Source organism: Ceratotherium simum, chromosome 3 (genome assembly GCF_057802395.1).
Source record: "Ceratotherium simum simum isolate JZ-2026a chromosome 3, ASM5780239v1, whole genome shotgun sequence".
Lineage (NCBI taxonomy): Eukaryota > Metazoa > Chordata > Mammalia > Perissodactyla > Rhinocerotidae > Ceratotherium > Ceratotherium simum.
The window spans coordinates 52,155,425-52,443,782 of NC_141902.1; the positions used below are offsets into that span (position 1 = coordinate 52,155,425).

Genomic DNA, 288,358 nt, shown 5'->3' on the forward strand with positions numbered 1-288,358 from the left:
TGTGGAAAGTGTGGATGGTCTAAAAGTGAGATCGGACTCCTAAGGAACAGCCACCCCTCTGCCCTGGCTCAGAGCCAGGCCTTGTTGGAGAGGCCACGGCTGTGGTGCCAGGCTGGTGGAACTTGCTGGAAGTCTGACCTCTGGGGTTCTGGGGAAAGCTGTTCAAGAGGAGGTGTCTTGCCAGGGTTGCTCTACTCTGAAACATTTCAGGGGAGAGGGGGATAGTGCCCAGAGAAGGTGCCGGCTGCCATACTCTGTAGGAGGCAGGTCCTGAAGGAGCCGTGTGCAGTGTGAGGGCTGTAGCTGCTGGTACAGTCCTGTGGAAACTCAGTGTCCTTAGTGCTGACAGCTTCCCGCCTCCAGTGAGCACCCTTCTCCCAGGCAGCCCTCTCAGAATGGGAGCTGCGGTGGGGAGTGCAGCCCCCAGGGGCAGTCTTTGCTGGAGCCTTGGAAAAACACTGCAGCCCCCTGACCTTCAGGTTGTCAATTGTGGGGGAGGGACGAGGCGTTGAGCAGCTTCTTAAGAGGCCCCATGGCACACAGCACCAGTCTCAATAACACACCCTAATCGTAGCTCCCTCCTTCCCGTCTCACTCTTCCTGTCCCTCACTCCTGCTTCCAGGGGCCCCTCCTAAACACACCACCTGCCCCAAGTCCTGTCTCAGGCTCCACTTCCCAGGCCACCCAAACTAAGACAGCCTCTTCCAAAGGCTCCAACCAAAAGTCCTCATCTTTCTTCCCAAGCACAGCTTCTCCACTTCACCAAATAAACTATTTTTCTATTTTCCGCTTTGTTCACTTCCTCCTGTTTCCTGTCTTGTATGATCACACCTTCCACGAATGAATGCCCTTCCGCGCTCTCTCTGCTCCCCACATTCACTGCATCCTCACAGCAGAGCCACAGGAAGCATCCCATGATGCAGCTTCCCTCCTAGGGCTGAATAATATTCCATCGTATATAGACACCACATTTTCTTTATCCATTCATCTGTCGATGCACCCTCGGGTTGTTTCCCCATCTTGGCTATTGTAAATAATGCTGCAGTGAATGTGGGGTGCAGATATCTTTTTGAGACAGTGATTTTGCTTCTTTTGGATAAATACCCGGAAGTGGAATTTCTGGATCATATGGTAGTTCTATTTTTAATATTCTGAGGAAACGTCACCCTGTTTTCCATAGTGGCTGCACCAATTTACAATCCCACCAACAGTGCACAAGGGTTCCCTTTTCTCCACATCCTCGCCAGCATTTGTTATCTCTTGTCTTTTTGATAATAGCCATTCTAACAGGTGTGAGATGGTATCTCATTGTGGTTTTGATTTGCATTTCCCTGATAATTGACGATGTTGAACACCTTTTCATGTACTTGTTGGCTGTCTGTATGTCTTCTTTGGAAAAATATCTATTCAGACCCTCTGCCCATTTTTTATTTTTATTTATTTATTTTTTTTGTGAGGAAGATCAGCCCTGAGCTAACATTCATGCCCATCTTCCTCTACTTTGTATGGGATGCCGCCACAGCATGGCTTGACAAGCCGTGTGTTGGGGCGCGCCCAGGGCTCTGCGAACTCTGGGCTGCCGAAGTGGAGCACAGGCGCTTAACCGCTGCGCCACTCGCCAGCCCCTCTGCCTATTTTTTAATCGCACTGTCTTTTTGCTCTTGAGTTGTATGAGTTCTTTATATACTTTGGATATTAGCACCTTATCAGATATATGATTTGCAAATATTTTCTCCCACTCACTATTACTTTTTAGTCTTTTTATATTGTTAAATGATGGCATTTTCGAATGTCCATTTTATTCCATATGTCAGCAAACATTTACTTATTAAGTACAGCTTGTGTGACATTTTCATGCCTGTTTTCTCAGGTAATCATCACAACCTGGTGGGGTGGGTATCCTGCTCCTCATTTCACAGAGGAGGAAATGAAACCTTTTTGCTGCAGCTCTCACAGCTGGTAAGGGGCATCCTGCAGTTTCCCCCAGAATGGGCCTAAACTAGATACCAGAAATCTGGCTTCTAATCCCAGCCCTACTACCATCAGCTGTGTGACCTTGAGCACCCCACTCCCCTGCCTCCCTAGCAGAACAGACATTTATTATTGTTAGATTTTAAGTGGAGACTATAATCTTTTAACTTTCCCCGTCTCCAGACATAGTAGGTGCTCCATAAATATTTGTAGATTTGATTGTGGTACAAGAAAGTTACACCTTAAGGTTCTGAGTAGTTGGGGAGAGAAAGTCTGCCCGGAAGGGTAAGGAGAAAACTGGGCTCAGGGCTGTGGGGAAGGGACAGGAAGGGCTGAGGGGTGTGCAATAGGGAGGGCTTCCTGGGCACAGGGAATTTGGAGAGGCAGTGGCTGGAGGTGAAAAATACCCGCTGATGTCGGAGGGGAGGTGGGAGGACATTCCGATCCGGGGAAGGGTGAGGACAAAGCGCTGCTGGAGGAGTGTGAGGCCCGACGTGGGGTGGGGAAGAGGTGCTGGCGGGGGCAGAGGGAGGGCGGGGTAGGGGTGCCCGGGGAAACGTGTCCCGAGCGGCGTGGGGCAGCGCAAGGGGACCGGGGAGTGAAGGGAGGCCGGCGGGGCCACAGGAGGGGTGGGGCGGGCCCGCCCGGAGGGGGCGCCGGGGCGCCGGACTCCCCCAGCCGGGGCGGCTGGTCCCGCGGCTGCTCAGGCGGGTCTGGCCCCCGCGCGGCCCCGGCCCCCGCGCGGCCCCCTGCCCCTCCTCCCCGGAGGGCGGGCGGCGGGGCGGGGCCTGGCTCGCCCGGCCTCCTGGCGGCGCCGCGGCCCCTGCAGTCGGGCCGGGCTCTGCTGGCGGCGGCGGGAGCGGGACCGCGGAGGCGGCGGCGGCGGTAAGTGAGCCGAGAGCGGGAGCGGGCCCGGTGTGCGCGGGGAGCCGGGCCCGGGGGCCGGGGTGCCGGCGGGCGGCGGGACCCGGAGGGGCTGGGGCTCCGCCAGGTGCGCCGCGCCCAGCCCGCGCGTCCGCCCTCCGAGCTCGGCGCCGCGCAGCGCCGCCGCCAGGCGCGCCGGTCCTCGCTCGAAGGTGCGCTCCTGGCTCCCGCCCTCCGCGCCCTGCCGGGAAGACGTGCCGAGCAGATGGTGGGGAGCCCTGGGCGACCCGCGCCGGGCTGGGGGAGGGCCTCCAGGACTTCCCTTTAGGGAAGAGGGATTAGCCGCCTTCGCACCCCTACCTCGACCCTCGGGCTCGAGTGACAGCTAGGAGTGAGCCAGGTTCCTCCGGGACCCAAACGGAGCGCCTCAGTCCCTGTCCCACCCTGTTTTATCTAATTTCTCAGCGTGCTCGTCCAGACCATCCCTTGCAAAGAAAGGGCTGGTGGCCGCCCCTCTCTCCCTGGCCTTCCCGGTCCAGCCAGGTCGTCCCTGAAAACCCCCGTCTCACTCGAGCACATATCCTGGCTTTCCAAGGGACTTTTCCCGGTTGCATCACTGTTTGGCCTCCAGACAGGTGCTTGGCTGTCATGTCGGAGTTAGTTACACAGGATTTTTAAAAACTTTGTGTATGTGCAATGTGTGTACCCCCGCACCCCAAGGAAGCAGCGCCTTTCCAACGCTGCTCTGCTGCTCACAACACGCTGTTCAAAACACGTTGGGACTTCTGGGGCATTGGTTCTCAAACTTGGCTGCACATTTAGAGAGTTTTAAGAAATACTGATGCCTAGGTGCCACCTCTAGAGATCTTGATTGAGTCGGTCTGAGGTGCAGCCTGGACAATGGAATTTAAAAAGCCAGGTGATTCTAACGTGCAGCCACATTTGAGAACCTCTGCTTTGGAACTTGCTCCCACAGCCAGTTTTTGAACTGCTGGAGATCAGCCCTAATGTAGAACTCATCTCAGGCACTCCTGACTCCGCCTTCTCTAACCCACTTCTCCTCCTGAAGACCCTGTTGGTTGCTGCTTTCCAACCTTTGACTGCAGATGGTGCCTTTTTCTCAAGTTCCCTTTGCTTCTCCTTTTCTGTTTACAGTAAATATTGCCTGGGCACTTTCTGCCAAGGAGGTGGGAGTGTAGGAATTAAAGCCATGAAGTCCTTGCAAGGGTCAAGGTTATAATACTGGGTTGTCCTCTTCAGGGAAAACCAAGTGATAGTTTGTCCTATTTGGAAAGGATTTCAGATTAAAAGGAGGAAAAGTACCTTAGGAATCCATCAGCTTTTGGAGACCCTCTGTCACAGGTAATGATTTTGCATGAATTTGGGAAACTTTCCTCCAAGAAAGGAAGCCAACAAGATCCTCAAGGTTTTGTGGTTGATACTGTGTTAGTGTGTGTGCATTTGTGGGTTAAGCTTATTCCTGATGTGTGAGTAAGCCCGGCAGATGTAACGCAGTGTATATTTCCTGTTGATAGAATGCTGTGTGAGTTAGGGAACTAGTGCCTTATGGTAGGTAGCATGGCCCATCTGAGGTGAGACCTCAGCTACTTGTCAAATGATCTTAAAACTGATGGGGAAATAGGATTAAGGAAAAATTGAACGTATGCATATATTGATTGAATTTGATCATATATATTTCATTAAGAAAGTGTATTTTCAGTGTCCATGTTATTACTGTGACAGTCTCCTGGGATCTTGGTTAATTTACTGTTATACCTAAGTATCATGTTTGTAATAGATTCCCACCTGGATGTGGCTACCTGGCAACAAACCAGTGGATTTTATTTTTTCTTAGGTGCTAGCCTCTATAATGCATTTTTATTAGTAGTGGGGTGACATACTTTCAAGAAAATGCCCTCCAGAGGTGGGGGAACATTTGTGTTCGTTTCTAGCTCCTAACATGAGTCAAAAGAACGTTCATTTTGAAAAATAATAAGTTATAGAGTTTTGCCCCAGTTGGTTTTTCTCTTTCCCACCTTCCACTGCCATGCCCTGCCTCTATCACTGTTTTCAATTGCTGGAAGTGGGGCCGCTGTGGGAGCCGTCATGATTGTCTTGGCTTGAGAATGGGGGTTATGTGGAGTGCATGGTCTCATAGGGTGGCCCCTGACCCAAATCCTCAACCTTTGGGGAACAAGACCATATGGAAAGTGTTTTCCTACTATTGATTTTTTGTGGGTATTTTTTGGACCAGGCCAACAAAATGAAGCTCTTATTGAATGGTTTGTTAACTTGCTAATCTTGTCTCCATTTTGGCAGAAAATGTTTATTTGAGGATGCTATCGAAGTCTTGGTGTCTGAAAAGTTGCACTTTAACAGCAATAGTTACACTGTGAATATAATAGTGCATTTTGGAAAGAAAGAGATAAAGAAAGAGAGAAAGAGGAAGAGAAAGAAAGAGAGAAAGGGAAGAAGAGAGGAACGAAGGAAGGAAGGAAGAAAAAGTATATGTAAATATGGACCTAAACAGACTTATGGAGACATTTCTCACTTTTGGAGAGCAGCTCTAATATTCTAAAGTGGTTAGAAGTAAGTGAAGAATAAGAAGAAGAAAGACTCAGTGAAGGGCTTTTTCATTTAGAGAAAGGGTAGACAGCATTCAGAAGAGTGATCTTTGATTTAAGAATAGACTGCCCCATTGGCTTCCTTTTTTTCTTTCTTCAAGTGGGGACAGTTAATTTGCTTGTACAGATGGGGTGAGGAGTGGTTAAAGAAATTTAATGGCCTCCTTAACTCCCCTTCCCCCTGAAACCCATTAATTTAAGAGATGCCCTTGACCTCTTTAAAATACACAACTGATTTTGTGCTTTTCCTTTCTTTTCCTCCTCTGATCCTGGCACTAAAGGGCAGTGAAATGGCTGAGAGGTTGGCATCAGAGGAGACAAACAAAGTTCAAGGGGAATTGAAATTGGGTAATTTCCCCTGAATGACCAGGCGCTTACTTTATTCTGTCACATGATATTGCTGTTATCAAGAAACAAGTTATGACACGAAAACCCTGAAAGTGGAAAAGAAAAAAAGGGATTTGATGGGAATAGCACCAGGGTTGACTGGCTTTCAGTAGGGGAAGCTTATTGGAGTTTTCAGTTGAATGCCCCATTCCAGCCCCCCTTTGCCTTCCTTCTTCATGCACTGTCCTCCGGCCCCAAAAGCAGTGTCCCTGGAGAGAGAGTGCTTCATCTTAAATTCACACCCAGTTTTTGTTTGTTTGTTTTTGCTGTTTCATTTCTTTATTAATTCTTCTCAAGCCCCCACTACTGGCAGAGCTCTGTCTTTCTCCCTGAGTTCTTGGTAAACAGGTACAGCCCCTGAGTTATGGAGCTTGAAGTCTGGTGGAGATGGAAACCGTGTGTTTTTTTTTTTTAAAGATTTTATTTATTTATTTTTTCTCCCCAAAGCCCCAGTAGATAGTTGTATGTCATAGCTGCACATCCTTCTAGTTGCTGTATGTGGGACGCGGCCTCAGCATGGCCGGAGAAGCGGTGTGTCGGTGCGCGCCCGGGCTCGAACCCGGGCCGCCAGCAGCAGAGCACGCGCACTTAACCACTAAGCCACGGGGCCGGCCCTGGAAACCGTGTGTTACAGCTCATATGATCACGGTGAGCTCAAGGAGTGGGGGGACCCAGGAGCCCCCTGAGTAGCCTCACCTGGATAGACACCTCCTCAATTCATAGGTACAAGAAAAACTTTACTTGGGTTTCAATTAGAATTTATTTTATTAGGTCCTTACATCAAGTTTTAATTATTTATTTATTTTTGTGAGGAAGATCAGCCCTGTGCTAACATCTGCCAATCCTCCTCTCTCTCTCTCTCTTTTTTTTTTTTTTTTTGCTGAGGAAGACTGGCCCTGGGCTAACCTCCGTGCCCAACTTCCTCCACTTTATGTGGGACACCGCCACAGCACGGCTTGCCAAGCGGTGCGTTGGTGTGCGCCCGGGATGCGAACCGGCGAAGCCCGGGCCGCTGCAGCGGAGCGTGCACACCTAACTGCTTGCGCCACTGGGGGCCGGCCCCCTTACATCAAGTTTTAAATGACTGATTTCAGATACTTTTCTGATGGAGGAGAGGGAAGGGTTTGTGCATAGATCAGGCAGAGGGGAGGTGGGCAGTGAAGAAAGAGGAGGCCAGATTCTGGCAGGTGCATTTTGCTTACGGAGTCTGGAACCAGGTAGTACAGGATATTACCTGGGGCTGGGAAGCTGGTGGAGAATGTGGCTGGATCCATTTTTGGCATGTTGGTAACTGGCATAATAAGCTTAATGAGTAGTGGCTACCTCTGCCCCAGAGCTGGGAGGAGGGCAGAGGGCCACGTCACAGCAGCAGCTGTTGTACTTATAGAGCAAGCGGTTGCGTCTTGTCTATGACTCTAGCCAGCTCGTGGATATTTGTTCTTTTTTTTTTTTTTAAAGATTTTATTTATTTTATTTTTTGCCCCCAAAGCCCCAGTAGATAGTTGTATGCCATAGCTGCACACCCTTCTAGTTGCTGTATGTGGGACTCGGCCTCAGGATGGACAGAGAAGTGGTGCCTCGATGCGCACCCGGGATCCGAACCCGGGCCGCCAGCATTGCAGCGCGCGCACTTAACCACCAAGCCACAGGGCCGGCCCTGGATATTTGTTCTTGATCAAGCTGTTGTCACTTTAGCCCAGGTTTCCTTGGACAGACTGAAAACTGGACTTCACACTGTTTTTCCCTTGGGAAGCTGGTTTCCAAATAGCTGGCCTATCGGGCTAATAACCGCAGGGTTGTGAGAGGAGTTACCATTTGTTTATTGACCACCTTCCAAGTGCCAGGTGTCATGCTCAGCACTTGTCATCCACTGCCCTGAACCTGTCCGTTCCTGAGAGGCAGGTGGCGGTGGCCTCACTTTACAGATGAGGAAACTGAGGCCCAAAGAGGTGCTGGATCGCTGCGCTCAGAAGCAGCGGCAGAGTTGAGGTTTGAGAGTGCTTGGGTCTGTCTGAATACAAAGCTAAGTTCTTTCTACTGCTCCCTGCTCCTCTTAAGCAGAACTGATTGAGAAATTGTGTTTTCAGTGCATTGTTTTTCTAACATCACAGTCTCCTTAGCTCTGGGCTGATTGTTTTCCTCTACTAGACGATGTGTAGCATTAGACTGAAGATCACTGCTGGCTTGTCATCCCAAGGGAAATTTTATGAAATCCTACTTTTCTCTTTTTTTTTGATGGAGAGGGTAGGTTTGGCTGTTCAGAAAGGCTCTGAATGGATCCCAAATCCTAGGTTGGAGAGACATTATCTCCACATTTCTGCAAGCTCTGCAAACCTCTGAATTTCTGTAGATAATTGGTTGGTAGGTAAAGACGTTAAAAACAAAATTCAATGTTGAGCATTCTGGAGCAGAACGAAGCTGTGCACATTCAGCTCCTGTTTATGTGGTACTTGTGACAGAAACAAAACTTTGCTGCATTGTAATTACCTCAAGCTCTTAAAATTACAGGTAGTGAGGGCATAGAGGTGGAGTGGAGCTATAATTAGTAAAGATGAGTTTAAAACAGGGTTACTGAATGCATGCTCATTACTACAGTGGGCTCCAGCTCCATATTTCCACCTGGGAAGGATCGGCTGCGGGGAATACTTCCAGGGGACTCGGTGGAGGGTCGTCATGGAGTTAGAGTGTTTGGGATTAGAGCACAGGGCATTTGTCCTGAACGTGGAATATTCCTGCCAGCCTGGCTGGCAGCCTCTTTGTTTATAGGGCGGAGTTTACTCCCTGCTGCCCAATCACAGGGAGATCTGCTTGCCCTAGGTGGAGTACCCTTGGTTCAGGCTGTTACTTTGTAGTTTTTTAAGGTCCATACTGCCCCTTTATTATTAATAATATTTCACTGTTGCTTATCTCTTTGCTAGAGGATTGAGGCAAGATGACCAATATTTTCTAGTTTTGGTTTCAATAATTCTCTTGGTTCTTACCTGACTTCCCCTGGCTTTCTATCCTTGTATTTTATTGCATTTGGAACAGACTGTTTTCTCTTGCAAATTTATAGTCCATTCAGGGGAGGGGACCTACTGGGACCATGACTCCTCCCAGGGATCCTGTGACATCGGTTTGGTTCCTCCCATTTTCCAGGTGAGGAGCCTGGTGAGGTCTGGAGTGGTACTGAGTGGGAGTCTGGGGATTCACCTCAGAGTTTCAGACTCCAGCCAGCCACCCTCTTTTGATTTGATTACAAAGGAAAAAAAAAATGGGCCAGTTTTGAATGTCGTGCAGAGCTTCTAGTATATCCTATGATATATATCCATATCTAGTATATCTATATCCTTGAGCTTCATTGTAGCTGTGTTGGTAGCTTTTTTTTTTTTAAAAGATTTGATTCTCCACCATTTTTGCCTATGAGAATTTTATCCTCCTTATTAAAAACAGTTACTTGCTCAGAATTACACAGCAGCTGCTGAAGAGTTGATTAGCCCCTCTCCGTGCCCTAATCAAATATCAAAAACCTGGAAAGTTTACCGAGAGTGGAGATTACAGTAAAAGCTTTAGGAGTTGGAGAGGAACTGATAGAGAAAGAATGGAGGCACAGATAAGAGAGAGAGTAGTCTGCAAAGGGGACTGCAGGGTGGGGTTTACCAAACCTAAGATTTCTTTTACTTGTGAGTTTTGGGTTTGGGACTTGAGTACCTTTGTTCCAGAGGTAGCCACACCAGCTCAGCTCTAACTGTCTGCACTGCCCTGGGCCACCATAAGCTGTTTCTTTGTAGGGGGTGAGGGTAGGGTGGGAGTTGGTGAGGGATGGGAGTGTAAAATGGGAGATAGAGAGAGAGAAAGTAGGAGAGTAGGGAGTGACTAGAGCCACTGGTTACTTGGTTCTTCTGGTTATCTGGTCTGCTCAGGGCATGACCACCTCTCACTACCGGTCAGGGTACCTGCAGTGAGTCCACTTTCTGGGTGTAAGGCAGCTGTGTGGGGTACCAAAGAGAGAGAGGTCTCCAGACTTCCCAGCAGACCTGCCCAAGATTAGTAATTCTCATTATAATAGCAAATGATCCTAGAGCCCTTCCCTCACCTCCAGCCCTGTCTGAGAGCTTTTGTCATAGCAACTCTACAGGACAGGTACTATCATGAACCCATCTTACAGGTGAGGGAAACAAGGCCATGAAAAATTGGGTAGCTTGTCAAAGTTGGGCAGCTCCCAAGTGGTGGGATCCAGGGTTCACACTTGTCTGGTCCTGAGCTGTGCTATTACTGCCTTAGAGCTCTGGTTGCTGCCCTGGCTCTTCATTCTTCCTCAGTTTACCCCCTCATTCATTTCTTCGTCAGATTATTGACTGCTTGTGTATGCCTTCATCTCAGCAGTTAGGACACCGTCAGCACCCTTTGTTTACGTGTCTAACCTCCCACAAACCTGTAAACAGACCTAAAAAGAGGAGGGATCTCTCCACTGACCTGTATCCCCGCATCTAGCAGCAAGTAGGTGCTCAGTAAAGGTTTGTGAAAGGATGGAAGTTAGCCAGCCTTTGGAAACTTGACATCCTTGTGTTTCATCTGTCTCTCTCTAGCTGCCACAGTGATTTCTAAACAGAAAAACAGACGAGCACCAAGAAGGGTGGGAGTGTGAGGAGAACGTTTCACACAAATAATCAGAGTGAATTCTTGATAAAAGCATGTTTTAAAAAAATGTATTTCAAGTTCTCATGGCCAGTGATTTTTTGTTTGTGTCTGTGCTTAAAGCATTTATTATTCAAATAATGCAGATTATTCTGTGAGTAAAGGAGGCCCTTCAGACTTCCAGGCATTGTTGGGGCTGTTCTTGCCAACAGAGCCTGCCGAGCGTGTTTTCTTTGGAGGTGAGGACCAAACACTGGGAGGGTTCAGTCCCCCCGTCCATTTTCCTAGGGCAAGGCACGGTTGAACACTGAAGTATAGGAGCTGGTAGCAAGTAGTTCTGTCTCTTGTATTCTCATTCCTTCTTCCCACCGTGGGGTAGGAGCCTTGAGTCTCACCGACTTGGCCTGGAAGCCACATTTGCCCGTCACTGGGAGTGTGGTGTTCTGGGCAGGGTCCTCTTCCACTTTGGGTTTGTTTCCTCATCTGTAACATGGGGGTGTAGCGCTTACCTGGCCGAGTTATTCAGGCCACATCCCTTTGACGTAGTCTAGTGGTTCTCAAACGGGGCCCCACTGGGGGACATTTGGCAATATCTGGAAATATTCTTGGTTGTCACGACTGGGGGTGCTGGTGGCTGCCGGCTTCTAGTGGGTAGAGGCCAGAGATGCTGCTGAATACCCTACATTGCACAGGACAGCCCCACAACAAAGAATTATCGGGCCCCAATTGTCAGAAGTCCCTGGCAAGGTGGAGCCTCTACCAGTGGTGGTTGTTGTCATCAAAGCGAGCTGTGGCCAGGGATACAGAGCCCTCCTTTCTTAAGTAGGGCGGGAGGAATGGAATTTAGCCTTTTATTGATGCTTCTGGGTTGCCCCACAGGTGCCCCTGAAGAGTGAGAGGAGCTAGTTTCCTCCCCCATGAAGTGCTCCTTAACTTCATTTGTAATTGCTTGAATCTATTTACATATAAATAATACATATAAATTTACATATAAATAACTTATATGCTAAAAAAGAATCCCTTAACATCTCAGGGGAGTTAAACCCAGCTCTTAAGGAAGACAGCCTCTTAAGAAGACAGCCCAGTGGGGTCCTGGAGAGGAAGCCAGGCTCCTGCACCCGCTGTGTGGCTGAGATCAGCTCCAGAACTGATGAGGCTGGCTTTTCTCCTCGTAAAAGGACAGGTAATTGCGTCACCGTCCTATCTTATCATGTTGTCCCCAGGACTAAATAAAATAAATCTGCGCGTGTGAAAATAGCTCTATGAACATGAAGGTGTAGTATGATTCCTGAGGTGGGCTTTTGAACGTGTTTTTCAGGGAACCTCGTTCATAAGTGATCACTCAGTAAATGCAACTAAAGAAGGATTAGGGCTCCATAGCCAAAGAATATCTGTGTTTTGGGCAAAGTGGTAAATCAGCTAGGCCCAGGAAACATTCCTGCAGCGGAGTGTGTGATTGGGTGGCAGTATGGCCGTGGTTGAGAGCATGGGCGGGGGGTGTAAGCTACCTGGTCCCCCACCTTTGGGTTCATCCTTTGGCTTTTCCCTTATTGGTTGTGTGACTCCAGGCAACCTCCTTGACTTCCTTGTGCCTTGGTTTCCTCACCTGTAAAATGAGGCTAATGATACCACCACTCACCTGAGGACAGGTGTGGGGGGAAGTGACTTGTCCTTGAGAAGTGCATGGTGCACATGGGAAGCTTAGTTCAATAAATGAGTGTTATTAGTAAAATAATATTATTTATTACTTTGGCGTATAGCATGGATATTTTTACTCAGGTGAGGGAGGGATTGCTCCTGGATTAGGAGCTGAAAAAGGATTTTTCTGGAGTTCCTGGTATCATTTTTTATTTTATTATGGTAAAATACACCCAACATAAAATTGACCATTTTAACCAATTTAAAGTGACATTCATTAACCAGTTCAATGACATTAAGTACATTCACGGCATTGTGCAATCACCACCACTGTCTAATTCCAGAACTTTTTCATCACCCTAAAGAGAAACCCTGTACCCATTAACAGTCACTTCACATTCCGCCCTCCCTCCAGTCCCTGGCAACTACCAGTCTACTTTCTGTCTCTGTGGAATTGCCCATTCTGGATATTTTATATAAATGGAATCATACAATATGTGACCTTTTGTGTCTGGCTTCTTTCCTGTAGCGTAAGGGATTCCAGGTTCATCTGTGCATCGTACCTCATTCCTTCTTACCTGGTGTCTTTGTAGAGCAGCCCAAGCCTCAGTTCCATCAGGCCTCTTCTCCCATATCGTGTCCTGTTTTCAAGCTTTGAAATGTCTTTCTTCATTTATTTTGGTTCTTTTTGGCCAACCTTACTTTTTCCACTTTTCCCATCTAGTGATTCTAATGACCCTTGAAATGAATATTGGAACCAAGCTCTCACACCAGGTTCGTGGTGCTGCCGGGAGCACATCTTATTAGGTATTTTATTTCTGCTGAAGAATTAGCAGCAGGAGCACACAGGGGCCTCGAGTTGTGCTTCATTTCCCCAGGACAGCGTGGCGGGTTTTAAAAACATGTGTCTGGAAAACACCCACCAGGACCCTGTTATTCCTCGGTTTAAAAGCTTTCCACAATGAGAAGTGGCCCTCAATTAAGTCGTTTAATAAAAACCTCCCTGTGTTTTAAAGCATTCTGGGGAAGTGTTTACATTTAATGCCACTGCAGGCTTCTAAATGAGGAGCTGTGGAGTGAGCGATCCTTAACCTGTGACTTTAATAATATCTTTGCTTTAGCTTTCCAGGTGGAGGCCTGGGCCAGATTTGTAGTTGTCATTGACCCAGACAATCTTGACTCTGTCCTCCCCCACCCCCTTCAGTCACCGCTGGTAGGAGATTTGGGGAGGCCTAAAGTGGCATAGAGATGTAAAACTAGCTCTCTGGAGAGAGACTAAACTGATAGGAGGTGATGTGTTCCTTTCTATCCTTCCGCCCCCCATTCTGACCTTGGTAGCAGGGCGGGGGGCTTCAGTGAGAAGAGATTAAAGCATTTGGGAGAGCAGCTCAGGGCTTCTGAGATTCTGGGTCCTTTGGGCGAGGCCTGAGCTTTCAGCCAGGATTTGGAGCTTTCCTGTGCCGAGGAGGCCCTGGGCCCTGGTAGCCAAGGAGGCTCTGCTTTTTGCTCCGATTCTGGAGAGGTGAGTAGGCCCTGCCATGAGGAAGCAGGATGTTGGCTGTTTTAGGGGGCTTACGGAGGCCCTTTCTTGGGATACTTGAGGCTTTATCACAGGGGTGAGTCCTGAAACGAAGGACGCTCTAGGACGCCTTCCCTTTGTGCTGATTTCCTGGGGTCCTCGCTGCGCTGGCCGAGGACAGGAGGGTGGAAAGTCCAGAGTCACTGGCGCAGGTTGGGATGTGCAGAGAGGCTGCAGGGCCTGGCGGTCACCAGCCTGACTCTGGCGCTGGACCGTCCGGTCTGTCTGGTCCAAATCCTGGCTCCAGGGTTAGGTGTTCCATGAGTTCATATGTCTAAAGTGCTTAGAACAATGTCTGGGCAGGGAGGTGTATATGTGTGTGTGCTTATTATTATTTGACACTTCGCTTTTGTGAATTCCCTGTTAGAATCGTAGAAATGCTCCTTGTTTTCAGACCTAATTCACCTCCATACCCCCAGGGTTGTGCAATCCGTGGGAGAGGGTGATATTGCTGGAGCCTTAAAAAAAACATGACATGCAGATGGAGAAATCATGCTTGATGAGTCTATTAAAGTTCTCTGAGGGAGAAAATGCATGTGGGAAGAGGGACACACCAGTGGATATATTTTATTTAGACTTCCAAAAGACCTTTGAAAAGACTTCATGCCAAAGGTTATTAAGTGTATGAGGCTCCCACAACTCTGTGTGGAGGGGAATGTGAGAAGGAAATGGCTGGAACCCGTCTTCTGTATTGTCCTCAATAAAAGGAGAAACGGGTGGTGAAATCTTGACATTTGCAGAGGAAATGAAATTCTTTTAAAAGTAAAATGCTAAAATGTTGGAGTTAAACTATAGGGTTTTTAAAATTTTAATTTGGATACTACATGGATATATCAACTGTACTTTTAAATAATTCATTTGTTGTCGGTGGCTGCACCTGGGCAGCCGGGAGTCGGGACTAGGGATTGTGTGTGCTGCTTCCTAGCACAGATACAGATCATAGACCTGTGGGATCATAGGTGCTCAGTAAGTGTATGTTAAGTGAATAAATGAAGATTAATAGAACAAAGAAGTTCATTAAAAAAATAATTCGAGTTCTTTCTGTCTTTTAAACAAATAATTGACTTTTAAATAAACAGTATATTTGTAGAAGGAGGTAGATTTCACCATCAATAAATATAAGAATCAGATCCCTTAAATGCACAGATGCTGAGGTTCCTCCCTTCTGTGATTTAACCCAGGACAATAAATGAATGAATGAAATGAATAGAAGCTTTGTCAACACAGACCCCTCTCCCCTAGTGGGATTTAGGAAGCTTGGAGCTTTACCAGACTAAAAAGACATGGCATTAGTTTCTTTTGTCTTTTTCATTTTGCTTAGCTTCCTGTGGGTCTAGCATGGTGCCTCTGGATGTGTTTGAATGATGAATGAATTAAGCTCTCCTTAAAATAAGCACAAATATTTTTTTTTTTAAAGATTTATTTATTTATTTATTTTTTCCCCCCAAAGCCCCAGTAGATAGTTGCACGTCATAGCTGCACATCCTTCTAGTTGCTGCATGTGGGACGCGGCCTCAGCATGGCTGGAGAAGTGGCGCGTCAGTGCGTGCCCAGGATCCGAACCCGGGCCGCCAGCAGCGGAGCGCGCGCACTTAACTGCCAAGCCATGGGGCCGGCCCAAGCACAAATATTTTATTTTTGCATGTCTGTTACGTGCCAGGCAAATATCATTATATTTGTTCTTATGACAGTTGTATTAGGTTTTGCTACATAATGTTGCTGAGCACAAACAATCCCTGATTTCAGTGCCTTACAGCCACAAACATTCACTTTCCTACTTGCTCATCTGTCAGTGGGATATGGTGTGGTTGACCTAGGCTGGCCTTGGCTGGGCCAGGCTACACTCCAGCTTCTATTTGGCTTCAGGTCTGTTCCACATGTGCTTATTCTGGGACCTAGGCCGAAGGGGCAGCAGATACCCAGGGCATGCTAATCTTGTGGCAGATCACGGTAACATGAGAGGGCAAGTGGAAATGCACGATGCTTCTTAAGCCTTTGGCTCATAACCACCCACTGTCACTTCTGCTGACGTTCCGTTGACCAACACAAATCACATGGCGAAGCCCAGCATCAGTGGTGGGGGGAGCATGCTCTGGCCATCCTAGGCACTGCAAAGTCACACGGCTGAGAAGGTGGACATATAGCTCCATTGTAGGAGAGTGAAGCCTTGGGAACAGTGATTCAGTCCACCACAATGTAGAGAAAGAATGAGAAGGAAGGGGGAAGTATGGGTCAAGCCAGCCTTTTGGGGGCTTCCTAAACCTAGGCCAGCTGGGTGCAGAATCATATGTGTTTTGGCCAGGTACCAGCCTAGGCCTTGGTAACACTATAAATTAGCCTGGCATGCACTGACTCTCGGCTGGCAGCACACTGCTTCATCTTCATTCACTGCAGTGATGCTCCTGGGAGTTCCACTTCTCTGTGGGAGGAGCAGAAGTGATGGGCTGGGTTTTCTTCTGGTCAGTAGTCATGACCTGACGGGCTGCCCACTGTGGTGGCAGGAGAGTGACAGGTAGTGAAAGCAAAGAGGACGAAGAGTGCCGAAGTATCCAAGGAAGTCGGCTTGCCCTTCACATGGTCCCCTCTCAGCAGAGGTCTGTGGGAATCAGCCTAGATCCCACCTTGAATTGCCAGTGACAGTTGATCATCAGGACCTGCATGCCTCCTGTCCCCATCTGTGTAAGGACCCTGGGCCTCAGTTTTCAGAGCCGTCCTTTTATATCTGAAGAAACAGGCTGCAGGAAGTTAGGTGACTTCTCTTCAGTCACCCAGCTCATAGGTAGCAGATCCCAACTAGGTCATCTAGTTCCAGGCTAGGGGTTGTCCTTCCACACCACCCTGCCTCAGCCCAGGCAGAGTGGGACTGGCTTTGAGGCATTAGCGTATATCCCAGCCCTGTGATGACAGTGCCGACGTTCCCGAAGGAGCCAGGTGAACCTGGTGCCTCAGTGCCATGCCTTGGGAGGAGCAGAATGAAATGTCGGCCAAGGGCAAGCAGTCTTTGTGTTAACTTTTTGCATTGTATCCTTTTTTAAGTAAAAAGCTGCCAGACTCTCTGAGGAAGAAAAGGTTCTGGCCATTAAGTGAAAATGCACTGAGAATAGATGGGGACTAAAACCCTGTGAAGCCAAGGTGTGAGGAACAGACACTCTTATATGTGCTGTGGGTGGGATTATAAATCCAACGGGCTTCTTTTTGGAGAGCTGCTTGACAGTGGGGGTACTTTCATCTCCAAGTAAACAAAACCCAGGTAAAAGTGGTTAAAAGGTAAAGACATTTATTATCTCATGTAGACAAAAAGTCCAAAGTTAGGGCAATTTTGGGGTTAATTAATGGAAGACCCAGATGCTTTCCTGTTTGCCAGCCTCAGTGTTTGACATTTGTCTACAAGCTTGTCTCCTCATGGTCCCAAGGTGGCTGCCACTGCTCCAGCCTGTATCCTCACACACAGTGATGTCCAGAGGCAGGAAAAGAGGAAAACGGAGAAACTTTTGCTAGGACCCCTCTGCAGAACTTCCATGCCCCTTTGGCAAAAATGGGTCAGATGCCCAAACTAAACCAATAAGTTGCATGGGAAGATGGGGTTCCCATAGCTTGCTGAGACCTGTGTTGGACTTAGATAGGGGCCCAGCCTTCCCTGAAGGACATGGGCACTGGGAAGAAAGGGGACAAAACTGGAACTTTGCGGCCGGGGGAAGGGGCAGTTGCTGTGGGTAGGTAGCCACTGGTGTCGGCCACAGCATTGTCCTTCAAAATTAAGACTGTGCAGCCTCTAACTCCGCCCTTCCACAGTTAGGAATTGATGCTATGAATATCCCTGCACAAGTGAGCTGGCAAACACACAGAGACATCCATTGCAGCATTATAATAGCAAAACACTGGAAATAACCTAAGTATCTTTCAACAGGGGACTGGTTGAATTAATTAAGGTGTAAGCACATTATGGAATTGGGCAAATCTGTAAGTACTGATTAAAAAAAGTTTTAAAAATATGCTATTTTTTTTTTTTTTTAAAGCAAGGTGCAAATCAGTATGTATTCGGACACCTCATTTTGGTTTAGAAAAAGACTTGATTCTTGATTGTGAATATAAATTTCTGGAAGTCCCAAGAAATGTGGTTACTTCTGGGCTGTGGGATTGATGGTATGGTTGGGAGGGAAAGTTTCCTTTTTCACTTCATGCCCTTCTTGACTGCTTGAATTTTATAAAAATCACTGTATGTATTACCTTTATAATAAAAAAAAAATAAGTATTTTCTTAGCATGTAGGGGCTTAAGGAGAGGAAAGCAGGGCCCTAACGTGGGCATTATCAGAAACTTGGTTGTGAGGGGAGAGGAGTGCCATTTGGCTGTGTGTGATCCGCATGAAGGGAGATTTTGGAGGGAAAAAGTCCAGGAGTGAAATAAGGTCATTTTTGATCTCCCTTGGTGCCCGGCACAGTGTCTTACACATGGTAGAGACAAATACACATTTGAAGAATGAATGAATGTTTTGATCAAGACCTAAAGCGACTTTATAAAGTGCCAAAACCCCACCAAATAGCCCAGGTCAGCAAGAAAGTAGATTCTGCTGGAAATACATTTTGCAAATGAAATATGGCTGCTATTTCCTACTTTTTCCTTGAGCTCCCAGAATCTAATTCATTGTTACGAATCTGAGCGTGCAACTTTCTATTCATCATCCATCTCATCCTGAAGCCTGCTGTGCCACGTTCTGGATAATGAAGCTGGATAAGGTTTTTACAACCAAAGGTAGGGCAAAGACAGGACCCACCATCGTGGGTTAGCTGTGTTTATAGATGTGGCTTCAATGGAGAGCTATCCAGATGTCCTCAAGTCTATTAAGTATAGAACGAATAGTTATTTTTTTAAGCAAAATAAGTTTCTTTGATACCCTGGACTAATAAATCAGAAAATTGCTATCTTAATTATGTCATGCTGATAATAGGAAGAAGCCACAGATAGTAGTAATGAGATAGGGATTTTTGAGCTGATTGGACAGTATTAGTAGAAAAGTGTGAATGTGCTTATTGGTGAAATGAAACAATTATACGTAGGTAGTATTTTCGAGCAAAATTCTCTTCCACTTGGAAAAGCAAAGGCATGTGGGTATTGAAAAGCCTTTTTATTGGGGGAGGGGAAAGGAGGGTGCTACTACTGTGTTGTGCTGGTGTTCCTTATAATGTCCTGGCTTGAGGGTTCTCTTTCTGAGTCTTTTTAGCCCTCTGTATGCCACCGGATACCCACTTTATTCAGACAATGATGATATCGTTGAGCTGTGGTAAGATCATTTCCTTTGGAACAAAATGAAAAGCTTTCTGTGCTCACAATTGGAGGAAAATGTAAAATTTTAGCAGGCCTCCTCTGCTACAGGTTGAAAAGAGTCTGTGTTTGAACACCATCCACTTTGTGGCTCAAATGTGCCATGGAAAGGTTCCAGTGTGTTTTTGAAATACGAAAAGCAAATATACCTTTTCAGGGTGTGTTTTTTAAATGGATCCTTAGAAATATTTGGAAAAAAAGTAACATTTCACATCTTTGTTGGGATCATTTTGGGGTCAAAAGAACCAGAGATCATTGGTACGTTATGATGTAGAGTGATTTAAATTGCTTAGAGAGAGAAAAGGAGCGAGGGAGGGAGAGTTTTGTGTGCACATGTGTGTGCCTACAAACCAAATATTCATGCTCACTTGCCATAATCTTACTAAATACATTCTCCTCTGATTTTTAGACAGTCCATCCTATAGCTGCAAATTCTGTGAGTAAATTTTATAATTTTAGATGAATTCTGCATCTACATCAGAAAATATAAAAATTAATGATAGTAACACTTCTGTAGCACTTATAGTGCTTGGTACTGTTTTAAGCACTCAACATCTATTAACTCATTTAGTCCCTATAATAACCCTATTATTATCCCATTTTACAGTTGAGGAAACTGAGGCACAGCAAGATTAAGTAACTTGTCCAAGGTGATAGGGCTAGTAAGTCATGGGGCTAGGTTCAAATCCACACAGTCTGTCTTCCCTGACTTGAAAGTAAATTAAAAATTAATTGAAGCAAAAGGTCATTCCTAAATCTACCAGTTAATCTTGTAATTTGGAGACTATTCTATCCGTGTTTCATTTAACTATATAATCTGAGTCCCTTGCTTTGTGACCAGCATTTTAAGTTACTTTACGTAGCAAGCGTATACTTTAAAAATTATTTTAGTTGTAAATATGAAATACATTAAAGGGCAGTAAATTTATCTGGTCAACATGAAAAACTTTTAACAGAGTTACTTGTCTCTTCTCTTTCTTTAGGGAAGAAAGATGAGCTCTTTCAGTTCCCAGATGACTCCTCAACTTAAAATGAATTATTCTGCTGGAATAAAATATTCTTTCCCCTCCTGCAGAAAGCAGCTACTGCTTCAGAAGCTCAAGTCGTTTTTCTCTTCAGTTGTCGGTGATTAATCCTGATGTGTGGCTCCTGCCAGTTTCCTTCCATTAAAACCTCAGCAGGAATATAACTAGTGATTCACCTTTTTTCTTGACATAAATGCTGTGGTTGGTGTTTTACACAGATGACTTCTGAGCGTCCAGGTCACAGCCTGCGCTTCTGGACTTGAGTAGTAAGTAAGAACAGGAACTGAGAGAGATGGTATTGCAAAGTGATTAAGAGCTTAGAACTTAGAGCAGTGCCTGGCACCTAGTAAGACCTCAGGAGGTGTTTGCCCTTGCTGTTACTGTTAGGCATTGGGCTCTTGCCTTGTGCTGGGCACTATGTTAAACACTCTAATGCATTGCCCAATTTAATTCTTGTCACATTTCCATCAAATAAGTGATGTTTTTGTTTTTATCCCCACTTAGAGATGTAGAAAATGAAGCTTAGAGAGGTTAAGAAATTTGCCCAAGGCCATACAGCCAGTAAGTGGTTAGAGCTATGGTGCAAACCCAGTTATGTTTTTTTTTTTGAAGTAGAAAAGTGCAGGGGCCAGCCCAGTGGCGTAGCAGTTAAGTTCGCACACTCCACTTTGGTGGCCCAGAGTTTGCAGGTTCAGATCCTGGGCACGTTCGAATCCTGGGCACGGACCTACTCACTGCTTATCAAGCCGTGTTGAGGCGGCATCCCACATAGAGCAACTAGAAGGATGCAAAACTATGACATACAACTATCTGCTGGGGCTTTGGGGAAAAAAAAAAGAGGAAGATTGGCAACAGATGTTAGCTCAGGGCCATTCTTCCTAAAAAAAACACAAACATTGAAAGTAGAAAAATGCAGAAATCGTAAGTGTATAATATCTTCCAGAAGTTTTCTCATGCTTCTTCCCAGTTATTATTCCTTTTATTTATTTATTTATTTATTTTGTGAGAAAGATCAGCCCTGAGCTAACATCCGTTGCCAGTCCTCCTCTTTTTTTGCTGAGGAAGATTGGCCCTGGGTTAACATCCATGCCCACCTTCCTCTACTTTATATGGGATGCAGCCACAGCATGACTTGACAAGCGGTGTGTCACTGTGCGCCTGGGATCTGAACTTGCAAACCCCGGGCCGCCGAGGCGGAGCACACCCACTTAACTGCTTGTGCCACTAGCTGGCCCCCCCAGTTATTATTCCTTAACAAAGATAACCACCGTCCTGTTTCTATCACCATAGGTAAATTTTGACTGTTCTTGAACTTCATAAAATGGAATTATATTCATTGTATGTATGTACTCTTGTGTCTGGCTTTTTTCATTCAACATTATGTCTGAAATTCATCCCTGGATTTGTGTGTAGCAGTAATTTGTTCTTTCTCGTTGCTAAATATTGCTCATTCTATGACTGTACCTCGATCATTGATTTATGTACTCTACTGTTGATGGGTTTTGGGTTGTTTGTAGTTCTTGGCTGTTATTAATGGTGTTACATTCTTGTATATGTATGCAAGTTCTTTGGGTATCTGTCTAGGAGTGGAATTGCTGGGTCTTCACATATGTGGAGCTGTGGTCAATACCGTGGAACAGTTTTCCAAAGTGGTTGTACCAGTTTGCAGGCGTGCCTAGCAGTGTGTGAGTTTCAGTGGCCCCAGTGTCAGCAGTTGCTGTTGTGTGCCGTCTTCATCTTGCTCATTCTGGTGAGAGTGTAGAGGAACTGTGTTGTATCAAACTCTGTTTTGAATCAACAGATGCTTATTGTAATGCATTTGGAAAATACAGAAAAGTCTAAGAGGAAGATTAAAAACTGTTTTCAGTTCTACCATCAAGATATACAGCTGTTAATATTTGAATGTATTTCTTTTTTTTTTTTTTTTTGTCAGGAAGATTGGCCCTGAGCTAACATCTGCCAATCCTCCTCTTTTTGCTGAGGAAGACTGGCCCTGGGCTAACATCCATGCCTATCTTCCTCCACTTTATATGGGACGCCGCTGCAGCATGGCTTGACAAGCAGTGTGTCAGTGCGTGCCCGGGATCCAAACTGGTGAACCCCGGGCCGCCGCAGCGGAGTGTGCGCACTTAACCACTTGCACCACCAGGCCGGCCCTATTTCCTTTTTTTTCCACCACACATATGTATGTATTTGTATGTTCTGTACAAAATTGGAGTTGTTTCATGCATGCAAGATAATATTAAAAGGGGTATTTTGGGTGCCCGTATAATGAAATGGGAAAGCAATGAACGGAAGGCCCAGGAATAGAGTTGTGATATTATAAGTGTGCATCATATTGCCATTTTCCTATGATATTTGGAGGAAGGATGAAAGGGGAAAAGAAGCCAGCATTTATCGTGCACCTGCTATGCCCCAGGGACTGTGGTTCTGGGAAGGGCTGTATGCTTCCAGACAAGATTTGAGTGCTGTGAGAAAGTGTAACCTGCATGGCAGCCGTGTAATGTACAGCGTGTTTGAAAAATAAGTCTTATTTCATACCTAGTAACTGTGCATGTTGGAAAACTGGGCTCGCGTCATAGTGTAAATTGAATTTAATTTAACTGGCAGGTTGTTTGCCCAGTTGCGAAGGTACACACACCTGTATTGTTTTAACCCACTTGAACGTTAACACACAGGGAACGACACTTTGAATGGAGAATAGTTCATTATTTGGTGTATAGGCTTTATATTTTTAACAATTGTCCTGTGTCCTTCAAATGCTTTACATCTGTTTGTTGTCGTTCAACACTGAATCTAATCTCAAAGTCCTATTTATGGTCTATATTTGAATAATTTGTGTTGGCTGAAATTTTTAGTTGGTTAGTATTTTGGAAAGTGGGACCTTGTTCTTTGAAGCCATGCTGAATCTCCTGAAAACCCAGGACAAATTTTTGTTGGCAATAAAAATCTTCTGGGGGGGAAAATAGAAAAAAAATACACAATGCTCCAATCCTGAATTTACTCTATATCTTCATGACAATCAGAGATCTCTTGGTTTTCTGTTAAGAGCAGAAGATATGGAATCTTTCTATTGAGGATTGCTGACCTGGGGTCAAGTTCTCTCATGTGAGTATAAGTTAATTTTGGGTGTGTGTGAGAATTACTTTTAAGAATAATGAATATTTAATGTAATGGCTTTTAAAAATAAAAACAAGAATCCTTAAAACTTTATTGAGTAAATACAACCTAAATAAAAATAACAGCTTAATTATAGAGCATGTTGAGCAATTAGATATTTCATATTAGTTCATTTTCCTGATTTCTGAAGTTTATTTCTTCAAGCAATAAGACTAAACATTTTGTTTTTTAATTGAAATTTTAATAGGGACACATTTCCCTGAATTACAGAAACCTAGACACTAAATAAAATTGACCCTTTTCATTCTTATTAGTCTTATTTATCATGTGGAGATATCTTTAGAGGCTCTAGGTGCATAAGTCTCCTTGATCCTATGCAAAAATAGCTGTGGAGATTGCTGTGCTTCTAATTCTCATGACTGCTTTTTGCAGTTTTTCTGTTGTCATCTGTAACTGATCCCTTGTTTGATTCTACAGCAGCTCACACATCTATGTTATTGCTTCTACTTGGCTTTGGGCTGGGGATTGTAATTCCCAACTGTGTACGGGTGTATGTAAGAAGCAAAGGAAGAAGGAAGTTGAATTGTGTTACGTGTTGGGTGCTGGCTTTGTGACAGCCTGTTGCCTAAAAGGGAATCTGGACTTCACAGCACCACTGTTTGCGTGCTCAAAGGCCATTTCAGCTGCCATTGATTTTTTTTTCTTACTATAGTAGTAACTTGTTTGTAATCAAAATTGAGGCACTACAGAAACTGTGGTTTGAATTGAAAGTACCCTATTTTATCACCTCCAGTCATAATTACTCTTTAAGAACTTGGCAAACATTCTTTTCAGATTTTTATGTAACTTTATGCATAAAATTACAGAAATGGGGCAACTCTATAACTCTATCCGTTATTCTGATAGTTATTTTTGTTATTTTTTTTAACAATGTATCTTGATACTTTCTTTGACTGTGTAAATAAATCTTGTTTTTTAAAATAGCTTCTTGGTATTCTACGTATTCTTGGTATTCTAATTATATCATAATTTAGCAACCTCCTATTAATGGACATTGAGTTATTATAAATATCTTGTATACAAGTATTTTTACACTTAGAAGTATTGTTTGTATAATTCTTTTGTTTAGCGTTAATTACTAGAAGTAGAATTTTTGGATTAGATGGTGTGTACATTTATTTTTTATTTTTATTTTTATTTTTTTGTGAGGAGAACTAGCCCTGAGCTAACATCTGATGCCAATCCTCCCCTTTTTTCTTGAGGAAGATTGGCCCTGAGCTAACGTCCGTCACCATCTTCCTCTACTTTATATGGGATGCTGCCACAGTGTGGCTTAACAAGTGGTGCGTCGGTGTGCTGTGCGCCCGGGATCCAGACCGGTGAACCCCGGGGCCGCCGCAGCGGAGCTCACGCACGTAACCGCTTGCGCCACCGGGCCGGCCCCCTGATGGTGTGTACATTTAAAATTTCAGCTTGTCTGCCTTAAATGTACCAATTTGCACTTTTGTTTCCTCCACCCTCATTAAAGTCCATTTTTACATATTTCCTGGTGTTTTCAAAGCACAAATTGAGAGTCAGAATTGTCAGATATGAGGTATTTTTGAGTTTCATTTTTCAGTCAAAAGAGAGACCTTTATTTCTTGGATGTAAGAGGCAAGAAAGAGGAGAAATGGATTCGTCTCTGTCAAGAAGAGAGGCAGACAGGGCCAGAAGGAGGAGGAGGAAGAAAAAGAAAGGGAAGACCCCAGGGGAATCACTAGTCTTCCACCAGAAGCAAATCCCTCCACTGTGCCCTCTGGTCTCTGCGTGAGGCAAGTTCTAGCCTGGCCCCAGGGTCTTCCTTAAATCTTCCCCTGCCTTCTCACGCCTTCAGGTTATCCACTTATACTGAAATGGATAACCTCTGGGGAACTGGAGCCCTCCTTGTTGCATGAGGGCATCAATCATGGGTCTTAATCTTTAGCAATAGAAACTAACCCTTGTAGATCTAGGCAGAGGGAATATATCATGAGGCTATTGTATGGCTCGCGGAATTGCTAGGAAGGTGGGAACCAGGCTGTGGAAATGTGCAGGGACCAAGGGAAGCTGGAAAGGTAGGACCACAGCCTGGTCCCACCATAGGCATGCTCTGATTAGGATGTGCCACCAGGGGCCACGCTGCACTTGGGACACAGGCCCACACCCTAGCTGCTGGCGGCAGAGATGAGAATTGGGTCTTTTCATTCCTACCTGTTGCCGGTGGACACTGCCTCACTTCAAGACTCCTGTGTAGGTGTGGAATTTCCCAACATGGGATTGTGTTCAGATACTGACTGAAATATGGATCACCTCCGGCCTCTGTCCTTCATCCCTGGGTAGACACTCCCCAGGGTCTTTGAGGTCTCAGAGAAGGGGGATATCCATGTGGCTGTATAGATACAGATTCATGCATGCATATTATATGTACGTACTCGTTTTTAAAGCACTCCATGAGTTCCCCTCTTTAGGTGGCTGTGCAGCACCAAGAAGCACACTTCTTTGAAGGCGTTGGGTCGAACTGCAGGAGTAGGGGCTCCTGCAGATGGTTGGTTAGACCATGTTTGCTGGCGGCCAGGTAAGTATAGTTTAGTTGAAGATTTAGTCTCGCCTGGAAACTGACTCTTCAGCCGGAGGGTGGCTAGATGGTCTGAATCTTTGTGTTTGGAAACCTGGAAGCCCAAATTCAAATTCCTCATAGAAATGATTTCAGGGAAAAGAGAACTGGATTATGCTCGAAGGGACCTAGATTCTAGTCCTAGTTCTGCCTACAGCAGTTGGGACCCTGGACAAGTCACATGACTGTTTTAAATTGCCTCCTCATGTCTGAAATGAGGATTTGGATGATGTCACTGTTTTTAAACCAGACCACCCATCGGAAGAGTTACCTGGGTGAATCGTATGTGTGTGTGTGTGTGTGTGTGTGCGCGCGCGCGCGCGGAATTTTAGGCCTCAACCCTAAACTATCAGAATTTCCAAAAGTGGATTTCAGGGATTTGTATTTTTAAAAGCTGCTAGGTGATTCCTGAAGCCACAGTTTTAGGACGCCTAAGAAATTTCCTTACCAGCATTGGTATTTCGTGAAATATATTCAATTCAAAGGTGGATGGTTCTGGAAAATTGGTTTTATTACTTGTTCAAAACACTTTCAATTTAATGAAGTTTTTAGTTGTCCCTGAAGAATAATGTCATTTGAGCCTTCATCCCTCAATACCTTTTTTTTCCCGTACTACCAGTTCTTCTGACCTTAGTAGAGCTCCAAATTGGCTCTTCCTCAAATTTTCCTTTTATGCGTTCTGTGGCAAAGACTGCTAATTTTATATCCAATATCTATTCTCCCCTTCTTCCTCAGTACCCAAAAGCCAGATTTTTTTTAGGTGTAGTGGTGTGCCAAGCTAAAAGACTGTTTTTCCCAGCCTCCCTTTCACCTGGATATGGGCCAGTGACTTTAACTTTAATAAGTGAAAGGTGAAGGTGTGAAATGTGGGGCTTATGGAAAGGTTCCAGGGACTGACTTGTATGGACCATGCACCTCTTTTGCTTTTTCTCTGTCCTGCTACCTAGTGCTTGGAACATGGACACAATGGCTGAAATCCAGTAGCCATCTTGGATCCTGAGGCAACCGTGAAGATGGAAGCCATGTTCTAAGTAAATGGAGCATAAGGAGGGGAGGAGCCTGGATCCCTAATGACTATGGAGTCATGATACCAGCTCTGGACTGCTTACCTCCACACTTCTTTCTTATTGTTTAAGCCAAAGTTATTTTCTGTCACTTGCAGCTGAACCTAACCTAGCTGATACCTTTGCTGTGTGGAGGCTTCACAGTGTGTCCTCCACATCTGGAAGGTGACTTACACATAGTAGGTGCTTGCTAAGTGTTGGACAAGTTAAATCTCCAGTGGCATTGAGGTGGGAGTTTAAAGGCGCCAGCCGCTTCAACCTCTGACCTTCCTGCCTTATATTAAATTATTCATAGGGATCTTTTGTTTTTCCTATCCCAACTGCCAGGAAGATTTTTTCCCAGTCCTCTGTGCAGGGCTTAAGGGCTACAGGCTCACATACTTTGACAAGGCAGTGGGCAGTTGGCCTGTGAGATTCCAACTGCATGCACGCATTGTTTCAAATGAAAATCTCAGGACTGGGTACTTTTCTGAATCTACTCAAGAAATTAGAGGTGGTGGTTCGAATGATGTCAGAAAAGGCCACCATGGAATCTTCTGCTATCATTTGAAGGCTGTACTTTCCACAGTGCCTGCCAGCAACTTGATGTCAGGGGAGTCTTTTGAAAGTGACTGTTAGGGAGCCTTGATTGCCAGCTTTTGACAAGGAGCTCTGCTCCTCAGTGGCAACCTCAGAGGTGGTCTTGGCCAGACCAGCCTGCTCCTGACTCATGCTGAGCTTTGTCGGCCAGGCTGACACGCCCTTCTCTGGGGCCCAGCACAACATGCTGGTTTCCTGGAAGCATTTAGGCCAAGACTCTGCTGCTAAGAAAATGATATTGTTTTTGCAAGTATAGCCTAATGGGAGTGTGCTTAAAACTCTGTCTCCCTCAACAGTAAATCTACTCTCACAGAAATACGGGGTTAAAAGAAACCCCAAAGTAAAAAGCAAAACCTTGGAGATGAATTAACTCTTCACTGATGCCAAGGACTTTATTTCAAAACAGGTTTCATTGACCACAGGGATTCGGACAGCCCGCCCCATTGTGTGCCCCCCGAGAGCAGGGGGCAGAGGCAGACCCACACCCCTCTGTGGAAAAAAGTGAATTCCATGGCAAACCCTGGTGGCTCAAGAGTGTTTGCTTCTCCTGGAAATAATTATAGAAATACGCAATTCTTGAAAGGCAACATCTGGCTGGATGGAGGCAAGCTGGCAAATAGTCAATCTAAATAGATGGAGGTGATGTTGTGCAGAAGGAAAGAAGTAGCCTGAGAAGATGGCCATGTGTTTTAGTGAGCACGTCTAGAGAGATGCCCCTCCCTGTCTGGGGCTGACTTTTTCCCCTGGAGCTGCAGGTTGCCCTGCCTTTCTAGGAGACAGATGCTCAGCCCAGAACCCAGGTACCTGCCCCCTCCCCGTCCGAGGTTTCCATGGAGGAAGGGGGCCTCCCACAGCACCGTTGGCGCCTAGAGCCCAGATGTGTTAGCTGCCCAGGGAGCGCCCTGGGCCAGTGCTCTGCGGTCAGCCTTGCCTTCTCATCTGCTTCCAGTGCAATTTGAAGTGTTGATTTAGACTGTTAGAAATGTCTCTTCCCCTTCAGTGCTTTCTCAGGGTGGCCCATGTGCTTGTTCTTACTTACCAGGCCCAGAACCTGGGAGCTCTGCAGCATTTCAGGTGAGTGGCTGATCTCTGTTCTGCCTTCTCCTCCCTGAGTTTGGAGGGGCCCAGCTTTGGACCTCTTGCAATTCCAGGGAAAATCCCTTTTTTTCCTCTTCAATTTTGCATCTACCAGCTGATGACAAAAGCAGAACAGCATCTTCGTTGGTTTATGCATGTTGAGGGGTTTTCTTTTTTAATAGCGTGTGAGGTATTTTCTAGTAAAGAATGCAGTTCTAATAAATCCAACAAACCTGTCGTGGGTTTTCTGAAACCAAGTTTCTATGAAAAGCTGTGGTAATGACATTTTGAAGGAACTTATTGAAAAATATGGGCCCTTTAGCAAGTTTTTGCAGAGGGTGCATTTTCACATAAAAATGCTTTCAGTAGCAGTTTTGTTCAGTTCTTGTGCAGCCTCTGGCAGTGGTTTTGCAGAGCACTGAGGCAACGTTTTTAAAGGCCTGAGTTTGACTTCTGTTTGTTCTCATCAGCTTTCGAGCACCCGGGAAGGCTTAGACAGAGAAGACCAAATTTCGTCCAAGTGAAGTGGTTATAGAATAAATCCCTGGAGGAATTCAGGAGGGGCATCCTGCTTTTGAATAGTCATTAGTGTAACGCGGATAGTGTGTCCTATTGATCACATCTGGAGGGGCCTCAAGAAACAAGTCCTTGGAGCCCGAAGACTCCTGGAGTTCCACCTCTGCTATTTGCTAGCTATGCAGTCTTGGACAGGAACTCATTTGACCTCGCTGAGCCTCAGTTTCCTTGCCTGTAACATTATACTGCCCACCTTACTGACTTTTATGTGAATCAATAAGGTCACGTTGTGTTGATGCTTTCTAAACTGTAAAGTGCTATACAAATATTAGTTACCAAAATGATGGCTCTTTTTTTCCACTTCATCCATCCCATTGCCTCCACTGTCAGTGGTGACATCAACATCATTGCTCCCACCATCTCTGGGGTGGGCCATTTTCTCTCTCACACTCATGTGGTGCATCTTGTCCCTCCTGTGTCACTGCCTTTGATGGGGCTGCCACTTGGTGCTGTCCCTGATTTGGGAGCTGTGACCTTTGCTTTTCCTGCCCTCAGGTATATTTTCTCTTTCCAGATCTTTTGACTCTGGTTCCCTATTTTCTGCAGCATTCTTTGCTTTGTCATTTGCCGTCTTTAGCTCTCTCCTATCTTTCAAGGGACCCCTGAGAAAGTGGTCCATTAATCTGACTTTGCCTGTGTTCCCTCCGCGTTCCCCTCCCGCAGTTCAGACTTGGCCCCTTTCCCTGGGGTTCTGAAAAGACAGGAAAGCTCTTAGAAGATGTTGACCATTTTTAACCCTGTGGGGCTGTAACTTACATTTAATACAAATGCTTTTTGTTCATTCATTCATTTTTTTTCTTACTACATCCAATGTACTTTAATATATTCTATTTTTGTCTATATAATTTCATATTTTTTTTTTTGTGGTGAGGAAGATCGGCCCTGAGCCAACATCCACTGCCAATCTTCCTCTGTTTTTTTTAATTGATGTCATAATAGTTTCTAACATTGTGACATTTTAGTTGTACATTATTGTTTGTCAGTCACCATATAAATGCGTCCCTTCTCCCCTTGTGTCCACCTGCCAATCCCCTTCCCCCTGGTAACCACCAAACTGTTCTCTCTGTCCATGTGTTAATTTATCTTCCACATGTGAATGAACTCGTGGTGTTTGTCTTTCTCTGTCTGGCTTATCTCGCTTAACATAATACCCTCCAGGTCCATCCATGTTGTTGCAAATGGGATGATTTTGTCTTTTTTATGGCTGAGTAGTATTCCATTGTGTGTATATATATATATACGTATATATATATATACTACATCTTCTTTATCCAATCATCAGTTGAGGGATACTTGGGTTGCTTCCACTTCTTGGCTATAGTGAATAATGCTGCAATGAACACAGGGGTGCATAAGCTTCTTTGGATTGTTGATTTCAGATTCTTTGGATAAATACCCAGTAGTGGGATAGTTGGATCATAAGGTATTTCTATTCTTAATTTTTTGAGGAATCTCCATCCTGTTTTCCATAGAGGCTGCACCAGTTTGCATTACCACCAGCAGTGTCATTCATTCATTTAATACAGATACTTACCAAGTGTCTGCCGTGTGCCAGGCCTTTCTTTAGTCCTGAGGATATAGTGGTATCCTTAGCAAAGGATAGCAAAGCAAAGGTCCCCTCATGGCAGCTGGTGTTGTGCTGGGGGAGATCTAGTGAGGGAGATGCCAATAAACACACAAAGGCATATCAGTGGGCGATAAGAGCCAGAAGAACAATATGGCAAGATAAGGTGGGTTGTGAGGATGGTGGGGGATGGTGGATAGTCCTACTTTATGGGGATGGAGTTTTTTATGAGATGGTCAACAAAAAGTTGAGACCTGAAAGAAAGTCTGGAGCTTGGCTCCCTGGGGGAAGGGCATTGGGAAAAGGGGACAGGGACATTAGTAGGCATAGGCATAAAAGCGGAAGTGTGCTTGGTGTGTTCTGGGAACAGCAAGGAGGCCAGTGTAGCTGGAGGGGAGGTGAGTGAGGGGAGACTGTTCTAAAAGAAGGTGGTTGGGATGGGCGCAGAGCATGCTGGATTTTGCAGATCATCTGAAAGTTGTACTATGATGAGTGTCTTATTTCTGGTCAGTTCACAGGCCACTTGGAAGGTTGGCCTATCTGTCCCTATGACTGAGTTTTCTTGTTATCTGATGAGGGTAGAACTGGTAACTGTTGGGTCATCTGATTATTGGTGGCAGTCTAGTTATTGCCTCTGCTTTTGGGAGGTGGCTTCCCATACGGCTTTCTGTATACGTGAGGAGTGTCAACAAGTCTCACTCTGTTACAGAGTGAGAACTAAGTTTTAGCACCTGCTATAAGTTACCTGGTGTCTGGGTCTGTTTTTTTCTTTGTTTTTGGCAAATATGATGAGAAAAAAGACTCCACATCTGCATTGTTTTCTGAATTGCTTCTAATCTTACCATGCAAAAAATGTTTAAAGAAATAATTATGAAAAATAAGCCTCATATGGATTAGATTTCTTATTGGAAAGCTTGTTAGAATAACATGTAGCCTTTTTGCTACTGAAAACAAAAGGCCCTCTTTTGGTGATATTTACATTTTTAAGTTCAAAAAAGGAGTTCTGACAGTTTGTTCCATGTCTGAAAGTATTAAAAAATTGTTATTCTGTTTAGTATCTTCAAAGATGTGGAGCTGAGAGGGTGGGGTGGAAGTTAAGGGAGTTAAGTGACCTGACTAAATACCCGTGTCCTGCTGAAGTCGCACAGCAAGTGGGATGCTCGGGAAGAAAACAGTCTGTCCCAAGAAGTTGGTTCCTAAAGCAGCTGAGGTCAGAACACACCCTGTTATGTGTTTATGTTGGTAAAGGGAAAGCAGAGTTAGGTTTCCCTGGCGCCCCAAACATCAGGGGTGATGGACACTTACATCAAAGCTGAAATTATTTCCTCTGATGGAGACCTTTGTCCTGCGTGCCTCGCTCAGAGGTGAATCTCTTTTCTCAAATGCGCACTGCCCAGATGTTCCCTTTGGACTCACAGAGCCAATTATTCGGAAATGTGACTTTTAAGCCCCAAAGCAGAGTTTCGGCAGTTGTCCCAGAGCTACACTTATGGAGACCATGCACTTTTCCACCAGTCAGCATAGGACCTTCCTCGGCTCCCTCATTATGAGGGGGTATGCTCTTAAAATTGCCTTCTGACTGCCAACCCCCTGTCACGTGTGCATTTACTGAGGGTTATTAGGAACTAAACATTGTAGAGATTAAGGGGCGGGCCCTCCGGGAGCCCTGTCTGTAATGGGGAAGAGGTAGAGAAGTAAGTGGACAATCACAGTGAGCACCTAGGCTGAGGTGAGCTCTGTGTGCGTGTGTGCGTGTGTGTGTGTGTGTGTGTGTGTTTGAACAAAAGACAAGAAATCTGGTCAGGGGAGTCAGGGAAGGTGAGGCCTGAGAGGAGTGGGGGTTGGCCAGGCAAGCTCATGGAAGCCACAAAGCATGGCGCCTTAGGAGACCCTCGAGCCTGTGTGGGGGAGTCCCATGTGGCCCGCGATTGTCAGGGGCCTGATCTTGTATGCCATGGGAAGGAGCTTGTATTTTTCTCCTGAATGCAAAGGAGGAGTGAGTGGACAAATTTGAAAAGACGACGAGGTTATGTGGAGAATGGTTGGAGGAAAACAAGACTGGAGGCTGTGGGACAATCTAGGAGGCCATTGCTGACCTCCAGGTGAGACCCACAGACGGCCCGACTTAGGATGCTGTCCTGGGAATGGAGAAGAACCTCTGAGATATTCTAGGAGGCAGAGTCAACAAGAAGCGATCACTGACTGGTGTGGTGCAGAAGGGGGAAGAAGAATCTAGGATGCTTCCAGGTCACTGAGGGGATGGGGTTGACATGGAGGCCATGTCCCGTGGTAAGTCAGGAGTTTTGAGAAAGGATCGAATGGTCCCGGGACTGTTAGCGCTGTTAGGCAATTGGAAGATACTACAAGCATAGGTGTGGTTCTAGGTTGAGTCTAGCCAGGCAGCTGTTTTTCTTATGAGAAATGTAGAGAAACAAGCCAATAAAATCCTGTTTGGTTTGAAAACCCAAACTACTAGAAGGGAATTAGGAACAGAAAGTTCCCTACAGAGCATCTTTGCTGTATGCTGCCTTGTGTTAGGGCCTTGCCCTTTCTGAGCTTGACAGGTGGCAACGACTCCTTCTGTTTTGGAAGATGAAAGGCACAAGCCATCAGCCTGGAAAGTATTTTACCAAGATGGTTCCAGGTTCGGACCAGTGAGAGCTCACCACTTTAGGTAAGTGGAATCATGTCCTAATTGGGAGGATTCCCTGTTGGCAGTGTGAGGACTGCATGCGTAGGAGGTAGCATGGTCCAATGGAATGAGCAAGCAAGGACTTCGAGTGGGACAGACCAGATGCCCTCAGAATCCCAGCTCTGTCATCTGTCAGCTTATCACCTCATCCAAATTATTGAAACACCTTGTCCTTCAGTTTTCCTGTTTTACAAGGCTGTTAGGAAGATTAAATGTGAACCTAGGCAGAGTGCCCCAAACAGTGCCCAACCCAGACAGGCACTCAGTAAATTGTAGATCCTTTCCCTTAGTTGATGTGGGAGATGTTTATATCACCATTGGACGGGAACCCTGGCTTTCTGCTTATGACCTAAATGACGCTTGGTCCCTTGGGTGGATGCCATCTTCTTTCGCCTCTTCTGCTCCCTGCAGCTCGTTCAGTCATAGATGGAGGAGGACTTGGGGAGCCTTCCCATCACTTCCTCTCTCTTTCTAGGCAGACATTTTGACCACATCTGCATGGTCCCAGCATTGTGTGTGTGTGTGTGTGTGTGTGTGTGTGTGTGTGTGTTGGGGTGGGGGGAGTGAATATGAGGAGGCTCAGTAATAACAATTGAAAGAGAGAGAGGAAAAAATAAATCCATCTAAATATATCTGTTGCTGTATTATCTGTTAAAAACCTATAAAAAGTCTTATGCTAGAGAAACTGTTAACAGAACCTAGCAAAACTGCTTTTACAAAATATTAAACCTCTGCCCCCTAATTTTATCGTGGTTTATGAGGGTACTCTTCAAATCTTGCATTAAACATGATGCATGTGTGTGGCTTTAGTGGCTTTTTTCTTTTACTAAAAAGATAAAATGCAATCCTTTTCTTTCTAAGAGAGTGAAGTGATTCATGCTTGTGTCATCTCAGATTCAGAGGAGAAAATCAGCTTTACTTGGAAATGACAAGATAATACACCTGTGGTTTTGTATTTTAAAACAAGAGTCTGAAAATAAGCTGTTAGCAGCTGAGAGAATACAATTAGTACTATACCACAAAGACCAAGTTAAAAAAAAGTCCAACTTTTGAAGTTTACTAAAATTTGTCAAATGTCTACCATATTGGACAGTGCTATTTTTTTTTTTTTTTTTTTTTTTTTTTTTTTTTTTAAGATTTTATTTATTTTTATTTTTTCCCCCCAAAGCCCCAGTGGATAGTTGTGTGTCGTAGCTGCACATCCTTCTAGTTGCTGCATGTGGGACTCGGCCTCAGGATGAACGGAGAAGTGGTGCCTCGATGCGCACCCGGGATCCGAACCCGGGCCGCCAGCATCGCAGCGCGCACACTTAACCACCAAGCCACAGGGCCGGCCCTGGACAGTGCTATTGGCAATGTTTTTCTCAATTAAAATATTACAGAAGAGTGTCATATGCAGGGAGTCCATCTGTAGATACAAGAGATTTTTCTGACAGGAGCTGGTTTCTGAATTGTTAGAATTGGAGCTCATCTCCTACCAGAATCAAGAGGCGTCTTGAGCTGTCTAGCATCTGTCTTTACCTGTCTAGCCCCCTGCCGGCTCAGCATTCACTCACGTGTTCTTTTATTAAGCCAGCTGTGCTCTCCCTCGGAAGCCAACACCACATCTGCTTGTCCTTGGCCTCAGGAAGCTTATAGCTTAGCTGTTCTGACATTTCTGCCGTGTACTGTTCAGCTCTCACTAGTTTTCTTCCTTTTCCTCTTTGATGTGGATAATTTCATCGGCCTTGGGCTCAGCTTCTGTATGGAGTTTCTTAATATCTTGCAGTACCTCCCTGAGAGCCTTCATTGCTTTTCCACCTCTTTCCTAGTACTGCAAGTTTAGATATTTTAAACCATGAGTATCAAGTGCTTGGGAAAATTCCATCAAGGCTCCTATTTTCTGTGTTCTCTGTTCATTGCTCAACTAGCATTCAAAGCCCCACTAGTGTTCATGGCCTTTTAATGTGACACCCTAGCTGTTCTTTGGGACAGGCTTGGGTTGACTTCCTTCCTCTGCCAAGAGGGCAACCAGCTAATGACAATTTTGAGTTTGTATTGGGATAAGCCTGATGTCAGGATGTGCCTGGAGTAGTCCGTTTCTCATTCCTCTCTGGTCCAGGCTGGAGTCCCTCAGGCGGTGGATGTCAGTGTGTGGGTGGGCCGGAACACCTTCACCCGGGCTGCAGGCTGCAGGCAGGAGTGGCCTCACTCAGTCAAGAGACTTTTATCCTCAAGTCGGTGTTCTGTACGGATAAAAACACAGGGTAAGATGGGGAGGAAACTTTGTTCTTTGGTGGTTCTGTTATCCTCTTCCCTCTTAAAGACTCTTCCTGACTGTACTCACCTCTGAGCTTGTATCTTTGCTGTGATTATCTTGGTGTTTTCTCTGTGTATGTAAATGGATGATTGTTTCTGAGTAAATATGAGATGAAATCATTGACTCTCAGGTTTGGAAGAACCTGCCCTTATTGAGGGGCTGACACTGGAGTCCCTTCTCAAACCAGCCGCACCCTGTTGCATTCCTCCACCCATGGGGAACTCATTGTCTCCTGACACAGCCCGCTTTATCTTTAGGTATCTCTAACTGTTAGAAAAATTCTCCCACTTAGAGTGAATTGGAATTTGTGTCCCTGGCACATCTACTCATTGTCCCTTGCTTTAACCTTTGGAGCCACACAGAGCGGGTGTAATCCCCCTTTCACATGATAGCCCTTCTGGTATTTGTATTTGATGACAGACTGTCATCTTTTTAGCCCTGTCCCCCTCCTTCTGTCCTCGATGTCTTCTCTTAGCTTCTTGGTCCTGAAATCATCCTGGTCACTCTTTTTGTAAACTAGGCTCTTGCTGATCAGCCCCAAGTAGAGGGGCTCCCTACGTCACCAGGGAGGGCCATCTGACAGCACAGATCGGCAGCGTTCATCTGGCTAATGTGACTCCTGGGCTGGTGGCCCCTTTGTCGTCGGGACTCCCTGCATGTTCCCCCGAGGCTGTGTGCTTGGGTGAAAAGACACACTTCTGAAATAGTTGGGGGCGTTGTTCTTGATTTCAGAGTCTACAGTATGGTTAACTGCCCTGTCCTGCTGAATCTGGGTGTATAATTTCCAGAGATCACTGTGGTCTTTGACAATCATCTCAAAGTGAACTTGTCATCAACTGTGATCTTCCAAGCCTTTTTTCATTTAAAAACAACAACAACAACAACAACAATAACAAGGTTTGCTTCTGTGCCTCACCATCCTGCGGTCGAATAGTTGGTTTCTTCAGGGCCTTCAATTCTCCCTATTAAACTTCATTTGCTTAGGCTTGAGCCATCGGTCCAGTCTGCTGATCTATTTGGCTCCTTAATTCTCTCACAAAGCGCTGTTTCCTGGGTTCCTGTGGTTCTAGGGGTTCAGGGCACAGACTTGAGGGTGAGAGAGATAAGGGCGTAAATCCCACACCCACCACCTACTGGTTGTGTGGTTTTGGGCAAGGGCATAGTGAAGAATCTTCTGGGGCAACTGACAGAGCAGATGAGTGTTGTCTCAAGGAAGCCAAGGGCAGAAGGCAGTAGCCTCAGGAAATCATAACTGGGGAAGCTGAAAAAGGTCGCATCTCATCCCTGCTTCTCTCTGAACATTAAAATTTTTTTTTTCTTTTTTGGATCTGACTTTCTCTGTATACTTATGTGGTAGGCAGAATAATGGCCCCCCCAAAGATGTCCACCTTCAGGGCCCGGCCCTGTGGTGCAAGTGGTTAAGTGTGCACGCTCCGCTGCGGCGGCCTGGGATTCACCCGTTCGGATCCCGGGTGTGCACTGACACACTGCTTGGCAAGCCATGCTGTGGCGGTGTCCCATATAAAGTGGAAGAAGATGGGCACAGATGTTAGCCCAGGGCCAGTCTTCCTCAGCTAAAAAAAAAAAAAAAAGAGGAGGATTGGCAGATGTTAGCACAGGGCTGATCTTCCCCCTTCCCCCCCAAAAAAGATGTCCACCTTCTAATTCTGGAACCTGTGAATATGTCACCTTACATAGCAAAAGGGGTGTGATTAGATTAAGGACCTTGAGATGAGGAATTCTCCTTGATTATCCAGGTGGGCCCAGTGTCATCACAGGTCCTTATAAAAGAAAGAGGGAGGCAGGAGAGTGGGAGTCAGAGAAGGGGTCATGATGATGGAAGCAAAGTCAGAGAGAGGATGCTATACCACCAGCTTCAAAGGTGGAGGAAGGGGCCTAGAGCTAAGAAATGCAGGCAGTCTCTAGAAGCTGGAAAAGGCAAGGGAATGGATTTTCCCCTCAAGCCTCCAGAAGGAGTGCAGCCCCGTTGACACTTAGATTTTAGCCTACGGAGACTTCTGACCTCCATTATAATAAAAATAAGTTGTGTGTTATTTTGAGCCACTACGTTGCAAATCCCTCCTTGCCTTAAAGTCTTCCCCATGCCACCCACCCTCTTGCAGTAATGAGCTCCTCAGCCACCTCCTGTGCCCCACTTTGGGGGCTGTGTGGTTTGTTCCTGTCTTCCCACTTCCTTCATCACCACTGTCTGCCTCAGGGCCCAGCTGGGTCCTCCATGGGGTGGGTTCTTGGTAAATGTCCGTGGAACAAAAGACCCCAAGAGGAACCTAATGGTGCCTTTCAGAAATCCAGCTGTGTGGTTCCTGTTCTTTGGCCCCCTAGCTCAGCAGCTCCGCCAGAAAAGGAAAAAGGCCAATCTCTCACGATTTCCTCCCAGTGACCCCTGAGCGGGCTTAGAGATGGCCACTTCCTTCCTAAGTCTTCTTTCCATGCTCGGACTCTCTGCTCTAGAGCCTCTGTGTGGGGAATCCACCTGCCTCTGAAGACTAAACTATTGCCATGTTTATTATACTCTTCAAATATCAGAGGTTGGATTTAAAAAACCCCAGAAATATGGTTTTGATGCCTTCTATTTCTTTAATGTACTGCAGTTGAAAAAGTGCTTCCACATTCATGATCTCATTTAATCCCCATGGTGACCCCTTGAAGTGGCCAATCGCTTTTCAGTTTGTTAAGCTTTTTTCTTGTGAGGAAGGGACTGACAATGTCTAAGCTCTTTATTTACATGTTAGGCTGGAAACCCACCATTCCTTTTTATGGGTCAGAGTTCAGGGTGTGACATGCCCAGTCTCTCTGCTCATGTGGGCAGAAGACGTTTCTGTTCCCAGGGCTGTTGGAACCACAGCTCACCACCTCTTCAAAGTTGTTGAGAACATTCTAGTTTTTCCCTTAGAAACCTGGATAGCCCTTAGCAGTCTGCTCTCCCTTCTCACTAAGCCAGCATCCTCTCGTGACCTCCTCTCTCCCTACTCTTAACATGGCCTCCTTGCCGTCTGGGCCTGCAGCTATGGGCCGGCCATCTTCCTTCTGGTTTGAATAGGATATACTCTGGGAAGTCACCGAGATCAGCACCTGCTCTTGGAGGCACCTGCTCCCAGGGTGTCCTGGGACCTGGTCTCATGTCTACTGCCGGGGCACGCACACAGATGCTCAGTCACGGCAGGCTGGGTGCTGTCCTGGCAGCCACGTCCTCAGCCTTCTTTGGCCTCATAATCCTCTGCAGGAGGTCCCCAACCTACAAACTCGATGAGTTCTGAAAATTTATTTTGCAATTAGTTCATTGTTTGGAGCTGGAAGGCATCTTCCTGGGGTTTCAGTGTCATAAATGGTGGTTAGGTCCCAGGCCCCCGACCAGCATCTGTTGCACCCGTTATGTAGTTGAATCCGGAATCATGAAGAGAACGGGCCTTGGAGTCAGGCCTAGATGACTTCTGGCTCTGCCACAGCTATCTGGGTGACCTCGGGCAAGGGACTTAACTCCACTGAGCCTCAGTTGCCTCATCAGCAAAGTGATAAGTGATATCTACCTGGCAGAGTTGTTGAATAATGTATAAAAAGTGCTTAGCATAGTACTTGGCACTTAGTAAATGCTCAATGAATGGCTGGTATTATTCATTACTGTACTATTAATTACATATCTAGTTTGTTTAGTAGCACCAGTTATCTAATCACTATTTATACTACCATTTCTATGGGTAAGCTGGTTCCAAGGTCAAACTCTGTACTAGTCACTCATTGAAATGTTCCTTTTTCCTTCTGTCGGTCTCAGATTGCTGGGGGAAGAGTCTCCTTCCTTCCTTCATTCATTTAATTCATAAACAATTGCATTATGTCAGGCATGTTTTGGGGCACTGGGGGCAAAATGGTGAGCAAAAAACAATATAGCCCCTGTACTCATGGATCTTACAGCCTGATGGGGGAGACAGACATTAATTAAAATAAAAAACCATAGAAATGTGAAAATACAGCTGCTGTGAGGAGCAGTGCTGGGGGTGGGTGTAGGGAGGTATTGCCCAGGTATTTGCTGGGCTTCTGGGTTGGATCTACGTCGTTGGGTGGCAGACACTGTCTTCAGCTGGATGGCTTGGGGCTTTGGCAGCATTGGGTCCAGATCAAAGCAGGGGTGGTGGTAGCCTGGGCTCCAGCAGGGGACAGTCCAGGTGTCTGAGACATCGGGGACACAAGCGTTTGTGAGAGAGGAGCAGTTGGGAAGGACGTGGCTGTGGAGGGAAAGGAGACTTCCTGCTTTTGGGTGAGGGAGCTGAGTTCTCAGGTGGTGCTTATTAAGGAATGTTTTAAGTGGGGCTTTATCTTGGCCATTCTTTCTGTTCAAGCCAAATAACACCCCAGTCCATGCTTCCTGTCCCTGTGGATCCCCATGGCCAAGCAAATTTAATTAATATCTTTCTCCCTGTAATTGCCTCCATCTCGTCTCGTTTTTCACTGCTCCTTTCTTGCTCTCAATCCCTCTTTTTTTCTCCTGTTTGGTTTCTTCGGTTCTGCTCTGTGACTAAATCAGCTCTTCTGTTTTTTATCCAATTAACATTTCTCTCTTGGAGAAGCACATTTTTTGACTCTGAGATGGAGGAGGAAGGGGGCAGAGTTCTGTCTTATATAAGCAACATTGGTATACGGGTTTTAATGGTCATTCAAACTCTGCTCCAATGTTGTCTTCTCTGGGGAAGGTATATCTTCTGTGTTTGCCCAGCTCGCTTTTTGTTCCTTCTCTCTTCCACAAGATGCAGTTTGCAAGTTTTTTAGTCACGTAGGTCTACTCTTTGTGGGAAACTGTGCACAGCTCATAAGTTAGCGCCGCATAATGATATTCATACCCCACTTTGTGCAGTACTCCGAGCTCAGGAACTTGCTGGCTGTCTCTTGAGGTACTGTAATGTGATGCTCTGTGTTCACTGGGTCCTGGCAGAAGTCTAATCCAGGAGCAGTGTTTTGAGACCTAACCAGGATGGTTTGCCCAGTGAACTGTTGAAGGACATGAGTATCTCCGTTCTGGCCACCCAACAGACCAGAGGGGTAGGACAAGTCAGCAATTGCAAGTATTGGCTCTGGGGTGACCACACTGACCACAGTAGTGGGTTTGACTGCTTGGTGGCTTTTTAAAATTAAAAAAAATTTTTTTTTTCCTTTTTTTTTTGTGGGGAAGATCAGCCCTGAGCTAACATCCATTGCCAATCCTCCTCTTTTTGCTGAGGAAGATTGGCTCTGGGCTAACATCTGTGCCTACCTTCCTCTACTTTATATGGGACGCCGCCATAGCATGGCTTGACAAGCGGTGCGTTGGTCCACACCCGGGATCCGAACCCGCGAACCCCGGGACGCCGAAGCGGAGCGTGTGCACTTAACCTCTTGCACCACTGGGCCGGCCCCATTGGTGGCTTTTTTTTTAAAGAATGCTTTTTATTCTAGATGAGTTTTACATTTATGAGAAAATTGTGAAGATAGTACAGAGAGTTTCCATATACCCCCCACCCAGTTTTCTCTATTAACAACATTACATCTGATTTGTCAAAATTAAGTAACAAATATTGGTAAATTATTATTAGCTAGATTCCATACTGTATTCAGATTTGCTTAGTTTTTATCTAAAGTCCTTTTTCTGTTCCAGGATCCCATCCAGGATACCATATTACAGTCATGTTTCCTTAGGCTCCTCTTGGCTGTGATAGTTTCTGAGACTTTCCTTGTTTTTGATGACTTGGACAGTTTTGAGGGGTATGGTCAGGTATTTTATAGGTGTCCCTCTATTGGAATTTGTCTTATGCTTTTCTCATGGTTACAGTAGGGTTAGGGGGTTTTGAGAGGAAGACCACAGAGGTAAAGAGCCATTTTCATCACAATATACACTATTAATATGAGTTATCGCTACTGATGTTGATCTTGGTAAAGTATAGACTAGGCTGAGGTAGTGTTTGTCAGGTTTCTCCACTGTAAAGTTCTTCTTTTTTCTCCTTTCCATACTGTCCTCTCTGGACAGAAGTCACTATGTGCAGCCTACACTTAGGGAGTGAGGGGTTATGTTCCCCTTCTTTTAGGGCAGAGTATCTAAATCAATTATTTGGAATTCTTCTGAATGGGAGATTTGTCTGTTCTTCCCCATTTATGTATTTATTCAATCATTTCCTTATATCCATAAGCACACATGGATATTTATTTTTATCCTTGGGGTTCTAATCCAATACTACTTTATTTTGTTGTTCAAAGTGTTCCAGCTTTGGCCATTGGGAGTGCCATGTCTCTTGGACATAGCTCCATCATTGTGGGCATTGTTTTTTTTTTTTAAAGCTCTTCCTTACTTTCTGACACTACAAGATGCTCCAGGCTCATCTTGTATATTTTGTGCTCTAGTCCTAGAATCAGCCATTTCTTCAAGGAGCGCTGGTTCTTTTTATTGGAGAATTTATTGGTATTAGAAATCAAGGTCTGGGTGCTAGATGTGCTCATTGGTACTGGGGTGTTGTTGCTTCTAGGCCCGCTCAGCTGACAGAGCAAGGAATTACATGTGTATAATGCATATAAATGTATTTATAAATATGTAACCATGTGTATCTATATTAAGCTAAACATGTTTATACTGATGTTTCCAACTCGAATCCGTTATCACATGGATCGTTCTAGCCTTTTCCCCTTGCATATTTATAACCTCCCACTCCAGCAGTGAGAAACAAGGCTCCCATCTATTTACTTAATTGTGCGATTCCAGTATACATGTATAGTGGTTTCAGAATTGTTATTCCATCCCTCAATGGGAAACAACTTGATGAATGACAGTAAGATACTTATGTCTATTTCCTTTCCTTTTGGTCTTACAGACCTCACTCATTTCTAGAGTTACTTAGATCATTATCTTTTTCTCTCACCCACTTCAGTGAGGTTGTTGCATATATTTGTAATACAGTTAGATTCTTTTGGTCTGATGGCTCTTTAAAAGAGAGAAATAGGAAGATAAAGACTCAGTTATTGGGGAACTGAATTAGAGAAAGCTTGTGAATAATTCATTTTCTTATGTCTTCCAAATGTTCGGTGCTGCTGGATGACAGGATTCTTGTAATCTTTTCTCCCTCTGCTTGCGTTTGTTCCTACCCATTTGCTGTGGACTGAATGTTTGCATCCCCCCAAAATGCAAATGTTGGAATCCTAACCCTCAATGTGATGGTGTTTGGAGATGGGGCCTCTGGGAGGTAATCAGATTAGGTCATGAGGGTGGGGCCCTCATGATGAGATTAGTGGCTTTAGAAGAAGAGGAAGAGAGAGATCTCTCTTCACACATGTGCACTGAGGAAAGGCCATGTGAAGACACAGCGATAAGCCAGCTGTCTGCAAGGCAGGAAGAGAGGTCTCACCAGGAACTGAACTGGCTGGCACTTTGATCTCTGACTTCCCAGACTCCAGACTGTGAGAAATAAACTTCTGTTGTTTAACCCACCTAGTCCATGGTATTTTGTTGTGGCAGCCTGAGCTAACACAGCATATTATATATAGAAACAGGATAGGCACCCCTGGGCTGCTGAGGAGCCCTTTCTAAAACCAAAGTTCCCAATTCCCTTGCTGCCTTTAAACAACAGAGGGACCCCTCTTTCCTCCAACGCATCTGGGGTAGGAGATGGGTCCAGGTAACATTCTTAGTGGTGCATTTACATGTGAGAGCTTCAGGCTGAGGCCTACTCTATTGGAGTTGTCTGAGGATATCTGATGGGATGCTTTGGCAAAATGAGCATTAGGATTGAGGGAATGCTTCTCAGTGGAAAGATTATAATTACCTACTTGGAGGAAAACATAATCCCTTTCCCCGAACATACCGAGCCTACATGAGAGCAGGAGGGCCTGGTTTTAAAAGCAGGAAGCATGCTGGGAAGGGTCGTAGTGTGCGCTCGTGGATGGCGCAGAGCTGGATTCGAGTCCTGGCTCTTCAGTGCGGTCAGCCTTACAGCATCGTGTGCTCCTGGGTGCAGTGGGGCCACTATTGGGGTCCTGCGCGAGGTCGTGAGCATGGAAGCACGTTGTAAACCGTAGTATCGCAATGTGGATGCGCGTGATTGTTAGAAGGTCCAGATTAAAAGCCTCAGGTTCCTTGAGGCAGATTTTTCTCTTGGATGGTGATTGTGGGTTTTTAATGTTCTTTTATTGTTAAATGTTTTCAGCTTCCTTAGACAGGTCATTGTGTCTTCTCTCTACAACTCTGCTCACTTCATAGATGTAGAGAAGTCATAGAAGCTGTCACTGGCGTAGGAAACAAAAAGAAGCCCGAAGCTTGGGAGAAACGTGTGGCCCCCGATTTTTTTTTAAAACACCTCTTAGCTTCCAGGGAGGGACTTCCTTTCATTGTCTCCTTTTTATGTTTCTTCCTTTTCCTCTTCAGTTTTTTCTCTTTGTAGTGATTTTTCTATGTCCAGGATTTAAAATTTTTTTTTTTACTTTTATTGCCTGTTTCGTTGTACAACTTGGCACCTGTTTTGATAGGAACCTCTGCTTCCTGCTGCCCTCAGGACAGTCAAAGAGGAGGTGGTAAATTTGTCTAGGGCTTCACACCATGATTTCCACTGCTGTGACTCAGAGAAGGCTCCCATTGGAGAGATCTACCCAGGAAAACAAATTAAACTTTGGTTTTTAATACAAAACTTTTCTAAATTTAGCCCATGTGAGAAAACTAAGACATTTAAGTACTTTCTCTCTTTTTGCAATGTTTTTCTATGTGATCATCAGTTAACCACCCAAATTCAAGTGTGTGTGTTAATGTTCAACATTAGGCTAATGTCCAGAGGTTAGTTTTGGACATTACAGTTCAGAGTAGGTTAATCAAAATACAAGCATTTAGAAGAGCACTGGTATGTAGTATGAGTATTTAAGAGTTAATTACATTATCATTATTATTGCATACTACAGAATTGCTCCTGTGTTGCATGTTGTGGGACACTAAGACAGAGGAGTGACCTGACGTCAGCATTGGGTGTAGGTGGAGGAAAGTAAACTGGAATTGCTGTTGCTGTGTTACTGACGAGGGAGAAGTGATGATGGGGATGGGAATGGATCCCAGAGCAGAGGTTTGGGTCTAAAGACTTGGAACTAGGAAGCTTGAAAGTGGCTTATCTAACAGAAGTCAGGGATGTGTTAGATGGTCTCTGAAGACCTTCCTACCTTTAGAATGTGGTTCTCTGTAGGTCTCCCTCTACCTGGAGTGGGACAGGGGTGGGCATTAATAGGTCAAGGGGTTCTGTAGAGGAAAGGTAAAAGGAGTGACTTTTTTTCCGGGTTGGATTCTTTTATCAATGTCTTTTCTGGCGTTCTCAGAGTGAAAAGATATTTCCATATGCTTCTGCACTTGGTCTTTTTTGTTTGTTTGTTTTTGTTTTTTGTGAGGAAGATCAGCCCTGAGCTAACATCCATGCCAATCCTCCTCTTTTTTTTGCTGAGGAAGACTGGCCCTGAGCTAACATCCATGCTGATCTTCCTCCACTCTATGTGGGACACCCGGCACAGCATGGCCTGACAAGCAGTGTGTTGGTGCTCACCCGGGATCCGAACCTGGGCCGCCAGCAGCAGAGCACATGCACTTAACCGCCAAGCCACGGGGTCGGCCACGCACTTGGTCTTAATTAAACACAGGCCGTACCTCTTCAGCTGCTCTCAGCATACCCTTAGAGATTCAAATGCACCTCAGGACAATAAGCAAATGCCAGAGGAAGGGAAAAGAGTAATATTCCATATAATTAGGTAAGCTCTGGCTCAGAATTCTTTGAGCATGAATACCAGGTCATTAATACCAGGTTATGCATTTTATTTGCACCCCCAGGCTGCAAACACTTTCCTGGGGAGAGGAAGCAAATACAGAGATTTTGTACTGAGGGGGAAGGGAGAGTTGGGGTGGGCAAGGGAGACATTAAGTTTTCCATGACGACCTTTTACTTTTATGTTTTTATTTCTGTGATAGTTAACATTCCTTGAAAGTTGTCTTTACTCCGTTCTTTTGTTAGCCCACTCTGGTTGGGCTTTCATGACTTCCCCTCCAGTGATGAAGTCCTTGTCAAGGTCACCTTTGATCTCCATCCTGCCTAATACAAGGATGCTTCCCTGTTCTTCATCTGCTTGTTAGCAGTGTTCGGCTTTTCTGACCACTTCTTCCTTTTTGAAACACTGGCTTCTCTTGGCTTCTAGGCCATCATACTCTCCTGGTTTCCTCTGACCCACTGGCTATTCCTTCTCAGTTGTCTTTGCCTCCTCCTCCTCTTCTTGACTTCTCAGTGTTGACGTGCTAGAGCCTAGACCCTCCTGTGGATCTTGTTAAATGCAGATAATGATTCAGTGGGTCTGGGGTAGGGCCTACAATCTGCATTTCTAACAAGCTCCCAGGTGATGTTCTTACTGCTAGTCTGTGGAGCGAGCTGTGCAGCGAGGAGTTGGAGCTGTCCTCAGCTTCTCTATCTGCACTACTTCCTAGCTGAGCTCATCCAGCCCCTGGCTTTAAATAACATCCTGACTCTTACTGGTGACTTCCCACCCACTTGGGATAAGACCCAGAGTCCTTACTGAGGCCCACAGACCCCGTGATTTGGCTCCTGCCCACTGCTCTGCCCTCACCTGTCCTTCCCTCCCCATCTCCCACTGTGTTCTGGCCAAGTTGGCTCTCTAGATGATTCTCACTTGCCTAGCACATTCCTTCCTCAGGAGCTCTAAACTTGCTGTTCTCTCTACCTGGCACTCGCGTGGCTTGAAAGATCTCATCATCTCTTTCAGATCAAATGTTCCCCTCTCAGAGAGGCCTTCCTTGACCACTGTATCTCAGATGGTGCTTTACCACCACCACCTTGCTCTCTCCTTACACTGCTTCGTTTCTTCATAGCAGTCGTCACTATATGACTTTCTTGTTTATCATCTGTCTCTCCCCACTAGATTGTAAGTTCTATGGGGCAAGACTGTCTCTCCATGTAAGTGCTGCAAAAGAGTGCCTAGCACAGTAAAAAGCTCTCAGTAAGAACTTGTTAGTGATTAAATAAAACATTAGTATTGGCATATTCTGAATGAGCTGGATGACCACTGGATACTACCGCTCAATTCCAATGGCCGTGTTTGTAATGGTTTGGGTTTCAGGTTATAGTACAGTATTTTAATTATCACAAACTATTGAAAAAGAACTGAGATGGACTGGACGAATAACTGAGGCCTTCATACCACGTGAAGACCCAATATTTTTATGGCAGACTGCACAAATGAAGGTTTCATAGTTGTTTGCATAAAAAAGCTCACAGAAAACTGCACAAGGTAATGTATGTGCGATGAGATCCTGAGGGCCTGCACTGCCGTGGGCGGTGTCTTCCTGTCCACACCAGGTATGGTGCTTTAGTTTCAGCAAATGAACATTATTCTCATTAAATTCATGTTGTGAATTTGAATTGTATTGGTTTTGTGTTTGTATTTAATGTGCAGATTTGTTTGGTTTTTATGGTAACATAAGATGTATGATAGTTTGATGTTTGTACATTAAGTGAATACTGAGGGCCTTTGAAATTTTTTCTCTAAAGGCATCTGTACATTATACAAGCTTGTAAAAGATTAAAATAGAAATTAATCAGTGTTGAAGATGTGGCTGAGGACAGGGATACCTAGGAATAGGTCTTCTCAAAGTGCTTGTGAAAAGCTTTTTTTTTTAACAAAATAAGGATAGTAGAGGCTGTGAGTGGGCTATTAAATTTTAGCATGGTTTCAAGATAATTTAACAATATCCGTATTCATATGAATACAAAACAATATACTGACAAACCCTAAAAGGCTAAAATATGTAATACTTTTGTTTACATAATTGAAACTTAAATTTCTGATTGCTAATTCAATTTCTGATTATTGAAAAACATCATGAATTGTGAAATTTCCTTATTGGGCACATCTGTATAAAATAAAGATAATTTAAATATAAAATAAAGGTAATAGAATTGATGGCCTTTACCCATCAGTGCCATGGCCTGGGTTAGGAAGCTATGCAGGCAGAAGCTCCCAATTCTAACTTCTGTTCCAGGCCCTTCTGCCGTCCCCTGGCTCCTAGACACTGGAGAGGAAGGGATTCTGCACTTAGGAAATGGGGCCCAAGAGGGAGACAAGTTCTTGCTCTGAAAGGAGATGTGAATGGTTCTTCCACACACATTTCATTTGTATGTGTGTGTTTGTTTATATCCTGTTCATTTCTGTCTTAGCCTCTTCCAGCTGCACTCACAAAATACCACAGACTGGCTGGCTTATAAACAACAGAAATTTATTTCTCACAGTTCTGGAGGCTGGAAGTCCAAGATCAAGGTGCCAGCATGGGGCAGTCTTTTGAGGACCTCTTCCAGGTTCATAGCTGGTGCCTTCTCTCTGTGTCCTCACATGGTGGAAGGGACGAGAAGCTCTGTGGGGTCTGTTTATAAGAACGCTAAACCCGTTCACAGTGGCTGCACCCCCATGACCTAACCAACTTCCAGAGCCTCCACCTCCTAATACCATCATCTTTGGGGGTGAGGATTTCAACATATGAATTTTGAGGGGACACAAACATTCTTTCCCTATCAACTTCCAAATATAATCTGAGGCTTTCTTACTAATGAGCCCAGCTATGTGGAGCTGTGAAACCAGGGAGACTGGGGCAGAATATGAAGTTGGGGATGGGCTGGGAGGGCTTTAGGAAAGGAGAAAGGGAGCTGAGAACCTCAGAAATGCTCAGAAGATCTGAAAGAATGGTCAGTTCTTCAGTTACTTGAGTAACTGGCAAGAACAAGATATAACATGTTTGGTGTGACTTTGGGGTCTGGGACAGTCCCCCTTCCCCTGCTGCCCACTCAAGAGTTCATCAGACTTCTGGTGTCATCAAACTTTGGCGGTAATACTATCTTGAACAACAGACAACCTGAATTTATACATGTGGGAATCTGCTAGGTTTCTATTTTAAAAGGTTTATTTTAATTTTATTTTTTGATATTTTGAGTGACTACACAGTGTTATCTTCTGTTTGTTTTAACGGTCACACTATATGATATTCAGTAGGTTTCTGTGGACAAATCCAGGTGCCTGCCATTTATAGCATAGTCTTTCTGGATCCCCTGCAAACAACTGACGGATCCATTGATGAGACTTGGTTGGTTTGTGAGTTGATGCCCGCAGGGAGATGGGAAGGCTGCTTGCCGCCAGCTCTCCCTGGGTGGCTGTGGATTTGGCCATCATATGGCCAAGTTTCCTCATGATGCTGACTCCTTCAGTCTTTCTCTGATGAGGACAAAGACAGACAGATTTCCCTGGTTTGATCTTGTTTTGAGTGACCAAGAAGAGAGACTTTGCAGGAGGCATAACATATATTCCAAGGGAGAATATTTAGCTTTGGAATTCACTTTGCAGAAATCCTCTTTGAGGAGTTTTGGAACTCGGGCTTGCTACAGCTGGCTGGCGTTGTTGAAATTCCACAGTGTCCCTTTACTCCTCTTATGAGATGCTTGATAACCCCAGGACCTATTTTCTACTTTTGAAACACACATATCTTGTGAGCGTGGTGCCTGGAGGCAGGAAGAAAAGCCACAATGATGCTGATGATCAGATTCTAGTGTTTTAAACCATGATGCATATTCCAGTTAGAGGTAGTGGTGTGCCTGAAAGATGGGCATAGGGGATTAGTTATGGAAAATCTTGACATAAAAAAAACTTGTTCAGATATTATAAGGGGATTCAGAGAGCTCTGTGCATTGTACGTGGTTAATTAGTTCATTCATTCATGTATTCACTCAGCACCTGCTATATGCAGGACGCTGTTCTGGGTGCCGGGGAAAATGGCAAGGAGGAGACCTCCCCGAGGAGTGACACTTCTGCTGAGATCTGACAGACAAGAGGCTGCCTTGCTGGCACACCAGTGTAGAGGGACATCTCTATGGTCCACAGCTGGCCAATGACCATGTCAGCGTAACTGTACCAGATACTGTGGGAGGCACAAAAATGAAAATGTGGTCCTTGTTCAAGAAAGAGCTCAGGTCTTAGAGACAGAAGGTCTAGGTCTACATCGTGGTGCTGCCCCCGAGTTGGTGTGAGATCTTGGGGACATTACCACCCCTCAGAGTTTACACATCTCTAAAGGGGGGAAAATAGAATCCCTTACTTGGGGGCCTGCGAGGATCTGACCAGACAAGATGATATAAGGAAAGCACCCCACTTGCCTGGCACTGTGGGGGGATGACGTACATGTCTGACTCAGAATCAGTTGAAAAACCTTAAAATGTAGTTGTTGGGACAAAACTGACGTACAAAAGAGCCACTGCTGGAGCACTGGTGCTGAACTGTGTAGAGCTGACCATGTGCTGGAATGCCAGAGACGCCAGAAATTTCTGGAGTAGGTGAGACTGGAAGAAAGAACAGGATTTTTGTAGCTGAAGGGAAACAGTGTTTTACTGGAGAAAAAAATGTTGCAAGTAGAGGTTGTAAAAACCGTGTGAGGATAGAAGCTTCTCTTGCCTGGTGCCTTCCTCTTGGTGCCCTGATGGCCTTAATGTCAATAATGTGAACGTGAGCATAGGTATGCACTGAGTCTGAAGAGCTTTGCAGGGCTCAGTGTTGACTATAATGTAAAGAGTGATGAGACTGAGAAATCTGAGAGGACTCCACTGGGTTTTGGGAGGTAATTTATTTCTTGGACATTTTCGCTTCAACAGGGGTAGGGTTAGGTGAGTATTGTATGTCAGGGATGGCAAGCAGATTTGATTTTGTGTCTACACCAGTCGATTGGCAGTGACTACAGGGGTACAGTGTTGAGGAGGATTCTGAAGCTAGATTTGGGCTTAGAGAGAAAATGCACTAACCTTGTATTGATATGTTTGGGCTTTGGCTCCATATAGGAAACTACAGCACAAATGTCGTGGATCTCTTATTTCTGGTTAAGATCTTTTCTGTGTACCTGGCAACATAAAAACATTCATTTATTCAGGCAACAATTATTTATTAAATTTCCACAATGGACATAGCACTGTACTTTAGATTCTCAGCCCTCCAGTTGCTTAATTAGTTAATAAATTATTTCAGGATGTTGGTGGTTAACACTTTTGGTTAACCAGTGGGGTTTTTAGCTTCTGCCTCATAAGTATTTAAAAACATTTTATGGTCCAAGTCAGCTTTCTTATGGCCATAAATGCCAAATTGAAATTTTTTTCATTTCTTATTTCCTGTTATTTCATTTAGCATACAACAGATGATTTGATTTTCCCAATTACCTTATGAAGTCATCATTAATAATCTGACTTCAGAGATAGGAAGACATGCAGAGGAGTTCAAGAACTTGTCCAGAGCCCGGATTTGACCTGAGTCAAATGTTAGACATATTCCTCACCCTTCACCTGGGTGTTGGGCTCCATTACTCGTCTTCAGAATTGCAGACTTCTGTAGCTTAGCTCTGCATTGGTGGGAGAACTTTTTGAAATCACTTCAGGGTCAAGAGATGAGAAAGGACGAACAACATATCTTATCATTTTTGGGTCATGAATTCTGTATTTTTTCAGAGACCACGTGGGATATAAAATATCAGTCACTGAATTTTAAAATTAAAGTTGGCAATATAAGAACACCATAAATTAAATGGTAACGCATGTGCTAATCAGGTAAGGAAACAGGAGTGGGATCAGAGCCAACAGAAGTGGGACAGAGACTGATGTGGCGGGAGACCCTCCCTGGGGAAGGGAGTGGGTGGACTTCCAGAGGTGGGGTGGAGGGTCCCAGGAAGTCCAGGGTGGCCCCTGCACTCCAATCTGAGGGTGGTCAGATTACTTAGTCCCGGTGAACTCTGATCTTCATGATCCTCTGAGGTCTCCAGCCCTAGTAGAAAGGACCTTCCTATAGGCTTTTCTTTTCCCTTTTGCCTCCCTCCTTTTTGTATAAGGTGGTGAGTTTAGGGGGAAGCTGCAGCACTCTGTATTAAAATTTAATTTTTTCCCCCAACATAGAAAAGTTTTGGTCATCACACTCATTTAAAGAGATTCAAACCATACTGAAGTGTGTAAAGTAGACAGCAACTCTGCTGTCATTTTCAAACCTCAAAGTTTTTTTTTGAAATTGTTTTCCCAGGGAGTTTGGAAGGCTTGACCCTGTGAGACATTTCCTTTGAAATCTTAAAAGTTTGGTCAGTTTCCTGTGTTTGCGCTGCAGAACAGATAGATAGATAGGGAGAAAGAGAGAGAGAAAGGAAGCAAGCAAATAAAGCTCAGGTTAGGGAAGGCTGCCTATTTCTGTCATGTTTGGGAATACATTGAAAAACCAGTATGCATTTTGCTAATCTTGGTTTTTCCTCCCTCTGATTTTTCACTTTTATCTAGTTGAGTTTTTAATGTGGATATTCCCACACAAAATTCACGTCTTCCCACCAGTCTTACAAGCAAGTCCTTTAGGAGTAATGTTGTGTTCACTCTTCAGAAGTTTTAGCTGGTGTGTATCATCAGGCTGGCAGTGGCTTCCCTCTGAACCAGGCAACCACTGAATCCCATTCAGGGAAAATGACTTTTTGGTTTGTGGCTCCCTTCTTATTTCCTGGAATTAAGCTCAAGACGACACTGAGGCTCGTTAGCTCCCCATCCCTGCTTTAGATGCTCTTTTAAATGACTTGTATGATAAAACAGAATTATTCATTCCAAGCCAACATATGTGGAGTCCCTCCCCTGTGCCAGGTGCCACGCTGGGTGCTTGGCCCAGCCTGTCCTGGCCGATGGGGACTGTTGTCCTGAAAAGGGAGGGCAAACTATGCTGGAAAGGTTTCTCATTGCCTGGCTGCATATCCACAGTAGCCATGAGGGCCTTTGGAATGGCTGGTGAAGATGCTTCCAGGTCTTGGAGGTGCCACAGGGATTAGATTGGAGAGGCGGGGATGTGTGGCCCAGCATTGTGACTAATCTCTGTGCTCAGCTGATAACATGTGATGGCCCAGAGAGAGGAAATGTTTCTATCTGGCATATGTTCATAGTTCTCCCAAGTGCTAAGCTCTTTGTTCTTACTCACAAACACACTCATTGATCTCGCTAACTAAAGCAATTATCATCATTTAGCGATCTTTTCCAAAAGCATTATTTCCACTCCAAAGCACCACTTTTATTTGCCAAGTGCCACAATGTTACATCCTGGCAATTGGTCAGCATTTGCTGCCAAATTATGTAAGCCCTTGGTTGGGCTTAGTCCCCGACTGAGCAAGTGTGGCTGTGGAGCGCATTAGGATTGTGACGTGGCCTGGTGTCTGAAAATGGAGAACAGCTGTCCTTAAATTCATTCATTAATTCGGTGTTTACACTGTGATTGAGAAGGAAATCCATATTTGCTTAAGACACCAGTGCCCAGCTGAGAAATGTCATTCCGTGAAAATATTGGATTGAGGTTTGTTGTCAAGGAAATGTAAATTGTGGACATTTCATGAAATTCAAACATGTGGATTAATGTGCTAACAGGGAGCTAAGATTGTAATAAACCAAGTGGCCTTATTCAAAGATTGAAATGTAATTAGTCTTGACTGTAGTAGCAGCAACTAATGAAAAGGACTATAAAACCCTAGAAAACAATTTTATTAATAAATATTAGAAGATATATTTTCATAGAAAAGGCAGAGTCAGCATAAGAAGAGATTATTGGTGAGTAAAGTGAACTCATTTAGTAAATAACATTTAAAAAAAGCATCACAGTGGATAAATTTGTACAGAAGCTCCTTCTGTTAAAAAAATATTTGTTCTAAGTCTAATGAATACAAAACTTCTAGAGATCCAGAATAAAACACGCCACTGCTCGGAAACAAGGGATCAAGACACACCTGGTCATTTGGGTCTTGGCCTTTGCTTCATCACTCTAAGGCACAGTTGCTGGTCTTGTGCTAGTATTGAGGAAGATAAGCTAGATATCTCCTGTTCAAAATGCCACTCAAAAGATAGTAAAGGAATGAAAATTAAACCCACAAAGACAAACAATGGCGGTGGCGGCTTGGCGGAGGAGAGCTCTGAAGCAGATGGAGGAGTGATACTGAATTAGTGGAATGATAGATGCTTCAGCCTGAAGTGCCGGCAATATAGGAATGAGGTGATTTGCCTGCAGAACTGCTGAGAGGCTCAGAGATGGAAGGCATCGGTTACTGCAGAAGGCAGGGTGAGGGGCCAACATCTAGGGAATTGTTTAAGAGCCTTGAGAGCTGGAGCAATTAGACTTCCAGGGTCTCCTCTGCACCCTGATATCTGACCCCCTCCCCACCCAGCAGCAGACTGGAGGTCTGTTCTCTGGAGAAATTGAACTGGAATAATGTTGGAAGGGGGTGTGGGTAACTGAGAATGGGGGGATTGAATGAGTTCTGGGACCTCCATGCTCTCCCCGGTCCTGTCCCACAATGCCAGCAACCAGGCCCGTGTAGCCCCAGCAGTGGATTGCAGGATTCTTTTCTTGAGAAATCGAATAGCTCCAGAAAAAAATGCCCCCAGATGCTGAAATGTGTGGCTCCTCAGTGGAAAGCTTGGCACCTTTTTTCCCCATATTAGCTGACGTTCATCAGCTAATAACTCCTCTCCACATAAACAGGCTTCAGTCTGCTTTTAGTATTTCACTCTTAAATCCTTAAATAGGATCAAGCAGCCAAGGATTCGGTTTATATTAGGAAAGCCCTCAATGTGAAAGACAGGGACCAAAACCAACAGGAAGCAGAAACTTTGCAGAAGATGGAGATGTTGCAGATGGTAGAGAAAACAAATGTTTTTGAAAAAAAGTTACGGTTAATATCCTGAGAAAGAGAGACAAGCTATTTCGTGTCTAAAATAAGAATAACATTTATGAAAGAGAAACAATTAGAGAAAAACAGATATTGGAAATTACAAATTAAATGCTTGAATTTTTAAAAAATAGTTGATGCCGTATCTCTCTAAAAGTAGAACAAAAAAGACAGAGTTGAAAAGTAGATGAGAAAAGAAATTCGAAAAATTGAAATTCGATCTAAAAGATTCAACATTACTAATAGATGCGAAAACCAAGAACAAAATAAAATGGTTCTCTGAACATTATCACACAGGAATAATACAAGAACATTTCATAGAACTAAAGACATGAATTTCCAAATTGAAGGAATATATTAAGCCCCCATGTTTTATAAAAGTGCCCAATTTTATAAACCCTCACTCAGGCACGTCATTGTGAAATTTCAGAACACCAGCGACAAAGAAAAGGTCCTGAGACTTTCAGAGAAAAATAAACAGGGCATACATAGAGGAAAGGATATCATAATAGCATCAGAATTCTTAACAGCCTCCCTGGAAGCTAGAAGATAATGGAGTGATACTTTAAAAAATCTGGGATAAAATTATTTCTAACCTAGATTCTAAATCCAGCTAGACTACCAATCAAAAGTAAGCATAGAATAAAGACATTTTTCAAAATACAAGAACTCAAAAAAGTTTCCCCCTTGGACCTTTTCTTCAAAAGCTACTAGAAGTGTGCTCCTTCAGACCAATTGGGTAAACTAAGAAAGAGGAAGACATGAAACTTGGGAAACAAAATAGCACAAAAGGAAGAGAGCAGCTAAACCCTAATATAGGGTGGGAGGATGGAAGACTACAGAAGGGAGGTCACCAGGGAAAGATCACCAAATTATCTGATATTTTGATCATCTGGAAGTTAATATTGGTAAGCATCTAATAGATGTGATGTAGCTGGTAAAAGGATTTAGGATAGGTATATAGAAAACAAGACAAGTAAAAATAGTTATCAATTATTAACTCTAGAAAAGTAAAAGTTTTATAAGAAAGGAAAGATGACCATAGTCTACAATTTGGCTCTTTAGTGAATAATATTTATATAATCATAGTACTATAAGCAGTTGGCTCTTGATTTTATTATTGGGAAGCTAGCAGAATGAGAAATTCATATGTGTGGTGTGTCATCTACCATATGTAAAACTGATAAGTTAAGAAATTGCAGCTAGGCATATTACTTAGCAAGATGGAGGTAAGTACTAGGAGAAATAACTAGTATTTGTACTTGGTTTCCTCTGGGGAATGTGATTGGGATTGGGGAAGGGAAGCTGGAGAGTACAGGTTTTCATTCTATCTTGTTTTACTTAGACTAAAAATTAAATTATTTAAATATGTTAGTATAACTCAGATGAAACCGAAGGTAGACATAATGAAATCATTGGAATCGGTGAGATGATGAATATTGCAAATACATGTGCTTCTCCAAATTGTTCCTATCTGTAAAATGGGAGGTGATGAGGTCTAACATGTTTCACATTTAAAAGAATAATCACTAAGCAAAACTGACAGCACCATGCTAGTAGTAGGAGGCGAATGTATCCAGGAAGACCCAAGGCAAATCAGAAAGACAAAATAAGGAAGGATGTGCTATAGCTGAACTAAATAATTGGTCGGGTTGTATGTACGTATTTTAAATACCATGCCTTAAATAGAGACTACACCCAGCACCCATTAAACATTGACAAAAATTATCCATGTTATTTGCCCACAAAAGAGACCTCAATGCATTTAAAAAGAAAGAAGTAATAGAGACTTCATTTTTTGACTACAATACAAGTAGAAATTAACAACATACAGAAATACAGACCCTCCAAGCCAAAACAACACAACAAACATACTGGATATGAAAAAATGTTCTCAAAAACAACTCTTGGGTCAAAGACAAAATCAAAACCACAAGTTGAAGCTATCTAGAAAATAATAATAGAAACATTACTGTGGTGGAAACTATTGGCTGCCTTCCCAATATCCATTCTCTTCTCTCTTTTTACTAACAGAACATTGGTTTTGTTGAGAGTGTCAATGACTAGCTAAAAAACCCTACTTCCCAACCCCCTTTGCAGGTGGGGGTGGCCATATGATTAAAGTCTCACCAATAAGATGTACAGGATTATTGGTGAGTGGGGCTTCCAGGAAATCTCCTTTAAAAAGAAGATTGACCATCAGTTGGCCTAATAAGCCTTGGGCATATGTGATGCTGGATCAACCATCTTATAATCATAAGGTATCTAATACATGCTAAAGGTAGATGAGTAGAAAGATAAAAGGGGTGTTCCTCAAAAATATCCTGGGATTTATTCCAGCACTGGACTCTCTACCTCTGGGGGAAAAAAATCCTAACTGTTAAGTTGCTATTTTGGGTCCCTTTGTTAGTAGGAACCAACACAATTCCTGACACAGTCACAGCTCACAATTCATGGGAAAGAATTAAAGAATGAAAATCAACATGTGAAGCATGCAAGTCAAGGAATTTGAGACAGAACAACAAAATAAAATAAAGGAAAGCAGAAGGAAATAAGAAAGATCAAACTAAAACTCAATAAGTTAGAAAATTAAAAAAAGAAGATTGATAAATCTAAGAGCTAGTTCTGTAGGGGAACAACAGTTTAAAAAAATGGACTTATATTTTTACCTGCATAATCAAGAAACAGGTGAAGAAAGCATGAATAAACAAAATTAGATAATGAGAAATATAGAACAGATGAAATGATTTATACCTTGCAAAACTCTGTGCAAATAAATTAGAAAAGGTGGCTTGAATAGATGATTTTCTTGGAAAATATGCTACTAGATTGATTCCAGAATAGAAGGAAAACTCAAAAAGGCTCCTAACAGTGAAAGAAATGAGACAGTTTATCTGTGACCAGTTGTTACTGCTCTTTCTGCATCTCCTTTGCTGTTGGAGTCTTGCAGAGTGATAGAAGTGAATTTCTGGTGAGATAACCTCCGAGTGTAGGGCGGGGTGGGCGTCCCACCTGGTGACTTACGTGCCATCTCTGACAAGGGCGGCCACACACCAGAAAGGTGGAGGCTATGATTCTTGACCTTAGGATCCATCACAAAATAAAGAGCCCTGAGGCTTCAGCTTTTTATAACATTTTTCAGATCAATATGTTACTTGAACTGTTTTGGTAAGAAAAAACGATAATTATTTTTAATCATCTACTCTTACTGTCGGTCTCACCAACAACTGATTCCTTAAAATGTTTTAAACAGTATATCCAAAATAAATAGTGATGAAGATTTCAAATCAGGATTGTGTGTAAAAAAGGTTGAAAGGGTTGTTTTGACAGGAAAATTAACGGTATAGGAAAAAAGAAAAATGGTGACAATCAGAATGCCTTAGCTCTTAATTATTTTCATGGAAAAGTAACTTGTTCTGAAATGCTGGTAACTGGAACATTCTGTTGGTTAAAAATAAATAGCATGAAGTGTGAGGTAACCAATTAAGGAAAAAACAAAGCAACCAGAACAGCCCGTCAGCTATAAATAGAATAATGAAATTATGCCAAAGGCTTCAGGTCGTCCACCCTGAGGCCAGGGTTCAAGCCCAGTGTTGACAAACACCATGGTCAAGTGGGCTCAGGGGCATTCAGAAAGGCCTGTTGGATGAGCATTTGGCTCTGAAGTGTCCTTGCTGTTTAAAGTGTTTTGTTTTCTTTGAACTTTGAAGTTTCCCCTCATAATCTTCATTTAAACAGATGTAATTCTAACTTAATGTCCCCGTTTTACCCCCTCTTTCCCTGGCAGTGGGAACAGTGGACCATGGAGCTGTATTTCGGTGAATATCAACATGTGCAGCAGGAATACGGCGTCCATCTGAGACTCGCAAGTGAGGAAACCAAAAAATCAAGGAATTCTCAGCACTCTAAGGCAGGCTCCTATGGTGTCAGTATTCGGGTACAGGGAATTGATGGCCACCCCTACATAGTCCTGAATAACACAGAGCGGTGTCTGGCAGGCACATCTTCTGAAAACGGGCCGTCATTTCCATCTCCAATGATAAATAACCTGCCTCTGCATTCCAGCAATGGGTCTGTGCTTGAGGAGAACAGTGCAGAAGAACTGCAGCTCCCAGAAAACCCATATGCCCAACCCAGCCCAATAAGAAACCCCAAACAACCCTCTCTCTTTGAGGGCAAGAATGGAGTTCTGGAACGTAAAGAGGGACCAATGAAGCCATCCCACATGCTGAACTTCCAGAGACACCCAGAGCTTTTGCAGCCCTACGACCCTGAAAAGAATGAGTTGAACTTACAAAATCACCAACCTTCCGAGAGTAATTGGCTAAAAACCTCAACAGAAGAAGGTACCAACAATAAGAAGGCTTGGACTTGCTTTCCCAAACCTAGTAGTCCCCAGCCTACCAGCCCTCCTTTGGAAGACCTGGCCAAGTCCAACGTGACGGCCATTCGTTTATGCAGCTCTGTGGTCATAGATGACCCCAAGAAGCAGACCTCCGTGTGTGTGAATGTTCAGAGCTGCACCAAGGAGGGGCTGGTCTCAGAGGAGGCCCTTTCCCCTAGCGGGAGGCCCCCAACCGCCCACAGCCCACACACCCACCCCGAACCCAAGAAAACCAGGCCGGACGTGCTTCCCTTCCGGCGACAGGATTCGGCGGGACCGGTCCTGGATGGAGCTCGGTCTCGGAGGTCCTCCTCGTCGTCCACGACTCCCACATCGGCCAACTCTTTGTACAGATTTTTACTTGACGATCAAGAATGTGCCATTCATGCAGACAATGTGAATCGTCATGAAAATAGAAGGTATATCCCCTTCTTGCCGGGAACGGGGCGGGATATCGATACGGGATCAATTCCTGGTGTGGATCAGTTAATTGAAAAATTTGACCAAAAACCTGGGCTGCAGAGAAGAGGAAGGTCTGGGAAGCGAAACAGAATCAATCCAGAGGACAGGAAGAGGTCCAGAAGTGTGGACAGTGCCTTTCCCTTTGGTCTGCAGGGGAACTCGGAGTACCTAACCGAATTTAGCAGGAACTTGGGCAAGTCCAGCGAGCATCTCCTCCGGCCGTCACAGGTCTGCCCGCAGAGGCCGCCGGCTCCCGAGCACCGCGGGAAACAGGGCGCGGGCCGCGCCTTCGCCAGGCTGCAGGGAGCCCACCCCCGGCCTCCGCCGCAGAACAAAGATGGGCGAGTTCCAGAAAACAAAGGTGGCCAGGAAAGGTCAACCGTGAGCGCATCCTCCCTCCCGGCACAGAATAAAAAGGAGGAGGAAATTAAAACAACCACTGCTACGCTGATGTTGCAGAGTCGGGCGCCAGCAACGTCGCCTGACTCGGGTGCCAAGAAGATTTCTGTGAAGACATTTACTTCCACTTCAAATACTCAGGTAATACTCGTGTGAGTTTTTTCTTTGTCTTTTTGGCCCTTCTAAATGATCTAAATCCGGCAGCCTCATGCTGCAGGAGGCTGTAGGAATACATATCTTCCATCTTGAATCAGTAATTACACACCCAGGTTTTTTTAGGGTTTTTCTCTACAGATTGTGTCCTACTGCCAATTGTATGGTTTTCTAAATGAATTCAAGTCCACCTAGATTCCCATTGTGGTCTTGTCTGTAAAGTAACTTGTCAAACACTATAGAGAGGCTCGATTTTTTTGTTTGTGTGTGTGTGTGAAATCTGAAGGTATGTGGAATTTGTCTCCACACAGAGGTTCAGTGTCTAGATTTGTGTAGATATATCAACTTTCCTCATGAAATTGAGTGACTGAGTTAATTTCTGGCCTGAGAAATCAGGTTAATTCTAATTTAGGTTAGTCCTAAAGTGATGGAATTTATTTAAGTGGTACATTTAGTGTTTGGGTAGTAACAAAAAAGAATAGTAATAAAAATGATAATAAGAGTTGTTACGTGCCAGGCACTAAAGAGGATCACACCAACCCTATAAAGGTAGGCACCATTAACCTCATTTGACAGGTGAGTAAATTGAAGTGAGGAAAAGTTGAGTAACTTGCCCAAGGTTACAGAGCTGATAAGTGGTGGAGCCAGCGCTAATGAGGATCCTCACCTGAGGAATTGTTTTTAGAAAGTAGGAATGTGTTTGGAAGCTTCTGCTTCAGGGTTTTGTCTTCTTGGAAATGTCATCCTGTGACCTAATAACAGACATTCTGTTCCAGGCCACTCCAGATCTGTTAAAAGGCCAGCAAGAGCTCACTCAACAAACCAATGAGGAGACGGCCAAGCAGATACTTTACAATTACCTCAAAGAAGGGTTAGTGATTTTCCTTAAAGGAGCAAAATACTATCATTTATGGTGGGGATCTTAATTTCCTTTTCTGACCTTGTGTTTTGCCCTCCGTTCCTGCCCTGTGTGAGCCATTTGAGGGTTAAGGCTCTGGCTGGGGTTTTCCTAACAGCATTTAGTCTTGGGTGGTGGCGAGTGAGGAGCAGGGGAGGGGAGTGTAGGGAAGGACATCATACTTTAAAAATTAAAAATGAGTGTTTTTTAAGTGACCCTTTACTGTTTCAAAAACATGTTCAAAGATAGGAAGAATGTCCACTATTCAGTTTAATTAAGTCTGCCATCACCTGGAGTTCTTCCACACACACAATAGTAATCAATCGTCCCTTATTAGAAGTTGCAAATAAAAGCACCTCCTCCCCTTCCCAGAGTTGACATTGGCCAGGAGCCCCTGCTCCCATTATTTTTAAAGCACATATGAGTCATTTAAAAGCAGTGCTTTCCACATACTTATCTTGGAGGTTGAGTTTGAGTACTGTAATCTGGTTTTCAGTCCTTAGATACTAACTGCGCTGGAATTCGAGGTCAGGAATTTGAAGTTTCTGTTTCGGTTCTCTCATCAGATATGATTAAAAAGAAGAAAAAAAGCTTTACAGCCTAACATGACTGCAAGTCACTTGGCAGATACTCATTGGTATCAAAACACTTCATATTTTTGTATTATGCCTTATAATTATTTGTCAGTAATATAGAGCTGACAAAATAGTCAGATTCAAAATATAAAATAGGAGCTCTTTTGAACAAAAAAAAAAAAAAAGGAACTGAAGAGATTCTTCTAGCTAAGAACTAGTTACTAGTATCTCCCTGTGAAGAGTTTTACCATGTTAAGATTAAGGTAGAAGAACTTTTGATTTTTAAAATTCTTTCTCTAAATTCTTTTATTTTTTTGGCCCATGATTTACTGAGACACTAGTGAGACAGACTTTAGCAGGAGGTGCCTGTTTAAGGAAACTTATTTAAAATTTTTTTTCCTAATTGCCAGGTACATTTGATAGAAGGTGTGGTAGAAGTTAGTAAAACTTTATCTGGTCATTACCTGTGAAAGTCTAGACAGAGGGATGCTGTGTTGACAATCTTAGCTTAGGGATTTATTTTTTTAAACAAAGGCTTAGCGTGAGATTTAAAAGTAAACTGTGTGTGTGTGAGACACATGTACAGGAGGAATTCCTTGTTGGAATGAATAGAAGTTATTTGAATCAAACAACCAATTACTAAATTTTCACTGGATGTTTTCTCCAAGCTTATTTAGAATGTGGTTATGTCTGTTTCGCATGTTTGGAAATAGGAACACTTGCCTTGAATTGAGTGGTAACATATAAGTTTATTTGAAGAAAAATACACCATCCATCCCTTCTCTTCTCAGACTGGTTTTGTTTGCAGCCTTAATTAATTCATGCCTCTTGCAATTTATCTTCTTAAAGGGCTTGTTGTTTGTGTATCATGGCACACAAATAATGTATTCTGAGACGGATGGTGGTGCCCCTCATTGTTTTTTTCTGTTGCCTCTTTTCCAGAAGCACCGATAATGATGACGCTACTAAAAGGAAAGTCAACCTGGTCTTTGAGAAAATCCAGACTTTAAAGTCTCGAGCAGCAGGGAGCACGCCAGGAAATAATCAAGTAAATTGAAGTTTTGGGGTTTGTAGAGGGCATTTAACATGGAATGTGGCAAACAAATTGCTGTTTCTTCGGTATGTACATTTGGTTATTACAGCAAGTGGGAAGTTTCCTGAGTAGTGAGCAGGACCTAAGATGGAAGATCAAATTTTAAATATTATTAATTTGCACACTGTCTTTTATTCAGAAAGGTTTTAAGATATTTTATTTAAAAAATACATAAAATATAACAGGATGAAACAAATAAGTAGTGAAATTTAGAAAGGGGAAGTAAGACTGGGAAGAATGAGATGAAGTGATGGGTGAAGAACCCCAGCATCATTGTAGGCAAATTTGGAGGGTGAGTGTGAAGAGGCTTGGACCAAGCTCTGGAACTGCGGGAATAAGAAATAAGAGAATAAGAGCAAGAGAATAAGGAATTTAGACTGGTGAAGCTGACCAAGATTAGTGGAAGGGAAAGGAAGGAATGGAGTGTACCAAATTCTTTTTAAAAAACTGCCTCTTTAATTTATTTTACTGAATTCGGGTTGGGACTTGGAGATTTTTTTGTTAAAGAAGGAGTCATCTCATGTTTGATGAACATTTACTGTATGCCAGACACATCTTGTGCCCTAAAAGGAAACAGCATTTAAGAGGGTTCTTGCTTCTGCATCTTCCCTTTCTCCCTCTGGGGGAATTCTGCCTGGACAGGAAAGAGAAGATACCCAGAGGCAGACAACAGGAAGTTTGTCTATAGCTTCTTTTTACCTTTGGAAACATATGTACAGAGGATATTTTTAGACATCAACTACCCGCTTTGGCCTGCTGTTCAGTATTCCTCTAGCACTCAGCTAACCCCTGACTGCTGCTCTGGCATCTAATAGAACAATTTGTATATATATTATATAATTTATATATATATAATTTTTAAAATTATATAATTTATATGTATATACAATTTATATATTTATATTAGTATATATATTTTTAATTGTCCACTGGGGAATCTTTACATTTTACACCTTGCTTGTAGGAAAGCTTCAGGAGCTCAACATAGTTCTTAAAATTAGTTTAGGATTTTTTGCTAAAATTCTTAAATCCAGATTATCACTGTGACTCTTGCTTTTCTCTAAGGGTGCATATTCTTAGGGACAGCATATCCTTTGGTCTTTTATTTATTTATTTTATTATTATTATTATTATTATTATTTTTTTTAAACTCAAAAATGTCTGTCTTTAATATAATTTTTCATTAACATACTGCTCTCAAAACATGTACCCTGGAAACTAGTCTCACGAGATATTTCTTGAAAAAAATGTTCAATGATTACTTAAATTTAAGGAATATCCTTTGGTCTTGATGTTAACATTGTCATTGTGGGTCACAGAGTAGGTGTGTCCAGCCCAAACTGGGGAAGTCAGGGTAGTCCTTCTGGGGTCAGTGACACTAATGGTGTCTCAAAAGATCATAGAATTCTCTGGGAGAAGAAGGGAAGGCAGGGCATTCTAGGGAGAGGGAAGGGCACAAACAAATATAAAATAAAAAGAGGCGTGTGTTTGCCATATTTAGGGGCAGGAGGTAATTTAGTGGAGCTGGAGCAGAGCCAGCACGTGGGGAGGAAACGCCCGATAGGAAGGACCTCAGAAATCACAGTAAGAAGCTTGCATTTCAGGCTGAAGGTGATGGGCTACCACTGATGGACTTTAAACAGGAATGAATAGTGCTATATTTGTAAAATTCATTCCTTTTGTGGCTTTTGGAGAGAGGTAAGACTAGAGGAAGGGAGACCAGTTAAGAAACTGCTGCTGAATCCAGCCAGAGATGATGAGAAGATGAATTTAGGCTCTTAGACTTCTGGCTCTGATCACAGTGCCGTGACTGCTTAATTGCCCATATTTTTCTACTCCCTTTCCCTCCCTCTTATTTTCTGAATCTGATTGTTTGCTGGCAAAGGCTTTGGAGATTTTATCTTTTTGGTGTCAGTTAAGTGATTTCCTGCGAGAGAGTGTAAGAACCCTCTCCATTATGGACTAAGACCATATTGGAAAACAGCACAGCAGGCAGAGTTTTTGTTTGGGAAAGGACAATCTACAATTTCCCTCATTGGGTTGGATTTAGATTTCTAAAAAGGATTGTTCTCATTTTGCCTTAGAAAATTGAAAGTCCTTTGTTTTGGTTGACTGTTGGGTCCTGGTCCCCTTCACAGGAGTAATTATCTCATTCCGAGTTCATCACGTACAACTCACGTCTGGATTCAGGTGCATGGGAGCCAAGTCACTGCCTTTTCTAGCTTTGATTCCTGCTTTTATCTCTTCCCCTCCCTATTTGTAGTTTTCTAACCACTTTGCTGTAGGGTTTTAGCCAAATTCTTTTGAGAGTGTCATCCTGTTATACTTATGGAAGAAAAAAATGAGATCCATTAATATTCATAGTCATACAAAAATGGTATTTTCTAATAAACTCTTTATTTTCTTTCTTTTTTTTTTTTTTGTGAGGAAGATCAGCCCTGAGCTAACATCCAATGCCAATTCTCTTTTTGCTGAGGAAGACTGGCCCTGGGCTAACATCCGTGCCCATCTTCCTCCACTTTATATGGGATGCCACCACAGCATGGCCTGACAAGCGGTGCGTCGGTGCACGCCTGGGATCCGAACCCGGGCCGCCAGCAGCAGAGCGCGCACACTTAACCGCTACGCCATGGGGCCGGCCCCATCTAATAGACTCTTTAATAAGCTCTCTCTTCATCATGTCTCCCTTTATTATGGAAATGTGGCATCTAAAAGAAGAAAGTCAATTTAGCTAACATATATGTATTTGCTACTTATATGCAGACATATGCAGAGAGTGAGGGATACACATCTCATTGGTGGTTATGGTCATTGGGTCATTACATGACCCAATGTAATGCAATTTCTGTAATAAATGTATGTACAAAGGGCCTTGGGAACATAGAGATGTGGGCTTTGGGTATAACTTCATGCAACAGATGAATCTTCAACAAATATTGATTTTTATTTTTTTATGATGTTTTATTGGGATATAACTTACATACAGTAAATTGCACAAGTCTTAACTGTATAGTTCGTTGAATTTTTCACATAGTTATGCTTCATGCAGACGCACCCAGATCAACATACAGAACACTCCCATCACCCTAGAAGGTTTCCTTGTGCCCTTCCCAATCAATTACACCTCCTCCCTCTGGAGGCAGTCATATTCTGACTTCTATCACATAAATTAGTTTTACCTTTCTTGAATTTTATACAAATAAAAGTTTACAGTATGTACTCTTGTATGTCTAGCTTTGTTTCAATATTATATCAGTGAGATTCATTAATGTCGCATGTATCAGTAGTTCCTTTTTATTGATGTGTAGTTTTCCATTGTATCACTATTCCGTAGTATACACTCTTGATGGACATTTCCAGTTTTTGGCTGGAATTATGAATAAAGCTGCTATGAATATTGTTGTACATGTTTTGATGATAAATACATTCACTCATTTCTCTTGGGTATATATCCAGGTGTAAAATTGCTGGGACATAAAGTAGGCGTATGTTTAGCTTTTAAATACTGCCAAGTGATTTTACAGAGTGGTTGAAACAATTTACGTTCCCACCAGTAATGTATGCCAGTTCCCGTCGCTACGTCCTCTCTAACACCTAGACTCTCTGTTCTGTTCCATTGGTCTACTTGTGCTGTCTTCTTGTGCTGATACCAGTTTTAATTACTGTAACTGTGTAGTAAGCCTTGAAATCTGGTAATGTATGTCCTCCAACTTTATTCTTCTTCAAGATTGTCATGCTTATTTTAGGTCTTTTTGCCTTTCCATGTAATCTTTAGAATCAGTGGTCAATTTCTACCAAGAAAAAAGTTTTCGTTATATTGGACTAGTGTTGAGATATCTGATGAAATAATTCCTCTGATAATTTATCTGGGATAAATGCTGTAAAATAAAGTTCACTGGAGTCCCGAGGGCGCCAGCATGACTGACTCTGCCTGTGAAGTCAGGGAAGGCTCTCTCTAGGGGTTGACATTTGAATTGGGTCTTCAGATGTTCAGTATTACTGCTCTGATTACATTTTAGGGCGGAAGAGAATGAAAATAAGGCATTTTAACATTTAAATTAGGATGTCTGTATAATTAATTGCAGGCTTCTAATTCTTCATCTGAAGTCAAAGATCTATTGGAACAGAAAAATAAGTTGACCACAGAAGTGGCTGAACTTCAGAGACAGCTTCAACTAGAAGTCAAGGTATCTGATTTTTCCATTATATTATTTTTTTTCATTTTTGTCTTGATTGATAAAGAATATTTTAAGCACCTTGGGTTGCCCAAGTGAAGTGAAAGCCAATTTTTTTCCCACAAGAAACATTCTTCTCATCACTGAGTAAATTCCTGTACATTTGGCTCCTGCTGGCCAAATAATTTTTTTTTTTTAAGTAACCAAAGCGTATAGAGATTGTTTGCTTTGACAGAGTAAAAGAAACCCTGTTGGATTCAGGCAGGCCAATAGGAAGCTTAAATGTATATAAAACATCTGAACTAAGTAATAGAATTAGCAGAATGAGGTTTAGCTGTGTTTGTGTTTCTCTTTTACAAGTATTACAATTCATTAAATATTTAGTACTCTTTCTAGTTACAAACTGTTATGCTTTAATTATGTAGTTTGATTTAGTTATTTAATAACATAAGTGCAAAGACATGGAGTCCATCAGAGTTTAGAAAAAGGCTTCTATGGGATTACATTGATGTATGTGGAGGTGCTTTAAAATCACACTTCTTCATGTTAGAATCAACAGAACATCAAAGAAGAGAGAGAGAGAATGAAAGCAAACTTAGAAGAGCTCCAGAGCCAGCGTGACACTAAAGTGGAAGAGAACTCCGTGCTGCAGCAGCGCCTGGAAGAAAGTGAAGGGGAGCTCCGGAAAAACCTGGAGGAGTAAGTTCTGGGCCAAGGGTCTTGCATCCGAGGTGGCCAGAACCTTTTTGTCCATTTATTACTACCCAGCCTTCCAAATATTTATAGGGGCTGCTGACCCTTCCTTTCCACCCTCTTAACCTTGTTAAATTGTGAAACTGGTGACATGTGTAGACTGCTAGGCAGAAAGGTTGATAATTTAAAAATTCTTTGTAGACCTTCAAGCATGTCTCATAAAGTTTCAACCCTTAGAGTGGATCTCATAGCAGATAAGTGAGAAGCTGGGAGCACTGAGTGGTGGTATCTAAAGACAGATTTCAAAGAGCCTGGGCCCAGCCTCCAGAAGGCACATGTCATGTGACCTCTGCAACCTCCCGGCTTGTGAATTTTGTCCTGGTTTGGTGCTGGTCTCTGTGACCAGTGCTTATACTTTTTTTAAGTCTGCAGAGAAGGGAAGTCAAGCCCAAGATGGCCCTGTCATTGTGTCGTATTAAAATCTGTGACCAAAGGATCTGAAACCAAGGTTTGAAAATGTACAGTGCTTTGAAGCCCTCTGGACATGATGGCAGCCTTAAGTGAAAGGTTAAGCAGGAGTGAAATCTAGAGGGGAATTCAGGAAAAACGACATTACATAATAAAAGCATTTGATTTCTTTTGCAATTTTGATGGTGTGGTGTTTGCTTTTAGAAGATTCTTAGAGGTTAATTTCAGAAAAGAAGTTGGTAGGACAAAAATCAGAAAATTTAGAGTATAGTAAAGACTTTACAAAATAAAAAGGTAGAATAGCTGTGAGTTTGGTTTAGAGCAGAAACTGGCAAACTTCTTCTGTCGGATAGTAAATACGTTAGGGTTTATGGGCCAATATGTTCTTTGTTGGAACCACTGAATTCTGCCATTATATTTTGCAAAAGACCATAAGCAATATGTAAATGAATGAGTATGGCTGTGTTCCAATAAAACTTGGTTTACAAAAACAGACAGTGGGCCAGATTGGCCCATGGGCCATAATTTGCTGACTCTCCTGGTCTACAGTACTGGGGGGGCGAGGGGTGGGGAGTAGAGTGGCATTAGTGAAAATATTTATCAAAAATGTTCTGTTGTTTTTGTTAATTCTTTATCTTCTATATCCAAATTCTGGTACCCTACGGTCTCCTTTTGGGGAGAAAATGTCACTGTATAACCATTGCGCTGGTTTGAGTTCTCACTTGTCTTCTTGTTGGGCAAATTAGACTATAGACATGAGTTCTTACCTGGTGGCTTTTCTGGTTTGTGATTCCTTATTCAGTGCAGAACAGAGAATGAGAGGCTTGTTGGGGCTTTAGATGACTCTGCTTGACCATCTGAAGGTCTGAAATCGGACTGGATGAAAATAAGCAGAGCCCAGGAGAGTCTGTCTGACGGGCTTCCTTCCCTGCCAGGCTGTTCCAGGTGAAGATGGAGCGGGAACAGCACCAGACTGAGATCAGGGATCTCCAGGACCAGCTCTCAGAAATGCATGATGAATTGGACAGTGCTAAACGATCTGAGGACAGGGAGAAGGGAGTTCTGATTGAGGTAAGGGGGCTGTGGGGTCAGGTGAAAAGAGAAGCCTCATCTGCTTGGAGAGGCTGAGATGGTGCTGGAGTGTGTGTGAGGGGACTGGGTCCTCGGAGCCATATTCTTTTGTATGCATTTCCTCCCCCTGTGGTGCCTATGGCTAGATTCTGTAAGAGCATCATATATAATAGTTTTTAAATATTGTCTTAGGAAAATTTTAAACCATACAGAAAAATAGAAAGAATAACACATTAACTCCCATACAGCCCCAAACCAAATGCAACGTTGTCAACACTTTACCATATTTAGTCCATTTATTCATCTGTTCATCCTCCTATTTTTTTTCATCCATCTATTCCTCTTTGATGAACCATTTCAAAGCAAATTACAGATAACACCATGCCTCATTCCTAAATTCTTCAGCACGCATCTTTGAAAAATTAGGGAATTTTCTTATAACCACAATGCCGTTATTATACTAAAAAATTAACAATTCCTATAATATCTATAGTATAACATAATTCCAATACCTAGTCCTTATTTCAAATTTGCCAGTTGTGCCCCAAGTATATTTTATAGTTGTTCCCCCCGCCCCCCCCAAGGCAGGATCCAATCAAGAATCCCACATTGCTTTCATTGTTATCTCTGAGTCCATTTATCTTAGTGTGGATAGCACTCCGCATCCCTATCCCCTACTCGCTTGTTCTTTTCCTCCCATTCCTTCTCTTCTGAAGAGACCAGACCAGTGCCCCACATTCTGGATTATGGTGTCCATTAACTTGGTTCACTATCCCCTGTATTCCTAGTAAATTTGAATTTGTATCTAAACACTAATAGATTCAGGTTAAACTTTGGGCAAAAATACTTTGTTAAGTAATGCTATTTACGGAAAACCATTTTAAAGACATTAAAGCCCATACAGCACTTATCACAAGTTAAGTCTTTATTTGTTTAAAGCCACCATAAGGCCATATGTTCCAGGAGGCAGGGTTGGTGATGGTTGGCTTAGCGTTTTATCTGCAGCAGCTATCCCACGGCCTGGGACATATAGCAGTCAGGAAATACTTGGTGGATGGTTGGATGGATGCACTATGAATGAATGAATGTATTTACTATGTACACAGGCTGCCCATCTGGCTTCTGCCCCTATCAGTATATTCACTATTGAATATTTAGTTCTTATCAATGTGAGTTAGTGGATAAGGTTGATGCTTTCCTCTGCTTAGCACTTCTTAATTATTATGGGATTTTCCAAAGGCAATTATTATCTCTTCCCTGAATTAGATTACTATCCTGTTGAGGGAGTAGATACACATACATGAAATGATTAGAGAGCAAGAATACGTTTCGAATGGCTACATTTTTTGTTGGGAATTAGTATAATGGAGGGTCAGGAAAAGACAGAACTTTCATCTCTGCACTCGTTTTAAGATATTTTGATGTTGGCTATAACATTATTATTACCTGTATTTTTGACATAGTTTTGAAATTTAGTTCCTTATAAGCTTTGATTTTTAGGAACAGCCCAGCAAATAAATGATACAATTTAGAACAAAACAAACAAACAAAAAAACCATCAAAAAATAAAGGTACCTTGTTAGTATTTAACTTTCATTTTTTACTGCTTTTCCCCTAAAGGCTTGGGTCTTTTCTTTGTCCCTTTCTTGGGGTTAAAAGCTGTTGGCTCACAAGTCCCTGTAAGTCTCAGCTGTCAACTATTTTCTCACCCCTGTCGTTGTTTGGTTTTGAGGTAATTCCCCAGGAGGGATTTTAGTTCTTGCTCTTAGAACTTAGCCTCTCTCTTCCCCAGGACTTGGCAGGAGGGGAGAGCAGAGCGCTTGGGACTATACAGCATAGGAGTTCTCATGAATTCGTTTTTCCATGGGAGGAGAGGACTCATTTCTCTTCTCCCATAGGACCATCTCTCTGTCTCTGTTTAGCCCTTTTCTCCTGGGAAGCCCTCAGGCCTGTTCTTTACTACCTGGTATTTCTCTTTTTATCCAACAATTCCTTCAAACTACCGCATTCGTGGTAATATGCTGCTTCCCGTGGCTCTGCCTTCTTCTCAGGGCTCAGAGTTGCAAAGACCAGGTACATTAGAAAGGGGCTTTGAAAGTATGTGTAATTATCACTGAAATATTATTAAAATAACATAAAATGAAATTTCAAAATGGGAGGGGGTGGTGGAAATACACATATTTTCCTAACACGGTAACAGTGATTTTTATCTTTGCATTTTCTGTTTGCCTCCCTATCCATTGATAGTTCTCATCTACCCGTCTATAATTTAGGGACAATTATAGTGTCCCTAGAGCTTCGATACCTGTTTTAGAAGTTAATTTGTCAGAGACATTTTTCCTTATTATACTCTATAGTCTTCATCTTTCTTTTTTTTTTTTAAAGCTTCAGTGCATAGTTGTGTATCCTAGTTGTTACTTTAGTTCTCTCTGTGAGCCACCACCGCAGTATGACAACTGACAGACTGGTGGTGTGGTTCCACCACCAGGAAACTAACCTGGGCCAAGGCGGTGAGAGTACCGAATCTTAACCACTAGATCACCAGGGCGGCTCCATCTTTCATTTTTTTAGGAGATAAACCACAATATATTTAATCATCCTCCTATATTTGTTCTTTCTCTTTTTTTTTCAATTATGAAAAAGTGTGGTGAGTGTTTTTTACATGTGTCCTTTTACTTCTTTAAAAAGATTTCCTAAGGATAAGTTCCCAGAAAGGATATCACTGAACAGTTTATGGTTTTCAATAAAAATGTAGCTTCACAAACAAATTTAAATAGAAGGTAAGACTTTGCCATATTCTGTGATTTCCCGTGTGGCGTTTCATTAAGTCTAAAAGGGAAAGATGTTATCTTAGCTACTGGGACGTCTCTTAAGTTGCTGAAATTTTCCAATAACTGAAACCTATAATTTTACTTGCTCTTTCCCCTGATATCTTCTGTCCTTTTAGGTTCTCTAGTTTAGCACATTTGACCTTGCTCTATTTTTGTTATCTATCTCTTTCTTCTACTAGCCAGCTAATTCAAGAACATATCATCTTTGCTTCTTCCCCCATTTCGTGCCTAACATGGTGCCAAGCAACAGAGCAAATGAATAAATAAATTTCAGTATTTAAATTACTTTTAAAATGTCACCATTTTAAAAAAAGAGAATAATTCTGAAATGAACTGTAGCTTCTTTGCCTCTTTAAAACAGTGTACCCAGCATATATGAACTGAACATTAATTAATTAGTGTATTGACTTATTCATAGCGATAACTCGGATGACGATATGAGCCTCAGTTTTGGTGATGTGTTTTCAGGCAGAGGCTGATAATGAGAGACACATCTTTTCTTAAAAATGTTCCTGATGTTGCTGGCTTTCTGGTTATTTGCCTCTTTCCTGTAACAGGAACTATATCATCTACTGCTGCTTTTCTGCACGATGAGTTAGGGCACAGTTAGCTTTTCTGTGCCAAAGTGGGTTTCTCTCCCTCTGGAAAATCGTCCTCACTGTTTTTATCATGTTCTTTGACTTGTCAGCAACATTTAAAACATGATCTATGGTTTCTATATCACTAATAAAATAGATTCCATCTCCTTGTCACATTCAATTTATTCTTCATATCTTAATAAAAAGTGGCCTGGGGGAATCTGATAACAGTTGTGGCCAAGTTTTCATGGTGTTTGGCTTAGAATAGACTCTTAATGAACATTAAACATTTCTGCTTTTGAATGTTTGGAAAAGATTGAAGGCCGTTTATTTTGTGAGGCCTGCACAATGCACAAGATTTTTCATGAAATCTCTTTTAATACTTCACATTTTGTTAAATAACATTGGGCCCCTATATAGAATCAGTAAAGTAACATTAAGAGAGAATAAAATAGTTTAAAAAACAAAGGAAGAAAGAAAGAAATAGTAGAAAATACCCTGTTTGCTTAGGGTAAGCCATATAATTGACCAACAATAGTATGACTTTGTTATTCTTAGTTAAACAATTGATGGTTCTGCATTTTTTTTAAAATTCAAGTTACAAAATGATTATAGAACAAGTTTTCAGCCACTTCTTTGTCCATAAATGCATTTCCCTGCATTCTGGGAGAAACGGGTAAACATGAGACATGGCTCTAAGTGCCGTGACAGTGGCGTTTTCCAATTACCAACCATCATCTTTGATGGGAGCCTGCAGGGCTGACAGATGGGCCTCAGTCCAGCAGAATCTGGTGGTGGTTTATCCCAGGCATTTGCCAAGATGCAAGTATTTAAATATCAGTAAAATAGTCTTGTTATGAAATTGTATTGATCTGAGGACGGACTGTGCTCAGAACTGAGGTCTCTAAAATAGTCATAAACTTCACTGGTAGTGATACTACTGAACATTATACAAAATTTAATAAAAAACTAAAAAAAGCATCGTATTTCTCACCAGCTGTGTTATACTCGCTAGGCTATCTTTCTAGAAAAAAAATTACGTAATTCTCTGTCAGCTACAATTTTGCTATAAAACCTTTTATTTACCGTTTCAATGAGTGTGGGCCAGAGATAGCGGCCCTATAGAACTTCTAGGAAGCATTTATGCAGAAGAGGGTCTAGTATTTTTCTCATTTAGATGTGGAATACCTGTGAATAGGTGGTGTGTGAAATGAAGCTTTCTGTGGGCAAAGTTACTGCTCTGGACATCCTGGTGTGTCTCTCAGTGCACCTGCTGTCAGGATAGCTACTTGCTACTGTGAATAACAACCATGTCCCAGAGCATATTTCCTTTTTCTTTCAACTGTCCTTCTTTCTTGTCTTTTCAGATTCTGATCATGTTTCTTTGCTATAGTTTAAAGAGGTGGACCTCCTTATAGGACTTCCAGCCAGACACAGTGCTCTGTTCTATTTGCATCTAAGAGACTGAGCACAGTGTCATTGCTTGCTTCTCAGCCCCTCTTGAGTGTGTAGCTTTGTTGTCAGGCCTGCAGAAGCTGTATGATGAAGAGAAGGGGCATGGTATCCAATGTGGGTCTCAATCTTGGCTCTACCCCTTAGAAGCTGTGCGATCTTAGGCATGTTAGCCTCTCAGAGCTCCAGTTTTTTTTTTTTTTCATTTATGAATGAGAATAATAATAGTCATCTCCTTGGATTTTTATTTTTATGTTTTTCCCCAAAGCCCCAGTAGATAGTTGTTTATCATAGTTGCACATCCTTCTAGTTGCTGTATGTGGGGCATGGCCTCAGCATGGCCGGAGAAGCGGTGCGTCGGTGCGCCCCCGGGATCCAAACCCGGGCCACCAGTAGTGGAGCGCGTGCGCTTAACCGCTAAGCCACGGGGCCGGCCCACATCCTTGGATTTTTAGAAATGCTTACCACAGTTCTTATTACGTAGTAAATGCCAAACACAGTCAACTTTTATAGCCCCCACCCCAATACATACACATTAGGTTTCTTTCTTCTGGCTACTTGCATGTATGCGACTAGCCTGGATGTGTATGGGTTTGAAAGCACTGATTCTGAATGACCAAGATTTTTTCTTGTTTTCTTTAATTGAAGTCTACAGAGAGGCATTCAGTTCTAACGGATATTTCCTTGTATTTGGAAGTTTATGTGTTTTCTCTCTCTTTGGCTTGATATAATTAGCAGTAAAGCCACTGAGGTGATGAAGTGAAGTTTTTGAAATCTCCTGTGCCTTTTGGTCTCTACTCTGGAAAACTTCAAGTGCTGCTAGGTGATATGGTGAAGTATAATCTGATTGGATTTGTGCAACACAGTCCACTTAAGCAATAGCCCCAGCCACAGATAACAACATGTCGGTGTAGAATGGACCATAAAACCTAGGTTCTTGACATGCGTTGCGGCAGTACATGAAAAGCAGCACAAAACACAGATATATCCTGGAAGAGATAAGTGTGGGAAGAGGAACTGTCTTATCGTCAAAACAATTGAGAAATGTGTGAGAGTAAGAGCAGGATACGGGTTAGAATCACAGGGGCTGTTGTGAAGAGGCTGGCAGGGCCTCCAGGAAGACGTACAGGGGTAGCCAGTAGCAACAGTGTTGGGGGGGTTCTCTGACACTCCTTAAGGAGGGGCTGGCCAGTGGCAGCAGCAGGCTGCCCTGTCCTCTTCGATAAATATCAGGACGGGATGTGTTTTCTTACGATTTGGTTATGTGTTCTGTGTTTGGTGCTTTAGAAGAGCCAGAGTTGCCCTAGTTCCCTGGATGAATCTCTTGACCTTTCATCTGAGCTTATCAATGCCTACTAGCTAGATTCTTGGAGGACTAAGTCTTGTTCTATGCAATGCAGCTCTACCCTGAGATTGCAGAGGTTCTCCTGGTTTAATGGCTGTGCATATCCTCGAGAAAAGGAAAGAGATTCTGTTCTCAGGTATATGTACTTAAGTCTATACGAACAGTTTCATCCCCTCACCAATGACATACTTCTTGAAGGGAGAGTAGCTTGTCATCTCTGAGGCCTCGGGTCCCCAGGTGGCAACTATTCCTCCGGTTCTCCAGGAGCTCCAAGAGAACAGGATGTATATTTACTCGGAAGTCACCCGTGAAAGAATAGACTAGTTCAGAATTCTGAGCTCTTCAGACTCCTGCTATACTCTGCGTTAATTTATTTATATCCAGAACAGACATGCTGCCAATATCATTGATCCATGCATCAAAAATATAATAAATCTGATCTATATCCTTCTTTTCAGGAGCTGACAGTCTAGCAGGGGAGATAATACAAGAATGTAAATATGTGGACTGCAATGTAAAAAAAGTATTAAGTGCTGCGAGAAGTACAGCTAAAGTGAGATGGGTATTCAAGAAGGGAATTTAAGGAAGACCTGTTGGAGGAGGTTATTTAGTATCAGAGTCTTGAGAGATTTTCTGAAAGCAGAGAGAGGTGGGCCTGAGAGGGAAGAAGGGTGCTCCAGACAGAGGATGCTGTGTGGATGATAGCAGAGGCCGCAGGTAGGGACTGGTTGCGGGGAGCAGTTGAGTGGCTGTTGTGAACCACCTGGGCAGGAGGTGATGCGCACCTAAACCAGGGAGGTGTGAGGGAAAGGATCTAAGATGATACGGAACTAACGGTTTGGTTGTGAGGGACAAAGACAAGAGAGGTCAAGTTTGCTGCCAAGTTCCTTAGCTCGTGAGCTCTGAGCGGGTGATGCCATTCACAAGAATAATGAACAGAGGAAGAGGAAAGGAAAGAACGTGATGAATTCACTGAAGAACATGAACCTACTGAATCTGAGGTGCCTGTGGGGCGTCAGACGGACGTGTCTAGCAGGTCATTGGAAGTGCAGGTCTGAACTCATATAAGGGTTGGAGGTAAAGGTTTGGGAGTTATTTACGCAGAGTGAATAGTTGGGAAAAAAAGTAGATGAGCTTGCCAAAAAAGAATGAAGAATGCAAAGTTGCATTCTTGGGGATCATCTTAGCTTTTGGGAAGAGCGAGAAAAGCCAGAAAAGATTGTTACAGAAAAAGTGGCCTGAGGGAAGAAAGCAGGAGAGTGTACTGTCTTTGAACTGCAAGGCAAAGGAGAATTTTAAGGAGACAGGTGGGGAGGATCAAAGAGGGGTCAAGAAAGTGAGGACTGAGAAGAGGCCATCGGGTATGGTGATTAGGAGGTCACTGTGACCTTGGAGGGGGCAGTCTTAGTAGAGTAGGAACAAAAGCCATCTAGCAAGAGATTAAGGAGTGGATAGGTGGCCAAGAAGTAGAGAAAATGAATAAAAATTATATTTCAAAAAGTTTGGTGGTAAAGCTTGTTTTTTTTTTTGGCCGTTGACTCAGGATTCTTGTGCCCTGAGAGAAAGAACATAGATTCAAGGAAACGGAAATGAACAAAATGACAGAAAAAATAAAGATAGCTGATAGAGTAAAGACTTGGAGCAGGCTGGCAAGGGACAGCTCATTGTCTGTGACATGGCTTTGGGTGGAGAAAAGGTCTGGAGTGCAGAGAAGAGCTTGAGAGGAGAGGAAGCTGAGGCAGTCGTGCCCAAGTCCTGGCTGAGTGGGAGGTGTCTGCCGGAGAGGGCGAGTCTCGAGCTAGAGGAGAGCTGAGCAGGTCTAGGACAAAGATGGCGAAGTAAAAAGAATGCTGAGTTTTGGCAGGGCATACTTGGGTTTAGGTAATGCGATTTGTAGTGGAACTTGTTGCCCCAGTTTTATGACTTTCCTCATGAACTCTTGGCGGTTAAGAAGGAGAAAATGTGAATATTGTGCCCTGCTCAGATGGACAAGTGTGATAGAAAGAGAATGGGGCAGAGTCATCCCAAGTACTAAGATCATGGATTAAGGGTTTAACCACACGCAGAGTTCTAGGGGGGTGTCAAGGAAGCAAGGCCTGTGGGAAGGAAGCAAGCAGCAGGTGGGCCTGTCCCCCGTGAAACAACAGCACGTCAAGGCCAATAGCAAGGGAAACAGACCATTACACAGAAATGAAATGAGAGAGAAAAGCCAGACATGTCCCCTCAAGGCAATGAAAATTAAATCAGTTTCTCTTTTCTCTCTCAAATTAAATCAAATCTCAAAAAAGCTAAAGACAGACATATCAAGAGGAATGGTGGCCTCTGAGAAGTGAAAGGGGAGAGGAAGAGATCGTCTAAACTGGAAGACATGTGAGGGGGTAGAGAGTGGAGGACAGGTGAGAGCATGGCGCTCGTCTGAGTGGCCAAATTGGAGAGGAGATGCAGGGCCACTTGACAAAGATGTTCGATCTTCACCTCCCCGTCCACGTTTCCTCTGTTTAGGAACTCTTAGAGGCAAAACGAGATCTTCAAGATCTGCTCATTGCCAAAGAGGAGCAGGAAGACCTCTTGAGAAAGAGGGAGCGTGAACTCACTGCCCTGAAGGGAGCCCTGAAAGAAGAGGTTTCCAGCCACGACCAGGAGATGGACAAACTGAAGGAGCAGTATGACGCCGAGCTGCAGGCCCTGAGGGAGAGTGTGGAAGAAGCAACCAAGGTGAGTCAACCGAATCAGCGCGTCAGACCGTAGAGGGTATCGGGACGGGGCAAGAGAATCTGGCTTGGGAACAGATGGCAGGGCAAGACCGCCTCTCCCACACCATTGCCAGTTGTTTCTCTTCTTTTTCCTTTCAGAGTGCAACTCAGTTTCGTCAGTTTGTTCGCAGAGAATAAGCTCAACAGTTCTGCTGTTGACCATTTTAAGTCTGTGAGATTTAGAGGCCCATGAAGTTCTGTAGCCCCTTACAGAGTGGAGCATTGTACCCCTCTAGGCGTTTCTAAGGGTCTGAGGACTAGGGCGTTGTGTGGCTTTGCTAATGGGGTGGGATTGCAGACAGGACCCAAATTTCTGGAATCCTTCACCCCTGCCCTAGCCTGTTCCTTCTGACTTGTGAAGCCTTTTGTTAGACAGTTCAAGTTCTTTTCTCAGCAAAGTTACAAGAGAGTTAATTGGCTGAATTGCCCAAACTCTTGCAAGATAATTTTTCTCTTAATTGAATTCTTGGCCCCGACAAAGACGTTCTAAATTATGTTGAAGTCTTTTGGTGCGGGCCTCATGTTGGCTGTTGAAGAAGAGAAAAGCAGTGTTTTGAAGGGGAAAATGCTTTGAAATATCATGCCATCTTTAGGGAAAGAGGGGAATTACAAAGTATAAATTTTTTAGAGTCTCTGCAATATATAGGTTAAAGATGATGAAGAAAGAACTCTCAGTATCGTTCGTTTATTCTGTGATGAATACAGTGACAGCTCAGAGCTAGTAGGCCGTCTCTCCCGTAAGCGCCATCATGATTCACTGATTTTCAATTATGGCATGGTAATTGCAAATGACAAGAAGTGAAAGATGGGTTTGTTTGTTATAACAATAAAAAGTCTGGGAAATAGACTGTTTGGGGTGATTATAACTGAGACGGTTAAAAAAAAAAGCCTCTTGTTGATTGGCCTATCTTAGCTGTTTTTGAGATTCAGTTTAGTTTAAGGGAGAAAAGCGAAACATTTAATTTTCAGTGCGTTGAGGAGACATGTCTGTTTTTTCCTTCTCATTTCCTTCTGTGTCCTTGCTAGTGGCCTTTTGTGCTGTTGCGTGATCGTGTACATGCCCATAGACTACTGAGTGAAAGGATTCTCCTCTGGACCCATCATGTCTTTATCACCTTCAGACCTCGCGTCAAAGCTCGAGTTAACATGGTATATTCATTGAAAGGTAGTTGAACATGGTGTTTAGGCATGTTTATAGTGATTTGACTATAAGGAAAATTAAACTAGTACCACATGTGAGATGCAAGGTATTTATTGGAAGCGTCTAGATTCTTCACTGTCACAGATAGTATAAGTGGGGAAGGGAAACATGGTAGACAAAAGAGGATATCTTTGTTGTATGGAATCGAGATAATCTGTAGAGATTTAGGCTATTGCACTTTGACCCTTTCAAAAGTCAACACTGTATGTTAGTTCACGGTACTTTCATTAGGCCAATTCAAGAAGGACAACTGTATTGACCCACATCAGTCTGTGAAAGAAATAACAGGTGAGTTAGCCAAGACATATATCATTGTCAGAGAATGTAGGGTTTCTGAGCACCAGGAAGCTAACACAAAGGGGTTCACCTTAGCATCCAATGGGGTGCATGCCAGTGAGGCTGTTTGCCCCAGGTTATATTCTATACTGCTTCCAGCATCTTTACCTAAAAGAACAAATCTGATCGTGTCAGCCTTTGCTTAAGTAACTCGCTTGGCTCCCCATTGCCCCAGACTTAAGTTTAACATTGTTAGCATGGTAGGCAATAGAAGTCCCTTTTCTGCCTGACCCTGTCTCCAGAAAACTCCATATTCTTTTAGTCATCTCACCTCTTTGCACAAGTAGAGTGACTTCCTTCCACCTTCCTGCCTGACTAGCTTCTTTCGTCCTTTAACACCCTCCCCAAATGTCCTCTCCTCTGTGAAGGTGCCCAGACGGATACCTCCACTCCCCTTGGTGGAATTACTTGCATCTTCCTTAAGGTTTCTGTTGCACCCTGATTATCCTCTACTGTAGTTTGTATCGTACCATGTTGTAATTTATTGTCATGTCTTCCGACTCTAGTAGACTCTGAGCTTCTTAAGCACAGGGGCCATTTTTATCCCTTTTCTTTTCCTGGAGTGGGAGTGGCAAACTCAAGTACATTAGGGGCCAGATAGGGACATAAATGAGTGAAGCTCTGGCTGTGCTGTTGAGGTGATGGTAGGGCATAGTGGGGACTGTGGCAAGCTGGAAAGTGTGTCCTTTGCTGTAGGGTCTGTTGTTTCTCTGCTGCAGCTGAAAGTTGCCAGTGAAGGAATGCTGGTCCCGTGTTGCTAGAGCTCTCAATTTTTAAGGAGAAGCCAGATATCTGGATGTTGCTGTGAGATCTCTTGACTTTTAAGCATTGCTTGAAATTAAAAAAAAGGAAGCACATAGACCAAACACAACCCATCAGCAGTTGACAGTGTGTGATCTTTGTACCCTGAGCTTGGCTTAGCATACAGTCACGCCTGCAGTGTCTGACGTGTAGAAGTAAGCAGAGGCCAGATTTCCCTCCTAACTGGGTTGTCAGTCTGTGCTGTGTGGTTCGTACTGGATTTTCTCTGATGATGATGTAAGGGGTCACTTAGGAAACTCTGCTATTACTCTGTGAATTTCTGTGCCTTACTTTTGAGTTCCCCTGCAGTTTCTTAAAGAGGATCATGATTGTATTTTTAGCTTTTGCCTCTGAAGGTGGTTGCTCAACAAATGTGATAGAATCATATTTCCTGGAAAAAATTCTGTCAGTTTAGTGGATGGACGCTGCCTTTTTGTTAAATTATTTACAGATTGGTATTATATAATAGAATTTTAAGATTATTAAGTACTTGGAGGAGACTGAATTAAATATAATTTTTTAATTTGGTAAAGAGTGTGTCTTAAATTTGTACACTAGCCTTTAGCCTGTTCCTGCCCCAGGGAAGGACCCACCCACCACTGTGACTAAAAGCTGATATTTCTTGAAGGAACTGTGTTGCATTAAAAAGCTTATTTCCTTGGTAAGTCTTAGGAGCCAGGGCAACCTCCTGTCATCAGTTTTTCTAACTTTTGCTGCTTTCCCAGGGCCAAAAACCCCTGAAGTGCTATTTTCTCATTGTCAAGTAACAAATATTTTATCCTGGCCTGAGCTTGAACACTAAAAGTTTAAAATTTCTAGAACATTTGGTGAAAACTGTCAAATTATATTAAGAGCATTTTACAGGAATTCCAAACAGTTACTCTGTAAAAGTGGTTTTTGTAGACCCAAACATCCTTACCTTTTTAAGAACAGATTGCTCAACAGAGGAGAATTCATGAACATCTTGGTTATGTGGGGTTTCCTCATGCTGCAGGGCGAATTGTACCTCTCCCACAGAGCATGACTGGTTTGGGTCATTAGGTGAGCTCCTTCAGTTCCCTTCCCATAGAGCAATGGATCTTCACGGTGTGTTAGAAAGGGGATTCGATCTATCAAACGTTCTTTGAAAGGATGGTAAAATACTTTGACATCTTATCTCATAACATTCTTTTTTCTGTATGTCCTTTTATACTCTTTCCAGTTTTGAAAAGGATGTGTCTTCTTTCTCCCTGGGTTCGTGACAGTGGCTGGAATCTATGTGAAGAAATAGACAGTCAATGGGGATGTGAATGACTGCCGTCTGGGAGTAAAAGGAAGACCGTCCACAGCTGTTAGCTTCTCTTTCTCATCCCTACCCCTTCCTATCTCCAACTCTTGTGCAAAAGAGAAGTGCGGACAGTATACTGTTTTCAGATTTCTTAAAGAGTAGGCTCAGCTCAAATTCCAGGTCCTGCAGGCACGTTCCTAGTTCCCTCTTGAAGCTTACAGTTTCCAGGGACCTGGTGTTATTAGAAATTTTGTTTTTGGTTTTCTCTTCCCTCTCATGCTAAGGACTGTCGTCATTTTCCACTCAGCATCCTCCATGGCCTTGGTATTTACGAGGTATTCAATGAACGTTTGTGGATCAGAGGGATGAATAGACAAAAGGGGAGATGCCCTTTGAGTCCTGGCAATCCCAAGACCAGGCATTAGACTGTTTTGGGGTCTCATTTATAAATTAAATTTTTTTCTTATGAAAATGAACAAATCTTGTCTGTTGGGAGCAATAGCATAGTATTAATGTTAATCTTGGAAAGACTAATTTTGCATCTAAAAGCTGCAGGTATTTTGAGGATGATAAAAGAGCCACTTTTATTTTTGTGTTGGGTGATATGATTCTGGACCATTAGACACTTTCAGAATGCCTGACATTAACAGTTAGGCAACAAATATCTCTTAAATGAATGCATGAGGGAGAAGAGGAGGGAAATGAAGGTGTGTGAGATATTCTTGCTGTCCTTCACTTCTCCATTTGTATTATTTTTAAATACAGCATTTACAAATTTACTTACTGAACAGTTGCCAAGTGCAATTGCCAAGTGCAAGATATTGTGCTCAGTTCTGTGAGGGTTATGAAGATAAATCAGATAGAATCTATCTTCCAGAAGATTGAAGGGGAGATCAGTAGCACTCAATCTGATTATAGTTTGTTGTTGTTAGTGCCGTTGAGTTGATTCCGAGTCCTAGCGACCATGTGTACAGCAGAGTGGAACCCTGCCTGGTCTTTTTGCACCATCCTCTCACCTTCCAGCTCTATATCAGACAAGGCTCTGCTGCTATTCATAGGGTTTTCATGGCCATTTTTTTGCGGAAGTGGGTGGCCAGGTCCTTCTTCCTAGTTTGTCTTAGTCTGGAAGCTCCGCTGAAACCTTTCCACCATGAGTGAGCCTGCTGGTGTTTGAAATATCGAGGGCATAGCTTTCAGCATCATGGCAACATGCAGCCACCACAGTGTGACAACTGATAGACGGGTGGTGTGGTTCCCTGACTGGGAAATGAACCTGGGCCACGGTAGTGAGAGCGTGGAATCTTTTTTTTTTTTTAATAATTTTATTTATTTATTTTTCCCCCAAAGCCCCAGTAGATAGTTGTATGTCATAGCTGCACATCCTTCTAGTTGCTGTATGTGGGACGCGGCCTCAGCGTGGCCGGAGAAGCAGCGCGTCGGTGCGCGCCCGGGATCTGAACCCGGGCCGCCAGCAGCGGAGTGCACGCACTTAACCGCTAAGCCACAGGGCCGGCCCAGAGAGCGTGGAATCTTAACCACTAGACCATCAGGGCTGGCTGATTACAGAGTAGGAGTGAGTAAATGCCTCAAGTGAAGTGGAGATAAAATGCTAGAGGAGATGGCTTGTGCTTGGGAGGGGGGCTAGTGGCAATCAGGAAAGGCTTCATGGAGGGGGCAGTATTTAGGTTGGGCTGTGAAAGGTGAGTGGTATTTGGACATGTGAGCATGGAGGCTGAGGACATTTTGGGTATAAGCAACACCTTGTGGGTGGAAGAGTGAGATGTGTGTCTGGGCTGGGCCTTGTGGAGCAGTAGAAGTTAAGGTGGCTACAGATTAAAAGAGACTTTTAAGAGGCAAGGACCCAGATCCGATGCATGGACCCTGTTTGGATCCAACTATAAAACCAACTTTAAAAAAAAAAAGAAATTGAAATCATGGGGATATTTAAACACTGTCTCTCTATTTAACAATGTTAAGAAATAATGTGAACAAATTTTTTAGTAGTGATAATAGTGTTATTGTTTTAAAGGGTCTTTATCTTTTAAAGAAACATGCTGAAGGATTTATGGGTGAGATGATAGGGTATCTAGAATTTGCTTTAAAATAATCCACTTGGAGGAGAAAGTGAGTAGGGGTGTGGATGAAACAAGATTAGCCATATGTTGATAAGTGTTAAAGCTGGGTGATGGATAAGTAAAAGTTTAAACTATACTATTCTTTCTACTTTTGCTAATGTTTGAATTTTTTTTTTTTTTTTGTGAGGGGGATCAGCTCTGAGCTAACATCCAATGCCAATCCTCCTCTTTTTGACGAGGAAGATTGGCCCTGGGCTAACATGTGTGCCCATCTTCTTCTACTTTATATGGGACGCTGCCACAGCATGGCTTGACAAGCGGTGCGTTGGTGCGCACCCGGGATCCAAACCTGCGAACTCCAGGCCGCCAAAGCGGAGGGTGCACACTTAACTGCTGCGCCACTGGGCTGGCCCCTGTTGGAAATTTTTTATAATAAAAAGTTGTGTTTTTCACACCCACAACACAAGATAGAATAAGGTATAAAAAGAACGACTTAGAAGGGGAAGAGGAAAGAGATTGAATTGACTTAGTATAAGGAAATAAGAGGCCATCAGATAATGGACTATCTCATACACAAGATTTTTTTATACAAACCTCAAGGTAACCACTAAACAAATAATCAAAACAAAATCACATATGATAAACAAAGAGAAAACTAGAAGAGTCATAATAAGATAGAACAACCAAACTGAATTGGCAGTCCGAAACAAATGGGACAAGAAACAAAGGAAATGCAAAAGAACCGGAAAATAAATGACAAAACAGCAACATTAAGCCCTCATATATCAATAATTACCCTAAATGTAAATGGATTGAACTCTCCAATCAAAAGATACAGAGTGGCAGGATGGATTAAAAAGCAAGACCCAACAATATGCTGCCTCCAGGAAACACATCTCAGCTCTAAAGACAAGCACAGTCTCAGAGTAAAAGGATGGAAGACCATACTCCAAGCTAATGGCAGACAAAAGAAAGCAGGTGTTGCCATACTCATATCAGACAAAGTAGACTTCAAGATAAAACAGGTCAAGAGAGACAAAGAAGGGAAATATATAATGATAAAAGGGACACTCCACCAAGAAGACATATCAATTATAAATATATATGCCCCAACATAGGAGCACCAAAGTTCATAAAGCAACTATTAACAAACCTAAGAGGAGACATTAACAACAACACAATAATAGTAGGGGATCTTAATACCCCACTTACATCAATGGATAGATCATCCAGACAAAAAGTCAATAAAGAAACAGTGGACTTAAATGAAAAAGTGGACAAGATGGACCTAGTAGACATATACAGAGCACTCCATCCAAAAACAGCTGACTACGCATTCTTCTCAAGCATGCCTGGAACATTGTCAAGGATAGACCATATGTTGGGAAACAAAGCAAGCCTCAATAAATTTAAGAAGATTGAAATCATAACAAGCATCTTTTCAGACCCTAATGCTATGAAACTGGAAATCAACCATGAAAAAAAAACTGGGAAAGTGACAAAAATGTGGAGATTAAACAACATGCTACTGAACAACCAATGGATCATTGATGAAATTAAAGGAGAAATCAAAAAATATCTGGAAACAAATGAAAATGAAAATATGCCATACCAAATCACATGGGATGCAGCAACAGCAGTCCTGAGAGGGAAACTCATAGCGATACAAGCCACCTTAACAAACAAGAAAAAGCCCAAATAAGCAACCTTAAATTACACCTAACAGAACTAGGAAAAGAAGAACAAACAAAGCCCAAAGTCAGCAGAAGGAGAGAAATAATAAAAATCAGAGCAGAAATAAATGAAATTGAGACCAAAAAAACAGTAGAAAGGATTAATGAAACAAAGAGTTGGTTCTTTGAGAAGATAAACAAAATTGACAAACCCTTAGCCAGACTTACTAAGAATAAAAGAGAAAAGGCTCAAGTAAATAAAATTAGAAATGAAAGAGAAGAAATTACAACGGATACTACGGAAATACAAAGGATTATAAGATAATACTATGAGAAAATATATGCCAACAAATTGGACAATCTAGAAGAAATGGATAAATTCTTAGACTCATACAACCTCCCAAAACTGAATCAAGAAGAAATGGAGAATCTGAATAGACCAATCACAAGTAAAGAGATTGAAATAGTAATCAAAAACCTCCCAAAAAATAAAAGTCCAGGACCAGATGGATTCTCTGGTGAATTTTACCAAACATTCAAAGAAGATTTAATACCCATCCCTCTCAAACTATTCCCAAAAATAGAGGAAGATGGAACACTTCCTAACTCATTCTATGAGGCCAGCATCACCCTGATAGCAAAGCGAGACAAAGACAATACAAAGAAGGAAAATTACAGGCCAATATCGCTGATGAACATAAATGCAAAAATCCTCAACAAAATATTGGCAAACCAAATACAGCAATACATTAAAAAGATCATACACCACGATCAAGTGGGATGTATACCAGGGACGCAGGGATGGTTCAACATCTGCAAATCAATCAACGTGATACACCACATCAACAAAACAAAGAGTAAAAATCACCTGGTCATCTCAATAGATGCAGAGAAGGCATTTGACAAGATCCAACATCCATTTATGATAAAAACTCTCAACAAAATGGGTATAGAAGGAAAGTACCTCAACATAATAAAGGCTATTTATGACAGACCCACAGCCAACATTATACTCAATGGGGAAAGACTGAAAGCCATTCCTCTGTGAACAGGAACGAGGCAGGGCTGCCCACTCTCACCACTCTTATTCAACATAGTACTGGAGGTTTTGGCCAGAGCAGTTAGGCAAGAAAAAGGAATAAAAGGAATCCAAATAGGCAACGAAGAAGTGAAACTCACTATTTGCAGATGACATGATTTTATATATAGAAAACCCTAAAGAATCCATTGGAGAACTATTAGAAATAATCAACAACTACAGCAAAGTCGCAGGGTACAAAATCAATCTACAAAAATCAGATGGGTTTCTGTATGCTAATAACAAACTAACACAGAGCTCAAAAAGATAATACCATTTATAATTGCATCAAAAGGAATAAAATATCTAGGAATAAATCTTACCAAGGAGGCGAAAGACCTATACAGTGAAAACCACAAGACGTTATTGAAAGAAATCGATGATGACATAAAGAAATGGAAAGAGGTGATATTGCCTCTTTCCACCTCTTGCCACCAAGACAGCGATATTGGCCTGTAATTTTCCTTCCAATCCCATGCACGTGGATTGGAAGAATAAACATAGTTAAAATGTCTATATTACCTAAAGCAATCTACAGATTCAGTGCAATCCTAGTCAGAATCCCAATGACATTCTTCACGGAAATAGAAAAAAGAATACTAAAATTCATATGGGGTAACAAAAGACCCCGAATAGCTAAGGCAATCCTAAGAAAAAAGAACAAACCTGGAGGCATCACAATCCCTGACTTCAAAACATTCTACAAAGCAATAGTAATCAAAACAGCATGGTACTGGTACAAAAACAGACACACAGATCAATGGAACAGAATTGAAAGCCCAGAAATAAAACCACACATATACGGACAGCTAATTTTCGACAGAGGAGCTAAGAACATACAATGGAGAAAGGAAAGTCTCTTCAATAAATGGTGTTGGGAAAACTGGACAGCCACATGCTAAAGAATGAAAGTGGACCATCTGCTATCGCCATTCACAAAAATTAACTCAAAATGGATCAAAGACCTGAAGGTGAGACCTGAAACTATAAAGCTCATAGAAGAAAATATAGGCAACACACTATTTGACATTGGTCATAAAGGAATCTTTTCGGATGACATGCCTACCCAGACTAGAGAAACCAAAGAAAAAATAAACAAGTGGGACTTTATCAGATTAAAGAGCTTCTACAAGACAAATGAAACCAGAATCAAGATGAACAGACAACCCACCAGCTGGGGGAAAATATTTGCAAAGCATATATCTGACAAGGGGTTAATCTCCATAATATATAAAGAACACACACAACTGAACAACAAAAAAAACAACCTGATCAAAAAATGGGCAGAGGAAATGAACAGACGCTTCTCCAAAGAAGATATACAGATGGCCAATAGGCACACGAAAAGATGTTCAACATCACTAATCATCAGGGAAATGCAAATCAAAACAACACTAAGATATCACCTCACGCCCGTTAGAATGGCTATAATCACCAAGAAACAGAGAAACAGAACCCTCATACATAGCTGGTGGGAATGCAAACTGGTACAGCCTCTATGGAAAATGGTATGGAGATTCCTCAAAGAATTAAAAATAGAAATACCCTATGATCCGGCTATCCCACTACTAGGAATCTATCCAACAAACCTGAAATCAACAATCCAAAGGGGCTTATACACCCCTATGTTCATTGCAGCATTATTCACTATAGCCAAGAAGTGGAAGCAACCTAAGTGTCCCTCGACTGACGATTGGATCAAGAAGATGTGGTATATATATATATATATATACAATGGAATACTACTCAGCCATAAAAAAAAGACAAAATTGTCCCATTTGCAACAACATGGATGGGCCTGGAGGGTATTATGTTAAGTGAAATAAGCCAGAAAGAGAAAGACAAACACTATATGATCTCACTCATATGTGGAATATAAACCAGCACATGGACAGAGAAAACTGTATTGTGGTTACCAGGGGCAATGAGGGTAGGAGGTGGGCACAAGGGGTGAAGGGAGACATATATATGGTGATGGACAAACAAAAATGTACAACCCAAAATTTCACAATGTTATAAACTATTAAAACATCAATAAAAAAAAAGTTGCGTTTTTTTTTTTAAGAACAACAGAAAAAGATTTAAAATAGAAAAGGTGAGGTGGAGTGAGATTGTGAAGACTATTTGAATACCATAATGCCAGGACAGAAGAGTGGTTTTTTAATCGGTAAGAGATCACCTGATTTTTTATTAGGGACCTGATGGGGATATGACTTTGTCCTGGTGTGACCTGGAGGGAGGAGAGGTTAGAAGTTGGAAGAATGGTTCGAAGTAAGGAGTGAAGAGGAATGAGCTGCAGGTAGGGACTGAGGAGAGGCAGGGCTGACAGGAGAAACCCCACAGCGGGTATGATGATGATGAGGTGAGGGGGTGAGAAGAGATAAAGCCAAGCCCAAGGTGTTGCTTCTGGGTGCCTGGAAGGAGGCCTTGCTGGGAATGGGAAAGTTCCAGTGGGGCCTCTGGGGGCAGGCGGTTAGTGAGAGACACGGCGGCCCTGTCATTGGGTGGAGTGGTGAGCGAGTCCATGAGGGTAGGGGGACACTGCTGGGGGCTGTGCCAGGACAGAGGGAAGGGAAAGGGGGCTTAGGATAGAAGAGGAGGACACAGATGCAGAGCTGGGAAGAGAAGCAGCCAGGTCCAGTAACAGGAAAGCCAGGGGAAGAGTGTTGTGTTTGGCTTACTTAATGATATATCTGAGAAACTTCTAAAAGCAGCCTGTTTTTGCATTATGTATTTATATACTGAATTTCTGTACTTTTATATTGTTCTGCTCCTCCTAGTGTAGTTTCTCTCTAACGTTACCTATGTTTTATATTCTATAACCATTACAGAAATTTTATTCAAATTCAGTAATGTTGAAACTTTTTTTCCTTCAAAACTGTCCTCAAGTTATGGTTGTGTGTTTGTGTTTCACCTCAAAATTTGGAAATGTCACTCAATCTTATAAAAATGAATATGTACTTCGGTGCTCCTTTCTCATATCCCTTCTAGATTTTTCCTTCTTTCTTTCCTACCAATCTGTGAACGGTTTCTTTCAAAGCGTGAGGTCAACCGAGGGTCAGATGGTAAAACCAGTGCTAATCTCAGAATCAGTGGAATTGCCTCCCTTGAGACAGGGCTAATTCAGTGTAAAATCTCATTTCTCTCTTCTCTGAGGGAGCCAGGTTAGTGAGGGAAACTGTAAAAAAATGCTTGTTTCCTCAGTTTCTCAGCTTCAAATAATCAACTGACTCCTAATGACAACTGTTGAGAGCAGGCTGGAGAAGCAGTGGGGTTTGCAATCAGGTGCCCAGGTAAAGGAAGATACATATTTCTGCAGACTCAGGTGTGCCTAGAGTGGCATAGAACTTTCCATCGTAAAGTAAAATGGGAAAGAGTCAAGGTTATAAAGGTCTCCTTCCTTTCATTTTTTTTCTCTCTACTTTTTCCCCCCTAGAAATGACTCGTTTAATAATTACACCTTCTAATAATTGCATCACTCTTCTCATTCTGTGTTGCTTAAAAAGTAGCTAAGTAAGAGGTGTGGTTTGTTCCTTTTGAACCCTCCATCAAAGCCCTAGTCACACCCCCTCCCTGCTGTGACTCTGATCCCAGGTGTCCCATGGGTCCTGATGAGCTTCTCAGGGGGCCTTGGTGACCAATAAACAGGAAATCCCTGCACTTCATTCCTGATGTCTTAACCGAGCTGCCTAAGTCACTTGCTGTGGGTTGTAGAGGACAGAGTAAGAGTCCAAGATGTGCCGAGTCATTTTCATCAGATGTTCGAGTGTGTGTTACCAGGGCTGGTCACTGGGGGTACAAAGGCAGGCAAACCGTTGTCTCCAGCTTCGAGGACCTTTTACAGTCTCTTGGGGAGAAAGACGTGTAAGTAAGATGACGCTAAGTTACAGGTGCTATGGTTGAGGCACATGTAGGGTAGGAGATCGGGAAAGGCTTACTGCTTTAGATGGCAAAATTCAGGAGAGAAATGGCACACCCGTTATGTGACTTGACACCCTAAGTATCTTTTTTGTCCCAAATACTTAAGAATTAGAAATGAACAAGATACTTCCTTTTCCCAGGACCCCTCCAGGAGTTTCTGGACGTTAGCACACCTTTAGCCTGCTGCCTTTGACCCAACTCCTTTTAGTAAACTCAGAGGTAACAATTAGAATCACTGGAAAGGTTAAATAGTCTAAGTGCAAGACAAAGAAAGAATGTTGACCTGGGGGACGAGTAAAAATAGATTTCACGTATTAAAAAATCAGTTAGATTCCAGTTACGGTTAAGATTTCTGGAAGGTAGGACCTCATCAAATAAAATATTTACGTGGAGGGCTTCTACCTTTCCTGGTTGGGGTGACAGCTCTAAAGGGGCTCTCCTTTTGGGTCTGCTGTCCTGACTTTAGGTGAGTTGGCTTTTCCGTGGAGAGTGTGTTGGCCTTAGCATCGCAGTGCAGGAGGAGGAGCTGATGAATGGTTGCATTAGGAAGACTCTTCACGCAGGGACAGGTGGGACATTTGACAGTTATCACCCATGGTACCTTGAGGCCTCAGGGGTGTGGTTAGGGAGGAGGGCGTTTTCCCACACCTCCAGTGGGAGGGGTGGAGGCAGGGTGCCCAGGACACCCAGAGCACAGACGACCCAGAAAATCACAGTGAATTCACATGCAGTGCCAAGAGAAAGTGTTGAAACTTAATTGGGTGGAGAAAGGGGGTTAAAAACCTTGTCCTGGCCTCTGGAGGAGCAACCAGGCAGCCTGGTCTAAAAGGCGTGCTGTCTGTGCCTCGCCTGACTCAGGCTTCAAGCTGCAGGGAGGAGGGAGGAGAGCCCTTCCTGTTTCCATCTGTGATGAGGAGTGACCGGGGAGGAGGCTTAAATAGCTCAGGAGATCTGACGTTAATTAGTCAGCATCAACTCCTAACCATTAGGAATGGATTGTTGATATAGTTTTTGGAATCTCCATTCAATAACTAGTTCATTCAAGGTCATTAATTAATTAAGCAAATATCTATGGAGCATTTCATTTATGCCAGGCGCTGTGCTGGGTTGTGGAATAAAATGGACAAAAGAGGTGAGATAGACATTATTCAGTTAAATGCATGTATTAGTGTGTAATTCCATTGTGATAAGCGCTTTGAAATGGAGGGAAGGAGAGGAAGCTGCCTTGAGGAAAATGAGGATGGAGATCTGAAGGACGCATAGGAATTAAATAGATTTAAAAAAAACCTCACAACGTCTTCCAGGCAGAGGAAACAGCCTGTGCAAAGGGCTGTGGCAGGAGAGAGCGTGATCTATTCAAGGTGTTGCATGAAGCCCAGTGAGGCTGGGCTGTGAAGGGCAGTGGAAAGTCTGATGTGAGATGAAGTAGAGAGGAAAGCAGGGACCAGCTCATGCAGGCCTGTGTGGCGCCTCTTAAAGATTTCATTCTTTTTCCTAAGAGCAGTGGAAATCATGAAAGACTTTTAAACAGAGTGTGTGTGTGACATGAGCAGATTCCGTCTGTGGAAAGGAGTCTGCTCTGGTCTTTACAAGTGAGATGGAATGCCGTGGGATGGTTTATTCATGCTGCCACTGAAGAAGGAGGCATGGGCTCTCTGAGTTCTCTTCAGCGATGCAGTTCCATTTTTAATGGGATTATTACCTGTCCCTCTGTCTGCTAAAGGGCAGAAAGGGAAGTGAGTAGGGTTATCAAGGGCCCCCTTTTGTTTGTGAGGTTTTGCTCTTTGCTAAGTGCTGGTTGCCTGAATTTGTAAACTGTGTCTATGAGCAAATGGATGAGGGTGCATAGGGATCATGGATGAGGGAAAAGTTTGGTATGTTGGTGGTGAGGTTTGTAGGAAGAAAGTGTTCACTTGTTTCTTGCCTAATAAGGCTGTTATAATGTCTCAGTGCTGGAAATACCTTTAAACATTTGTAGAAGTAGAGAGAGTAACCTAGTGGGGTGCTTGCCTATCTCCCCAAATGGAATGAATGTTCTGAGATCTCGGAACCATCCACAGACACCACCCACACTCCGAGAGTGTGAGCAAGGCGGGAGCGATGGCTGCTGACTGAGGGCCAGTAACCAGATGCATTTCCAGGTATGGATATGGTCAGCCCACAGAACTGGGCAGTGGAATGAGAGGGGCTATTTTAAATAATCAAGGACAGTGCAGCCACTATAATATTGCAAATAGTTGAATCTTTAACATCTGAAAGGAAAATTGCTTTAATTTTATCAGAAATCCTACTCAATCTGTATTATATTTTCTCTGATCCTCTATACTCTCTCTGATCCTCTAAACTCTGTGTGATGAATATTTTTCTAAAATCTTGCCAGGATCGTTAAGTAGATTTCTACTTGGTAGAAAAATTTGGCATTGTTATTTGATCACTTTAAGCAGAAAATGGAACATGTCATAAGCTCTAAATCCATTAGATAAGAAGCAGTGTGGAAACAGAAATATCTACAATGTCAAAGCAAATCAGGATACATAAGGCAGTATGGTGGCCAGCCTCTGAGATGACCCCCAGGGATCCTACACTGCCTGGCACTCTTGCTGCTTTGTGGTCTCCTCCTATGTTGAATACTGCTGATCTGTGTGACCAGTAGGAGATGATGGAATGTGACTTCCAAGGCTGGGTCATAAAAGACATTGTGGCTTCCTCCTTGCTCCCTCTTGAATCATTTGCTCTGGGGAAGCCAGCTGTCATGTTGTGAGGGCCCTCAAGCAGTGTGTGGAAAGTCCTATGTGGTGAGGTCCTGAGGCTTCCTGTCAACAGCCTTGTGAGTGCACCATCTTGGAAGTGGATCCTCCAGCCCACTCATGCCTTCAGATGACTGCAGCCTTGGCCAACATCTTGACTGCAATCTCATCAGATTCTGAGCCAGAACTACCCAACTAAGTCACTTCTAGATTCCTTACCTTCAGAAACTCTGTGAGATAAGAAATGGTTACTGTTATTTCAGGCTGCTGAGTTTGGGGGCAATTTGTTATGCAGCAGTAGATAACTAATACAGCATTTGACAAAGCCGTCTCTTTTATGCTCCATTTCCTGATAGCCACCGACTCCAGCAGAACCACAGCATCCTTCCATACCCTTGGTCTAGTCCTTGTTTTGCTGGACTATGCCTGTAATTGATATGTCATTCTCCCCATCTTGAAGGAGGGACCATCTTATCCTTTGTATCCTCATCCTTCACCACCCCCTGTGCCTCGGTCTCTGCCAGTTAAACCCTGCCTGTCCTTCAGGGCTGAGTTCAGGTGCCCTCTTCTTTGTGTGGTCCAGCTGCTGCTCTCCTTTCTTTTTGAGATCCCAGAGCCTTCTGCCCCTCCCATAGCATTTATTATGTTTTGCTTTGCTTATAGTTGTTTTTTCACTCAGCACATGGAGTATCGTGTGAAACCTGGGGTGCAGACGTAGACAGGATGGTCTCTGCTCTTTGTTCTCCCACTGCCCAGTCCCAAGACAGACAAGAAAGTTGGCATTGCCGATTCGGCATGCTGAGTGATGGCATCCAGGTTTGGAGAGGCTTTTATACAGCATGTAAAGCAGAAATACAAAAAGGGATGACTTTGCTCCGTGTAGGCAGGCCAGGCCAGGTTCCTAAGAGGGAATGAGGCTAAGATTGAGTCTTGGGAGCAGTGGGAGTTAGCGAGGTTGACTTAGGGGTGGGAAAGAGCATTCCAGACAGAGGGAGCTTCATAAGCCGGAGCACGGGACATCTGGATAGTTCTCTTCTGAGATTTTAGGGATGGCCATTTCCTTATTCATTTTTGTACCCTCCATAGTCTTACCATGGGCAGTTAATAGATTTGTTTGTGTGTTCATTTACTTATTCATTCAACAGATATTTTTGAGTGCTTGCTATATGTGAGGTGCTGAACTAATATAAGTGGATTTAGGAGTGTTGTTGGATTGCAGTAGACACCACGAGAGCAGTAGGTGGCCTCTGCAGTGAGCAGATGTGGTTTAGTGGGTTTTGAGCTACAGATTAAGTCATGTGTTCATGGTGACCACACGTTAGGATTCTGGAAATATGTGTAAGAACAATCAGAGGCAGATGTAATGGAAAACTCCCCCTGCCCAGGGAACACTGGGAACAGAACTCGTTTGAGCCAGCGTTATTAGGTTGGTTTCATGCAAGTGAAAATACAGGGTAAGGTGTTTGTGCCACAGGGTGATCACAGCAGTTCTTACAGTAATGAATAAAGTATGTTGTTTTGTCAACGGTGAGTAGGAGTTGAGGGGAGAGAGGGCAGAGGAGAGGTTTGTTCCTTTTCTGGGAAATTCCAAAGTCGTGGATAGGCCTGATCCTTGGGGACTTACAGACGAAGGGGAGAATATGGCCAAGTGCACATATTTCTCCTTTTAACGCTTCCCCTCTTTTTCTTTCTTTTTGTTTTATTTGTTACATTTCTGCACATGTAGTGCAGTGGTCTCAAGTGTGTGGTCCAGAGAGAAGAAATGCTGTGTCTGGATTTAGGGAAACTCTGAGTCCACTTATAGTTAGAAACAAGGGCTGGATGTGCTTCAGAGACTTTTGGGAACAAGACTTGGGATAAAGTCAAGCAAATAAATGACAGAGCCCAGAAGAGGTGGCATTAGAGATGGATCTGAAAGTATTCAGGCAGATGTGGTATGGGAAGATGTGAAAACTTTGTCTTTTCCATCCCTGAGTTGTCCAAGAGCCTGAAGATCTCCATTCTGCACCAGAGAAAGTGTTGGCTAGATGACAGTGCAGGGAAGACTCAGATGCCTGCAAATTTAGTTGGAAAACACTGAGTTCTTCATAGCTTTGGAGCAAGAGCCAAGGCTTTAATAAGCTCTGGAAAATAGGCAGTGGGATTGTCCTGTGGAGTCCATATGGGAAATTCTTTTGAGCCAGTTGGGTTTATAAGTATGACCCTGAACTTGAGTCCAAGACGAGCCACACTCAAAGGAGCAGTATGCTGTTTGAAACCCCCATGCTCTCTGATCTGCAGAGTCCTGTCTGCCTGGTCAGACATTTTTCTTCCATGTCTCTAAGCCAGTGACCTGTGTGAGAAGAAGATTCCCATGTTCCTTCGATACTTGGTTTCTGAGACCCCAGGATGCCAGGCACTTACCCTGCCTACTGGGCTTCCTTCTACCAATGCTGTTGTGAACAGTTTCCCTAGCAGCCCCAACTCACTGTCGTTTCCCACATCTGTTCTTAGTGATGCTTCGAGGCAGAAGCAGATGCCTGTGCTGTGTACCATGTTTCCTACTGCTGAACTGGGGAGAAAATATGGCTGGCAGGCGGTGAACTCTGTGGCTGATTTGGGCCCAGTGGAGAACCAGGGTTAATAATTTACTATACCTCTGTGCAGCCACTGATGTTGACCTTGACAGAATTCTGGTAGAAATTAGAGCCTGGCCTGGCGTTTAACTAACAAGATAATATGACACAGAAATAACTTGTTGTTGAGAGGTTAATCCTGCCTCCGAGTTTACAGTTGACATTCATGTACCTCCGGAGCTGTTTGCATCCAACAGAGGAGAACTGTTTGCTCACCGTATTCGTAGTGTTCATGAGACAAAGATGTCACACAAGGTCAGGGGACCTGGCTTTATGTGGAGCTGCTCATCGTGGGAGGAGAACAAAAGCCACATTGATGGAGGAGCCCTGTAGCAGAGGCAGTAGAATAACATTTGGGCTTGGAGGGTATGGCTGGTGAAGAGGCTCCCCCTGCCTCCCCCCAAGACACACCTTTTATTTTAAGTTCATGGCCCTTTTTCCTGAGCAATTCTGAAGCTTTTACCTCTGGTGCTAGGAGAAGGTTAAACTGATTAAACTTCCTGGTATAGAGACAACAGCGCTGCTGCTTCTAGAAGTCACTTTAATTGGAGGGGCCCTCTCCCTGAAGAATTTACTCTCTCCTGTCCCTGAAATGAAACCAGCCTCAGGGCAGTGAAGAAAGCTAGATTAAAAGTTCTAGTTAACTGTCAGATCAGCCTAGACTGCTAACAAATACACGGTGATCCAAAGGTAGACTCTGACTTGTTAGGGAGTTTTCTAAATGAGTATGTGTTAGGTGCACTGTAGGGTTTCGCGTATTGCTCCCTGAAGTAGGAATGTAATTATTTCCTTGTCAAGAGCTGCAAAGTGCTGTGGAAGTCTCACTGTCCTTCTCCTTCCCCTAGCACTCTAGGAAGGTGCAGTGACTTGGTTAGAGATGGTTCTAGCATATAGTTTTTGAGTTTCTGGTCAGTGCTTTTTCCAGTATGGTGGCCAGCACTTTTATCCAGCCAACAAATCTGTGCTTTGTGAGTACACATGTACTTTGAGGAAGGCAGCTGGCCCAAGATGGGAGTGTGTGGAGGGTGGACCTGAAACACAGGGCAAGCCAGAAAAAAGGAGAGGTGGAGGAAGGACGGGAGCTTGAAGGGAGAGGGGTTGCTCTTATTTGTTAAGGATTTTTGTGTCTATTCATGAGGGATATTGGTCTATAATTTATTTATTTTTTATACTATCTTTATCTGGTTTTGGTATCAGGGTAATATTTACCTCATTAAATGAATTGAGAAGTGTTTCTTCCTCTTCTGTTTTCTAGAAGAGATTGTGTAGGATTAATGTTTGTTGTTGTTTGAACACTTGGTAGAATTCTCCATTGAAACCATCTAGGCCTGGAGATTGCATTTTGAGTTTTTTTAAATTATGAATTAGATTTCCTTAATAGTTATGGGACTAATCATATTACCTATTTCATATTGGGTAAGTTGTGGTAGTTTGTGCTTTTTGAAAAATTGGTCCATTTCATCTGAGTTGTCAGATTTATGTGTGTAGAGTTGTTTGTGGTATTCCCTTATTATTCTTTTGATGCTTGCAGGGTCTGTAGTGATGTCCCCTGTTTCATTCCTGATATTGGTAATTTGTATGTTGTCTTCTTTTTTTGTCGATTTTGTCAGACTTATGTCAATCTTATTGATCTTTTAAAATAATCAGCTTTTTGTTTCATTGATTTTTTTTCTATTGTTCTTATGTTTTCAATTTCATTGATTTCTGCTCTCTTTATTATTTCATTCCTTCTGCTTACTTTGGGTTTATAATGCTTTTCCTTTTCCAGGTTCTTGAGGTGGTGGCTTAGATTATTGAATTCAGATTTTTCCTTTTTTCTAATGCAAATAGTTAGTGCTATAAATTTCCCTCTCAGCACTGATATAGCTGTGTTCCACAAATTTTGATATGTTGTATTTTAATTTTCATTCAGGTCAATATATTCTTTTTTACTTTCCTTGAGGCTTCTTTTTTGACTCATGGATTATTTAGAAGTGTGTTGTTTAATTTCTAAGTGTTTGGAGATTTTCCTGTTATCTTTCTTTTATCGATTTCTAGTTTGATTCCATTGTGGTCAGAGGACACACTCTGAATGATTTCAATTCTTCGTTTTAAATTTGTTGAGGTTTGTTTTATGGCTGAGGATTTGGTTTATCTTGGTATATATTCCATAGGCTCTTGAAAAGGAAGTATATTTTACTAAAAAAGGTTTTTAAAATAGTAAATACAGATCAGTCTCAGGGATAAAAATAAATTATTTTTTTTCTTGGGCAGTAGGAAGATTGTTACTAATCATTTAACCACACCTAGTCTTAGTTATATCATTTACAAAATGCGAATGGATCCTTTTTAGTGGTTTATAAATCCAACTGTATTTGCAGGTTAAAAGTGGTTGAGGTTATATGACGTGTCATATCATTTGCCATTGAGAATTTTTTCCTATTCAAATGATAATTTTGTGGAACTTTTCTGTTTTGTACTTGCTTTAGTAAAAAGAAATGATTGAAACAGATTGCTTTAAAATAATTTGGACAATACCTAAAAGTATAAGATAGGAACAAAATTTTGGATCATACTTTTGACAACACATATTTTTCCTCTCTCACCATATGTTTGGAGCATCTTTTTAGGTGAGTGGGACTAGACTGTTCCCATATTCCTTAATGGCAGCAGCACAGCCCATGGATAATGATTTAATAGGGGTTTAGCCACCTGCTGTCTCTTCTGGTGCCCCAGCTTCACTAGGCTCTCCTAATAGTCTAGCATTCTCTTTCTAGAGAAATCAAAGAGCCTGCCAAGGGAAGTCGGCAAACCAGGCCAGAGTCAGGAGGGCCAAGAATTCAAGAGTTCGTGAGCAGCTGAGTCAGGGGACTGGAATCAGAAGTGAGGGTGACTCAGGACCAGGGCCCAGGCTACTTAGGCCAAGATGGTGACCTTGTTGAACCAGCTGCTGTCCTGATACTCCAGGGCGGGGTTAGACTCAACTGTGCTGAAGCCTGAAACTTCATCTCCCACAGGGCTTGGCTAGCAGATGTGGCTAAGGAATTCGGCCCAGGTCAGGCTTCCCCATCTCTCCCATATTAAGTTACCTGTCAGAAAAATGTAAACCAAACTTTAGGGTCCTATGACTCTGTTTCTCTCTGTGGAAATGTAAATGATATCATTGCAAAGGGTCGAAGAGAAGGTAGTGGAGGGAAAGCAAGAAGGAGGTGAATAACAGAGAGGAAGAGAGAAACACAGGGTTGGAAAGCAAGACAGACACTGGGCTCTTCTGGAAGAAGTAAACGATACTTATCATGAAGTCTGGTTGATTCTGCCTCTCAGGAAAGTCTGCCTACTCTTCCTCTGCCTCACTTCTACCATCTAAGCCCTTAAACTGGAGGCCTTGCTCACAGCCATAGTTTGATTGAATGGCTGAGAACAGGTTGTCTAGAGTGACCTTCAGATATTTACACCAAGTGACTGGATGAATATTGGAGGCACTGAGAAATCCAGAGGAGGTCCAGGTCTTGGTGGAATGGTGAGTGGGACGAGGACTTCCATTTTATTCATATTGAGTCTCTGTTGAGTTTGAGGGGCCTTTGTGACATCCAAAGAGAGGTCTCTGGCACAAGAGAGGCTAGGCTGGACCTACCAATTTTGGTTGGCCCCAGTGGGCACTTGCAATAGTTCAATGATCCTAAGGAAGAGGCTGTTTGAATTCTGCCCTAGTTTTATATTCCCACTGGGAGGACGTGTTCCAGAACTTCTTACTGATGTCACAGAAATTGTAGGCCTGGCCCTACCAGCCATGTTTGAGGTACTGTGGAAATAATCCACCTCTTTTGCGCTATTTTTCCCAGCCCAGTTCAACTGTTTTCTGATGTAAGCCAAGCTTTTAGGAGAGGAAAGCTTTTTAATGGACAAACAGACTTAAAAGCCTTTCTACCAGCACAGTCACACTAAACTTGAATTGCACAGCCAGTAGAAAAGACTAAGATCAAATGCTCTATGGTATGTGTGTTGAAGAGGGGTTGAATTTGCACATTCATGTTTATTATGAAGATCAGGACTGCTTCTCCTTGGGGGATGAGTTTTTCCAAGATGGTAAGTGGGGTCCAAAGAACAGCTTTTCCTTTCTTCCTGAGTTTATTTAACCTTCCGAGCTTCTTTTGCCCTGAGCCAGCATTACTTATTTTCAGGTATTCAGAGCCAAAAAAAGTTATTAAAGAGGAAAGTTGGTTTATTTTTGTTTTTCTGGGCAAAAATGATACTCAGTGGGAACATTTGGCATACTGGGTTAGAATACATTTTTTTTTTTCCACAAGTGTTTTTAGGATTTCTAAGGGATGGGGTTGGTGTTCTCTGATATTGGTAATAATATAAGTGTCGTTGGCTGTTACCAAATAAATCTATATACTCTGATTTTCTTTTTGTTCACATTATTTTATATTTTTAAAAAGGCCCGAGGTTCAGGCAGATATCTGTATGAGACTGGGTGATTAGAACTGTATTTAGTTGCTAGCTTTGTAGGTAGTGCTGTTATTGAGAATCTTGTCTTTACTGGCTTCTTGACTTCTCATAATGTGCAGGTCTACAATTAGAGGTCATGTCTTCTGTCCAGATGAAATACAGTTGGGTACAAGTTCAGGTGCTGCCAGGTATGCTAGGTTGGGGGGCGGGGGGAAGCTTTAAGATAGCTTTTCTCAAAAAGAGTCTTCAGTATTCTACAGTCTCTGGATATAGTTTCAGAGTACATGAAGTAACAAGTTTTTGTGTGAACAGATGTTTTCGTTTATTTAGGGTGTATACCTAAAAGTAGAATCTCTGGGTTGTATGGTAACTCTATGTTTAATTGTTTGAAGAACTGCCAAACTGATTTTCAAAGTGTCTGCACCATTTTATATTCCCACCAGCAGTGTTTGAGGGTTCCAATTTCTTCATATCCTCCCCAACACTTGTTATTATCTATCTTTTGATTATAGCCATCCTAGTGGGTGTGAGATAGTATTTCATCGTGGTTTTGATTTGCATTTCCCTGATTGCTAATGATTTTAAACATCTTTTCATATGCTTATTGGTTGTTTGTATTCTTTGGAGAACTGTCTATTCAGATCCTTTGCCCATTTTTTAATTGGGTTGTCTTTTTATTATTGAGTTGTAATAGTTCTTCATATATTCTAGATACTGTCTCTTCTCACATATATTATTTGCAAAGTTTTTCTCCCATTCTGTGGATTGTCTTTTCATTTTTTTGATGTTGTCCTTTGAAGCAAACATTTTTAATTTTCATGATGTCCAGTTTATGTATTTTTTTCTTTCATTACTTGTGTCATATCTAAGAAACCGTTGTCTAAACCAAGGTTATGATGATTTACTCTTCTTCTAAGAATTTTATTGTTTCTGTAAGTTTTAGCTCTTCCGTTGAAGTCTATGATCAATTTTGAGTTAATTTTTGAGCATGGTGTGAGGTGGAGGTGCAACGTCATTCTTTGGCATTTAGCTGTTGGTTGTCCCAGCACCCTTTGTTGAAGAGACTCGTGCCCCATTGAATGGTCTTAGCACTGTTCTGTCCCTGTTAAGGTGTGCTTTCCAGGCCCCTTACCGTCCAAGTTGTTCCTCAAACTTCAGGTTTGGTGGTAAGGCCTGGATGTTAGGGAATTAGAGCATTTACCCAAAAGAGACTATTTAAATTTTTTTTTTTTTTTTTTTTTTTAATTTATTTATTTTTCCCCTAAAGCCCCAAGCGATAGTTGTAAGTCATAGTTGCACATTCTTCTAGTTGTTGTATGTGGGACGCGGCCTCAGCACGGCCGGAGAAGCAGTGCGTCTGTGCGCGCCCGGGATCCGAACCCGGGCAGCCTGCATCGCAGCGCACGCACTTAACCGCTAAGCCACGGGGCCGGCCCCCAAAAGAGACTATTTAAATTAGAAAGGACTGAGACACTGCTAACTGCTAAGTTCAATTTAGGGTTACTGCCATCCCAGGTGGGTAAGAGATTGTGAGGAAAGTTAGACTGGTGTAGAAAATAAAAAGAATGCCGTCTTCCCTGAATGTCTGAAGGTGACCCTTGCTTTGCATGCAACCTTACTGAGGTCACGTGGTCCCTTGGGGAGGTTTAGTGATGGACACAGTTTCTCTGTCATAGACTGGGCTTTCACACACGGGTGACAATGGATTCTTGAAATAGTGAAAAAAAAAGAAATGAGCTTAAGCAGTGGAAAGCAGGGGTTCCTCATAATGGTTCGTGACTCTATTATTAAAAAGCTGTGTGACCTCAGGCACACTGCTTCAACATCACTCTCAGTTTTTTCCTGTGTCAAAGGAAGGTGCTGGATTAACAACCTCTGGAGTCCTCTCTGATATTAAAGTTCTGTGATGCTGGTGTATTTGAAGATGCTGTCAACATGGGCAGGCTTTTCTGTTTAGAAACCATGTTATAAAAACGTACCTGGTAGTACCAGAAGGTAAGGAAGCACTCAAAAGAAACACACACATTGATGCAGATATGGCAAAGGGGCACAGCAGCCAACCACAAGAGCTCCCAGTGGACAACGCTGGAACAATTTGAGCAACAAAATAAAGTAGTATTGGGGCCGGCCCCGTGGCTTAGCGGTTAAGTGCGTGCGCTCCGCTGCTGGTGGCCCGGGTTCAGATCCCGGGCGCGCACCGACGCACCGCTTCTCCGGCCATGCTGAGGCCGCGTCCCATATACAGCAACTAGAAGGATGTGCAGCTATGACATACAACTATCTACTGGGGCTTTGGGGGGAAAATAAATAAATAAAATCTTAAAAAAAAAAAAAAATAAAGTAGTATTGGATTATAACCCAAAATAGAAAACAAATATCCATGGATCCATACTGATATAAACAAATGATTGAATAAATAAATAAATGGGGAAGAATAGACAACTCTCCCTTACAGAAGAATTTATGTAGGTACTTGGATTTCAAGGAGGTAGAGCTTAACTCCCTTCTCCTTAAGTGTGGGCTGCGCTTAGTGACTTCTTTCCACAGAGTCCAGTTTGGAAAGAGGGAAAAAAAGAGTAACTTTTTTTTGTCAGTGGAAGAACCTGCTAAACTGCCTGAGCCAAGGGATCAAGGTCAACATCAACAAGGATTAATCACATTGCTAGCACATATCCTTGATATGATGTGATGAGAATGGCACTCTGCCTCTGTGGTCATCTTCCCCAAAACCTATAACCTCAGTCTAATTATGAGAAAAACATCAGACAAATTCCAGTTGAGGGACGTTCTATAAAATACTTGACCAGGTATCTTCAAACTGTCAAGGTTATCAAAACCAGGGAAAGTCTGAGGAACTGTTCCAACCAACAGGAGCCTCAGGGGACATGATGACTAAATATAATGTGGTATCCTAGATGGGATCCTGAAATAGAAAAAGGACATTGGATAAAAACAAAGGAAAGATAAGGACTTTCCTTATCTTAACAAAAGGACTTTTGTTAATAGTAATGTATCAGTATTGGTTCATTAATTAAGAAAAATGTACCGTACTAATGTCAGATGCAGTAATAGAGGAAACTGAGTGTGGAGTATATGGGAACTTTGTATTAGCTTAGCGATTTTTCTATAGTATAAAACTATTCTAAAAAATAAATTTTATTAAAAAACCCACCTGGTGAAATCTTCTAACACCCGATTCGGTACCTCTTCTGTGAAGTCATCTCTGAACAACCTTCTTCCAATGGCCCACTTTCTCCCCTGCACACCGCATGTACCTCTGTTACATCACTTGCACACTACACTGCAGTTAATTTGCTCTGCCTGCCCTGGTAGACTGTGAGCTCCTCGTTCTTCTTTGTGCACAGCCTCTGGCACACAGGAGGTACTCACGTGTTTGTTAACTGATATAATGAAGGAATGAGCACATGAAGAAGTATTGCCATCATGAATGACCTTTTGCTGTTATGGTCCCTGTACTCAAAGATGCCCACATTGTAGTAGCTAAGAGGCAGAACAGTAAAGGGATAATGATGCCATGATGCAGTAAGAGAAGGAAATGCCTGCTCTCTCTACTTTAGAGAACAGCATAAGGTCATGATGAGAGTCTCTCAGTAAACGTGCTCTAAAAATGTCTTTATTCCAAGTCGGATTCACATATCGTTGGTGGGACGAACTCCCGCACTCCCCAGCCCACCAGCTTCACTCCCAGGTATTTCTAGTTAGAGACTTTATTTCTTCCTTTAAGGCTTTTACTCTTTGAAATCCTCAGTTATGATGACCATCTGGAGGAGCCCACTTTGTTTATCAACTGCAGACTTAGATTTCTCAGACTGATGAAGGCAGAATCTGGGAGACCTGGCAGTAAGACTGGCACCTCTCAATAGAGAGGTTAGAGGATCTGACCCTCTCGGTGGCCCCAGAAAATGAGGCTCAAAAGATGAGATGGCCTAACTTGACTTACTTCCTCAGAGGCGTCACACACATATCAGGGTTACTCTCCAATCCCACATAATAGCACAGTGCAAAGATTGAGGGCTGCCAGGCTCTCATTTGGAGGGGAAATTTCTATGAGCAATAGGTTTGCAACTTTGTTTATACCCTGTCATTTTTCATAGGATGAATCTGAAGCTGCTCACAAGAGCGCATGTAATAAAATAAAAAATATACATATTTAAAAAAGATGATGGGAAATATAAATTCAATTGGAGTTAATACTGGGGGTAGTGGGGACAAAATAGATGTAGTCCAAAGATCCTGAAGGTGAATTAGAAATGTGGCCCTGAGATTCCTGGCGGTTGAAGTGCAAAAAGAAACATGATCAGCTTTGTGATTTTTGCTGTCCATGTGAAAAAAATAAAAAGCATTTCCTTAGGGGAAGTAAAGCTTCTCTTGATGTATAGTTTTGAAAATTATACCCAAGTTTCTTTCTAGCCTGGGGGTTTGGGGACCCCATGAGCAGAGAGAGAGGTAGATGCTAAGATCCGCACATGCCTGCTGTCATTTGCGCTTGCCTCAGGCCCACATATCACTGAGAGAGAAATAAGTCACGGCCCTGGAGTCTTGAACAGCCCCTTGAGTATGGGCGTTTTATTTCCAAATTTTGCTTCCTTGCTGAGAATTATGGGAGCACATCTGTCCTTCTGCATTGGTGGGAAAAAGGGACTAGTCAAGCAGCCATCTATGAGTGTATGAGGATTTATGATGCTAAGGTCTGGTTTGACACCAGGAGTAAACAAGACCAGAACTAATGCTTTTGATAACGAGTTCATGATTTCAAATTTGCAGTGAAGTAAATGGCAATAAAGTTCAATCACCTTGATTCTCTTGTCCTTTTGAAAATATTAAAAGTTGAAGTAAGAGCAGCCGAAGAAAGAGGTGATCCCCAGAAGTCAGCAAAAACTCATTCAGAATCATCAAATGTGCTCTCTTTCTTTTGATGGGGTGACTAGGGTTATGGACAGATCTGGAAGGAGTTTTCTAGTGATGCATGACAAGACTCTTGACTCTGTCCTGTTAACTTCTTTTCCATGACATAAAGACCCAGAAAGCATACTTTTCAAGTCTGTAGGTGACCCACAGCAGGCAGAGAGAGCCCAAATACTAGGTGATAAACCCAAGATTCGAAATGATCTCGACAGGCAGAAACAATGGTTAAAAATCAACTTGATTAAATGGAAAAGAGATAAATGGCATCTCTTGTTTCTTTTTCTCTCACTTTTAGGGATTAAGTGTAGCGTGGAGGATCCAAGGCTTGGTAGGACTTTTGGATGACCATAAATGCCACTGTGTCAGCCCCGACGGGAACTCAGATACACTTATGTGCATAAGTCAACATGTTATCAAACTTTAGAATCCTCTGAAGTACCATTTAGTGGATTCAGTGAGATTGCAAATTCTTAAATTCTATTCTTTCCTTCTGCTGTGGGTACAGTAGACACATGGTAACTTTCCCCACTCAGGGGTATTCAGCAAATAGCAAATATTTATTGAGCCACAGTTGTACATATGACACTGGTCCAGGCACTGTAACTAAGAGGATAAATGAGACATGGTCTCCATCCCCAAGAAACCCAGGCTTCTCTTCTAAATGTGTGTGGGTAAGGGACAAAGTCATATGCTGCCGTTGTACCCCACAGTACTCAGAAGAATAAGACAAATAATAGTCACTCAGAGGGAGATATGAGAACACTAATGGGGCATATCAACCTGAAAATCACTTAAAAATGAACCCTTGGCCGGCCCTGTGGCTCACGCTCCGCTACTGGCGGCCCTGGTTCGGATCCCGAGCGCGCACCGACGCACTGCTTCTCCGGCCATGCTGAGGCCGCGTCCCACATACAGCAACTAGAAGGATGTGCAACTATGACATACGACTATGTACTGGGGCTTTGCGGGGGAAAAAAGGGAGGAGGATTGGCAATAGATGTTAGCTCAGAGCCTGTCTTCCTCAGCAAAAAGAGGAGGATTAGCATGGATGTTAGTTAGCTCAGGGCTGACCTTCCTCACACACACACACACAAAATACAAAAAAACCCTTGCAAGGCAAGGAAATGGAGGCTCCAAAGACTATCATTTTTCTGTGCCTGTACTCTTAGCATTTAAAAATTTTACATTTATGGGCTCATCTATTGACTTATTGTCTTAAAGGTGAAGCCGTCATATGAGTATTTGTAACTTGATAGTGTGAGTGAGAAGGTGTGGCTGAGAAGGATCTGTGCTCCAAACTGGAGGCCAAAAAGCTTTATTTATGTTGGAAATACAAAGGATTCTCTTTGGTCTCTCCTCATCTCTAGGTCCCTGCTGTGGTTCTGTTGAAATCCAGAGTGTGAAAGAGCCCACCTCTGCCACCGCCCTCTCTCTCAGTCCTTTTTTCGCCTCTGCACCTGGATTCAGCATTTAACACCCTCCACTGAGCGGCTTGTAATAAACTACTCATATATGATTAGGCCATTAAAAATAGAAGTGGAAAACTAAAAAGCATTAGGAAGGATGGATTTTATTTTGGGAAAGGACCCAGTCCCATGAACTTTCTTTTCTTTCTGTTTTGGGCTATATGATCCTGATTCTTCATTTTAGACTAATTGCAAACTGGGGCATATTACATTTTCCATCCATGACAACTGGATTATGTCTTTCTCTGTTCATACTTGAACCCTAGCCACTTGTGATGGTGCACAGTGTTCAGCTAGTATCCCATCCAACAGATTTTGGCCGAGGGTGTTCCCTGGAAACTTGAGTGTCTAGGCATGAGCTCAGACACTGGCACATTTGCCATCCCTCTAAATACCTCCATGTGCTTCTTGTATAATGCTGACTGTAAAGCCAGAAGGTAGCTCCTTTTCTCTGGATGCAGTAGCTTTCTCTTTGCTCTTTTCTTGGGGATTCATCACCCATTCCTTGTATGACAGGAGCCATGAAGATGGTTGTTATCACCTTGAAACTCCTCGCAGGCAGGGTTTTATTTTATTTTTCTTTACACCTTTCTAGAGGCTTCATGGATTAAAAGATCAGTTCATGTAATTTGGTGATACCCTGTGGGTCGTTAAACCGTGGACCTCTCCTGTAATTTCTACAGGAAGTTTTTCCTGCAAAATCACCAAAATAGTTCGCATGTATAACCCAGAATTCAGCTGTCAGAAACTCGTTTGCATTATATCATCCATATTCATCTTGTGTTCTCAGTCGGTTCATTAACCACCAGGCCTTCCTTGTATTTGTCTCATTACCAGCTTCCTTGTGGGTTGTAAGACGCAGTGACTGAGAAACCTCTGCCAGTTCTCCAGCCTCAAGGCTGCTTTGACCTGTCTTGATAGAAGGCCTCCCTTCCATGTTAAAAATTCCTCATACCTATTACCTACTGGTTTCTTTAAAATTAAACTTATTGTAAAACCTGAATTTCTGGTTTTATACGTGTGATGATTCTTAAAAACCAGCGTACTTTGCCTTTTTGATCTAGGAACACCACTAAGGAGAGAGAAAGGATGATGGTAAATATCAGCCTTAGGGACTGTCAGTCTGTCTAGCAAAATACAACGGTGTAGCCACCCTAGTCTTTTTGGGTTCTGTATATTAAAGCATTGATGACCAATTTGGGGGAAGTGCTATAAACACTAAGAGAGTTAAACTAATCCACGTTGTCTTGGGAAGCGTTTAACATGATTTGGATGATGACCAGCATTATTTTCCCTGGTATAGATTGACTTTAATAAAGAATTAGTGCCCTAGTTCTGTTATAGCTTAACTAATACCATGTGAAGGGTGAGGGAATTAGGAAGGCATCCATTTTTATATAAAAGCATAATTTTGGAAGCCTATAAAGTGACTAATTGACAAGAAAAATGAAAACATATTTCTAGAAGGCCAAGAATGTCTTAGCAATCCAGATAAATGTTGCTTGTAAAAGCAAAACTGATAACCAGGAATGACTGGGATGGAGCCTCATGAACTCTGGGGAGTGGAGATAAGATAAATGAGTGAGAGACAAAAGGAGGGACGTGTGTGTTTTCAGGGAAATATTCACAGAGTTGCTCTAAAGTGCAATTGGATGTGCTCACAAAGGCAAAAAATACGTTAAAAAAATAAAAACAAAACCCAGACTGCCTTATTTCCTTCTTTGTAGAGTCTTAAAACCAAAATGTGACTGTTTCCAAGAAAATTATTCTAATTATCAACAGAACCATCTACTGAACAGATTGAGGGTCATGCTCGACTTGATATTTGGGTTGAGTGCAGCCTTCGACTCCCTAACAAGTCTCTCTTGCCAAGCAATTATCCAGGCCCTCCAGAAGGAGATGGTGCCTGTGCTCTGGAGTCACAGACCGGTATGAACCGTGGCTGTATGATTTGGGGCATATCACTTAATTGGTCTGAGCCTCAGTTTCCCCATCAGTAAAATGGGGATAGTAACAGAGCCACAGAGCTGTGGTGAGGGTGCGTCGCGATTGTTGGCAGCATGGTCTCTGGTACACTGAAGATGTACCAGATGGATGCTCTGAGGCTGGGAGGGAAGAGTGAGGGGCCCAGGCGTGACGACTGCTCCGTGGGGGAGTTGGACACACTTTCTTTGCGAGCAGCACGTCAGCAATCAGATCAGAGCAGCAGATACCCCTCCAGCCCCACATCCTACTGGGTTGGGTGACCTGAGGGTGGCTCTGGAAATAGAAAGTCAGGGAGTGACATTCCCCACTGCTGCAGGTCCCTGTGGGTGCCTGGCGCATCTGGTGACTTCAAACAAAGGGCACCGGTGACCGTATCAGTCCAACAGGAAAGAAAGTCTTGGGCAAGAGGGCCTCTTTGTTTGTTCCTGTGTGTGTGCACCTCGGCTGCCCTGGCAGGCGGAACTAGCTGTTTGTTTTGTGGAACAAAGAACAGGCCTGGTTAGGGTTGGAGGTGGAGGGGCGGGAGTGGTTCTTGACAGGATTCCTCTTGGTTGAAACAAACTCTAGGAGAAGTGTCTGGCATGTGTCTCCCTGTTGCAGATGGGGAATAGAATAAGGACACGCACGTGCTAAACTTTGATCCAGTGAAGTCAGAGCCCGCAGGAAAGGGTCGTGAGTGACCTGACTCTTAATCTGGGCTTCTTATTCGGCATCAATAGGAATATTACTGGGGACGGCGGCTAACCACAGAGTGTGATTAGAGGGAGGCCTCCTGTTTCCAGAAATGGGGCAGTTCCATAGGAACAGGGGGTTAGGGTGGAGTAGGCATAGGGGCAGGCCCTGCAGAATCTGCAAATAATGGCTTTAATCTCAAGGCTATGGCAAGCTGAGTGAGCATGCTGTGCAGCAAAGATGTGGGCTGGTACACTTGCACACAGGGGATGACGGCCCTTAGGATCCCCGTCAGGAAGGCAACAGAGCTGATTATCTATCTATCTATCTATCTATCTATCTATCTATCTATCTACCTACCTACCTACCTACCTACCTACCTACCTGCCTACCTATCTATCTGTCTGTAGAAGGTGTTCACTTCTCATGTTGGCAGACGCTTCTGTGCCCCCAGTGCACTAGGCTTCATGCTAGAGAGGAGAGCTTAAAAGACATTCTTCCTTCCCTTGAGGATCACAGATGGGGATGGTCTACATGTAAAGCAGAATCAACTAGAAAGCAACCAGCTCTTGCAAGCTTCCATACCTTGGCATGTGTTATTTTTTCTGTCTGCACTGCCTTTCTCTTCCCTTCTCTTCTTGGCACCAAGCACTTTGTAGCTTTATCTGTCTCACCCAGGTAGAGTTAAGGTTCCCTTACCTCCTTTCCCATAGCATTTGGTTCATATCTCCATTCTGCAATATATTGTATTGTACTTTATTTTTTCACATCAGTTGCTCATATTTCAGGTTGATTGGTTCACCGTTTTTTGTGTGGGTGTGTATTTTTGAATATTTACTTTGGGCCAGACACTGTTAAAGCTAGTGACCAAAAATGGACATATATCCTTGCCCTCAGAGAGCTTATAGTCTAGTGGGGAGAAAATAAGGAAAAAAAATCATATAAGTAAATAAAAATTGCAACTGTGACAAGGCTCATGGAAGAGAGGGGCTAGGATTTGACCTAGTCTGGGAGGTCAGGGACCATTTCCTTGAGGAGGTGGTGATTGAGCTGAGCAGGAGCTAATGATATGGAGAGGCAGAGTCTTCCAGGCAGGTGTGCAAAGGCCCTGGGGTAGGAGGGATCATGGTACACGAGGAAACTTTAAAAAAAAAAAAGGCCGGAGTGAGGAGGCGGAGTGTGATATGTGATGGGGCTGGGAAGGTAGGTGGACCTGGTAAGCCTTGTGGACTGAATTAAGAAGGTTTGTTGTTTGTTTTTGCCTTTATCCTTAGGAGTACAGGAAAGCCATTGAATCATTTAAGCAGGGGGTGACATGATCTGATTTGGGATTCAAAATACTCTCTCCTGCTCTAGTGTGTGGGGAGTGGATTGGAGAGGGCAGAAGAGGGGGTGTGTGGGTAGACCAGCGAGGAGGCTCTTGTTGTCCAGGAAGGAAATGATGGCAGCTTGGACTGGCATGGTGGCGGTGGAGATGGAGAACGGAGGGTAGATCTGAGATAAATTTGAGAACTACTGGGATAAAGTTAAATGGCTTTTCTTACTACAGGATTTCTCAGAGCCTTTAATAAGTGGGCTAAATGTGGGTTATGATTCTCCAAGAAAGGTCTCAACTGCAAGAATTTCTCAGAATTATGTGACCGCAGAACTCTTTTTTTCCAAAGAATCTTCCATCATACTTTGTTTTATAGAATACTTTTCGGGAAATGCTGCATTACATAATTCTTTTTTGGAGGGTACTTTCCACAGAGGGTTCTGGATACTATACAAAGGCCTGTAATTGGGAATGAACCTGACACACAGTACAGAGAGGAATCTGTTTGACACAGAGTTTGAAGACTTGGCAAAATCAGCTTGAATAGGTAGACTGAAGTCAATTTAGAAAGGTTTTGGAGGTCAGGCTAGGAGATGTTTGGATCCAGTTTGTTATATGTTGGGAGTCGTTCTGGACTCTGAGCTGAGATGTGTCACAGTGGAAGTGTTATCTTGGCAAGGTCATTCTGGAAGACATTGTAAATGAGTTGAATGGTGAGATGTGTATTAGAATTGGGTATTCTAGTTTTCTGGACGTGAGTAGATGAGAACCTGGGCTCGGGTGGGGGAGTAGGAATGGGAAAATGCATCTTTCAGGTTGAGAAGGAAATGTAAGATGGTTTTCTTCACACCCTTTCCCTTTGGCGGGCGGCCGCTATCTGCAGCAGAACTCTGGAAGAGAGTCTCCTCTGTGTTTTTCTGAGGCCAGAGAAGCACAAGGACTCCCTTGGAGCCCTGGGTCCCCAAGCAGTGCTGGAAGAGATGGTGTGTGTTCAGAATAGCGTTGTCATTGTCAGGGAGCAGGAGAGCTGTTACTTAGGTTAATAGTTAATGCTTAATGGGGGAGTTAAATTTAAGTCCATCAAGTTGCCACCACGGCTGAAATTCCACCGTGTGACTTCCTCTCCAGGCCCTGGTTTGCTCATCTGGAAAATGAGCGACTAGAACAGATGTCAGGCTCCTCCTAAGCTAAAAATTCCAGCCATCTCAGGGATCTGAAGATGCATTAATTAGGGCAGTCATCTATCAGGTTAGGCAAGACCCTGTGCCTTGCAGAGAACTATAATTTTGTGAAAAATTTGGATTGAGAATGGGGCCTTTGTAAAAAATGTGAGGAGTGTCCAATTCACACATTCCTCTGAAATTCAGACATCTTTTCTAAGGCAGAGATGCAGCAAAGTGAGGCAGGCTTCAGTCAGGATAGACCTCTTAGTGATGCAAAGCGAAACACCACCCTAATGAAGGAATCTGCTAACTGGGGACTCAATTTAGGAAAGGAAGGTGTGAAAAATTTATTTTTATGTGGGCCGTTTGGAAGTTGAAAGAATTTTCTCATGGAGACATTGTCATAAATTGGTGTAAGGTTCTCAGGCCAGATAACGAAAGTTTATCTAGCTCATGGCACAGTGGAAATAATGTGTGTTATATATATAAAATAAATGTGCAGTGGGGCAGTGACTGTTGTTGAATATGTTCAAATATACCTAGATACTTAAAAACATATGGAGCCAGTTAATTCACTGAGCTTGAATTGTGAGTGCACTGTGTACCAGGCACTGGGCTGGGGTGGGGTCCAGAGTGCGATGCAGACCCTGCCTACGAAGAGCTCGCTGTCTAGTTTTCAGTCTGTCGGGCTCTCAAGTCAGGCTGCTGGGATTGTATCCTGGCTCTACTGCTTACTAGCCTTGAGACCTTAAGCAAGTTACTTAACCTCTTAGTGTCTCCATTTCCTCACTTATAGGCAAAGGATTCAGTGGTATCTCCCTTGGGAGCATGGGGGGTAACTTAAGAATTAAGTGAGATGCCTGTGGAATGGGCACAATGTCCAGCATAGAGCGAGCACTCAGTAGGTGTTATGCCTGCCTGGCCCAGAGCCTTGTCCTGTGGGACGCAACCAGCAGCTCACCTGGGGCCAGTAGGGAATTGGGCCCCTGATCCAGTTCCTTAGGCATAGCTTTTGAATGGGGTGGGGTGGAGGGTGTTGGCCATAAAGGGGGAGAAGTGTGGGAGGGAAAGGAGGCTAAAGGAAAAAGACATTGTCCTTTTTTTTTTTTTCCCCCTCAGAAGAGTTTTTTTCCCCCCAGCAAAGAGAATGGGGTTGGGGCGACAAGATGAGCTCCCGGGCCGGGCCGGAGCTATCTGAGAAATGCACGAGAGCCAGAGGGGATGTTGGAGGTACCCTGGTGGGGAGGGAAGTGGAAAGGGGCTGGCAGCTGAAGAAGGGATGGGAGCAGGAGTAGGACCCCCAGCAGTGATGCCCTGACTGTCACCGTTAGTCTCTGCAGTATTGCTCACTGGGGGGTCCTGGGAAGGGTGTAATGGATATCTGTGTGTCTCCAGGTGGCTCAACCTTTCTTTGGTTTGGGGGCTTGATTTCAAACACCAGGTTTTGTCTTTGGCCTCTATGCAGACCCATATCTGTAAGGGATCTGACTATTTTATTTTCTGGGAGACTTTGTCTCGGGAGTCTGGGGGAGTTGGTAACCAGGATGATGACAGGCCAGACTCTTCAGGGAGTATTGTTTTTATTTTGGGCCCCACACTTTGAAAGAGTACTTGATACCATGCTCCAGTGGGTGAGAAAGGACCTTTGAAAGTTTAGCCTAAAGAAGAAAAGACAGGCCCCGTGGCTTAGCAGTTAAGTGCGCGCGCTCTGCTGCTGGTGGCCCGGGTTCGGATCCCGGGTGTGCACCGACGCACCGCTTGTGTGGCCATGCTGAGGCGGCGTCCCACATACAGCAACTAGAAGGATGTGCAACTGTGACATACAACTATCTACTGGGGCTTTGGGGAGAAAAAGGGAAAAAAAGGAGGAGGATTGGCAATAGATGTTAGCTCAGGGCTGGTCTTCCTCAGCGAAAAGAGGAGGATTGGCATGGATGTTAGCTCAGGGCTGATTTTCCTCACAAAAAAAAAAAAAGAGAGAAGACAGGATAGGATGGTGTGAGGGAGGTCTGAGGGCCTCAAGTGTTTGAAAGGCTGTCATTTGGAGGAAGGACTGTACCCTTCTTGCTTGGTCCCAGTGATGTTGTAGGAATGCAGGTATCAGCTCAGCATGAAGGAGATATTTCCATGGCTGAGTGCTGTCGGAAAATGGAAAGGCCTGTTTTGAGAGATAGTGTGTTTCCAGCCCCTGGAAACAGAGGTTGGATGGCTGCTTATCTGCCAAAGGTATGGCGGGGGTGGAGAGAGATGGGGAAATACTGGAAATTCAGCTTGGGACTCAAACCGGAGAAATTTGGTGTCCTAAATAACGCTGACATTCTACCACTTTGTGAGTGAGTAAGATATGAATGAACATATGAAATGTTCATTGAATGAAAGAACATCCAGGTCTGTTTTAACTTATCTGGAGAAATGGAAACTTCCGTAGGCCAGAGGGAGGAGATAAACCTTTATCGGCCATGTGGGTGCCATATTCTTAGTCACAGAGACGGACATGATCTTAGAGGCCATTAGACTGTTGTGCTCATGACCTTTTCTTGAGGCCATGATTACTTATATTTCAGTTGTGAACATGTTTAACTCTCTTGTGGTAACTCTCTTCAAATTCTTGAAGCGTAGCACTGTCCTCACTTAACTTGGACGTTTATTGAGTGTAGACTATCAGCAGTGAATGCTTAAATCCTTAGTTGGATTCCCTTGTCCCCTCACATTTGATGGCTCTGGAATGAGGCTCAGAGAGGTTGTGACTTGCCTCAGGTCAAACAGCTAGTGACGGGCTGCCCTGGGCCTAGGATGCTCCGTTCTGCCTCCAGTGTTCCTTCCACGTAGGCGACGCTCAGAGGTCTGGGAGCAGTTGGGATGTTTCAATACCAGTGATAGCATTTCATTAAGCTGCCACTAAGGACACACACTTCAGGACACTCTTAGTGTTTGGCCAGGGGTCTGGTGACAAATGGCAGATTTTCCTAGATGTGAGGTTGATTGCTCCTCAGAGCCTTGCTGGAATGCTGTAACTGTCAAAGCTGGGGCAGGAAGGGACCCCCAGGCTCTCTGAGTCATCAATAGTAGGTCAGTAGGAGCCCTGGCGAGGGACCTCCCCCCACTTCTGCAGAGCTGGCCCTGGGGATGGGCCAGATCTCTGCGAATAACATTCAAGGGGGCTTCTTAAACTCGTGGGTCACCTCGGCTGGTGTGGGTTTCTTGGGAGTCAGGTTGGTGTGCGGGGCTCCAAAGTCATAGTCTCTGGACAGAGGTAGTGCTTGTGGTCCAGTAAATGGCAGCCAGTGACTTGACTGAGGGTCTGGAGGAGTAGGCTTCTGTCAGATGGGGCCTGAAAGGCAATCTGGAGCTCGGGGCAGAAGGCTCAGGGAGACTGGGCCCTCTATGTGCACGGGGGTGTGGCTTCACTGGCTTTTGGCGCTCCAGGGCTCAGTCACGGCAGGCCAGATAAAGCGCTTAGAGTATGGGGGAGAGTGGGTGTTCTCGCTTTCTGAACAGCTGCCATCTGAACCCTGCATCATGCTAGCTATTCCCACAGACACTCACACTGAGCCCTTGCAGCCCCCCTGAGAGCAGGCACAGCATTACCTCCTCATTTTGCAGAACAGGAAGCGGAGGCTCCAGTTCCACAGCTGGTAAGTGACCAAAGCAGTGTGAAGAGAGTGGTGAGGGTCACTACAGTCACTGCTCTTTCTTGAGTGCACTCTGCGTGTCTGGCCACACGCTGCATACTTTACATTCATTACCTTTAATCCTCACCATGCCCCTGTGTGGTGGGTGATATAATTGCCATTTCAGAGTCCAGGAAATTGCAGCTCAGTGAAGAGTAATCGACTGGCTCAGAGTCCTGTGGCTCGTAAGTGGCAGAGTCAAGATTTGAACCCATGTCTCCCTGCCTCTGGAAGCCCAGGCTCTTTCCTTGTTACAGCTCCACTGGCTCTTTGGGATGAAGCTTGTGATATACTCAAGGTTTTGTCCTCAGTGGACTAAGGGTGGTGGGCTGAACCTGTAAGTAGAAGGTCTTGCCGAAATGTGATAGGCTAGGTTATACTGCAGTAACAAGAGCTTGGTAGCTTAAGTAGGAGGAGCTTATTTCTTGCTCACATTATGTTTCTCATGTGGGTCATGGTGGTGTGCCGGTGGAGGTTGCTTTGCTCATCAGAGTTACCGGGGGCCCAGGAGTCCATGATCGCTGCAGCAGTGGGAGGGGCATGTGGTGACTCACTAATTGGCTCTTAGAGCTTGTACCTGGATACAGTGCTACTTGCACTCACATTTCATTGGCCAAAGCTAGTCATGTGGCCACACCTGACTTCAAGGGGGCAGGCCAGCGCCATCATACATGTGCCTGGAGGGGAGAAGGACTGAAATATTTGGTGAGCAGTGCTAATGACTGCCATGGTGATTTATGGGGGCTTCTGTGGTAGGTGCCCGAAATGGTCTTTTTAAGAAAACTGATGGGGGGCCGACCCCGTGGTGTAGTGGTTAAGTTCAGCGTGCTCCGTTTTAGTGGCCTGGGTTCAAAGGTTCGGATCCTGGGCGTGGACCTACACCACTTGTCAGCCATGCTGTGGCAACAACCCACATACAAGATAGAGGAAGATTGGCACGGATGTTAGCTCAGGGCAAATCTTCCTCAAGCAAAAAAACAAAAAAAAAAAGGAGGAAAATTGGCAACAAATGTTAGCTCAGGGCAGATCTTCCTCAGCAAAAAACAACAAAAAAAAGAAAACTGATGGGACCTGGCCCTTGAGCAGTCCTGGGGTGGGTCTTGAACTAGACTGGGTTACTCCATCCCTCCCCCTCTGTCTCTCCCAGCTCTTCTGAGAGGAAGGGTGACATTTTGTTCTCCCTTCATTCAGAAATGGAGGGACTGAGCGAGAGTAGTGCCAGCGGCCACAGCTAGGAAACAACTGGTCTGAGGGGATGGAGGCCAAAAAGTCACCACGCCACCTTCAAGGCCTCTGTTGAGAAGGAAATCTGTGATTTACGTTCTCTAACTTCTGGGTGGTACATACTAATTCCTTCCTGGACGCTGTTTGCTATTTATATAGTGACTAGTGTTTTGACATTTGGCACTATTATCTTTCATTTTTCTTGATCCGTGCAGTGAATGGATCCATAATGCCATCCCTGTTTTTAAGAAAATCAGACTGTGGTTTAGAGAAATTGCTCCTTGGACAAAACCTCAGAGTGGGCAGGTGACCATACGTGGATTAGAACATTCCTATTTCTGGCCCTGCTTCCTTTGCCCGTTAGAGCTGGCTGCTGACCCCAGCAGGCTGGCCTGCAAGGAGGGGGCTGGTGACCAGGCGTGGGCTTTGCAGAAGCCCAGTCTGCCCAACTCTGTCCCAGGGAACAGCCAACATCTTTGAAGGAGGAAATAAATAAAGGTTACCCTTGTTGTATGTCTTAATCCTGGGGATTGTGGGAAGCAGCCTCAAAGCTCCGTGAGAGTATTGGCCCAACCTCTTGCATCGCAACTGTGATGTCTGTCTTGCTTTTCTTTCTCCAGCCCCTGTTAGCATTCTTCCTGCAGCCATGGAGGTAGGGGACAAAGGGAAAAACTGACAATTTTCTGCATGAAAATTTGGTCTAGTTTGGGGGTGCAAAGAGGCACTAGTGGAAATGGTCATTGGATTGAGAGTTCTTGGTCTAAGCATTTTTATTTAAATTTTTTAAATGGCATGATTTCTACAACTTAGGGTTGATCCTCTCAGCATTTATGGAAATATGGTAGCAGCAAAATGGGGAAGTTGAAGGATCAGCTTTCACAAATAACAAGATTTCTGGGAAGGGAACAGTATAGAACTGTGGTCTTGATTAGGACCTGTTGGCTTCCAGATCGAGCCTTTGGTTTATCTTGGAAGGATCCCCATAACTCCCCAGTAGGCAGTGCTCTGGAGACCCTGCTTGTTTATCTACTGTCTTCAGAAATCCCGTGCAACCTGTTGGACATGTGTGTGCCGACAGCAGGCTGATTTTAACCATTTATAAAACTCTGATCTGTCAGTGAGGAAGTGAATCTAACTGAGTGTCTAACCCCTGCTTTTTTCCTGCCCCCACCCCCCAATATTTTCCTGGTGACGCAGAGCCCCGGACACATAGCGTTGTCTGGGTGGAGTCTCTTCTGCCAGCCAGCAGCTTCTTGAAGGGCTGACTGCACCCTGGGGGGGATGTTGGGTTCTATAAACAGAACTTTTACATGCTGGTCACAAGATTAGCTAAGACTTGGCTCTCATGGTGAGGGAAATGGTGTCTTGTGAATATGATGTGGGGTCTTTTTATCTCCTGGAAACCAGGGACATTTTTGTAAGAATTTTTTAAGGAGTGGTCTTAAAAAAATAAAAGCAAAAGCATAATTAGAAGTCTGTAACCCAGAGAGGCCCTTGTAACAACTGCATATTCCTTTTTTTTTCCCCCTTTAAATCAGAGTGAGTGTGTGGACATAGCTAAAGCCCTCTGGTTGGAAGGAAGCCCCCTTCCTTTTCCCTCCTCTGGCCGGCTGTGGGGAATTTTCCCTGAAGCTGCTGCTCTACCGGGAAGAACCTAGAAGCAAGTAGCAGAGATCACAGGCAGGGAGTCGGAGAGCTGGCTTCAAGTCCTGGTTGTGTGACTTTTGGCTTCCTTACCTTAATACGTAGCTATCATCAGTGGAGTTCTTACTGTGTGCCTGAAACATTGCTACGCACTCAGCGTGTCTCCCTTCCTTATCAGAACAAGAGGAAAACTGAGGCCTAGAGAGCAACAAGCGAGGCTGGTTCAGGTTGGCTGACTCCAAGGCCTGAACTCTTTTTTTCCCTTTTGTCTTTATTGAGATAATAGTCATATAACATAAAATTCACCATTTTAAAGTGTACAATTCAGTGGTTTGTATATATTCATAATGTTGGGCAACCATCACCACTGTCCAAGTCCAAAACATTTCCATCACCCCCAAATGAAGCCCCTTACATCCGAATTCCTCCTTTCCCCCATCTGGCAACCACTAGTATACTTCCTCCATGGATTTGCCTATTCTGGACATTTCGTATCAACGGAATCATACCATATGTCAAGGCCTGAGCATGTTGCCTCTTGGAAAAATCACTTGACCTATTTAGGTGCAGAGTATATTTATCATAGGTATTTTTACAACAAACCTATGGAGATACCCATAGGTTTGTTGTATGGCTTAAATGACAGCCTATGTTAAATGCATTCTATAGGCAAGGGTGAGGCATTTTAGTAGCATAGCTTTTGTCTTGGACCTGTGTCTGAATTACAGGCCACTCAGAGAAAATCTTGCTGGTTTCTGAACTATTTAAAGGAAAGTACGTTGATTTATTTCACAAGGACATTGTGAAGAAAACCAATGATATTTTAACCTGTGTTATCACTGAGTTACTATAGGAAAAACTGGGTAATTGAATGTGATTAAAAGGGAGTATCCTTTAGGTGGATTTGTAGGCAGGCAAATTACCACTAAGGCAGTGAAAAAATAGGATGTAAACAAAATCTTCGTGAAACATGATGCGTTTAAACTCAGTGCGTTATGGCAAATTAATGACACTGGATTCTGCTCAGTGGTGGGAAGTTGGCTGTCTTTAGATTTGGTCCTCAGCTCTAGAGGCTGGCAAGGACTCTGGTAAAAATGATCTGAATTGAGCCGACAGCATTTGAAAATGAAATTTAAGCATGATGTTATGGGAGTAAAACCTCCAGAATTCTTAGTTTATTTAATTCCACGATTCCTTAATACTGCCCAATTTCTTCGAGTTCACTCTAGAATCCCAGACTTTTAGAGCTGGGACATTGAAATTAGGTAGACTGGCCATTGCCTGTTAGAGAGGAGGAAACTGAAGGCAGATGGAAGTCAAATGACTTGCCCTCAAGTCGTCATACAGTAAATTATTAGCAGAGTCTGGTCCAGAATCCACATCTTCTAACAAAAGGAAATTGAATATTGACCTCCACTCTTCCTGGCTTTGGAATCACATTTCCTTGAAACTGTCGAGGTTTTGGTAATGAGTACCCTCTACTTCTCTGCCATTTTCTTTGCCACATTTATTCCCATCTCATTCATGCACTGCTCCCTTGCCACAAACAAACAAACGAAAAGAACTTATCAGTGAGAATTGAGTATAACCAGTTCAGTTCTGAACTGCGAATATGTTGGGAAGGAATGGTATTGGCATTTGAGAAATATAGTGAGAGAATTTTTGTAAACTCTGATGTAGCTCTTAGAATAGGGGTTTAAAAACGATGTTTTTCAATGGCTCAACTCCCCTACTTGTCCAAATGGTAAGTAGGCAGAGTCAAAAAGGAGGAAGGAAAAGCCCATCACTTTCCATTCATACAGGGATTTCAACTTTTTAAACTTTTTTGTCTCTTATCTTTCTTTTTGGATTTTCTGACCCATTCAGGCTGAGTATTACCTATTACACTTTCTTTAAGGATGTGAGGGGTCAGGGTTTGCATAGGTCACAGGGTGAGCTGGCTGTCAAGCCTGCAGTAGCAGCCAAGCTGCCTGACACCCAATCCCAGGCACTGGCGTCATACTAAGAAGCATAACGACCTTGAACGGGTGGGGCCTGAGCTGGAACCTCTGCAGGAAGGCCCTGAGGTTTGAGCAGCCTCTCATCGGCCTAGACCTCAGTACTCAAAGTGGGGCGCACAGACCAGCATCGTTGGCACCACCTGGGAGCTTGTTAGAGCTACAGAGTCCAGCCCTGCTCCAGACTCCCTGAGTCAGAATGAGCATTTAATGAGACCCCCAAGTGCTCATTTTATGCTCATTAAAATGTGAGAACCCTTGGCTTAGAGGCCTTATGCCAGTGACATTCACAGATAACTAGGGAAGATGGAGTGAGTGGCTTATGACTAAAATATATAGTGCTTCTATTCCTAAATAATTGACTGGTGCTCAGGTGCGGGGGAAGCGGAACACACAATACAGGAGACTTGGTTCTCTATATATTCAGAGTGAGCAAGGGACTCATTATTTGTGACCCAGGTCCTGGAAATGAAAGTGGACGTTCCCAGCTGTGATGGCAGAAAGGCGGTAACTTCCCAGCAGGTGACCTGACCTAGGGGACACTCGGGGTACCTATCAGCTGAGATCCACACTCTGGAGTGTGGGGGTGGCCAGTGGGATGGAACCGACAAACTAACATTCCATTCCCTGGACTCCCAGTCCCCACGCCTCAGCTGTTTTCACTCATTCAGCAAAAAAGGGAGACAGGAAAGAAACAAAAGCAGAGGCTGTGTTAATTAGTAAAGCCTGACATGTCTGTGTGTTGGGTCTGCACTAGGACAAGCCAGGAGGGCCTCAGCCTATGTGGTTACTTGTCCGAGCAAGGTGTCAGGTCTGTGCTCCTGCAAGAAAAGCATGTCGGCACCTTTGGATCGGGAAAAATACTCAGACTTGGCCTTCTGTGGTGCTGTTGGGGAGTTTTTGGCTTGTTATGGATAAAAGTTTCCCCTGACCCCAGGGCACAGTGTGAACGTTTCTAAGTGTGGACGTTAACTCATGAAAATGTGCCAGCTTATATGCACGTCATTATTTGCAACAAATGGTGGTACCTGGAAAAGACTAGGATTTTGTTTTTCATTATGTGAAACAATTGTATATCCCCCCACCCCCATCTTTTAAATCAGTAATTGGAGCATATGGTTAAAAGTCAACTATTTTAGAAGTAGTGGAAATTTAGCAATTCAGCACCTTGAAACACGTTGTTTGTCTGTTTTGGAAGAATTTTCTTAGTTGCCATCAGTTTACCAGACCGTCCTCGAATGGGGAATGGGGCTAAATTTTTAATGAATTAGCCAACCAAGAAATCTGACTTGCCCTTCAAATAAGAAAGGGTCATCTCGTTTGTGTGGTGCAATTGTCCTGGAAAGACTGTTACAAGATCTTGATTCTCTCTTTTGAGAAATCCGAGCTTCATAGTAGCTGATAAAAATGTGCAGATTGCAGTCTGAAGCCAAGTTTGAGGATTTAGAACCACAGTAGGTGAGCTGTGCAAAGTCCTTCCCTTTTGGGAAACACATGGGTTTTGTTGACCTGGTAATAATAACAATGGCTACCACAAGAGCCGTCACCTCAGTTAACAAGATACTTCCAAAAGTGTGTGAGGTAGGTAACTTCATTCCCCTTTTACAAATGAGGGAACTAAGTCTCTGTGAGGCCACGCTGAGTGAAGGGCCCCAGAAAGAGGCACAGCCTGGATTTGGGTCTGCTCTGCTCAACTGTAGAGCCCCCTGCTCCTTCTTCTACACTGTTAGATATGCATTTTTAGGATTAAAAATGACTGTTCCATTCTTGAGATGATTTATGTCTGTGTTAGTCGGGCTGAGATACCTGTATGTGAGCTGGGTGAGTGGGGAGGGAGAGCGCTTGGCAAAGCTCCAGGGTAGAAGTGGCACATCTTCCCGGGACACCAAGGACACAATATCTTAATATAAAAGAGACAAGGAGTAGAATGAAAAATGTTATGGTGTCAAATGCAAAATTTACAAGCATTTTTGATGGAAAAACCCAAGCCTCGGAAACAGTTCTCTTTGGTCCCTTGGATGTCTCTCATCACCCCACGTTGGACTTCTCTGCCTTGGGGTTGCTTGGGTGGAAAATTTGGAGAAGCACTTGTGTAAGTGCAAGCCATGGGCCATCTGGGCCTTTTCCACTCTCCCAGCTATATGTGGTGAAAAGGAATTTCTTAACTATGTAAACCAGTGTGGGAGAGTTGGCGCTATGCTCTGTTTGTACAGCTGTTCCCGGGCTCCGGCTCCGCTATCTTTCATGCCCCAGAAGTATCCACAAATGGGCTGGGGAAGGGTTTCTAGAGGCTGGAGGAAGTGAGAACGAGGCTGGGGAGCTGAGTTGTCCTCCAAGTGCCTGTGGCCATTGGTAGTCAATCTTTTCAAAGAAAATTACATTTATTTAAAAAATTTTAATATCTGTCAAATTTCCATAGTTCAGAATTCAAAAGGGTTTGCAATGGAATACTTTCCTCTGCTACTTTCCATAGCCCAGTTCCCTTCCTCACAGCCAGTCCGTGTTACCAGTTTCTTGTGTAGCCAAGTAAATACATATTTATCCCCCTTTTCTTCTTTTTATACAAACAGAAGCATGCCGTGTGTCCCATTCTATTCCTTGCCTTTTCCTCAGTTTCTTGTTCCTTTTCTTTTCCAGCTGCACAGTCTATCATTGAACTGATATAATTTATTTAACAAGTGCCTGATTAATTGACATTTAGTTGTTTTCAGTCTTTTGTTATTACAGTGCTGCAGTGAATAATCTAGTTGATATGTCATTTTGCACACCTGTAGGATAAGTGCTAGAAAAGAAGTTGCTTTGTCAGAGGGACTATATGTTGTAATTTTGATGATACTACCAAATTGCCCTCTAGGAGCTCATTCCAGTTTATAGCCCACCAGCAGTGGATGAGAGAACCTGTTTCCTTACACCACGCACACTCTGTGTTATCCAGCCTTTGACCTTGGCTGTCTGATAGGTGAAGAATTGATCTCAGTGCAATTTTAGGGGATGGTCCAATCTTGAAAAAGGGACATAGCACATCTACTACTTTTGCCTTTGTGGTAATGACCCAGCGTGGTGTAGCCAACCTTTTGGAGTGGCCGAGGAGTTGGAGTTGATTTTTATTAACTATTTATGGCTGCTTGTATGAATGAATAATAGTTAAAATATTAAAAAGCAAATCCACATAATCTTTTTTTTCTTTTTGGTGAGGAAGATCAGCCCTATGCTAACATCTGCCAATCCTCCTCTTTTTTTGCTGAGGAAGACTGGCCCTGGGCTAACATCCGTGCCCATCTTCCTCCACTTTATATGGGACGCTGCCACAGCATGGCTTGCCAAGTGGTGCGTCGGTGCGCGCCCGGGATCCGAACTGGCGAACCCCGGGCCGCCGCAGCGGAGTGCGTGCACTTAACGGCTTGTGCCACTGGGCCAGCCCCAACACATAATCTTTTTAAAAATAGATATTACATAGGCTAAATGAATCATTAAAAACTGTGTACTGTTGGGTTTTATTTATGATGGAACGTCCTCTCCAATCTTGTTTTGATGTACAGGACTTAAGATCAAAGAACCACAGAAATTTAGTACCAGCAACTTAAGTGAGGTTAGCAGTATTTGTCCCCAGTGACCTCCTGTCTGAGTAGATCTTTACCAGCTCTGGCCTTGGTGGAGTTCTGCTGCCTTTGCCACATTCATGAGACACAAACATAAGCGTTTGGAAAAGATGATGCATAGATCAAAGTGCAGAGATGGAAGGACTTTTGGAGGTCCTCTCGACCAATTTTCTTTTCTTTGCTGGGAAGTCATGGAAAAGAGCTTGCATGTAGGCCCTGCCTTGAACAGGGGGATATGATTTTTGTTTTTTTGCATTGCAAGACTGCTGCAGGTGGATTAGGTATGGTTTCAGGAAAAGGAAATTTGTCCTGTGGGCTTTATATAAAATAGTGGACTGGGTATGTGTGTGTGGGTGGGGACAGGGGAGGGGTTCTGGAAGGGTTTGCCAACAGAGGCTTAAGTTAAATTTATTTGTAAACATAATGTGGTCTCCACACTATGAAGACATAGAGAAAAACATATTATCTCTCTACAAATAGTCAAGACAGGAGTGAGTATCTCAACCCATATAAGCTCCTCTAGAGTCACACTCAGCCCGTGAAACTGGAAGCTGGGGTTGGGGCAGACCCCTGGCGGCCATAAGCTGAGGGATGGACTTGCCCTATCAGTCCATCCTCCTCCCGGCACATAATCCCTCAGGACTCAGAATGTGCCCCCACAACTTTCAAACAGACAAAATACCAAGTCCTAAACGTCAGAACACAGCCAAGGTCCTTTATCCAGCATGTTAGGGCGCCAGTGAGGCCCAGTCCAGGTTCAACCAGATCTGGTTTTCAGTATCCTTGTTCTTCCTGAGATTTCTGGGTGAATGAAAGAGCACTGACTGCACATGTGAGTGTTCTTTGCTTTACTCTAAGATTAGGCAGATGTCTCTAGTCTCCTCACTCAGCAGACCTCAGACTGATGGGGGACATGCATCATCTCTCCCCTCCGTCCCAACTCCGCTCCCCTTGTCTTTCAATTAGCTGTACTGAAATGTAATTCACATAACAAACAATTCAACTATTTAAAGTGCACAATCGATTGGTTTTTAGTATGTTCAAAGAATCGTGCAACCATCATTACAGTCAATTTTAGAACATTTTCATCACCCCAAAAAGAAACCCATACCCTTTAGCTGTCATCTCCCAATCCTCCCATTCCCCTCAGCTCTAGGCAACCACTAATCTACATTCTGTCTCTATCGATTTGCTTATTCTGGACATTTCTTATAAATGTCGATGTGTGGCCTTTTGTGACTGGCTTCTTTCACTTAGCATAATGTTTTCAAGGTTCATCCACGTTGTAGCATGTGTCAGTACTTCATTCCTTTTTAGGGTCAAATAATATTCCATTGTTTGGCTATACCACATTTTATTTACTCATTCATCTGTTGACGGACATTTGGGTTGTTTCCCCTTTTTGGCTACTATGAATAATGCTGCTATGAACATTTGTGTAAAAGTTTTTGTGTGAACATATGTTTTTTATTTCTCTTAGATATATACTTAGGAGTGGAATTGCTGTGTCATATGACAATCTGTTTAACATTTTGAGGAACTGCCAAACTGTTTTCCAAAAGTGGCTGCGCCATTTTACATTCCCACCAGCAATGTACGAGGGTTCAATTTCTCTTCATCCTGCCCAGCACTTGCTATTATCTGTCTTTTTAGTTATAGCTCTCCTAGTGAGTGTGAAGTGGCACCTCATTGTGGTTTTGATTTGTATTTTTCTCATAACTAATGATGTTGAGCATCTTTTCATGTGCTTACTGGACTTTTTATATCTATTTTGGAAAAATATCTCCTCAGATCCTTTGCCCATTTTTTAATTGGGCGATCGGTATTATTGAGTGGAAGAATTCTTTATATATTCTGGATATGAGTCCTTTATCAGATATATGATTTGTAAATATTTTCTCTCATTCTGTGGGTTGTCTTTTCACTTTCTTGATGATATCGTTTTCAGCACAAACGTTTTAAATTTTGACGAAGTCTAATTTATCTATTTTTTCTTTTGCGACTTGTGCTTGTGGTGTTGTATCTAAGAAGCCTTTGCCTAACTCAAGGTCACAAGTATTTACTCCTATGTTTTCTTTTAAGAGTGTTATACTTTTAGATCTTACATTTAGGTGTATGATCCATTTTGAGTTAATTTTTGTGTGTGGCGTGAGGAAGGGGTCTGACTTCATTCTTTTTCCTGTGGATATCCAGTTGTCTCAGCACCATTTGTTGAAGACTCTTCTTTCCCTATTGAGTTTTCTTGGCACCTTTGTTGAAAATCAGTTGGCTGTAAATCTTGGGTTTATTTTTGGACTCCCAGTTCTATTCCATTGAGCTCTGTGTGTATCCTTCTGCAGTCCCGCCCTGTCTTGATAACCATAGCTTTGTAATCTCTTGTCTTTTAATGGGAGAGTTAGGGTAGGAATGGACAATCTAGACTTTTCTTCTTCTTTTCCCTACTCTGACCAGTTATTGGAGTCTTTATATCCTTTCACAAGCTTTCAACCACGCCTTATTCCTCCTCTCTTCATCTTGCTGGTTTCAGTAGGAGATGGCATCTAGGTAGTCCCGAGAAGTTCCAGCTGCTGGGCCCTGTAGTTTTCGTCTAGCACTGCCAGCTAACCTCATTCTGACTCAGTAGCCTTGCTCTGATGGACTTTCCTAGATGTATAGAATTAAATATTTGGGCTGTGAAAAGATGCTCTGGTTTCTGAAACTCTCTAATTGGTCAAGTTCAGGATAATACAGCTTACTGTACTGTTAAAAGATTTAAAGATCTTTCTGGAAGGTTATGCAGGCAAGGAAGCGATTCTGGCAGATAGCTCTCCCAAGTGAGCCGTGACATAGCCTTCGAAACCAAATCTGCTCTCCCTGGGCCTGCCTTTCCTTGCAGACATCTGCAGCGCTGTGTCGTGAGCATTAGATTTGCTGATTTTGGCATCTTCGTCGTAGTGGAGAAATGGAAAGCAGGTGAGAGGTCTGCCAGGAGAGGTGGAATTCTGGACAAGGCCACTTATCACTTCAAGTTGTTAAGCCAAAGAGTAAAAAGCCCATGTGACATCTGGAATTAACCAAAACCATCGTGTAATTGGTGCCATTCCTTCTGTCATGAATTATGTGCAGGACGAGCTCATTTTCAGATGATCGCGCCTAGAGCTTGCACTAGGAACTGTATCATAATTTAAGCAACTTTTAATTTACGTCTTGTGTTGGACATTAAAAAAATCTATAAACAGAAACTGTCGTTCATCAAGAGCTTATATTAAGGGGCCCTGCACGTGGTGAGAGTTCAGGGAAGTTTGCTCACCGGAACACGGTGGTTACAAAAACAGGTTCTGGATTCGGTCTGCCTGATTGCAGTTCCTCCTAAGTGAACTTGGATGGGTTCCTCAACCTACCCAAGTCTCAGTTTCTTTGTCTTTAAAATGGTAATAAGAATAGTACTCACCTCCTAGAGTTGTTAAAAGGTTGAAATCCTATGTCAGGGACTTAACACAGGCAAGAGGTGACTAACTTTTTCTCTGAAGAGCCAGATAGTAAGTATTTTAGGCTTTGCAACACCATAAGCCTTGAGGTCTTGGCCACGGCTCCTTACTCAGCTGTTGTAGCATGACAGTGGCCGTACACGGTGTGCACACGAGTGGGCATGTGGTGCTCCAGTAATGCTTTATTTTTAATAACAGGAAGTGGGCTGGACTTGGCCTGTGGGCTGTAGCATGCCGACCCCTGGCTTAGCAGGGTGCCTGGCACGTAGTGGGTTTTTAATACATGTCAGCCATCCTCGAAGCTTGGGGATTGCCCCTTGACACTCGTTCCCGTGTTCACCTGCTGCATGTTGTTAACAGAATGTCGAGGTCCTGGCCAGTCGGAGCAGCACTTCAGAGCAAACCCAGCTGGAGGCTGAAACGCGCATGAAGGCTCTGCAGGAGGAGAACGAGAAGCTGCGGAGGAGCATCGGCGAGCTGGAGTGCGGCGTTGCTCTGCTCCAGAGGCAGATTACTGACGTGAGAGGCGACGAAGCCAAAGCAAAGGAAACGCTCAAGAAGTGCGAGGTAAGGCTCACGGGGCCCCAGCACAGGTTTGGCAGCTGCTGATTCTTCTTCTTTCCTGTGTGAGTGGTTTCAGAAGCAGGAAGGGATTTATTATCATAAACTAGTAGAAAAGGTCAAGGCAATAGTGAATGATCCTCTCTGCAAACCATTTCTTTTGTTCCTCTGCACATGGTGTGAATGGGAGATGAGCTTCTAGAGAGGCCTTGGAGCAGGGCTCCTGAAGTCAGGGTGGGAGACACATGTATAGACATGGGAATCCCCCTCACCCGGACATCACACACACTCCACCTCTTGACACTTAGTGGAGCCCTCCAAACGCCTGAAGAGCCCATCTGAACACCACCAGCAGGCCGGTTTTCACTCATGGCTATTTATTCTTTTTTAACACATGGTGATGGTTTCTGAAGTCACACAAATTTAACAAACCAATTATCTGGTTTGCCAGATCTCTAAAAGTGGGAGGCTGTTAGCGAGAGACACATCCTGATGACAGTGAGAAATGGCAGTGAAAGAGAGGACAAATGAAATGTGGAGAGAGATGTATTCCAACAGAAGTTCCCCAAACGATCCATCAGAACCACCTGGACGCCTTTTCCATAACTCTCTGTGCCCGCGTCCATACAATACCTGCTGTTTCTAAAGCTCCACGGCTGAGGCTGGATATTTGTATTTTCAAAAAATCATCCCAGATGATTCGGATGTTCTCTCCTGGCTAAGTGTGGAACTGCAGACAGACACACATCCGAGAATGCGGTTGCTTTGTACCATCTTGGGCCCATGAAAGGCACGTTGTGACCACAGATGCTGCCGGATGTGTCTGTGGCTTTCTTCTGTGTGCCTTCATGCCACCGAGTCGGCTGCATAGGCACAACATGCATCTGAGTGCATGCTGACCCTGTGTTTCATTGTAGGTGGAACTGCGGCAATTAGAGGAAGCCCTTGTGCATGCAAGAAAGGAAGAAAAAGAAGCCATGTCAGCCAGAAGGACCCTGGAAAGTGAGCTAGAAGACGCTCAGGTAAACACTGAGAGCTGTTGTCTTTATCCCTCACAAAAGAAGTCCAGAGAGGCAAAATTGGAGGAACATGTATGGATTGTCATTGGTCCTCTCCTTCCAGGTAGCTCCTTTCATAGTAATAACCACCTTAGACTTCAAACTATCCATCTAGACCAGTGGTTCTTAACTGGGGGACATTGGGCAATGTCTGGCGACATTTTTGTTTGTCACAACTGGGGAGATGCTACTGGCATCCAGTGGGTAGAGGCCAGAGATGCTGCTAAACATCCTACAAAGCACAGGATAGCTCCCACAGCAATGAATTGTCTGGCTCCAAAAGTCATAGTGCTGAGGTTGAAAAGTCCTGATCTAGACATTAAAGAGCTTGACAGCTTTCCAAAGATAAAATATGAATTCTGCGAGAAGGCTGGCAGGATTGGTCCCCAAGGCGGTGTGGAGTCGGCTGTCTGGCAGAAGCCCATTTCCTCTCTCCTCTGGGCAAGTGTGCTCCATGGATGCAGTCCTTCAAGACGGCTATTAGAGGAGCAGGAGGAAGATGTTTCCGTGAAACTAGATAGCGATCTCTATTCAAAATCAGTAGATTCTTAGAAAATTAGATTTTCCTGTTTGAAGGTTAAAAAGATTTGTTTGAATTACACTCTAAAAAACAACACAAACCTGCCCTGAAGTTCTAAATTCACTTTTGCACAGTGACCTGAGCGGGATCCAGGTATGTCCTTCCTTCTACCTGTTCTTGGGTTTTAAAGAACCAGCACCAAGCCTCTCTCGGGCGAGTTTCTGAGGAGGTAAAAGCCAGTGTTTTTGAGCATTTGTCCAAGAGGAAGGTTGTTCAAGTTTTCCATTAGGACTCCCTTGCCGGTGAGGGGAGGTGGGGGGGTGGCACGTGAGAAGTGTTAAGAGCTGAGCGGCAGTCAGGGGTCAGATTTGTAAATGCCTAATGCAGCTTCCCCTTCAGTGTACAGCTTCATCTCCTCGGGGAGGAGAGGGGAGGAAGCTGTGTGTCCTAAGATTCACTCAGGTCAGCTGTGACTCGGGGGCTCTCACCCCCAGTCAGTGGTCTTCCTTCTTCCCCGCTTTGCACAGGGACCTTGTTTTTGCATACAGGAAAGCCCTGGTTTTTTCCCAAGTTCAGTGTCTGACTGTCCTCACCTTGGATTTCTTTCTTCCTTTAAATCTAGATCTTTGTTACAAACTCTTGTTCGGTTGATTTTATGTGGATGGAGTTTCACTCTGCTGCTGTTTCAGCCTTGGGGTGGTTACAACCCAGCCACCATAGTGAAGGGTTTAAATCTGTGAGCTAGTTGAGGGCAGAAAGGGAGGAAAAACATTGTACTGGATAGAGACAAAAATCTGCACCTTTGTGTGACGTCCACGCTGACACAGCTATTACAGTCTCTCAGTCTTGTCCTTTAGTCAAACCAGAAAGTTTTACACATAAAGAAGTAGTTCACCAGCTGTGAATCTGCAGCTCAATACTTAATTCAGTGGAGAGAACAGATGATGGCCTCAAGGCCTAAAGATTTTACTGTAATCCCCACCCACCCCCACCTCCGCCTTGCCTTGGAAATTATCCCTGGCGTGTTACTTTTGTTCAGGCCTGTTTTCCCAGTGGTGTTGAGATGGTGAGAACGCTTCGTGCAGCGTGCAGCCATGTTAACCACTGGCAACACAATACAACAAGAACTTAAAAAGGGCCCAACAATCGCACTGTCTTTATCTGAATTATCTGGTCTCAAAAGTAGTGCCGTGAAAAGTGCACCATCACTCTAAAATACTTTGTTTTCTCTAAAATTGGGAACCAGGTTATTCAGCTCCTTTAGTCCGATACCTCTTTCTGCATGCCTCTCTTCCCCGAGCTGGCAGCCGGGAGGGAGCTTAACCCTTCGAGGAAGAGGAAAGAGTAACTGGTATTTTTTTCACACAAGCATTTTGCATTTCAAAATCTTTGTGCCTTTAGCCATCTGTTGCATCTTCATGTACAATAAATATATTTCTTTACATAGCAGCTGAGGACCATGTGAACTTATGTCTGACGACTTATGATTCGGTCAGAAAGTGGCAGAGGGTTGTAAAGATGCGATTCTCGGTTTGCTCAACCCCTGCCTCTTGGTTTATGATTATGCTGCTGTGTAGATCTACTTGAACTGCATTCAAGGCTAGACATCTGTGATTCCCTTGAGAAATGGCCTCTGCAGATGGGGAAGTGAAGAAACCTTTCCTGGAGAAGCCACAGTTCTTTTCTTTAGGGAGGGATAATGGTATATATATTCTGTACACCTTCACCTCCCCCCACCCCACCCCCGCCATTGGACTTCTGTGTATTGAGACAACAGAAGAAAAAAGCCCCAATGCTTCCACAGTTGCAGTCTGTGGTTATTGTATGGCAAGGGCTCTGAGAAGACCAGCTTCCTTCTCATCAACCCTCTCATTCCTTTAAGCCCATAGGCTCACTTGCCATTTGGTTATTGTTAATATGGACTAATTGGGCCTTTCTCAGTCATATAGTAAAAGCTCTACATCCATTGACAGGTAATGGTCCCCAAACTCAAGGGAACTTACTGTACATCCACCAACTCTGTGTTTTGGAATCTCTGACCTGATAAATTTTCCCCCAATTTTTGTCCCATTATTAATCAGTGGGCTTGTATTGCTGGTCTTGGAAATACAGTCACTGTAGCTACAGAGCATTTCACCCCTACTCCTAAATGTGAAGTTGCCAAGTTTGCTTCTTTTCATGTGAATTTGGGCCATGTTTTCTCAGCAATGACTTATTGGAATGTATTTCTTGAATAACTGAAGAGGCAGAGCATTCTTCTAAACAGTGTTTCTAAACTTTGGAGTATATTAGAATTATCTGGGTAACTTTCAAATGCAAATTTGTGGGTCCCACTCTAAAAAAATTGTGATTCTATCAGAAACGGCTAGAAATCTGTGTTTTAAATAGGAGTACTCCATCCTTGCTTGGTGATTCTGATATAAGAAGTCTTTAGACCTCTTTTGGGGATAGGTAATTCATTTTCAACCACTGAGTTTTCATCATCTGCCTAATAGTGAGTCTGGGCTATGAGACATACCCAGATAGAAAATCTATCCTTTGCCTTTACGGATCTGACTACCCTGCAAGAGAGGCAAGCATTCAAGAAATATTTTAAAAATAATTTAGCAAAACTATTCTTCTAGGCAAATGTGTGTGTGTTGAGGGGGAAGGAGGTGTTCACCAGGCCCAGATTGAGTGAGTCTGTGGTGTCTCCAGGGGCACAGAAGAGGAGGCCGGGCGGAGACCCCTGCCGGAGCCAAGGGTGAAGCAGAAATGCACACACCATATGGAAGTTGAATGGAGCCAAGCTGGCCTGGGACTGCGATCCAGAAGGAGGAAAAAGAGAGGCTGGGGAGACCTGTAGGGGCAGGAGTTGAGTTAGATGCTGAAGGATCCGTTGGTGGCCCTCTGTATCTATATTGCTGTTTTTTGAGGAATTTACGTTTTTGAGATACATGTGCCTGAGAGTTTTCTCCCACACGGTGGAACCATACCTTGCTGACATTACGCTGTGTGCTCCTCTTGGCCCCCAGCACCACTAAATCAACCACAAACACAAATCCCAGGGGATGACCCTGTCTCTGGTGTGTGCCCAGCTGGGCTGTGGTGGGACGCACGCCTGCTAATTGCCCTCATGCTGAATTTCTGATTGCCTTCCTTTCGCCACCTTCTTGTCCCCATTGCTTTTGCTGACCTTGGTTCTCTGCAGCGGTTAACTTCAGCAGCCCGGCTGTGTTGGCTGGTTCCAAATGGAGGGGCCTGGAAGGCCTCCATGGTGGCTTTTGGCCCCAGGTCACGTTGTTGGCCGAGCAGAGCAGTTCCATGCAAACAAGGAGTGCCCGAAGTCATTTGTGAGTGTTTTCAGGATGCCCGGGTTACCGCATGTGACAGCAGCTTGTAAAGTATTAAGCACTGTACAAATATATACCCTTGGTCTCATGTGGCCTCTGCAGGGACGTGAGACCGGTAGGCTCTAAGCAGTACCTGTACTAACCCGTGTTCAGCCCTTAGCACCTAGTAAGTAACATTTTCTAGATGATCCAGCCTGTGTCTGGATTATGCTCCCCTATTCCGAGCTGTGCCCCTTCCTGATAGCCTCATGCCAGTGGCCCTAACACTTAACCATTTAACGAATCCACCATAACCTTGCTAAGATATTTTAAGACTTTGTTTTAGAATTGCATATTGTTTACATAAAGGATGTCTGTCTATGTGATGTTGTGAGATGAGAGCTTCAGGGGAACCCAGGGAAAGTATTGCATCCAAGTTGGTTACATTTTATAGTAAGTACTAGTGTTTGGTGCTGATTCACTAAACAACCTCTCATATGCACTTTTTCTGACTAATGTCTCTTCCATTTAACACCTTCTACTCATCAAATTCATCAGCCTGTGGATTGCCAGATTCTGTTTTTTCTATGTATGAGTGAAGCCCATGGATTCTGTTGATTACAACTCCCTCTGCCCAAGTGGACTTTGGGCCTGTGGGACAATGTTCTCTTTCCTTACAGATTCATTTTTAGCTATTCTAACTGTAAGACTCATCTGCATTGCAGAGCAAATTCTAGAATATTAGGTGCAATGCTGTATATCACAGGATGTAAATCGCCACATAGGTTTAGGTTGGTCTAATGTATATTTTAACCTCAGTTTTCAAGCATGAACACTCAGGTTTTTGGACACTATCCCGAATTGCCACCTCCAGCAGCTTTGGCCATTTTCTGTATTTCTGTAGTATCCTTTATCTGCCCCTTCATTCTTGTGTATGTGTTTGGTTAAGTCAGTTTTGCACTTTTGTCCCTGAAATTCAGAACCAACAATGTCCTTGTGTCCCTGTGATGGCTTTATTTTGCTCTTTTTCCTTATTACTGATATAACAGGTCTGATTGCTTTGTGGTGTGGCTGCGAAATTCCCTCCACCACCTGTTCCTGTGGCTGACCTGGTAGGTAGATGACAGCACTGTCCTTTCCCTGCCATCTGCAGAGAAATCTGAGTCGGGCCACCCAGGAGCAGAAGCAGTTGTCTGAGAAGCTAAAAGATGAGACTGAGCAGAAGGAACAGTTAAGGAGACTGAAGAATGAAATGGAGAATGAGCGATGGCACCTTGACAAGACCATTGAGAAACTCCAGAAGGAGGTGAGGATGCAGGAGGAGGGAGAAGGAGGAGTCGGAGGGAGAGGGTGTAGGATAGAACCCTTAGGGTTGGGACCCAGCTCCCTCTGAGGACCTGATGCGAGCTAAGGGAACCTGCAGTTATGTCCAAGCACAAATGTGTCAGGGATTTGCAGATCCCCTGAACCAGCTCCTTGGACTTATTGAAAATCCCAGACACAGAGAAACTGGTCTAGAGAAAGTAAATGCCAGTACCCTCTGGATTCTGGGCCCAGCTACTCTCAACATTACCCAGAGAAGTCTGGCATGTAAGTGCAGACTTAATAAATGTTACCTGAATTAGAATCTCTGCGTTTGTGCATAATCTATGCATTTGCACCTATCTTCCTTGTCCAGGAGTGAGAAAGGCAGTTTCAAAGCCTAGTAGTTACTGCTCATCTACTCATCTCTGCCCTAAAATACCCAGAAGGGGGAAGGCACTAAACTGATGGGCTCCCTGCATTCTAGGAGCTGACACGAGTGCCTGCCATTTTCTGACACCTGCTATGTGCCAGTCACTTTACTAGCTACTTTATATCTACCTAGAATTCTATCTATATCTATGTATTGTTTTCAGGGTAGATATTATGATTTCAGTATTTCCACCAAGGATACCATCGAGGCCCAGAGAGGTTAAGTACATGCCCCGTTCATATAGCTGGTACACGGCAGAGCAATTATGTGACCTCAGACTACGTATCTAGCACCAAAGGATGTGCTTGTTCACTCCTCCGTGCCACTTCCAAGTTAGAGATGACTAACCCCAGACAGCCCAGGACCAGGTGCTTTGCTGAGTCTTTGGAGAGGCTGTAGAAGAAAGAAGAGGAGACACGTTCTGTGTTATATGGGACCCAAAGCTAGCTCCCTGGCCCCAGATGGAGCATCACAGGGTGGGCTCACCCCCATGTCACTTCTTCCAGATGGCTGACATTGTCGAGGTGTCCCGCACGTCAACACTGGAGCTCCAGAACCAGCTGGATGAGTACAAGGAGAAAAATCGCAGGGAGCTTGCAGAAATGCAAAGGCAGTTGAAGGAGAAAACTCTAGAGGCAGAAAAGTCACGTCTGACTGCCATGAAAATGCAGGATGAGGTAATGCCTGGCCAGATCAGTTCCTGGTTTACCCCTTATTCAAAGCATCCCTCCAGACTGCTCTGAAACTCTTCTCTGAGGGACTTCTTAAGAAGATTCTTAAGACAGTGTTTGTGCTTGAATCTTCAGTCTTAACCCTGAGGATGGTTATCTGGGGCAAATGGCATTCTAAGACACAAAGGACCCAGGGACTCTGAGATGAAACTGACACAAGTTTAACTTGACGATTTTCTTGATTAATCCAAAATTCTCTGCCTAAAAAGTTTAGCTGCCTTTTATGGAGCACCAATGATGTGCCCAGCTGTGTTCAAATGATTTATATGTATTAATGTTTAAATTTAATCCTAGAACAGAGACTAAAAAAACAGTTGTTTTTTGCCATTCATTTTGAAAATATAGACTTTTATTGGAGTGGGAGTGTCAGACAAGAGTTTCAGAACAACAATAATGGAGACAAAAAAAAAATCCTCAGGAATTTATGAGTACTGAAATTATTAAAACATACTCTTGGTTTTATATTTAAGAATAATAGAACAAAGTAACCAAATGTTAACTCCCTTCAGTTTTGACTTCTAAAGAACTGAGAAAAATAAAGGGAATGGTTTTGATTATTTTAATGGAAAGCTGAAGGCTGTAAAATGCAAGTACAGTGTATACTGATTTCTGGTTATGCCTCTTGCCAGCTGGATGACCTTGAACAAGTTACCCTGATTTTCTGAGCATCTGTTTCTACCTCTTTAAAAATATATAAAATAATAATGATTTAATAATTAAATGAGATAACATGTGAGACTATATAGCAGAGGGTCTGTATATCCTGGACACTAACATTAGATTTTTTTAATTCTATGGCTTACTTTTTTTCATAAGCAGTGCCAAGAACACTAAGATTCCACAGAAAAACAAGCTTCTCTTTAAAAAACAAACTTTTATATCTTTGATGATCAAAGAAAAGTCGCCCATGAGTCAGTGCTGAAACTGTGTAAAAGAACAATGGATATTTATTACAGACTTCTAGAGCACTTCTGAAAGGACCCTGATAACAGATCCCCTCTGGTTCAGGGTCATATGATACAGGACTCCAAGTCAGAACTGAAATTAGTCTATTGATATCACAGTTCTCTGTGGCAATAAATAAATTTAAAAAAAGCATTTTGATTTCTGCAGCAAGTGGGTGGGGGGATTCAGATATTTGCCAGAATACCAACAAACACGTGGTCTGCTGTTTTGATTTCAGGAATCACAGTGTCACAGTGACCCCTGCAAAGTGCTTTCCGTTACTTTTTGCATAATGGTTATTCTGCTAGAATCTTCGGATGGGAAAGGAGCCTTGAGATCCTTTAGTTAGATAAAGAAACTGAGATCCAGAGAGGTTAGTTAAGGGCAGATGGAGACCAGTGTTGTTTACAAAAGGGCAGTAATTCGAAAAAGGATTTCTTACGATGAAAAAGATGGCCCTTCCTAGATTTTCTTGGTAGCCTAGCTCTGTGAGACACTGTGTCCATCCGAAGGGCAGAAATGGACATCTCATCATTCTAAAAGGAACCCTACAGTCAGGTACCACCCTGAATCAAGCTGCTGCAGTCATGGAGTTGTTTAAAACAAGAGTGAATTCACAAGCCACGGTCGCTCGGGATCCTTAAAAAGTCAACCTCAACTCTGCTCACTGCCCCCCACCCTGTTTGGTTGAGACGAGTTAAATTCTCGGTAAAAAAGCTGCAGGGGTCCATCCTAAGTGCTGTAGTCCTTGCCTGGTTTGCTTTGAGAGAAATGGACGTTTTACCTATTTTGCCTTTTTTGTGGAGCTGGAAAAGTTCTGATGAGGAGAATCTTTAGAGAATGAAGACAGAGTTCACTGTTGTTCAGTTGATTTTCTAAATCCCACTTAGCAAAGGGCATTTTTAACTATTAGTATAAAGGTAGCACTAGTAGGTTCACAAGTTATTTGCTTACTTGTGATCCCAGACACTAATACTAGTTACTCTTGTGCTTATCTTACCCAATACTCTTAGTATGACAGAGCCCTCGCTAGATGTTTGAGGGACATACTGGGTGTTAGAAGGTAGGGATGTGCTGGGCAGTGGGATGAAGGATGCTCTGGGCCCGCGGAAGGAAACCAAGAAGGAATGCGGGCTGTATGTTTACTCGTCCGTCTTTCTCACTTTCAAGCCCATGTTCTTTTTGGTTATCATCTCATTCGATTCTCATAACAGCTCTATAAAGTAGGTTTTATAATTATCCCGGTATTGCAAATTAGGAGACTGAGGCATAGAGAGATTTTTTTTTAATTAAGACTTTCTTTTGGAGAGATTTTTAATGCTGTGGAGTATATATAGTACACTCTTGGTATCCAAAGAGTGTCCCATCATCCATTTCCCTGGATGATTGTCACTTTGTGCTTTCAATCTCAGTGTCATTTCACAGTTGTGCTTTCACTGTTACCGCCAAAGCCAGACGGGGGTCTTTATCTGGAGATGTCTTCGTCAAGGCTCTGCTGTCCTCATAGAAATGTCAGGTATTGCTGTCAGCCTCCAAGAGAGGAACACATTTTTTGAAGTTTTCCCCCGGTCTTCCTAAACTAGCCTAACCTATTATTGGGCCCCAAAGAAAGACTATCTTTAGGGCTTCCCCAACTTTTCTGTGAAAATCAGCCTCAGAGGATGGTATTGTTTCATGGAGTTTGCTGCTCACTACCATGTAGTCCCTGAAGGAAATAGACCCCTGGTGTTTTCTATTCCTAAGACTGTGCTCTCATCCAGTGCCCTCTACTGTCTCCAGGAGGGAAGGAAGTTGGACTTCACTGAATTGGTCCACACAGGTGTTGCAGGAATACCTACTGTGTGCTGAGGTGGCTGGTCCCCTCGCGGAGACTGCAGAGAAGTGGAAAACAGACAATCCCTTGTGAATCAAGCTCTTTGTTGCACTCTCTTCAAAGCTATTAGTTCAGTGCCACCTTGTGGATGAAAAAATACCCTGTAAATCATGACAGCTGACACAGAATTTTCTTCTAGAGAGCAGTGGTTTTCACCAAATGTGTATGTTTATATTATTAGATTTTGTGCTTGCAGGTTGCTTTGGGGGTCATTAATTTAGTTTTTATTTTTCCCTAACTTTAAAAACCTCTGTTGAGGCGATGCTGATACAGGTGGGCAGTCAATTACACTCTGGGATGCACTTATCTAGTACAGTGGCTTTCAAGTGTTTTTTTTTTCTGAGGAAGGTCAGCCCTGAGCTAACATCCTATGCCAATCTTCCTCTTTTTTTTTTTTTTTTTTGCTGAGGAAGATTGGCCCTGGGCTAATATCCATGCCCATCTTCCTCCACTTTATAAAGGATGCTGCCACAGTATGGGTTGACAAGCGGTGCGTCAGCATGTGGCCAGGATCCAAACCTGCGAACCCCGGGCTGCTGAAGTGGAGCACGTGCACTTAATGGCTGTGCCACCGGGCCAGCCCCTGGTTTTCAAGTGTTTTTGACCCATGACCTGTAGTGAGAAATGCATCTTGCATTGCAACCCAGTAATACATACATCCCTACAAATACGTGAATATCTAGTACAAAAGTTCCATAAAACGGTGTTTGCTTGTACTCTACTCTGATATTTTTTCTGTTATATTTAATTTTAAAATGCTGGCCAACATCTACTAAATTGAATTTATAACCCGATAGGCTGCTACCTGTAGCTGGAAAATTCCCTCTTTTTAGAGAAGAGGAAAATGAGGCCCAAAGGGAGGTGGCAGTTGTTCAAAGTCTTCTATCTCCAGTGTGGTGGTCAGTGGTCACCTCGGGGTCAGCCTGCGCACCATCTGTCAAGTCTCTGTGCTCTTCATGAACCCCGGCTGACCACCTCAGCTCCTCCTCCTTCTAGATGCGCCTGATGGAGGAGGAGTTAAAGGACTACCAGAGGGCTCAGGATGAAGCGCTCACGAAAAGGCAGCTTCTGGAGCAGACGCTGAAGGACCTGGAGTACGAGCTGGAGGCCAAGAGTCACCTCAAAGATGACCGAAGCCGGCTCCTCAAGCAGATGGAGGTCTGTGGGCCGCACGGGCGAGGGCCGGGGCCTGTGGAGAGCGAGCGTGGGACACCAGGGAAGCAGCCTCTGCTCACACCTCAGCCTTTGGGAAGTCCTGGGGTTTTACTCTCTCAAACAGCCAGACATTAGTAAAGTCATTTCTTGATTTGAGGAAGAAGCTGGTAGTTCGTAGACTCATAGGATGTCAGAGCTGGAAGGAATGATGGAAATAATTAGGCTGATGTCCTCATCGTCTTAAAGAGGAAGGAAGACAGAGTCGCAAAGAGGTTAGGTGCTTTTACATAAGGGCACATAGATAGTTCATTTTCTCTTTGATGCTTTGGACGGTGCTTCCAACTACCAAGGAGACAAGACTGCTGCGAATCTAGAGAGGGGCTGAGCTCTGCCTTGGACCCAAACTGCCCACCTCCTAGGAACCCCTGGCGCCCATTTGCCACTCCACGTGCTCTATTCTTATTTCCTGATTCTGGCACATATTCTGTTACAGGTGATCCAGCTTTGCCAAAGCTAGCCGCAAACTGTGGCTCAATTCGTTTTTGGATATACAGTCTATACATGGTCCAATGCAGTCTCTCAGAAAGTGCTCAGTGGAGTCACCAGCCAAGGGTGATCTGGCCACAAGATGAAAACGCAACACATGAGAAAAATGTGAATCAAGTTTTAGAATCTAAATATGAGTGGCAGTGAGAATGACAGGAAGACCCTTAACAGCAGCCCACCTGAATTTATAAAAAAGAATAATCCTCAAGAACAAAACCAACCACAAACCAGAACTGCCCCCAACCCCACACACACACCTCAGTGGAATTTTAGAGGGAGAGAGACACCTAAAAATAAGCCTCAGACCTATGGAAGAAGTTAAAATTGTCAAGGTTTTGATAAAAGACAGACAGTGCTCAAGGCCAGGGAGAGAGAGCTTGAATTTAAAATCAATGGAATTCCTCATTCAACTTTGCAAATAAATAGAAATAACTTGTAAAACCTCCAGGGGACTTAGTAGCAATTTATATCTAGGGACTGATGTTTTAACTATTAAGGAGTTTATTAGATGGGCTCTTTTTAGAGGCCAAAATAACCTAGTTATGGTTTTATTATTCTTTTGTAGGATTGCTGTATATGTTGCTGATGTCCTGGTTCTCATCTCGTTAGGGGACATCATTTTAAGGCAAGCTAAGGTCAACCCAGTTAACTAGAAACTAATTATTCTAGGGCCCAAACTGTCTGCTTAAACACAGGCTGAAGTGTCTTCAGGTAGTGACCAAGAACCTCTAGTGCAGTGACCCCTGGCCTGGCCCCTTGAACGTTCCTGCTTGGTTCTGTGCAATACTGATTTTAGGCAGGAAGAAAGCCCTGTGAAGGGGTACTTTCACCTAAAGATTGGGTTGTCAGGTGATCTCCTTCTAGAATATTCTGACTAAAAAGAACATTTCCTTTCACTAACTCATGGTCTAGAGGCAGTGGCATAGCTAAGCTTCATTTGCCCCTGTGCAATATTTTAGGTATTTCTCCATTAATTACAGAATGAATAGCTCTCAAGGCCCCACCACTGTGAAGCACACTGGAGTGGGGTTTCCTCCCCTAAGAGGCGGCAGGCAGGGCCGTCTTGCTGTGACTAATATCTTGCTTGTTCCCTCACTAGCATTTAACAAATTATTTCTTAGGACTCAAGAGCTCTCTCAAAAATGGGCATTTTCTATAAACTCAGAAACTCAGGTCACTGTTTTATATAAATGCAGCATTTGTGGGTCCTTGGTGATTTCTAACTAGAGCAAACCTGGCCTTGAGGAATCAGGAACCATAAACACATAGGAAGTTCAGTGTAGGACCCAACTCTCTGTTCTGAGTTGGTCTTTGCGACTCTCGGCTCCTGGGAGAGAGCCTTCTGGGTTCCCTGTAGATTTCCATCACTAAGAGGGGAGGCATTCACAGACATTTAGTCATTCCCTTGAGTTCTGTGAGTTTTATTTTTGGCACTTACAGAGGTGTCCAGAGCTTGTCAGCCAACTTTGACAATTGCAGAGACAATAATTATGTATACATGCTGCAGACTCGTGTTTAAAAACTCACAATGCTGATTGCTTTTTAGTGTGTGTGGCTCTGAGTTAACTCAGACATATGACACATTGGCTGGTGACATGAGAAACACATGCACACACCCCACAACGCCCAGTTCTAACTGGAGTGGTTAGTGTTAGAAGCCTCTTTTTTTTTTTTTTACACAAAGCTACTTCAAAAGGCTTTTCTTAACACGCAATGATGTTAAATTAGGAGCCAGCAAGGAAGATAGAAATTGCTATTCTTCTGTGATGATTGGTGTAGCAAAATGGGCCAGCACTGTCTTTATGTTATTCCAACACAGATTTGGGACTGCACACTGCTAACTGTATGAGGTTCCCTAGAGGAAAGTGGCAGGTGCAAAAGGCTGCAGTAGACTTGACTCCTGCAAGGCTCTTTGAAACTCTGAGAGGAGGAAGGTAAAACATTGTCTCAAGCTTGGAGTACTTAGCTTGTCTCAAGCTTGGAGTAAATATACCTTGGACGGTATCTCAGCTCCTGCCTTGTCTTTTAACAGATGACTTGGATACCTGTTAGGTTTAGGTGGATCTTTGTAAAGTTATTGATTCATAGGGGAAAAAAGACTTGAAGGAAACATGCTAAAGTATCCTTAGTGCTTAAGTTAGGGTTTGGAGTAATATTTTTCTCCTTTTATGTATTTTCTGAATGGACAATTATATTTACATTGTAAAAGAAAAAAACTGCAGTTTTAAAAATATCTCCTTTGGGCAGTATGAGAAATAGACACATCCTTTCCCCAAACCCTAATGATACTCAGCTCTGATTTGCCCCTGGGGTCTTCCTTCCACAGGGCAGACCATGCTCCTCACCGGTCAGTGGAAGTTAAGTAGGCTGTGTGTGTGACTTCTTTCTTAGGACAAGGTGTCTCAACTGGAGATGGAACTGGAAGAAGAAAGAAACAACTCGGATTTGCTGTCGGAGAGGATCACTCGGAGCAGGGAACAGGTACTGTGCTGTAGTTGGATGTGAGAGGATCACTAGGAGCAGGAACAGGTACTGTGCTGTAGTTGGATGTAAGAGGATCACTAGGAGCAGGGAACAGGTACTGTGCTGTAGTTGGATGTGAGAGGATCACTAGGAGCAGGAACAGGTACTGTGCTGTAGTTTGATGTGAGAGGATCACTAGGAGCAGGGGACAGGTACTGTGCTGTAGTTGGATGTGAGAGGATCACTCGGAGCAGGGAACAGGTACTGTGCTGTAGTTTGATGTGAGAGGATCACTAGGAGCAGGGGACAGGTACTGTGCTGTAGTTTGATGTGAGAGGATCACTAGGAGCAGGGGACAGGTACTGTGCTGTAGTTGGATGTGAGAGGATCACTAGGAGGAGGGGACAGGTACTGTGCTGTAGTTGGATGTGAGAGGATCACTAGGAGCAGGAACAGGTACTGTGCTGTAGTTGGATGTGAGAGGATCACTAGGAGCAGGGGAACAGGTACTGTGCTGTAGTTGGATGTGAGAGGATCACTGGGTGCAGGAACAGGTACTGTGCTGTAGTTGGATGTGAGAGGATCACTAGGAGGAGGGGACAGGTACTGTGCTGTAGTTGGATGTGAGAGGATCACTAGGAGGAGGGGACAGGTACTGTGCTGTAGTTGGGTGTGAGAGGATCTCTAGGAGCAGGGGACAGGTACTGTGCTGTAGTTGGATGTGAGAGGATCACTAGGTGCAGGAACAGGTTGGATGTGAGAGGATCACGAGGTGCAGGGGACAGGTACTGTGCTGTGGTTGCATGATGGGTGGATATTTCTGCAGGAAAAAGGAAATGTGAGAGGCTGAAGCTGAGGGTTCAGCCTGAGGAGGGAGAGAGAGTTCATGATGTATGGAAATGATGGGAGAATGAATAGTCTTCATCATAGGAAGCCACTGGGAGGGAGGTGTAATGTATAACATAAAGCATAAAGTGCAAGTTTCCAGAGTGGTTATGGGTAACAAACTTTTAGCTATAATAGGCAAAGTGCTTTGAGAGCTGAGTCTCTAAGAATCACTAGGTCAACAAGCAGTGGTGTGACATTTGGTAGCTAGCAGTATGTTGGTGCCATGGAAAGTAAATGACATGACACAGTCTTTCCTTTAAGAACTTTAAAAGATGGGCTGGCCCCGTGACTTAGCGGTTAAGTGCGTGCGCTCCGCTGCTGGCGGCCCGGGTTCGGATCCCGGGCGCGCACCGACACACCGCTTCTCCGGCCATGCTGAGGCTGCGTCCCACATACACCAACTAGAAGGATGTGCAACTATGACATACAACTATCTACTGGGGCTTTGGGGGAAAAATAAATAAATAAAATTTAAAAAATAGCTAATTAGCAATACATCCCCCTCTGAGCATTCACAGTACAGTAACAGTACTTCTAAGTGAACGCTTTCTGCAGTTTTCGAATGTACGGAGTTTCCCTTGAGTTTGATCCTTACAGCAACACTGGGAGGCAGCCAGGGACAGCTCGCATTGTCCTCACACTGTAGATAATGAAACTAATTTCCCAGATGACACTCACTGTAATCCCAAAGTTTTTGGAATTTGTTTCCATTTTTTAATTAAAAAAAAAGTTCAGAGTGGCTACGTCCTATCCTGGCGATAGTGGGTCATATCACTAGAGAGTGGTGGTACCATTAACTGGTTGCCGTGTCCCTGTTGCGTGTTCAAACCACATGAGAGATAAAATATGCAAACATTATGAGACAAGGATTCAGAACCCTCTGTGGTGGTTTTGAAGAGAATTTATGTTCACTAACCTCAGCCTTTCATTTTCATGATACCTGTGGATACTTGTAAAAACCTCTGAGGGGGTGTACCTTCAGTGTATGCTTACTCAGTTGTATGCCCAGCTCCTGAGAATGGTACCGGGGAGACTGTACGTAGACATTTAGCTCTTTACCTCTTGATTTGCTCTGGGCACTTCCCTAATTAAACAATGAGAACAAAAACCTGAAAGCCTTGGATGATGTCCTGAGTACAGTTTAGGAAATCTGGTTAAAGGATTAAAATAAAAAATTTGAAATACAAATTAATTTGGGAAAAATCTTCCCTATCCAAAGAAGCACTTTCCTCTGATCACTCTTCTACTTATTCATATGCACCACCTTCCCCACCTCAGGGCGGCCAAGGACTGGAGGTTCCCATGCTTAGGGACAATGCCATGCTGAGCTGGTCGCCCCTGCTCGAAGCTGAAGGTGAATCACTGGCTTCTTTTCCATCTGCCCTTGTTTCCCTGTTGACAGAGTCTTTGCAACAAGTGAGATAGTCGTGCTACTTTGCTTCCGAGAGTGAAGGAAATTCCAACTGGAGGCTCCATCCGCCTCCCCCCCTAAGCTCAGATTCTGTCTGCATGTTCCAGTGCTGTGCTAGTAGCGTTCCTCTGGGAGGGGTGGCAGCCCGTCCAGCCTGAGGTGCAGAAGTGTAGAGAAAGACCTTCATGAAAACCTGCAGTCCAGAAGGAGAACCCAACCTTGACATTTGAGCCCTAATAGGTGCTTTATAAAGTCTGCATTTTCTACGTTCTCTTACTGGCATAAAAGCTGTTTGTTATGAGTTCCTGCCAGCGTGGCTAAGTAGCCACATCACCACAGGGCATTTCAGGATCTGCTGAGCATTCGTGATGAGGGAAGAAGTGGCCATAAATTTGTTTTGCTAGTGCTTCTTGTGACTTATGCAAAGAGGATTGGTGGGAAAGATGTCCTGTCAACAACCAGGCAGTTAAAACAGACTTCCAGACCCACGTTTTACCCCAAAACAAAACACAGACAAACTGAACCAGAAGGTGGTTGCCTCTCTTGCTTCAGCTGATGGTTCAACACTGAGAAAAGTGGTCATTTAGATCTGTTTGCTCTTGGCGCCTTCTTTCTCCTCTCGACTGACCACTCGGATTGTGGGGAATAGAGCTGCTCTCCACGGTGTGGTCAAGGTTGAAAATATTGTCGCTGAGCCAAGGACTTGAAGTCAGCCTGGGGAGGAGGTGAAGGGAGCTAACTTGGTCTATGGGAAGGAGCCCTGGGCTGCAAGTCCTGGTCTTGACACCTGCACCAAGCCCGCGTAGCTCCGGGAAATCCAGCCTCTCTCAGTGCAGTCTCCACAATCCATACAAATGAGGCCGTTTGTCTAGGAGATTTCTGAAGACTTTTCCAAATTCTAACATTGAGATGCTGTGAGAAGGTTTTATTAAACCATGAGTGTCTGAGTCAGTCTCTCCCTGAATCTGAGTTGTTTGCCTAAAAACATGAGACTTCCACAATGTCTAAGCCTCTTTCCCCTGTTGGTTCTGTTTACTTTCTTCTCACTGCACTCTCTGAGGCAGGGAGGGTAAAGCCTGTGTCTGTTATAAGTGGAGAAATTGATCCCCATGTTCAAACTCATGTTGGAATTGCTAAAACAAGCACACAACAGAACAGAACCCCTGAGATAAAGGGGTGTCTCCTGATTGCGTGCTCAGGCCTCTCCCCTGCCTGTGCCGTCTCCAGATTTGTGTGGAAGGGGAGAGAAGTAGGTGGACCAAACACCTGCCTCACAAGAGAGCATTTATTCTCATTCAAAGCCGAGGTCAATCTGAGACTTATTTCTTGCCCCTTAAAGTAAAGGATCCAAGAAAGGGCCCTGGGTGCAGACAGTTGGGCCGTGATTCTGAAGCCGTTTCAATCCACATAGGTTAACATCTAGGGCCATGTGCCTGCTGCCTTCCTGCCAGAATCGGAGAAATGGGAAACTTCCAAACCTCTGCCCCCTCAAATGCTGACCTATGACACCTCCTTCACAGGGGACGTCTCGTAAAGAACAGGACATGGTGCTTGGCTGTTATCTCCAACGTGATTTACAGCATCGGCCTGGGATGCTCAGCAAACTGCTGCTAGGTGCTGAAAAGGGGGGGAATTTTATTTTTGGAATCTTGCTGTCTTTAAATTAAAAAGTAAAAGGTTACAGCTCTCTGTTTAAACTCTGCATTTTCACAAGCTCCTCTTCTGAATCTTTGCTTCCTCCAAACATCTCCCATTCTTTTCCCTTGTCTTAGTGATAGGGCTTAGGTGCAAAAGCTAGAAAAAACTGTTTTCCAGCAAATGGCCAACCCCTTTCACAGGATCTTAGATCTGGCAAGGACCTCCAAGTTCATCTCCCCAGAATTCTCGTGCAGTGGATGAGATCTGAGGCCCAGAGCACATGACTGGTTAGTTGCAGAGTTGGCCTTAGGTCTCCTGACTCCCAAGACAGTGCTCTCTCTACTGGTGCTTGCAAAGTATGATGGATACCTACTGTGTGCCTAGTATTGCGGTAAGGCTAGGAAATTATCAAAAGCGGCCCCTGCCCTTGAGGTGCTGTGGTTTGAAGAGAAGGGGCATGCCTAAAAAATGGATAACTAACAAGAAAAAGCAGCAGACACTAAATACTAAGTGAAGGATTCAGGCAGCTCATGAGGGAAAGACTGTCATAGCAAGGGTGACTGTGGGAGTTCTTAGAGGAAGGTGGACCTGGAGCCACCTTTGAAGAAAGGGTAGGATTTAGGCCAACTGAGAGGAGTGGGAAAGGAGTTCTAGATAGAATGAATGGTGTGAACAGAATTGGGAGGTAGGATAGATACAGCATTTTGAAGAGCAATGAATGGACGACTCGGGCTTGATCAGGTCTCTGGTTTCTGTATGGGAATAACAGGAGAAAAGTTTGGAGAGGCAGGTTGAGGGTTTTGAATGGACCCTATCCTGAAGGCAATGGGGAGCCGTCGAAGGTTGTTGAGCAGAGTAGTGAAGCATACACAGTGTTCTAGAAGATGAATGTGGTTGGGGGCGGGGGTAAGGACAGGGGAAGGGGAGACCGGGAGGAGGCTCTGCTGGGCTGTTCCCAGGGTCAGAGGACGGGAAAGGCAGCTGTGAGATCAAACACTCTGTCCTTTCCATGATGGTGTCCCCCGCCCCTTCTTGTGCATACATTTGACACTCAGTAAATGCTGGCCACGTTATTTGTAAGTTCTTTGCCTTGCCTTTCTCTTCCGTACATGCTCAGGATATTATTTTTCAGGCTGATGGATTCAGGGAATCCTAATTGAGAGAAAATTTTTCAAACTTTTTGGATGCTGGGATTTTGTTTTCAACCTAGCTAATATGAAGGAGAAGGGATGGATGTGGATTTGATAAAATGGTGTCTTCTTTTATAAAACAGAGGTGAAGGAGTATTTATTTTCTCGTCCCAGTATAGTTCACTTTATACAGGAAGGTTTCTGATCGACTTAAAGTGCTAGGAAAATTCAATTAAATAGTTGGTATTTTACTAGCTTTTGATCTGGTTAAATCCAGAGAAATCCTTTTTCTCCTCCTTCCTCCAGTCCGTGTTTCCATTTCCGATGATGCCGTCCTTGCTGAGGATTCCCTAGGTGCTGGGTACTGTGTCCCCACCTTGCAACTTGCTCTCACTGTTTTCAGGGCTTGCAGGCTGAGTGACCGCCTAGGGTCACGCAGCTTGTCAGAGGAACCACCGTCCAACTCCAAAGCCTGCTGCCTCCCCCCGATCCCGTCATTCCAGCCTCAGACTGCAAGGGTGATAAAGACCCCTCAAATGCATTTGGGCCTCTATTCCCAAGTTAAAAATAATGCCCTGGTGTCTCTTAATCTGAGTGAGGATTTCTATTCACCTGATTCTCTCCTGACTCGCCTCATGAGTCCAGGAATCGCAGAGTGAAAGAGAAGCCCAGCTTGGTGTATTCTGAATGTGTCCGACAGACACATTCAAAGATGTTCTAGCTCCTTGGGCACTGCTGTGTCCTGGCTGGTGGCTGAGTGCAAACAGTTAACAGTAGAGCTGGGGCTAAATGGAGAGGCGTTCTCTTGACCATGGAGGCCAAGATGACCCACCGAGTGGGAAGACAGTTCATCCAGCCCAGACAACTGGCAGGCAGGAGGAAAAATACCAACTCTAGAGCTTTGGGTGGCTTCCTGGTTTTTCCAGGGGCTGAGCGAGGCTGCCCTGTTGCCTTGGCAACTGCAGGATAAATCCCAGCGGATAAGTTTCAGGCTTATGCAGTCACTTTTGGGAACTGCTCCCCAGCGGCCGGCTCACACCTGCTCATCAGTCTGCACCAGGGGGATGTAGCCCCCAGGATGTGGGACTTGGAAATAAGGGTTCTTTGCAGTCAGTGAGTGAAAGATCAAAATGGGATTTCTTTCTTTCTTTTTTTAATTAAAATGATCCTAGTCTCAGAACTGCCTCCTATTGTATTGGCTGCTAAAAACCCAGTGTGTACAGTTGGTTAATAATAATTTTCCTTTCTTGTGATTTGAGTACCATTTTTAATACCAGCCAGGAGTGTAGGCTCACCAACCCTTTACAGCCCAATGGTAAACATAGGTGATAGGGTTAAATATGGGTATTAGCAATCATAAATATCTCTGGCTTTTCATTAACCCAGGAGGCAGCTGCTTCTAATCCTGAGAGCTGGCTCAGGTCACGGGTGCCTCTGACATAGAACCACTGGAATCTGATACTGTTATTTCTGATCAGAAATGCTCAGGGTTTAGCTTTCTTTCAATCCAGCTGTGGTAAACTGTTGCCTTCAGCTCCTGTTCTGTTTTCAATTCAACTGGAAGGTTTTTGTTCGGTCTATTGAATATAGTTGAAGGGTAAACATCACATAAAGCACTAAGCTTATATAAGGAAGTGTTTTTCCAGCCTCAGATTTACTTCCCTGGTCCAGAGGAGGAAGGTGGCGAACACAGAGGCCTTTTTTTTTTTTTTTTTTGCCACTGTGGGCCAGGGTAAGAGGGATCTGATGTGGAATATTCCCAAGTTACTGGGCTGGTCCTGGGGATCACTGTGTTGAGGAGAACAGCTAAAGCACTTCTGGTTTACAGTGATACCCGTCCTTGAGACAGTGTCCATAACTCCATGTGGTGTTCCTTGTATACGGCTCCCTGGGATGGATTTGTTTTAGAATTCAGTGTTAGGTTGTCCTTTTTGAAGATCCAAAGAAGCCTGTCATGCTTGCCAAAAACCTTGGTTTCTAAAAGACTCAAGAAAAATTGACTGCCCGGTCACCATAACTGTGAAGTTTTATGGTTACACATTTAATCCTTCCTGTTTTTCACTCTGATTTATTTTACACTTCCATTTTGATAGCCATCTTGTGAGGGGATGTGGTGGGGTATAAATAACGACTGTGTTGTTTTCCTTTTGGACAGTCACCATTTGCCTGGGCTTTCCAGGGAGGTCTTGAACCTGCGAGACCTCCCTGGATGCTGCCTCTCTGAGTGTTCCTCTGCACCGGGAGGCCTATTTCCTGGCTGGATCCAGATTTTCCAGTCAGTGGCACTGAGGGAGCAAGACTTTGGCCAGTGGCTGCTTCTTTAAGTCGCAGGGTTTATCCTGACCTCCCAGCCTGGGCCCAGTGCTGTGTGACTGACCCCTTGGCGATCCTGGAATCCCTCCCCAGCACTTCTCTGCCTCATTCCGTGGTAGACGCTTCTTCCTTTTGGGCTCCGAAGCCCCCACCAGAACTCTCCCTCCTTGTTGAGAGACCTGGGTCCTACGGGTTTGCTGAGAGGGAGAAAAGGAGGGTATGATTTTCAGTCAGAAAGCCTGGGTTAGAATCCCAAAGCTGCTCCCAAGGTTCCTGAACCTCCCACCTGGAAAATGGGAGTGTTAACATCTGCCTTAGAGAGGGCTGGGAGGATTAACGTGCCATCGCCAGGGCTCTTGATTCTTGATCTTTCGCTCTCCAGTCCTCAGGCCCGGAGCCCAGCGGCAGAAGTCACTGCTTGACCTCCTAAAAGCAGATGCTCTACAGCTACAGCGAGACCCTTGCTCTGCTCTGCCAGCCTTTTATTGCCTTTTGGTGTTTTTCGGCCTCACACCCCACAGCAACTAGAGTGCCTTCTTTCTCTATAAGCCTCCAGTTCTTTCTTATCCCTTCACTTTGGGGAAGATAATCTCTCTCCCCTCCCTGCCTCCCTCCCTTCCACGCCTCTGAGCTACAGGAGCCTGCATCCCGCCCCCGCCACCCCCGAGTCCTGAGGGATGCCCTCTCTCCTTGGCCCAGAGAAAGAGCTTCTCTCCCACTCTCATGCTGGCCCCAGTGCAGGGCCTTGATCTATCCCTCCCTCACTGGACAGTCAGTCTTCCTGTCACACTGCCTTCTTGTCACAGTCCATCATCTGTAACTTTTCCCTCCTCCCTGATTCTCACCCTGGCCTGCTAATGGGTGCGGGGCATCCATCTTACAAACCCCTTCGTGACCTCCCTAGCCGTCCAGTTATAGTGTCATCTCCTCAGGGCTGGAGTTCTAGAGGAGAGGCATCGCCCCACCTCTTCACGCCCTTCCCTTCACGCCTTCCCAGTCTTGGCAGTCTGGTTGCCCTTTCTGCCAAGCCTTCCAGAGAGAACTTCTTTGTCGAGCCCAGGTGCTTTTCCCTCAGTCCTCACCCTTCTTGGCTTTTGGGACAGGTCAGTGTCCTGGTTTTCTCCCTGCCTCCCCTAACGGGAGGTCCAGGGGGGAGGGCTCCCCAGGGCATGGCTCCAGATGGTTCTGGATCCTCCTCATTCTTCATACATTTCTTCTTGGTGAGCTCATCTGTCCTGTGGCTTGAGCTGGCATCACCCAGCTCCCTGTCTGCCTCTCTGCCTGATCTCCTAACCTGTCCCCTCGCCTCCCCACATGGCCCGCTCAGTCCTTTCACTTCTCCAGCATTCCCTTCCTCTTTCTTACCTCCTGCTCTTCTTATTGGTGGTCCCCCAGCTTGGAAAGCTGCATTTCCTCTCCTGCCCCTTCCTCTCTGCCTGACCCTCACCTCTCAGTTATGTCTCAGCCTGGTGTCCCTTTCTCTGGCCCTCCAAGTCTTTGTTGTGCCATGCGCCCTGCCCTGGCCCACTGTCCTTCCCCATCGTAGTAACAGTGACCGCATATACAAGACTTATTTGTTTGTCCCCCTTGAGGCTACAATGCTGGTCTTTTTGTCACAGTATCCAGCCTAGGGCCCGTAATATAGTTTGAATGAATGAACAAACCCACCCCATCATTCCAAGACCACCCTTCCCCCAGCACGCAAGCATGTGTGTTCACAAACACACACTCTCACTTTGACAGAGTGGGTCTTTTCCACGGACCCTCCTAAATGTCTGGAGAGATGGGGTGCCTACTCTAGCCTGAGGATGGAGGCAGGGGCCTCTCGGGCTTCCTCAGAAGGAGAGCCACACAGCACTCCGAAGGGTGGAGGAGCCACCAAAATGTGCTTTCACTGTATCGTAGGCCAGCTCAAAGGGCCCTTAGAGGCTGTCTTGTTCAAGTTCCTTGTTTTAGAAATGAGGAGTCTGCATCCCAGAGGTGAAATGATCAAGGTCACACACAAGTGCCCTCAGAGCCAGGAAGGGACACGGGGCCACTGCTGGTTGTGTAATTGCTTCCCATCACAGTGAAAGTTTAACCCCATCCTGGGTGGGGTCCCGGCCCCTGCCCCGGGGGGTGTGAACAGAACAGTTTTCCCCGGGAGGCCTGTCTCGGTCCCGTGGTCCAGCTGTGCTGACGTGCTCCATGCGTAGTGGTGTTGGCTGGTTCAGGCCACGCTCGGAGTGGGGCTGTGAGCCCGCATTCATTACCTGTGGACTTTGTGCTCATTTAACAGTTACAGGAGTCATTCTGATGCCCTCTCTGCAGCATGTGATTCTCGAGGGCTTTGGGGCCAGGCAGAGTGGGAGCAGGGCTGCGGGTGGAGCTGTGTGTGCTCGGCCTGCTGACCCTTTGCGTGGCTGGCATTTTTTCCCTGCTGCACACAAGGATGCCCTAAGAAAACTCACTGCCTCCCTGGGGCTTGGTTTTGACGTGACCTCTGTGTTTGAGCCCTAGGTCTGAAGCCTTTCACTGAATTGGTCCAGAGAGAGCAGCCTCTTAGCGGGTAGTGAGTGGGCTTGGCCTGGGTTCTAGTCCTGCTCCCTCCAGTTACTTGTATAACTGTCCCGGGCCTTACTTTTCTCTGCTGTAAAATTCTGAACCCCTATGACGTAGAAGCCTGCCAGTCAGAAATGCAAACGTGGGCGTTTTTTTTGACCACCCAGCTACCGGCTCACCTATGGGCAGAGTCCCAGCTTCCTCCTGTGGTATTGGAGGCCTCGGTGTCCAGGCTCTGCCCATTGCCAGCCTCATTCCTTACCACTTGTTGCCCACCCTGGGCCAGCCACACCACACTGCTTGTCATTCTGTGCACACACCATGGTGGGGACAGTGGGAGATGGGAGCAGATGCAAGCCTGGCCCAATGTTGCCGTGTCTCCTCTTATTATTCCCAGGACCCCCAGTTCTTGCTCTCTAGGTGGATGGACTGAAGGGGTGAGCTTATCTTTTACTTGCTAGGGGGTTTGTGCATGTGGCAAAAATCCAAGTTGAGGCCAGGCTGGGTGGCCCCGTTACGTATGCCCCCCAGGCATCCAGGGGAGCATCCTATGTGTACCCCTCTTACCCAAGTCGGACCCCGACCTTAAGAAGGAAAGGGTGTTTTATTTTACAGGCTCACCTTCTTAGTTCTCTGGCTTCTTCAGGCCGCCCTCTGCTGGACGGCCCTGGGATTAGAGTCTGGGGCTTCCGCCTCTGATGCTCATTTCACTGCTGCTGAAGCTCACTGGGACTGGGGAACAGAGATGCTGAAGGGCAAGCAGTGAAATTTCTTTCCAGAAGCTGCTCAGCTAGGCTCGTTTCCTATTAACATAGAAGAAACCGTCAGGAACGTTTAGCCTTTGCCGGGAGGCCTGGAGCTGCCCAGTGTTCTTGCTGACTTCTGGTTCTGGCATAAGAAAGGAGGACTCTAGCAGCGTCTGAGATATGCTGACTGTGGAAGCCCTTTCTGAAGTCTGAACTTGTAATGCAGCAGTCAGGAGCTTGGGAATACTGGCTCCCCTATTACTGGTTGTGTAGATCTCTGGTAGGTTGGATGACTGACTCGTCCTGGTTTGCCTGGGACTTTCCCAGTCTTAGCATTGAAAGTCCCGTGTCCTGAGCACATCCTCAGTCCTGTTTCCAAATAAGGGTCACATCTGAGGTACTGAGGGGTAAGACTTCAATGTGTCTTTTTGGGGGGACACAATTCAACTCGTAACAGCAGGGTTAGCTATGACTATTATTGTTATTTGTATCATTATCTTTGCAATCATCAAGAAACTAATAATGTCTAAGAAATAGCTCCTGCACCCCAGAAGAGATGGCGGGAGGCCCCTGTCACAACAGGAGCTGTCTGGTTGTTGGAATCAGCACCTGGAACCATGTCAGCACGAAGGATATAGGAACAGCCCCTCTAACCTCTGGGCTTCTGCTCTGTTTGGTGTAGATGGAACAGATGAGGAACGAGCTGCTTCAGGAGAGAGCCGTGAGGCAAGACTTGGAGTGTGACAAGATTTCCCTGGAGAGACAGGTGAGGCCAGCGGGCCCCCTGCTCCCTCCCTCCCCCGCTTCCCTCCTCTACCACCCCAGCATAGGACTAGACTCCCTCAGTGGTATCTCCTTTGCTTAGTACCCAAGAACTCTGGGGCGGAAGTCACCTGGGAGAGGTATTTCTAAGGCCTTTTTCAGAGAGGTTTTTCCCAATAATATTAAATATACTTGAAAGTTTATCAGCTGGGGGACATGGAATTGTGTTGTTTTCCAGATCCTAAAGAGGTCTGAATACTAATGTAAAGGGGATAGTAAAGAACCAGTGTCATCAAACACATGAGTTGCTAACAAAGCTTATTTGAATCATTATTTCTTTTACATGCTGTTCGTGTAAATTCTTCACTGAATAGGATATGTGATATTGGAGAAGGAGCCTATTGCCCCTGCCAGTAGGTTTATAAAAGGCCAAGGCAAAGCCTGTTGGTCTCTGACATCCAGGAGTCCCAGGCCACGCCAAAGATCTCACTCAGGCTTGTAAGGGAATGTGATAGAATCTCTTCTTTTGGCCTGCCAGGACTGGAGTGCAAGGCCTTTTCCTGGAACCATCTGTGGCCTCCCCAGGTCCCCCAGGGCCACGTATCCTGGTGTGAAAGCCAGTTTATCGCAGTTACTGACTAAACGCTGGGCTGCCCCGCACAGTGTGGCAGACACACGTCTGCTCACAGTCTGCCTGTCTGATTCCAGAACAAGGACTTAAAGAGCCGGATTATCCACCTGGAAGGGTCCTACAGGTCCAGCAAAGAGGGGCTGGTGGTGCAGATGGAGGCCAGGATCGCGGAGCTGGAGGACCGTCTGGAGGGCGAGGAGAGGTGAGCCGGCCCAGCTGTGGTGCAGAGGCCTGGTGGCAGTGGTGATCGCCTCACAGACTGCTCTCACATTTGTATCTCTTCCCATCCTCAGAAGCCTTCATGTGAGGAAGGCAGAGCGAGTACAACCTTGAGGTTATTGTTTCCATTTTACAGATGAGAAAACCGAGACCCATCCACCTAAGCACTTGAGGAAGGTAGCCTGGCTGAATATTGGTGTAGCTGGACTAAAACTCAGGACACCCCCTCCTAAGGCCATAGCTTTCCACTCTACTTGCTGCTCTTTTCCCCATTCCCTCAGTAGTTCAGGCGCCTCGTAAGCTACTGAGTTTGAGCCAGATTAGAGGTAAGGGGGCTGATGCTGCCCTGGGGGCCATGTGTATTCAAGCAGCGGCTGAATGGCCATCTGTCAGAGATGGGCAGGTCCCCCCACAGTGGGTAGGAGGGACATGGGATCAGATGACCATGCTCCTTTCTGACACCAGGATTCTCTGCAGCTAGCTCTCACATCGCAGCCCAAGTCCAGCACCAGGTTGAACTTGACCAGCCTCAGTCCTGGCTCATGGGCCCTCACCTGCCTGGAAGGGGTGTGTGTGTGCAGATAGCACTTTATGTTGTCTGTTTTGAGTAGGACTTTTGGGGCTGGGCTAGAGCAGCCTGGAGTCGACCCAAAACGTTCAGAGTCTGGCAGTCTGTGACCTGTGCCTTACAAAGTAAAGCTTGGGACTGGAAGAACTCGGGGCAGGTCCACTCCCAGCTCTTGCTGGCTCTGCAACCTCGCGCAAGTCACTCCCCTTCTCAGAGCCCCTGTTTCCTCATCCGTCCAATGGGCAGCACTTTCCTCCTGTTCAGTTGCGTGTCCCTCTGACCCTCAGCCTTGAGTTGACCAGGCAGCCCTGGCTGGAGCTTCCCCTCCTCCACAGCCGGGCTGGGCCTCCTGTGGGGCTGGGATGAGAGGATCCTCAGTTCTGCTTCCCCTGCCCCTCCAGAGACCGGGCCAGCCTCCAGCTCAGCAACCGCAGGCTGGAGCGGAAGGTGAAGGAGCTGGTGATGCAGGTGGACGATGAGCACCTGTCGCTGACCGATCAGAAGGACCAGGTGAGGGACACTCTGCAAGTTCCTTCTCAGATGAGATGTTGTGTCTCAGGTGGGGCGAGGCATCCGCGGGTGGGCGATGGAGCGGTGGTGAACTGATTCCTGTCTTCCCAGTCCACCCAGTTACGTCATAGAAGGGGGCCCTTCTAGCCTACTTATTGGGGGATTTCAGCACACTTGGAACCCTGACCTTGACTTGTAAAATGTAGACTTGTTGTCTTAGAGTCTTCTCTCCACTTTCCCGTGAGACCAGTTGCCCCTTTGCCGTGTCTTGGTTGCCTGGAGGGAAGGTGGCTGGGGACCACTGGCCTGTCCACGTGGGGGCTCTTCTCCGTCCCAGCGGCGGCGACCAGCCAGCACTCAACCTGCTCTCTCTCCCGCCGCAGCTGAGCTTGCGCTTGAAGGCAATGAAGCGACAGGTGGAGGAAGCCGAGGAGGAAATCGACAGACTAGAAAGTTCTAAAAAGAAGCTGCAGAGGGAGCTGGAGGAGCAGATGGACGTGAACGAGCAGCTGCAGGGACAGCTCAACTCCATGAAGAAGAATTTAAGGTGGGCGAGTGCGGTGACCCCGAGGGGCTGTAATCCCCCTAACATTTGAGGAGAGCTTGATGCTTGCAGAGCGTTCTCACTGCTCTTATCTCAAGCCAATTCCGTATTGTCACCTTTTGGGCTCATCCCATCCTAGAGATGAGAGTGGCTGTGTCCACTTCAGTCACCCCACATGCTCAACAGGGTCTCACGTGCCATCCTCATGCCAGTGCCGTGATGTCAGCCAGGCAGGTATTATCCTTGTTGTCCATAAGGGGAAACTGAGGCTCAGAGCAGGGTAGAACTAGCTCACACCACTATGGAGGAGGCAGTGAGCCCTGCCTCCTGGACTACCTGGACCAGCCCTTAGGACTCCTGTTTTTACGTGACTTAGGAAGAAATAATATAAGGTTCTGGTTCATATCCTCATGAGGACTGGGATATTCCGAGCCTAGTTTCGGGAGAGAGCTGCTTCTAAAACTCCTTTGCGGTGGTCCTAAGGGGAGTGGGTGAGGGGTCACTTTCCCTACCCCAGGCTCACTGCCCCCCCACCCCCAGGTTCATGCTTATCATGGAGCTGAGCCTTTCTTGGAGGCTGCCTGTGCTGGCTGCACAAGTAGTTCTCTTATAAATGGACTGAAGACTCCAGCCCGTTGAGAATCCTATAAACAGGGCCTGTCTGTTGAGAATCTGTCCCCAGGGCCAGCATTAGGGTGCAACATTAAGGGGCACCAAAAATCTCAGTAATCAAGATAGATAATATTTAAAATTAATGCAAACAACCCATGTTAAACAAGATATCAAAATTTAAAATTAAGGCAGGATCAAAAATAGCACCTTGGTGAGCCACATTGGAGCTTGAGGCAAAAGGAAAAATCGGTACTCCTGATCCTGCCCCAGGCCTGCCCAGGCACCCTATCCTCACCAGCCTCCCATGCTGAGAGGTGGGCAGTCTGCTCCCTGTGGCTTTAGGAACCATCAGGTGCAGACCAGTTCAGTTCATGTGCTTCTGTGCCACTCAGTGTGGGGAGAGACAGGAACCCAAGACCCTTCCTTAGTCTCTAGATCAGAGATGAGCCCCAGTCCAGGGCCAGGAAACATGCCCCTGTTGTTTCAGCAGACTTAAGAAGCTGCCAAGTAAAGTGCTGGATGACGTGGATGACGACGACGACCTCAGCACCGATGGGGGAAGCCTGTATGAGGCGCCGCTGAGCTACAGCTTCCCCAAGGACAGCGCCACCACCGGCCAGATCTGAGTGCGCTTCCAGGGCTGTGGAGGTGGCCCGTCATTCCCGCAGCCGCCAGCAGCAGGGGGCAGGAAAGGGAGCACCTACCTGGAGCAGAGACCATCGCCTCCTCTTCACATCACAGGCCGATTCCTCCCCATCACTGTCCTCCTAGGATCCCTCAGTGGTAGCGCGGCTTTCATAGCTTAGCCAGGTAGCTACTGCAGTTTAAATGACCACCACCCATTGAGGTGTTTTAGAAAATATAATTTGGCAGGATGAAGCCCCTGTTCTGCACAGCTGTCTGCCAGCACCATTTGCCTTGCTGCCCTTGCCCCCCTGCCCCTGCCAAGAAAAAGCGTCCAAAATGCTAGTTATTACTTAATAGCCAGTGTGCAGGGGAGGAAATGATATATGGCTGTACATATTTTAAACCAGACTTTCTCACGGACTGCTGCTGTTCCATTTTGGAATGTTACAGAGGCTTTGTAGGGTGGCTTGTTTGTAAACTTCACACATCTATATTGAGTATTATTTTTTAAAATATGAAGCTACTAGATTTTAAGTATTAAGGAGCAGAGGCGAGAGAGAAGATAGAATAAAGACCACTTTGGACATCAGAGTTGGAAAAAAGAAATTGTTGTGATGATAAGGGACAATTAATCCCGAGAATGGAAAGTCAAGTGGTAAACAACCTGCTGACGAGGGAGAGAAAGTCAGGTCATTTGTATCTGTGGCCTTGGTTGCTTATTTTATCTAGAATTTTGTTATAATTTCTGAACCAGGCTGAGACCAATTCCCAGTCACCAGTTGCAATTTCTTTTACACAGGTGGGTAGGGAGACTTGTAAGTAAGGTTTTGACAAATGATGTGGTTTCTGGAAGGACGGGGCCTCACTGTCATGTCTTGTTGGTCCTTTCCTCCCTCCTTCCACAGCAGGCCTCCAAACTATGCTCTCTCTGTCCCTGGATGGGGTGGTTGCTGGGTGGGGAATAGGAGGATGTGGGGTTCATGGACTCAGGTGTGAGGAAGAGGGGGTAGGTGTCCAGTAAGGTCGTGGGGAAAAGGAGAGGGGAGAGGAGATAAGCAGGTGTGTGGGTGGGGGTAGGAAGGAAGAGAAGGAAGAGAAAGAAGTTCTTGAAAGCTGGGGGATGTGTAGACAAGAGGCAAATTGAGCAGGACCTCAGGTTTATGTCAGGAAAGGCAGGAAAGAAATAGAAGTCAGACAGAGGTGAGTCTGTGCAAACTGGAAGGCTCCTTCCAACTCTGGCTCGGAGGAACATGGGCCAGCACCAGGCAAAGAGTGACCGGGATTGGGTGAGGTCTGGGGCAAGACCACATCACTGGTGACACCTGGCCTTCCTGGTGTCACCTCCCACTGTGACAGTCCTCAGGCATGCCCAAAGGCCAATTCACAGCTGGGCTCCCATAGGTCAGGGCCAGGGAGAGCACCCTGTGAATTGTGTATATGCATGGGGCAGAGATGGCAGTGTTCAGCTGCTTCAGCAGTGTCCCCAAGCCTCCTAATAGAGAGGAGGCCTGTGGACAGAGAACTCCACGACAATTGCCATGGGGAGCAGGGAGTGTCAGTGCCCCACTACCCCAGGTCACAGAGCCCACCAAATAGGATTCAGAGTGATTAGCCTGGCTCAAGGGCTGGTGTCATCACCCTGCACAGGAGAGACAAGCCCACCTCCACCTCTGCTGGGTAGAGTGGTTCTTGCCTCTGCTTACTTACTGGGGCATGGAGAGACTCCTGTTTTGAGCCATTCATTCATTTAGCGCATATTTATCAGGTACCTACGATGTGTCAGGCACAGTCCCTGGCACTGGGAATACAGCAATGAATAAAACAGATCAAAATCCTCCCCGTCCTGGTGCGCAGTCAAAGGAAAGGTGGTGATAGACCCCCTAGACCACAGTCACACAGACACAGGGGCTGAGCCCCTCTGCACCTGGCCCTGGAGCCCTTCTGTCCTCTGGGGATGTGACAAGCCTGTGGTTGGTTGACTGGCTCACTGGAATTCCCAAGGTCATTGACCCTCAATATGTTCCTGATTTCCCTGCTGCTTCCACCATCATTAGATATTTGCCAGGAATCCTGCCTAGAAGTGCCTCAGCCGCTCATGACTACGGCTTGGAGATGAAGAAGGTTGGAGGCCCAAGAACCTTGGGAGCACGTGTCTGTCTTGGTTTGTGAGAAAGTTGCTGCCTCTCATTCTGGCCAGTTCCTTCTGGTAGCCATGAGGCTGGCTGCAGGAAGCAAAACTGCCCATGAAAAGAGAACAGAGATCACCATTCAAAAGACTTCATCCTTACCCAAAAAATGGGCCGTTTTAAATGTTAACAAACGCGCCCTCCTCTGTGGTAATGGAGCTGGCAGCCAGCTGGATGCGTGCAGTGTAGCTGGGTGGGAAGAACACGGGACTGGGAGTTGAGTGAGGTGTTTTCAAGTCCTGGCTCATCTTACCCCGGTGACCTTGACAGGGGTGACCTTGACAGGGCATGTGCTCTCCGAGCCACAGATCGGCCAGAACAAACAAAGACCAGGGCCTGAGGTCCTTTCCAGCTTTGACATGCTATCATTCTTTGATTTATTATATACACAATTTTTTTTCTGTTTGTTGCTTTAAGAACTAACCTTACTCAAGAATGTTTTCTTTAGCTAGCTTAAAAGGAAAAAAAAAATTTATTTAATAAATATGTGGCCAAATGCAATACTGAGGAGACAATCATCCTATATCTGTATAATTTTTTTTTCCTGCTTCTGAATGTTATTTGACAATGCCTATGGGCTTGTTCTGTTGGGTTTCTGCTCTTGGGGCTGGTTTGGTTGCTTTGATTTGTCATGGGGAAGAGACATTCTTATGCAGCTACCTCCATGTAAGTGAACTGGATAAAGCAAGATTGTCTTTCAATAAAGGGCGTCACCCGACGGGAATCTCGACTGGCCCATTATTTGGACTCCCTTGTTTTCTCCAGAGTGTGGCTCCGTGTCCACCAGAAAACAGCCAAGGTGAATGGGTGGAAGCTACTTGAGGAAGTGGAACTTGGCGGCATTCCAGGCAGGGAGCAGTTTCTGAAATAGAAGGGTGAGAGGGGGTCAGTGGTGAACACAGAATCAATGCACCTGATGGTCGTGATGTTCTGAGAAATTCAGACTGCCTGATTCCAGAAAATGGCAAAAGGGGAAGTGTGTTAATAGTTGGGAATAAACAGGCACTCCCTGTTTATTCCTTGTTCCTAAATTAAAATGGGTTCTCCTGCAGTCACAGTTTTTACATAATCTCTCTTGATTGACAGCAGGCTGACAGTGGGTACCACAGTCTCCATTTTACAGGAAACAGAAGTTAACTTCTCCTTGGAAGGGGGCCCATGCTGCTCATTCTCTGTCCTCAGATCCATTTTCCGCCCTGCCCTCTAGAGGCTGATCCCTGCAGGCCCTGGGTTCCCTCTGTGACCCGTGACCGCTCTGGTTGTTGGGAACAGGTGGAGGACGGGCATTTCTCTCCGTCACTCCCTGCTTTGTGCAGCATTTCTGGCTGTGGCTCTAGCTCCCATGGGGCCTTCGGTGACCATATCTCCTCCTTGTGCCTCCAGTTCTAAAGGTGGTCATGGCTTCCTGCTGCTGTTCCTCTTGGTCCCTTGGCAGCCCTGGTGGGTTCCTGTGATGCTCTCCACCGTCCAGGGCTGCTCTTCATTAAACCCTTTGGGCTGCCACAGGTGGCTGCTGTTTCCTGCAGGGAGCTCTGGGCACTGCCCCCAGTGATGTAAATGTCAGGCCATCCAGCTGTCCTGCAGCCCTTGACTCCCCTTATGCTGACTAAATGGAGCATCTCAAATAGAAATTGAGATTTTCTGATTTGAATAAGTTCTCCATGCCTTTGTATAAATTGTTTGCTTCTATTTTTAAGTCAGGTTTATTGAGTTATAATTTTATCATTTGTAGTAAAAATCACCTTTCTTTATTATTTGCTTTTGAAACTGTATTTAGGCCTCTTTGGCCCATCTGCCAGGGTCCTCATGGTGGGAATAAGAGATCCCGAGAGGTTACCGGTCTCTCAGGCCTGCCAGAGGAATGTGACTCAGGAGCCCAGAGCCAAAGGGAGAAAGTCCTTCCAAGCCTGCAGCTCCTTCCTCCGAATTCTTGGCATTCCTTCTTTGAACTTGTGGATAGTTACAGTGATCCTGTCTTTGTTGCAAGACAGTCATTAGCCAGAAATTTTTCTGTTCCAAATTTTCAAATGATAGGGAAAAATGACTCGACAGCATTCCCATCAGGGGCTTAGCAGCCCCAAATCCAGAAATCCCAGGCTCTGCGGAGGGATCAGCATGGTGTGGTCCCGCTCTCAGTACTGCTGAGTACACGGCGCTGAAAATCATCTGGGACGTGCACGTGCGCGACCCGAACCCCGGCCCGTCTCCATCAGCAAAGCAAGATGTGAGTGTGTGCCCATGCCAGGCTTACTGAGGCTGGAAAATGTGCCAGTGCGGTTCCGAAAGATGTTCAACAATAACGCTGATTGTGTGTGTGTGTGGGTAGGGTGTAGTTTACAAGATTCCCACCATGCAGAATCTCACAACAGGTTGTCAACTCCTCGGGGATGGGGAGCATGATTCCAGAGGCTTTCTGGGTAAACAAAATTAACCAATTTTATAAGAAAGGCAGGAACTTGGGCAGGTAAGGAATCTGAGGCTTGGGGAAGTTGGGCATTTTGCTACAGGTCACGTCTGGAGGAAGTAGCCAGACTTTGAGCAGAAACCACCCCCGTGGGCCAGGTGCTATGGCAGACGTAAGGTTGAAGCCCCAGTCTAGGACCTTTAGGAGCTGTCAGTGTGGTTATAAAAATGGTGATTATTAAACTAAGTGGAAATTAGACATAAATGTTGTCTTCATATTTTTATATATTTATGCCACACCCAATTTGTCTATTTCTCCTTGTGCTTTGCTAGCCCTCCAGCCATAGTCAGTACCGCCAGTTTCCCTGAGACCATAGACAACTCAATAGCTAACGTGTTGAGCACTTACCTGCCACGTATCAAGCATTGTTCTAAACCCTTGACACGTAATGACTCGCTTGATCCTTCTGCCCACCCCCTGAGCAGGTACTATTGTGACAAGTGAGGGAGTTACTAACCTCCCCAAAGGCACGTGGTAGGCAGTGGAAGAGCTGGGATTGGAGCCTGGGTCTGGTTCTGGAGTTCACACTCGGCACCAGGAAGCTCTGCGGCCTGTCACCACCGCTCACTGCCCTGGAGGGCAAACATCTTGCATTGGCTCCTGTGTTAGGGACTCCTGAGGCCTGATCCTGCCTCTTTCGGATCTGGCCTTCAATTGCAGGTTTCTGTGCAGCTCAATGGCCAGCTGCCTCCACTCTGAGCACTGCAGTCAAAGGCACGTGGAAATCACAGTTAACCGCTGAAGCCGCTGACCTGCTGGACATTGCTAGTCACAGATTTTTAGCTGCTCTTCTAACCTCGCTGTCCTTAGTGCCGTGTGCTGCTGTGATCTTTGGATCTCTCATTTTATCTTCGCTGCTACCCTGGCGCTGTGCTAGCCTGACTTGTCTGGGGCTGATCTGGGTGGGGTGGCTGTTCCAGGTGGTCATTGGGCCTCCCATCAGCTCTCACTGTATGCCTGGTGGTCTTCGGGGAGCATTAGCAAGTGCCCTAGTTTGGGTGGTTCGCAGAGACCATTAACCCTCCCAACCCCCAGACTGCTTTGTGGTGAAAACCTTCTTCTATAAGAGCATATAATAATAATAATCTCCATTGAGTAGTGCACCTTTCTTGTTAGTCTTACATTCAAAGCTGCACTTGCAACCTGAAATCAGTGGATTTTCCCCAAGAGAACACTATCGACTGAGATCACTAATAAACCCTCACCCCAGAGTAGCTCATTAAGGAGTACTGGGTGGTTGGGCTGGAGCCTGGAAACCCTGGGCTTGACAGCAGTGGGTGGCCTTCCTGGAGGTGGCAGCCCAGTCTGCTAAGCTGGGAGAACGGTCCCAGTGGGAATGGGCTCTGGATTCCTGTGAGCGGGCAGGGGGCTGACCTGTGTCCAAGGAGGGAGAAAACTACGGGGCACAGCCAGCTTCAGGATTAGAGCTGTGTGCAGGAGCTCATCTTGAAGGAAGGGGCCTTCTGCCCAGCCATTCATTCCCAGGAGTGGAGGGCTCCAGCGGTGGAAGCCGGCCTCCCAACCTCCTTAACTTGGGGTTTGTGGGGGAAGTGCTAGGCACCCCCCTCTTCATCCACACAATGGACAGAGGGCATCCCTTCTGAACATGCCCAGGGATTCTACAAAAACGAATCAATTTCGCCCAGTTTTGGGCAGATCCAGTGGTGTTTTGGGGCAGTGGGAATGATTTTTTTTTTTTGGCTGGGAAAGATTTGCCCTGAGCTAACATCTGTTGCCAATCTTCCTCTCTTTTTTTTTCCCCCCTCCCCAAAGCCGCAGTACATAATTACATATTCTAGTTACAGGTCCTTCTAGTTCTTCCATGTGAGCCGCCCCCATAGCATGGCGACTGACAGTCGAGTGGTGTGGTTCCGTGCCCAGGAACTGAAGCCGGGTAGCCGAAGCAGAGCGCACTGAACTTTAACCACTAGGCCATCAGGGCTGGCTCGGGGATGATTCTTTTTTAACATCTAAAATCCCTTAACAGTGTAGAAGTTGTGATTGGGCAGACCCCCGTGGGCCAGGAATCTTTGGACTTGATCTGATGTAATCTGCACCCGATGAGTGGATGGTATTACTCACTTTCCCAGGTCAGGGAACATGTGCAGAAAGAGAAATAACATGCCCGAAGTCACCACCTAGTAAATAGTGGGCTGGGATGAAGCCCCAGCCCTGCTACTCTTACTAACCCAGGCTTGCCCAGTACCTTAGTCGCCCTCCCCTGCTGCCCTCCAAAGTAGTCACCGCTGACTTCCCTAGCTAGAGAGATTCGGCACAAAGCCTGGGAGGTCTGTCTGAGGTCACATTGCCCTGGCTTCTGGATTGCAAGTCTGCTCTTGGACAGTGAGTCCTGCCTGCTCCTCTCTGCAAGGCCCTCTCTTACCAGCTGCAGGCTGCCAGCCTGGCTAACCTTATGGTTAGCCAACTGCCCCTGGGCCTTCTGGCCCCTGCAAGGCAGGCTTGTTTTCCAGGAAAGGGCTTGGAGATTAGGATAAACAGATGTCTCCGGTTAAATGCCCTCCTGCCTTTGAAAGGGCCGGACTGGTAAGCCTGCCAGCCCAGCTCCTTGGTTTGCTGGGTTCCATCTCAGGCTGGGGCAGCCTTGCCTTTCATCAGGTGCCATGAATACGGGCTTTTTGGAGATGGGCAAGGGAAACAGGATCTGAAAAGGATGGATGAGAAGCTCCCTCCAGGGCTCCTGGCTCCTCCAGAAGGAGACAGTCCATGTCCCCATCCGCTCTTCCTGGGGAGACTTCTCCTGGCATTTAGATAGTGAAGAACCAGAAAAGAGAACTGGCCTGCACTCAACCTGCCTGAGGCCTCCTCGTCTGACCTAGGTATAGTCCAAAGCCCCGACCCTCCTGAACAGTGTTTGTTCCTGATTCACACATGGCTCCCTCAATCAGCTTCATTTTCTGAAACGAATAACTCACTCCACTACCTCCTCCCCTTCACGGGAATTTTTTTCTTTTGTTTGTGTGTTTATTGCTGCTGGATTCTAAAATCATGGTACAAAATGCTTGCGGGCTTTCTGAAATTGTGTGGCCTTCCCAGGACCCATGGCAGGGTTAGGCGTGCCCAGGATAGTCAGGGCTGGTCACCCCTGTGATGGTCAGAGATGTGCAGGCAGGAAACATTGCACTCCCCCCCATCATCACATGGACACTGTCAGCCTATATCCAGAGCTTGCTTCCCAGATGTTAAGAGGCCAGCTGTGGAGTTAGTCCCAGTGACTTTGCTACCAACATCAGCAACAAAGACATTTCAGGAGCACCACAGATGGGAAAGACAGAAATAGACAAGGTAACACAGCATGGCGTCGGATCTCTGAGCATTTCCATTTGCAGACTTAGGGTTTATTTTGTTGAGGAATTTGTGTTCCCGCCACCAAGAATTAACAGTGCTTAACATTTGGTCATATCCGCTTCACGTTTTTAAATAAAAGAAGTCAAACATTATGGATAAGGTGGAAGATTCCTCTTTGTCCCTCACTCCCTGCCTCATTCTTTCTGCTCTTGCCCAAAGGCAACGGCTATTTAGAGAATCAGCCAGTTGCATTGGCGTCTAGGATGAATGAAGTGGAGGAATGATTGGAGCTGAGACTATTAGAGGGAGAGAATTGTTTTAGACCAATACTCTAAGGGAAGTCAGTACCCTGATAGCTGCATTGGGAAGTGGTGAGACCCGCAAGGGGCATACTTGGCTAATGGCATGATGACTAGCTGCCTTCTAAAGAAGGAGAACCAGATAGGGCCAGAGCCTTGGTTTGGCTGAGCTGGGATGTCCAAGTCTGGGATGTCCAGAGAGCTGAACTGCCCCTGGCAGTGAAGAGACCTAATGCTGCCCCAGAGACACTCTTCCTCCTTCCTCACCCCAGCATACTGCTTCCTCTTGTCCCTCAAATATGGTGAACAAATATTAAAGAATACTGAATTGAAGGAACACCTAGTTATTTGCCTCTTTGGTCAATGGCATTTTCAGCTAGCCTGAGGTGTTCACATGTCTAGTTCCAGGCTCACAAAGACCAAGGTCTCACCATTCTGTCCCCTGGAGAACAAAGAGTGGTGGCATCGTCTCTCATGCCTGGAAACACCCAACTTTGGCCCGGAATTGCCACTGTTTCTTGGTGGCAGTGGCACCTCTATGGGCTCTTGTGCTTGCAGCCTCTGTTGGACAGTCAGATGAGAGGAGGGATGCTGCACACGTCACTCGGGGCCAGCTGGGTGCTAGTTGCCATGTTTATTTTGCTGTGTTCCATTTGGACCCTCGGTAATCAGAACGTGAACTTTGGTAAACTTTCCTTTTAACTTTAACATAGTAGCTAGAATCCGTACATCCCAGGAGTAGCTTTTCAAACAGTATGGCAGTAAAGGCATGCGTTATGGTGTTTGTCCTTCCTTAAGTATGCATTTCCTAGCCAGAAGTTTCTGAAAGTAGGGTCACACCTCAACTTGCCAAGAGGACTCACATTTGCTCCTGCTTGGCGGGTAGAGGGATTGAAAGACAGACCTCATTTCTTTCTTTACATATTTATTCTTCTATATAAAATAGGGCAACTAGGGGCTGGCCCGGTGGTATAGTGGTTGAGTTCACGCGCTCCACTTCAGCAGCCCAGGGTTTGTGGGTTTGGATCCTGGGTGCAGACCTACGCACTGCTTATCAAGTCATGCTGTGGCAGGTGTCCCACATATAAAATTGGGCACAGATGTTAGCTCAGGGCCAATCTTCCTCAGCAAAAAAAAAAAAAAAAAAGAGGATTGGCAGCAGATGTTAGCTCAGGGCTAATCTTCCTCATCAAAATAAATAAATAAATTAAATTAAATAAGGTAACTGTTCTACCAAAAAAGTAGAAAATAACCCCTCTAGCCTAATGCAGCCACCATGAGCATTTTAGCACATTTACTTCTTGTCCTTTTTCCTATGCAGTTTTTTTAAACATAACTATAACCACAGTGTTTATGTGATTTTATATATGCTTTATTGTCACTTAACATTAGAATAAGCATGATTCCTGATATTAGATAATCTGTCTCACTTTTAAAAATGCTGCATAACAACCCATTGAGTGAATCCCATTGGTTAATTACCATCCCATATTATTGGATGTCTAGGATTCTAAATTTTGTCTTCCTACAATGAATATTTTTGTATCTGTAGTTTTTTTTCCCCATATTTCCAATTATTTGCTTTGGCTAGATGACCAGAAGTGGAATTACTGGGGTACCAAGTGAAAAACAAATCTTTAAGTCTCCATAAATGTTAGCAAATTGCTTTTCAGAAGGCTTTACCAATGTGCATAGACACCAGCGATGTACAAATGTGGCAGCCCCTCCATGCCCCCCACCCCTCGGCTTTGCTAATTCACCTCTCTTCCTGAATAATAGACTAGCCTCTTTCATCAGGTTAATCTCCTTTTGTATTGTTAGGTTTATTTGATAAGATGTCTGTTTGTGACTTGTCTATTCTTGTCCTTTTAATCTTTATTAAGGCTTGTATGATTTTTAAGTAGCATGTAATAAAAAATACAAACAGTATAATAGAGTAAAACAGTGAAAAGTAAGTCCTTCATCCTTGACTCCAATTTCTCCAATCTCTAACCAGAGGCAACCACTCTTTCTGGCTTCTTTTATTTCTTCCAAGCCAGTTTCTCGATGTTTCATCCAGGCCCCAGAATTTATATGTGTCCCAGTGGACACATTCATAGAAAAGTGAATGAAAGCAACTTGAGGGGATTTATAAAGACGATGAGGTAAGTGTGGGCCTGGGAACAGCCCTCCCCCAGGCTGACTGCTCCCCCTCCTTCCCTACAGTAAAGGAGACCTGCCTTGGACAGCCCACCGGGAGGATTACATCCAGGCCTGGGACTCGTGGGTTGGTGAGGTGATCCTGAAGGAAGGCTATCCACACAGTTTGTTTTTCTTTTTCAGTGACTGTAGTGTCAGTGGAAGGTACACGAGGGACCTTCCAGTTAAAAGGCCGAGGTCTGTCTGAAGAGGCCTCGGCCCTCCAAAGGGATCCAGGCACCAAGTCCCTGTGCGTGGGCATGCCTAGGCCTCCGTGTGCTCGAGCCCCAGGCCATGGCCATGTCAACCCCAGAATACTTGGTGGACTATCCTCACCCATGGGCCCCCTCAGACTTCACTCTCTCTTGCTCCCAATTTGGTGATCATCTTCTGCTCCCCACACATTTTTCTGTGGGAGTCCTGGATTCCTTCTCTGATTTCCCACTGGCTTTCAGGTTCTCTTTCAAGGGCACCCTCTGCCCCAGCTCCAGTGTCAGGCCGGGTGGGTTTCTCTCCCCTACCAGGTGCAAGATATAAAAGTCATAAACATATGGACACTTATTAGGGAGGACAGTGAAGATGGGGACCACTGGGGCAAGAGAGAAATTACTGAGTCGCCCCATCTCACAGGACATTTGGACCAAAGGCTCAGGATCTGTGGGAGGCAGCCTTCCTAACCAGATATTAGTAGTAGCTGCAGGGGTGGAGTTTTCTAAGGGCTCCTGGGTTCTCAGGTGGGCTCCTAAAGGGGCTAAGAGGCTAATGGGATGGAAGGCTTCACCAGGCAACCTGAAGTGAGTCCTGGCGCAACAGCGGCAGTGGCCAGCAGGGGGAGCTCGTGTCCACTTTTGTCTGTGACGTGGCAGATTAGCAGGCACTAGGTGTCCAGGGCCCTGCCCCTCAGTGATGAGTCCCAGAGAGGACTTTGGACACTACCAAAGTTTGTCTTCCCAGCCTTGCCCATGTCATCTGGGGTTCCGAATTTACACCTAGGTTGCAATATTTGCATCGTGTTGATTTTAATTCCAACATTTGTTGTGAGCTGATATTTTGTGCGAGACCAAAGTTATTCATTTACACCTTTCGAAGAGCACTTGCTGTGCGCCTGCTCAGCACTGGCCTATGCTGAGATGAGTAGGACTCAGTCCCCAGACTCAAAGGGATAAGAAATGTTAACTAAGAACTAAAAAACAAGCAGCAGAGTGTAAAGCTCTGAAGAGAGGTGTACATAAAGTGTGATAGTGATTCATGATGGGAGAGATCGTTGTTGACTGGGCAAGTAGGGAAGGCTTCATGGAGGAAAGGGTGTTTGAGAGGTCCTTAAAAATGCGTGCAGGGGCCGTCCCAGTGGCATAGTGGTTAAGTTTGCATGCTCTGCTTTGGCAGCCCGGGGGTTCGTGGGTTTGGATCCCTGGCATGGACCTACACACTGCTCATCAAGCCAAGCTGTGGCAGCATCCTATATACAAGATAGAGGAAGATGGGCATGGATGTTAGCTCAGGACCAATCTTCCTTAGCAAAAATAGGAAGATTGGCAACAGATGTTAGCTCAGGGTGATCTTCCTCACAAAAACAAAAATGGATGCAATATTTTAGAATTTTTTATTTTGAAATTTTAATCTTAGAGATGGGTGCGTCTTTGACTGGTGGGAAGACAGAGTGAACACACGGCTGCAGGCTGGATTCAGAGAATCATCCAGTTGCATTAGAGTCTAGGATAAATGAAGTGGAGAAATAATTGGAAGTGATGCTAGAAAACACATTTGGGACCATATTTTTGGACAACTTTGAATGCTACTCCCAGAAACAGGGAAGCAGTGGATGTTTATAAGCAGGAAATTCTGGATAAAAAGCAGAGGAGTTGGGTTTTATGCCTTCTTGTTTTTTCTGTGAAGGAGATAAATAATTTTTTTAAAGCGGCAGGTGTATTATTATAAAAGGTATGATCCTGGATCATCAATAAGGAGAATCAGCTACCCCCAATTGAGAAATCTCTGATTATCCGTTTCATGCATGTTAGGGCATAAATCACTACTTAGTCTAAACCAGTGCCTCTCCAACTTGAGAGTGCATCAGAATCACCTAGAGGGCTTGTTAAAACAGACTACTGACCCCACTCCCAGAGTTTCCAGGACAGCGGAGAATTTGATGCTGATGCTGGTCAGGGGACCACACTGAGAACCTCTGGATGAAACTTCCTACCTGACCTTTCTCAGTAGATCCACTGGGTGGCAGCAGAGAGCACCACAGTTGCCACACTGGCCAAACCTGGAGTCCTGAGGCACAGGCTGCAAAAGGTTGTTTCTGCAAGCCTCCACTGTAGGTCATTACTACCAAGGGACCATGCAAACCAACCACAATATCAAGCTCTGCAACATGCAAGGATGCGTTGTAGAAGGGAGTGACTGGTGACTTGGAACTTGTTCCTTCTCCAGGATATCCCCACCCCAAACACCCTCTGCCACATCCTCAGAACTCTCCTTAACTAGTCCCTCCCTTAGGAGTGGAATAAATTTGAGAACTTTCAAGGTCACTTCCAAAAAAGTTTCTGTCTGGGTGTAAGGTGAACTAGAACTTGGAAAGGGAACCATGTGGTCCAGAACGCATGGGTTAGGCTGGGGCTGTGGGGTTCTCCTACGTCCTCAAACCAGACCTCATGGTGGACTGCCCACTGTGTTTCAGCAGAGGCCAGCCCTGAATGAGACACAAGGCTGGAACTGGCATGGTGCCGTCCTGAATGAGATGGCACCCTGCCACGCCCCCACAGACGTCTAATAAGTCTAGAAGTTTCTAAGTTAATTTGTTGAATCATTGAGAAAGAATCCACCTGTTCTGGTCAAAAGATGACAAGTGTGGTTAACTTTAATCAACAAAGGCAGAGAGGTAAACATGCTTCCTACTAATGACTATTTTCCCTGTTAATATTTTTCTCTAGTTCTTTCTAGTCTATTCGGCTTATGATATTTATTCTCTTTTTGTTATATGCTTGAGATCAGATACCAGTTATTTTTATCCTAGTTAATCTACTTAATATTGATAGTGTTTTCTAATATTTGTAAAGTATTCTTCTAATAGTTTTAAACATTTTTGAACATCTGATGTTTTGAACATCATGACCATCTTTTTAAATCACTATATATTTTTCTATAATGTATAGAAATCACTTTACCTAATTCTTATAGATGATATTTTCTTTGTAAATTGGCATTATTTTCTTGGAATAGTATTCCGAAATTGGAATTATTGTGTCAATGCTTTTTTTGCATATAAGTGAAATTAACTTTTTTACTTACTCAAATAACTTATGCTCATTGTTGAAAAAAATACAAATAAGTTAATAAGAATAATAATAAGAGGAAGAAGAAGGAAAGTCACCCTGGGTTTCCCTATCTAGAAATAACTACTGTTAATATTTTTATGTCTAGGATTTTTTTCTCTATGTGCATGTTTATTTTATAAAATTTGGAATCATACTGTTTACACTATTACATAACTTGCTTTTCAAATTATCATGAACTTTCCCATGTATAAAAATGTGTTTCCTCAACACAGTTCTAATAGCTGCACAGTATTTCATGGAATAGTAATAGTTAACATTTATTTCATATATGGTATATGCCAGGAGATGACATACCTAAACTCCTTTAATCCTCCCAATAATCCTATGAGATAGGTACCATTACTCTCTCCATTTTAGCAAAAAGAAAAATTCAGGCATAAAAAGATTAAATAAAAGTAACTTGCCTTATTATGGGTGGAGTAGTCCCCCTTTATTCACAGGGCATATGCTCAAGACCCCCAGTGGATGCCTGAAACCATGGAGAGTACCAAACTCTATATACACTATGCTTTTCCTATACATACATACCTGTGATAAAGTGTAACATAAATTAGGCACAGTAAGAGATTAAAAACAATAACTAATAATAAAATAGAACAACTACAACAATATACTTTAATACAAGTTACCATAGATCTTAGCAACCTCAACATATGATTTTTTCTCTTATTAAGTCAAAAACTTGCACATTTTCACTTAAAGGAAGAACTTTATAGCTTCTCTTTGGCATATCCGAACTGCCAACATCATTACTCTTGCACTTTGGGGCCGTTATTAAGTAAAATAAGAGTTAGTTGAACACAAGCACAGCGGTACCGAGACAGTGGATCTGATAACCAAGACGGCTACTAAGTGACTAAGCGGTAGATATCCTGTAGAGGGTGGATACGCTGGAGACGGATAATTCACGTCCCAGGCAGGATGGAGCAGGACAGAGTACGATTTCATCACACCACTCACAAAGGTGCACAATTTAAAACTTCTGAATTGTTTATTTCTGGAATTTTCCGTTTAATATTTTTAGACTGTGGTTGCGGGTAACTGAAAACGCAGAAAGCAAAACCGCAGATAAGGGGGGACTACTGTAGATCGTAAATGTATACGAACCAATAGTCTGTTATGGGACATTCAAGTTGTTTCTTTTTTGTTTGCCATCATTAGTGATGGTGCTAGTAATTCATTAAACAAATATTCATTGAGCTCCCACATATGCTGGGTGTTATGCTAGAAGCTGTGCGTACAGGGGTAAAATTGTCAGCAGAAGGTAGGATTGGCTGGAGAAGAGACCCCTCTGAGAGGCTCCTGGCATCACACTGCGTTTTCTCCATTCTGTTTCCTCACGTGACTGAGGGGAACTCAATGCCGTCCTAGCAGCTTCTGGCTGCGTGTGGTTCTGACTCTTCCATTAACATCGATATTTCCTGGTTCCACGCACCTGCCAGGGTGGGGCTCGTGGAGTTGGCCTTCTTCCTTCCTGAAACAGGAAACCAAAGCCAGAGCAGTAACCTGGGGGGCTGGTCCCGCACCTCTGATTCTGTTGTTTCGTCTATGCAAGGTTTTCACTGAAAATGAACATGCCTAGACATGCTCATTGTCAGTTATTAAAGAAAAATGGCATGGGCTGCTCCACAGTGGAATAGTCTTCCACCCAGGTTACTCCTCCTCCCTAGGTCCCCATCTTTTCTTGTAGGCTATCTGCTGATGCGTATTTGGTGTATTGGGAGGGAGGCTAAGACCCTTCTGGGCACCAGAGAGAAAAAAATAAGCAATCTTTGGGTTTTCATGTACTTTTTCTTAATAACAGTTTTATTGAGATATAATTTACATACCATACAATTCACCCATTTAAAGTGTACAATTCACTGGTTTTTAGTACATTCACAGAGTCGTGCAACCATCACTACCATCTAATTTCAGAAGATTTTCCTTCTGAAAGAAGGAAATCTTTCCTTGGATTCCTAAAGATTCCTTTAGAAGGAATCTTTCCTTCTAAAAGAAACTCCATACCCATGAGCAGTCATTCCTCATTTCCCCCTCCCCCCAGACCACAGCAAGCATTAGTGAGCTTTCTGTCTCTGTGGATTTGCCTATTCTGGACATTTTATGTAAATGGAATCATACAGTATGTAGTCTTTTGTGTCTGACTTCAACTTAGCATGACGTTTTCAAGGTTCATCCATGTTGTAGCATGTATCCGTACTCCATTCTTTTTTATGGCTGATAATATTCCATTGTGTGAATATACTACGTTTTGTTTCTGTATTCATCAGTTGATGGACATTTGAGTTGTTTTCGCTGTTTGACTATTATGAATATGCTGCTATGAATATTAGTGTACAAGTTTTTGTGTGAACATATGTTTTCAGTTCTCTTGGGTATATTCCTAGGAGTGGAATTACTGGGTCATAAGGTAATTCTAAGTTTAACCTCTGAGAAACTGCCCAACTGTTTTCCAAAGTGGCTGCATAATTTTACAACCACACCAGCCTTGCAGGAGGGTTTCATGCATTTTTCATTGCAGTTACTGTGACAGTCTCTAAAAGCCAGGCAGTCATAAGCCAACTGGCCCAATGGCTGGCTCCCCAGCTCACAATTCCACAGTGCGGAGGAAATTCTCAACTCAGCCGTGACCTCTTATCTTTCTGCAAGACAAGTCTGCACATATACTAGATCTTTATGTCTCGTGATTGCATATGTTGTTTAGACAATCGTCCCTGGTGACTTAGATTTCCTACTAATACTTGACTTCCGTTGGCGTGGGTGACCTATGAGTCCAATGACTTCAGTGCAGAGGCTCTACACAATTTTACTTGGAATCCTCATTGCTTAGGACCAATAATAAAACTTTCTCTGTATAGCTCTTTGCAGTTTACAAAGCACTGTACTACTTCCCTTTCCTTTGGGGCCTTGTGCTCTGCTTTCAAAGACGCTGACCTTATTAAAGCAAAGGAATCCCTGCTGGGGCGTGTTAATGGCCAATAAGATGTGGGCCTTTCATCAGGGGACTCACTGAAGAGGGGGAATCCTAATATTTGGCTAGTATGGATGAATCTGTAATGGTGAGAGCGCCATGCCCTACAACAGAAGCTATTCTTTTAAATAGCTTCTGAGGCCCTCTCAATCTGGCCCTTGAGGACACCGCCTCTATGCACAGGCCATAAGCTTCACATTGTTGTAGGAACGTAGCACCATGTTCAAGCCAGATGATTTTTCTACATCTTTCCTCTTATACAAAGATCATTTACGAAAAAGCTGGATTTCACAGAATTTTTCTTTTTGCTCATGTTATTTTAATTTTCCTAAACATTGAATATGTAATAACTGAAAAGTTGTAAAAGAAGCAAAAGAGTGGTGCTAGGCCCAGGATCTAGAAGCCTCTGGGGTTTGCACTTCTTCCATGAGAGCAGCTCCTGTTTATGAGTGCTCCTTCCGTCTTGTCCATAAGCTGGTTCTCTATGCCTGAGAGAACATTTCTCATAACCATGGATTCTTTTAAAGGACTGCCTTTGCAAAAGACTCCCATCAAATGTTTTTTCATCATCTATAAATTACATACAACCGTTTTCCCCTAACATTAGCATCAATATGTGTATTAATTTTCTCTGAAAATAGTCAGGCACGATTACTCCTCAGAGAAGCCAGGATCCTGTCTCTTTCTCTCTCCCCAAAGTCTAAATATCCCCAAATATTCTCTATGTGAACTTTTTATTAAGGCAACCCACCCCGGATTAAAAAGATACCAGATTCTATGGATGAACCCCCTTCAAGACCCAACTCCTAGTAGAGCTGTGTGTTTCCCAGGCCTGAGCGGTCCAGAATCCTAGTTCATGAAGGCCCTGTGGTCAGTCTAAGGTCTGGGCGTTCCTTGTTTAAATTTAAATTTATTTTCTAGCTCTAATGCAAATACACATTTGCAACACTACCCTACACCACTTACTGGTATGATCCATCTGTATGTTTCCTGTCCTAGCTTTATATTATTCAAAAAGAGTTCTAATATTCCGACAAGCTACCAGGCTGGAAATAATGCAATTCAAATACCCAAGAAGAATAGGCTGCCATATTACCATTGCCCTGTTTTCCTGTGATATGTAATCATCAGAAATGAATTGATTCCTTGTAATTTCAGAGGTCATCTTACCCAGTTCTCTGCTTCTAGAAAGGACTATATCTAAAATAACCCAGGATGTGACAGTCTATCATATTCTTAAAATTTTATAGGTGTGGAAAGATGACATCTTTGACAAATTTTTACTTCCAATATCTAATTTTTATGAATTTAGGAAGTTCTACGTGATCATTTTTTGCTGGGTTGCATGCCATTTTCTCAGAGTGGATCTGGTAACTGAAAATAGTAACTATTATGTATTGAGTACATATTATGTGCCAGAAACCATATGTAGTGCTTTATAACCATTACCTCATTTTATTCTGAAAACAGCCTTGTGAAGTATGTATTATTGGCAGCCTTCTCCAGATGAGGAAGAAGAGGCCTAGAGACATGAAGGAGCTCACCAAGATGACACGGTTAGACTTTTGGTTAAACATGGCAGGTTGAACACACTTGGTTACCACTGTTCCCTCCTGAAACCCCACTAAAATAACACTCAGGAGATTTTTTTTAAGGCCATAAGACAACAGCAACAAAAGAGAAGAGAACAGTAAACAACAGCAATAAAATCTGGGAAGCTGGGTAGAGAAGGACAAGTGTCAATTTAACAGACCAGAGAATGGTGTAACCTAGATAGACAGTAAGGGAAGCTTGAAGTATGCAGAATCCTCTGAAAATGGGGTACATACAGATGAGGCTAAAAATAGGATTTATTGAAAGTTTTACATGAAACGGTTAGATTCCCCCTCGATCCTCTCCCTCAGCCTCGCAAAAGACTAGACATTGATTCCCTGGAGCTGTGGGCTTTGGGCAGTGGCAAGGCTGAGGACAGGGCACTATGCTATAGCGGGGATTGAGTGACAATCTATACACTGAATGGCGAGACCACTGACCCCTCCATCACCCAGCTCCAAGAGCACAGGCAGCCAGGTTGATATCCCAGGCAGGAACCTGAAGGATTCCTTTCTGGGGAAGACGACTGGCTCAGGGCATAGAACTTAGAGATGCTGAGGATCAAGAGTCCGCCAGTGAAGTGCCCAGTCATTTACCCTCTGGTGAATCCCACGGTGGATGGACCCTACTCCCACACAAGGGCTGCCCGTCAGCTACTTAATGCACTCTCTCAAATAAGACTGGACAGCCGAGGGGCTTCAGGCATTTGAGAGAAACTGCTAATATCAAAGATAGAGGCGAAAACAAAGAAAAGGAAAAAACTGACAGGAACATGGAAGAAATAGGCAGTCTAGGCAGCAGAAGGAAAAAACAACGGGCAACAACCACCAACAACCAACAACAGGTCCTGTGATTGGCTGATCCCCAGAGAGTACATACTCAAGCACAGGGGGTTGTAATAGGGGAACAGAGAACAGAAATGATATTTGGACTTCAAAGTTTGAGAGCAGAAAGAAAAATTAAATAAAGAGTTAGAAAATGAAGTTAAGGGAATCACCCACAAAGCAGAACAATAACAACACTAATGAGATGGGAAATAGGAGAGAAAGCATAATAAAATTACAGGATCCGTCCAGGCAGTCTAATATCCAAATAACAGGAGTTCCATACGGAGGAAATAGAGAATGTGGAGGGGAGAAAAGTATCAAAGATGTAATTCAAGAAATTTTCTCATATCTGAATGTATGTATCCTGAATGTATAGATGGAAAAGGTCCACAGAGCACCAAGTACAATGCATTAAAATAGATCCACAACAAGGCATGAAATTGTGAAATTTCAGACCCCAAAGGGTGAAGAGAAGACCTTAAAATCTTCTTGGGGGAGGGAAGGTTATATTAGGAATGAGAATGGCATTGGATTTTTCAAGAAAAGTAAAACCAGATGCTAGAAAATCACGGAGTAATGTGTTCAGAATTCTAGGGGAGAATTATTTCTCTATACCTAGAATTCTATACTCATCCTAATCACCAATCAAGGCAGTTTCAGAAATGCAAAGTCTGAAAACATTTTTAATTCCTGTTTTCCCTTGGGTGTATTCCTCCAAAATCAGAGGATTATCCAAGAAAGAGGAAGACATAAAATAAAGGAAACAGGTGACCCATCCCAGGAGACACACCTGAGAATCCCCAGGATGATGGTAAGGGAAGGCCCAGGGTGGCGCTGTGGGGCTGGCCTGGAGAACAACCAGTCCAGGCTGGAGCAGGAGTGTGGAGGGTTCTGCCAGGAAGAAGGTGGTGCTATCTCCAGAAAAAATGATGCCATTGATATGGGACCAAATGAGTTTTGTCGTACTGAGAGACTGCTACATTTGAAGGAAAGTTAGTGATGAATTAGTAATAAGTACACAGTTAAATAAATGAAGAAAAGTGTTAATTGTTAACTCCAGAAAAAACAAAAAGTTACATAAGAAAGAAAATATTACTATATAGTGTACTTCATGACCTAGTAATCATGTGGCCATAGGGTGTAAACATTGAATATTGATTTAACCAAGATTATGGAATAGCTCGATTTGGACAATGGGGAAGGGGAAGTCGGCAGGGAGATTTAAGAGACCAAAACCTCAGCTTCCGTGTGGAAAGTCAATGGCTGAGATCTAAAATTTAAACAAAATCTAGGTGTAGCCATATAAGTGTGTTGTTTAAATATATAGAGATAGATACCAGAAGAAATAGCTGAAAGTTTTGAGTTAAAAATGGTTGTGTCTAGAGAGTTGGAATCAGAATGTAGAGGATGGAGCAGGAGAATGCTAATTTTCATTATAAAGCTTGTGGAACCATTGGACTTTTAAAACCATGAATATATATAACTTTAATTTTTCTTTCTTTCTTTCTTTTTCTTTCTTTCTTTCTCTCTTTCTTTTTCTTTCTTTCTTTCTTTCTCTCTTTCTTTCTTTCTCTCTCTCTCTCTCTCTCCTTCTCTCTCTCTCTCTCCCCCCCCCTTCTTTCTTCCTTTCTCTTTCTTCCTTTCTTTCTTTCTTTCTCTTTGAGGAAGACTAGCCCTCAGATAACATCCGTTGCCAATCCTCCTATTTTTGCTGAGGAAGATTGGCCCTGGGCTAACATCCGTGCCCATCTTCCTCTACTTTATATGGGATTCCCCCACAGCATGGCTTGACAAGCAGTGTGTCTGTCTGCAACCAGTGTCCAAACTCACAAACCCCAGGCCGCCGAAGTGGAGCACATGAACCTAACCACTATGCCACCAGGCCTGCCCTTGATTTCTTTTTAATAAAGTCAACAGCTAGTAGTTGCAGAACCAGTATATGAACCTGCTTCTGTCTGAAGATAAATTTCTTTCTATTATCTCAATTTTGCCTCTCAAAATAAATGCTTAATATTTATTTGCCTTTAGACTGATTTTCTTTAGTCTGGTTTGTGCAATTAATCCAACAAACTTCAAACTCCATGAGCATATGGTCTGTGCCTATTTTGCTGACCACTGTCTTCCCAGTGCCTAGTGGACCACCTGGAACAACTAGGCTCTCACAAAACATTTGCTTGGCATTAGGTCCATTTTCTAAATCTCTAAATTTGTTGGTTTCAATTCTTGAATGTCCACATCCCTTTAAAGGCTGTTTGTGTCCTGCACACAGATGTGGGCATCACAGCAGAGGCATATGCAGAAATGAATTGGAGTTACATGATCCCCTAGGGAACTCAGGATCTGAAGGATGGGGGCTCCCCGCTCAAGTCTTCTTGGGGTCCTGGAAAAAGATGCATTCCTGGACTGCCCTGGCTGCACCAAGGCAGCTGCAGTTCGGATGGTAGGAGCAATAGCTGGCTGGGTGCCCCGGGGAGGTGCTGCTGGAGCCATCTGGTCCAGAATTTAATGTGACTAGATGTTATCTTATACTTGAAATGGCTGGCCTAAGGATCCTTCTTTTCTATCCTCCCTTCCTGCCTTCCTCCCGTTCTCCTTCTGTCCAGGCCTTCCTTCCTTTAATGAACATGTATTGAACTCCTACTACTTACTAGGCACAGCAGGGGAGGTGAGTGGGGAGAAACTTGAGAAAATAGAGGTGATTAATGCTGTCCTTGCTGTCAAGGAGCTCACAACCAATAAGGGAGTTGGGCATGTGGGCAACTTCCCAATGAGAGTGAGGCAGAAGGAAGTAGATGCTAAACATGGGAAGGGTGAAGGGTGTGGGAAGCAGAAGAAGGAGCATGGGACACAGCTGGGATCAGGAATACTTGGTGGGCAGCTTGGAGCTCGCAGGAGAGACAGGATGTGAGATAGACAGCACAGAGGCCCACAGAGGCCATGAGTCCTCAATGGCAGTGCAGAGGAGAGAGCAGGAGCATAAAGCCCAGCGCTTCCCGCAGACCATCCAGAGGGGGTTGTGCATCTTCCTCTGTCCTCCCTGAAATGGGCTTGGAATGTGAGTTAACAAAATCCTCGGAAATGCTGAGGGGATGTGGGAGAATCTGGAGTGACTCCACTGCCATCTAGAAGAGGAACCAGAATGAAGGCTGCAGTCCCCAAAGCCTGTGGCTCCTGCCCAACAGGAACATGCCCTGGGGCCTGTGGGTGAAGCTGGCTGTTAGACTCTGTTGGCTGTAAGCACCAGAAACCCACTGGGATTACCGTAAGCAACAAGGAGAACTTGTCCTAGGGTTGGGGGGATGTCTCAGAGCCCAGGAGCAGGGAACTTGAACCAGGGACTGGGACACCATAGGGAACCCTGAAAGTTCTTCCTCTCCATTGCTTCTCTATGCTTCCCGCTGCCTGTGTCTGCTTTGTTATTCTGATTCCCAATCTGTAGTGTGGCAAATAGCCACTGACTTAGCACCTGAACAGAGCAGCTAGACAGACCCTTGGGAGTCTGAGAAGAGAAGAGAGAAACCTAGTTTGGGTGCCAAGTTCTGGGAGGCCAGAAGGAAGGTCCCAGTGGGAAACATATGCTCTTTGTGGTGCTAGAAAGGGGTCGTCTAATTAATGGGGTTTAGGTCCCCAGGATCTAGCTTCTGAAAGGGACTTTGTCTGGTGCTGGGGTGTCCCTACAGACCCCAGGCTGCATTAATGGGCAGCCACTCCCTGGAGGGGTGGCTGGGCTGGGTGACCTGTCAGGGTATCTTCAGAGAAGTCATTTACTTGTGTTGGAACAAAAACAGAGCTTGTGCAGCAGCAGAGACAGCACTGACTTGGGGTCTGAGGAAGGGGTCCCAATTCTGGCTCCTTCTCTTGTTAGCAGTGTAGGTGCTAGTCCCGTGTGGCTACTGAGCACTTGAAATGTAGCTAGTCTAAGTTGAGATGTCCTGTGAGTGTAAAACACACACAGGATTTGAAGACTTAGTACCCCCAAATATAAAATATCTCATTACTATTTTACTATTTTTTAATAGTAAAATTATTAATATTAGGGTTGAAAGGATAATATTTTGGATATATTGGCTTAAATAAAATATATTGTTAAAATTAATTTCACCCGTTTCCTTTTACTTTTTTACAATGTGGCTCTTAGAAAAATTAAAAATTACAAAACTGGCTTACATTATATCTTGATTGGACATCACCAATCTAGACTCTAGACCTAGTGAATTGCCTTTATTGAAAAGGACAAAATCACAGACTAGGCACCACTCTAGAAAGCTGGGAGAGGCATTTATGCAATCTTAATGCCTTAGCCTGCATTTAGCGTTAATTAAGCAGCATCTTGTCCTCCAAGGTCCCAAACCCTGGCCCAATCCACAGCTGCCCCACCCTCCACACTGCCTGTAACAAGCCAGCCCTAATCCTAGGAGACAAGGTGAGGACAATGTTTGCGACCTAAGGCCTGTATGCCCTTAGGGGCAAGCAGATGTCCTCAGGGGAACTGCAGGCCATTCCACTCCTCTGGAAAGACTGACAGAAAGAAATTCTACAGCTTCCCAAGTATTGCTGCCTTAGCTGATGAGGAAATCATTGTTTCTTGGCTTGGGGCTTCTAACAACCCAGCCAGGCAAGGTTGGTGGTCTCGACTGATCAGAAACTCTAATAGGCAATTGTAAATGTCTCTGATTAATGAAAATGTTGAAAACAAATTACTTGCTCATTAAGAAGTAATTGGATAGACATCTTTCCAAATGTGCTATTCTTAGGGAGTATTACTGAAAGATGCCCTTAGTAATGGGAAGTTTAGGAACTACTGACAGTAATTGTATTCTTCAGGGTCCTAGTTCTGGCATGTTTTGTCTCCATATTTGGTTGGTAAGTGACAAAGTTCCCCTTAAGTTTCCCCCAGGGATGTGTCCTTGGTATGTATATCACTCTGAACTTCATAGAATTTTGAGATTTGGAAGATTTCCATCATTTCGCCATCTGGGATGATGGGCAGCTTGTCATCACCGTCAAAGCCCTGTGACCAACCCCCATGCCCTTTGTTCAGCCCCCCTTACTCCACACCTTGGAACGTACCAAGTTTTAACTTCCCCATCTCCAAGAGCTATGTCAGAGTCATAACCACAAATTCCTTGGTCTATGTTGCAGCTCTGCACTCCACTGTCATACTCACAGAACCAGTTCTTCACCCTCACTGAGACCACAGGTGCCTAGGTCCTCCCAATTCGCTAACACCCCACTCTCCTTGACCTGCACCTGCACCTCCAGCCCCCAATCCGTAGGGCAGGAGGCATGGACCAGGAGTTAAGAGCGTGCGCTCAGGGGCAGGCTGCGGGGGCTGTGTCCCCACACCTTCCTTATAGCCTGTGAGACCATGGGCGAGTTACTTCATCTTTCCGGAACTCCATTTCCTTGCCTGTAACTAGAGTTTGTGAGAGCACCCACCTCACTGTGAAGGATGCGATATAATATATATACATATATACAAGTATGTACACATAATGAGATAATGTGGGTAAGCTTTCTATAGTGCCCGGTTCATAGACGCTTTCAGCAATGGTTAGCTATGATTTGTTATTATTGGCTCTGTCTTTTCATCTATTTTCTCAGAGAAAACCTGAGAATCAGACTGCTTGTCTCTGCGACAGAGTCATGATACTCCCCCACTAGACCTCCCATGGCCTGGAAATCCATGTGTGTGTGTGTGTGTGTGTGTGTGTGTGTGTGTGAGGAGGTGTATAGAAGTTTTATCCATAGATATGTGTGTCAGTGTGTCTTTTTTTGGTAACAGCGTTATTAAGATATAATTCATTCTTCAACAAATATTTATTGAGCTGCTTTTGTGCGGCAAATGCTGATGGCTAGGGATATACAACTGAATAAGCCATGCTCTTTGCCTTCATCCCTCATTTATTCATAGTCTTCGAGTGCCACTTGTAGTCTGACAGCAACATGTCATCGTGGTACTCCTCTGCTTAAAATGCTTCAGTGGCTTCCCAGTGCCTTTGGGATAACATTTAATGGCAAAATTCATGGCAATCAAGGTTCTGTGTATATTTGAGTGTTAGGCCAGCCTAGCCACCCTCCCTGCCATTCTCCCTGCCTCGCATCTTCTGCTACTGTCTTAGGCTCCAATGAATATTCTTTCATGCAGCTGTGCCCCGTTCTCCACTGCTCACATCTAGACTGTGAGCTTCTCCAGGGAGGAGACGATTCTTACCCATCCTTGCATTTCCTACAGCCCTAGGACAATACTTGGCACAGTGAAAGGACTCAATACAATACCATACAATGTACTCTACACATTTACTGTTGAATTAGTAAATGAATAGATGGCTAAATAAGTTAATGAGTGAAGTTATGTGGTTCTGCCACGTAGTATGATTTATTTTAGTTTTTACTTGGCTGATGTTGGGTTCTATTTTGATCCCCATTTCAAACTGTCCGACCAGAATGATATGTCAGACCAGCTGAACTGAGGAGTCTTTACTTTAGCCAAGTATTGATTATAGATCATGCTGCTCTAAGGAGTTTTAACTCATGGGCTGTTCAGATCTGTTTGTACTCTATAGGATTTTAAGCAAAATGAAATAAAATGACAAAACATAAAATAAAATACCTGCAATCTGAATATAAACATGTTGAACAGATGTTAGGAGAGACTGTGTGGAAATTTGCAAGGAAAGCTGGATAGTTAAAGTGTCCAGTCCTGATGTATCTTCCCCTTTCACTCTCTTATAGGCAGGACAAAGGTCTCTCTCCACCCAGGACAGGAAAATGTTTCTCTCCTGGATGGTGTTGTTGAGGGAGGGGATGGAGAGGGCGGAAGTGGGCTTCCAGTGGGGTGTTGGGCTGGCGTGGCCCCGTGGGAGACAGGAAGCAGGCGAGCCAGGCGTTCCAGCCCCCTCTCATCAGGCTGTTTCCTATTTTCAGAGGTATATGTCGTGGCCCATGTGATGCACCAGTGATAAACGCATTGTCCTGAAATCTAAACGGGGGAGGGAGGAAATGCCTGGCATTTATGATATGTCTGTCAGCTTATTCGCTGAGAATGTTGTTTGCGGGAGATAATAAACACAGTGGAGAGAGTGTTTTCAGAGATCTTTGTAAAGATAATGTACCGATGTAGGGCGAAGACATTGATGGCATTCTGAAAAAGGATGCAGGTCCCACAGCCAGGCTAAGGTTGCCCCTGGGTCTTCCCCTCAACTTCCCTCCCTCCATTTCGGGGTCCTCCCTGCTGCTCATACTCGGACCACCACATCCCCAGCCCCTGGCCTCATTTCTCCCCCACCCCTCTACACTGCTGAGGGCCCAGGGCTCCCCCAGGCTGCCTTCTCCTGGCCACAGCTACCCACAGTTTCTTCTTCCCTGACTCCTTCACCCCTTTCCCCTCCTGAAACTCAATAATCAGATCTTTGCTAATAGGTCAGCAAGAAAAGGCTATAAGAGACAGCCCTCTCTGCTCCTAACAACCTAAAAGGCAGTGATAACTGCATTTTTCCCATTTTACAGGTTGAGAAGCTGAGGCTCAGAGAAGGAACTTGATTACCCTCATAATGGGTAGCCCAGGGATTTGAACTCACAGCCTGATGCAGAGACCTCACTCTTACTCAGTATGTTCTATTTCCTTCCTGCTACTTGCTGGGCACCATGTGAATGTCTGGTGCAATAGAGATGCAAAAGGCCGTCCTTGAGGAGTTCCTGGCTACACAAAAGAATGATGAAACACTGGGAGAAGCACAGCAACAGCCGTGATGGGAGGGGAGAAGCTGGGGAGATAAGGGAAGGTGAAAGAGGAGTATGAGCAAAGGCACTGTGGTGGATGCTGCAGGCTGCTGCCCACAGCCCTCTTTCTCCCCCAGCTACAGGGAGTGGTGGATGCTGATGGCTCACGGCAATTGCCCTCAACTGGAGGGAGCTGACTTGCCCAAGGTTAGGCCCCTTCCCCAGGGGAAGGATTGGTCAATAGGTGAGTACAAAGACCCAGCCCCCTTGCCTCAGTTGAAGACAACTCCAAAGGGTCATCTCAGCTCCAGAGCACCATGTGGGATCGGGCACAGCCTCTGGTGTGGCTGAATCACTGGTCAGCCCCTCCCTCTCCCAATTCTGCTTCCCTCCCTCCAGGACAGGTATGTCCCCTAAGAACACCCCCAAAACCGTTCTGCACACAAGCCTACCTCAGAGAGTGTGTCCCAGGGAACCCAAGACATGTGGAGGCATGGAGGTGCAAAGGTGTATGGCATGTTTCAGAAAGTAAAAATAGTCCAACATTGCCAGGCTGTAGGATGTGGGGGTGTGGACCATACTGTGTAGGCAGCTCCTGCATTTCCATCTGAACATCCAGTGAAGGACCTGTATTTAATTTTCTCAAGAACCTAGCCTGCAACTCTGCCCAGGTCACAGAGGCCTGACCCATTATAAGAGTAAACCGCTTACGATTTAGAGGAAATAGCAGTTTATAACAACAAAGAAATGTTTGGAAATCATTTTGTTTAGCGATGCTTTTGGAATGTCAAAGCTAAAAAGCAGCCTTAGATGCATCCAGTCAAAAGACCCTCAGCTATCATGTGGAAGTGTAAAGCCCCAGAGAGGTGACGTGGCTTCAGGTTCAACGCAGACAGTGTCGGAGCCACCACCGGAACCCAGGCTTTATGGCCTCCAGTTCATTGGTCTTTCGACCATTCCTTGGGTAGGTCTACACCTCATACCTAATAACAACTGTAAACATAAGCCCTTCATGCTCTCACTCATCGTGCTCCAACAGTGACTTGTCTATAGATGTGCAGAAGGCCCTTGCAGAAGACTGCCACCCAGCTTCCCCCAAGGGGTCCAGCAATTCTCCGCAAGGCCCTGTTCCCAGTGAGCCTTCTTAGCCAGTGCCAGGCACATCAAGGCTCATTGTTGTTCCAGAACCTTCTGTACTTCCCTGACTCCCTATTAAATCAAATCCAGCTGCTTTTCCTCCAACCATGGTCAAGATAAATGGGGAAGCCAAAGAAATCACAATCAGGGGGCTCTCTACCTACTCGGGCACCTGTTCAGTGTTGAGTGCCAGCTCCGGCTATGGGGTTAGTGGCTTCTCTTCACCACACCCCCTGTGTTAGTTGGGCCCCTCCCTTCTCTGGGGAAAGGGTTATCTGATAAGCTGACCTTCAGCTGGGGCACTTGTTATGACCAATAACAGTCCTTAGCTGCAGTACATTAACCTCTGATAAATGGGTGACTCCAGACCCATCTCTCTATTGGAGACGGCAGTGCTCATTTGGCTGTCTTGTCTAGAACTGAGACTTTGTCCTTCCATCTGGCTCTCTGGGCTTGACAATTATTAACCCATGTAGTCAGACTCTATGTGAACTTCTCTTTCCAGATGAGGCAGGTTCCTGAAAAGCTACCTTAGAGCAGTGTCTCCCAGCTGCAGTCTGTGCTCTGCTAGCTTCCTACGAGCTCCATGTACTGGTTATTCCAGGGGCAGGGCAGGTCCTCTGGTCAGGTAAGTTGGAGAAACACTGTATAGTTCTTCATTTCTGGGAGATGCTCCATCAGCTGTAGGGCAATAAGGCTTGTCTTAAACCTGCCTTCTTTTGTTTAACTTAGATTTTCCCAGTTTAATTTGACTACAGAAACTTGGTGTGGTGATTTTTTTTCGTGGAACATCTTTTAACCTCCTTGAAGGGACTTAACCTCACCTATTTCTGATCCCAATTTCTCTCCTCTGTCCTGATTCTCACATCTGGGCTTTCTGTCTGCGTCATTCTTCAGGAGTCACTGTTCCTGTCTCCCCAGAGCATTCCTTCTGCACATCGGGGTCTGGCCTTGTTCCTGTGGCTTTGCTCCCTGCTTCTGATCCTGGTCTGCCTGGGACTGATGGGGTTTCCTGAGACACTGGCCTTTCAGTGCTAAAGCCGAGAACATCCCAGGCAAACCAGGACATGTTGGTTATCCTATCCTGAGCCCTGCTCCGTGCCTGCAGTCCTGCAGCTCCCTAGCGGCAACCCTGGGGCTTCCCCGGCCTCCCCTGGGATTCCCTGTCACTGGGCTCTGCCCACCTGGTAGAATGCACGGCTTTTTCACTTTCAACTCCCTGCTGCTGAATGATGATCTGGGGCTGTGACCGCAAGTTGCTTAAATGCCCACTTCCTCCCCATCTTTCAGCTAAACTCAACCTCCTCATTGGCCCCAGCAACTGGGGCAGATCCTGGAGCTCCCTTGGTGCCCCTCTGAGCAGACCCTGACCCTATCCCATCCGCCCCCAGTGAACTTGAGTAACCACAGCACCACAGAGTGCCCCTCTGACAGGCACGAGGGAGGCTGAGTGGCTCTCAAGAGGGGTCACGGTGATATGACCCTGGCTGAGAGGGAGCTGATGGGGAAGGGCTGTCGGGACATGTCTGTGTGGAAGGAAGAGTGAGTCCAGGTGTCCAGGAAACAAAGCTGCTGCCTCCTAGCCCCTTGCCCACCTCTGCCCTGTCACCACAGTTAAGCGGGGTTTGGGGGATTTGCACCTGGGACCAACAACTGTGTGTGTCTCTGGGCCGCGCAGACGTCTGTTCTGAGGAATGAATTGTCTCTGATGTTAGGGGCTCTCTCACGAATGAGGAGGGTGATGGAGACACGGGAATGAATGAGTGCAATCAAGTGTCAGGGCATGTCGCCGCACAGCTGATGGAGTGATTCATTTGTTTCTTGGTTTTATTGCTGTAGATATTTTTCCTTATTCTCCCTTCTTTCCCTGAGCCTTCCTATTCCCTTGCTCCAGGACAGTTTGTGTAGGTCCAAATCAGGAATTCCTTTTGTTCATCAAAGCCCTGACTTATCGAGAGATTGGTGACTTTTTTTTCTTGAAGGGGAAGGAATGAGATGACCTCTTCAGGGGGGAAGCAGAAATAGCCATATCAGAGAGAAGTTTGGACCAGTAGATGTTTTTCCAGGTCGGGTGAGCATTGGAGCCCAACACCACCCCTATGCAGAGGTGGGACCTTGGATGGACTGATTTGAGCATGCTGTGGCCCTGGGCACCATGGCAAAAGGCCACTCACTCATTCATTCAAGAATGGGCTACTGGATGCCTACTCTGTGCCAGGTACTGTTGTAGATACTGGGATTAGAGGTATGAACAAAACAGACTAAAGCCCCTGCCCCCATAGACCCTGGATCTTAGTGGGGACAGACACAAACCAAATGCACAAGGCTTGGGCTTATATCTGAAGACCTGTGAAGTCATTGGAAGGGTCTGCCCAGAGGAGTGTGGGTTTAAAGAGTCACAGTGGCCTCTGTGTTGTGAATGGACTATGGGGGGCAGGGGCAGAAGCAGAAAGACCAGTTAGGAGGCTGTTTCAAAGATCCAGGGAAGAGGTGATGGTGGCTTAAATGTTGGTGAGGAAAAGGGCTTAGATTTTGGACATGTTTTGAAGGAAAAGCTGGGTAGATAAAATGTGTATGAGATTAGAGGGAGGGATCAAGGGTGACTCCAGGGATTTTGGCCTGAGCTACTAGAACGCAGTCCCCATTAACTGAACTGAGGAAGGCTGTGGCAGGAATGTTTGTTTTTTGGGGGGAAGGGAATCTTGCACAGAAATAGCAGAACCCCCATGCCCCTCATTCCAGGCAAGGTCACATAGGTCCATATGGCTGTGTATGGACTAGAAACGGTGTCCGTTCCTCCAGTGGACACAGCCCTGTGCTGGGGGCACAGCTTGTCAAGAGGAACATTAGCTCTTCCAGCCCGAAGCCCTTGTGCTGTGAACAACCTTCACAACCATGTACAGAGGCCCTGCCTGAAGTGACTATTGGAATATCAGATAGACCCCACCGGTGGGATGGGGCCAGGTATGTACTTGGGGCAGCTAAACTGAATTTAGAGAAATAAAGTATGTATGCCATGCTTTATAGTAAACTTTATACTTGCCTCAGCAGCTGTAATGGAAGCCTGTTTGCATGAGTTCATTAGAGGTATGAAGGCACAAAAACAATGTTAGGGCATGTTGTTGGTCTTCTTGGGATCAAAAAAAAATGAATACTTTGTTTTGAAGTTATATGATCCTCTTTCATTACATGCTAAAAACAGAAAAGTTCTCTATATTAATCTCTCTTAATAGAGCAAATCACATATATGGAAAGAATGGCTTTTATTCTTTTCCAAACGTCTCTCGTCAGCACTGGTATGGAACATTCAACATATGTGCCTTGAAGAAGTTATTCCAAATCTAAAGGATGTTCTGTCCTCTTTCACGCTCCACATTTCCCAAAAAATGACCAGGCAATTCATGGTTTCCTTTAGAAGGGACCTCACGACATACTATAGTCATATAGTTTATTTTTTACGCTCTCATTCAAGCCTCACAATGGCCCTAAGAGGTGGTACTATTACCTCGCAGTTTACAGGTGAGAAGATTAAGGCTTGGAGAGTAGAAATGACTTGCCCAGGACCCCTCAGCTAATATATGGCAGAGCATGAATGTAAATTCAGGTTAGTTTGGCTCTGAAGCCCATTCTCTCTGTTAAACAGTGTTTCTCAGACTGACTCCTCTGCTAAAACCTAGAATCCCAGAATCCCAGGGCCACAGATTTCTGGAATTTGAAGGGAATAAATGCATCTACCCTATGCTCCCTTCCCCACCTGATGCCTGGGTTTCCTCTAGTTATCCTTGATGAGATGTCTTCACCAGTGGTCCCAGACCCTGTCCTAGTACAAATGCTAGATCGTGGCATAAGAAAAAATGGGGAAAGCTTATTAGAATATAGATTTCTGCGTGTCATCCTAGAGCCACTAAATCAGAATGTGTGTGAGTCAGGGCCCAGAAATGTATTGTTAGCAAGTCCTCAGGTGGTTTGGTGTGCAGTCAGACGTGGGGACCACTGATAGAGCCACATTCCAGTGATAGGGAATGCCCTGCCTGCCTCTCGAGTTAGCTCTGCCTGTCATTTATTTCCACCCTTCCTCATTTTTTCCTTTATCCTCTCTCCTTGGCTAGCTCTGGCTATTAAAGTATTCCTTAGATTGCGTTGAACTCCATTTCCCTGTAGCTTTTACCTACTGGGCCCCATTCTACACTTTGGGTTACCAGAACAAGTCTAACCACTCTGCCACAGTGACAGCACTTCAAGAATAAGTCACCTAAAATGTTCCCCAGTTTTTTCTTCTCTAGGGACAATATTCCCAGTTCTGTCATCCGCATCTCCCATGATTAGTATCAAGTTCTTACACCACCTGCGTTGTGTTTTTCTGAAACCACTTGGTTGGTCCATGTTCCTTTAAACTGTGGCACCCAGAACCCAAGGCCACATTCTGGGCATGGTAGGGCCAGCACCACGTAGTAGGGACGCTTTCCCTTCTGGTTCCAGACGTTGCCTTCCTCTGAATGCAAATTGAAATTAGATGAGATGTTCTGGGTCACGGGTGGGGGGGCTTCTGTGCAGCTACTGGCCAGGCTGAGTTCCCCAGGTATTGTTAGTACATGATGCCGCCGAGCTGGGTGTCCCGTGTCCTCTACTGGTGCCATTGTTGACTTTGCACTGCAGGTGAGGACCATAGATTTATTCCTGCCAGATTCCACCTTGTCAGATTCTGCTCCTGGCTCTGGCCTCTTGACTTTTTGCATCCTGCTTCTTCCATCAGCAGATTGAGCATTTCTCCCTCTGATTCCTTGAGACAGTCTGTATTCACAGTGTTTTGTGCCAGACTCTCCAGGCCACTCAGGGAGTTGTTTATGGTTATTGTTGTTCTGGAGATCTTTACTCTGAGCAGCAACATACTACATACCCCTTGGTAAATGTATGTATATCCAGATTTTATACAGGTATAGTAGAGAGATGGGTGCCCACCCAAATCTCCTCGGCCCTCTTCTACCAGCTCTGGTCTGTTTCCCAACTTTTGTGTATGTACTTTGATGCTAACAGTCTGTACCTGTGACCTTCAGAGGATTTTCCATGGACATAGAGGTTCTTTGCCCCTATGGAGTGCCACAGGTGCCTGGGAGATTTGCACCCCCCCTCCAACCCACCCCCATACCAGGGAATAGGGGGGCAAACACCCAGCTCTTTTGTCTGGAGGCAAGGCTAACTCTGAGGTGCAGTCTATACTCCAGAGCTGCCTGTGGGATCAGGCTGGATCTGGAGCTTTACCTAACATGGTGGTCTTGCTCACTTCTTCCCCTTCCTGTGTCCCCACTCCCTTCCTGGTTTCTCCTGGGAGCACCTCGTCAATAATTCCCTACATATGAACCCTTGGCTCAGAGTCTGCTTCTGGGAGAAGCTGACCTAAGATGACAGTCATAGCATAAAGAGATGTACCAGATATTCTACATAAATATACGTATACAAACATTTCAGGGTTTTTTTATTTTTAAAAAGGAAAATAATTCTCCTTTATAGATTAGCTATTTTATTTTTAGTATAGATTCAAATACAGGTATTACTCATATTTTAATCGGTCTAAATGGAATTTGCTGACCAGTCACCAATTCAGTAGCTTTCGGGGCAAATCTCCTAAATTACTCAAGGAAACACATGAGTTACAGGAGGAGATGCTCTTTGCACCACACTACTCTGGAAGGCCTCTCATTTCTTTAACATTTCTCATCTGACTTACTCCTTCCCTCTCGTTTTGATTTTTTTGATATTGGGTGGAGCCTGCTTCCTCTTAAAGACAGTCACCAGGATGTCTTCTTGAAAAAATAAATACGTAAGATTTCCGCCTTTGCATCTGCAAGTTTTCTACCACAAACCTATTTGGCTACTTGGCAAAGTCAGAAGGACGCCTTCCTTCAGGTGTCCAGACTTGTCCCTTTGTGTTTGATGCACAACAAAGCCCCCGGGCTGAGGAAGGAATCGCTCATCCTTTACTCTGTCCGTGTTCTGGACTGGCTCCTCTTCCCTTAGGATCTATACAGGTGTGGGTTGACTGCTCACTAGCGTGACCTACGATTCACAAAAATCCTCCAACTTTTGGTTGGTCACTAAGTTCTGTTGATTTTCTGCCTTTTGAATCTGTCCCCTCCTTTCCTTTTCCCCGCTCCTGACAGCCCTAGTTCGGAGCCTCACTATCTCGTATCAATATTATTCCAGTCGATGCCAAAGTGCTCACCCTACAGTCTCTGCCTTCCATCCGTGCCCTTCCTTCTGCTGCCTGATCATGTCACTGCCTTGCTAGAAAACCTGCAATAGCTCCCATTACCTGCATATCCAATCCAATTTTATTCAAGGCCCTTTCAATCTAACCCCAACCCGCTTTGTCTCTAGCCATTCCTTCCTGCCCTAAAGTTTGAGCTAAACTGGCTAACAGCACATATTTCCCAGACCCTCTGACCTCACTGCTTCCTCAGCCCCCAGTGCCCTGACCTTTTCCTCCTCATTCTTCAGAGCCAGCTCCCATGCTGCCTTCCCCAGGAAGCCTTTCCTCCTCTCTGCTGCAGCAGCCGCCTGGACTGCCTTCTCCTCTGCCCACCACGGGCTTTGGACATGCCTCAAGTCTGTTCCTCTCACAGTATAGGAGGTGAACTGTCGAGGGCACAGACTCTGGAGCCATCTTGCCTGGGGCGGAAGCTTAGCTCCACCACTTACTAGCATTGGTACCATGGGCAACTCACTTCACCTCTCTGTGACTTGATTTCCTCATCTGCAAAATTGGGGACATAATAGCACCTTCCTGAGTTGCTGGGAAGGTTAAATGAGCTGATGCATTTAAGCCTTTGAACATGGTAAGTGCTGTATAAGTGTTGGCTATCATTTTACTTTACTAGCTACACATCTCTCTTCCCAAATTGACTGTGAACTCCTAGAAAGCAGGGGCTGTCTTACTCATCTCTGTGTCCCCAGTGCCTGGCACACAGTATGCACTTGGTGCATATTTGTTCAATGAATTGGCTTATTATTGCTCTGCCAGTGGTTCATTTGTTCATCAGTTAACTGGTGAGCACAGGATTATTTTCAACGAGCTTGTATTCCCCAGAGCTGGCCAGCAGCAGGTTCCAGCCCCCATGTCTAGACAAGTTTATAAATTCTGTGTATCTGGGTGACTTGGCATGGGTATCGGGTTCCTCTCAGTCTGCTTTCCTTATCTCTAGGCCCTGTTTGCTGCTCTCAGATGCCCATGAATACGGGGTGTTTCTTGTTTTACTTTATCCATAGGGGCTTTGTAATTCAATACCCTTGTCCTTGGGTTGGAATGTGTCCTTTTTCTATTGTGAAAGTTTGGTCTCTGTTGGGTGTTCAGAAGGGGCGAAAATGCCAGGACTCTGGGATGTTGTGACAACTGAATGGAAGAGGGGAAAGGGGGAAGCTTCAGAGACATAAGAGTGAGGTGGGCACAACGTATCAGGAAGCCTGGCACTGCTTGGGCTCACCTACTCTGTGTCCTTGTCCAGTGATTCAATTCCTGACTGTTTCTGACAAGAAATAATGATAGTCTTTGCCACTCAGGACTTGGCTGGAGAAATGGGTCCCATCATAAGCCCCTCAACTAAAGATGCTGATTGAGAGTTTGGAGAGGGTTCAGCAGAGAGCAAGAAGGACAATTCAGAAAGCAGAGGCTGGGAGGGTATGAGGGAGAATTCTACGAACTGGGGTGAGAGAAGGAGGTGAAATTCAGTGACTGATTTCAAGAAAATGAAGGGCATTTATACAGACATCTAGAATTTTCTACAGGGCCGGCCACGTGGCATAGGGGGTAAGTGTGCACGCTCTGCTGCTTGCGGCCCGGGTTCGGGTGCTGAGGTGGCGTCCCATATAATGTGGAGGAAGATGGGCACAGATGTTAGCCCAGGGCCAGTCTTCCTCAGCAAAAAGAGGAGGGTTGGCATGGATGTTAGCTCAGGGCTGATCTTCCTCACACACAAAAAAGAATTTTCTACAGACTTGTGCTTCAGCAGAGAAATTTAGGACAGTTCTTAGGAATATGTGGTTCTTACTGTGGATAGAAAGGGATGGCAGCTAAGACAGTTCTGTCATAGCGCCTGTTCCCTCCGGCCCAAATAGTGGCACTCCTCTGTCACCAGTGGTCAGAGAGGGCCCGGAGCAGACCAGGGCAATGTTGGAAGGGAACAGGGGGACCTCTCTCGTCTGCCCTCTTCCTACTCTCAGTTCTGAGACCCGGGAGGACTTCTGGCTGGGACGGAAGCGCCTGGCCTTTGATTCTTCTTTTACAAAGAGTCGGTCCTTCCTTTTTATCTTCTTCTCCTAGAACCGTTCATAGAAACCTGTGACTATGACTTCATTTGTGACTTCTTCCTTTCCGTCCTAGATTCATCTTTCCATTGCTTTCTCAATCCCTATTTGTCTTCCCATTTTCCTTCCTTCTCCTTTCCCACTTTCTGGGGGCTCCCCCTCTCCTCTCTCTTGCAGTTCCTTATGTGTTGGCCTGGCAGGGAGTGGCTGTAGTGTAAGCCAGAGCCTGGCATTTGCCCAATCATACCACCCACAGCCCTTAGTGACAGCCAGTGTGGGGAACTTTCCGGGCTGGGACAATCCTGGGGCTCTGGCTGCTTCAGCTGGCAAGCTGCTTGGAGACCCTAGCCCACCCTTGAAGCTGAGTTGGCAAGGATCTTAGTTTCTGTTTTGCTTGACTATGAGTGAGTTGAAATATTGCTCTATAATATCATTTCTTCATTCCTTCAACATTTACTGTGCACTTGCAACATGCCGATTACTGTTCTGGTACTGGGCAGGCAGAGAGGTAAACAAGATCCAGTTCCCACAGAGAGCTCACAAGCTGGTGTGTAGTCTGCTGCTTTTGTAATGAACTATAATACAGTGTGAAAAGTATTATATTAACAATATGCAAAAGACTCGGGTAGATTAAGGAAAATGACTCCATGGACCACGCTTCCTCTCAGATGCTGACTCCGTCTTGGGTGGTCACTTGGGTGGTTGCCATAATATAAATAAACATTCATGATGCCAGGTTATTTTGACTCTGCCTGAACAGTAGCCCATTTCCTTTCTCCTCAGGGCAACATAACAAAACGACAATAATCATTAGCCTCTTTCTATTGAGGCAACTATGCAGATATTTCTAACCCATGTTGGCTTTCAACAGCCACATTTTGACCACTTTCTAATTGAAAGGCAGACCCAGCTTTTAGTCTTGCAAAACTCTCTGAAGAATAGGGGGCTGGTGGAAGTAGCATGGGAAGAGACCTCTCATGAACGACCTCTTTCTGGAAGGGTGGTGGATGGGAGGATGCAGGGAAGCAGTAGACCTGTTGTTAGAAGACTAGAGGTCTAGTCCCAGCTATTCACCAATTAACCTAATGTTCCTGGGCCTCAGTTTCCTCATTTGCAAAATGGGGAGGATAACAGTATCCACCTTGTTGGGTCATGGCGAGACTTTGATGAGAAAATGCACATAAAGCACTTAGAATGCAGACACAGCTGTGGTGAGGATGATGACAGAGATGGTAAAGAACAAGCTGTGTGACTTTGGGAAAGTCACTTACATACTCTGGCCTCAGTTTCTTCACCTGCAGAAGGAGCAAGTCTCGTAGGATCATTTGGAATTCTTTTCAGCAACATTTCTTGAGCATCTTCCATGTTGATGCCACACTGGGGGTTCAGAGAAGGGCGAGGCCTGGCCCTCGCCCTCTGGAAGCTCACCGCTGGGGAAGGACACACATACACACAGATGACTCTCACAGAATACAAGGTCCCAAAGAGCTGCTAGCTTCACGAGAGTGAGCATTCAGGGCACGAGGGTCCTGCAGGGCTTGGTGGGGAGGCAGTGTTTGACCTGGGCTTTGAAGGGTGAGGAGAGGGAGATTGTCTTTCCCTGATGAACAACATTTTGTCCTCAGCATAAAGGCCCAACTCTTCAGCTAAGCACACCAGTTTCTACATGATCTGCTGCTTCTCTACCATTTGCCCCTTGCACTGTGATATCTTCAGTTCCTAAAAAATATACCATAACTTCTCTTGCCTTCCTCCCATCTTTGCACCTGCCAGTTCTTTTGGCCTGGAACTCCCTCCTCCCTCTGCTAGCGGGGCAGCAGAGTGGGCAAGCAAGGTGCTAGGGTCAGCCCCTGGGGTCCATCCTAGCTTTGCCTCTTACCAGCCATTGGGGCCTGGCTTGGTGAGTCAATGTCATCATCTGCAAAACGGGCATATAGGCTGATAGTGCCTACCTGCAAGGCTGGCTGTGAGGATTAAATGAGGTAATACATGCCAGGTGCTTTTCAGCTCTGCCCCCAGTAATCATTGAATAAACATGAGCTGCTGTGATGATCACTCTATGCCTGGCTCGCTCCTGCTTGTATTTCAGGTTTTAGGTTAGTCATCACCTCCTCTGGGAGGCCTTTTCCTACACAGGCCAACTCCTAAGGCCGGGTTGTGTGGTCCCCTAGGTATCTCCTCTTCTACCAGAGCACCGACATCTGTCATCTCTCAGTGTCCCCACCAGACTGCAAACTCCATGAGGACAGAGGCCAGTCGATTGTGTTCCCTGGGAGGGACACATGGTAAATAAATATTGAATGAATGTTATGGGGTGAGATCCCAGTGATCCCGGGGGTGTGGCAGAGCCTCCTGGGGCAGCCGGGGGTGGGGGTGGGCCTCTGAGCACCGTGAGGATGACCGGGCAGGTGGACTTTGACACCGCAGGCAGCAGAGAGAGCCTGGGCGTCGAAGGGGTTCAGGGTTCCTTCCTGCCCCGAGACCGACCCTGGGAGGGCGCAGAGCCTTGGGGAAAGGACGGCGCTGAGCTTTGGCGGGGTCTGCTCGCTCGGTAGAAAATGCAGCCTGACGGGTCCCGCCAGCGCGCTCGGGTCCCGCCCCCGGCCCCTCCCCCAGGCCCCGGCCCGACCCCGCCCCTCCGCGCCCCCGCCCCCCAGCCCCGCCCCCTCCACGCCCGCCGCTCCGCAGCCGGAGCAGCTAGTGGCCCGCGTCGCCCCCGCGCAGGGCGGGCCCGCGCTTATTCCGCCCGGGAGGAGCGCCGCGGCGAGCCCGCTGCCGGCCGCTTCTGCGGGATGCTGCGCTCCACGTCCACCGTCACCCTGCTCTCGGGCGGCGGCACCAGGGCGCCCGGGGCGCCCAGCAGGAGGGTGAGTAGCTGGGGGCGGGAGCCGCCGCCGTCCCGCTTCCCGGTCCCGGCCGCCCGGCTGTAGGGGTCTGGGGGTGGGGACCCCCGGAGCCGGTCTCTGGCCCCGACGCCCCACTCTGGACTCAACTTTCTGATCCTGCCCCAGTTCTGGCTGTGACCCTTCTTTTCGACGCCCCAGGGGCGCCCCACCGGTTCCAAGGGTTTAGGGGACTTTCTGGAATTCCCGGAGATTTCCTCTGCTTCCTGCCTCCTCTGTCAAGCCAAGTTTTTTGGTGGCACCAGTTTAAAAAGTAAGGGAGACATTTCTGCGGTGGCCCTACCTTGAGACTCAAAGATAATGAATGTCTTTAACACCCAAACTTTCCTTCAGCCAGCCATTAAAAGAAGGGGTCACTTGTGTCCACTGGTGATAGAATAACTCTGATTCTCGAGTGGACTTAGCCAAGATCGGCTTCACCTTACAAACTAGAGATCAGCAGCTGGCCACCCAGGAGCTCAGTTGTGTGGGACTTGGGTTTATGCAAACCACTTTCTTCTTTCTGGTTTAAATATTAGCACAGTGGCAGCAGGGGTAGCCCTGGAAGCCCTGGGCACTATCTCCTGGAGGGTTGCCCTTTGGAAGTGCTGTTTCTCTGCGATCTTTGTGGCATCTTTTCTCACCTCTCCAGATGCTCTGTGGAAGAAATGCTAGGCACATGCAGGTTGCATCTTTCCCATTCCATGTCTCTTCCAAGATCAGCGCCTCAGGGTACACTGCCAGGGCCTTGGTCTGTGGCTTTTTAGTTCGTCCCTTCCTCATGATTTCAGTACTTATCATTTGGTGCCTCTTTTCTGTTGTTGATACTTCTCTAATCATGTTTCCCCAAGGTTTAGCTAAACTGGTGGTTAAGTCCAAGCCAAGGCCCCCTCTGGTACTCCTGTTTTCTAGTCTTGTAGACATGTTTATTTGCTTTTACATATTTCAACCAAGTGACCAGCAGTCCCCTTACGTGCTGTCTTTCTTTAGCTCTAGAAGAAAGGCATTGTGTACTCTTGGGTGTGGGCCAAATGATAGGTTCTGGGGGTGGGGAGTGTGCAGATGTGTGTGTGCATGTGGGTACACCAGACACTTAGGCTTGACAGAACTCTGCTTGTCCAATCCTTTGCTTCATAAAGCAAGATCCCCATTAGATCCACGTGGGTTTCCAACCACAGTCCCAGCCTTACTCGAAGACTGATATTGGCCTTTTTTCCTATGGAAATCGTTCTCAATTGGAACACAATTGCAATTGAAAAAGAATGAAGTCACTGAAAAGCTAACCCTGAGCCTGGGTAGGGTCATGCATGGGACCAGATAGCATGAATTGCATGAAATTCTCTAAGTCTCCTTCCAGAGGTGAGGACTGGTTGGGACAGCCAGAGTGATATTGTGGGTGGATGCAAATGTGGCTAGTATATTAGATAACCTTTCTGAAGGTTCTTTTCCTCAAATGTTTACTTTCAAGTATTTCTTTAGTTATAAGTGCTTTGGTGTCTGGTACAATTGAGAAGGCTTTGCCGTATGAATAAAACAACTGAAATACTTTGGACTGGAGGGGTCCGGGCCCTGACTCAGACCATCTAGGGCTGTTCTGAGCACATGAGGATTGTTCTAGAAAGAAGATAGCTAAAGGTCCTAGGGTTCCCTTTACGATTTCCAACTCTGCTCATGGTTTGCACATGTCACAGGTGCAGTCTGTGTGTGTATGCGTGTGTGTGGGGCATGGTGGGAAGCTGTCATCCTTTGATTTATTTAACAACATTTATAGATCTCTTTCTCTGTGATGCAGGGCTGGGCATTGGAGCCCACTCTACCTGTGGAGGCAGACGTTGTCACAGACTACCATTATACAAAGTGATGACTGTTAGAGTGGGGTAGAGTGTTGACAAAGTTGAGTGGAAGCTGAAAGGGAAGATTCTTCCTGAAGTGTCTAAGGAAGGCCTCCCTCTGCAGGAGACATTTGAGTTTAGTCTTGCAGGATGAGTAGAAATTCGTAGGGCGATTGACATTACTGGGATACTGAAAGGAAGAAATATCATTCATCTAAATGGCGCTCTTGGCATATGCTGCATAATAATGGCATATTGGACCTGCTTTAAGGCAAAACACTTATTTTTGGAAAAACAAGAACAGTATGTCTTGAAAATAAAATTGTAGACTAAACAAGTAATCATGAAAAGTGTTCCTGAAGTTCAAAGTTTTTCAGTAAACTCTATATCGTCCTCTCTTTCCTCTCTGATGTTGGACAAGTGATGGTCTTGAACAATAACACGTTAGCCATTAAAATAGCATTTCTGTTTCATCCAAAGAGCTTACCAAATTAGGGGCTGCTGGGGAACCCGACTGTGTTGGTCCAGACATTCAAGGCAAGCAGCAGTGGTGGTGACAGCTGACACTGAGCAGGGAGTTCTCTGAGTCAGCTGCCCAGGGTGGTGTGGCCAGACCAGACTGTCACCAGTTATCCTTTCTTTAATGGCTGCCACCTACAGTTTGTACTTCCTTCTTATCTGAAATCATCTTTCAAGGGAAAAAAAAGACAACAGGTGAGATAATAACTTCTGTCAGCTGATAAACACAGCTCTGAGAAGCATTTATGGACACCAACCAGCAGGGGTTGTGAAATTAAAAAAAAAAAAACTACCTTCAAACTAGTTGTGCACTAAAAATAGTTTTATCTATGGCAACAGCAGGAAGATAAATTGGCTGGAGGATAACCATAGCTGGAATGATGACCTTGGAGAATGGGGGGAACCATTTAAAAAAATATTGACTTTGCTTCATGGTTTTGAAAGGAATTTTGTAAATGCAGTTAACCCCCTGAATGAGCCTTTGAAATGAAAGGTCAGTTGTGTGGTCAGGTTGTGTGCTTTGGGGAGAAGGCACGTGTTGTTTTGTGCAGCCAAATATTTTTGGTTCAGCTCTTCAGCGAGGGTGGTGTGAGACGATAGTGCTGTCAAGGGTCTCCTCTAGCAGTACACTCGATTGATATTAAGAGACTGTGGGCTGGTGTTGCTGGAATCATGGCCCCTCAGTGGCACATAAAAGACAAAACAAAACCCAGCAAGGCCATAAGGATAGGACTATCTCCTAGCCTGCTTTTGCCAATATTTCTTTTTATTTGGCAAAGGCTTCCTCTGTTAAAAACCCAAATGGGCTTGTCAGTCATCACTCCCTACCTAATGTACCACTCTCCGGGGTCCTATTTCTGTCTCATTGGCTCAAAATAAAGAATTCTTCTTAGCTGGTCAGTGAATGGGTCAGCCAGGTGTTTACCTCACTTCCTTTTCCTTTTCACAGAAACATCTGTGTGGATAACTTCTCTATGGTCCTATGGGCTCTGAGGAAGGGACACAGGGCGTTGTGGGACGTCAGCATCTGGTGGAAGGACGCTGGCTGCAGCATCTACCAGGGAGGAGTGGGCAGGGGACCCACTGTACTCAGAAAACAGGCTGGCTCCTCACCAGGGCCCTCCTGAGCCAGCTCCTGACAGGCCAAGTTGTGAGGTTTGGGACCCTGACATCCTCAGGGCTTAGCCAGAAAGCCTCTGCCACTAAAATATGACAGTTGTAGGCTCAGAAAAAAATGTCCCAACCTCTGTGCTTTGGTTCACCATCTTGCTGTGTCAGAGGTAGGACGAACAGACCTGAGTCCTGGGGACTCTTAAGGAACTTGATTTCCTCAAGACAGCGATCGCATGGTTGTTCTCAGATTGTATGGCAGTGAGATTCTGACCCATTCTTTGCCTCCAGGGCCCTGAGGAAGGGCTGCATAAGTGGTCTCTGTCACAGTTTATCTATACCCAAACAAGAAACCCAGAGGCTGCTGTTGCCACCGAGCTTCTGGTCACTTGGAAAACCCTTTCAAGTCAGCCTCAAAAATTGTCTAATGGAGTTCAGGGAGCTGTGAATCCAGGGCTAACTAACTAGAGACCACATTGAAATGTTTCGATCTAAAATACTTCAGCGATCACCTGCGTTATGGTCTTAGAGCTTCCTGCGGTGATCTCTGTTGACCTAAAAGAGTTCCAGTATTCTCCAGCACGCAGAGGAGTAACACAGTGATATTTGCCTCTTTCCCCCTTTAGATGAATGATATTTCCTAAATGTCAATCACACTGCTGGCTCTTCTTTGTTCTTTAAGTGATTGTTTCAGAGTGATCTTTCTAAAATGCAAAATCCGGTCGTCTGATTCCTTTGCCTCAAGAGCCCCCTGAATACTGCCAGGAAAAAGTACAAACTCCTTAGTTTATTATCCAGGCCCTTCTGATCTGGCCTTTGCCTTCCCTGTCCCCCTCCTCACGTATACACTTTCCAGATAGTCCGAATTACTTGCCGTTACCCAAGCTTTCCATGCTATTCCTTGCCTCTTTGCCTTTTTTCGTGCTCTCATCTCATGAAAGGTCAGCTCCTCCAGGAAGCCTGCCCTGAACCCTCCTCTTCCACGTCCCCTAGATGCCTTTGCACCCCGTCATTGCTTGCATCACCGATGATGAACTACTTGAGGAGAGGGTTTAGGTCCCCAGGCCTGGTATAATACGTGCTTAAAAAGAGGAATGTCACCAGGGTCCTAAGGGAGCCACACTTATCATTGACTTGGCAAACGGGAAAACAGGAAGAGAAACTTGGGATGAAGCCAGCCCATCCCCTCTGACCCACCTGGGCAGGAAGCAGGTGACAAATGGATGAGAGTGCTGGCCCAGGTGAGGAGTTTGACAGGTCTGGGAAGGCCTCCAAGTATTCCAGTTGCCTCATCCTGTTGCACAGTTGGAGTTTCATTCCTTTGGTCAAGTCAGTGGTTCTCAACCCTGGCTATACATGGAATCGCCAAGAAGCTTAAAATATCTCTGCCCAGGCCCCACCTCAGACTGTTTGAATGAGAAAGTCTGGAAGGAGAGAATAACATCAGTATTGCTTAGGAAGCTCCCCAGGTGATGCTGTTTTGCAGCCAAGGAGCAGAACACCTTTTTAAGCATTGCTCTCCCCTTGCAGCTTTCTTGGAAATGTGGACACTCCTGGCACAGTGTACTAGAAGGTGCCTTTGGCCTTTTGGAAGGGCAAGGTGGTGGAGTGGCAAGGCAGGGGAGTCATAACACTCCAGGTCGCATTGGTATCTTGGTGTGCATTCATTTCCCTGCTGTTTTTGCTGGATCTTGGCATTCCTGGGCACATTGTGTGCCTGGTACAGAGGTGAGCCAGCAAGAGCAAGAAGGAGAGGTCGCTGTCCTCCTATTTATGAATTTTGTCTGGAGTCAGCCCTGGCATAGGAAGGAGGAGCTCTGAAACACTTTATACCACCTGGAAAAAGTGGCCAATTATGTAGAGCAGAGGTCAGCAAGCTACTGCCCCTGGGCCAGATTCCACCCTCTCAGCCTGTTTTATACGTCTCTGAGCTAAAAATGGTTTTTGCAGTGGCCTGAAACCTAAATGTTTGCTATTTGGCCCTTTACAGAAAAAGTTTGCCCCACCCTGATGTAGATAATCAGGCCTGCAAGTTCAAGGCCACAGTGGAGCTAAGAGGCCTATTCCAGATGGGGCATGCCCTGTTCCACACAGCCTGCCCTACATATTCCGGAGATTTTTATGCTTGTGCTGAGCTGAGAGAGTGTGGGGTCTGTCCTCCTGGCCACACTCACAGAGGCCACACCTCCTGTTGTTTGTGGAGCTGGGCAGGGACCCACAGCCACAAAGTGGGCAATGCCTGAGAGAAATGTAAATGCATTTGGCTAATTTCCTTAGGGAAATCCATCTTTGAAAATGGGTTAGCAAACCCCTGTCCCCTCCCAGGGTCATCTTCTCCACCCCTTTTTATTTGAGATGGATAGTTTTCCCTCAGGTGAGTCCAGATGCCTGAAGCTGAGAGCATGATGGTACTTGGATCCCCAGAGTCCCCCCAGATGGAGACCCAGCCCTTGGCCTCCGCAAAGAGGGTCAGAAATAAGGCCCAGAGGACCTGCTTGGCTCCCAGGTGCCCTGAGTTGCCGACAAGGGCTTGGTTGTGTATTCTCTTGTGGAGGAGGCTTGAATGCTATCTGCCCCTCCCTTGCTATCCCTCCCATGGGGTTTGGAAGAAAGTGGAAGACTCTCTGGGGAGTTTCAGGTATATTGTTCCTTACTGTGTTTTTAGTTCAATCTAAAAAGAAATCCATGCTGACATTTACTGAGCAAGCACCTATTATGTGCTAATACTATGCTCAGCGCTGTAAGGACTGCAGAAGCAATTAAAGTACAAAGCTTGCTTGATCGCTCCCCCTATTTTTTCCCTTCTGTCCATGTTGTAGTGCATGGAACATAATAAGAGGAACTCAATAATTGCTATTCAATCACTGAACTCAGATTTGAGTGTTAGTCTCTTCCTTCAGAGGGCTCAGTGGCTCTCCATTGTCTTCCACCAGAGTCCCTGCTTCCCCGTCAGGCATTTATAGATTGTTCGAGTTTGGCGCCACGTGTTTGTCCATTTTCCTCTCCCACTGTAGCTTAGGCTGCAGGCCCACTTACCATTCTCAGAACATGCCAACGTCTGTGCCTTCGGCCAGCCTGGATGAGCGCCTTGCGTGGTAGTCATCTGTTGTTATTCTGATGATGGATTCTCCTGACCTTACTGACCTGAAAAGTCCTTTCTGTCCTTCTATACCCAGCTCGAATGTCATCTCTAGGAGCCTTCCCATACACTCCCACCTCCAGTTAAGGTTATTGTTCTCCTTCCTATATTCCCATGGTAAAAAAGTACACTTACAGAGTGCTTAATATGTGCCAGAAGCTGTTCTAAGACGTTTATACATTTTAGCTAATTTCATCCTTGCCACAATCCTGAGAGTGGTTCTACAGTGTTGTTAGCTCTGTTTTACAGCTAAGGTCACTGAAGCACTGAAGATTAAGTAGCTTTTCGAAGGTTTCATAGCTAGTGGTTGTCAGAACCAATATTGGAATCCAGGAGGTGCAGTTACTCCATGCCTTAACCACCAAGCTGCCCTGCCTCCCAGGACCTTGTACTGGTTACACTAAGTGTTCTTGATTCCCTTGTTTGGGTGTGTTTCTGGGTTGTGAACTCGTAGGGGCACACTGTTTCTTTTTCATCTTGGGACCACCGCCTAGCCCTTGCAAGTATTTTACAAGTAGTGGGTGCTCAGTAACTGAGTGGTGAAATACACTGAGTCCATCTTCCTTTTCATCCACTGGAAGGGACCCTGGCTTCTAGGGAAGGCTGGTCTGGTTGCGATGGTGTTCAGGGTAAGTAAGATTCAGTTCTCCTCATTGTTCGGAACACAAGTCTGAGCCAGCTGCTGTAGGAACCCCTGGGAGTACAGTTCCCTACCTGCCTCTCAGGTAGGGAACCTCCAGTTCCCAGGTACTGCCTAGCCTGGGGCAGCTCTGGGTGTTGTGTATCTGAGTTTCAGGAAACCATAGAGATCAGCATCATAAAATGCTGAGAGAGATAAGCCACACTGCCTTGATCTTACTCAGAGGGAGATTCCTGAAAGCGAATGATGAAGGGAGGTAAACTGTACCAGGTCAACCTAGTGTGTGTATTCAGGGGTTAGTTAGTGCTTCTGGTAAGGAATTCAGGTACCTTCTAGACTCCTGGGATGTTTTCTTTGCTGCTCCTGAACCAGTCCTGTGAGTCTGGGAGGGATTGATCTCTCTCTCTCTTTTTGATACATTCTCTCTCAATCTTTATTATTGCTGTTATTACTATTATTATTATTTTAATTTAAAAACTTACGGATAGTTAGAACAGTTGCAAACAACGCAGAAATCCCGCTTTCCAGAGATGGCCACGACCACTAGTTGGTTGTGTTTCCTTAAAGACACTTTTTCTCTAAATCAACACAAATTATCAGAGTGTATTTAAAAAAACAAACATGGGATTATTCTTAACAATTTTTTCTTGCAACTTTCTTTTTTTCACATGACAGTACATTTGACCCTCTTATTAGGAAGGCGTGTGATCCTGTTGCAAGCTGGGTTTAAACTGCGTAAGTACGGTCAGTCCATCAGTGGGTCAGCACTGATTAAAGAATGCTAGCACCACGTATAGTCCATGCCTTACTGTTTCCATCAAAGCTCCTCTAATGACGGGAGTCAGCACTTAACTCAGGGGCCTGGGTGTGGCCTCCAGCACCTGCTGCAACCGCCAGATGTCTTTGAAGGCAGATGTTGTATTTTAGAGGTTCATTTTATTTTAAGTCATTATCTATCACCAGGTAAAACTGATGGTGTAGGGAAATGCATTCTGTTTATCCTGTGGCTTCATATACCTAGGGTACACATGGCTCAGAGAGAGCTGCAGGAAGTGTGTTGAGGAATGTCAGAGTTCTGGATGGGCAGGACCACACAGATAGATAGTAGATAAAGAATTGTCTCAAGCGGGGGGAGGGGACATCTCACTTTTGGGTGATTGGACCCATGGGATCCCTTCTGGGCCTTGTCTCCTCTTCAGTCTTTTAGTTTATTTTGAAAATCATTGCTGTTAGGAATTACCCCTGTAGGGCAACCTACCTACAAAAAGATATCACTTATGGTGCTAATGCCCACTAGATCCGTTGACCAAATTGTTGTCATCATGGAAAGCAGAGATGTGAAGCCACGTAGGCCTGTTTCATTTTGTAGCTTGTAGGATGATGATAATATCTAGATAATTATAAAAATATCTAACATTGATAGAGGCTTAGTATGTGCCAGACATCTTCCTTTTATCTGCATTTTACCCTTTAGATCTGGAGAGATTAAATAGCTTGCCCGTAGTCAACATAACTAGTAGGTGTTGGAATCTGTGTGTATGTATGTGTGCGCCTGTGCAAGTATGATGTGCATGTATGTACCACATGTGTATGTGCACACGTGTGTGTGTATGGGTTGTGGTGCAGGAGAAAAGCACCTCCTTTTCTCTGCAAAATTATGCTGTGGGTTAGATCCAGCCTATCAGAGAAGATTATTGAGCATCACAGACTTGGATTGTCTGCCTGGTGTGAGTTATACTTTGATGTTTGTGCAAATGCAAGCTGGCTTCAGCCAGTCCACGTGGCCTGAAGTCAGAGGTTTGCCTTTCTCTGGAGGGACTCGGATTCCCATCAGTCTTGTTGCCTGTCAGCTAAGATAGCTAACTGGTGGAATGGCTTGGTTTCTCTTTGGCCAACATGACTGACAGTGAGCTTTGAAGGTTTGGTGCAAAGTTGGCTACATAAGAGGCAGTGATAGCCCTGGGGGTCAGGCCACATCTGATGCTGGGGTCATTGGGAGATGAAGCTTGCCTGGAGGAGAGGGAGGATAGAGAGTGATCTTGAAACCAAATTATGTGGCTGAAAGAATTGGGGTTGTTTAGTGCAGAAGAAAGAAGGTTCGGGGGACAGGAGGCCTGTCTAGAGTAAAGAGAATTCTGCTGCAGTCCCCGAGGTCAGCCCTGGGTCCATTAGGTAGGAGTTCTGAGAAAGAGCTTATAAGTTCATTACCAGGAAGTTAGAGGTGCCAGGTAGCAAAATGGGTGCCTCAGAGGGAGGCAGTGTTGTATGTGGAAGTGCTAACATGTGTCCCAAATGGCTCTCTCACTTGTGCATGGAAAATGGTACCCTCAGGCTGGGTGCCCACCTGCCAGGTACTTTGTTGGGTGTGGAGGTTCCTTCCCAGGCTGGTAGGTTGGACTTAAAAAGGTCTTTTACAATCCCATCCAACCCTGGCTTCTAGGCTGCAGGATAGTTTTGCTCAAAGTCACCAGTGCAGATCAGTGAGCCTGCAAACCAGATTGAGGGGTGTATAAGTTTGCTAGGGCTGCTGTGAAAAGTACCACAAACCACGTGACCTAAGCAACAGAAATCTGTTGTCTCACAGTTCTGGAGCTAGAAGTCCAAAATCAAGGTGTGTTAGCAGGGTTGGTTCCTTCTGAGGGCTGTGAAGGAAAGAGCTATTCCAGGCCCCTTTCGTTGGCTTGCTCACATGGCGTTCTTCCAATATGTGTGTCTGTCTCTAAATTTACCCTTTTTATAAGGACACCAGTCATTTTGGATTAGGACCCACCCTAATGACCTCGTTTTAACTTGATTACCTCTGTAAAGACCCTGTTTCCAAATAAGGTCACATTCTGAGGTGCTGGGGGTTAGGACTTCAACATATAAATTTTAGGGAACACAGTTCAACCCATAGCGGGGCAAGCAGCACTCCCATGAGTCGAGCCCTCGTGGCTGTGGGCTGGGTAGTCTGGGTGCTGCTGGAGCCCTCTTTGGGTTTTTTTTAATGGCAGGATCACTTCTCCCTGGGAAATGTCACAGCAGGACCAGGCTGTGACAATAGGGTGAAATAGACATCGTGTGGCATTAAGTATATTCTCATTGTTGTGCGACCATCACCACCATCCATCTCCAGAATTTTTTCATCTTCTCACACTGAAACTCCATACCTGTTAAACAATAACTCCCCATTCCTCGGTCTCCTCAGCCCCTGGCAACCACCATTCCACTTTCTGTCTCTATGAATTTAACTACTCTACGTACCTCATATGGGTGAAACCATGCAGTATTTGTCTTTTTATGACTGGCTTATTTCACTTAGCATAATGTCCTTAAGGTTCATCCACGTTGTAGCATGTGTCAGAGTTTCCTTCCTATTTAAGGCTAAGGTATAATAGTCTATTCTGTGTATATACCACATTTTATTTATTCATTTAGCCATCGGTGGACATTTGGGTTGCTTCTACCTTTTGGCTATTGTGAATAATGCTGCTATGAACATGGGTTATAGGCTTTTTAAAAAAACTTTGTGATTAAACATATACATGTCTATTATAGAAAAATGCAATATATGGTCAAGCAGAAAGCACCCTCACACCCCAGTCACCACTGTGAGTATTTTGGCCTCTATCCCTCTAGCTGTATTTTGGCCTGTGCATATGAAATAAGATCATTCTATACTGTTATGGAACCTGAGCCATGAAAAAAATGTTTGAACTCTATGAAATTATTCACTAGTGTCCTTGTTTTGAGCAGCAGGGTGGTGAGTCACTCTGATGGGCCAGGCAAAGGCTGGTCTTACCCTCAGAGTCCCCTGTGTGAGTGGGATGATCACCCCCATTGCAAAGCAGGGGAAACAGTCTCTGAGAAGCCCCAGGTCATCTGACTCTTTCTACCCCCAATGCGGGTTCATAACTGGCTTCTCCTCTCCTTCTCTCCCTAGGCAAATGTCTGCAGACTACGGCTGACTGTCCCTCCCGAGAACCCAGTTTCTGAGCAAAGTGAAAAGAAGATTGAAAGAAAAGAGCAAGTAAGTCGTCTCTGAGGTGGAGCTCTGACAAGTTCTGATCCTTGTCCTCTTTCATTTTATTCTCTCTCCCCTGCTGTCCTCTCTCCAGGCTGTTCACAGAGCCTGCCTGTCCACAACTGTGTTCATGAGAGGCCCTCTTGACCTCACCACCCCATCTCCCACCTTCCCAGAAGTCAGGCTGCTCTGCTGGCCTCGAGCCCCTGCTCCTGTTTCTTGGTGAACACTGGCTCTGTGTTGCCTTGAAGCTGTAGGGACTCTGGCCTTAGTGACAGGTGCTGTGGTGGGGAACGTGTTTTTCCTGAAAGAGCCCAGTCCAGTTGAGTCAAAGGGCCCATTGTGAGCTGCTAGCGGGGCCTGAGGCTTTCTCACGCTGTGGAGAGGCTGCCGGGAGAGGAAGGCCCAGCAGGCAGCTCTGGCGAGCAGCCGGGCACTGGCTGGAGGAGGAGGAGGTCAGCAGAGGGTTTTGTGCCCCCTGCTGTGCTAAGTGCTGGGCCGTGGAGATAAGTTTGACCTTGTCCTTGCCTTAGAGGAACTCAGAGTTTTTCAGGTGAGCCAGACGTATAGATAAACAACGATGGTGTGATAGTTCAAGTGTCAGGATCCAGAGTGTAAGAAGGGCTCTGGGGACACAGGGAAGGGAGTAACTGCTTGGGGGTGGCATTGAAGCAGAAGCTTAAAGGATGTGTAGGAGGTCTGCTCACCTCTAGCCCTGTGGTCCTGGGCAAGCCATTTTCTCACTCACAAACAGTTATGGAGCAGCTACTGTGTTCCAGGCACTGTGCTAGACACTGCAAGTTGAGTAGTGAGCAAAGCAGTAAACAACAAAATACCTGTCATTCACAGAACTTATGTTCTAGTGGGAGGAAAATTAAAAAATGAAGCACATTTTATAGAGTTTAAAACGTAGTAAGTGCTGATGAAGATAAAAAATTGAGAGAAGGGGATAGGAGTGCCAGGGGGTAGGTAGTACTTTTTCTTGTGCGTATATCTTATATAAGTGTAAAATAAAACAATAAAATGATACGATATAATATCGTATAAATTTCATAAATAGAATCATGAGACAATGACTTGTTGAAATACAAGCCTTGCTTTGGAGTTAACCAATCACGTGGTCATCTATAGGAAAGGCAGCTTGTCGTTGATTGGTAAATGGTTGGTAATGTCCCTAAATTTACCATAAATCTTTGTCTCTCCTTCCCTTCTCTTGCGCCTTTCTTCTCCCCACTTCCTACCAAGGACAGAGAGGTCTGTGTGCTCATGCAGATGGTGAATGACAGAGAAAGGGGGAAGGGAGGAAGGGAAATGAAGTTATGACTAAGCAAGGTGAGAGAATGTAAAGTTGCTTGTCTGCTAAACAGAGAGGATGAGTCCCACCAAAAGGATCCAGAAAAATGGCTGGTTCCAGGTTGGAGCAGGGAAAGTACAAGGTGAGCCTGGGACGTCTTGTGCTAGAAAGCAAGGACGAATGGGGTCGTAGCAGAGGACCCAGAAGCTGGTCTGAAAGGGCTCTCACTGGCAAAAATGGAACAATTTGAGCATCAAAGAGAATAAGGACAGTGATGGGTTATGACATGTTGGATAATAAAAAAAGATTCGTGAGTATGTAGTAATAATCAGAGAGAGAGAGGGGGAGAGAGAGTGGAAAAGGGGAAGCTCTTCTTTGTAGAATGTCAGCTGATAAATTTAGAAAATCTCTATTTTGTTACCCCCTGGTTGGCTCATCAATGTATGCAAAAACTAGTTGGTGAAAGATTATTGTGGAATAGTATATTCACGGGTCTCAAAGTATCTTCTCACAGATTACTTACTGATTCTAAAGGGACAGGGGCACAATCTGGCAGTCAGTTCAACCAAATGATCCAGTTTAGCATTACTGATAGTGGGACAACCTGATATTATGTGACTTCTGAGGTGATGCGATTAAGAAGTGCACAATGTTATCTATGTAATATTCATGCTAAACTTGTTTAACTTAATCTAGTAATAAGGAAACAGAAAAATCCAAAATGTGGGACATTCTGTAAAACGATTGACCAGAACCCCTCAATAAATTCAGTGTTATTAAAAAAAAAAAAAAGGTGAGACTCTATTGGCCATAAAGGACACTAATAAAGAGACTTAACATCAAATGAGTGAATCTTTTTTTTTTTTTTTGTGAGGAAGATCAGCCCTGTGCTAACATCTGCCAATCCTCGTTTTTTGCTGAGGAAGACTGGCCGTGGGCTAACATCCGTGCCCATCTTCCTCCACTTTTTATGGGACGCTGCCACAGTATGGCTTGCCAAGTGGTGCATCGGTGTGTGCCCAGGATCCGAACCGGCGAACCCTGGGCCGCCGCAGTGGAGGGCACGCACTTAACCGCTTGCGCCACCAGGCCAGCCCCAAATGGGTGAATCTTGATTAGATCCTGGATCAAAAAAGTGTATAAAAGATACATTGGGATAATTGTATATTATTAGATATTAGATATTATTGAATACCTAATATATTTAATATAATATTTATTCACTATATTGGTTATTATTAAATAAATATTACTTTTCTTACTTGTGATAGTGGTACTTTGGTTATGCAGTTGAACTATTTTTTCAGTTTCTCTGTAGCTTTGGACATCCTCCAAAGAAAAAGTTTGGGAGTAAAAAAGCTCATAACCAAGAAAAGAGAGCGGAAGTGGTCAGGCTTCAGCCGCTGGACCCCTGTTGCTGACCAGGATTGAGAGGGGCCCTGTGTTGCTGTGAGGGTGTCCCCTCCTGCCTCTGCTCCCCTCCCTGGCTGTCCCTTTTGGAGCTGATAGGTTGATCAGAGAAGTGGGCCTAGGCTGTGTCCAGGGGCACGTGGGCAGCTTAGCACACAGGGAATGAGAAGGAGTGCTTCTTGAAGAGGGGACACAAGCTGGCGTGACAGGGCAGGGGCCTTGGTGGCTGTCCCTGTATGCAGGATGGAGGAAGTGGGATTGGGTCTGTTGGAGTTAGACCCATGCAGAACGCCTGGGAGATGTTTGTGAGGGTTTCTGATGCTGACAGTGGTGCTGTGAGGCGCTGGGGGGCATGTCACCGCTAAAGAAGACCCGAAGAAAGAGGCGAATGTATTCTGTGTCAAGCGGGAGTTGGTAACCAAATTCTGTACCAATTTGCCTATTTGTTTTGAACAGTACTTTTCAAACATTTTAAAGCAATAGGACCTTTTCTTTTTTTTAAATCAAAATGTCATCCTGAACCCTCCTATATAATCCAGGCAGAAGTGGCGCTGGTGGCCAAAGTCCTCCCATTCTGCCTGGCACCCTCCTGCGGGTGCCTGAGAACCCCAGGGCTGGGAGGAGCACAGGGCAAAACCGCGGGGGCAGATTATGTGCCATGATGCTCCTCACACTGGGTGGACCAGGTGTGCAGCCTGAGTGCCCATCTGTGACATGTTGGTGACTCATTGCAGAAGAATTGGAGTAGAGAGGAGGAGGTGGGGCCAACTGTTTCCCCAGGACTGAAGTCCTTGGGTGGTGGCCACACTTGAAGGTACTGGTGGTAACTGAGGCTGTTCTGGGTGATTGCGTCACCATATCTTGGCTGGGTTCCTGGGCTTGAGTCACTGGGAGCCACAGGCCAGGCGAGGGCCACCTCCTCTGATGCGCCTTCAGCGTGGCTGCCACTCCCTGCAACATCGTAGCCCGCACAATTGCAAGGTGCCAAGACCTTTGGATGACCCTCCCTAGTGAGATGACTTTGGTTCCTTTGGAGGGAGTCTGTGGTGTGCAAAGGCCGGGAGGTTGCACAGATGTGGAAGGTTGGCTCAGATGTGGAAGCAGGAAGATGTTAATGGCCTGATTGGCTTCTGATGAAGCAAAACTTCTCGGAAAATGTCCAGGGCCCTATTAGAACTGCAGCCGACTGAGGGGAGGGCTGGGCCTTATTCTTTGACACAGTCATGGAAGGAAGATGCTTAGTATATTGAGGACCTGGGATGCCACAGGGCAGCTGGCCACAGGTACACGCCACTGCCAGTTGGGCCATTCTTCTGTCCACCGTTCCCAAATCATTGGGGAGAGGAATTACTCACGGTGAAGGGGTGTGGCAAATGGTATAGTGTGCCCAGCTTCGTGATGGTGTGTTTGGAGGCCTCTGGAGGCAGTTACAACAGAGGCAGCGTCTTTTTCTGGAGTCCTGGGTTCCTGGGGTGGATGTGGGAGGCTTCCTGCCCCTAAGGCAGATGACTTGGCTGCCTGCTCCTTTTAGTGTTTCTCTTACAGAAGATGTCAGCTGCCTGGGACTGCTTTCTGCAGGCCACAGATGAGCTCCCATGTTTAGTTTCTCTGCTACTCAGTTTCCTCATCTTTAAAGTAGGCACAATAATGCCTGGTTGCAAAGAGTAAATGAGCTAATATAGGCAAAGGACCCCCCACAGTGTCTGGTTTATAATATTGATCAGAGAGGCAGTGACTAAATTCCAAATCACTTCCCTTTGAATGCCAAACCCAGTAGCCCTTGTTCTTTGCTTTTCTCCCTTGGACCCTCTTGGAGTCATTCCCCTTCCTGAAACTACCTCTCCTCCTTCCTCTTGGGCTGTGCCTGCTGCATCTTTCTTTGATGTTATTATGTCCTTCTCCATAAATCTGAGCATCCTCTACCGCTACCCCCAGGCCTTGCCTCCTCTCTCTGCACAGACCTTAGCTGAGAGAACGCATCCTTACAGGACTTGGAGCTGGCTCTCTGGGGAGGATGCTTACCCCACACATCAGCTCTGCTCTCCTGAGCCCTGTCCTATGCGTGGCCGTGTCAGTTTTCAGTGTTCTCTACGTGGTGGTATTTTTACTTTATATACAGAATACAGATATTTTATTGGTGTATTACCGTTATTTTAGTATTTAAAAATATAAAATCTGGATCATTTACGTGAGCAGACATACCCAGAAAGTTTTAGGCTGCATTAAAATTTTGAATGGAACATAGGTACTCATTTAGAAAATGTTCTGACCTGATTGGAACAAGAATCCCCAGGCATCTTACATCCCATTTCCTGATGACCAGTGAGAACGAGTGTCTTTCTTATATTTGTTCATCATGTGTATTTCCCTCAGAGCCATTTGGGTCCTATCTGCTTCCAGGGGACCCTGATGGAGGTATCTTGGAAATGGGGCAGGGACATTAGGGGGAACACGAGGAGGGTGTGTGAGAGTTTGAGGGGGAGAGAGGGGAGGGATGGGGGAGGCAGGTGCCTGCCCCCCATTCCCTGCCCTTCACTGGAGTCTGACCCCCCCTTCCCCAAGCAGATTCCTTCTGCCCCTCTCCTCTTATTTCCTCCAGAGTCAAACCCCTTCTCTCTTAGAGACCTCTCTAAGAGACCCCTCCTTCTCTGGGATAATTCATTTTTACTAGAACCTTCTTCCTCAAACAGCCTACCTGAGAGATTCAGTCCTGGGCCTTGGCCCTCTCTCAGATGAAATGGCAAATGAGGACAAAGGGTAGAAGAAGATTATGATCATATCTCTCCTTTTAAATAAAATAACTAGTTTTTTGTAAGAAAATGAATGCCAAAGTATTGGTATTTTAATTTGGTTCCAGTGTGGCACGACTGGCTGGACTGCAGGACTCAGACCCTGTTGGCTAGTTCCTTTTGGGTGACTACTCAGCCCAACTAAAACCGACTCAATAATATCTCCTTTTTTTTTGTTCTGCTTGGTCTGCCCTCACTAGACTGGTTCACTTATCTCCCAAACGTGTGGCACCTACTTCCTCCTCAGAACCCTTGCCAAGGCCCTCGCCCAGGCCTGGAGTCTCTCCCCAGCTGTCTCGCAGTTTATGCAAGTCTTCCCTGTCCCTCAAGGCCCTACTGAAGACCCGCTTCCCCTGAGACCTGCCCTGACTGGCACAGCGATCATCCCCTCTCTGAACTACAGGACACCCAGGCTGCCCCCTCTCACGTGGCACCTAGCCATCTGCTGCTAAGAACTCCACATGTGTGTGCACATATTTCTGCAAAATTTGTGTACAGCATACACTTATGCATGTAACACACATGTAGAAATGAGGTGGTGTCTTTTGGTCTCCCTAGAGCCTCGTGTTCTGCTTTGCACATAGTAGATGCTTAGTGAATGACTGTTGGGTATGATGACTCAGTTTTGTATTAGTTTCCTAGGGCTGCCACAACAAAGTTCCACAAACTGGGTGGCTTAAACAACAAAAGTTTATTGTCTCACGGTTTTGGAGGCTGGAAGTCTGAGATTAAGATGTGCGCAGGGCCATGCTCTCTCTGAGGGCTTTAGGGAGGAATCCTGCCTTGCCTCTTCCAGCTTCTGGTGGCTCTGGGCAATCCTTGGCTCATGGCAGCATCACTCCAGTCTTCACATGGTGTTCTCCCTGTGTGTGTGTTTGTCTCTGTACCCAAATTTTCCCCTTTTGATAAAGACATATATAGGGTTAGGGCCAATCATATAGGATTAGGGCCCACTCTAATGACCTCATTTTAACTTGACCCTATCTCCAAATAAGGCCAAATTTTGAGACACTGGGGGTTAGGACTCCAACATATCTTTATTTGCAGGACACAATTCAACCCATACCCAGTTTCTTTATAGAATATCACCTTAAATTGTATCAACAGCTCAGATGAATTAGCCATGCACTTTTATTTATATATTAAAAATCATTAATAATATGGGAGAGGAAATGCTGATTAGTTTGTGGGCACAAATTTCATGTTGAGAAATTGATAAATGTGGAATATAGTGTTTATAAAATTGAACATTAAAATTAAAATTGGTAGTGGGTAATTTTGAAATTAAACCCTTATAATTTTCAAAGAACTTCATGAATATATGTATCCATTTTCTTATCCAAATCTATATGCAGTGTATTCTTAGGTGCATGCACGTGCTTGTGCACACGCACACACACATACACACACACACAATAAGAGACAGAACCAACACCAGCTATGACAGATTTATCATGTTGAATTGGGGTCTTACTGCATAGTTGAACTTGAGAGAAGATGATCTGAGCTCTGCTTATGCTGAGTCTGTGTGATGGTGGAGTCTTTTGCAAATTGACAAAGTAGCTTGTAGCAGAAAATATTTTCAATAGCTGTTAATGTCCCACCATCACAGATGTCCTTTAGTGACCTGTGTTTTTAAAGAAACTGTTTTTCTCTAGACCTTGGAGAACTCTGAGTGAAGGAGAACAGATACATGTGTATATGTGAAAAGTCGCGAACTTTCATAGCCCAGTGAAATGTTTCAAAGGAGGAAACCCTTGCCATTTGGTTTTATAGTCTGCTTTCCCTTAAAAGCCCTGGATGAATAAGCCTGCTGAGTTCTCGTCCTTGGCGTGACTGTTTATACAACATCAGGGGCTGTTGCCAGGTGCAGGAGTGTGCTGCCATGATTCAGAGCAGGGCGGGTGATAGCGTGCAGGACTCTGTGCCTCTCAGAGATAGCAGCCCCGGGAGGATGGGAAGAGGCCTAGGTTCTAGTCCTGGCTCCCTCACTGACCAGTCAAGTCATCTCTAGGGGCCTCAGTTTCATCTTCTAGCAAATGGAAATGTTAGCCTGGAGCCAGCTTTTTTCCAAATTTCTTTAGCTGTGGAACTCTTTATTCAAACGAATATATATATGAAAGTAGCATTGGTAAAACAGTGACAGTGCAGTGGCTGTGGCTGTGGTTTCAGAGAAGGTCTGGGCTGTGTTGGCTGCCCCAGCCGTCTCTCCACCCCTCCACCCACAACCTTATCAGACACTGAGGAGGGGCTGGGATATTGTTTACTAACCCACTGGACTGGACAACTGTTTTCTGTTTTCCTAACCTTCTGAGACTTTGTGATTCTCTCCTGATGAAGAGAAACCAAGGCCAGTTTAGGGGTGAGCATTTCACTGTCAGAGCAAATCTGATGACTGTGACGGGAACAGCAAAAAGACCCGAGAAGAGAGAGGTAGATGGACAGACAGAAGCATCCAGACAAACGTGTGGAGTTTAGTAGGAACCCAGATACTCAGAAACATAAGGACACCACACCACTAGTAATAATAGAATTTACCGGTGTCTACCAGTATGCCCAGCAGCATACTAGGTGTTTTATGTATATTACTGTGTGCCTTCCTTAGAATGACCTTGTGAAATTGGTGGTTATCTCCATTTCACTGCTCAGGACCCTGCAGCCCAGTGAAGTAAATAACTTACACAAGGCCACTGAGCTAGTACATAGTGGATTTGCAATTCCCTTTCGGGTCTGTGACGTGGCTGTGTTGCCACGGGAATGTCATCTTGCATACGTTCTCCTATCAGGGAAAGTCTGGTTAGGATATTTACATTTTATCAGTCAAGGTTACCTAAGGTGTGTGCTGTACCTCTGGGTTCCAGAAAAGCAGTTCCTGATTTTTTTTCCGAGACATTCTTCTCTTTTTCTGTGGGGTTGTTAGGCGTAAGCAGCTATTGTCTGCTTAGAAGCTCTGTAAAGTAATATCTTCTGAAAGATATTACTTTACAGTATCCCTCCCTTAAGGATACTGTCATTAGAACTATACTCTCTTTGGGTTTTCTACTTGGTTAGAAGTTTTTCTTTTCCTTCTCATCTTTAAGCATTCAAAGTGATTGGTCTTTTTCCAAGCATCACTGTAGTTAAAAAGTGGTCTCTATTTAGTCTGTGGGGTAGTCAGAAATAACAAATATCTTAATAAGCCAAAGTTTCCATTTCTCTGAGGAGACGGGGCTGCCTATCCCCTTTCTATTTCTCTCCCAGGCCGTGAAGAGACCCTTCAGGCTCAGCACTAAAATTCACTGTGTCACAAGAAGACAGAACAATGTCAAGTGTGAGTAATGACCAGGGACCAGTAATTTGCTAAGGTGGACACACAGGTCAGACAGGTCAGAGCACATTCCTGACAGTGACGTCCTCTGCCCGGAGATGGGTAGGATGCCCCGTGGCCCAGCGCTCAGCAGTCCCTGGGTCAGCTGCTGCCCTCTGGCTGGAAGAAGAGAGCCAAAGCAAGAAGTTTTGGAAATAACTTGGCTTCTAGTTTGCAAGTCATTCGATTCATGTTATGGTCCATCTAAGTCATATTGGCAGCCGGTTGTGTGACCAGCTGCCCATCCTGGCCTCTGGGGCGGGAGGCTGGCTTTGGTGGTCTACCACTGTCAGTTTTGATTTATGTTAAACTGGGTTTCTGCTGTTATTTATTCCCCGAGAGCCCTTCCTGACCAAGGGATTTTCTTCCTTTGTACAGATCGATCCTCAGTGTTTAGGGTCACCACGTACTCCAAATGTTCTGGAATAGACCCAATTCCAAATATCCTGTCTTTCTTCTTTCCTGCAAAATGTATTTATTGAGCATCTATTTATGCTGAGTATCGGGGACAGAGCAGTGAATACAGCAGATACAATCTCTGCCTCTGTAGAGCTTATCTCATGGTAAAATCATATATTCTGATTTAGGATTTGGAAAATGTATAGTCACCTATCACTGGCCACGTATGCTAACTCTCCAATGGCAGTAAAACCCTTACAGCGGGAATTTAGGCTGAGTTATTGTTCTGTAGTTTCTCCTTGTTTCCAAGGCATTTGCCACTAAATATATCTTTAGGGAAACAGCCACAGCGTGAACCTGTAAGTAAATTTTAAGCGATGAATACATCCCAGGGAACAGTTTAACTGAGAGATTCTCTCTGTTTATGCCTGTTGTTAATTCTGCTGCATTTCATGTAGGGATTATGGGATGGTCTTTGAGTGGGTTGTCTCTTTTTCCTTTCTATGCATTTATTAGGGTTTTTGTTTTCAAGGTGTTTTGCCTAGTGTTGTTTCATGCCTAGGAACCTTTAATAGGCCTAGTGTACATTTTTTAAAATTTGATTTTTTAATACCAAGCAGCATTGTAAAGAAGTTTAAAAGAACTTTTTAATTGTGGGGAATTTCAAACATTTACAAAAGGAGACTGAATCATGTAATGAATCATTGACCCTTCACCTGGCCCCAACCACCCTCAACCCTCGCTCGTCTACACCCCCAGCCACTTCCTCCACCTTGTATCCCAGATGTCATAAATATTTAAGCGTGTTTCTCTAAAAGATAAAGACTATTTCTCAATATAATCACAATGCTATTATCATGCCTAAAAATTAGTATTTATCTTATAGGGAGATGTTTTAAAGGATATGAGAGGAGAAAAATTCAGCCACATGGTGCCAAATGTATCAGCTCTTCTCGTTTTGTTCTGTGTTCTCCAGTTTTGGAACAAAAGTATACTGACATTTTGTGAAAACGATAGCAGTCTCGGCTCCTTTGCACCTTTTCTGGACATAGAGTTTATGATTGGGGCAAACATCAGCTCCCTATCCCTCCATCTAAGAGGAACAAAGCTTGCTCTCTTTAGCTGGATCATATTTACATACTCGGGGTAATTCCCCAGAACCTCTGCCAACTTCTGAAGCTCCCTATTCATTCAGCAAATGTTTGTGAGAAACTCATTGCCTGTCAATCACTGTTAGATGCTGGAGATTTTAGTGAGAAAGAAGACAAACAAGGCCCTAGACTTCTTGGAACTTCCAGTTGATAGGGGAGCAGGCCTTACAGATATAACGATACTAGTAGTCACTCCATTATGGTTGGGTGAGTGTTGTGGTGACCTAACCAGTCTGAAGGGTCAGTGAAGATGTCCTTGAGTGAGAGACATTTCCACCCAGCAGTGGGCACTGCAGGCAGAGGGAATAGCCTGTGTAATGCCCTGAGGCAAGAAGGAGGTTGGCTGATAAAGGAATAGAAAGGAGGTGGTGAGGCTGGAATGGGGTGGGGGCTGAGGGGGAGATGGATCACAGGAGGCTGGGGAAGAGCCTCCCCATCCTGGGCCCACCTCTTCCCAATGGCCCTGGACCCGAGGGCCAGGCTCTTGGCTTCTTGGCCTCTGAGGTCTGGGCTGCCACATGGAGATATGAGTTCAGTTCCTCTCCTGACTGTCAGCTCTTTTGAAGGCATTGTAGTCAAGGAAAGAGCTCACATTTGGAAGGACGTAGAGTTGAATGCTGTCACCTTGGAAGAACTTATAATATTTGCGGAGTAGGGTAATTTGTGAGGATTAAAGAAAATATTGTATATCAAATGGCTAGACAACAAATATTTTCCCCCTTCTCTTTCTTCATAAACGTTCCTCCCCTTTCCCTGTCACAGTCTGGCAGCTCCTCACGCTGCCTCGGAATCCTCTCCTTGTGGAGTGGCCCACGCTGATGGCGCTGCTCCTGAGCAGAGTCCTGTGCTGGGCCCTTCCTTGTGGGTCTTTCATTTAGACCCTAACTTTTTAATAATTTTTAGTTTTAGTTTTTTGGAAATTGAAATAAGAATTATTAATTAAAAAATAATGCCTTTTTTTTTGGCCAAAAAACATCAGAGTACAAAAGAGCATAAAAGAAAAAATGAAATCCCGTTTTACTGAGGAAACTGGCATTAAAGGCTTGGATTCCATCTTTCTAGATGTTGTATACACACAAACACACATTTTTAAAACACAAAATGGGAATATGAAAACGACTATTTTTCACTCAACCAATCTTCGATATCTTTCCATGTGCATAACGTTTAGATCTGCCACCTCAGTGTTTCACAGAGCTCGTTGTCCTTGGTGTTGTGAGTGTTTTCCTCCATTGGTGGTGGTCCTCTTCTCCCAGAGTGGGCAGGGAGGCTGAGTCCTCTGTATCTGGCCACCTGAGCCTTTTCCTGCAAGCCAGTCCACCTGTGAAAGCGTTTGCTTTGCAGAAATGCATTTCACCAAAGCATTGTGTTGTCTTCAGCTTGTTTTTCAGGAACTGGGTGGAGTTCTAACTGAAAGAGCATGTTTTTGTTTCCTGGTATGTGGGGAGTTTCCTTAGAGCTTTTCCTCTTCCTAATTGTATGTCTAGTAAATCAGGGATATTTAATCCCAGCTGTCACTCCACCCAGAGCCATTTCACAGCCCATTCACCTAAACTTATATACGAATTTCAAGAGGTGCTTCAGTGCCTCCGGGAGCCAAGTGTGAGGGACTCAAGTGGCAGCATTTTCTGGAAGCAAATGTGTCACAGCCCCTCATATCCCATCTCTTCCCAAGTATGTGCAGAAAGGTGGGAAGCAAGGGATGTTTTGTTTTCTTACTTCTTAAAAAAGCTCACATTGTAAACAGACAACCAATACAAAAGGGTATAGAGGAAAAATTGGAAGTCATCCTGTTCTCCAGCACCCCTGCCCCATCCCACTGTGCCCTCCTTGGAGGTCATTACTGTTGATAATTTGTCATGTATCTTTCTAGACTTTTCTCTGCTTTTATAAGATTTGAATGAGTGGGATCATAAAGTATTTATTATTCTGCCACAAATGAATGATTTTTAACAGCAAATTACAGGTTTTTTTGGTCAAACATATTTTACGAGTACGTGGAAGAAAGTTGTGCAAAGGTGGTTTAAAAACCGTGGGAGAGTAGAGTTGCTGTTACGGAATTCAGGCTTCTGTACTGTGATTGTTGAGGTACTAGAGTCAGCCCCAGGGAAAATTGGGCATAGGCTAGTTTGTCTATGAAGTCTCAGTCCCTGGTCTTAATTTTTTTCTTGCCCCTTCCCTTCTATGTTGTAGAGGCCCCTACTCTGTCCCTCTACCCCTAACAAAGCCTGCAGTATGGGGAGGTATACTTAGTGTCAACAGAATTGGGCTTGAATCTAGATATGTGACTATCAGCATGTTACTTAACCTCTCTGAGCTGCAGTTTCCTTAGCTATAAAGTGGAGAGGACATCACTGTGTCACAGAGTGGTTGTGAAGATTAAACATGCTAAGATGCATTTCTAGCTTATAGTAGCTGCTCAGCAAATCTCAATTTCCCTTTCTCCTGCTTCTTGAGCCTTCATTCTGTAAGGTGTGTTAGGTCTTGGACAGGTTCCCCCTTCCCAGGGTTATTTTCATTTCTACAGTGATCAAGCTTTAACTGAAGGAATTAAGGAGCAGGAAGATTCTTTTGGAGAAAAGACACACTGCCCCTGCTGGCTTTTCAGAAATATTTTATGAATGGTCCCAACAGGCTGTGTACTTACCCCACCTCCTTTCCTCTGAGCTGGCCACAGGGTCAGTCCTAACTGTAGAGGACAATTTGGCTGCCAGGTGGCCGCCAACATTCTTCTGCTGAGTATCTCAACCTCGTGCATTTCAGGCCACATCTTTAGTGATGGGATTGAAAGCAGACAGAGGAACGGGTATAAGGGGAGAAACAGCATTACCAAGAATGTGCAAATTCAGACACCCGCTGTTGTTATCAGGGACAACACCAGTCCCTCTGGCACTTTTGTGAGAACTGGAAGAAGGCACCCCCTCTGGGGAGATGGGGCCCTGCAGATGCACTACTAGGTGGGTGGACAGGGCTTTGGTAGAAATTAGAGAAAGGTGCTCTTCCTCCAGGGTGAAGGCAAGCTCCGCCCATGCCAGGTGCAACTTGGTGAGCAGAGACCAGACTGGGTTTCTCCCGGCCTCTTTCTCTGCTGCCAGGCACCTCAGTGCTGGGCACAACCTTCAAAGCCATATACAGTGGGCTTGTTATTACGGCTGTTTCCACGAGGCCTAAAGAGTCATTATTCTTTTCTCTTTTCCTACCTTCTTTTAGTATCCTGACCTAAGCAATGGAGAACCAACCAGGAAACTTCCTCAGGGCGTTGTCTATGGCGTGGTGCGAAGATCAGATCAAAATCAGCAGAAGGAAATGGTGGTGTATGGGTGGTCCACCAATCAGCTGAAAGAAGAGATGAATTACATCAAAGATGTGAGTCATTTAAGGATTTTTTTTTTTCTGGTTTTTACTTTTTTTTGTAGCATGTAAGAGGGTGGAGTTGGAAGCATTGAGGTAAACGTAATAAGGCATGGAAAAATTCTTAGCATTATAGATGGAATTGTTTCTGCATGTTTTCATGGTAATAGTAAATCTACAGATGTAATTCTGCAATGAGATATAGAGTGAACTTCTGGGTGTTACTAAGTAGGGAGATTCAGGAGACCAATTGGCTTCCTTCTTCCACGTATGACATGGAGGCTCTTAAGTGGTTTTGCTTATTACATTGGACACTCCTAATGTGTGAGTTTGGACAACTGTATAAATCTGGATGCATTTGGCAGCAAGTAATAGAAAAGCCAACTCAAAAAGGAAATTTGTCTTACATGGGGGTAAGTATGCGGGTAGGTGGGCTCCAGGCAGAGCATGTCCAGGCTCCGGTTCTATTTCTCTGAATTTCCCTTAGTTCTCTCCTCCTTCAGCCTCAGGCTCATGGCATCGTCTGAAAATATGATGGTGTCTGGGTCTTTTTGTTTTTTTTTGTGAGGAAGATCGGCCCTGAGCTAACATCTGCCAATCCTCCTCTTTTTGCTGAGGAAGACTGGCCCTGGGCTAACATCCATGCCCATCTTCCTCCACTTTATATGGGACGCCGCCACAGCATGGTTTGACAACTGGTGCGTCAGTGCGCGCCCGGGATCCGAACCGGCGAACCCCGGGCCGCTGCAGCGGAGCACGTGCACTTAACCGCTTGTGCCACCGGGCTGGCCCCTGATGGTGTCTGGAGGAAGTAAAGAGGCCCCTCATTTCTGGTCACGTTTTAGAGACTCTCCATTAAACTTCCCCTTATGTCTCCTTGGCCAAGGCTAGGTCACATGCTTATTCCCAAATCCATCACTGGCAAGGAGAATGGGGCGACTATGGCTGGTTCATTTGGGTTGAAATGGATGCTGGGGAGTCAACCACAATAGACTTCGTCCAACCCAGGCCAATCAATGCCATTTCTTGTATTTAATATCACATTTCTTTTAAACTACATGCTCTTTTGAGAAAATTTGGAAAATACAAAAATATGTGAAGAAGAAAACAAAATCACTCATAATTCCACCATGCAACTGGAGCAGTTAACATTTTGGAGCATTTCCTTATAAATTTTTCGTTTCTTTTTATCTATCTCCATTTTTTTTTTTTTTTGTTCTTTTGGTCTCCCTAGATTGACTAACGCCCCTATTGACCAAACCAGAGTAATTAGATAGAGAGGAAATGAGCTGCTCTGACACTGATGGGCCCCAAACACTGATCTGTAGATTAGAAAGTGCTCGTGAGGAGCAGGGGCAGTGTGGGGCAGTGGAGTACCCCCAGGGACCTTGGTTCAAGGTGCAGCTCTGTTTGGCCCAGCCAAACTTTTCCTCTCTCTGGGCTTGTTTTCATCATGTGTAGGTTGTATAGGTTGTGACCCTAAGGTCAAAACCTCCAGCTTTGTGACTCCATTTTATTTGGTGAGTTTGCGGATAACACACCAAGTCATGTTGTCAGCTTTTATATGGGTTTTTAAAAAGAACATCTCTTATCGGATATCAAAAATAATAAATGCTTTGGGTACCTTCTTTAATGTGTCTTGAAAGATTTGGATACTTGTATAATTATAAGGAATAAAAAGTAATCTTGATTAAAAATAATAATAATTGCTTAGCAGAGAAAATGAAGAAAAGTCAAAAAAGCTACATACATACACAAACACACAGGACATGTGTGACAATGACCAGCTTCAAATCCCCAGTCATCCTACCCTCCATATATAATTTTTAATCATTCAGAGTATCTCATTCCTAATTTTCCTGTAGAGGAGCAGCTTGAACATTCCTAGTCTCCTATATTTTCCTCATGGAAATACTTAGTCCTTCCTCATTTAACTGCCCCAGATAACATGGCACTGCTCCAGAGGTAAACCTTGTAAGCAGAGGGGAGAGTTGCAAATGGCCCAGACAAAGAAAGCAGGTTCAGGCTGGTCATGAATCAGGGATGACATGTGCCCAGGTGGTAGGAGTGGTTCTGACCTGAATTGCCACCCTCCACTGTAACCTGCAACTGAGAATTATTTTCCAGGTCCCACCTTTTATTTATTTAATTAATTAATTTGTTTATTTTTTTTGTGAGGAAGATCGGCCCTGAGCTAACATCTGCCAATCCTCCTCTTTTTGCTGAGGAAGACTGGCCCTGGGCTAACATCCCTGCCTGTCTTCCTCTACTTTATATGAGACACTGCCACAGCATGGTTTGACGAACAGTGCTTTGGTGCGCGCCGGGGATCCGAACCAGTGAACCCCAGGCCAGCGCGCGGAGCGCGCACACTTAATGGCTTGTGCCACTGGGCCAGCCCCTGGGTCCCACCTTGTATAGCTGGCTTCAAATCCATCCCTGGCCTGCTCGTTCAGGGACAACACAAGTCCCTCTCTTTATGAAATTGTTTGTCCTCTCTCACTGTGAATGACTCTGGCCCAGTTGACTTCCTGTAGTATTTGACACCCAGCTCGAGATCCCACCCACTCCACTGGTGAGCAAGCAGCACATGAGCCAACTCAGGCCCACAGATGAAAGCCATTCTGCCTGCCCAGAATGAAAAGTTGTGCTTTTGGCCTCATTTTCCCAAAATATTTGTAGTTAGTGGCAAGAAAGAATTCTGTTATTAGAATTCATCTGGGGAAGGCTTGGCGTCTTGATTCACTCTCCCTACCCCTGAAATCTCCACCGATATCCCGGCACCCCTAATAAACATGCTGTCTAATTTAAAACAATGTGCTAGCTATGCAAATACGGCTTCTAGGTTAAGTCCCCCCATGCTGTCCCCTACACGCCACCGGTCATTCTAACCAACTGCTGCCTTGAGCCCTTCCTGTATAGAAGTTCTGGAGCCTCCCTGGAGAGGGCTCCCTTGAGACTTCCTGTTCTGTTGGAGGATGCCTGAGGTCTTTGTCCATCCTAAGGGCACCAGAAGGAGGGAGGAGCCAGGGACTGTTTGTAAGGTTCTTTTGTTTTTATTTAAAAAAATCTTTAAGGCCTTATTACTTCTTGATGTGCTACTACATATGGAGAAACTTGAACAGTGTTTGTGTAAATAGGTGTTTTGGGGATCACCTTGACTGTTGTTATATTTCGTGCCTTGTGTATTACTGGTGATTATTGAGGAACTGACTTCCAAATTCATGGGCTCTCTAGGCTCATAGTTTCCTGCCTTACATTCTGACATTTAATTGCTCTTTGGCAGTCAGAGCAGAGATCGGGAAAATTAGAAGTTGCTTTTGTGTTTTGGTTTTTGGTCCTCTTAGCCACATGTTTGCAGTCAACTTGTTAAAAATTTTCTACTTGTAAAAATGTGTGATAGGAAAAGGGGCAAATCTTGCCTAAATGTGGTTTGAGGGTGATAGGTGAATTTCAACAAACCATTTTTTCTTCAGAACTTATTATTTGGATAATTAATATTTATTAATAATTATAATTATATATAATCATAATATGTATTTATTATTAATATTATTATCATTATTATTGGGATAATTCCCTTGGCTTCTAACTAGAAATCAGGAGTGATCTTCTCCCTTAATTTCCCAAATTGTTCTGTTCTTAAGTTGTTTTTTTAATGAGGCCCATCTCTCATTAGGTTTCTTGAAAGTTTTGGCAATCTCGCATGAAAACGTTATAGCTTGATCTCTAACTAGCATCTTTGTGGGCCACAGGTGAGAGCCACTTTGGAAAAAGTAAGGAAGCGAATGTACGGAGACTATGATGAAATGAGACAGAAGATTCGACAGCTCGCCCAGGAACTGTCAGTAAGTCGATATCTCAGTGACCTGGAAATATGGAGGGATTGTAGAGCTTAGAACACCCTCTCAGTGGCTAGTGCCTGAAGATATTTGAGTTTATGATGTTCTTTATGAATGGAATCATATTTTAAATGAACTGAGGGAATTTTATCACAGAACAAAGTTTATTATTATTAAAATGAAGTTTATTATTTTGTGGCAAGAATAATCTTTACATTCAAAGCATCCCTCCAAAGTCAGGAATAAGACAAGGAAGCCAGCTATCATCATTATTATTTAACATTGTGCCTGAGATCCTAGCCAACAGAATTAAACTAGAGAAATAAATTTGGAGCTATAAAAACTGGACAGGTAAACGTAAAACTATCACTATTTACAGACTATATGATTATATACTGAGAAAGCCCAAGTGAACCAATGAAAAATACTACTATAAACAATAAAAGAATTCTGTAAGGTAGCAGGGTAGAAAACTAATAGATGCAAAGAGGTAAAAAACAATATGCAATAGATACAATATGCAAAAAACAGCCAGTTAGAAGAAATTACAGGAACAAAAAACTACCAAATATCTGGGAGTAAACTTTAACAGGTAGAAAGATATACCATGTGCTTAGAAAGGAATCATAAGATGTCAATACTATCCAAGTTAATATATAAATTTAATATAACCCCATAAAAATACCAACAGATTTTTATTTTATGTTGTTTTTGTACAACTAGATGATTCAAGGTATACAGAAAATAAATATGAAGAGTTGGGGAAAATTCTGGGGAAAAAAAAAGCAAAAAGTTAGCCCTCTTACTATTACAACAAACTGAAAAAGCCTCAGAGATTAAAACAGCGTAGTGTTGGCACATAAATAAACAGACATCAATGAAAAAAAGCCCAGAGATGTAGCCCAATGTATGACAAACGTAGCATCTCAAATAAAGAGAGGAAAGGGACTACTCAGTGTGTGCTGTTGGGACAGACCTATACCTGGATAAATTCCAAATAGATCCAAGACTTAAGTGCTAAATATGAAACTTAAAAGGGCCAGAAGAAAATATGTGTGAATTCTTTTATACTCTTGAGGTAGGGAAGGCCTTTTCTTACTATGACATGCAATCTTAAGGCCACAGAAAAAGGGTTGATAACTTTGACTACGTTAAATGAAAAACTAATGCTGGCAAAAACACTAAAGTCAAGGTTAAATGACAGACTGGGAAAAATTATTTGCTTTCATATCATAGATAACAGGCTAATTTTCTGAGTATTTAAAAAGTGCCCACAAATCAAGAAGAAAAAGGCTACAACTCATAAAAATAGGCAAAATATTTGTTACAGATAATTTATAGTAAAGATGAAGAGCTCTTAAATGTATGGCAAGATACTTTGCCTCACTCTTAGTGAGAGAAATTCAGATTAAAACCGTCCTGAGATGTAATTCGTATCTAGTAGACAGACAGACTGCGTGAATGGGACAAGACGCTGGACTAGCAGTGCTGCGGAGAAAAACAGGCAGACTGCTGGATGGAATGTAATTTTGTATTCCTCTTTAAGGAGAGCAATTTGGCGGTATCTACCAAAATTACAAATGCCTCTGTCCTTTGACTCAGAAATTCTATTCCTAAGAATTTATTCTGTAGCTAAACTGTCACATATGTGAAATGACGTAGGTATGAACTTAGTTGTTGCAGCAGTGTTTGTAATAGTAAAAAGATTGGAAGCCTAAATGTTCATGAAGAAGAGGAAAGTAAAATAAATTATATCTCTACAATAGAATACACAGAATTGTAAAAAAAAAAAAAAGAATGAAAAGACTGAATAAGCACTTTGAAAAGAGATATGGAGGGATTTCAAAGATATAGAGTGGATGGTAAAAAGAGTGAGATGCAGGAAACTATGTATAATGTGCTACTATGTAAAACAGGAAGGGAAAATAAATATATCTGGATTGTTTTGTGTGTGTACAAAAAGTTACTAGAAGGAAAATCATGAAAGTAATTGACAGTGGTTCCTAACTGAGAGGCAGGGTGGGCAGCGTGCTAACTGAGCGGATGGGACAGGAGTGATCGGGAGATTTATTTTAGTGTGTACCGTTTATACTTTTTAAGTGTTTCAACTATGCGAATATATTACCTACTCAAAAATTTAAGAAAAAATAACCTTCCTCTGGTTTAATCAAGCTAATGCTTGTGGGAAAATTTTTTTAAAAATATTTGTGATTAATAATCTGGAAGAAGGGGCCGGCCCCGCGGCTTAGCGGTTAAGTGCGTGCGCTCCGCTGCTGGCGGCCCGGGGTTCGGATCCCGGGCGCGCACCGACGCACCGCTTCTCCGGCCATGCTGGCCGCGTCCCACATACAGCAACTAGAGGGATGTGCAGCTATGACATACAACTATCTACTGGGGCTTTGGGGGGAAAAAAAATAAATAAAATCTTAAAAAAAAAAAAAAATCTGGAAGAAAAAGTCCATCCATATATGACATACCTTCCGTTAAGAGTTAATATCTGCAGGAAGGAAGTATAGTTACAACAGTCATGCATTAGAGTTTAGTTTATGGCTGGGCTGTGACATTATCTGCTTAAGTAAGACCTCCTGCCTTGATTATAGGGGTGGGGGCCTATAAACATATCCACCTAGGTCATTCTCACTGGCATGTAGGAAGAGGTTTGTGAAATTCTCACCTACCTATGGGAATTCCCTCTGCCATCCACTGACAGACACTAACGACTATAATTAAAGCCAAAGGATTAGATTTGCAGTAGATGTGTAAACAATCTCTGCCCTTTGCTTTCCATCCCTTCTCGGGCACATTCTCATTTTCTCATGATAGAACTGTCACAGGAGCTCTATCTCTCTGCCTACAATCTCCTCCTCCAGGCCACACCACATACTGTAGCCAGATTAAGATCACTAAATTACTGCTATGTGAACACACCCCCAAGCAAGAACATTCTACAGGCTCCTGGTCCTGGCCTGCTGTTCCAGCTCTCTCCCATCCCCAGGGTGCACCCCTGCTCTATCATGCCTTCTGCTTTCCGTAGCTCCCACAGGCCACCCTTGAGCCTTCCCAGAACCCTTCACTGGAGTTCTCCTGCCTTCCTGGCTTTCTGTATCCAGCCTTTCTTTAAAGTGTAGCTTACAACTGGCCTCTGATGAAACTCTCTCAAACATGTCAATCACACACATCCCACAAAGACAACACAGCAACAGCAGCAGCCACAAAACAACTCTTGAGAATCGGGTGAGCCTGAAGTATATTCTTTCTGTGGTGAGTAGAAAGAGCAAGATGGCACAAGAAGATATTCTAGCTGGGTTCTGGTTCTAGCTGTGCCCCTTTTTAGCTGTTTGTGTGCAAATCTTTAACTTCTCTGATTCCGTTTCCTCCCTATAAAGGCAAACGTTCCGGCTGCCGCATAGTGTTGTTGTGAGGACTGAGTGAGGCCCGGTGGGTGAATATGTAAATACTATCCAAAGGAAAAGTGTTCTTCTCTTTCTACTCTCTGGGGCATGCAGATGTTGACTTTTAAATGTAAAGCTTTACTTGAAATATTGTTGAAGTGGATGTGGCTACTATCAGGAGAAAGTTCCAGCCTAACTAAAGATGTTGTGGGTGTGTGTGGATTGGTTTTTTGTAACTGTCCCCTCAATCTGTGCAGATTTCACAGGCTCAGCAGGACTATCTAGAGAATCACATCCAGACACAGTCGTCAGCCCTGGATAGTTTTAATGCCGTGAACTCGGCTTTGGCGTCGGACTCCATTGACCTGCAGGTATTCATCTGCTCACTGTCAGACTGGGGTCCCCTGTCACAGTGCAAGCAAGCTTAACCAAGAGCAAGCCCCACGCCTTTCTAGGAAAGTAAGTCACAGAATGTCCTCGGCCCCTTATTCAGAATCCTTTCAGCATAGCCACAGTCAAGACTGTGCCAGGAAGATGCTGACGGAAGTTGAAGGAAGTGCTTCTGAGCTGAGACTCTAAACCTTTGAGGTGCAGTTGTTTTTGCCTTCATTAAAATGGGGGTTTAGATCCTGAGTTCAGTGCTAGAGATGTCACTTGCTTCACTAGATACCCCAGTGGTCTTAAGTGTCAGTGCCTGAAACAGCATATCAGTCCCCCACTCCCTGTAGCCCGTGTTGCAGGAAGTTCCACCCAATCACAGAAAAGACAGACTTAACCAAAGGCAATCCATAGTCATTCATGACAATAACTCCCAGAGGCCGTTAAGCACTTTTTCCTAATTTAGAAATAATTTTGCATTAAAATAAATCATGTGCATTCCAAAGAATGTCTTGCAGTACCAGACAGGGAAAAGCAGAAAGACTCAGGATCCTACCTTTGTGCAAATATGTGTTGTCAACCCACTTCAGGGGGATTGCTCTCGATTAATTTGGCTGGGAGTTAACCACTCAAATGCTGCCCATTATTACTCTTCCAACTGACGCCCCCTTCTAACATGCAAATTAACTTGAAAATGTTCAAAATAAGCATTATATTTATTAGAAACAGCTTCCCTTGGCTTTAGTTTACAAATATGCGAACAATAGTTTCTGTCCCTCCTCCAACTTTATTTGGCTCTTATCTTTTTACCCTCCTATTAAAAGTTCCACAAGTTGTTTTGAATCCTTTCTGGTTCTATATAAATAATTTGTTAGATAAGCAAACAAATTTTCATGTTGGGATTATCTACTTCCCCTAGAACCTAGTATTCTCTAATAACAGCTACTATGGCAGGAGTGCCAACAGCAAAGCTAGGCCACTGTCCCACCCACTGGGTGGGTGTGTGTTTGGATTTGTCTGGAGGCCCGTTTCTAGTGGGGCCTCTGAGTCCCACCCTTTCCTGGCTCTCAGTGCATGCCAGTTTTTCCCTGGCCTCAGGCCAAGCCCTACTTTGGGTCTGGTTTAGTCAGTCGCCTTTGTTTTCCCTCCTCCTGCCATCAAGGGTGCTCGCCAGGGCTCCCTTTCCCTCCCTCTTGGGCATCTTCTCACTCCTGGCCAACCAGGAAATGCTGTACCTCACCTGAGTTCAGACTTGGTTGGTATCTGGGTTTTCTTTCCCAACATACTTCTGATTTGCCACCCTGCTGACACTCCAAGCATTTACTTCCGAGGTGAGCTGTTGGAACAAGGTCAACCCTAACCCAGGTACCCTGACTGATTCCTAGGTATGGTCCAGTCTCTTAGAGGAGGGCACACAAAGGAACCTTATAATGAAAAGATTAAAAACCATTGTTTAAAAAAAAAAAAAGAAAAAGAAGAAAATAAAGGTACCATCTCATGGCTCGGAAACTTGACTGAATCTGAAGATAGTTGGTTTCTTATTTCTGCAAGGCGCCAACCTCTTCCATTGTCCAGTCTACTCTTTTCATTATTATTGACAGTGAGACTAGACCCTTGGTTTGATTTCATAGAATGTCAGGGCTGGAAAGAACTGTCAAGATGATCACCAGACCCCTTGTTTTATGGATCAACAAACTGAGGCCAACAGAGAGAAATGACTTGAACCAAGGTGTCTAGCTAGTGGCAGAGCCAGGACTAGAACCCTGGTATCTTGGTCCAGATGTAGGTTCATGAGCATAAGAGCAGCATCTGTAATGCCAGTGGGGCTTGGGGAGGGGGTGGTTGGGCCAGGCAGTTTCTAAGGCCCCTTGCAGCTCCAGTGTTCTATGATTCCGTGCTTCCAAATGGCTTCCATATTTTCTTTAATATCTATTTACCACCATCGAAATCCTTTCTCCTGATTCGAGTAGGTTTAGAAAAGAGGCTTATTATCCAGAGTGGAGGCTGTGGAGTTGGAGGATCTTCAGAAACTGATCATCTACAAAGAGGACAAAGGTGTTCGAAAGTGTGTCCAACACCAGAATTTCCAGATCTCCTGATTGACAGTGGGAGATGACGTGGGGAGGTGGTAGAAGGTGCCCGTAACCCACTGTCCAGTTGTGGGAATTCTGGGGTTATGGAAGCCATTTTTCTGTAAGGAGAGTTAACTAGGTAGAACTTGAAGCGTTAAATAGCAACAATATTAAACATTCTTGCTCCAGTGGGTGGCCTGGAGCAATAATCAATGGGCTTTCCACACTTGTCAGGCTCTTGTCTGAGTCAACAAAGCCTGTTCTCTGGTATTCCTTCACCTCTGCCCTTCTGTGCCTAAGGGTGGAAGGTGACACATTTGCAGGCCTTACAGTAACCTCAGCCATGTTGTCTCTGTCCTGACAGGCGGTCTAGAAGTCACTCAACAGTATAGAAGTGACAGCCCCTTTAAGAAAAAAGAAGAATATCTCCGTTCTACAAAACACATATTTTATTTTCTGATTTCGTTGTCGGAATTTGGAAAATATAGAAAACACAAAGAAGAAAATAAATATCATCTGTAATCCTATCACATAGTGAAAACCATTATTTGTATTTTGGTGAATTTCCTTCTAGTCCTTTTTTTTTTTTTTTAATGCCTAAGCACATTTGAACAAATGCTTATACATTTCTTCCCAAAATGGGATTAATTTGTACTTACTATTTTCAAACCCATTTTTTTCTGTGTGTAATGATGTATTATGAACACTTTTCCTTGGAAAGACTCCATTTTAATCCATCTCCATCCACCCTAAGCAGGGGCAAGTGGTATTGGCAGCAGCTGTAGGGTATTAAGGAGGGGGCTCACTGGCCTACCCATTTACAGGGCGGCAGACCCCTTGACCACTGTAGGGGCTTCAGTCATTCAAACACCGGGGTCCCAGGCTTGCAACTTCTGTGGGCTGACATCTGCCTTAGTGTAATGACAAAGGGATGTCCCACTGCGTGACTCTGCCATGTTTCCTCACACCACCAGATCTGGTTTCATTTTTATGTTCATCCCAACAGAAAACCCTTGTGGATGTTACTTTGGAAAATAGCAACATCAAGGATCAAATCCGAAATTTACAGCAGACATATGAAGCATCCATGGACAAACTTCGGGAAAAGCAGAGGCAGTTAGATGTGGCGCAAGTGGAAAACAGGCTGCTGAAGATGAAGGTAAAGTGCAGGAGCCAAGATCTCTCGCTAACCTTTCTCCTCTCTCTCCTCCCATCTTCAACTCTTCCATTTCCTTTTCTCTTAGTTGGATTTTGTTCCCTTTTGGTGGCCAACTCCGTAGGGCTTTACTTGAAGGCACTGAGGAGGTTTCTGGGTTCACAACTGTCAGTCCAGATTGGGGTACCCCATATAGACCCCCACTAGGGACTCCTGCCTTGGCCCTCAGTGGCTGAGACAGTCATCATGGCCCTGCTTTTACGAACTGTGAGAGTACTTGGGGTGTCCACAGGTCTTGGCCTTCAGAAGCTTCACTGTTCAGATTTTCTCTGAGGCCCAAGGCCTTTCTGTCTGGTTTGACAATAAAGAGCCGAGGGGCACACAGGAAGAAAATGATGGGTGACCAAGGACTCTGGGCAACGTCCGTCTTGCCTACCAGGCTGTGTTTATTCCTCAGCTGGGCTTCTAATGCCCTGGATGTGTTAGTGCCCCTCCCAAACTTGAAACATGAATAGATTCCCTTCCCAGTGGCAGGAGCAGACCCATGCATGGCTCATAGAAGTCACTCAACAAATTATTTCCTGAATAAATTTGTTTTTATTTGTCTGTGGTTTTCAAATTGTGTTCAGTACAGCCTTAGGCTGTCCTAGAGGAGAGGGCCTTATGGGCAGTGTAGCCATAGAATTTATTGCTCCAACCAGAAGATATTTGGGAGTGAAAGGTGGTGCTATTAAGAATGTAGAGAAACAAATTGGGACATGTGGTCCCCTCCCTATGGGCTGCCTCAGATGGGGAGGCGGGACTGCCACACTGCACTGTGTCATCTCTGTGCTTGTCGTCCCACAGGGTTGTGCCATTACAGTCCACGTGGCCAAACACAACCACCCTGGGGAGGTGGGGGAGGGGGACCAGAGAACTATAGAGTAGATCAGCTCCTCTTTGCTTTCACTTCAAACTCTTCTCTTTACTATTTCATATATTGTATTTCTGTGTGAGAGTTACTTTGAAAAAAGGGGTTGCTGAAAGAGTCTGAAATTACTGGAGTCTTTTCCTTAGTGTAGGAGCTTGATCCAGTCATTCATCCCACAAATACATATTGAGTGTCTACTGTATGTGCCTGTCCTGTACATTCCTGTTTGTTCCAGGGTGGTATGGCATCAGGGGTCTGGGGACTTCATCAGGCAGTTTGGCAGTCTGGCTGCTTCCACGGAGACCAAGCCTCTAAATGTAACCTACAGTCGCCTGTTTTAGAGACTAATTCCTTTACTTAACTCCCTCGATCCCCCTCAAAAAAGTTACAGGACTCAGAGTATTTCACATGACCTGGATGCAGAGTAAACAGGACTAGAGGGACAGAGCTCTTTCTAGAAGTCTGTGTTTGCAGTGGAAATGGAGTGCAGGATGCATTGGGTCTCTCTCAGCTGATGATAATCTCTGTTCAGGATTTTCCTTTTTGTGGCTTCTTGGTACCAAAACTCGCCCAGTGATGAGAGGGGAGAATTAGAGGGCCTCAAGAGAGACTTTTGTCCAATCTTTGGAGTAAACGTCATGTAACCTATTGAGGTTGAAGTATACCTCACTTATCTAGAGCTTCCATATCCAGCAAACTCTGCTCTCTGGAACAAGCAGTAAGCGAGAAGGAAGGGACACAAACAGAACTTCAGCAGCATAAAATCAATGGCATGAAGTTCACAGGCAAGGGCAGGACCTGGGGTAGAAAGGAGACACCAGCCACCTCCAGCCTAAGCCCTACCTGCCCACAACTCTACTGGCTTTTTCTCATCCTGTAAGCTGGGCCTGCACAAGCCAGTAGGAGTCCCTCGCTTAATGTTCCCCAAACCAGGCGGGAATGTTTCCAGACGCAACATTTGGGAAAGCACAAAGGTATGGAAAGGATGGATCCAGATTTCTTATATGAGCTTAACTTAAGTCTTTCCTAGAGACTGGCCAGTGCAGCTAATGGGACAGCCTCAACTCCATGTGGGCAACTTCTCTTCAAAGGCCGCCTTGCTTTTCTGACATAAAAATTTTTTAAAGTAATGTAGGCACATGGGGGAGGGGGAAGCCAAACAATGTGAAAGCTAATCTAGAAAAAGGCTTGTACCATTTTACATTCCCACCAGCCATGTAAGATTTCTCCACCTCCTCTCCAACACCGTTACCATCTGTCTTATTGATTATAGCAAACCTTGTGAGTGTGAAGTGGTGTCTCATTGTGGTTTTGCATTTCCCTGATAACTAATGATGTTGAGCATCATTTCTTTTGCTTATAGGTCATTTGTATATCTTCTTTGGGATATCTATCAGATTCTTTGCCCATTTTTAAATTGGGTTATTTATATTTTATTAGTGAGTTGTAAAAATTCTTTATATATTCTGGATGCAAATTATTAGATATGTGATTTGCAAATATTGTCTCTCGCTCTCTGGGTTGTCTTTTCACTTTCTTGCTGGTATCCTTTGAAGCACAGTTTTTGATATTGAATATTGATGAAGTCTAATTTATTTTTTGTCGCCTGTGCTTTTGGTGTTGTATCTAAGAAGCCATTGCCTAATCAAAGGTCACAAAGATTTACCTTCGTTTTTCTTCTAAGAGTTTTATATTTAGGCCTTTGATCCATTTTGAGTTAATTTTTGTCTACGGTGGGTTAGGGGTCCAACTTCATTCTTTTGCATGTGGCCAATCCAGTTGTCCCAGCACCATTTGTTGAAAAGACTATTCTTTTCCCATTGAATGGTCTTGGTAGATAATTTTTTGAAATTTAATTTTTTATAATAGGTACATTATTCACTTAGTTTCAAAGTCAACCTATAAAACAAAGTATGTTAAGAAACAGAATGTCTCTATCTGTAACATCCCTTTTCCTCTGTTACCCCTCCTTCCTCCTATAGATAACCTTTTTATTTTTATTTTATTTCATTTCGTTTCATCGTATTTTATTTTATTTTATTTATTTTATTTTTTTGGTGAGGAACATTTTCCCTGAGCAAACATCTGCTGGCAGTCTTCCTCTTTTTTTTTTTTTTTTTGCATGAGGGAAACTAGCCCTGAGCTAACATCCATGCCAGTCTTCCTCTACTTTGTATGTGGGACGCCTCCACAGTGTGGCTGATGAGCGGAGTAAGTCTATAACCGGGATCCGAACCCATGAACCCAGGCCGCTGGTGCGGAGCGCATGGAACTTGAACCATTTGGCCAGGTGGCTGGCCCCAGATAACCTTTTTATTTTTTAATTTTAAAGTTTATCCTCCTCTGATCTAATTCTAACAGCGTAGTGATCTTATTTTCAGCCCACAACAGAATACAGTAGTCCCCCCTTAACCACAGTTTTGCTTTCCATGATGTCAGTTACCTGTGGTCAACCGTTGTCCAAAAATATTAAATGGAAAATTCCAGAAATAAACAATTAGTAAGTTTTAAATTGTGTGTTGTTCTGAGGAGCATGATGAAATCTCATGCTCTCCCATCCCGCCCTGGATGTGAATCATCCCTTTGTCCAGTGTATCCATGCTGTGTGCGCTACCCGCCCATCTTGTTCATCAGATTGACTGTTGTAGTATTGCAGAGCTTGTGTTCAGGTAACCCTTATTTTACTTCATAATGGCGCCAAAGCGCAAGAGTAGTGATGCTGGTAAAGAGAAGCCGTAGAGGGCTTCCTTTAAGTGAAAAGGTACAAGTTCTCAACTTAAGGAAAGAAAAAAATCGTAGGCTGAGGTTGCTAAGATCCGTGGTAACTTTTATTAGAGTATATTGTTATAACTGTTCTATTTTATTATTAGTTATTGTTAATCTCTTCCTGTGCATAAATGATAAATTAAACTTGATCATAGGTATGTACGTATAGGAAAAAACACAGTGTCTTTTCCCATTGAATGATCTAGAGTTCGCTACTATCCATGGTTTCAGGCATCCACTGGGGGTCTTTGAGCGTTATCTCGAGGATAAGGGGGGACTACTGTACTCAAGAATTAAAAAAGCTTATCCTTCTAAGGCCAATTAGAGTGTGGATATATTAACCAGAGAATAAGTTTTGTTAAAACTGATAGAGTATGGGCCGGCCCCGTGGCTTAGGGGTTAAGTGCGCACGCTCTGCTGCTGGCGGCCCGGGTTCGGAACCCCAGGCGCGCACCGACACACCGCTTCTCCACCCATGCTGAGGCTGCGTCCCACATACAGCAACTAGAAGGATGTGCAGCTATGACACACAACTATCTACTGGGGCTTTGGGGGGAAAATAAATAAATAAAATCTTTAAAAAAAAAACTGATAGAGTAAAAGATAAAATTTCAGGATCAAAAGAACATTAGACAAGAAAAATCAGGGAAGAAAGGGGTTAATAAGACAGTGGAGCATGGACACATTTTAGAGAGAATTCAATTTAAAAATGGCTAAATTTGGGGGGCAGGGTTGATAGTTAGAGAGGTACATTTCCGCCTTTTGAGAAATTCAGTCCCGTGGCGCACCTTTTCCTGACGTTGCCAAATCAATTCATGTGAAGTGCTGCTTTTTATTTCTGTGCAGCTGCTCGCCGCGTTTCCTTCTGCCTTCTGTCGTCTCCTCCATTAGCTCCTGCTGCTCCTATCTGCTGTGGAGCCCTGGTCAATGGGCCCACTCCTCTGTGTGCCCACACGTGACACATACAGAGTGAAAGGTGCCGAGTCCCTGGGCCCCTGCAGAAGCTCTGAAACGAGTCTCTTTGCAGGTGGAAGCCTGCCAGGAAGCCAATGCCGAGGTGATGAGAGAGATGACCAGGAAGCTGTACAGCCAGTATGAAGCAAAGCTGCACGAAGAGCAGCAGAAGCACAATGCTGAGAAGGAGGCTCTCCTGGTGTGTATGTCGCAGCTGCTGATAAGATAACGGAGCATTTGGGGTTCGTTATTGTTGCTGAGGTTTAGATAGTCCAGTTTCTGCTTGGAGGTAAGTTAGTGGACTCTGACATGGGTGAGGGATCAAGGAATTTATTCATTTGCTCATTCACTCCCCTCCCCTCTCCCTCCTTTCCTTTATTCATCCCCCTCCCTGCTCAGAATAGTTACCAATCTCTATCTCTCAGCACACCCCTTTCTCTAGCTAATCTGACCATCTGCCAGCATCTAAGTGGATCCTGGGCTTACCTGCAGCTCTGCCCTTCATCACTCCATGTGTACCTCTCTACCTGAAATTTCCTCCTTCCCTGTCCTTGATCCTACATAAGCTCCCTAAAAGTCTTGAAAAGGCTCCCCTCTCCATGACTGAAGTCTTTCCCATTCACACAGCTAGAAGGGTTCTCCTGACCTTGGGAACCCCAGTCTCTCTGCTCTTTGCTGTGGCGTTCTCTTGTACCTAATCACAGAGGTGGGCAGGACGTCTCATATCGTGGCTTCTCTAGGAGAGCATAAGTTCCTCAAAGGTAGGAACTCTGTGTCGGCCTTATCTCGTGTACTTACGGGCTTCATAAATGTGCCAAATGGTTGACTGAGTTGGTGCTTTGCAGTCTGGGAGAAAGATCTGGGCATTCTGCATTCAATTCCAGATCTGGCCCCAATTCCCTTTACATTGTTGGCGAATGTGGTGACACTCTGAGCATCTAGTCAAGGGATAAATAACATTTGCAGGCTCTTGTTAGACATAAGGACTCAAGGGAAGAAAGGGGAAAAAATCTAGGCCCATTAAAAAGCCACACAATGTGTCTTTATTCACAGGTGAGAACCAGAATCATGGAAGTTGAGCTCATGATCTGTGAGACACTTCTAGGCCTCAAGGTCATGCTGTTAAAGAGGCATCATGAATTTAGCAAGGCCAGAGCTGTTTGGACCCTGGTTGGTATCCTAGGGACTCCGTGGCTGTGCTGAGGAGAGTGTGTTTCTTTTGCAGGAAGAAACCAATAGTTTTCTGAAAGCGATTGAAGAAGCCAATAAGAAGATGCAAGCAGCAGAGATCAGCCTACAAGAGAAAGACCAGAGGATTGGAGAGCTGGACAGGCTGATTGAGCGCATGGAAAAGGTAACAGATGCAGCCTTGGGCCTATTGCTCACCTGCCCAGACTCCCCTGCGTTTCTGCGGTTCCCTTGCAGGCCTGTCTGAGGGTATGAGTAGCTCTCAACACTGAACCCTCTCATCCCTCCAATTCATGATTTAAGAAAGAAAGACAAAATGTAAAATAAAGTAGGAGGCAGTCCAACAAAGTTCTCATTTTCTCATGGTAGTGATTTTGATGCTTTAGAAAACATTATATATAAAATTATGTACAAAAATTAATATTTTAGCAGCTCTTCTTAGCTGGGGCCCCAAGCATGGACTTAGTTTACTTGTTGAGTAATCAATCCCTATTTATTTTATTTATTTATTTATTTATTTATTTATTTATTTATTTTGTGTGTGAGGAAGATCAGCCCTCAGCTAACATCCATGCCAGTCCTCCTCTTTTTGCTGAGGAAGACTGGCCCTGGGCTAACATCTGTGCCCATCTTCCTCCACTTTATATGGGACGCCGCCACAGCATGGCCTGACAAGAGGTGCATCGGTGCGCTCCCAGGATCCGAACCCGGGCCACCAGCAGCGGAGCGCGTGCACTTACCCGCTACGCCACGAGGCCGGCCCCTCAATCCCTGTTTAGATGTTTCATCAACACCCTAAGCCTATTGTTTCTGGGGGGCATGCGTCTGACGGGTTGGCCTCTCTCTGGCACGCCACATGTCAGAGCGGGGGACATGCCATTTCTCTGTGGGCCGGGCATGCAGGCTGATGGGTGGGGCTGGTGGGAGGTGTGTGGACGGCAGAAGCGCAGCTGAGATAATGAAGGCAGTCTAGAGAAAGGAAGGAGGCCAGAAATTAGGTGGAAATGGAGAAAAGGGAAGAAGGGGTGGGACAGAGGGAGGAGAAAAAAAGGAAGGGAAAGAGGAAAAAGGAAGGTGACCTTTAGCAGGTGACAGCTGACTTCTGGGGAGGGGTGGTAGTTGAGGGCTGAAGCTGTGGCTGGCTTCTGGAAAATGGCTCTCTAGCAGCATCTGGGTTTGCAGAATAGTGGTGACCTGCCGAGACCGTGATATCATAGCACCCTGTAACTCATGCTGCATGCCGAGAATCTCCAGGCTGATGATGAGGGAGGGGGAACTATAATATGAGTGAGTGAGGTCAACATCTGGGCTTCCAAGTGGTTCTGAGAGGAGGTCTCCTTACCCCTGATGTCTGCAACATGAGCCCTCTACTGTCCCTCACAAGGTGAGGTGTAACCAGAGCGGGGACGGCATTACGTTCGGTGCTATGCAGCTTCGGGGCTTGCTGGGGGCTCCCGTTTTAGGTAATATCTTTATTTGGGAGGGACTTGTGCAAACTAAAGAGTCAATTACAATTTTACCTCTATCTTTTATTGAAGAAAGGGGAAGCAACGCGTTTAGGGCTAGCATCAGTATTGGTTGGAGGTGGTGGTAGTGAAGATGGGGACACAAGGGCATTTTCTAGAACTAGAACAGAAGATGCTGGGTAACGGAAATGCTCCCTCTGGGTGGCAGACCGTCCTGCAGCGTACGGAAGCAAGGGGAGCAGGCAGCGTGGGGAGGTAGGTGGTGTGGGCCGAGAAGCTGTCTTACAGAGATAAGTGGTCTGGGGAGTGGTTAAGAATATAGGTTGTAGAATCAGACGGACCTAGATTTTGAGTCTTGCCTCTTTCTAGTTGTGGTAGTTACTTGACTCTTCCAAACTCAGTTTCCTCTTCTGTAAAATGCTGATAATAATGATTCTGATTCTTAAGGCTTTTGTGAGGAGTAAATGAGAAAATCCATGCAAAGTGCTAAGCACAGTGCCTGGCATACAGTAGGGCTCAAAAATCTGTGGCTCTGATTTTTATTTTGTTACAGACTTGCCTAAGTGTCTGCCCCTGGAGTCAGCTTTTTTAAACTCAGCCTGCTTTATAGCTTATCTTTTTTGTACCCTTGGGGTTCTGACGGTCCCCAGCTTCTTCCCACTGATTTCCGCGTGGAGCCTGTGGGAGAGGTGTATGTGTGGGAGGCCAGGGCTGTGGTAAGGCTGGCCCTCCCTGTGGGCATTTATGTAACACAAAACGTTCTCCACGTCCCGTGGCTTTTTCTTTAGTGACTGAAAATTTATCGTCCTTTCTCTAAATCTTCTTTTCCATTTAGGCTAGAGAAATGCTCGCTTTATTTAGCTAAGATTAGATATATCAATTTACCGCTCTTTCTCCTTCAGGGATAAATCTTTTAGAGCAGGAATCTTGCCAGATCTCTGTCCCACTATGTCCACGGGTGTGAACTGTGGCAGTATTTGTATCCTGCTCTTACCTATTTTTGGATTTGCTCAAGGACGAAGTGTGTACTTTTGAATGGCTTCTCTACTGTATACCTTAGTTTACTGTTTCTCTTTTTGAGCATTGTATTTGAAACACCTTTCTTCTGATCAGTAAAAATCTTCTAAGGAGTGTATTCTATCAGAGACCCTTCTGTGAAACCAATACTATTCTATGCCTTGATCTGGGTAGTGATTTCACAGATGTATACAAATGTAAGAAATTATTGTGCAGTGTACACTTAAGATTTGTTGTACCTCAATTTAGAAAAAATTGAACTTTTAAAGTGTGCTATAAGTTTGGCCTTGCCCTACTTTATGACAGCTTTTTTGGGGGCCTGGGAGGGGGCTCACTTGTGAAAGGTCCGTCACTGTTATTTCAGGGCTGATATAAACTTCCAGCTGGTGGCAAACTACATGAGCGCAGGGAGAGTGTTCTGCCCAGGCTGGGCAGTAAGAATGTGCATTCCATGTGGAGATTTAAAAACAGTAACAAAATGCCACTGAAAGCCATCTTTCTTTATTATTCTAAGTATATCAGTGATAATATGCTCTTTCCGACAGGGTAGACTGTTCCGCCATCTCTTTGGTCTGCTTCTTGGTGTTCTACTGCTTATAGCTTCAGAAGTTGTGGAAGTTAAATTTTCAGAGATTTGCTTTCCATAATTTGGTGGAAAAGAGATTTGGACTCTGTATAACTAGTAAGAGTTTCTTGGGGAGAATTTCTGAGAAAAAGGTGAGCCACAGTAGTACTTAGAGGAGGACCTAAAGTAAAATGATCTCCTCCCAATTAGTGAGCAGGATTTGGTAAACTTCATTTTAAGGAAATTTAGTATTCTAACATCTGTAACGTATTTCTAGTGCAATTTTGGTTGTGATAGGCACTGTGTTTTTATTAACATTTTCCACTTGTCCAAAGAAATGATTGTCCAGATTCTTATATTACTTTTTTGGGTAAATTTTTAAATTTACGTATATACAGCAAAGTGTATAAATCTTAAGTGCACAGCGTGATACATGTATTAGTTTCCTATTGCTGCTGTAACAAATTACAACAGTTAGTAGCTTAAAACAGCACGAATTTATTAACTTATAGTTCTAGAGGTCAGAAGTCCTAAAGTCAAGGTGTTGGCAGGGCTGAGTTCCTTTTGGAAGCTTTAGAGGAGAATCCATTCACTAGCCTTTTCTAATTTCTAGAGACCGCCTGTATACCTTGGCATGTGGCCCCATCTTCCAACGTTAAAGCCAGTGGTGTAGCATCTTCCAATCTGTGTCTCTCTCTGACTCTAACTGTACTTCCTCTTTCTTGTAAGGGCCCAACTGGATAATCCAGGATAATTCCTCCATTTTAAGATACTTAATCACATTTGTAAAGTTACTTTTTCCATGGAAGGTAACATATTCACAGATTTCAGAGATTAGGATGTGGACATCATTGGGGGGCCATTGCTCTGATTACCACAATACATTTTACAAGTGAACACACCTGTGTAGACGCTGCCCAGGTTAGTATATAGGATATTACCTAAATTCCAGAGCCTCTTTTCTTGACAATTCAGAAAATAATCAAGAATTTTGCAATATCACAGGCCACTGATTTAGAGTATTGATTATCATTGTTTAGGATTATAAGTTTTAACAAGACATCTGAGCCTGGGTTGATGGAATACTTTTTAAAAAAGAAATCTTGAATGGCTTTATCCAGGATATTTGTTTGTAGTTCATAAATATGTCTATAAATACACACCAACAGATTTGGCAATTTTGAGCTTTTTGGACTCTGGTGAGTGGGTGTGTAAAACCCATGAGTGTTATATAGACCTGAACTCACTAGTGCTGGGATTGCGTCATACACAGTCTCTGTCCAGCTTGGGATCCATTGATGAAAATATCAGTGTCTGTTTGTTTTAGGAACGCCATCAACTACAACTACAACTCCTAGAGCACGAAACAGAAATGTCAGGGGAAATAACTGATTCTGACAAGGAAAGGTAAGACGTAATGCCGTTTATCTTGAAATGGATTTCGATGGGGGACACGCTGTGTTTTTGTGGGCTCACTTGGTCCTTGCATATCCATTCATTTGGCCATCACTTACTGCAGACTGATACATGCAAAACATTGGGCTGAGAGCTTCCAATATGGAGCCAGTTTCCTCAGGAGCTTACAGCCCCGTCGTACAGCCCATGGATGGCTGTTAGTGCAGTGGAACACATCCGACTGTCACCAGTGCAAAAGTTTAGTCTGTAAATGTTCCCCATGACCTTCAACTCCACTGGATGCACCTTGTCGACTGTGACTAATACCGTTGCTGTGGAAACTAATTTTAAAATGCCTTTCTTTGTTTCCAAATGTTGCCCAGTCAAACCTCGCCTTGTCCCCTGGATATGGAAAATGCAGGAGTATTACATGGTCTCTTCTAGAAATCAAAAGGCAGAAAGGCCATACACGACCCTGTAGTGAAGGAAAACAAGGTTGGGATGATTTGAGCATTTTGGGCAAGTTACCTAACTTCCCTGAGAGTCTTTGCTTATCTGTAAAATGGGAATTCTTCTTTAAAGGGGGAGGGGGTTATGATGTTCATAACAGTGCCCATCTCATTGGGGTGTTAATGTGAGGACTGTTGGGCATACTGCCTGCCACATAGTGTGTGCTGAAAAATACCTGTTTTCCTTCCTCTTTTGTGACTTCAGGGTTTGCAACAAGTCTTCCCTAGTCTTTAACGCAGTGCTGAGGGGGGACCTGGCAGAGAGAGGAGTGGGAAGCAGACCACCAGACCCTTCATCCAGTGCTCCATTCCAGCGTCCCCAAAGAAGTGAAGAGGCCCTTTGCTGGTTCCTTTGGTTTCTTTGAACCAAGCAAAGTCAGAGGATAATTTGTGCTGTTTTAAAACAAAAGTATGAAATGTTTTGCAATGGGTCCACTCTGTTTTGATGCAGAGATGGTCTTTCAGCGTATTTCCCATTTTCCCAAAATAAATGATTGTAGAACAGTTATAATTCTAGACCTCTCAGGACTGTGCTACTTGATTTCAGATATTTTGTTGTGTTACTAGACTCCTCTCTGTTCTCCTAATCAAGGAATTTACTGGATGTTGCAATATTGTATTGACCCCCAAACAGAGATCCTCTCTCATACCTGTAAGTGGTGCAGATTTTCTCAGTCCCTGGAAAGTATAGTAACTGTACTTACACAAGGTAAAACTTGCAAGAGGGAACTTGACAGAGAGTCCTCCATTCCTACTGCTGTGAGGGGTCGACTGGCAGTTCCTTACCCAGGATACACACAAAGGAGGAAGAGTGCGTCTTGGACTTCCCTTTCTTGTCCTCGGCCATGTTCCTTTCAAGCAGTAACTTTCTATGCTGGTGGTGCTGCTTTGGTTTAGGACTCAGTCGCTCCCTCTTTTATTTGCATTAGGTATCAGCAGCTGGAGGAGGCGTCCGCCAGCCTCCGTGAACGGATCAGACACCTAGACGACATGGTGCATTGCCAGCAGAAGAAGGTCAAGCAGATGGTTGAGGAGGTAAGCCCTTGTAAAAGGTCATGGGCCGGGGATTGCTTCCTGTGCTGAGGACATTTCAGCCCTCGAGCCAGATCGATTCTCAGCCCAGTCTTCTGTGGCTCACAGCGAGCTTGCTCAGGCTACTGCCATCTTGACCAGAGGGAAATTTCCTCATATGTCCCCCAGGAATAGTGGTTATCCCTGTAAAAGAGGGCCTTCTCCAGGTCAAAGGGTTACACTTAAGAAAGCTAGAGAGCACAGTTCATAAGCTCACCCACTGTGAGAGGACAGTGATGCCCTACACGGGGGCCCATGGAGCAGGGACCAAAGGATGTGACAAGAAGAGTTTACATCAGCTCAGGTCTCTGCACTCCCCTGAACCGCCTGCCTCTCTCCCCGAGACCGCTCCTGTCTTTTCTCCATTTCTGGGTGTGTCTCTTTCATTCCCTTGCTCTGTCTATTCCTCTCTCTTTTTCCTCCCTCCTTTCCTCATTGTCTTCTCCTACTCCTTTTTCTCCTCCATCTCTTCTCTTTTCCACCATCCTTTCTCTTCTTGACTACCTATGTAATGTGAAACCAAGTTATATGTTTACTATATGCTGGACACAGTTGACTATTTTGTTTCTCTAAATGCAAAAACAGGTAAGTTGAACATTTATATTTCTCTAAGAGGAAAAAAAGTTCTTTTAACTTATGTTAATGTAATCTGTCTCTCTCTCTTGTGGTGATGCTTGATAGAAGAAAATCCACGCTGTGGTACAGCTAATCACATATTATTGTAATTTTTTCTTGCTCAATTAAAAAAATCGGATAGGGGCTGGCCCAGTGGCGCAGTGGTTAAGTGCACGTGCTCTGCTTTGGCAGCCCAGGGTTCGCAGGTTTGGATCCTGGGTACACACCAACTCACCGCTTGTTGAGCCATGCTGTGGCGGCGTCCCATATAAAGTAGAGGAAGATGGGCATGCATATTAGCCCAGGGCCAGTCTTCCTCAGCAAAAAAGAGGAGAATTGGTATCGGATGTTAGCTCAGGGCTGATTTTCCTCACAAAAAAAACACAAAAAATCGGATAGAGGGGCCGGCCTGGGGATGTAATGGTTAAGTTCCCATGCTCCGCTTCAGTGGCCCAGGGTTCACAGGTTTGGATCCCGGGCGCAGACCTACGCACCGCTTATCAAGCTGTGCTGTGGCAGGTGACCCACATATAAAGTAGAGGGAGATGGGCACAGATGTTAGCCCAGGGCCAATCTTCCTCAGCAAAGAGAGGAGGATTGGCAACAGATGTTAGCTCAGGGCTAATCTTCCTCACCAAAAAAAAGAAAATCAGATAGAGAAAAAGACAGTACTAACAGGGTTATAAGAATTCCCCAGGGTCTAATTCTCTAACTGTCAAAGAAAAGAAAAGATTTCAATTTAATTAAACATTTGGTTGGCAGTGGAAAAACTGAAAAGAAAACCATTTTCCTTATATTAAGCACTGCCCTGAAAAGTTACCTAGTTTATTAATGAATTATTAAAGTTAAAAGCATCTCTACTTCTAATAAATGATTGACACACATGACAGACAAATAGAAGATTAAAACTATATTTATTTATTAATCTCTACAATGTTGGAGATATTAGTGGAGTGGAGTTAAGGTCAGGGAATTGTGAGGATGGGGAGGGACACTTCTTTTTAAATGTGTGTAAACACAATTAGGATAAACATATACATTAGATAAAATCTGTTCCCCAAACAAGAAACCCAATCATGAAGTGTTGAATCCTGTGATGGACTCATATGCAAGTCTTGGGGAGCAGTAGAGAAAAAGAACAGGGAGCAGAGGTTTAGATGAGGAAACCAGGCACACACCTTTGTGGTCCCTTTGCATACCCAGCAGGAGTGCTGCCAGCAGCAGTGATGGGTAGATCCTGCCCAACAGCAACACTAGGTAGATGTCAGGAGTGTGTTTCCCAGGATCAAAGAAAAGCATCACTTTGTCACAGCTGGCATCTTGGAGAACCATGGCTGTCAGATCATAGCTTTTCTGCTTCTGAATTTCACATACATGAAGTCTGGGGCAAGGCTATCCCTTATTCCCCGTGTGGCTCCTTGACTGTGGAGCACTGCATTTCTCCCATCTCACACAAGGTGGTGGTCTGGATTGTTTTCATATCCAGTATTAGAGAACCAGTGAACAGAATGTCATATGCTTTGGCTTCTGATTCCATTATTTGTAAGGGTTTAAGATTGGTACCAAAATAGGAGACACTTGTTTTAAAAAGACACTTTCAGAGAAGTTTAGGATCTTCTGTTTTTTAATGTACTTCTGGAATATAATGGACAAACCAATTTGAAGGGAGTGGAGGAATATCCACATATGAAAATAGGAAAGCGTATAAGATCACCTGTCCATGCCCTGTTTTGCCACCTGTGACTTACTATCTCCCAGACAAGCTTCTCTGAGCCCTCATGATGCGATCTGGAAGACCCAGTCATGGAATGAGATCACAGGCTGAACTTTAGGATGGCTGCATGCAAGTGAACAGCACCTAGGGGCTGGCCGGGCTTGGGTGGAGACTTAACAAACGAGACAGAGAGCCTTTTTATTCTATGTTTAAACAACTATCTAATTCAGGTAGTAAGAATTAGTATGTTTGTCCAGTACACCGTGTTAACTTATACAACAAAAGGATGGTTTAGAATCTTAATTGCTATAGCCATTTATGCGAAAACATTTTTTTTTTAAGTTAGGAACTTGGAAAAGGGACATTGACAAATGAGCATATTCAGAAGAGCAGGATCAGTTTGGAAAGGAGTTGAGACTCTAGTAATTCAGGGAATAGTTGAAGAGTTGGGGAAGAGTTGACCAAGGAGAGACATGAGAGCTGAATTCACATCTTAGAAAACAGTTGTCGAGAAGAGGAATTATTTTTGTGTTGTGTTTCAGTGCAAGGCCAGGCCAGAACCACTGGGTGGCACTTGCAAAGAGGCAAATTTCAGCTCTTGGTTTGCCATAAAGAAAACATTTCTAGTATTGGTTTCCTTGGGAAGGTGTTTAGTCTTTCATCATGGGTGCCTTCCTTATGAGATGAGAAGCTGAGATAGAAGCTCCTTATGGAAACAGTTCTCGATTGTTTGCTAAGCTGTGCCTGTTATGATCTCAGCATTTTCATTACTTTGCATAGTGAGTGAAATCAGCAAAGTCATAAGTAAATCACTTCAGGTCATTTGGACCAAATTTTGAAAAATCCAGACTACTGAATTAGTCACTTGTGGAATGGAATCTTTAACTTGGACTTGAGAAGAGAAGCATATTTTTATCTGTGAACTCCAACCACCCAGATACTGAGACAAATTTGACCTAGAATTAGAGGCAAGCTTTATGTGGAGCAGATGTTAGGGACAGTTTTCCTTCCCTCCCACGAAGTCTGGAAGCTTGTCAGTGCGATAGCTTCAAATTCACCGAGGGTGGGGATCCATCTATTAGTGTGTCATTTGAGTCATAATGTCTATGAAGAAAACCATGGGCTTCTTTTTTTCAGCTCAAAACCTCCTGGTATTATTACTGGGGTTTTTGGAATCCTTAAATGTTAAGCAGTGTATTTCTTTCCACCTCAGTAAAATGTAATTTCTTAATAATAATATATTGAATAAAAAGTAACCGGCCTAGATTTTGCAGTCTTTAGCTCAGTAATGACTTAACTTTCATTGTGTGGGACAGTATATTTCAGTGAGGACTTGTGCATGTAAGAAGGGGGCAGGATGGGCCCTTTTGAAATAAAGATTAATATATATCGTATGGGGTCAAGTTCATTGAAAATAGACAACACAGTGTCTTGTGTGAAGTGTGGGACCAAATACCCCCAGTAGGCTAGATCTTTGTACTGAATTAAGTCTCTCTTTGGGGTGTGTGTCAGGGATTGGTTGTCTCCCTCCCATTACTAGTTCTTCTCACTGGTTCTGGCTCTGACAAAAAATAAAAGGCAAAACAAAACAAGCCCCACATATGCCCCTTTTAGACTTTTAAGGGTTTGCCAGAAAATATAGAGGGACTAAAAAAAATAGGAGTTGTGGGGAAATTCACTTATCTGTCCACTCACCAGATATCCACCAGCACTGTCTCTTTGCGGGGCGGGGTATGCAGTGGGGGGCGGTCAGATAGGGTCCTGCCCTCACGGATCTTACCATCTGGTGTTACCAGAGTTCCAGCGTAATCCTTGCCCTTGGGCTTCATTCTTCTGTTGAAAAGTCTTGTTGGGATTAGGTCCTTTGTCTCGAATTAGGCTGCATTCTTTAGCTTACCATTAAAGGAACCGGGATCAGGGAGGAGCACAGGCTGGGAGGAACCTGAGGCCAGAGGAGTGAATACGCTGACACATCTCTAAGTGTTATTTCCTCCATCAGCAGTCATTCACACCTCTCTACCTGCTCTCGTTGAGGCCCAGTCCCCTGCCAACCAAGGCAGCTGTCCTGCTCAGGGGGAAGTTATTTGGAGGAAGAAACAAATTCTTATTTGCCCTCAAAAAAGGGTGGATTTACATTTTTGCCAGTGAGCAATGATATTATTCAACTGAATAAAGAGTAATTTAATAAGAGTTTCTTTACCTTTTTCCACTTCAACCGTAGGCATCCTTTCATTTTATCATTTCTTTCTTATGATTTCTGAATGCCATTTGTGATGGGCAAACTGTTTCTTCCAGCAGAAAGTGACTGAAGGAGTTTCCTTTTAGCTGCAGAGAAGGCATTATTTCTGTAGACTCTTGCAGAAAGCAGTTGCACCCCCACCTCCTTCTATAATGTAGATATTTAATGAGCACAAAGGTGCAAGGGATTGATTTTCCTATTAGCACTTCTCCATACACGCTGTGCATTAGAATCACTTGGGAAGCTTTAAAAAATGCCAGAACCTGGCAGATGGGGGTGGAAGGGAGGGACTGGGTATTGGGTTTTTTGGTTTGTTATTAAGCTCCACAGGATTCGAATATGCAGCCGGGGTTGAGAACCAAAGCTCTGGAGTCTTAGAGCAGTGGCTTGAGTCTCCGTGGTGGTTTTCAGGTCATTACAGTCACGCACCACATAATGATGTTTTGGTCAACGACAGACCGCATGTACGACGGTGGTCCCATAAGATTAGTACCATACAGCCTGGGTCTGTAGGAGGCTATACGATCTAGCTTTGTGTAAGTATACTGTATGATGTTCACACAATGACAAAATTGCCTAACGACGCATTTCTCAGAACATATCCCCGTCGTTAAGTGACACATGACTGTAGTGTATTTGGCCAACCCTCCTCAGAAGCTGCTATCCCTGAGGTGGAAAGCTGGTGGTAAACTTAGGGTAGGACGGGCTCAAGGGAAGAAAGCCAGGGAGACAGGTCAGCAGGGACCAGGAGCACTGACGTGGGAGAGCTGGTCCAGGTGTGTGACCATCTGATTGTCCTGACAGGGGATCTTCTTGCCAGCCCCATCCAGAGAGGATTCTGTGACAGCTCACTCTTATTAGCCATACCAGCCTGGTGGTATTCAGATAATAAGAGGCTATCCTGATCTGTCTAGAGAGAAGTTGTTAGTAAGCTAGGTAGATGAGGCACACTTGTTAAACAGATATTAGAGACTTAAAGGGACAGAATCCAATCTGCCTAATGTCCTTGGAAGCTGAGAACCTGCCACTAACAAAGAGACCAAAAGTGGTTCTTAAGGATCCTCGTCCCACTGTGCTTGTGTGTGCATTTCTGGCCTCACCCTGGTTTAAATTACTCACTTCTCATTGCTCAGAAGACCTTATACTTGGCCTCACTGTACCTGTTTAGAAAGAGAAGAATGCAGTACCTTGTTGAAATAGTAGTATTAACAACGACCACTTCTCAAGTGCAAGACAAAGCAGAATGTTTTTGCAATGCCTAAGAAATGATTTTGAAAGTATTTAATTATCATCCCTTAGATTTTTTTTTAAGAGTGATGCTATTGTTATAATGCAACAGTTTTTTTGGAGGGACAAACTGGATCGGGGAAAATAGATGAGTAACTCTTCAGAGAGTTGAGGTTTGAGTTTCTGGTTTCTGGCTCTAGCCAGTCAGCAAAGCAGGGCTTCCCTTCTCTTTTTCATATCCCCCCAACTTACCACTCTGGTCCTAAGATCTTGGAAAATGAAGCCTGAATCTGCATGCACCCCCTGCAGTTAGAGACCTGGAAGAAGTGCAGTTAGGGACTTTTAAGGGTATATAGGGAAAGGTGGCCTAGAAAATGGAGATGAGCATGGACTTTAGAAGCAGACAGACCTGCATTTACTAGTTGTGGGACCTTCAAAAAGTTATTCGTTTTCTTATCTGTAAAATGAAGTTAATAACAGTATCTACCTGCAAGGATTTTTTGGTAAGAGTTAAATGAGATGATGTATATAAAATACTTATAGCATATTATTTGGAACATAGGAAATACCCAATAAATACTAACTACTAGTATTATTACTGAGATGGGTTTTTGCTATGTATACCCAAAGTAAAGTTAAATGAATTAAAAAAGCAAAAGTAGCTGGGCTGATTTCTTGATCAATACACAGGGCTGCTCTTCTCTCCTCTGGGAGTCTTGTGGGCCAAATGGGATCTCTGGGTGAGCTTCTCTCTTCTCTTCTGTGCTCTGTGCTGTGTTCTAGCTTAGCCATCAGTCTAAGTATTTGAGTAGAATATTTATACACAAAGCAATTCAAAAAATTTAAATTCTCTCCGTCCTAAGAATCTTTTATTTTAAATGCATTTGTTAGCACATAATTTATTTTAAAACTGTTGGATGGTGTGCTGAAATGTACCACACAAAAGTACATTTTTGCCAAATGCTTGTGTTTAGAGGATTCAGGGTAATCTCCATGTCTGATAATTAGCCAAATGGGGGTAGGGGAAAGGAGCCGTAGTAATGAGCCCACAACCCTAATCCACTCAATTGAACTGTTTCCAGATCATGTCACACGAGCTCTTCTCCAGATTTAGTCTCCGGCTCTTTGGAAGATGATAAATGGTAGCCTGCTCTGGGTTGGAAGCGATTCCTTTTATTGTTCGTGATTAGAAGAACACTTGTACTCTCTCTGCTGGGAAGAGGTGGCATGTATCTGTGAGGAGCTGATGAACAAAACAGGAAGGACATGCTATTGAAAGGAAAATTTGACCATGTAGGGCAAATTGTGAAAACACCCACATACTGTAACCTCAACTTGTCCAGCCTCACACTGCAGAGTCAAGAGAACTCAAAGATCCACAGAGTATTGTTATAAACTTGGGTTCCTAGACATCAAAAAAGGAACTGCAATGGAAAATGGTACGAAAAAATAATTCAGAAAGTGCCAGATGGAGGCTGGTCTTAAGATCCTGGAAAATGGAGCCTTACTTTTGGAAAAGCTGCCAAGGATGCCTGCTAAGGAGATGGGACGTGGGCTTGAAGAACTCCAGTGCTCCAGGAAGGAAGTTCTCCCCACCAGATCACACCCCAGAAAATACAGAAGCAGCCAAGTGTCCATGTAGTTTGCTTATATTTGTATGTGAGAGGTGGCCCTGAGGGTGTCTTTTCTGAATGGAGATCAACAGCGTTAGTCCGCTTAGCACTCTTCTTGTTTGTTTAAGAAAAGTTTGGTTTGCTTCCATTACCATGGGCATTTTGCCTGAACAGACAGTTCAACTAACTTCATGAGAAGGAGAAGTATATCTGATGAAAAGAGAAATGTATTTGTCTGAAATACATAGAAGTGAAATATGTTTCATGCATGCTTTATGTTTATAGAGGTCTTCTTGAGACAGCCACAGGTGCTGGTATCTCTTCAAAACTTAACAGTGTTGCTGAAAACTAGTAGCAGTAGCAGCAGCAGCAGTGGTAGTCATAGTCAGTGGTGGTGTTAGCCTGCATAAGCTAGTCGACTGGGCTAATGGAGGGAGTTCTTTGAGGGCCAGGTGTCACTTAGATGGTGGGTGGTTCTCCACTCCCACCACCTCTCCATGGCAAAGTGGGCAGGTAGATGCTATCTTGTCAGTAGTTGTCTTTGGTTTTTCATTTAGATGCTTCTGCCCAGCTTAAGCATGTAGGCAGTGGATGGGAAAGGAAGCAGATGAATATTTTTTATGTTAGTAATGAACTGTTAATGCAGTTTACCTATGCTGGTGTTCTGTTTAAATGCAGATCCCCAGATACTCTGCTGGGTATCCAGACTTCCGCTAGGGAGATTTGAGTCAGATTTGAGAATTGATGATGTAGATGTCGCTTTGGCATACTGAGCTACTCTGTTTCTAGCGGTACCTTTACTGCCCTCATGCTTTTATAAGTCTCTGGTGGAAAAGTTACTGGTGTTTGTTCTAGTGGAATAGATTCATTATCCAGCTTCAAAAAATGAAATAATATGAAACAAGGGAATGTAATGACATGTAGAGAAAATGGGTCACCCACGTGAGCCTCTCTCCCGGGGCAGTGTGCTCTCCCCCTGCCCTTGGAGTTTCTTCTCTCTTTTGGGCTATGGACAGTACCCAGAGGCCAGATAGACCTTATTTTATGGGGCAGAGAATGAGTGAGGTGCCTGGGGAGTCTGCAGGACCCTGAGAGTGACTCCAAAATTTGATGCCCTAGGCGCCTCATGCACCTCCCCCAGCCATGGCCCTGCGGCCTAGGCTAGTTGGTGATCTCCTTAGATCTGGGCCCCTTACCTGACAGAGCCTCCCTCGACTTGCCCCTCCCTGCCTATACTGGTGCCCCTCAATTCACCTTTTCCTGCCAGGACTGTGATATGGTGTGAACTTGACTTATTGCTTGTCAAACCTGAGTTAGGTGTTCAAATCCTGCCCCCTCCCCTAACCCCCTCTGCCTCTCCCCCACCTTAACTGGTCATTAGCCTTGGGCTCTTAAGGCTCGAATTCTCTCTCATGACCACTCACACCCCCCACCCAAAGGAGGTGCTACTCAAAAGTTTAAGGCAGAATTTATTTATAGTAAATGAAAATGTTCTTGTTTCAAATTCTAGTATTTAACATTGTATTATTCCCTTCTTTATTTTAAAATCTTAGACACTTTATCTAAAATGTGAAGTTTTTAGGAGGTATCAGAAAGCTCATGTGTATGTAAACCTTTTATTCTATGCATTATAGAAATATTACAGGTTCGTTGTATGACATGTACTGATTAATGTATTCATGATACAAATTATCCTTTCAAGAGAGGTCTTTCCTTTGTAAATGTCACTGAACTACTTTCTGTTTGTTGAGATTGTTTCTAATTGGCGCTGAAATATTTCTCAGAGCTGGGTGCCCATGTTCTGCCCATAGAGAGTATGTGAGTCTGTGCTCTTGTTCCAAGGAGCTACCAGCGGTTGACTGTTTCTCATGTTTCAAGGCTGTGCATCTAGACCTCACATTCCCACTGTAACCCTCTGTGGGAAGTATTATTAGCACAATTTTTTTAGCACAGGGAACTAAGACTTAGAGTCTTAAAAAATAAGTAGCCGGCAGTTTCTCAATAAATGATGGTGGTGCTGCATCCACACTCAGATCTTTGACTCCAAAGCCATCATTCATTCTTTGCGTCTCATTGTTTTTTATTGGAAAAAAATTTTAAATACGGAAAATTATAGAGAATGATAAAAACAAAAACCCATGTACTCTCCTCTAGACTTGACAAATGTTAACGTTTTGGCATATTTCAGATTTTTTTCTAAATAAAAGAAAACATTACAGACAAAGAAGAAGTTCTCTTTTTACTCCTCCACGGTTCTGATCTTTTTCCTTCTCCCCCCCCCCCCATCAGAGGCAATTTGGTCTCTATCCAGGCCATGTTTCAGTGATCTTATACGTACAGATGTATCTATTATCAATGTGTAGCTTAGTTTATGTTTTAAAATGTATGTAAATTTTTATTTATAATATATAAATAAGTAAATTTTATCCTATATATTTTGCAGCTTACTCTTTTCCCCAATTTTGTTTTTGATGTTGTTACATAAATATCTAAATTATTTCATTTTAATGGCATCTAATATTCCACTATATGAATATATTGTAATGTATCCTGTTGATAAACATTTAGCCTGTTTCCAAATTTTTATTCTTTTATGAACAATGCTAAACATGTCTCTCTGCTTCTCTAGCTATGGAGTATACTTAGAGAGGACTTGCTTGGGCGTGGGGGTGGCACAATTTCACCTGTCCTAGATGCTGCTGCCCGATTGGTTTCCAAGGTGTGCACACGCTTGCACCCAGCACATATGGAGGGCAGATTTGTCCACACCCTCACCACCTCTTGGCACTCTTGGACTGTCATCTTAGCCAGTTGTGAAATAGTATCTCTTTGTTTTAATTTTAATTTGCATCTGCCCGATTGCTGTTCATTATGACGGGTGAGGTTGAGCATCTTTTCATAAGCTTACTGACTGTGCAGGCTTCCACCGTATGAGTTGGCTGTTCACATCTAGTGTTCATTTTTCTCTTTGGTTGTTTTTCATTTTTCCTGCTGACTTGTAGGAACTTTGTATACTATCAATATTCATCATTTATCAAAAAATATTTGGGTGCCACTATTTTCTCCCAGTCAATGGTGTTTGTTTGTGGTTTCTTGTATAACATACAAGTTTTTAATTTTGGTATAAAGTTATCAATCTTTTTGTGTTGTGTTGTGTGTTTTGTTTGTTTGTCATAGCGCTATTTTTTGTGATAGCTTGAGTTTTGTTTTTCATCTTTGGGTCTTTAATTATAACCCCACACTCACACCCTCCATCCTCTCCCTTACTCTGTTTGTCTCCACAGCTCTTATCATCTTGAATACATCCTACACTTCACTTCTCTGTTTTGCTTATCTCCTTGCTGTCTGTTTCCCTCCACTAGCATGTGAGCTCCACGAGGGCAGTGGCTTTGTCTGCTTTGTTCATGGCTGTACCCCCAACACCGGGAATAGTCACTGGCATATAGTAGGTGCTCAATAAATATTTGTTGAAAAATAAAGAATCATCCATGTGGAATTCATTTTTTTGTATATATGGTATGAATAGGGCTCCACCTTTGGGGGGGGCGGCTCATGGAAGGCTCATTTCTCTAACAGTGTTTATTGCATAGTCTGTCCTTGCCCCACTGATTTGTTATGTCACTCGTATCAAGCTGGAGTTGTTTCCCTTGTGCCACTGTCTTTAAATATTCTTGTTCTCCTGCCTCTGTGCTGAAGTCTGCAGGAAACCCATTCCTCACGCACAGGAGAGTGAATGGGGGTGATGAGGAGCCAGGTCCAACTTACGGGGAGCTCTTCTCTGTTGGGTCAGTCAGTAAGCATTGAAGACGCACCTTTTATGAACCGATTGCAAGAATGGACTTGAGTTCCTGACCTCAGAGAACTTTCTGGTTGACATTAAAACTTGTTAGAACTCAAGGCAGAATATAAGTGTTCAGCAGGGGCAGGAGCTGTGTGCTGGGGACACAGAAGCTGGAGAACACAGTGGTTAGGCTCGTAGCCTTTGAGTAAGTTAAATCCGGCTTTGTTTCCTGCTTCTGCTCCTGACTGGGCTTTATATCTGGAGCAAGTTACTTATCCTCTCCAACATTCAGCTTCCTTGTCAACAGATTGGGAATGATGATAATAGTACCTGCTTTGAAGGTGGTTGTAGGAATTGACTGATAACTGATATAATGCATGCTAAGAGCTTAGCACAGTGCCCATAAATGTCCACTAATTCTGGGGTGGGTGGAGAGTCTTTAGAGAGGAGGTGATATGTGACCAGGTCTTGCAGGATGGGTTGGACTTTTCCAAGCTGGGATTGAGTGGGTGGAAAAGGACATGCCATTTCCACCCTAGATATAGAATAAACATAAAAACAAAAACATGGAGACCAGGAAGTACAGGGTGAGTTCAGGGGGCATTAATCTAGTTTGACTGGATTGTAGGAGGGAATGATGATGCAGAGGCTGGAAATGTAGGTTGAGACCAACTGTGGTGGGTTATCAGCACCAAGCCAAGAAAATGTCCTTTATTACTCTGCTCCTAATTTCTCAATGCTCCCCATTGCCTGATCAGATCTGAGCCTCAGAGTGATGCTTCTGGCAGGGGTGCTGGGCAAATAGGAAGGGAGAGGGGCAGGAAGGGCAGCTAGGAGGCTCCTGAGAGAGCCTTGGCCAGTGCAGATGAGCGTCCAAGTTCTGGAGCGCTTGAACTTGAGGAACATTTTTTAAAGTACCATTTTTTTCTAACACCAGCTCTGTCCCCAGAGTGGAGCTGGGTGCTTCCATTACATCATCTCATTACACGAGTCTGAAACTATCCTCTCCCTGGGCATTCCTGTTCAGCGCGTGGTCTTTTGTCCCTGCTACCGCATCCATTGAGGGAAGCACCGGTTAGAGAAGCTTAGAGCACCCTCTTCTCCATGTCTCCATTCTACCTTCCTCCTCTAAAGCCACAGAGGAGAGAAGAACAGCCCAAAGACTTAGAGCCCCAGCACATCCTTTGTAAAAGAAGATATCACCTGCCAGCGTTCTTCCCAGCCTTACCTAATTTCCAGGCACCATTGCGGGGATGGGTTGTCATCGTGGGAAGGATGGAGGCAAACCTCGGAACATCAGTGTGGTGAATAGAAGAGCCTGGGTCTTGACGTCAGAGAGACGTGGGTTTAGATCCCCACCCTGCCAGCATCGAGCGCTAGGGTGACCCACTGTCCTGGTTTGGCTGCGGATGAGAAGGTTCCTGGTACACGAGACTTCCAGTGCTAAAACCTGGGAAGTCCCAGGCAAGCTGGGATGAGCTGGTCATCCTCTTTAGTCCTGTGATCTGACCCTTTCCCTTGCCCCATCAGCAGTCTCAGGTGCGTCCTGTCTCGAGAATACCACACATCACTCTGCTGCTCCTTTTATTGGGTTTATGTGTGCATTTCTCGCTCCATTACTGCCTGCCTTCCTCACCGGGATGTTTGTTCCCTGAAGGTGGAGACCAGGTCTTCCTAGCTCACTGCTGTGCTCCCAGCTTCTCCACTGGGCCTGATACAGAGGTGATCACAGGTGGTGGCTGAGGGAATGAACGAACGATGAAACTCTAGGAACCTCAGTTTCCTCCTCTGTGGGGCTAAGCACTCTTAGGGTTGTTTCTGAGAATGATAAGCTGACCCAGCAAAAGCCCTGGTACCCAGTGCACGCTCTTCTTTCCTTCTCAGTGGATGTGTGGAGATTGGAAAGCCAGTTTATTCATCCTTTCCTAATGTTTCTGTAGCCCGGTCGCTTTTAGGCACCCGGGAGAATGAAGGTGCTATTCCTCTCCTTAAAGAGAAGTTAGGTTATCTTTGCTATAAGATAGAAATTGAGCCAAATTAGATGATTTTACCTCAGAAGCCAGTTTCAACTCATTTCTTTTGAATGCTATAGTTCTATTATTATATATTACTTCAAACTTAATAGAAAAAATTGATTAAAATATGTGCCCTGTTCATATCTAGCCTGGCTGAATGCCACAAGACACATTAATTGAAAATGAATTCCTACAAACCCAATCAAGCCTCATGAAGATGAAAAATGTACCTTTTTCCCTCCGTTCCTTCATTGATTTTTCATTTTCCCCACTCAGAGCTTCATTTAGCAATTTTTCAGGTTCGTTTTGTTGTGGCCTTAATTCACTCCCTTCACTCCCCCTAAAATGAGATAATGTTCCATTTTCCTTGTCCTTTTAAAACTGTTCTTTCATGCTACATTAGTGCAGGGCAGATTCTGATCTTGTCATACCTCCCTATGCTTTATTATTTTTTAGGAAAAGAGAATAACTTTATTATTTTTTAAATTCTTCCTGTGGTGGTTTTTATCAAGGAGAATGCACTTTAAAAATACAATAACTATGAAATTACAGTGCTACAAGACTTCTAAAATAGAATTAAGAGAAGCTATAGTAAAAATAAAGAGCCTTTTCAGAGGAAGAGTGTAAAATATCAATTATTCTCATTTTTCACAGTGAGGTGTATGAGGATCAAGCATGATTCCTACTTTGTTGAGGGAAATGGAGACAACCATGAGGCAGATCATAGAGGGAACAAGAGGTTGGGTTGAAAACAAGGCCCTATCAGGACAAGAGGAAGCAAAGGGAGAAGGCGAGTAAAGCCCTGAGTGAGTTCTAGAAGGTTCTTTCCTCTCCTGTTCCATTCCTGCCCTGTTCAGTTCACTGATTCACTAGATCTCTAGGGGTTTTGAAAACAGTAATGGGGCTCTTCAAGCTATTTTCTGTGAAATTTTCAAATAATCTAACAGCATAAATTTCCCCCTGAAAAGTCTACAAGGATTCACAGTAAAGTATCATATTGCTTTACTTTGACCTAGAATTCATAATCCCAGTTATCTCATTTTGATTAGAAGCTTTGGTTGGCAATTATTCATCTTTGATCCATTTCCCGATGAGGAAATGAGTTATGTCTTTGTAAATGCAGTTTAAAGTAGAAAGTCTTCTTAAATGAGGGCCCATGGAAGGAACAAACTGGAGGTGTTGGTGACAGAGGTTGGGAAACTTTATTAATGTGTGGTCAGGTGTTACACACTTGCTCACATACACGCAGCCCTCACACCCTGATTTTGAATAAATATGCCTGTGGGCCTTAATTAGTTATTCCTAAAGTTAGAATGAAAACAAAATAAAACAAATTTCAAAGAAAACAAATAATAATATCATAAAGTTAAACAGTTTGGATTTAAAAAATTGAATTATCTTTCCCTTACAAGATTTTAAACAATTTGATTCAATGTGACCATCAGTTTTAACGTACCTTCTAGTATCATGCTCTGCATCAGTGTGTTGCCTGTTTTATGTAAGGCATTTTTCAGATACTTGTATATTATCATTTGCCGGCTGGTAAAAGAAAACACCTCAAAGCACAAGTTCTTAAAAAACCATATCAAATGCTGTCTGGTATTTAATATTTATTTGCTGCTGTTTCTTATATTCATTAATTTCTCTCCACATCCCCAACCTCAATATTGAGTAGTTTCATGAGTCTTGCACAATTGGATACTGTTCACATAATTCTAATTATGGGGCTCTATCATATTCTGACATCTAACACAAAATGACCTGTGTCCTACATGTCTGTCACTAATGGGAAAATATTCCAGGAAGCTGAGAAGCCTTGCAACCTGCAGAGTTGGTCTGAATCCATAACAGGACCTTACTAAAATTTTGTACAATTTCATTTTGGTCTGGTTGACATACAAGCTCTTTTCAAAAGAAATTGGGAGGAATCCTTTCACTATAGCAATCTGTTTCCAAGGCAGTCTATAAAAATGTGTAGATTGACAAGGGTGATTTCACCTCCTAAGAGAAATGCTCTTTTATGTGAGATAATTGATACACTAAACATTTGTTCCCTGTGGGTGTGCTGTTTAGTGCAAGGGAAAGAGGTAAACAAAGGACGATGATGGCAGTGATGTGTCCTAACAGGGGTTTGCTCAAAGGGCTGAGGTAGACAGAGGAGGTAGACACGAAGCCAGCCTGGAGGACTAGGAAGAGCTGGTCTGGGAGGTGACTACTGAGTACTTTGTGACAACAAGAGATTTCCTAGTGGAGAAGGGGATGGAGGGTGGGAAGGCATGCCCAGTGGAGGCACCAGCCTGTGCAAAGGCCCAGAGGCAGGACCATTGTATGTCCACGGAGTACCTACAGGATGGAGTGGCTTAGGGATAGGGCTCATTGTGGGACAGGACAAGCATGAAATGAAACTGAGGAAATAAAAGTGGGACCACAGCAGAAGGGCCTCATGTCCACACCAGAGAGTTTGAACATTAGAAGCTTGGGAGGGTTTTTAAGTAAGAGAGTGATATATTCAGCATTTCTGGGGGTAGGGCCTGGAAGTCGACATTTTGTAAAAGCTCCCCCAAGCTGATTCCAGTGTGCACCTATGGTTTAAGAGGGACTGCTTAGCTCAAACCACCTGTGCAGGTAACTCAATTAAGGCTAATGTGAAGAAAAGCCATTATCAATGCTCAGAAATTAAAAGACCCCTCCCCTTCAATATTAAACTGGCCTGTAGTCCTAGGGACCTACTCTCCTGTGTGATTGATTAGGCTGCAAGACATATATTCAGTTTGAATTACAAAGAAACATGCTAATCAAGACAAAAATTAGAAAAAATTCTATTAACATCACTTAAAATTTTCCAGATTTTACCAAGATGGGCTTTTTCCCTTTGTTCTGTAACGAAGTCTACTATTTGATATTTAAATTTAGCTGTTGCAGCAAGATTATGTTCTTGTGTAGATAAAATAGGTGAGGTCTGGAAAATGAGCGCTTCTAATTTCTCATTTCTGAGTGCCCTGACTTGAGTCTGGTAAGTTGTGTCATTTACCACCACTTTGGTGACAGCTAGACCTAAATGCAGCTTCATGAAGGGCACATAAACCTCTTGAAGGTAAAATTTACAAAGTTAAACGTGTCAAAAAGTGAGAACAGAGGTGCCAAATGGATTTCACTTGCATACCAGCTGCATGGTACCCTGGACTTTGGAGTGGCCCCCAATTTTGGGGGACACAAAGTGTTTAGCAAGTCCACCTTCATTCATGTGGGCCTCTAAGAGCCTGTTCCAGACAGTTTTGCCCCTGAAGTGTAAGGGATGATTATTGAGAGATGGATGGATGGATTCGTTGATTCATTCATTTATTGTCTGAGAATATAAAGATGACCAAGATCTTTACTCTCAAGAAGCTCACAGTCTAGGGAGGGAGGAATACCAGTAATAACATAGTGGTAGCTAATTTTTGAGTGTTTATCATGTGCTAGTTGCTATGGAGACAGTATTTCAAGGCTCTTTGAAGTTTGAAGTCAGAAATAACACCATTTTCTACACAAATATGTGGTTTAGAGATTCTGAAAAGAGAACCAAAAACTTGGCGTTAGATATTACCTAGAACCTTGTCAAACTCAGAAGCATGCAAGTCTGCTTATTTTAGAAACTGCTGCCTCACCTGGGAGAATGCATGGGACGTGCTCCAGGAGCAGACCCCAGGAGAAACTAAGTTGGGATTCAAAGTTGGCACCCCTTGTAGGGTGTGAGGGGCCAGCCACACACTGCCTGCCAGCCTTTGCGTCCTTTTTCCTCTAATCTGGACAAGTCAGCCCTGGCCGCAGAATATGCTGTACAGGATGCTTCTGTAAGAAATGCTCCAGGATGAAAACAGATGTACGAGCACAATGTTCATTTAACACAGATGGCACAAGCGCTTCCTGAAGCATCAGTTGCTGGAAAACTCAAGCCTTGCTGTCAGAAGCTTTAGCACCCCCAAATCCTTCCCATAGCCGTTCTTTCTCCCCAGAACGAGGTGCCTCTTCACTCTAGCATCAGCCCTTTGCCCTTTTAGAAGAACTCCCAGAGTTCTTTTCTCCTCAGCTCTCTCTCAGGGTGACTTCTCTGCCTTGTATTTATTTCTTTTTTTAGACTAAAATCTGTGGATGAAGATCAACAGAATCCTCTCGGTATCTTCCTAGGAGCTGTTCAAGGTGTTCTTAAACTACATCTCTTGCTTGACTCACAAACCACCTACCATCTGATTACTTCAAAGAGAGTGAAACTAGTATTTTTGAAGTCCCTTTTTATGTTACGTGATTAAACATTACCCCTGACCTTCTTGGAACATTTCACTTAATTTCAGTACCCATTTTGCCTATCAGTTAAAGATTTTAAAAGTCACTTTTTTAAAAAAACCTTAATACTATAGGAGGGAATGAAAAAGGAACACGATAAGGATGATTTTTAAAAATTATTCCTATAAAAATTGAAGTAAATTTAAACAAAATAAACTTTTTTTTTGCCCGTAATCATACCACAACCCTAGAACTATTTCCTTATCTAACTTCTCTTCTAGCTTTTACCTTCAATCGTTGTAAACTTTTTTCTATCCCTCGAGGCTTTTTGTAAACACTTTTCTGTTTTGCACTGCATTTGTTTTTTAGTGTTTGTGTGATATATTCCATCAAATTGGTATTCCATAATTTATTACCCATTCCTTTAGTGCTAGACATTAAGGTTATTTCCATTTTCTCTCTATTATAAATAATAGGTGCAAGAACATCTTTGTATATATAGCTTTTTTCCTACGTCTGAATTATGTCCTTAGGATAAATTCCCAGGAGTGGGATTAGTGGGTCAAAGGGTATGAACAGCTTTATGGCTCTTAATATTTATTGCTAAATTGCCCAAAGGGTCATTCTAATTTACAGTACCACCTGCAACACATGAGAGTAGCTGCCCCTCCCAGCCTTTCTAGCACGGATTTCCTCAGTCAATAGTTTGGGGCAAATTTAGCAGGTATTGAAGGGTAACTTGTTACTGTTTTTAATTGGTAATTTCTTTAATTGTTATCAACGTTGGACATTTTTTCTTAAGTGTATTTCATATGTTCTATGTTGTATGGTTTGCTTTTCATGTTGGAATATTATATTTTTTGACACCAAGTGGAATTTAAAATATTTTATAATGAAAATGTCAAATGCACTCAAGACAGAGAGAATAATCAATGAAGCCCCCTAGATCATTACTCAGATTCAACACATAGCAAGATTTGATTACATTTGCTTTATCTACCCCTTCTTTGCCTCTTTTTATTTCCTTTGTGTAATTATTTTAAAGTAAATCCCAGACATTCTGCATATGTTTCCTACATACTTCACTATGCATCTCTAAAACATATGGGCTCTTTCTTATATAATTATAATGCCGTTGTTCCACCTAACAAAGTTAATGATAACTCGTTGTTGTTATTTAATACCACTCTGTAATAAAATTTTCCAAAATATCTTTAAATATCTCTTTACTGATATTTACTGATCTTTTTATTGATGTTTTGTTCCAATCAGCATCAGGAGAAGGTACATTCCATTTGGTTGTTATGTTTCTAAAGTCTTTTAATCCAGAGCACACTGTCTCTGTGTACACTGGTCCACCCCGGCAAGTTTACCCCACCCAGTGACTTACTGCAGGAACTGAGTCCGATATCCTGTGAGAGTTCCCACATTCTGGATTTGACCTTTTGTTTTCTTATTAGCTCTAGGAGCTTCATTAGATTCATTTTCAGCTTTTTGCGGGGGTGGGGGTGGTGCACAGGAATACTTCATGGTGGTCTACGTGATTCATTTTGTATCAGTTTGGGGGCACACGATGTCTGTTCCACTTGGAGTGATGCTGAGGCTGATCATGGATTCAGATGGTGACAGCTCAAAGCTCAGTTGTAAAGTCCCCCATCAGCTTTGCCCCTCACTGTTTTGTCTGTTAATGACAGTTGTTTGAGTCCGTTATTTCATAGGATTGCACAGTGGTGATTTTCTAAATTTATCATTCTTTTCCCATTTATTAACTGGAATTCTTTTGAAAAGTAAAACTTTTTCCCTCATAAACTAGGACTTGTTAGTAATCTCAAAATGCAGTTTGTACAAGTAAAGCAGGATAAATGCTGTATTCTTTCCTGGAAATTGCCAAGTTTCTAAGTCATTTCCAATGATGTCCAATGAGTTGTTGTTGCTGTTTTGTTTTTGTTTTTTAAGAGTCATAGAATACTCAGGGTTTTAAAAAAATATATAATCCTTGTGTTTTGCTCAATTACATTCATTATTCTTTTTGATGCTCAAATTGTCCCATCTTTGGCCCAAGGGAGACCCTTCATGTCCTTGTTTTTAGGCACAACAAAGTATCTCAGGTTCACCTAGTATATTTTTTGTGCCCTGGAATGGTCAATTCCTCCAGGATATCTGTATTGTTATTGGTGGGGAATAGCATTTAGAGACCACAATCTGGATATGTTATGTGCTTATTGTTATTGCTTCTAAGTTTTCTCAGTGGACAGAGCTAGGACATGCATATTTAACAAAAGAAAATAAAAGATTGTGAGTTCATACTGATACTTTCGTTTCAAATTTAACAATTTTTTTTTAATTCTTAGATTTCAGACTTGTGTTTCCTTCTCTTACGCTAAAAATCTTGGTTCCAAACATTATTATACTATAATAAATATCAAATAGTTTCAGAATAACAATACCAAATCACTACTAACAATTTCCCTAGCGAATGAGAGATTTCTTTGCAATTCTATTTGTGTTTAGAATACATTCCAGTAAATATATACAGTCAAATACCTTGTTCTAAAAACAATTGCATTGGGCCGGCCCCGTGGCTTAGCGGTTAAGTGCGTGCGCTTCACTTCCGGCGGCCCGGGTTCGGATCCCGGGTGCGCACCGAGGCACCACTCCTCCAGCCATGCTGAGGCCGCATCCCACATACAGCAACTAGAAGGATGTGCAGCTATGATAGACAACTATGTACTGGGGCTTTGGGGGAAAAATAAATAAATAAAATCTTTAAAAACAATTGCATTAATTCTTTTCATGAATTTGATGTACAGTTAAATTCCTTTATTTCAGTTTGTTTTCAGGTTTTAGGATTCACTTTTTTTTCTTTTAGGTTTAATTTTATTTTTTTGAATCTGTAAAGTGTGCTTTCAAAGTTAAACGTATGTAACCAGGTGTTACAGAGCAACCTGCCTCCTCCACAGTTTGTCTGTGGAGACATGATATATGAATGGAAAACAAAGTTAGAGTTCTCCGAGGTAGAATATATTATAAAAACACAGGTGAAGGCCCAGCTCACGTCTCTCTCTTCAGGAAGCCTTCCCGCCTGCCCCAGGCCACGTGAGTCCTCAGTCCTCTGAGAATTTCATTAGCATTTTTAGTGACAATGACTGTTTTCCCAGGCCAAAACTTTTGACACCTGGTTGAACAAATATGAGTGAACTAACAGGAATAACAGAGGTGAATGTTTAAAATGCGAACTGCCTCATAAATTCAAGCTGAGTAAATTATTTTATATAGAGTTGTCTCTGCATTTCCTAAAACATGTTCTCTGGGACATCTGTGGGATGTTAATAAGGGTTACAGGGCAAAATCAGTATGGAAATGTTAGGTTAAACAAACCTAATGAGATGTAACTCCAAAATCAGATCTCATGTCCCAAGCTTATCTTGCCGCAGAACCCCCTTTCCATGGAGCACCTCGTGTTAATACTGTTCCATGAAACACAAAGAACCAATATATAGGGCTCTGGTTGAATGAAAACCAAAGGTATCTCTTTCAGGTAATGACTTGTAAAATTCTACGTTTTTGATTAACAATTTTCAATTTGTTTCTTTTTAGATTGAATCATTAAAGAAAAAGGTGCAACAGAAACAGCTCCTAATATTGCAACTTTTAGAAAAGATATCTTTCTTGGAAGGAGAGGTAAGAAGCTGTGTTTCTTTAAGTTGGTGTCTTCCCTACCATTAAATTTTATGTTGCTGAGTCGACCACCACCGACACTTAATTAAATATATGGCTATTTCCTGGCCTTATAAAATTGATTGAAGGTTAACTGCCAACACTGAAAATGAGGTTTTGACAGCTAGTTTTTCTTTACCACCTGCCTCTCTTCGTTCCAGCTTGGTGCTCGACTCTGCTTTTTGGCTCTCATTTTTCTTGTTCAAGAATTTTCTTAGCACGTCTGATAAGCTGTTGATTAATACTGATAATTTCCCCCATTTGTGAAATATTTTCGCACACATTCCTCACATGATTCTCTCAGAAACTTTTAGAAAGGCAAGACAAGGATTATTATCTCTATATTAACAAATTAAAAAAAGAGTGCACAGAGAAGGCAGGTGGCTTTGCTCAAGGTCACCCAGCTTAACGCCAGAGCCGGCTTCAGAGATGGACTCTTAATCCAGAGCTCTTCTGTGACGTTGAGTCAACGTATTTTAGAGGTGATGTCATTTCACCTGAAACTTTTAAGATATTTTGTATTCCTGACTTTCTGGCTTTTTGAAAGTCATTTTGGGGATTTTGTGTAGGTTCCAAAGAAGGAAATTAAAGAGTTGGAAGAACCTTATGAGCTTGGGTATTAATAGAAGGAGAAGCCAAAATCTATTTGCTCTGAAGGCTCTTTATTAAGAGCTTGGCATTGAGCCTCTTCCTTTTGAGCCTCCATGAATCTCTCCTTGTCTGAGCTCCTCACTATAGTCCTTCCCCCATGGGAGACAGCCCAGGAGAGAATGATGAAGTAAGGAGACAAGAAAGAAAAGACATTTATTAAGCACCTAGTATGCATTGGGCACTGTTAATTGCTTTCCATATCCTTGGTATAACATTGAAGTTAAGAGTGGAATCAGACTTGTCCAAGTTTGAAGCCCAGATCTGCTTCTTATTAACTGGGTGACCCTGGGGAAGTTTCTTATTATTAGGAATTGAGGATGAGAACTGCACCTACATGTGTGTGACCCTGCAATGAGAGTGCATAGAAAGGGCCTGGCATGTACTAAGCACTCATAATTTTTGACTTATTAATGTTGTTCTCTCTTTATTAAGAGGGATGCCCTAGGAGTTAGATTATATTTCCCCCATTTCATCGATGGAGAAACTGAGGCTCAGGGACATTAAGGAACCTGCCCAAGGTGACGGTAAAATGGGTAAGCCTGAATGCAAAGCCTGAGCTCTTAACCACCATGTTTATAGGGATGGCGAGCTGGGTCTTCATTTACTCTGTTTTTGAGAGGCTCCCTAGAAAAGTCATCACCAGAAGTCTCTCATGGCCCATGGGGACCTGGTAGCAGATTCAAGGCCCAAGAGTCTCAGTGTCCTGACAGTTGAGTAAAGGATACTTGCCCTGTCCTGCTCCTATCTTCCTCTCCCCAGTCACTGGGTCCAGCTCCAGCCTTATGAATGGACATTCCTGTTTCTAAGATTGCCCTCTGAAATCACAGCTCCCTGTGGGGGGAATCACACCTTCCCCAGTGAGAGTCAGAGAGCGAGTGTCCTGGTGCAGAGAGAGGGTGGTTCCAGGAGAGAGGAAAGAGATGCTGACAGGAGAGGTAGAAGGTCACCCAACACAGTGCCCACCCTCCCTCCCCCTGGCTGTGCTACTCAAACCAGCTCTCTTACTGGTAGATTATGAAATGTCCAGGGGATATTGTGCATGGAGCAGAGTCTTACACATATGTGTGCCTTGTTCAATGCTTGATTTATTAAACCCATCTCTTCTCTTAGTTTGGGTTTCGCACACCCTAAGATGTGTATATGAGTCCATATAGTTCAATTAGGAGGTAATGCCAGGAAGCCCAAGTAGGGAAGGGGGGAAATGAGTCAGGGAAAGGACTAAAGCCAATAACGGATGTCTTATTGAGGAGGTTACCACTGTGGTCAGCTGTGGTCACTCTCCCTGGGGGTCTCTAGGAGATGGTATGTACTGGCCTCTGAGTTATCCTTACCAAAAGGTCAGAAAGCTAGGGCATTTATCCACTAACTCCCATCAGTCGCTGGTTGAGCCGTGCTCCTGGGGGTTGTGGCCATTCTGGCTGGCCCTGGGCAGAACCAACTGGTCTCTGGTGGGCAGAGGAAGCCCCCAGGTAAGGAGTCACAGGTGGCATGTCAGGAAATGGTGTATGTCCAGAGGATATGGGTGGGGCCAGCAGTGTCTGCCATGTATATCTAATAAGCAAGACTTTGAAAACCAGTTTTCCTTGAGCATTTAAACATTGATTCTGTTTGATTGATTAATTTTTCTTAAACTATTTAAATTCCACTACAAATTTAGTACAGCTGATTCCTTTTGACCACTTCACACACCCACCTTAAATAGCAGACAAAACACACACTAAATGAGTTATATAATGACAAGACTTAATAATACACTTACATTTTAACTTATTCTAAAATATTAAATATCTTGGGTTTCATTTATTTATTTATTATTTCTGTTCTTGTTTTTTGCATCTTCCCAAGGCTATTGTTTTACTTATTTCTAAGTTTGCTTAGAGTTAACATCATTTTGACATTTTCCAGACAGGTGCAGTGATCTTTCAGATCCAAAGGAGGTAGAACACCTTTTCTGAATAGCTAAGGTTAGAGGATGTGGCTTACTGACTCACTAATTCTTGGGCAGGTCACAGGATTAGGTGACTTCTAGGTGATTCAAACTCAGGACCCCTAATCATTGTGATGCATTGACCTGGTCTTTAGCACTCTTAAAAACTTATACATTCCTTATTAATATTTTACCATCCTTTGTTGGGCTAGATAGAGATTTCATCTCCTAGGAGATGAGAGTACTTGGTTTTCCTCTTTAGGCTGTACGCCTGGTTTATCATATTACAAACCCACTGCTGGCTGTTGTTTCTCTGCTGATTGTGTGTAACTACTAAAGCCAATGAATTTCTGGCCCCTTTCCACCCCTTTATTATATGATGACCTGTGCCAAGAGTCCTTCTGTGGGCCTGAGAGTCCTGGAACCACCCGACTTACATTTCCTTTTGTTATTCTTTCCTACTTAACATAGACATTTTATAAACAGACATATAACTAATGCTCTGTAAAAGAAACGAAATCACCTTATATATTAATGCTTCCTAGTTTTAGAAACCCATACAAATTGTAATATATCTTATTAGAGTCACCCTTCTTTCCTCTGAAAACTCTCTTTTTGTACACTTGATATTAACTTTCCCTTTGAGTGACAGTATAAGCACAAGGCATTTCTCAGACTCACCTTATTTCCATGATTATTTCCTTCTCCTCCTCCTTTTTTTGATGCTCAAATTGTCACAGCTCAGTGAGGAGAGTTCTCCTATGTTAACTTTGCCCGTGTGGCAGGGTTGCTGATGCTCTTGGAGTCATTCTTGCTGTGTGGCAACAACAAGGTGTTCCAGACATATCCTCGTTTTTGTCCTGTGCCAGGATATGGAATTGACTGGTCTCTATGGAGCCGTGACTCATTTTATTGGGGAACTGTATTGAGGACTATCTGGGCATGAGAATTGGAAGTGGGCTAAATTGCTGTGCCTACTGTTAGGCCAATTTTAGTAGTGACAGCATTGGGGGAAATACGTGTCTTTCAAGATTATGAGGTTGCATCAACGTTTTCCAAATTTATCTAATTATATAGCTTTACAATACAGGGTTCTGTTGGCCACTAAGAATTTCTATTATGTTGACCTATTCTAACACCAGCAATTTTTATACTATGACATTCCATCCCCTGCCTTACGTCATAATGATGCCATTCGTGGTGTTTCAGATATCTTCGAAAAGTTTTGGTGGATAAATCTGGTAATCTCCCATGTTCCATCTTATTAATAAAGTAGCTACCTTTTATTAAGGGCCTAATTGCAGACTCTGGAGCCGGACTGCCTGAGATCAAATCTCACCTCTGCCACTTACTAGTTATGTGATCTTGAGCAAGTTACTTAACTGCTCTGTGCCTTAATTTGCTCATCTGTAAATGGGAATCCTCTCTTTAAAATGGTATCCTCTCTGCAGAGTTGTTACAAGGATTAAATTAGTTAATAATAAGTGATTAGAAAAGTACATGGCTCATAGTAAATGCCATATGTGTTTACTGTTTCTTCAATTGGCTAGGTTCCAAAGAATCCTCTCATTGTCATTGATATATATTTCTCCTTCCTCCTCCTCCCCTGCCTCCCCATCCTCCCTCTATTTCTCCTCCTCCTCCTCCCCATCCTCCTCCTCCTCTTCCTTCTCCTCCTCCTCCTCCTTCTTTAAATAGAGAATGTGGATTATTTTGGTCCCTGAATTCATCATTTGTCTTACTGATGCTTAAACTCATTAGATTTTACAACCCCCACCCCCACGAGATCCCTAAAATCATGCTCTAGCCTGGCCGCATCACACTGCATTTTCATCAACAGATTCAAATCTTCGGGATACAAAAATACGCCCTTTCTTTTTTCGTTTTCTTTTTCTCCAATTTTTTATCTGCTCACCTCTTGAAGAAATATCCCATCCTCTATTTCCGATATAGAAAATGTTATTAAAATAAAATTACAAGCATATATCTTCAGAAGATATATGATAAGTTGATAAGCTTTCTGAAACTCTGAACAGATTCCATTTCATTTTTCTCGGCTGAAAATCCTAAACTTACAGCTAAATTCAAAAGTCAGAAGAAAGGAGTCAAATGTCTTGGTTTTGTCTATCCTGCACCTAATGTGTGTTGTGTGGTACATAAACCTCTCAGCATGTCTGTCGTGCATTCCTGGGACTATTATTAATTCTCCTGTGTAATACTGGGGCGGCAGCACCAGGCACCAGGGCTCCACGTACGCATTTTATTGGACGCACATTCTTGTTTAGTGCATGTGCTACAGCTCCGGCTGCTCCTTCCCTGGGCCTGAGGGAGTTGGAGGAGAAGGTGGCTGCCATATATTTGTGACATAATTTCCAAAAAATGCCAAAAGATGCCATACCCAGTCCTTTCTTCCTGGAAGGCACATAGCCTCCTATGCTGCTGGGTGGTATACGTTTCACATCTAAACGCAAGGGGGTGGTATTTGAAAGGAGGAAAACCCTGGACGTTGATTCTCGGGCCCAGAAGCAATCTTTTATAGAGCGCAGGTCGGTGGCGGTCTGAGGCTGCTCTGTGTCGGTCCACTTTGGTCATACTCTGCAAGACTGAGAGCAGATAGTCTTTCTTTTCCTCTATTGAGTCCTGTCCATTTTATTTTTTAAGTATTTCTAAAATCTGTCCCTTCCTGTTTAACTTTCCTCCTACTGCCCATGTTCAGTCTCTCACCATCTTTTATTTTTTTCTTGTCAACCTTGTTGTGTATTAATTTACGTAAATAAACTGCATCTATGTAAAGTGCATAGTGATGGATGTTAGGTAGACATTGTGATGAGCATTTCACAATAGATACAAATACTGAATCATTATGTTGTACACCTGAGACTAATATAATGTTATATGTCAATTATACCTCAATTGAAACAAATTATAATTTGATGAGTGTTAACAGTTGTATATACCTGTGAAACCACCACCCCAATCAAGATACAGAACATTTTCATCACTCCTCAAAGACTCTGTGTTTCCCTTTGCAATCTGTCTCTCCATTCACCCCCAGGCATCCAGTGATCTCCTTTTTTTGGAGGGGGTCACTTTATCACTTTTTGTTACTGCAGCCGTGTTTGCATTTTATATAAATGGAATCGTATAGTAGGTACTCTTGTGTCTGGCTTCTTTCACTCAGCATAATGATTTGAGATAGAGCTATGTTGTATGCGTTCCTTTTTATCACAGAGTAGTATTCCATTTTATGAACAAACCACGCTTTATTTGTCCATTCACTTGTTGATATACATCTGAGTTGTTTCCACTTTGGGGCTATTGTGAATAAAGCTGCTATGAACATAACTGTACAGGTCGTTATGTGGACATATGTTTTTATTCCTCTTGGGTAAATCCCTAGTACTAGTGGAGTAGCTGAGTTGTATGGTAGATGTAGGTTTAACTTTTAAAGAAATTGTCAAACAGTTTATCAAAGAGGTTGGAGTATTTTACGTTCCCACCAGCAGTTCTAGTGTCCCAGTTTCTCCACATCCTCACCCTGACTTAGTATTGTCAGTCTTTTAAATTTAGCCATTCCAGTGGGTGTGTGATGGTATCTCATTGTGGTTTTTATTTGCATTTGATAGTTACTAGTGATGTTGAGCATCTTTTTAAATGCTTATTGCTCATTTATATATCTTATTTTTTGAAGTGTTTATTCAAGTCTTTCTGCCCATTATTTTAATGAATTTTTAGTTTTCTTATTATTGAGTTGTAAGAGTTCTTTATATACTCTGGATACTAGTTCTTTGTATTTTCTCCCATTCCATGACTTCCTTTTCTATTTTCTTAATGATATATTTTGAAGATATTTTTATTTTGGTTTTTATTTTTGAAAAAGTTCAGTTTATCAGTTTTTCCTTTTTTGGTTTTTGCTACTTATTTCCTAAGAAATCTTTGCCTACTACAAGGTCACAGAGATTTTCTCCTCTAAAAATTTTATTGTTTTTGCTTTTTAATTTAGGTCTATGATCTATTTGGAGTTAATTTTTGTCTTTTGTGTGAAGTAAGGGTTGATATTCTTTTTTCCCACACTGATATCCAGTTGTTTTCTTTCAGTGATTCTAATTTCTGATATCGATGATTTGTACCCCCTTTTCTTCTTTAATCAGTCTAGATGGGGGTTATCAATTTTGTTGATTTTCTAAAAAATTGAAATAGCTTTGGCTTTGTTGATATTCTCTATTGTCTGTCTCTTTTCTGTTTTATTGAGGTTTGCTCTGATATTCACTACTCCTTTCCTTCTAATTATTTTGATATTACTTTACTCTTCTTTTTCTAGCTTCGTGGGGTGGACCTTAGGTCACTGGTTTTAGACCTTTCTTCTTTTTTTATTATAAGCCTTTAAAGTTATAAATGTCCCTCTCAGCTCTGCTTCAGCTGTATCCCACAAGCTTTGATATGTTGTGCTTTCATTATCATGCAGTTCAAAATATTTTCTAATTTCCTTTGAGATTCTTCTTTGACTTATGGATTATTTACAAGTGTGTTAACTTCCAAATATTTGAGGTTTTCTTAGATATCTTATTGTTCTTGATTTCTAATTTAATTGTTATGGTCAGAGAATTTCCTTTATATGGTTTTAATTCTTTTAAATTTATTGAGGCTTGTTTTATGGCTCAGCATATGGTTTCTCTTGATTAAATATTATAAAAAATACATATTCTGTTTTTGTGTGTATACTATAAATATCAATTAGATTTAGGTGGTTGATAATATTATTTAGGTTATTTATGTTTTTCCTGGTTTTTGTATAATTGTTCTATCAATTGCTGAGAGAGGGGTGTTAAAAACCCCTTCCTATGGTTTTAGACCATCTATTTCTTTCTTTAATTCTGTTATTTTTACTTCATATATTTTGAAGCTCTGTTATTACATACACACACGTTTTTGATTGTTGTGTCTTGGTGATGAATTGACCTTTTCATTGTTATCAAATATCAGTCACTACCTTTGTTCATACTCTTTGTCTTGAAGTCTATTTTATCTGATATTAATTTAACCGTTCTTGCCCTCTTATGTTTACTGTTTGCTGGTGTATCTTTTCCATCCACTTATTTTCAACTGATCTGTGCCTCTGTGTTTAAAGTGCATCTCTTGTAGACAATATATAGTCAGGTCTTGCTTTTATATACATTCTGATAGTCTCTGTCCTTTAGGTGGAGTGTATAGTCCATTGACATTTAATTGTTATAGATATGGTTGGATTTAGGTCTACCATTTTATTATTTGTTTTCTGTTTATTCCCACTGATATGTTTTTGTTTGTTTTGTTCCCCCTTTCTTGCTTTCCTTTGGATTATTTCAATAATTTTTGGAATTCTATTTTAATTTATCAATTGGCATTTTGCTATGTCTCTTTTCTCTAATATGTTAGTGGTTGCTTTGGTATTACAATATACATCATTAACTGTTCACAGTCCACTTACAAGTAATATTGTACTACTTGGTGTAAAACGCAGAAATCTTGCAATGATATAGGTCCACTAACCCCTCCCCCGCTGTTATAGTTATTGTATATGTTGTATCTACATACATTATAATCCCACAATACGTTGTTACAATTTTCACGTTAACAATCATATGTATTTTAAAGAAACTAAGAGAAAATGTACTTATATACTATCTATGTCTGATGTTCTTCATTCATTCCTAAAAATGTGAGTTTTTCTCTGATATCCTCTTTCTTCAGCCTGAAGAACTTGTATTTCACATTTCCTGTAGTGCAGGTCTGATGGTGACAGATTCACTTAGTTTCTCTTGTCTCAAAGTAAGGTCTTTATTTCACCTTCATTATTGAAACATACAGAGTTCTAGGTTGACAGTTTCTTTCGCTTAGTGCTCGCTGTCTTCTGGCTTCTATAGTTTTTTGGTGAGAAATCTGTGGTATTTCAAATTATTATTCCCCTATATGTAACAGGATGGCTTTCAAGATTTTTCTTTAGTTGTGATTTTTAGTAGTTTGACTGTGATGTGCCAAGGTGTGTTTCTCTTTGAATTTATCCTGTTTGCGGTTTGCTGAGCTTCTTGCATTTGTAAGGTTATGTCTCTCACCAAGTTTGGGAAGTGTTCAGCCATATTTCTGAATATTTTTTTTGCTCTAGTTTCTCTCTCCTCTCCTTCTGTGATTCCAGTATCCCTATTCTAGGCTTTTAGAAATTGTTCCACAGTTTCATGAAGCTCCATTTATTATTTTTAGCCTTTCCTTTCTTTATCTTATTTTGATTAAATGATTTCTGTTAATGTGTCTTCAAGTTTACTGACTCCTTCCTTTGTCGTCTCCATTCTTTTCGTAAGTCAATCTAGTGATTTTTTTTTAATTTCAGTCATTGTATTTTTCTGTTCTAAAATTTCCATTTGGTTCTTTTTTGTATTTTCTATTTCTTTCTGTTGATTTTTTTTTTACTACTTCATCCTTTACAAGCATATTTTTCTTTTACCTCATTGCATAGTTATAATAGCTATTTTAAAATCCTTGTCTGAAAATCTGAGTCATCTCAGGATTGGCATCTGTTGATTCTCTTTTCCCTTGGGAGTGGGTCACATTTTCCTAACTCTTCTATGTCGAGTAATTTTGGATTATAATCTGGACATTGTAAATGTTTTGTTGTGGAGACTTTGGACTGTGTTTTATTGTTCTGAGGAGTGTTGAGGTTTTTGGTTTAGAAGGCAATGAATTTGGTTAGACCCAGCTACACCCTGCTGTGCCCATAGTGGGTAATGGCTCAGATCCCAGTTTAGTTCTTTAAGCCTTGGCTGCAAACTTCTTTCAGTTTGCCCCACATGTGCATGGTTCAGGGATCTGCTGGAGACAAGCTGAGTCTATACACAGAATTTAGAGTTTCCAACTTCTGTCTCCTTTTTGACAGCCCTGGTTATGCTGGACTCCTTCCCCTGTTTTTTTCTACCAGAAAGATTATCTTTCTAGTGAATTTTCCCTGGATCTGTGCTGCTACCACCATGACTGTACTGCTCTCCGGCAAAGCTGCAAACAAAAACCAACAAATGAATCACAAAGAACCCGTTCTATGCTTGTCACTTGCTCCAGGTTTTACCTCTCTCTGAGACTTGCTTGTCCTTGTTCAATCTCCAGAGACTTCAGTAGTTGTGTTTTGTCTTTGTCCAGAGTTTACAATTATTCTCTGCAGGAGGATCTGTTTGTTAAGCACTTACTCCTCTATATGAGAAGTGCAGCTCTCACTCTTTACCTGGAAAATTGCAATGACCTTCTTGACTGATCTTCTTGCCTGTAGTTTTATTTCCTTTCAGTACAGTTTTCACTTGGGACCCCAAGTGATTGAAATAAAATCTAGTGTTGACCTTGGTCTTATAGGATGGTGTGTAAGGTGTTTGTAATGGCATACATAGCCCTTCATAAGTAATTCCTGCCCACCTGTATACTGCAGTAAGTTGCCTATTCTCAACCTGTTTCCCCAATTCTGGAATACTCATCCCCTTTGTTTCTCTTACTCTCTTTCCCTTGCCTAACTCCAGGAAATCTTCACGGACAATTCAGTCCTTTTCCCCATCTTGAGTTAGGAATCTCCTCTGAATCCCCACTTAATATTCTGTGGTTTCTCTGGCATGGGACTTACCACTTTATTCTGTCATTTTCCGCTTAGTTGTCTATACCCCCACAAGGCTGAGCTCCTTAAGGGTTGCAAATCATGCCCTATTTCTTTTAACTGCTAACTACCTCCCCTCACCTAACTTTAAACACTACCTGATACATAGTAGACGCTCATTTATTTTACTGATTGCATTAAATTGTTATGAGTGTGAATTTTTCGCTTTGGTGCTTCAGGGGGTGTCTGACCTGCACACATGGAGTTCCTATGAGATAGAACAAAGGATTTGGGGCTATCTGTCTGCTATTCACTGTGTACCAATTGGGGCATATTTGCCAACCTCGTCTTTTATGCCTCTGATATGGGTACTAGCCCCAGCATTCTGTGACATCGTAATGATTAAAGTCTACACTGAGAAGGGATAAGGTGATGGGATTGCTGGAGCTTGTTAAAGGGCAGGCGTCTTCTGCCTTTCTCTTTCCTTATGAATAGGAGAGTCCAAATATTGCCAGGGAAGCTCTGTCTGTGTGTGTGTGTGTGTGTGTAAATGTGGATGTACCCCTGGCAGTAAGCCAGCACCATTCTCCCATTCTGAGCATCAGGTGATTGATTCGGAGCCCATAGATCTGTCATGGCTTGTCAGCTACTAGGGAATCTGGAATGCATTTTCTTCCTTTACCCCATTTCCCATTTATAAGAAGGGATCCATAGACCTTTATGTCCTACAGAACACTAGTTTGTACCAGAGCCGCTGCTTTGCTCCTTGGAATCACCATTCAGAGCAGGAGCTACTGAGCTGTAACCTACCTTCTTTCTTTCAAAACAAATGAGCTTCTGTTTCTATAGAACTTGTCAACTTTCATGTGTTATGTAGTGTCTTAGAAGAGTGCCTCAAACTTCAAGTCCAACTTAAAAAGAAAAGACAAATGCTTCAATTTTTTTGTAGTTATGCAAATAATATGCTCCTTGGAAAAGCATTTATACATTTATTTATTCAATAAATATTTATCCTGCATCTCCTACATGCCGTGCTCCAATGATACAGCCAGGAAGATAGACATGGTCATTGCTTCTGCGTGAAAATTTAGTTTGGCATTGCAGAGAAATATATAGAACTTTTTAAAAAACATCCCAAAACTCAATACACAGAGATAGCCACTGTTAACCTCTTTCTGAATTTGTGTGTGTTTTTGCCCTTTAGATTTCAGGCACTAGCACTTCATCTGTTTTCATTCCAATATCCTCAACTTTCTTGCTTCTTTGTCCGTCATTTCCCCCATGGGGCAAATTCCCAATTCCTGAGCATCTAATCGTCAACCTGTGTAATGCTTGGCTCTTGCTTGAAAAATAAACTATTTAGAATGCTAATTTTAATCCCAAAGAGCTTGTTCTACTTTATATGTTTGAGATTCTGAATTTTCCACACCTATGAAATACTAATTATTAAGTTATAGAGGTATTTCCCACTAAATTAAATTAATAGACTTACTCATTTTATAGTTTAATGAGGGAGTATTAAAAGTTGAGCTGTACCTTATTTATAATTGCAAAAAAAGTGATAAATATCTAAATGACCATCAATAAGAGACTAGTTAAATAAATAATGTACATCCATACAATGGAATGCTATGAACCCATTAAAATAGTTTGTTGGCACAAAAAGAAAACAAATTAACGTGGAAAGGTATTCACAACAAATCACTGAGTGAAAAAAAGTAGATTACTGTATAGATTAGGATATTTTGTTTGTTTCCATTTATGTAAAATTGGATACGTATGTATGTACATGCACAGAAAGCTATCTGTAAGGATTCAATCAATGTATTTCTTCAATTCCTGCTGTGTAAGAGATTCTCAATAAATACATTGTGATAGATGTTTATGTCATGGGGGAAAATCTGATAAAATGCATCAACATATATATAACAAATAAGCATCATACATATTTGTGGGGAACATTTGCTTTACTAAGATTACCTTTTTCCTTATCTCTAGAATAATGAACTACAAAGCAGGTTGGACTATTTAATAGAAACCCAGCCCAAGACTGATGTGGAAACCAGAGAGATTGGAGTGGGCTGTGATCTTCTACCCAGGTATTTAGGAATTTCCTATTTTTCTGACTCAAATTCCTCTTTGACTTAAGAAAATACTAGGCTGTTATTACCAGAATTGCATTCTTTCTATCAAAAATATTTCTGCAAAAATAAATGGTGGCTGCTGAGGCATCTGACTGCTTTCTGTGGGAGCAGGGGCATTGTGCAGGGCAGAGGGACTAGTGAAGGAGAGATCTGGGGAAGCCGCTTCAGAGAGAGATTGGCCCCATCGGTGAGTGCATGTATTTGTTTCTTTGTTTATTCATTCATTCGTTCATTTGTTCATTCATTCATTTATTCAGCAGACATCTGTTGGGTACCTTCCCTGTGCCAGACTTAGGAGATAGAGAAGGATGAGATTTGGTTCCTGCTCCAGAGTGCAGTCCAGAAGGGGAGACAGATGTGTAGGCAGCAATTTACTCCAGTGTGAGGGAGACCTACAGGTGCTTTAGTAACATAGAGGCAGGAGAGTCTAAATCTTGAATGAAATTCCTCTATTCCCCAGTGCCATAACATATTATCAAGCACTGGATCAGATCCATAAATAAATTATCTGTTTCAGTCATGAGCAGATATATGATGACTCTTACCTGGTCCATTCAATTGCATTTCTGAGCTAGAGGACTGACTCCTTCCATGTTAAGCTGCTCCACATGCCCCTGCCTCAGTCTCTCCCTAGTACGACTAGAGCCTGTGAACCAGTAACTAACCCACTCTCTCTAGGTGCTCAAAACTGTGCTTGGCCCAAAGAGGACATAAAACAAGTTTATAACAAGGATGCTGATGACATGTGGCCTGTGATTTAGGTAACCAAAGTCACAAAGTGCCTCGTATGGTATGTGTAGGAAGGTGTATTCTTGTGTAATCAAGGGCATTTGCGTGTGTTGTGTTAGACATTAGTCGGCCAGAAAAATGTAGACTCCTGTAACCTGGAATGGTTACATCTGATGGGAAACAGTGATGAGCTGATCACCAACCTGGGCTATAGAATACCTGGGTGCCTTCAGGCTGGACTCTCTCTGCTGGGGCCTCAGTTTCCCAATCTGTAAGGTCATTGGTTAGACCAGGTGACTTCTCAGGTCTAACCAGCTCTAACATTGTATAACAAGGCCTCATTTTCCTCCCTGACTATTTTTATCCATTACTGATACTGTATTTTTTGTTCATTAAAATGAGGCAATTGCCATTCTCAAAGTATTTACCAAAAGCAGCATTAAGCTCTTTCTTTGACATTGTTCTCATTAACATTGCTTACTTTTTGGTAAAAACAAGGTAATTTTATCATTCTGATATAATGAACAGATCATGTTTTAAAGAAAAAAAGGGAAAAGAATATGTAAAAGACACCAGGTCTCATCAATACAGGGTACAAAATAGATGATAAAAATACAGCCTGAAAGAGTGATTGATCATGTCCAGGGACTCCTTTTGAAATATGAATAGTTTGGCCATTTCCCTCCTTTTTTATTGTTCAAGAACCACGTGGCTTAGTCCACTCTAATTGCCCACATAATAAATCTTGTTTGGCTAAGACGGGTACAAAACTATGTCTGAAACCAATAAATTGTTTGTTTTCTAATTCCCACATTTTGGCTTAAAACAAGGTTTTCAGTTTGTATGCCGAAGAATAGCCTGCAGCAAACTTTTATGGCTAAGTTATGAAACCACAAAGTGGTTTTCATAATGGAAGTGCTGACAGACCCTTAACTTACAGCCACAGTGAACTTGGAAGCCACTTCAGTATCTGAGAGCAGCTTTTCCATAAATGTAACATTTGGTTTCCCCCAGGATCCATCTTAGCACTTTAACTACCTGGGTCAATCAGCGGAGGAAATGAAAACTATGTATCCACATTTCCGAAAAGGCAGAATAATATTTCACTTGTTTCCTCACAAATGTTATTAAGTGCCTACTATGTGAAAGGCACTGTGGAAGTCTGGGTGGGGAGGAGCAGGGGATCGTTTGAGATAATTCGGGACAGTACTGATCCAGCTGAGCTGCTTGGATGCTCTGTGCTAGGGCTCCAGGAGAGGCCTCCCGAAGCCTCAGGGGACGAGGAGGTTAGCAAGGAGCTGGCCTGTGGGGACCCTCCACGGCACCCCAAAAACAACCTGAGAAACTCAGCTTTTAGTATGTTTTATATGTTGGATTACAAGTAAGATTTCGTTTGAATAAAGAGTTTCATGGTCAAAAACAAATTGGAACCCCCTGGTCTAGTTTAATCCTCGTATTTTATACATACCGAAATCAAGGTCCAGAGAGAGAGTGATTCACTGGAAGCCACAGAGCCAGGGTTAGAACCAGGCCATCTGAGTCCTGGTGTGGTACATTTGTAGTTTTAAAATACTCAATAAATAAAGAGTGGCTTAATTGTGTTGATTATGTTCTAACAAAATTCCTGGTTCTTAGTTAGACTTAAAACTTGCATCTAAGTAATTAAAGATTCTGTGGTGTTTTCCAGAATGTTTTTAAAACAGCCTCCTCCACAATGGTTTAGATAAATGAAAGTATTGAATTAAGCCTCAATTGTGCAGAAGAGTCTTGTTCTTACTCCCTGCTCTTCTCCCACAAAGAAGAACTGCGCCGCGTGGTTCAGTTGGGGAACCTCAGGCTGCAGGGGTTCCCTGCCCAGCCAGCTGCTGCCTGAGCACAGCCTTGGGCAAGTTACTTAATCTCTCTTAAGCCTCAATTATTTCATCCTTAAAATGGGAATGAAGATGACAATATCAAATCTCATAGGGTTGCTATGAGGATTAAATGAAAACGGGTATAAAGCATTTACCATAACTAGACTGAAGTTAAGAACTTAATAAATAATAGCTATTACTACTATTAACTAAGTAAAAACTCTGATTTTACATATAAGACACTGTATCCAATATAAGTGAATTTGGGTGTGCTAAGACAATTTCATTAGCTTATTTTTTTTGGTCGTTATTAGTGGTTTTATTAAATGTATTAATAACTTAATCGAGTATATAGTGCTTCAGTATGCATTGAGCTCTTGAGTTAGACTATCAGTGGTTTGAAACCCTCTAGACACTGTGTAAAACACTGGAAGGCCCAGTGATTGATGAGGTCTCTGTCAGCTGAGACAGAGTGGTCCCACTGTGTTCCAGGCACTGGTCACAAAGCCTCATTGAAGAGTGGCGCAGCACCGACGACTCATTCCTTCTTATACCTGCAAGAGTTACATGCTGTGCTACTGCTAATGCATCTGACATACAATTGGCGCTGCTCTATTTTTATGTACTGCTGAAAAAAATGGAATCAGCCTTTTCTTTACTTACAGAGCCATTAAGCCCCTTTTATTACTCCCCACCAATTTCTCCTGTCCCTGCCAACACTGTGTACTCCGGGGGACAGGGACCCTAGGCTCCCATCCCCTAGTCGAGCATTTTCTTGATGCTCAATAAACATTTGTCGGCTGAATGAATGAAAGGTAGACCCCAAGTAAGGACTTAGGCAGCTGATCTGTGTTATAATATGATTTATTTATTTAATAAAGGACTTAGAAAAAGCAATTCTTCTTACGTTTTACTTCTTTGTGTTTATCCTCTCTCTCCTCACTAGAATGTAAGCTCCGTGAGGGCAGGGATTTTCGTCCACGTCACTAATTGCAGTCTCCCTGGGACTGACTTAGGATAGTGCCTCGCACATGGCAGTCACTCAGTCGATTATCTGTGGACTGGAGCCATCGCTCGTGGCATTTGGCAGTCCTTCCTAAGCAGAAGAATGTCTGCTTCCTGTAGGACATTTCTGTCCTGGTTCTCTCCCTACTCCCCTGGCCTGTCCTCCATCTTTTTTGATGGCTTCTCTTTCCCCTCCCACATCCTCACTGTGGGAACTCCTGGTTCTGAGATCTTGGTTACAATAGTTCCTGCAAAGATGGCATCCAGCCTCACAGCTTTACCTCTTGCCTCCCTGTGGCTGAGCTATCGAGTAGTTTGAACCTCTCTGTTGAATACAAGTCCTTGTTCCCGGCTGCCTGCTGGGCACTCCCAGCTGGTGTCCACTTGATCTCCATACTGGCCCTATCCATCTCCCAGTGTGTCCTTTTATTCGTTGAAGTCGGTCCTCTTAGTAGTGGTTAAGAACACTGGCTGAAAGTTGGTCTTGGGTTTGGGTCCTGGCTCTGCCTCCTGCTATGTTTACAGCTTTAGGCAAATTCCTAACCTCGCAGAGCCTGTTACCTCCCCTAGAACAGAAGGATTTGATAGTAATTCTGTCAGAAGTTTGCTGAGATGACTAAGTGAGATGCAGGCATCAAGTGCCCAGCACACTGACCACATTTTTCATAGTTTTGTTTTGCTGCCCCCACTTTCTCAGTTACCTGAGCTCGATAGCTCGCAGTCACCTTTGAGCTGTGGGTTGTTTTCTCCTAGACTCACTCACTTACACAATGCTGTCTTTTTTTCTTCACGACTTGCTTCATACTTTTCCATTCCCACTGCCACCAGCTTGCTTGAGACTAGTGTCCTCTCCGTCTGATCTGCTTAGTACCATCCAGTTCTCCTCAAATCCTTCCCCTCCTTCATCTCATCTCTGTGTTATGTAAATTTCTGGAGATCAAGGATCTCTTAATAAAGCAAGGAGAGAGGGAAGGGGTGAGAAGGCATTCTCTGTGATTTTAGGGGCTTTGAAACATCTTTTTTTTTCTTTTTTGGTGAGGAAGATTGGCCTTGAGCTAACATCTGTTGCTAATCTTCCCTTTTTTGCTTGAGGAAGATTGTCCTGAGCTAACCTCTGTGCCCATCTTCCTCTATTTTGTATGTGGGACGCCACCACAGCATGGCTTGACGTGCGGTGTGTAGGTCCATGCCCGGGATCTGAACCTGTGAAACCCGGGCCACCTATTTTTTATAAGATTCAAGAGTTTGATTTGAAAAGTTTGATACATGTTAGTGAAAGCATTTGAGAGCAATTTCAGGTCAGCTCACCTTCATTCACAAAATGAAAAACAAAAAAACAAAAGAAAAGAGACTTCTCTTTCTCCTGCTCCTAAGTGAAACTTAGTTTCCAGCAAACTCATAAATTGTGTCTTATTAGGTGCAATTTGATGAAAAATATTCCCTGAAGTCATAAGTACCTGGCACATAGTAAGCACTTTAAAATGCCTACACTTTCATATTTTTGTTGTAGAGATCAGAACACAAAGTAGCTTTTTGTCAAAGCTTTTATTTGCTGATTCTGTTATTGTTTCCCCCAGGGGAACTGCTCCTTTATGGATTAATAAAAGATTAACAATAACCTTAATGTGTTAAAGAAAATGGTTGCATTTCAGTTCCGTGGTTGAAATTATTTGTGTTCTTGAAATGCTGTTGTTTCCTGGTGATCAACTAAATAAAATACCTCACTTTTTTTTTGAAAGGTTGGGGTATGAGAGCCTGTTTTTGAAACCCAGAAGTTCTACCTTTATAAATATTTTTGCAGTTTATGGGCTTTTAGGATACTGTCACTGGAGACCATTTCTGTTATGTGGAATTTTACCACAGTAGTTGGCACAAATGGCCATCTGGCTTCTGTCCCTGGCACTCCCCTAAACAGCCTGGTCAGGTCACTGGAGTCCCCTGAATTGCCAGATCCTGTGGCTTCCTCTCTGTGGCAAGTGACACCCTGACCACTCACTCCTCGAAATCCGTCATCCTCTAGTTTCCTTTGTCATCCATATATGGAGTGATAGCTCTGTACCTGGCCCATGTGAGCTGCTGGTGTCATGAAGATGAACGGGATATGGTTTTCAACCTTCAAGAAATTATACCTAGTAGAGGAGACAAGTGTGTAGACTAGTGGGGCAATGAGATGCTTCCAGTGGTATGTCAGAAGCCTGGGTGACAGCCATTTTCAAGGTGTATATGGGGAGGGTGGGTGGAGAGCGTGGAAAAGACATATTGGATCTCTTGGGGAGAGACACATGAAGTTTACAGTTCCCTCCAAGCTTTTCATAGACCACATTAAGAAGCTGTCTCCCTACTGCACTTTAGTTGAAAATCACTGCAGGGTAGTGGGAGGTGATTGATGGGAATTTAGCATAAGTGAACCCTTGGGAAGCAGAAAATTGAGCAGCACTGCTCAAGGAAGCTGTGAGTGCATAAAGAAAGGAGTGATCATTTCTATCACTGGTGTGGGGAATCAGGGAAATTGTCATATAGGAGGTGATGTTTGGCTTGAGTCTTGAAATATAGGCAGGAATTCAAGAGGTCGATTTGATTAGAGAAGCATTCAAGGTAGAGGGGACAGCATGAGAATGGCAAAGAGAAGTGAAGCGGTATGGTAAAAGATGAGAGCTGTGTGTTGCGTAGCAAGGCCAGACAGGAGCTCTAACGGGAGATGGTGGAGGGCCTTTAGACCATGCAAAGTTTGGACTTCATCCAGGAAGTAATGGGGAGACTTGGAAGAGTTTTAAGAACAATAATATGCTCCGATTGTCTGTTTAGGAAGATATCCTTGACAGCAAAATGGATAGTGGATGTGGGGAGGGGGAAGACTTGGCCAACACTGAAGGCAGGGAGGCCATGTAGGATACTGTTCCAATATTAAAAGATAAATTATGAGAGCCTGAACTAGGGCAGTGGCTGAGGGAATAGAGAAGACAGTTGACAAAACAGAAGTTAAGGAGGTAGATTCCATACCACTAGGTGAATGATCGGACATGGGAAGTTAGGGAAAAGGGAGTTGACTCATATCTCATTTGCGCAATTGGTCATTGCATCAGTTGGGATAAGGAATGTAGCTGCTGTAACAAATAATGCAGAGATCTCAGTGGCTTAGCATAATAAAGATTGATTTCTCACTCCACAGTCCAAGGCAGGTTGGCATGGGCCTTGTTCCACACAGTCATTCGGGAACCCAGGATTCTTTCATCTAGCGACCCTGCCTGGGCTTTGGAGTCCTCTTGTGTCTTCACTGTATCCTCTGCATGAAAGGGAAGAGAGAGAGCATGGAGGATTATGTAGAGGTTTTACAGGCTAAACCTGGAAGTAATATAAATCATTTCTGCCCGTTTAGTCACATGGCCCACCAAATTGCAAGAGAGGCTGGGAAATGTAGTTGAATTATGTGTCCAGGAGGAGAAAGAAATGGAACGTATCTCCATCTTAGTCACTAAATCCTGTTAATTCTACTTCCCAAATATCTCCCTAACCTTTCCTTGCTACTTCACTTCCAGTGCTACTGTTAGGATTCAAGTTTTCATGATCTCTCTCACCTCCTAAATAGCAAATCTCCTCACTAAACTTCTGCCTCCAGACTGACCCCTCTCCAGTCAACCATCAGCAGTGCCAAGGAATCTTGCTAGAATAAAAATATGAGCATTTCGTGCCACCCTCTTAAAAACCTTTATTGGCTCCCTGTCCCCTTCTAAACTCATTAACAGGGCACACAGGGCCCTCCTCCACCCGGCCTCGTCTTCTGCCACTTTCCATTGTGAACTCTTGGCTCCAGTCCTAGCAGATGTGTCTCCTTTCCACGCCCATGGCCTTTGTGTTCACCTGTCTTCGCCTTTGTGCATTCTATGCCTTCCACCTGGAATTCCCATCTCCCCCTTGCCCATTTCAGGAATGCTTAGGCATCCTTCAGGATTCACCTTCCAGATGCAAATTTCCAGATGCCCTCCTAGTGAGGCTAACTTGTTCTGCCCTCAGTTTGCCCATAATACCTTAATTCTTATATGGCTCAGGGTCCTGGCAGGAAGGGAGGATTGAAGAGACTTGAAGGGACTATTTACAAAGGTTTGGGCTGCTTTAAGAGAAATAAACAAGGGACAGTGGTGTACTCTGGAGCTAGCAACAGTGGAAACTGTTACCAGCCTGGGCCTGGAGAGACGGGGGGAGAAAGCCGGGAGAAGAGACAGAGGGGAGGGCTGGAGCTGTGGCCTTTGCTAGAGGAATATGGCCAACTACAAGCTGCAGCCTGGCTGGGAGGGAACAAGTCCTCACCTCTCTGTCCTTCTGTTCTCTCATCCCTGCTACCATTTCCCAACTGGTCAGAACCAAGTGAAGCTAAAGGGTGAGGGAGCCCATTGATGCTGACCTTCAGATCAACTTCCCAGGGTGCAGAGTGAGGTAGAGAAGGGGGAGAGTAGATCTGAACAGGCAAAGGGAGAATATCCTGCCCCACTCTTTATGTCTGTATTATGATACCTAACACATTGTGTTAAAATTATTTATGTACGTATCTTTCCCACCAATTATGAGTTCCTTGAATACGTTTTATCTTTTACTGAATCATCAATGCCTAGCACAACCTTTAAAAGTTGCTAAAAATAATGTTCGCTCTTGTAATATTTAAATTAAATATTCAACTGCATTATTACGGTCTATTTTTCTGTTGAAAAACCATTTCCTAGAGCTGTCTTACCACATGAAGAGTATGGAGAATTTTGTTTAATCTTCCTGACCTGCCTTTTCTCATTTCTCAGCCAAACAGGTAGGACTCGTGAAATCGCAATGCCTTCCAGGAACTATACCCCATACACACGAGTCCTGGAGTTAACCATGAAGAAAACTCTGACTTAGGCATTCAGAGATGGGCGCCTTTTACAGATGGACAAAGGCCCTGGAACCCTGCGGCCTGAAGTCTAAAAAGGATGACTGTTGCTTCCTCCTATACACAGTTTAAGCCAGAGTGGAAATTGCTGAGGTTCTGATCCACTTCTAAAACATGAAGGAAAGTGGAGGCAGAAGGGGAGGGCAGGAGAGAGAAGTTTCAAGGTCATATTTCAATCACTCAACCAGCGCAGTGTACTGTATTGGGCCATCATTAGATTTCTGTGTAGACACTGAAGTCCTGTCCGGAGAATTCCTTCACAATTTATTTCCTGTTTTGCTAGGCTTCAGTTGGGAGGAAAAAGGGCATTAATTTGAAATTTCATGTTATTCACGCCAGGATCATTTGTTACAGCATGAAGATTTTGTTTACCCATAAAAGTATTAGAGGCAGTGTTTCTCTGGTGCAGAGAAGCCTGTCCGCAGGAGCGCGGGCACTGGGGAAACCCGACCCTGGGAGAACAGGATCCCAGCATGCAGGTCTCTCTGCCCTTGGTGCCGAGGATCTGTGCAGGGTTCCCGGAACCCCGGTTGGAGACGGGCCCCATTCGGGCAGACATGCTTCCTTCTGACGTGCTAATCCCTGGGTTTAATCTGTGCCTTGTGCCTTTCTTGGGCCAGCTGAAATCACTGTATTTATTCGACTTGTGATTTTTTTTTTCTTTCTCACTTTAACTGAAAGAGAATTTTGTATGTTGTGGAAATTTAATCATTTAATGTTTTCAGTATCAATTGGTGTTTTTGTTAAACGAATGAGTAATTTGTTCATGCATGCTCTACTTTAATATTATAACCTATGTCACATGTGTTTAATAAATGCCATATATTTTGTTCTATTGATGATGTCTCTGTGTTTCACTCATGACCACACAGAAGGAGTAGAGAGTAAAACTGGGCTCTGGAGTGTCAAAGTCAGAGCACAGTGATCTTTCAGTCAGTCCATGGAAGCATTTACAAACCATAAGATAGGGCGTGTGTGTGTGTGTGAGTGTGTGTGTGTATGTGTGTGCGTGCGCATGTGTGAGAGTATGTGCATGTGTGTGTGAGTGTATGTCTATTTTTAAACTCTGAAATTTATCTAGTAACCCACCTTCTAGAAAGATTAAGATACATTCATTATCATAAAATGCAAAAATAATTTTTACCTTAAAAATATCACCCTCCTCATGGGGGCCAGCCCAGTGGTGTAGTAGTTAAGTTGGCGTGCTCCACTCTGGCAGCCCGGGGTTCATGGGTTCAGATCCCAGGCGTGGATCTATACAATGCCCATCAAGCCATGCTGTGGAGGCGTCCCACATATGAAATAGAGGAAGACTGGCACAGATGTTAGCTCAGGAACAATCTTCCTCAAGCAAAAAGAGGAAGATTGGCAACAGATGTTAGCTCAGGGCCAATCTTCCTCACAAAAAAAAATGAAAAAAAAAATCTCCCTCCCTTGTGCTCAGACCCATACCCCTTACTCCCTCACTTCAAAAAAAAAAAAAAAAAAAAGGCAAGGAGGCCGGCCCGGTGATGCAGGCAGTTAAGTGCACGCGCTCCGCTGCCGCGGCCCGGGGTTCGCCGGTTCGGATCCTGGGCGCGCACCGACGCACCACTTGTCAAGCCATGCTGTGGCAGCTCCCATATAAAGTGGAGGAAGATGGGCATGAATGTTAGCCCAGGGCCAGTCTTCCTCAGCGAAAAGAGGAGGATCGGCAGATGTTAGCTCAGGGCCGATCTTCCTCACAAAAAAAAAAAAGGCAAGAAAGAAAGCAAAGCAACTCAGTTGAATTAATCACTGTGAATCAGGATAGTGCAAAGGGGAAATGCGTGTTTTTAAGCCAAATTTGTATTTAAGTTATGGTCATGGGACGTTGGGCAAGTCATCAAAGCTCTCTGAATATCAACTTTATCTTCTAAAACCCTGGGACTATCACACCTACTTGATAGGCTGGCGTGAGTGCCCAATGAGGTAACTCACACAGAGGCGCTGGCCCGGGGCTGGAGCGAATGCTGCCGGTCTGTGGGTTTATTTTCATGCACTGCTGACTCCTGGTTACCCACACTCATGGAGGTGTTCTAGCGATGAGAAACCATGCCCTAGGGAAATCCCCAAGGAGGAGCATTTGGGGTGGGAAAAGCAGCCCTTGGGACCAGGAGACTGGGAAGCTGAACTCAGAGAGTGACAGAGGGTCCCGGGAGCCCCTGGGCTGCTGGAGAAGCTGGTCTGGAAGCAGTTTCTAAATGAAATGCAATGGCATAAAGAATGCGTTTTAATGAGACCAAGGCAGAAATGAAAACTGTTCTGCAAACACTACCACATTCCCTCCTTTCTCTTTTTCTTAAAGTAAGCAAGAAAAAGGGAAAAAAAAGTTTACCAAGTGATTTTACATTCAAAGAAAGCCAGGGATCGTTTACAGCATTAACAGTGGTCTGTCCGGGCCCTTTGTATTTTTAAGTATATCTTCAACATGTAGA

General features: G+C 44.1%; 2 protein-coding genes across 7 annotated transcripts; both read left to right on the plus strand.

Moving 5' to 3' along the window:
* Positions 1-2,790: 2,790 nt before the first annotated feature.
* Positions 2,791-159,927, plus strand: CGNL1 (cingulin like 1). Of its 5 annotated transcripts, none has more exons than XM_087427755.1 (19): positions 2,791-2,856; positions 58,168-59,766; positions 60,555-60,649; positions 62,194-62,299; positions 66,430-66,531; positions 67,070-67,218; positions 68,616-68,751; positions 77,460-77,672; positions 127,346-127,552; positions 128,464-128,568; positions 133,589-133,741; positions 134,677-134,847; positions 138,716-138,877; positions 141,812-141,901; positions 153,233-153,316; positions 154,021-154,145; positions 155,132-155,240; positions 155,624-155,787; positions 156,887-159,927. In XM_087427755.1, exons 2-19 carry the CDS (start codon positions 58,183-58,185, stop codon positions 157,020-157,022), a joined length of 3,891 nt encoding a protein of 1,296 aa, XP_087283881.1. In that variant the 5' UTR covers positions 2,791-2,856; positions 58,168-58,182; the 3' UTR covers positions 157,023-159,927. The 5 variants fall into 5 exon arrangements, with proteins under 5 accessions (XP_087283881.1, XP_087283888.1, XP_087283894.1 ...); XM_087427742.1 differs by lacking the exon at positions 2,791-2,856 and adding an exon at positions 11,490-11,646; XM_087427750.1 differs by lacking the exon at positions 2,791-2,856 and adding an exon at positions 11,997-13,623.
* Positions 159,928-196,045: 36,118 nt separating this feature from the next.
* MYZAP (myocardial zonula adherens protein) lies at positions 196,046-286,739 on the plus strand. 2 transcript variants are annotated; one of them, XM_004421619.3, is made up of 13 exons: positions 196,046-196,212; positions 207,390-207,476; positions 221,070-221,225; positions 224,966-225,058; positions 228,702-228,815; positions 231,901-232,053; positions 236,754-236,879; positions 237,906-238,034; positions 242,244-242,323; positions 243,750-243,855; positions 264,956-265,039; positions 277,255-277,355; positions 285,775-286,739. In XM_004421619.3, exons 1-13 carry the CDS (start codon positions 196,138-196,140, stop codon positions 285,869-285,871), a joined length of 1,401 nt encoding a protein of 466 aa, XP_004421676.1. In that variant the 5' UTR covers positions 196,046-196,137; the 3' UTR covers positions 285,872-286,739. The 2 variants fall into 2 exon arrangements, with proteins under 2 accessions (XP_004421676.1, XP_014636248.1); XM_014780762.2 differs by lacking the exons at positions 264,956-265,039; positions 277,255-277,355; positions 285,775-286,739 and adding an exon at positions 250,769-254,780.
* The last annotated feature ends 1,619 nt before the right edge of the window (positions 286,740-288,358 follow it).

What these genes read in the sequence shown, in the direction of transcription:
- CGNL1 (XM_087427742.1), top strand. Translation starts at nt 11,614, where the DNA reads ATGAGGCTGGCTTTTCTCCTCGTAAAAGGACAG. An exon ending in CTCCGGAAAAACCTGGAGGA is followed by an intron (nt 67,219 to 68,615) that starts GTAAGTTCTGGG and finishes CTTCCCTGCCAG; the next exon opens with GCTGTTCCAGGTGAAGATGG. An exon ending in TGACCGATCAGAAGGACCAG is followed by an intron (nt 155,241 to 155,623) that starts GTGAGGGACACT and finishes CTCCCGCCGCAG; the next exon opens with CTGAGCTTGCGCTTGAAGGC.
- MYZAP (XM_004421619.3), top strand. Translation starts at nt 196,138, where the DNA reads ATGCTGCGCTCCACGTCCACCGTCACCCTGCTCTCGGGCGGCGGCACC. An exon ending in AGCTCGCCCAGGAACTGTCA is followed by an intron (nt 225,059 to 228,701) that starts GTAAGTCGATAT and finishes CAATCTGTGCAG; the next exon opens with ATTTCACAGGCTCAGCAGGA. An exon ending in ACTGATTCTGACAAGGAAAG is followed by an intron (nt 242,324 to 243,749) that starts GTAAGACGTAAT and finishes TATTTGCATTAG; the next exon opens with GTATCAGCAGCTGGAGGAGG.